General features: G+C 39.6%; 2 protein-coding genes, 2 long non-coding RNA genes and 1 other non-coding gene across 6 annotated transcripts; 3 read left to right on the forward strand and 2 right to left on the reverse strand.

Moving 5' to 3' along the window:
• Nucleotides 1-18,659: 18,659 nt before the first annotated feature.
• LOC124271375 (putative bifunctional UDP-N-acetylglucosamine transferase and deubiquitinase ALG13) lies at nucleotides 18,660-149,300 on the reverse strand. Of its 2 annotated transcripts, XM_046706510.1 has the most exons (18): nucleotides 149,156-149,300; nucleotides 141,216-141,299; nucleotides 134,173-134,223; nucleotides 131,745-131,791; nucleotides 129,549-129,621; nucleotides 128,225-128,306; nucleotides 126,741-126,852; nucleotides 123,526-123,577; nucleotides 122,284-122,392; nucleotides 109,281-109,345; nucleotides 72,031-72,134; nucleotides 60,624-60,676; nucleotides 51,381-51,430; nucleotides 34,661-34,764; nucleotides 33,292-33,566; nucleotides 30,677-30,717; nucleotides 21,574-21,697; nucleotides 18,660-20,701 (listed from the first exon to the last, which is right to left on the reverse strand). In XM_046706510.1, the coding sequence occupies exons 1-18, from the start codon at nucleotides 149,282-149,284 to the stop codon at nucleotides 20,544-20,546; spliced, it is 1,713 nt and encodes a 570-aa protein (XP_046562466.1). In that variant the 5' UTR covers nucleotides 149,285-149,300; the 3' UTR covers nucleotides 18,660-20,543. The 2 variants fall into 2 exon arrangements, with proteins under 2 accessions (XP_046562466.1, XP_046562455.1); XM_046706499.1 differs by having other exon boundaries at nucleotides 20,536-21,697; nucleotides 149,156-149,297.
• Nucleotides 49,589-49,655, forward strand: Trnae-cuc. The gene has a single exon. It is a non-coding gene; the product is annotated as a tRNA-Glu (tRNA).
• Nucleotides 81,120-92,248, reverse strand: LOC124271383. The gene is made up of 3 exons (XR_006897029.1): nucleotides 92,231-92,248; nucleotides 81,922-81,951; nucleotides 81,120-81,190 (listed from the first exon to the last, which is right to left on the reverse strand). It is a non-coding gene; the product is annotated as an uncharacterized LOC124271383 (long non-coding RNA).
• A 20,201-nt stretch (nucleotides 149,301-169,501) lies between the features above and the next one.
• Nucleotides 169,502-177,591, forward strand: LOC124271415. The gene is made up of 3 exons (XR_006897035.1): nucleotides 169,502-169,567; nucleotides 171,330-171,376; nucleotides 177,566-177,591. It is a non-coding gene; the product is annotated as an uncharacterized LOC124271415 (long non-coding RNA).
• Nucleotides 177,592-195,608: 18,017 nt separating this feature from the next.
• LOC124271395 lies at nucleotides 195,609-202,246 on the forward strand. Its single transcript, XM_046706540.1, has 3 exons — nucleotides 195,609-195,723; nucleotides 197,064-197,110; nucleotides 201,125-202,246. The coding sequence occupies exons 1-3, from the start codon at nucleotides 195,645-195,647 to the stop codon at nucleotides 202,244-202,246; spliced, it is 1,248 nt and encodes a 415-aa protein (XP_046562496.1). The 5' UTR covers nucleotides 195,609-195,644.
• Nucleotides 202,247-205,064: the final 2,818 nt, after the last annotated feature.

Consider the following 205,064-nt stretch of genomic DNA (forward strand, 5'->3'; position numbering starts at 1 on the left):
TTAGTTCCGTTTACTACAACAAATAGTCCCTCCGGTGAAGTGAAAGCTTTTGGTTATAGACTGTAATTCATTTCAGATTAACATGGTAATTCAGTTTTCTTACATCCATGGGATTATTTGTCATGGATATGACATATCCATGGCTATGTGCATTTTGGTTCATGTGATATATATATACCTGGTATGCTGATTTTTCAAGATTGCGAGGGAGCTGTGGGGTAGCCTAGTGGTTATTGCATTCGCTCGTCGTGCTGAAAACCCGGGTTCGATTCCCCACCTGGGTACAATGTGTGAAGCCCATTACTGGTGTCCCCTCGCCGTGATATTGCTGGAATATTGCTAAAAGCGGCGTAAAACTAGACTCATTCACTTACTCACTCAAGATTGTGAGGAATTTAGAAATTGATGAAGATACTGTTCTTTGTTGATTTTAGAAAAAATATATAAAACTGCTGAAATTTATGCAATAGTAGGTCCTGCAGATTCTGAAACAATTACCGGTACATTCAATACAGCCCATGCATGTCTGTTTGAAGAAAATCTGTGTTCCTTTTAACAATATTTTGTTATGATAATTTAAGAACCATTTGTTCTAGATGTACATATACAGCACAATGCTTAGTTCTGGTCAATACTGTTGTCCCAGAAAAACTTTCAATGCCTCTATCATTATTTGTGTCGGACAGCTTTAATTATGCATATTGTAAGAAGTCAGTGGTGTGCAAGACCTGGGCTATGTACGCTGATGTGGCTGGGTTTTCTGTAAATTGCGCCATTTTCATGTCTGAAACTACTGGGTCAAAGAAACTGTACAAATCAATCAACACACCTCAATTTCAAGATGGCCACATGTAGTCAACTGTATACTCAACATTCGGCAAGTGTTACTGATGAAACTGTTTAAATCCTTGCGGTTTTGTTTGTTTGTTGTTTAACACTGCACTTATATACAAGGGATGAGACCATGGTCTTTAAACGATGGAGTCTTTGCCAGAGTGGTACATTTCACTCACAATGCGACATGTGAAGATCCGGGTTAAGATCGGTCTTTAGCAACCCATGCATGTCGTAAGAGGCGACTAACGGGATCGGGTGGTGAGGCTCGCTGACTTAGTTGACACATAGAGAATCTCACCCGAGTGTCTTTTGATATCAAATATATCACCACGAGTTGATAAAGAAACAAATATCCGAGGCTTGCCGAGGATATTTTTACTTTTATCAACGAGTGTTGATATATTTGATATCAGAAGACACGAGGGTGAGATTCTATTTATCATCAAAAATCACTCTTCATTAGTTTTCAACGAAAAATGTACATCTCTGAACACTGGACTGCCATTAGAGTTGCAGTGCAGCGATGTTGTAGTATTGTGATGTCATCAAGTTCATGACATCATAGCATTGTCAGGGCATTGTACAAAATCTTCTGTCAAAATGATATCTCCTAGGAGATATCGTCTGATCTCACACAAGCGATATCTGCTGTGGAACACAGTTTTGGATGATAAATGTCATTGTATCCCAGTTGCATAGATGGATGCTCATTGGATTGTCAGCCATATAGCTGGAATATTGCTGCGTGTGGTATTAAACAAACAAACAAACAAAACAACCACTCTCAGTGGTCACTCTCTTACAAAACCTGAACATGGAGATTGACAATTTTCTATCTTGGTGCACACAGTTGGCCCAGTTGGCTTTAGCACAATAATTGTCTACGTAGAGTTGTTAACCTTAGGTGTGCCAGGATCTGCTGACTGGTCTTGAATCCCAGATGCCCTGATTATGATCCTTGGATTGTAAGCATCACACAAGATTCCACACCATGTAACTGATATATAGCTGTAAGTTGTGATAAACAATGTACTCACTCTAATACCATCTTGTGGCACAAGCTAATAAAAGCTAACCCACCCAATACATTATTTTCACTCTGAACTCATGCATGAATGTTTTTTATGGAAAAATACAAATTGATGAATCAGAAGATTCAGGGGTACAATGATTGTTTTATTTATTGTTAATATATTTATATATGTATTTCATCTGTATCATTTTCAGAATTTCAATTGTTTTCACAAATCACGTGTCTCAAATTTGTACGATAATTTCTTATTCTTTTCCTACATTTTACACTCAGAATACTGCTGTGTTTGTACAAGTTTTCTTTGTATATCTACGTTTAGCTCAACACCCTTTTGGGCTGGTATGACTGATACTGTTTTATGAGACAAATACTGAAGTGTTGATACCCATTTCTATGACTGGATTTGGTCTTTTCAAGAAATGTTCTTTGTACCAGATGTCAACACAGCCCAGGGTTTCTCTGATGCAATGAACATTTGAACGAGGCAATCTGACCATTATGAATCTGTTATCATCAAGTAATGTTTTCAGATGGAGCTGTTATATTCGCCGGATCACGAGACGTGTCCCATCACACAGACAACAGATGTTCTTAAGCATCCGAAAACCCATAACACAAAGGGGGCCGTGGGGTAGCCTAGTGGTTAAAGTGTTGGCTCGTCACGCCAAAGACCTGGGTTCGATTCCCCACATGGGTACAATGTGTGAAGCCCATTTCTGGTGTCCCCGCCGTGATGTTGCTGGAATACCATACTCACTCACTCATAACACAAGGATACTACTATGATCATTATTATCATCGTAGTATTAAGATTGCTTTGTGCACATGGTCCTAGGTTTGAAATAACACTGCAGAGTTTCAGAGTTGTAAAGTCAACATACATTTGTACCTTTTTACTTTGTAATTTGCATATCAATAATTTCTATTCACTATTTTAAAAGCCAGAGTGCACTGATGATGTTAATACATTTTTTGGTTGAGAATTCAGTTAAAGTACTGTCGGAAATAGAAAAAACTGTATTTTCTCATTTATCTCTACAATTTATGTAGTTGATATGTGCAAGTGTTAAACTAAGTTCGGCCTAACTACAGTCTCAGTGGTAGGGGCATAGGAAACGTAGAAAAAGGACTTTACTGAAGAGAGATTAGTGCAGAAATGGGCAATGCGTTTTTTTCTAAGTCCAAAACGATTTATTTGGAACAGACCATGGCTTTATGCAAATTAGTGTGCGACGATTATGTATTACAAATGACACTTTTTAAATGCCCAATTTGAAATTAGACGTAGCTTCATTATAAACGATAGCTGGCGTAAGAAATAATAACTTTCATGCTGAAACTATTAAGGATGTAGCTACCATGGAGTCTCACTGTCACTATAAAAAGAAACAGATAGGAGGGGTCATCTCAAAAGCTAAACCTGGACGGGTGTCGCAGACGATTGTTGGGGTCGGGCTGGGGGATAGAGATATCAGCTAAGATAAGATAATCCTTTAGGGCAATTATACTGGGGAAGTACACGACATGTCATAACAATTTGTACAAATAATATCCAGTCCTGTGGTCATGCCACCTATATATTTGGAGACATTTAATACGATGCGTTTCTATGGTTATCAGGTATCATACTCTTTCACAACTCTCAACATAAACTTCATGAAAGAAAGACATGTAAGATGTTAATCAATAGATGAGACATAGTCACCACACATGAAAAAGCACAAAATATCTTTGAGCTGACCCCTTGTGCCTGTAGGCAGCACGTGCATTTCATGCCAGGTGAGTCGACGGTCCGTCGTCATACCTGGCTGAGCGACCTAATTGCCATCTATAGTCTATCTATTGTTTTCAGCAGCTATTCGTACGAGTAAACATGCTTTTCTGGATATCCTATTGAATCCACTGAATGCCAAGTTAGGCCGAAGTGGGTTATTTCGACATATGCTATTTGCACATGTATAAATTTTAGGGATACAGAGTAACAGCCTAAAAACAGGGTTTTTTTCTATTTCCGACAGTACTTTAGTTGTTATGCAGATGTGCATGTCACTGTGTAGCCATTTTGACAGCTCTTCTTGCTGAACTAGCCTTTCTCAAGCACCTCGGTCAGCACTTACTTTAGTTTCTTTTTACCCACTTGGTATAGCACTGTACCAAGCAGGTCAATAAATCTGTTATACACACCATTTATAAGAAATGAAGTGAACCAGGTATTGTGAACTTTATGATTTGTTTTAGGAAAATATTATCCCAGGTCATATTTGACAATTATTTTCTCTGCTCATGTCCTCAAAGTTTGTCAACTAGCCATGACACTCCACAGTTCCTTGAAATATTGCTGTTTTAAATGTGCAGATGTGGAAATCATTTTTACTGTTTTAACTTTTTGAATTCATTCCAACTTGACGTCTTTGGGCACCTGAGTGGATTTCAAGTTAAAACAAAGAACATAATGCCTGGATGTAATTGAGAGACTGCTTGAGCACCATCTATTTTATTTTGTAGTGGGAGCCAGTGAAAACGTTTTTTTACAAGTAATCTGTACCAAAATATGATTGAAAATAATCTTTTTCTTCAGTTTTCACAAACAAAATAATAATTATTCAACAATTTACCTCATCACAATATTGTTTGAATGGTGCAGGAACCTCTCAGATCCATTCATGAAGGCCACGGATGGGGGCAGAAAGGTTCTCTAAATTCATTAGAACCCCCAATTTTATTTGAATTGGTAACTTATTTTCTTTCTGTTCTGTAAGTTTGTTTTTAAACATTCTATTGCCATATTACTTCTCAACTTTTGACAGGGAGACAGAGGTATTTTCTATGTTATTATCTTAGCTTTTGACTGGGAGACAGAGGTATTTTCTATGTTATTATCTTAGAAACAGAGAATGTGTTCATTCGGTGTGACAGAAAGTAGAGGAAACTTTCTCAAAAGTCAGTCTCAAAATAATCAGACTATCCTTACTGGTATTGAGTAATAAATGTATGAATAACCAAAACTGTTTAATAGAACGCGGTTTTAATGGTTTTAATCCAACACTGACATATCATACATCTACTAAAGAGCAGACATGTTTTGTCAATACAATATCAGTGATTTCATAACGATGAGCTATCTGTTAAGATTTAGTTAAGGATATATAATATATATCAGTTGTAATGTGATATTTGTATAAAGTTAGACATTTCGACCGACAGAAATTAGCCAAGAGCGTCTACCAGCAAGGCTAATGATACGATGTGTATTACCCTTGAAAATATTTGAAATTCTACTAGCCTTGTTATTACACAAACAAAACATTTATGGAGGGGTAATGTTAATTTCCGTCCTTACTTGGTGACATTTATGAATGTCATTATTGAAGGTTAAGAAATGTCTGTAAATATAATTATCATATGTTAATTCTTGTTATAATCAAACCGTATTTTCACAATGTGTTCCTTGTGATAAGGCATCTAGCAGTAGACTAAACTTGAGCCACGCGTGTTAGGTTGAACATTGGACGTCATTGTAATCAATATATATTGTATTTTTTCTATCATCCAGAGCATCTGTGAATATACATTCATTGATGTTTGATAATGTGATCGAAGATGTATAGAGCTATGTAGGTGTTTTGTTGTAGAAATGTGCTTGTGCTTTCATTCCATTTTTGACAAAACAGGGTGAGAATGAATTAAAATGGAAATCTATTACATTGTGGTTGAAATGTGTGACCTGGCTAATTGTATTAGACTTGTGTCCGCATGTGTCACTGTTCTAGATTTGATTGTTAACCGGTTGCATTATAAGCTGTGATATTTGATGAAACAGGAAAATAGCATCAATTTAAGAATGTTATAGATGTAGTTTATAGGATTAACAAATAATCTTGATACATTTAACTTACCCAAACTGCCTTCTACAGGAGATATCTCTTAGGCGAGATCAAGCGATATCTCAGTGGAACTGCTTCACAGAACTTTGCAGACCATTGGGACATCATTGGTTATTGTGACATCACCAAGCCATTGAAGCAGGTGGTTACAATTCCTGTAGAGTTATGTGAAGTAATGGAGGTGAGGTGAAATTGGGTTTAACGTCGTGCTTGAGAATATGTCGCTCATATGACGATGTGCATGCGTGTGTATGTGTATGTGCAGCTGCTTGTACTAGCCCAGACTGAAGCTGGTTTTATAGTGCTAGCCCACTGAGATACCATGCTGCAGTGAAGCATGAATACCCCACTCAGACACATTATACTGACTCCGAGCCGACCAGTCCTTGTTGTACCCATTAATGTACCACTACATTGTTGTAACACTACACCACGGAGGCGGTCTTGTGAAGTAATGGAACCAATATTGACTGCAATTTTCTTGTCAAAACCATGTCCCACCTGTACGTGAAGCATGCTGTGTATGTGTGGTTAGTTCTGAATCAAGATGCTCACTTTAATATATTTGTATCATGACTTATCTGTTTCATATGATGCAGTATAAAATATATAAATCAACATACTACTGAAAAGATGTCTGAGGAGACTTGGATATTTTCACCTGACTGTAATCATGACAAGTTTGTTTTAAATCATATCATTAGAAAATATAGGGTACTCTTTAACATTTTTTTAGTAGTATTACTAATGAATTTCCATTTTGAAGTTTTTTTAGTCCAGTAGTGCAAACAGTTTCATAGTTCTGTTGATGTCCATTATTCTGCGATGGCTATTGTAGAATCAGGCTAGATTTGAAGAGACTATTCTTCAGTCTTCAGGAGAAAATTATTGTTACAAGACCAAATGCTATAACATTGCTTGTAGCAGGATTAGGATGGCCCTCTTTATCCATAATATATTAATTAGGTTAATAAATAAAAAACTTCTGCGATGGCTATTGTAGAATGAGGCTAGATTTAAAGAGACTATTCTTCAGTAGTAGATTATTGTTACAGGCCTAATGCTATAACATTGCTTTCATCAGTAGCAGGATTAGGACGGTTAGTCGTCCCCCTCACTCGACTCTCCTGCAGTACCACAGAAGTAGTGTTCACATTCAAGCTCTTCTATTATTTTACTACAGGAAACTACTTTTAGGTTTGCAGGGCAAAGATGATGAAAATAGGTGTGATATTATTATTAAAATTATTTTTTTTAATAATTAATCCCTGCCAGTGCGAAGTATCTCGGCATACAATATAGTTACATGCAGGTCGTTGCAACTCGCTGTACTACGAAAAGTTTAACCCAAACCAAGAAATGCAGGGCTAAAATTGACACTGGGGAAATAGAAATTGTTTCCTTTCAAGCAAAAATTGAAGTGTATTGCATTAAGTATGATGGGGTGATTCAGGACAGCTTTGGGGGACTTCAAACTATGTACACATGATAATGTCATGGATTCCATGTACCCAGCAACCAGTGCTTGTTGTAAGCAACTTAGTGGAAAAGCTGGTCATGTGACTTGTTTGATTACATTGTACCCCACACCCGTGAAGGTCAGGGTTAGAATGAACCTTCAGTAACCCATGCTTGTCGTAAGAGGCGACTAACTGGGTTGGGTGGTCAGGCTCGCCGACTTGGTTGACACATGTCATCGGTTCCCAATTGCGCTGTTCAATGCTCATGCTGTTGATCACTGGAATGTCTGGTCCAGACTCGATTATTTTCATACAACTGCCATATAGCTGGAATATTGCTGAGTGCTGCGTAAAACTAAACTCACTCACTCACTCGTACACCAAAGGCATTAATTTCTGCTCACAATGTCAGTTGGATTGTCTTGTGTAGATGCTGTCATTCTCGCTCCACCCCAACAAACCTTTGAAATGAAGAGTTAAAGCTTTAACTGCTTGGCTACCCACCGTTCTTTAATTCATGAACATCAACAAGAAGGTAGATACAGTAATGTGCCAAATATTTAAATTTCCACATGCTCTTTTCCAGAATTAGAATTTAATGATGGCTGCTGTTATATAAGCAGGTAGCCATCTTGGATTTCTGAATCAGATGAAGTCTTCATGGATAAGCTGTGACTTTGCTAATTGTGTGTTGTAGCTTACCGCATTGAACGTTGTTCATGTCGTCGACCACAGCTACAGCTGATATATCAACAGTAGTAAACCACCCTTGTTTATCAGTGTTCAGATCAAAACATATCCTTCAAAGATTATTGAAGGGTTATATACTGCTGCCAGCTTTCAGTTAACCATTTATATGTACATCAGTAATGAACATTTGTTTTGCTGAACACAATGTCAGTGATACCTGACTAGCATTGGTGTAAAATGCTTGACCAATACCTCAATATAATATCTACCATGTTTGTTGAATAATCCAACCTAATGCTGAAGAAAATGATTGACTTGTGTATATGTTTGAAACTTACAATGGCCTGGCCAGATTAACTGTTGTATGATGATGCTAGTTAGATCAGCTGGGTGTATGCAGCAATACCTCTTTCGCGAGGGTTTGTGTCGCCTGATTGTCTCATTGATCCAACTTCACCATAGGGGAAATAGACCAGGCTTATGTTACAAAAGTGCTTGGGTGATCCACAGTGAATATTCCATGTGCTTATACGACCAATGCAACTCTTATTTTGTGCCTTACGATTCGATTTACCCATCATGTCTAAACTACCACATGCCATGTTTGTATTGAATAATTTTAATAAATGGCAGTCTCTTGAGTTAATTTTTTTCTCTCTTGAATTTGTGAGGACGTGTAATCCCATGTGAGTGTTATCTACAACATGGTTTTACACTATAGCATAACAGCAATTAATTGGTTGGTTGTGTAACGCTGCACTCAGCAATATGATGACGGTCTGTAAATAATCAAGTCTGGACCAGACAATCAAGTGATCAACAACACGAGATTGGATCTTCGCAATTGTGATATGATGACGTGTCAACAAGTCAGTCAGTCTGTCCACAGACAGTCTGTTAGTTGCAATTAATTAGCGTGAGTGGGCTTCACATAATGGACCTATCAGAAATCGAACATAGGGCTTCGTCGTGACAAGCAAACACCATAACCACTTGGCTACCTCGCCAGCCTGCAGACTAATGAGGATTGGATGTTCCCTGTGTCACCCACCATCAGTCAGATCAACCACTTTGTTATTTAACGCCACACTCAGCAATTTGCCAGCAGTCTGTAAAAATAAGCAAGCCTTGACCAGACAATCCAGTGAGGTGAGGTGAAATTGGGTTTAACGTCGTGCTTGAGAATATGTTGCTCATATGACGACGTGCATGCGTGTGTATTCGATGTGCGGCTGCTTGTACTAGCCCAGACTGAAGCTGGTTTTATAGTGCTAGCCCACTGAGATACCATGCCGCAGTGAAGCAATTATACTGACTCCAAGCCGACCAGTCCTTGTTGTACCCATTAATGCCGAGTGCCAGGCAGGGACCAACAAGTACCATATTTTAACGTATTTTGGTATGACGCGATCGGGGATCGAACCCGCGACCTTCTGCTCTCCGGGCGGACGTTCTAACTACTACACCACAGAGGCGGTCGACAATCCAGTGAACATCATGAGCATCAATATACACAACTGGGATATGAAGACGTGTGAACCTATCACAGTAAGTAGGAGTTGATGAATATTCAGATCTCCAAAAATCTATCACTTTGAGCGAGTGGGGATTTAAGAAGTGACTGATGGATTTTACCAGACTGATACTGGTGTACCTGCCCACCATTGAGGAGTGAGGGAGTCGGGTTTTAACATTGCTTTGAACAGTATTCCAGTTGCATCGCAGCATGTGTTTGCTGTGGGAGGAAAGATGGTAAGTATGCAGGTCACAGACCTATGCAGTGTGGTGGCTGAAGAGTGAGTGAGTGACTTTGGTATAACACTGCTTTTAGCATTATCACGGTGGGGGCACCAAAAATGGGCTTCACAAATTGTACCCATGTGGGGAATCGAACCCGGGTCTTCAGAGTGACGAGCAAATTTACCCCACCGCCCTGGTAGCTGAAGACCTGAGTTCGATTCCCCACATGGGTACAATGTGTGAAGCCCATTTCAGGTGTCCCCAGCCTTGATATGACTGGAATATTGCTAAAAGTGGCGTAATACTTAACTCACTCACTATTACTACAGTACAACCCACAAGCATCAGTGAGAGACTTACAAACATAATCAGAACCATCTGGTATTTGAACCCACTTTTTAATAGAGGTTTCTGGCCTGTTAAAAGGAAGCAACTCTGCACATTGTTGTACCATAGATGAGTGGGCCACCTGGACCCACCTGGACCCCTCACATTTACTAACTACTATACACTTGTAAGGGTTTGGTCTGCAACCCCACATCCAGCTTGAAATAATAGGTTTATGAAAACAGTCAGTGTTTACGCCACTTTTAGCAATATTCCAGCAATGTCTCAGCAGGGGACACAAGCAATGGACTTCAAACACAATACCCATGTGAGGAATCAAACCTAGGCCTTTGGCTGGACAAATGAACACTTTAACCACTATACTATCCTACTATGAAAGACCGCCTCCGTGGTGTAGTGGTTAGAGCGTCCGCCCGGAGAGCGGAAGGTCGTGGGTTCGATCCCCGACCGCGTCATACCAAAAGACGTTAAAATATGGTACTTGTTGGTCCCTGCCTGGCGCTCAGCATTAATGGGTACAACAAGGACTGGTCGGCTTGGAGTCCATATAATGTGTCTGAGTGGGGTATTCATGCTTCACTGCAGCATGGTATCTCAGTGGGCTAGCACTATAAAACCAGCTTCAGTCTGGGCTAGTACAAGCAGCTGCACATACACATACACATGCATGCACGTCGTCATATGAGCGAAATATTCTCAAGCACGACATAAAACCCAATTTCACCTCACCTCACCTCCTACTATAAAAACAATAACTACAATTGCAACAACTTATAATGATTTATTTGTAGACAAAACACACAGACAATACAACAACAGACTTGATTCAGTCACCAGCACCAAAACAGATGGTTGTCGACATACGATTCGATGACACTGGATCATCGAGCTGATGCCCAACGGACATTTTCTTTGCATTAATGATTGTTTTTACATAACATAGTAACACAATACAGAATGGACATATTTGTAATAATGAGTTTTGTGGTACATAGTATCCAGGTTCAAGCAGTCATGTGACAGTCTAGCAGAGAACACCTACATCCATCACCATGACTACCATCACATGATCTGGCAGCCCACATCTTGGAAGTGACAATGAAGACACATTCTTGCTTAACTGGACATGAAAATAGACTGAAAAACAACTTTGGTCACTACCAAAATGATTTCACATTGAAAGTGGAAGGGCATGGTTAAGCCATTACATCTGCAGATATGCAATACCAGATTTCAACATGAGAAAGAATCATTTTAACACGTGTCTATACTATTGAACATTTCCTGAGAGCCAGAATAGTTACCTTTAGGTGCAATCCTTAGCAAATGTTGAGTAACAGAATTGAAAGAAGCAATATCTGACTGGTGTAGCTGTTCAGAAACTACCGCCTTCATACTAACAAAGCCTCTTGAACATCATAAGGAGCAAATATAGCTTCTGTTCACTTCAGTTTCTGTATGATTCGTAGGTTGACGATCTCATACCTCTACTAGCTGGCTCTTTCCTTGTTAATGGGAAACTATGTAAATACACAGTTGTCAAACAAATATATATATGTAAGTTCAAGTGTATATATATTTTTAGCTGCATTATTTGCCATTAGCAAATATTTATATTTTATTTATATATGCATAAGTTTGTTTGCTTGCAAATAACAAATGTATTAAAATAGCTACCGGGAGTGGGGGTGGGTGGGGGGTGTTTGTTCCTTTTTGAAAACATTTAACAGGGTATCGTATTACATGAACTAAACTGTGTAATATGAGCCAAACTTGTTCCACAAACAATCATTTCTGTTATATATTGCTATTATCTAAATTTAAACAGGACAAACATTACAAAACAAAGACCATAAAGGTTCCAATGTAAATCGAAAAAAAGGCACTTCTGTCTATGGTAAAACAATGTACATCATTACATGTAGGCAGCTCCTTTTAAGATATAAAGAAACACCATGTAAAATATTGTAGCATTCTTTGGACTGAGCATTTGAACATAAGGCTTAGACCAATGTTGGGTAGAAAACCTGTGTATCACACATGACAAGCAAACACATCATCCACAAGGCCACCCCATATGTAATATGCATTGAAATTATTATAAGCAAATCTTTTTGCATGTCATATTTTCATACTGTGCTGACGTTTTTTGAATATGAAAATATATATACGACTCGAAGCCAAATACCACAAAATATTGTTCATATTACAATAGAATATCTGTCACATCATGATAGATTAACTACCTAGTATGCTAATCTCGAAACAAAGTTGGTCATTAACATCTTTTGGTAGCGTAGGTATTCAAAGAGGGTCATTAAGTTACATTTCCTGTAATGATATGTCAAGCATACTAATCCGTGAAAATCAGATGGTCCTTAACATTTTTTGAGTGGTGTTGATAAATAGAGTCAGGGTGAGTGAGTGAGTTTGGTTTTACGCTGCTTTTAGCAATATTCCATCAGTATCATGGCAAGAGACATCAGAAATGGGCTTCACACATACACATGGGAATCGAACCCGGGTCTTCAGCTTGATGAGCGGAAACTTCAACCACTAGGCTACCCCTTCTCCCTATTGGGGTCAGGGAATTACATTTTGTGTAATGATGGTGTCAAGATATCAATGCAAGATACAGTATAGAGTAATGGTATACAGGTTGTGACAAGTCAGACTGGACAAAAACACACGAAACATGGGGAGAACGGATCCCCCCATCTTGTAGTTCAAGAACTATTAATTGAACAGTAACCACTCGACAATTGAAACAACCAGAGTTCATTGTAACCAATCAACATAGAAGATGGTAGAAAAAGAAAATAATATTTTGACAATCCGTCACAATAAAACCATCAAATTGTAAAAGATTGTTCATGAGGAGAAATTAGTTCAGAAATGACAGCAAGTGCAATGGTATGTTCAATGTTCCATTTCTTAAATAATTACAATGTATTTCTAAAATATACTGCAATCACTCATACAATGTCCCTTATATTTCAACAGAGAACTTTGTTCATGTTTCCTGTTTAACATTCTAAGTAATGTACGCTTTTTAACAAAAAAAACTATTTGGTGCAAAGTTAGAAAATATTATGACTTCACAATATAGGCCTTGACAGTAAACATTGATGGACAGCATGAAGGACGAGAGTGAATAAACATATCCATGTCGTCTTTCCAACTACAGAAGAAACATATTTGAGGCAAACTATAAAATCTAAAGTCACTAGCCCAGTCTATTTTTCTGTCGGCCTAAAATTACTTTCACTTTGAACTTCAGCTTTGTCGGCTTCATCATAGGAATAGAAAGTTTGATTTCATTTCTATATTTGATTGCAACGCAACTTAGTGAAACTTTAAGAAATATAAATTTGAGTCCACAGTAAATGTCTCATGAACTAACATCCATGATGTTAACATTCCTAAACAATGACTACAAAAATGCTTAAATTATTCAACTTTTAATTTGCATTTAAAAAATTATGATGGAATTTAAATGGCCCTGAATGCATGAAAGTGGAAAATTGCTACAGGTCACTCTAAATAATATGCCAATTCATTGAATACCCTGTCCTAAGCCTCCAAAATAGGTCATCTAATCTGTGTTTCATATATATTCATTTAATCCTACAAACCGCTTTTAAAGACTGAAATATTTTTTTCTTCTCAAATGTTATTTATCATTAACAGACAAAAGAAAAAGAAAAATATTTTAGATTTCAGTGTTATTCTTTTTGTGTTTCTCTCGAATTGATACACGCTTACTAAATACCGTATTGAATTTTGGATAAAAGGCTGCAACTTCAACAAACAAACTACACAACATACACAAACAATCTAAATTCAATAAATTATAAGAATAATCATAATTAATATCATTAATTACAACTAACTAATACAGAATGTTGAATACTGATCAACATAAAAGTACAGGAATCACACTAGGAAATCACACACAGCACAACTGCCATGTACAGAGTCCTTTATGACAGCAGCGATTTAGAGAACAGTGAACTATGAGAGATTGTGGATTATCTGTGTCAAGTGTAATGAACGACATTATCCTGAACCTGGAAAACCAGGGACCTACGAAACTCCTCCACAATTTCAAGGTTAGTCAAAATGTTACTCATTTACATTTAATAAAATTTAGGAAATATATAAAAACAATATGGAATGTCAATCCTAGAGAAACTTCCCTGGAGGCAAGATCTTCACAAAACAAGGTCTTGAACAATGGACAACGCCATACTTTTGTCATTCAAACTTAGTGTTGTCACATGGCTGCAAATAACCAATCAGCACTGAGAATTGCTAAAATATATATGTTCCGATATAAAAATAGAATAGAATAATACTTTAATGCCTTTTCAGAAATTTGTGTTGCATCAGCAGAGGTACTGTCACAGAGATACAAAACATATTTACATAAATTCATTGATTTAACTATCTTCACATTTGTTTAAAAGAGATATGGTACTTGGAATAAAGGATGAACGTGTTCTCTTAGTTTTCACAATTGGAACTTTGTAGCGGCGGCCTGAAGGGAGGAGGTTGTATTCCGAATTTAAGACTGAGTTTGGTTTTACGCCGCTTTTAGCAATATTCCAGCAACATCACGGCGAGGGACACCAGAAATGGGCTTCACACATTGTACCCATGTGGGGATTCGAACCCGGGTCTTCGGCGTGAGGAGCCAACGCTTTAACCACTAGGCTACCCCACCGCCCCCCGAATTTAAGAAGTGAGTTGGGTCAGATATAATTTCACAGCTTGATTCACGATTTGCCGCTCATGTAACTTAAGTTATTTCCCATGATCATTCTGCCCTAAAAGGTAACAACAATTATGCCCATGAAGGTGCGGGTTAGAAATGGCCATCAGCATCCCATGCTAGTCATAACAGGCAAGTTACGGGATCAGGTGGTCAGACTCGCTGACTTAGTTGACAGGTCATCGATTCCCAATTGCATAGATCAATGCTCATGATGTTGATCACTGAATTGTGTGGTCCAGACTCGATTATTAACTTACTCCCTATATGGCTGGAATATTGCTTAGTTTGGTGCCACGTTAAACAATAAACAAAATATATGGAATTTATGTCTCTTATTGAACAATACCACTCTGACAAGGCCAGGCCAATTTTATTTCTTGTTTTATGGATTTTTGTCCTCAGAAAACCTAAAGGCAGGCGGGAAAATATAAAAAATATAAATCACCAGTCAAAGTAATATTCTTTTTGAATACTAAAAGTGTTTTATTTTTGGTAATTTATGAAGTGAATATGGGGCAAAAAACAATAAAAAATTGGGGGTGGGGGGTAGGTAAGTTTACATTTTTGGCCAATAAAAACACGAGGATTTTATTTTCTGAGTGGGGAAAATAAATATTCATTTTTTTTTTCTTATTCTTGAAAAAATATGACCGGAGGATCCATAAAACAAGATATATAATTGGTCTGGCCTAAGGTATTCTTAATATATACAGAAATGTATAAACATGTAAATGCTTTATAACAAATCCCTGTATACAACTGAGAATGACCCAAACAAAACAGTGATGGAAAACAGTTTTAAGCCACTTTTAGCAATATTCCACCATATCACGGCCGAGGACACCAGAAATGGGCTTCACACATTGTACCCATGTGGGGAATTGAACACTAGGCTACCCCACCGCTCCAGATGGATAACTAACTGACTGACTGACTGACTGACTGACTGACTGACTGAGTTTGGTTTTACGCCACTTTTAGCAATATTCCAGCAATATCACGGCGGGGAACACCAGAAATGGGCTTTACACATTATACCCATGTGGGGAATCGAACCACTAGGCTACCCCACCGCTCCAGATGGATAACAAAATAATAACAATCTACAGCATGTCACCATGACCCAGTATAAGCTAAGTCGGTGTACAGCTGGAACATTATCTACTTCTGTCTTGATTTAATTATTCCTGAAACACTGTTCTTTTCACAACTATTTCGGAAACTCAAAGATCTTCCAGGCATGAGAAGAGAAAGTCAGCTGGGGATCTTAGGGCAATAGTGCGCGAGTTTAGTTTTACGCCAGGTTTAGCAATGTTCCAGCAATATCACATCGGGGGACACCAAAAATGGGCTTCACACATTGTACCCATGCGTGACACATGAACTCTTTAACCACAAGGCTACCACACTGCCCCCATATTGTTTGACCATACCTTAAAATTAAACTTTGAAAAAAGACACCTCTCTTACTGTCTTTGTTTTTATTCCCATTTGGAGGATGAATACACTCTCAGCAAACACAATCTTGTATCATTATACTACAAGGTGTCATTCAAAGACATTACACTTGACACAGCACACGAATGATGGACAAACCAATAAATAACACAATGACACAAAATCAAACAAATTACAAGACAAATGGACGACGAGCCAGATTCAAACAGATAATTGCTCTTGTATTTGTCAGGCTAGCTATTCTCCAAACATTCGTAGTCCTACAAACTTCTTAAGCCCATTCTTAACACATTGGCTACGATCAAAGTTAAGAATTCTTAGGGCTACGAACGTTTCGAGAATAAGGGCCAGGTTATCTGGCTAGCTATTCTCGAAACTTCGTAAGTCCTACGAACTTCTTAAGCCCATTCTTAACACTTTGGCTACGATCAAAGTTAAGAATTCTTAGGGCTACGAACGTTTCGAGAATAAGGGCCCTGGCTAGCTATTCTCGAAACTTCGTAAGTCCTACGAACTTCTTAAGCCCATTCTTAACACTTTGGCTACGATCAAAGTTAAGAATTCTTAGGGCTACGAACGTTTCGAGAATAAGGGCCCTGGCTAGCTATTCTCGAAACTTCGTAAGTCCTACGAACTTCTTAAGCCCATTCTTAACACTTTGGCTACGATCAAAGTTAAGAATTCTTAGGGCTACGAACGTTTCGAGAATAAGGGCCCAGGTTATTAAGGTTTAGACATAAGACTGCTGATATTTCCAATCAAAGACTTTACACATAATACAATGTCAATGAATCGTGGCCTTATTAACAGCAGTAGTTCTTAAAATGCATAGGTCAGCAAGTACAAATATTCAATATGAATCTGGCAATGTAATGTCTCGAGGGATATATCAAGTTATAAATCAAAATAATGCAAAGCAACCATGAACCAATAAACAAATAAATATTTCAAATATGAAAACATCTACAAAATAAGTCTGATTAACTTAAAAAAACCAAAACATTTATCAGTTTAAATACAAAACACAGAAAAACATTTCCAAAAAGTCATTTGCCTTATTCAGGATTCTAAATGTTTGTTCAAGATTTTGTTTCCAGAAAGATGCAGGGAATTTACAAACATTAAGTACTATACATGGCTTCGGAGATCCGGCCCATATTGATATTATGCTAAGCTCATGACATAATGAATATATTCATAGTAGCCTCCAGGTGGGCTGCACCACCGTTGACAATGACTAGACATTCACATCTTGAGATTGGAGACTGCTGCTGCTAAACGTGTTATAGTAGCTGGGTACCACTGAAAAAATACCCATCATCAATTCAGAAACAAAACCAGGGTCAAAATCAGACTACAGGAACGTACCCTAGGTGTGACTGTGTGACCCTAGAGACAGTCGCCTAGTCTGTTCAGTGTGTTAAACTGGTTCCTAGCAGACTAAGTGTGCCGAACCATGGCATCAATCAATGTACTGACTGAGTGAGTTTGGTTTTACGCCGCTTTTAGCAATATTCCAGCAACATCACGGCAGGGGACACCTGAAATGGGCTTCACACATTGTGCCCATGTGGGGATTCGAACCCGGGTCTTGGGCGTGTCAATCAATGCAAGTGTTAAAGAAATGTGTTTTCCAATAGAAAGAATCTAGAAATCAATACCACCAATATTTTCTAATAAGGTATTCTTGCATCACATTAGGCTTGCTTACAACAATCTGAATTCAGATTCACATCATTTAATCAACTTATCAAGTCACTTTTACAGCAGGTTGTTCTCAGCTAGGGTTGGTTTCTGAATATGATTTTGACTCGGGTACATTTATCTATAACTGCACTAGATGTTGTAACCACCATACAGTGTTACTACTAGGCCAGATGCAGCCATATTCAAACTCAACACAGTACATATTAATCTGTACTCATTCATACAATTATGCTTAATACAAAATTATTTTTATCCTATAATGATACACCTGGGAAGGCTGGAAGGAAAGTCAAACAATCACCACAAAAGAATCTGTTGCTGTTGGTACAAAACGTATCTGTGCCATGTTACACAAAGCTTGTAAGATGTAATGGTCCAGATGGCTGTACTGGTAACAATGACCATGAAAGTCTACAATACTGGTCATGGATATATTCAGACGTCAATATTCCGGGGGAAAAACTGCTGATATTATCTACTAGGAAAACTGTCAGTCCCTAGACGTCAATAAAACCTGTTTCCCTGGTACACTGCAACATGACCAATACCGAAACACAGCCACGTGATCAGTGGAGACAACTGTTCCACACTCAGGAATTCAAATTCACTTCACCATTATGGCTTGACCATTCTTACGTGTTAACAAATCTTTGTTAATTGCAGTACCATATCATAATCCTAATGGTAAAAATACTGACTGAAGAATGAAGATTTACGATGCAAGAAATTGTGTTTATTGTATACCTAATATGTTCCTGCTCCTTGAAGCACAGTAAAAACTCATGAATCCTGGGTGACAAGATTTTTCATACTAAAGAAATGTTTCCCATCTAACAATTCCTAAATTTTCAAAAGGCTTTGCCTGAGGACTAATTATATATACATACTGTTTTTCCTCATGTATCATTCTGGTACCTTCATCAATCCATACACAACCAGAGAAGTAAAACACCTATTTTCGATTAATTTCAAAATGCTCTCCTTAGAGAACAGCAAGTGGACAAGTCTACAGCTCAAACTCTGTATGACAATACTTATCCTTTCTTCAATATTTATGACAGAAAAGGTATGACTTCTCAAACTTTGTGCCTGAATCTCTTAATTAACCAAATTAATGGAGTTGATGTTCTGAAATGGCTTAACATTTAATGTTAATAACAAACATCATTAAAGTCTGCATAATCTACAATCAACAAAGTTAAATTTCAAAATTGCATACAAAATACATATATATTTATTTGATAACATTTAACTTTCAATATCTGTTAAACTGAAGAGATACTGTTTGAACTTCACATCAAAGATATGAACTTATTTTGTATACACAACTGAACAAACATAAGGGGCACAATTAATGCTCCCCAAATTGACAGAAAAGTCTGTCGAAACATAAACAGATTTTCTGGACTGATCATCAGCTCCATTAGGGGAGAAAACTAACGTACTACAAGGTTAGTACAACCAATACAAACATGGAAATAAATATCTTTAATGATCGGACAAATAACAAAACACTCAAACTAAATGCTTTTTAAATGTTGACAATGCTAAAGGGAGGCAATATCTCCTGACGTTCAAGAAATGACAATGAACATATTCGTGACAACACGCACTGGGTTATCGTAATTCTTCTTGTACCAAAGTACATGTACATGAGAAGTCTTACAAATATCAATGGCTACCATCAGACTATTACTGTGGTAAATCCGCATCAAGCATAATGTGTGTTAATGAGACAATAATTCGTGTTTTTTCATCTTGAACTGTGTGATGTCATCTCAACTGCCAAGGAAGTGGTCATCACAAAAGCCATTTGGCAGTGCCCTTTCGAAGTGATGGTTTCTACCACACTTTAAACTGTCCCAGGATTGAATATGTACACGTTTCACAGAAATGTTCTGCTTGAAGTTCAAGACTTCGATGACACAGAATGCTCACTTGAGTCAGAGGTACATGTCAGTTTGTGAGGATTCACTACTACCATCAATCGGATTCAGTCACGCGCATTTCAACAAAGTTCCTTCGTATTCGTTTCAAACTCAGCAACAACAGTTCTTGGCACAGAATATTATACATGTTTTCGACAAGACTGTATGTTCAAACAAGGCCTGGACTCCTTCAGACGCCATGTTTTTTGTTTCCAACACTCAATAATGGACTAGTCTCTTCCTTCACTCTTCCCAATCAACCGAAGCAGCAGGAAGACTGGTAATGGCAAGCTCTAATGTTATGCTATGAAGATGGCTTAAAAATATTAGTGTTAAACACCAAGTACAATTAGCCTAAAACTGATGGCACTACGTAGCTGTTAATATCCTAAAACCTAGACTTCCTTGTATGTTTATAACCATACAGAAACTAAATACATTAAAATCTGGCCCTTGTTTCATTTCCAGAAACATGCCCTAAAAATATCAAACTTTTGACTCAAAATGTTAAATTTATTTTGCAAAAAATGTAAAAATTGCAGTCCAAATTTTAGACTTTTGCCAAATAAGAATTATGGAATTAGACGGCCAGACAACATAAAATGTCGAGTTTAGGATGATAACAGTGCGCACTAAGAAAGCTAGGAGTAGCACTAGCGAAGACTCCATCTTCTTTTGCCGTTACTGTGTAGCTGCGGGGCAGGGTACCCCGACGCTGTAGTTCACAGGGGGCAGCCCTGGCTGGAAGGCCTGGACAGGCGCAGTGGGGTACGAAGGGCCTACCATGTACACCACTTGACCTTGACCTTGGGAAGGTGTGCCAGGAATGGGAGCAAAGCCTGTGGAAGGAGAAGACGGATAGACATAATAGCAGGAACCACCACCACCATTTGTGTAACTGTTAGCAAGAGAAGCAGGGGGAGGAGGAGGAGGGCCGCATGCAGCAGAGCTAGGCAGGGGTTGAGAGCTGACCAGAACGTTGGGACGCTGGACAGGGGAGCAGTGTTAGGAGGGGGGGCTGTGAACAGCGGGGGCTGGTGATGAGGCCCAACCAAGGTCGACGACAGTGAAGGAGGTATACTTTGCATTGTGGGAGGCTGGGAAGTCGGGACCTGTAAGGACGTGCAAGGCAAGAATGTGAGACCGGAGTTCATATCAATGGGGAGATTCTGACCAGGAACAAAACAGTTGGCATTAACATTCAGGTTACTTGCACTGTCCTTATAACTAACCAAGCCCTCGGACTGCTGAATGTAGATGGGCTGGCCTTCACACCGGGCTTTAGCCGAGCTAGTCTCAGCCAGCAACACTTGGAACCTTGGCGGGATCTCTTTGATTGGTTTCACCAGTTTGTGATTGCCATACATGTAATACTTTCGTTTACCCTTTCCTTTGCCCTCACTATTAATTTCAATACATTCTGTGCTCCCTAGAGGATTCTCCTCATTTTCACAGACACTGTGACTGCCCTCCATATCTCCCTCCTCAGTGGAACTCTCCAGCTTGGAGGGGCTCAAACTGCCTGAACACTCACTAACACAACCACTGTCAGTGGACAGACAGCCTTCATCTTCAGCCTCCTTCTCTCGGTAAGGATCGGACACAGAGTTACCTCCCTTCTTCAGATCAGGTTTCGGTGCTAGATTGAAATCAGATGGTTTTTGACTGATTTGTGTTTTAACAGGTAACTTGTTTCTCATGCTTGACTGACCCTGATCATAATGTGACATCATTGGCTGAGCTGACATGTCAACAGGACCAATCATGGGTGGCGGTGGTGGAGGTGGCAATATTGGCTGCTGGGATTGCTGGAAACTGGCGATCACTCTTGAATACTGGAAAAAAAAACAATCAATAAACAGTTTATCATTCCAGGCAACTTTCAAACTATAACAAGAGCAACTTTGTAAGTTATCCATCCCCAATAGATGTCAATCTTTGACTTGTCTGGTCCAAATTTGACGCAGTCATGCTAAAATATTGTAGAGCACTACATTATTGGACAAAGAAAGAAATATTTTTTACTCATGGTGCTGAAAAAGAAACAACAAAGATCAAGATGGGTGGATGAATATGGTTGTGGGTTTTTTTATCAGTTCAAGACAAAGACACATGATGCCCTTGAATACTGATGCATTCATGGAAACGTTAACACAACTGTCAAACATTTTTTGTGTTTTTATGACAGAATCCAAAATGGTTTTTTAAAACATGACACTTTGTATACTTTTCTATCCTTTGTTACGTTTATAGGTGGTCCTTGTTCCGTTCTGAAGATCTTTCAATTTTTGCTGTTGCATAACTTTTATAACTGGATTGATGTTGGATCGAAACCGACTCACTGCCATACTTCTTTGAATCATTACATAAAAATAGTTAACTGAGGTGTCTGTCAGAAACAAACACTCAATCCTAACACCAAATGTATGCCTTTTGTCTTCACAATATAGAAAAACTTTGGTCAATTCATGGGGAATTCCACACAAGAATATAGTCCCAAGCAACCTAGGTTAGTTGGAATCAGGGAATAGGTTAAGGCTCAGTGACATGGCAGATTGCATGTCATCGTAACCCAATGGTGTGGACCGATGCTCATGATGTTAATCACTGGATGGTCTGGTCCAGACTCAATTTTGTTTATGGATTGTCATCAAATAACTTGAATAAAGCTCAAGTGTTGAACAAAATGTTAAAATACGCCTGTATTTGCAGATTGTAGACAAACTGTCAGGTCAAGGCTATAAAGACTGAAACAGCAGGATCCCACAGTTAAATGAACTTTAAGGGTTTTGTTTTTCTCACAATAATAAATGATGAGAAAACCTGAATCAGCAACAAACCATCCTCTAACCCTTAAATACACAAACTCGAAATACAAACCAAGAAAGCAAGATCCACAAGCTGAATCTGTGACGATCATACTCCATGCAACACCACAAGAATGAGATGCATGTCGGTAACCAACTTTATACAGGGTTAACAGTATACAGATGAAAACATCATAATGTACATGTTTACATACCTCCCAGTCATCACTGTGATAAATATACAACCCCTAGGGTACAACAGAGTATCTTTTATCTTTCACCCCTCCCCCCTTTCTCATACCACCTCATTATCAATTTGTACCCCTGGGCAGTTCACGGCCACGAGAGAAAGTAGGCACACATTCTTAAACGCTTTCAATCTTCAAACCAGGGTACAATTTTGCCATTGTTTCAAGAGTTATGATCAACATCAATACACCGGATAACCCACAACTTTTGATATGGATAGTGAGCATTCAGTTGCGTCTTAATCTGATGACTTGTTTTGCATATGTTCACATGCAGATGGTATTTGATATTAATATGGAGCCTGACCAAGATTAAACTTCAAGATTAAACTAATTCAGTTTTATCATCAACTATGAACTATCTAAGTTTGAACTATGAACTATCCAAGTATGAACTATGAACTATCCAAGTATTAAGTATGAACTATGAACTATCTAAGTATCCCTATAAATGTTGAGTAGTATTTTAAAAGGTATTTAAAACATATAAATAAATAAGGTACATAAATGAATCATAAAACACTCATTACTTTCCCCAGGGCTTTCTCTGACCGTTTGATTATCTGGTACATATTTAACAGCACAAGAGGTACATTACATGGGATAATGTTATCGCACACCTTTTATCTTACGAAAGCTGTCCGCAATACTGGATATAGTTTCAGAAACAGATACCAAATCACTTTTAGTAAGAGTATTCATATGGATCATTCTATTCAAATAAACAATTGACAAATGAGAGTCAGTTTTGCGAATCATAAAAACGATAAACACCCATGGCTATCAAAAGTGGAGTAGCATATGAGTGAGTGAGTGAGTTAGCGAGTGAGTATGGTTCTACGCCACTTTTAGCAATGTTCCAACAATATCACGGCAGGGGACACCAGAAATGCGCTTCACACATTGTACCTATGTGGGAAATCGAACCCGGGTCTTCGTCATGACAAGTGAACACTTTGACCACTAGGCTACCCCATCGCCCGGAGTAGCGTGTAAAGAGACTGTAAGAATAAACAAATTCTATTGCTAATATTGTGGAATTTAGGGACCGATATCCGAGCACCAGGTGACAAAATACGTAAATCCCTAGAGTGTGGTTTTGAACAAAATCAATGGCACGGAATCAATGTTTCAGCCGAAGCAGCTGTATCGTATAACAATGTCACATTTCTATGGATTGACAATCTGCTATTTGGTCGTGGTATTATCTGATGAATTCAGGATTACACCCTTACTCTAAGTAAGTCACAGTCTGCACAGACTTCAGGGTTCAATGACATCTGTACAACTTGTGTTCACATGTGAGTAATAAGTAAGTTTAGTTTTACGCCTGTTTTAGCAATATTCCACCATTTAGCAATATTCCAGCAATATGTAGTGAGGGGGATCGAACCTGGAAATGGGCTTCTGCACCACTGTACCATCATGTGGGAATGGGAGTGAGGGTGAGTGAGTGAGTGAGTGAGTGAGTGAGTAGGTACCCCATCACCCCAAATTGTAGTGATGGGTTGAATGAGGAAGGGAGTAGTGCAGAGTGGAGGTGAGTGGGTGAGTGAGTGAGTGAGTGCGTGAGTGAGTGGCGTGAGTGAGTGAGTGAGTGAGTGAGTATAGTTTTATGCCGCTTTTAGCCATATTCCAGCAATATCATGGCAGGGGACACCACAAATGGGCTCCACACAATGTACCCATGTGGGGAATCGAACCCGGGTCTTCGGCATGATGAGTGAAAGCTTTAACCACTAGGCTACCCCACCGCCCGAGGAAGGCAGTAGGTGACATGACAGGATACATGGGATCCATGCAAGCATTATTTTATCATGATATAACCCAAATGAAGCCTGGAAGTATTTGATTACTTTTTAACTCAAAACTGGGACTGTCATGTATGGTAATATCTCTCGAGTTTGAGAATCTACATGTACACGACAAACATCTGTCAACGGATCAATAGCTCCGTCAACACAATCCTCCTGAAGATCAATATGCAAGCTCACATGCACAAATTGCAAACACTATCACCGTCAAATTAATTTGAGAACATCTACACACTGAATAAACCAGCAGATCAAATTAGATAGTGAACATCAAATATTGTTCCCGATAGTTTTATCGTAATAAAAGAATTGTCGTTTTTTTTAATTTAACAGTTAACACCTCTCCAATATTTTTTTTAGCAATGGAACAGAAAAAAGTAAATTTGAGATTAGAAGGTTGTAAGTTACTGTTTCAGACACAGTTTTGCAGCTTGACGACCAGGTGCTATTTGACTGACAGAGGTGGGTTTAAAGGGTTTCTAATACCAAGCAGGATACTACCAGATGCGATTGAGCGGGATGAGTTTCATACATCTGCCATCTAAGCAAACACTTCAAAGAGCACAGACATATTACTTTTACTACTCACATAAGGAAATTTTTACTACTTAAAATATTTTTACGAATGATGTTTGTATTTTCTTGTCAAATTCCATGTACCAAAGTTGATACCTTCCTTCATGAGTGATCGCACAGATCTTCACGACCTTTACTTTAAAATATTTGTGTAACTAAATACAAAATAATTAATAAAATCTATCATTTCGACTTGTTGTACAAATGAATTAATCAACTGCATTTTGAAGATAAATGTTTCTCAAATAAATGAGTGAGACAAACAATGCCATATCCAATTTTGGTGTATGAATTAGTTTCTTAAATTCACTGGCCAGGAGGGCTTGCTAAAAACATTGTGGGCAAGACATCATATTTTAATAGCCCTACAGTTGCAAGCATATTTGTACCCCAATCCTCCACAGGTGTATTACATGAACTCTACAAAACTTTATACCTGGCCATAACATCAGCTAAAACCAAGTTTAAAACTTTGCATCCATTTCTGATCCTTTCTACGAACTGAAAAGACTTACCCATGAAACGACACCTCAACTGGCTTGTTACTAGTAAATTGGACTAAAATTCCCAATAGTGAGTGAGTGAGTTCAGTTTTACGCCGCTTTTAACCATATTCCAGCTATATCACGGCCAGGGACACCAGAAATGGGCTTCACACATTATACCCACATGGGGAATCGAACCCCACCGCCCTAAAATTCCCAATAAGACAGTTTGGCAAGTGTGACAGAATTGTTACTCCTTGAATTAAAGTCACTGAAATTTGAAAGCTATTGAGAAGACTGTATCCATTATTCACAACAATCTCAAAACAGAGATCCACTATATTAAATTTCCTTCATCAAATCAACCATGACAAATTCTTACCTTAAATCTATTCATACTGATGCAGCTTGATCAGAGAATCTGCACACTGACTCATACAGTTATCCGTCTTAGCCATACCACAGATTTAAATCTGTCTGTCGTAACACGCATGCCACAACGCACAGGAGACGTTTCTTCTCACGTCTATATGCCAGTATGCTCTGCTGAAACACTGCTGTTACCATATTGACCATGTGCAGCAGCTGGGAGCTCCACACACCCTCTCACTGCAGGGAGCTTACCCCATGTGAAGCAATCAAACTGTATCACCACAACAGATGGAGATCTAATTGGATTATCTGGTATATCAGCAAACCTTATGGCCGAGATGGCGTTATTTGTACAAATGTTCACAATGTAACATATATAAACAAACCTCAAGATGACCCTTTTAAACCTATAACTTATGTACTGTATGTCTGTCATAACGCCACTTTGAACACTATTTTCAGTTCCATTGTCAGCTTATTGTCACAGAGCATAATCATTTAAGGCTCCGATTTCTCGAAAAAACTTAAGTTTTTACTCAAATTTCAAACTGAGTTTGACAAATTGAAACAGCTGATTTTTTTAACTCAACTGCATTTTTTAAAATAAAAAAGCCCAAACAACTTAAGTAGCCTATCTACCCAACTCAAATTGTCAACTATGTTTGAATGTAATATTGATTTCAGTTCATTCTGAGAAATGCATTTTCCTGCTTTTTCTCAAATTTGAGTAAAAACTCTTACTTAAGTCAAAACTCAGACTTAAGTTTGTTTCGAGAAATCGGGGCCAGGACAATGACAATGGGACCAAATCTGGTACTTGTAAGAACAAAGTCTTACATAGCCAAGGGGGGTAACTCTGCATGGGGTATTGCACTATCAACATGGCTGCAACCTTCAAACTGTTTCAGTGAAGGAATTTTGTCCAGGAACCACCGGGACTGCTAAGAGCTGGCAGGGGATCTAGGGGGGGGCAACATACAGCATACAGGAATGAGCCCTCTGATTAAAGGGTTTTCGTAACAGATAATTGTGTTTGATGTGAAAAGAGAAAAAGATATATCATTTAAATACAGTGAGGGTATGAAATGTGATGAAATGCACAGGTCTCACTCCAACTCCAAAGGTAAAAGTGTATGTAGATCAGAATGAGAGTAAATATTGCTTAACGCTGCATCAGCAATTTTCAGTTATACGTACATCAGAAATAAGCCAAGAAAGTACACGAGTAACGAAATGTTTTCAATAATAATTTGACAAATGTCAAGATTGGCCATACCAGTCCTCTTATGAAGTCAGTAAGTTAATATTTAGCAATATTTCAGCCATATCGTGACGAGAAAAATTTGCATATTAAAATCAATAAATTTAGAATATAAAAACCTGTAGTCAATGGGCAGTAAAACTACTAAAGTATCACAAATTTTGGTTTAAACTGGTATGTTACGCTAAAAAGATACTAGTATAGACAATACAATATATATCTTATGAAGGGAACACGCCTTCTTGATAGTCAATAATGAAGTGAGTTACAGTATAATACCACACATTATACTAAATACAATCATAGCATATTGGGGTTTTCATCAACAAATTATCCAACGAAATCAACTTAATGTTATTTTAGCCACACAAACTCATTTTTATTTTGACCAAATTTACTAGCCTTACTTTTCTAAAAATATTCCCCAAAAATCAAAGATATGAAAACTCAAATCCCTGATTTAATCAATGAACTTGCCACATATGAAATATTACAACACCTCACCCTTCAATATATACAATTCTTCGTCACAGATGTTGTATGAGCCATAAATCAAGTTACAACAGACATGTCAGCAAAACTATTCTTACAGTGTTCTTCAAAAACATTCAAATCAATAACACTACATGTCAGGCTCTAAATGATTAGAAAATATCTCACAGCTGATTGGTCAGTTTGAATCACATAATGTCACATGTTACAATAAAGGAAGTAGCTATTGTCCATGATATCACAAACTGAAGCTTAAGACTTTACAAGAGAATGAGTGAGTGAGTATGGTTTTACGCTGCTTTTAGCAATATTCTAGCAATATCGCAGTGGGGGGACACCAGAAATGGGCTGCACACATTGTACCCATGTGGAGAATCGAACCGCTTTAACCACTGGGCTTCCCCACCACCCCTTTAAGACTTTAAGAATGGGTAAGGCACCGAAAAATTAAATGATCGAGTATATTCTAGTATTTGAACAAATGATCATAGTTGCTGGCACATGAAAGGCACAAGTAAGCACATAAACTGTAGGAGACTGGATCAGTGTGCCAGTGTGAACACTAACCGTGTATCACCACAGATTATTCAGAGAGTGTGTGTGTGTTTAGTTCTACGCTGCTTTTAGCAATATTCCAGCAATATCACGGCAGGGGACACCATATTGTACCCATGTGGGGAATTGAACCCAGGTCTTCAGCATGAGCAAACGCTTTAACCACTAGGCTACCTCTGATTGGTCAGACTGACCAGTATGTTACTGCAACATTGTGGTTTTCTTCAGGATGCACAAACCTGCAACAACATACTCACTGAAATTGCTGAAGACATTTACAAAGCTGACAAAAGAGAGGCAATCATTTGACTGACTGACTGAGTTTGGTTTTACGCCGCTTTTAGCAATATTCCAGCAACATCACGGGGGGACACCAGAAATGGGCTTCACCCATGGGGGATTCGAACCCGGATCTTCGGCGTGACGAACCAACGCCTTAACCACTAGGCTACCCCACCGCCCCGGCAATCATTTGAACCATATTTAATAAGTTAAAATTGTATTGATATATTATTCTTGCTTATCTTAAAACAAAACAAAAAACCCAGAAAATGTGGTTATGTACAGAAGACCAACCTGACTCCATCAGCACAATGGCCGTAGCCATACTAGTCTACTTCATGCAACAAGTAGATGAGACAATCTAGCCTGCACCACCCAGCTATTCATGAAAACACAGGCAATGGCACACATCTGGTATCAAGACAAACACTCATACATGAAATAAAAGCATGTCATTTTCAAAACAAATCACATCCTCGCTCAGTGTGATCCACACACTAACTAGTCAACACACATACATGAAGGGCTCATGACGACATAAAACAAATCCCTTAACAATATATAATTCCAGCCAGGACTGACTGACTGACTGAGTTTGGTTTTACGCCGCTTTTAGCAATATTTCAGCAATATCACCGCGGGGGACACCAGAAATGGGCTTCACTCATTGTACCCATGTGGGGATTCGAACCAGGGTCTACGGCGCGCGTAACGAGCAAACGCTTTAACCACTATACTACCCCACTGCCCCTTCCAGCCAGGAGACACACTAGGGAGTGAAACCGTTGTCAGAATAGATTATCATAAACAAAATAGAGTATTTCCAAATACATGGGAAAAATCTTGAAATAAGTCTCTACTTAATATACTAAGGTAAATAGGATAGCAAAAGTTGATGTTACACAATAAGTCTACTCTCCATCACCTTCCCATAACACCTCCACTCTCATTTACTGCCGCAAAATAGTTTTGAGGGGAATCCACCCCTCCTTTTTATCCTGATCTTCTCCCCAAGGTGCCAACCACATCTTCCTTCTATCTGTGCCTCTTCATAAAACTACACGGTAAGTGTAGCTATCATGTTGTTTTATTTGTTCTACCCACCATTTGTCCTTCACCACCATAACTGACACAGCAGTAGACTGAAGATACAGGAGTGAGTATGGTTTTATGCCACTGAAAGCACTTTTCAAACTATAAAACTGCAAGGACACCAGCATATTGGCTTTAGGAATACTTTATCATCTGTGCTGACCAGTTCACAGCCCTGAGTTCGCTGTAGTTTTAACATACATCACTATTTTTGTCACATGTTGAATTGTAGACAGTGTACTTACTATAACCTTACGCTAATTCTGAAGCTCTAAATATCCACAATCATATTAACCTTCAAATGTAAAATATATTCAAATTGACGAGCTTTAATGTGTCAAGTTGACCTTTTCATTTCAAGATGTATACTACATGCCTGGAATGTTTCAAGAATTGTCTTCGCTATATTTTGCATTTGACACGTACCTTGTCTATATCAGTAATTTGATATCATGTTGTTAGTCAATTATTAAAAAGCATTTAAATTCAAAATTCAAATTAACTAGCACTGAAACATAGCTGCTGAATTCTCTGTCAATGAATCCACACACAAACAAACCAAAATAATCACTGCAGCAGAATATATTTTAACTTACAATATATTTCTGAAAGTATTAACCATATCATATTCTAAGGCGTTAACAGCTAATATGAACTTATGTTTACCCAAAATGTAATGTCAACACTTAATACTACTCCGGTAACATTATATATCATCATATTCAATATCATGGATAATCAGAATATCCCTATAAAAAGTTGAGCAATATATTGAGAAGATGGCAAAGAACTTGAAAGTTTGACAAAAATATGTAAATATGATGACTAACCTCATTACCAAGGTTGAAGAAGTATCGCAGTGTGTTCATATCTGAAACAAAAGACAAAGAACGCTACACACTCACCCTCCATGATTCCCATACTGATAGTAGCTTGACAACAACTTGCCCCGGGAATACTAATAACTTGGGTTACCATGGCAACGAGTGGAAAACTTTGATGAAAGATATCATAGTGATAATACATATATGAGTGAATGTATCCCAGCACACTGGCTGAAGGCAAGAGCCCACTTTCAGACAAACACTTTAATGTCTGGCTCACGTACACATCAACTGAACAGGTTGCTGCTCTTCCAAGCCATTGTTAGTGAGTGAAGTTGCCATGTGAGTAATGCCTTCACTTAGCGTGAGTTCACTGGAGTATGAACCTCCATGGAGTGAGGGAATAACTATATGAATGCCTGAACTACTTACAATTTCAAGTTCAAAACTAAAAAGAGTCCTGAAGGTTTGCTTCTAAGAATCCCTTAAATTCTTAACCTTAAACTTGAGTGAGTGAGTGTGTGGGCACGTAAGTGAGTGAGTGAGTTTGTGGGCACGTAAGTGAGTGAGTTAGTTTTATACTGCTTTTAGCAATATTCCAGCAATATCACCACAGATGACACCAGAAATGGGCTTCACAGACCTCTGAAATGGGCCTCACACACTAAACCCCTGTAGGGAAGCAAACCAGGGTCTTCGGTGTGATAAGCAAATGCTTTAACCACTAGGCTACACAACAGCCCCTCATAAAAGAGACAGACACAGAAGAATCATGTGATCATGGGAAGCAGTGCTTGTAGTGAATACATGGAAGTCTTACATCAGTTCAAAACCGACAGCAAGCAGTCAGCATAGTTTTACTGCACTCTTTAGACATATTCCAACAATTACAAGGCTAAACATAATGCACCTTTGTTGGAAATCTAACCAGGGCCTTCAGCAAGATGAGTGAATGTCTTAACCATGAGGCTACCCAACCAAACCTCAGTACCAGAATCATATCATGCAGCTGTAGGCAATTGAAACATAGCTCTAACTACTTTAGACCTGTACTAAACTGTAGAACACAGTGTGTGACCAAAGCAAATGTCAGTCTCTATTCTGGTCAGGTGTGAGCATAATCATTCAGATTTTGACATTTACGTGAATTTAAATCATGTTTTCAGGTATGGATCACAGTTTTTATGCTAAACATGCACACTGGAGTGAGTGAGAGTGAGTGAGTTATTTATCCCCTCTTTGGAGAGTATTTCAGTCATATCACATGGCAGCCTCATGTGGACTGACTGACTGACTGACGGACTGATTTACGCCACTTTTAGCAATATTCCAGCAACATCACGAGGGGACACCAGAAATGGGCTTCACAACGTTGTACCCATGATGGAGCTCGGTCATCGTGGACGAGCCAACGCTTTGACCACTAGGCTACCCCCACCGCCTCTGCCTCATGTGGAAAGAAAGCCTGAAGGGATGCAGGATCTAGATGTTCACCACTTATGTCCTAAGCAGCAGTTCACTACTCATGTGAACAGCTTTGTGTGTAGCTAGTTCCTTTGTTTTTCTGTTGTTTTTTTTGTTTGTTTTTTTGTTTAACGCCACACTCAGCAATATTCCAGCTATATGGTGACGGACTTTAAATAATCGAGTCTGGACCAAACAATCCTGTGATCAACAGTATGAGCATTAATCTACACAATTGGGATACAATGTCATGTTTGATTGGATTACGCATGTTATTTGCCACTTCTCTGAAGAGTATTTTAATATATCACATGGCAACTTCTTGAGGAAGATAACCACAAGTGATGAAGGCCTGACTGACTGAGTTTGGTTTTACGCCGCTTTTAGCAATATTCCAGCAACATGAGTGATGAAGGATGGAAATGGGCTTTTACACATTGTACCCATGTGGGGATTCGAACCCGGGTCTTCGACATGACGAGCCAACGCTTTAACCATTAGGCTACCCAAGTGATGAAGGATGGAGATGTTCACAACTAATGCTTATAGCAGTCATTCAAACTTAACATTCCCAGCAGCCATAGATCACTTTGGTGAAATCCACCAGCATAGATATAAGGCTGACAGAGCAAAGGTCATACCTTGGACAATGCTTGGGTTTGAGCTGGACAACTTGCAACAGTCAGCATAGTCATGTCCTGCTGTGCCAACACATCCCCCAATACCATAGCGAGTTCACATTTTGATCAGGAATAATTCAGCAATTCCCACAGAAGGAATAACCTGCATGATCATATTTGAGATCATGAATCTTATTTCGTTTTCTTCCACTGGCAGTGGGGTAGCCTAGGGATAAAAGCATAGGCTAGCCACACCAATAACAAGTTCAATTCCTAAAATGAGAAGAATGTAAAAAAACAGACATTTCTTACTTTGTTGTTGCTGGAATATTGCTAAAACGTTGCACAAAAACACAATTACTCACTCACTCCAGATAATAATTTCTAAAATGGCCAATGCTTCCTTATTATAGAGACAGCATTTTTAAGACATGGTAAATTGATTTCAGTTGATCAGTTGCAGAATTTCTGCCAATGACCACCTCCATAACAGGATCAGCACTGACTCACAAATAACACACACAACTCAAACAATACCTGAGAGGGGCAAATCTTTGCCATATGGATCTTGAGATGGTCCCCAACTGAAGTTCACCTGACCAATGGATGAAGCATATGGTACATTGACTACAGGCACTAGATACACAGGGGGTTGTGTCATAGGCAGGGGAGCCTGGGAGTTGTTGTTGGAGGACGAGGACACAGGTACAGAGCAGTAATGTCCACCACCGCCGTTCTCTAGAGGCTCAGAACTCTCAGGAACAGGTGCTTGAGGTATCGGCATTCTCTGCCCTATGTCAAGCGGTCGGCAGCTACAAATGGAGGGGGTTATTAGCAAGAAGATTATTCAAGAGACATCAGCATTATCAGAATGGTCTGCTCTGTATGTCATAGCGATCAACAGTAATACAAGTACACCAGTGGCATGTAATATGGATTATATTAGACACCAGTACTTCAATTACATCACAGTGGCATGCAATATGGATTATATTAGACACCAGTACTTCAGCTACACAGTGGCATGCAATATGGATTATATTAGACACCAGTACTTCAGCTACACAGTGGCATGCAATATGGATTATATTAGACACCAGTACTTCAGCTACACAGTGGCATGCAATATGGATATTATACTTCAGACACAGTGGCATGCAATATGGATTTAAGACACCAGCAATATGGATTATTTCAGCTACAGTGGCATGTAATATGGATTATATTAGACACCAGTACTTCAGCTACATCACAGTGGCATGCAATATGGATTATATTAGACACCAGTATTTCAGCTCTACACAGTGGCATGCAATATGGATTATATTAGACACCAGTACTTCAGCTACATCACAGTGGCATGCAATATGGATTATATTAGACACCAGTACTTCAGCTACACAGTGGCATGCAATATGGATTATATTAGACACCAGTACTTCAGCTACACAGTGGCATGCAATATGGATTATATTAGACACCAGTACTTCAGCTACACAGTGGCATGCAATATGGATTATATTAGACACCAGTACTTCAGCTACATCACAGTGGCATGCAATATGGATTATATTAGACACCAGTACTTCAGCTACACAGTGGCATGCAATATGGATTATATTAGACACCAGTACTTCAGCTACACAGTGGCATGCAATATGGATTATATTAGACACCAGTACTTCAGCTACATCACAGTGGCATGCAATATGGATTATATTAGACACCAGTATTTCAGCTACACAGTGGCATGCAATATGGATTATATTAGACACCAGTATTTCAGCTACATCACAGTGCCAAGAACTAGCTCCTAAAAGCAAAAATCTACAGCAAATGACACAAGAATAAACCGCCGCACTTCAAATGAAATTAACTGTAACAAGTTTTCTGAGAGCTGTCCCACCTGTTGTCCCTGGGTGTCCAGACTGAGCGTGTGAGTGGGGATCTGCTGGGTGAGATGTGGTAGTGTTGGGAGGGTAGGTCCACAGAGGCAACTGGCATTAGACACTGAAACAGGACCACAGTGACCACTATATACTCACACACACAATACAGTCATTAAACACGCTCGTAAAACTGTTTCCACTGTACAGGGGGCTAATACCCATAGGGACACACACCGTTCTATGGTCATGTTCTCAGGGTGGACAACAATGTAGGAGATTTTCTGGGGATGTTTGGGGGATGTTCTGGGAACAGGGCTTGCCATGAGCACATCCTTTGATTCGTACCTAGTCGTTCCACTGAACTTTACTGGGTGACTGAACAAGGAATCTGAATTACATGATGTCCAGGTATATTTGAAGTAATTTCCATGCATTGCCTACTGTCGTTTGATCAAACCTATACACTAGGATTTAAAAACATTGAAAGTTATGGCAAACACTACAATATTACAAAGGTTATTGTACATGTTTGGGTCCAGTGAGAGCAAACAAACTTGACTAGAAACTCCAGCTTTTCTCCCTTCTATCAGCTTTAAGCATGGGGCACACCGCATATAAAAGCACGAATAATAAAAAATATAAAGTTTGGGCCATACAACAAGATCACATTTATTTGAGTTGGCACTTTGGACACAATACAAGTGACATCAAGGTGTGGGGGTGATGCAGGTCTCAGATGTTCTAAAACTTGTGTGAAACCAAAGAGCAAGGCTGTGATGGTGTCAACATACATAGAACATCTAGGATTCAAACCCTGAATATAGGTTTCTGTGTACAACAAACTGCACACCTCACTAGCCCTCACCAAATACATAATTATGGCAAACTTTGTAGAAAAAAATGAAGTGTACCTTGTTATTTCTTTATGTCATATTTGAGTAACTGGAAAAATTCATAGGATATCATACTTACCTATCTTATAAAGTTAAACAATTGGTAAGTAAGGGAGAAGCTTATATCAAAATAAAACAAAAAAATAAAATATATTCCTTGTTTAATAAAAACAAAATAAAAATAATCTTAAAAAATCTGAAATAAAGCCTACTTTTTAACATATTCAAACAAACTTCTACTGAAATTTTATTTCGAATTCTTTTTTACTGTATTTAAAAGTAACTGGCCAATTTAATTTTTACTTAATATTGTCCCAACAATTTACTGTTGTATTCAAGTTTTACTTAAAATATTGGTTTCACACTATCTAATTAAAAATAATAGAGAATTTCACAGTTTGATTTTAACACTGTCCCAGTAATGAAGCAAGAGAAGGATATAGGTTAACATAAAGCACGACCTATTAGATTAAGAAGAAACAGCTGTAGGCTGTTTGGACCATGCCTCCCCTGAGGGGCCGAGATAAACACACCACTGGCACCATCTTGAATTGCAATCAAACAGTCCGAAGCTTAATCAGCAGTTACACCATCAAATAAAAGCTTACAAAGACATAACCCTTATCTCTCACAGGTAATGTTGAGATAAGAAGTATTTGATGTGTGCATGTACATAAACCTGTACCTAATTACAAACTTTGATGACTGACCTCAATTACTATGCTCAATAGAAGGGCACATATGGAATGGAATTATTTTAACAGGTAGGCTGGATGCCAAATAAAAACATATATCATGACAAACTTGAAATGAAGATCCCTGTTTTACAGGGCCAACAATACAAGGTGATCAAGAAAGATAAAATAACATCCGTAAAACAATGGTCTTGCTCATTTGTGTACAGTCATTTTGTCCGATATCGTCATATTGTTGGAGAGGAGCAATTATCTTACCTTCATGTAAAATACTTTAATTTCATTGGTTAATGACGCTTTAACAATGTTTCCGTGTCACCCCTCCCAGGAGGGTGACAACTGGAAAAAATATTACCCACTGCCATGGTAACTTCTAAACTCTCCACCGAGAAACTGTATCGCTAACAATCATATGACGTCATAATAGGACACATGCAGTGCCCTTAGTTCGAAAACAGTTCGATTATCTGTTTTTGAGTTCACTATGGACACATTTATATTACTGACTTTCCCTGCTACATTTAAACAATTTTAAGCATTGCATCGTTTGCACACTCAACTTAAACATACCTAACCATTTTTATAGCAGTTTTAAGCTTGTTAGAATATGTTCCACTGATCTTAAAAATCCAGTTGAGAGGCAGATGCCATTTTGTTTACATGTTATATATTCGGTAGCGAGCTTATCGATCTTCCAAATAAAATAAAATCATATTTAAATATTTTGAACATTTAACATGGCAGTAAAATAAATATGTTGTAAACTTCTCCCTCTGGAAATACGGTCTGATGTACGCCTTTTTGTAGCAGTGTTTATCCCTCACCTACCGGCTCGTGTGACACTGCTTCAAAGAGGTGTACATCAGACCGTATTACCCTCGAGAGAAGCATACAATCTATATTATCTTGCCTCAAACATAAATGTCGTTTTCTGATTGGCTGAGCGCTCTTCTATTATTTTCAATGTACCCCGCTTACAAGCGAGTAACATTTTCTATGTACCCTGCTGGGAATGCCGAACTCATTTAGTACTTCATAGTAGTAATTCTTTATCTTGCATATCATTGAATCATGTATGATGTACGGAAATTAGCGATATTTTGCGAATGCAAATCGATGTAAAGGAGATAAGTCTAAATTTGTTTTTCTTGTCGTCTGGTACTCCATACTATGATCCGATACCCATGCTTCAAACAGTTCAAAATTACTATTGAGGTGTTCGGTAAGATAAATACTAGTACTTTCTTCACTGGTCCCTCGGGGCCCAGGGGTTGATGTACCCTTGATGTTTTTTATGTTCCCTAAACATAAACAAACATCGAGGGTACATCAGCCCATGTCCCCATCAAGACCAGTGAACAACTTATACTGTCACGCTGACCAAATAACTTGTCACAGTCAGCAACTGGGGAAAAATCATTAAAACTCCATAATTTTAATTATGAATTCAAGCCGCATCGCACATTAGGAAAATTAGTTGTACATTAAAAAATGGTTCCATATCTGCCTATTGTCAGAAGCAATTAATGACATGCATTAAAATTTGAAGCAAATAGGTTCTTGAGATCTTGAAAGATTACTTTGTTTTAATCTCAAACACAAATACCACAAGGCTCACTACCACTTCAGCTGTATAACAAACTAATCTGATTATTCAGATGGGGTGTAACAATCCTCGTATGATAGGAATGATTTTAAGAAGTGGAGTGTTTTGACCATAGCTGGAGGTTGACGATATTTTTCTGAAAATCCACGGATGAGTAATTTCGATTATTAATGTGATCATCGCTTGTTTTATACAAATTTACATCTAATTCGATTTTTAAATTTTGAATATTGTAATATTTTGGTAAAAAATATTTTGCAATTCAGTACACATCTACATTCAGGTTTTAACCAGCTGAGTTACATTTCAGTTACAAACCAGTACATGATTGACATTATTGACAAGTGAAACTAACCATAATGATTACATACTATCAATTCTCAATAACAAATCATTGTATAACTTATAAGCTACATTACTGTGGAGCTTGTACGTCAGTTTATGGTCCCTCCACTTAAGTTGGTGGAGACAAGCTGCAGTTAGTTTACGAAACTTAAACAAAACCTTAGTTTTAGTTGTGATGCCTCTGCTCTATCGTGAAAAAATATGAAACAAATGTAATCACTCTTACTCTAAATAAACATTTGTATTTTTGCATTTTATTGTGAGTATAAAATACCGTAGGGTCTTTTTGTTAATAACACAAGACAAATCAATAACACCTACTTCATTCTGAGTTGCTTGCCTACAAATATGTGTGATAAATTTTGAAAAAAATCCAATGAAATAATTTGTGTAATTTGGATGAAGTACACTTTTCAACGAGTCTACTTGTATGTTTGTATAGATACATATTTAGAAACAGACATACACGACGTCTAGTACAATTAAAAATGCCTAAAACAACCTTGCTTGTTAATCAAATAGTCATGAAAATAGCTTCAACCTTTTATAACATGTTACACACTTGGAGAGTAATCAATGAGATAGTATTTAAGTAGAAATAATTGTGAAACAATTCTATTTACTGAAACAATGAGACAAGTCCCATATTGATAAAATATAGAATACATAACAAACTACAAATACTTGAAGGAAACTAACTACCACTGTGAATGATAATTTGGGTGTTTGTACTCTGTGGCCGAAGACTCCGGCCTTATGCACAATTATACATACATCAGAGTCAAACTGCCCTACCTGCAGCAGAGCGTGGACAGTGGCAGCAGCAGCACATGTCAGTGGGAGACTGTTATACCAAAGTACATGAAGCAAAATGGTTCTTGAAGCTAGCTGCCACGTGAAGTATTGAGTGGGTTATAGAGAGATGATCAACTGACAAGGGCACACACCAACAGTGTCAATATATTTACCTAAATAACTCATTGATTCAACTGTGTATTGATCCAGGACACTTGTCAAAACAGTCGATAGAATCTTGTCAGAACAGCACCAGTTGCTGTGTATAGGCTGTGATATCAGAGCTTAGGTTTTAATCACTTCATTGAAAATAATAAAATATTTGTTTTGGGGGAGTGAGTGAGTGCAAGTATGGTTTTACGCAGCTTTAAGCAACATTCCTGCATGATCACAGCGGGGAACACCAGAAATGGGCTTCACACATTGTACCCATGTGAGGAATCGAACCTGTGCCTTCACTGACGAGTGAACGCGTTGACCACTAGGCTACCCCCATAAAATTTGAACTCTTTGGTCGATTTTCTACTTCTGACTAATTTACCCCAATAATGTGGCGATATGAATAAGGAACAGGGACACTTCCAACTGCATGAGTAGGGCAGAACAATACACACATTGCACTTGGCTAAGCACCACTAATTCCATCCAGAATATTCAACCACAAATCTACAGGATATTCATTTGCAGATCTACCAACATTTTTGGAATTAAATAGATTGGGAATTTTCCTAAGGTCTCCTACAACAGGTGTTAGACTTGAAGCCATATGGCGTTGAGAGACACACAAAGTGTGCCATTTGGTTTATCTAATTCATCTGGATCCACTGACCCTCCGGGCACGTTACAAGGCCGCAATGACGGCTACCACAAACTGTAGCGTGTTGATTGGTCGTCCTCATCAATGTCAAGTCAAATCAACGGTCACAGATGTCCTCTGTGTGTGAGTGGGTGGGTGTGTGCATGCATGCATGCATGCGTGTGCATGGGTGGGTGTGTGCGTGCCTGCGTGGGTGTGTGCGTGCCTGCGTGGGTGTGTGGGTGGGTGTGTGGGTGCGTGCGTGGCATATATACCTTAACGTATATTCAATCAGTGACTGAATGCTGTGATGTATCAGCAATATTATAGTTGGATCATGGCGACCTGTAAACAATTGGGCCAGACAAACCAGTGATTGACAGCGCAAGCAATGACCAATGAAATCATTAGATATAAATGAAACATTAAAATTTCAATACTGGCAGACTCAAGGCTTGAAACTTCAGCTATCACAATTCATGGTTTGTCAAATCCGCCACCTTGCCCTAAGGTTCAGCCATCACTCAACATGGTTATCAGCTATAATTAGCACACTTCACACTAAAATTCTTACCCGTTGCCTTGACTTAACAAATGTTTACCCGATAATAGCAATTTCATTACGTGTAAGTCAAGTGCATACATTCTCTTCAGATTATGTCTTTACAATATTTCTTGCAAGGTTATAGAAATGTGGGTCTCTTCATCGCATGCATGAAGGCACATGAATATTGTCTGAAGAAAGTTGAACCTCAGTGCAAAATGGTCAACTTTCAATACAAGTAGAGGTATAAGTAGACTGTGAAAAGTTATTAACAAATCTCAAAAGCATGGCAGGGATTTGCTTTGTCAGCAAAAACTGTTTACGTCAGAATCTAGAATAATGATAAAAGCATCTTTGAATACTGTTGCCCTTATTTTACACAAACCACACAGGACATGAAGCTAAATATCAAAAGTCACTAGGCGACAAGGTAACTAGGTGAATTGGTGACACTAGACCTATTACATCTTAAGATGAGCTTGCCATAAACGATCCTTGGCCATAAATGTTGAAAGGCAGAAGACTAACTCCTAAAGCACAATAAGGTACTGTTATCAAAGCATGTTGTTTGTGAGTGATGCCACTTTCCACAAATTCTCAAATCTAATACAGGGTTGAAAGCCCAACAGACCACACACAGTGGGTACATGAACAAGTCCATCCTGGTACAGGTAGAGGACACAACTCCATAAAGAATGAGATATTGTAATCCCAACTTAGCTACTTTTACAACAAGCATTATTAGCATCTCTGAAAACAATTAATCAAACACTATAAAATCACAATTGTCCCCCATTGTCAGGACATTTCTAAAAAATACTAAGTATTTGATCAACAACCAGATTTGGTGTGACTGAGTAACAATTGCTCGTTACATCAGAAAGTTGAAGAAAAATAAATCTCAGGATGGATTCTTGAGAGTGAGGTATGCCCTGTTGAGTGGCATTCATTCGGGATGGATACGAAGGAATGATGATGATGCGCCTCTAGTTTAATTTGGAACAGATATCACCAAACTTATTTTTTCACACACCAGATGTTATTGACTTCTGGCCATAAATCGAACACCTGTTGCAATAACAAAGATTTTTTTAAAAGGTCTCTCATCTTTACAGTCTTCTGAGTTCATGAAAATCATTTACAACCGACAAAAGAATCCTTTTCAGCACAAATATGTAAATTCTATTTCATGGTAAAGAGATCGAAATGTCTGACCCTGTCATATCAGTCATCTATCTAATGAAATCTATGACAAGCTATGACAACAAATTGTGAAAAGGATTATTTACAAAATCAATTTAATATATTTGTCTTTAAGGCAGTTTTTATCAGGGTTTTCTGACAAAAACAACAACAGATCTGTGCACATCAGTATATTACCGACCAATTAACAAACTAAACAAGCAGAAATTTTCTGTAGATGACCTGGCGAACATGATGCAATTTTATGTGAAAAATGGAAAAACTATGAATGCCCTGAATCTGTCCAAGAAAACAAAACTCATATGGTACCGTCCATCAACACTGTTGTGAGCATTTCCCAATAATTAAACTCAATCATACACATCCACAACACAGGGCAGCAAAATGTTAGAATTCAGTCAATACTTACAGTGTATGTCCAACAAACATGATCTGCACCATTTCCTTGAACCTTTGACTATCAAGCCATGTGAAATGTTTACCATCCAGTGTTAAAGCCTTGTTGCTAGCCTGTAACACAGTCCCCGAACCACATCATATTCCCTTCAGCCTAGCCCTCCCAGCAATGCTAAAGCCCTAAATGAAGCAGGTCTAGATGTTCCCCAGATTCAGAATCTTGCATCTCAACGGTGCTCCTTTTCAATTTAAATGTGATTATTTACTATCAAAATTATATATTCAGAGATGAAGCGTTAGTCTACCTTGTTGCCAGAATCTGGTGCAAGCTCCATCCCCCTTGCGCCTCTCCCGACTGCGTTATGACTTGATCACATCAGTAAACACATCCCCTCTAAAAACCTCACCACAACCTTTACTGTGTTTGATTAGCGTTGCTCACTGATTCTTGGCTCAGCGAAGACATTTAACGTATATCACTTAGAATTTCAAAAATTGGATGCTCTGAAGTTCATTTGTTGCTGTTTATCCTGGCAGAAATCAAGAGAACTAATAACACGACATTTAACACTTGCTTCTCCCTTCTACAAACAGACGCTTCATGAATTTCACAACTATTTGGTAGAGCTGCTTGGCTTTGCATTGTACTACACCTGAATCGCCAATGAGGGATCTCTATACTTGAGAAGTAAGCTTTTATTTTAAAAGTATTTGTTTTATACAAATAAAATGTGGAAGAACAAGAAATAATTATTGACAAATAGACACATATTAATGCCTTAACTTTGTTAGTGACTTCTCAAAAAACTGGACCAAATTGTTGATCAAAACCTTTTGAAAAATGTACTGAAGGACAAATCTTGATCTTGAGAAAAAAAATTAATATTTTTTTTTCCCCCCAGATAGAAAGTTTCGTTTTGTTTGTTGTTGTTTAATGACACACTCCAGCACAATATTTCAGCTACATGGGAACAGTTTCTAAAACATTGAGTCTGGATAAGACAATCCAGTGATCAACAGCATCAAAATTTGATTTAAAACCAAAGGCATAGCGTGAGGTTTAAATAAAATATTTAGAGCTGTTATAATTTCGTTATACATCTGATTTTCCAACACAGTATGTTTATCTCCATTCTACCATAACCGCATTATTAAGATTTCAAAAAGATAAATACTGTGTTGGAAAATCAGAGGTATATAATGTGGTTATATACCTCTGAATGACTTTAATTAACCAATCACATTCCAGTATTTACTTAAGTCATGGTAGAATATGGTTTTAGGCCGATTTTTGCAATATTCGAGCAATACTCCAGCAATATTACAGTGGATCGACACCAGGTTTGGATGAAAAATCTTCCATGTTTTCAAGTTGTGCTCAGGAAATTCACTCACTCCTTTTGAAACCTAGACTAAACGATTCTATGGAAATGTCTTCCACCATGAAAAACAGGTCAGTGACAAAATCTAAACAAGTCTCTGATATTAAAATTGTGTTGCATATATTTTGATGCCAGAATTGCTGAATATATGACCCTGACGATGTATCAAAACAATAGCTCAATAACTACTCTTGTATAATGGACGGACAATCAGACATCGAGCTGGACTTCTAGTAACTCAGATTTGTTCTTTCAAATTTGTGGGGGCTGGGGGGATTTGTCATCTTCTGATGACTCGTTTCGTATTTACTAGTCATAAAAAATTTACTAATATTCCAGCAATATCACCTCGGGGGACACCAGAAATGTAATTTTTGAAAAAAAATTGATATTTTATACTTATCCTGACTCATGCACACAATGTGCCCATGTAGGGAATGGAACCCGTGTCTTTGGCGTGACAAGCAAACGCTTTAACCATTATGCTACCGCCAACATTGTGCCACTAAGACATGCCCTGCAGCAAACCACAACCGAATTTCACAATATCATATGCAACAACAACCAGGCCTTGACTGGAAATGAGCACAATCGGCTCCCAATACCCAGTGGCTATGTCTCTGTCATTCCACGATAGTAACATGGCGCCATCAATCCAAGACAAGAGTCATCAGAAGATGACATATCCCCCCGGCCCCCACATCTTTGATAGAACAAATCATCTGACAGTTACTTAAAGTCCAGCTTGATTTTAGATTAAGTGCAAATCGTTTCCATGGAAATCATGAAAAACATAAATGACAATCTGCAAATAGCAAACTGCACCACTTTGGGATCTGCCTCCTCACATATCTGCCAAGGTTTGTTGAAAGATATTAAGAAGTTTTCGCTTTGTGCTCCGGAAACGAAACCCACCCCTCCCTTTTGAGACTAAGTCCAATTCGTTTCCATGGAAACCGAGAAAAATAAAAATGCCAAAAATCTGTAATAGCAAACGGCACCACTGAAGGATCTGTTTGATATATCTACCAATTTTTGTTGAAAAATAGTGAACAGTTTTTGAGTATTGCTCTGGAAACAAAATGATTACGGACGGACACACGGACGAGGCGTCGACTATATCCGCATTACATGCCGGGGGGATAAAAAGCCATGTTTAAGCTGATGATAGTTCATAACTTAGACAACTGAGAGGCAGGGAGTCAGCGAGGAGGGAAGGAACGAGGGAGGGAAGGAAGGAAGGAAGGAAGGAGGGAGGGAGGGAGGGAAGGACAAAAAAATGAGTGGGTTGGGTTTAGAAAGTAAGTGTGTATGGTTTTACGCTGCTTTTAGCAATATTCCAGCAATATCACACAGTATCTGCTGCCACCAGAAATGGGCTTCACACACTGTACCTATACACAGACTTGAACCCAGGTCTTCAGCGTGATAAGTGGATGCTTAAACCATTATACTACCCCACCAATATTTAGTCCCTAAAAATATTGATTTTTTTTCTGTAACATTAAAATTGAAAAAGCACCCAAGAGAAAAGTGATTCCGACAGGAAAAAGTAGACTGTTATATAGGGTTTCAGTAGGGCTTGGCGAATTTAGTGATGTGGCATGGGGCTATGAGATAGACTATAAGACAAGCATCGTGGGGGGCAGCCATCTGATAAACAGCTGCTTGAGGTAGTACTTGTACACGTATTGCCATTCTGTCGTGAAACGCTGGCACAAAGAGTACAACAGATGCTAGTAGCCTAAAGACATCTCACTAAATCCCCAGCTGTTAAAGGGGTTTAAAGGTTCTAGAAGGACATCTCCCGTCAATGACCATAAAACATAGCTGTAAATTTGACTGTTGACAAATTAGCAAAGATCAGAGTTTACCTTGCAAATATTGATATTCATAAATTATTCAAGATTACTGCATGATACTTATCTGTAGCTTTTACAGCTTTGCAGGAAAGCTTGCCAACACACAACTAAACTGATAACATTACATGAACGAAACAGCATCTTCATTATCAACTGTTATGAGAATATTAACTAGGAAATACACAATTTATGCCATGAGTATAAATATACTGCCTAATAACAGTATTTACACACTGCTGCAAATATTTGAAATTTTCTACAGCTTAAATACTGTACGGGCCTTGGTGCTGTTGAACAAATCAACCTTTGCTAAGACTACCTGAAGTCTATATTAAGGTATGGGAGTTACTGTCACCTTATCGCTAAGACTACCTTAAGTCTATATTAAGGTATGGGAGTTACGGTCACCTTAGCGCTAAGACTACCTTAAGTCTATATTAAGGTATGGGAGTTACGGTCACCTTAGCTGACTACCTTAAGTCTATATTAAGGTATGGGAGTTACGGTCACCTTAGCGCTAAGACTACCTGAAGTCTATATTAAGGTATGGGAGTTACGGCCACCTTAGCGCTAAGACTACCTGAAGTCTATATTAAGGTATGGGAGTTACGGTCACCTTAGCGCTAAGACTACCTGAAGTCTATATTAAGGTATGGGAGTTACGGTCACCTTAGCGCTAAGACTACCTTAAGTCTATATTAAGGTATGGGAGTTACGGTCACCTTTGGGCTAAGATCGCTTTGTACAACGGCACCCTGTTCCAAAAATCTTCCATACAGGATGGACAACGTAACAAAGGCAGTATTCCCTTGGGTGATGCCTGTACTATTAACCTGACAAAGTGAAAATGTCGAACTTGTGAAAACAGTTGAATATAGAATGTCAGTGCGAAAGAATACCCAGTCTTGACTATTCTCAGAAAAAAATTCTGTTTGTTGGGAAAAACAGCTCTGAAAATCTATCTAGGTAACTGAAAATCAGTGGTGACATCAGGTGTTCACCAAAAAAGGGGGAAATATTCAAAAGAACATAACATTTTTCGTAAAATTCCACAGGTGTACCTCAATGTTTTTCCTTCCAGTATGAAGGTTCTTCCTGGATTTCACTGGTTACATTAAATGTTCAATTTTGGCTCAACTTTTAATCTTAACATTTTTTATTTAGTGACCGTAAGTCCTAAAATATGAATCGGTTCATGCGTTTGTTGTCTTCACTAATGTTTGTTGTAAACAGTATAAGTTGCTCACTGGTCACTAGGGGAACGGGCGGTGGGGTAGTCTAGTGGTTAAGGCATTCGCTTGTCCCGCCGAAGACCCGGGTTCAATTCCCCACATGTGTAAAATGTGTGAAGCCCATTTCCGGTGTCCCTTGCCGTGATATTGCTGGAATATTGCTAAAAGCTGTGTAAAACCATTCTCACTCACTCACTTGGGGGCCATGGGTTGATGTACCCTCTATGTTTGTTTATGTTCCCTGAGCCCTAAGCGTGAGGGGAACATAAACAAACATAGGGTACATCAACCCATGGTCCCGAGGGACCAGTGAACAACGTATTTATCTTACCGAACACCAATATTAATTTTAAACTGTTTGAAGTACGGGTATGGGATCATAATGATGAGTACCAGAGTTCTGCAACAACCCAAATACTACTAACACGAAGTACCAAACGAATTCGCACAGTTCGGCATTTCCAGCATTTAACATAGAAAATGTTTCTGGCTTGTAGGCTGGGTACATTGATTGGATAAGCCAGTCAGAACATGACATTTATTCTATGCACTGAAATACCAATATTTCTATACAGTGGACTCTGTATAATCCGACACTCAGTGGGACCGGGAAAAAATGTCGGATTATACAGAGTGTCGGATAATTCAATTCAATGTAGGACTACTTTTCAAACAGTACCATACGTTGTACCTGGCTTATATCATGAAATTAATGCATAATAGTTATTTTCTTGGTAAATAAAAGGAAAAAAAATAAATTCTTACAACAACAAAAAAAAAAATCAGGATTGAGACAGGATCTTTTTCCAATGTTATTTTCAAATAAAATGTGTTTGAATGGAGGTTAGTTTACCAACTTAATTAAGTTTGTTTATTGTCACACTCGGCAATATTCCACCTGTCTGCAGGTGGTCTGTAAATAATCAACTCAAGACCAGACAATCCAGTGACTGATATCATGAGCACTGGACTTCGGAATCTGGATTTGATGACACGCATCAACCAAGTCTGGCCACCTGATCCTGAGTCATTTCTCAGACAAGCATGTGTTACGGAAGACCAATTCTGACACAGAATCTGACAGGTGATTTGGTATTGTCCATTTACTGATCCTGACAAGTCATTTGTTTTAGATGTCATCTTTTCATTTACAAAAGACACATTTATGCAGGAAATGTTTTAGAAAAATTTGAAAAGATATTCAAACAAAGTGCTCATGATAAACTGAAATTGAACTGCATTTAACTGAAAAATAAATCACTGAAATGGTTTGAAAAGTGAGCGAGTGAGTGAGTGACTATGGTTTAATGGTTTTATCAAGATTCCAGCAATATCACGGCAGGGGACACCAGAAATGGGCTTCACACATTGTAACCATGTGGGGAATTGAACCTGGGTCTTCGGCGTGATGAGTGAACGCTTTAACCACTGGGCTACCCCACCTGGTTTGAAAAGACACTGATAACAATCTCCACAGGTTTCTAATCAATTACTGGTAACGACTTTTAGCATTCGAGAATAATTAATGTTATATCCTAACGCTAGGTATTATATAGATCAATAGCATTTAACAACAGCATGTCACATTTCTGATCGCAAACCTGATTTATGTAGTCTGGACAGAAGCTGTTAAACCATGACACTAAGTCACTCGTACTGTTGTGTCAACACAGCCTTGTACCATGCTAGTTACTGGGGTTTGTAAAAAAATTAAACAAGCGAGCGAGTCACAGCTGTTAACCCAAAATGTGTCCAAGAAGTGAGAACCATTAAAAGCGGGCCATACGGGCTGCAGACTCCGGTTGTGTCCAGGGTGAAGCCCCCCAGCTGAAAATGTTTTTTGTGGTGTTTTGTTTTCACTGTATTTTGGAAAATGTTTCGCTAAATGTTGAATTAAATATATTTTGTGAGTAATTATTCAATATGAGGTTGGAAATCTGAAAGCACAACCCTGTGAGGGAATGGGTCTCTTCCTTTAATGGTGGCGACATTTTATTTTGATATCAAAAGCGAGGGAAGCATGTTGCCAACCTTTGCTCATTTTCACTTTGTTGTGCACCCCTATTTGTGCTACAGTTTGCCTGTGCTCCAAGTAATCTAAAATGGCCGTTTGAGGTGAAAACATTTATATAGTGACATTTAGAAAGTACTTTTACTAAAATATGTGCAATTCAGTACACTCGCCGTGCAAACATGATTTTCATTAAAAGAACACGAGACTCACAGGAAAAAATGTGAGAGTTGACAGGTTTGTTGATTGATGGATTGAGTGAGTGAGTGTTTGTATTCATCAGTGTGAGTGAGATTTTTCACCAAGGAGATGCAAGCATCTTAACAAGGAATCCACACTCGACACCATTCCTGGTTTTGTCCCCTAAAGGCCAAAGCCGAGGCACTGTAACAATAAACACTTTCATATCTTTTGTTAGAGGAAACAAAACACATCCTTCAATAACACCATTGACAAACTGTTGTGAATCATCAAGAGTGACGACACATGTAAGAACGGAACAATCTAATCAACAAAATCAGAAACTGATTGAGTTATCTCTCACCACCAGAACTGGGTTTGTCAGCACGTACAGTGAGCGAGATCTCCATGGATGAAACAAAACATGAATCTTTCCAACATAATGATACTTTTGATAAATCTTGTAAATGCACATTATTTTCTAAATAAGTAATTTGCAGAACACGTAGCTCATGCAAGTCAAATGTATATTCAATATGTTCCTATAAACATTGTTATCATTTGAATGAAGTGTACAACTATTTTCCAAAAGAAATATTTTGCAGAAAATGTAGCTCATGCAAGTTTATATTAATTCTATATTCCATATGCTCAAATTATATTCAATCTGCTCTTGTAAAGATAATTTATCATTTGAACGAAGTACAAATACAATCCACACAGCCTGAATCACTAATTCCAAAGATCTGTGAAGGCGTCAGTCTCATTTGTTATTTCCTGTGATATTATTAACACAGTACCACAGCATAAGAGCATTTAAATCTCAGTGAGGCAGAGCAACAACCTAAGGGAGATAACTTTGGCAGACAATTGCCTGCACCCTATAAAACATGTGGCATTAGAAAGATTTTTAAAGTGAATTATTTCAAAAATATTTAAATACACATGGCCATGACCATCATCATCAATCATCATACTTGTACATGATGAGTACGTGTGGAGCACGGTGGTGTAGTGGTTAGCATGCTGGCCTCTCACGCCAAAGGCCCGGGTTCGAATCCCGGTGGAGACACCAAAATTTGTGATCTGGGTCTCATACTGTGTTGTGTCCCTGGGCAAGGCACTTCGACCACATTGCACTCAGTCCACCCAGCTGTTCAAAATTGGTACCTGAGAAGCGGATGTACGGACCTATAAAGTTGCGCAAAGCGCTTAGTAGCGGCTTTGAAAGTACAACTCCATCGGGGTAATAATGTAACGCCAGAGAGCAGCATCGTGTTGGATTCTAGGCGTAAAAATTAGCATTATTATTATTATTATTACATACAAGCATATTTGACAAGTGAGTGAGCCAGTTTAGTTTTATGTCACTTTTTAGCAACATTTCATCAAAAGCATGGCAGGGGGGACACCAGAAAAGGGCTTCAAACATTGAACCCATGTGGGGAATCAAACCCAGGTCTTTGGCGAGCGAACACTATAACCACTAGGCTACCCCACTGCCCCCATATTTGATGAAACCCATAAATATAATTAAGTTTTCACAAAAACATTAATAGAAACATAACAAAAAGAAAATTGAAAAAAAAACAACCCCAAATTATTCCAGTAGACTTGAGCCATTTTACAGATCTCAATAGAAAGTTGTAAAACATTTCATGTCTCGTAAACACAGGGGCAATATCATTTCAAAATTGATGCTCCAACGATTCCTCAGTAGGACCTCGATCATGTTTAAATTCTTTATGGAAAGGGCTGATGGAATAACTTAGATGCATTCAGTTTGCTTGCACTCTTTTGAATATCTATTATAAATATTAACTCATATTGTGGGCGTTTGTGGGAATTAAAATGCATTAGCATTGACATATTCAGTAGCTTTACTTAACCATATAGAAAAAACCCAAATGAACACTCTAGTTACAAAAAACCCCGAAGTAATAGATATAAAAATGATATCAGACAATTTAACCTCAAATGAATTCCATGAACAAAGTAAGTGAAAGCCTTTTGAGGTAAAAGCATGCGAGTGACAGATTATAGAACTGGACCTGAAATAAGCATTTTCAGAGTTGTTGTACATGTGGTGAGGTGAGGTGGTGAAAATGGGTTTTACGTCGTGCTTGAGAATATTTCGCTCCTATGACGACATGCATGCGTGTGTATGTGTATGTGCGGCTGCTTGTACTAGCCCAGACTGAAGCTGGTTTTATAGTGCTAGCTCACTGTGATACCATGCCACAGTGAAACATGAATACCCCGCTTAGACACATTATACTGACTCCGAGCCGACCAGTCCTTGTTGTAACCATTAATGCCGAGCGCCAGGCAGGGACCAACAAGTACCATATTTTAACGTCTTTTGGTATGACGCAGTCGGGGATCGAACCCGCGACCTTCCGCTCTCTGGTCGGACGCTCTAACCACTACATCACGGAGGCAGTCTTTAAATAAAAGTGGTTGAGTTAAGTTTTACACCGCATTCCAGCTATATGGGGGCAGTCTGATCCTGCTAGTTGCCTCTTACGACAACCATGGGTTACTGAAGACCAATTCTAACTCGCATCTTCACAGGTGGCAATATTCCAGGTGTACAATGGCTGCCCAAAAATAGAGACAAGGTGGACGACGAAACATTTCTGAATTTGGAAATGGGTTTGGTCAACAATGCAAGTTGCAAATGGTGGAGCTCTGGACTATTCCTTTTGACTTGTTAACTGAATATAAATATAGAAGCATTTTGTGAAATGACACACATAACAATGCAAATAGTACAGATTATACACTGCCAACATACCTGACTCCCTTTCTTTCGCTTACTCTTCCCTTCCAGGGGTAACAGGCAGTCTGGAATATCAAAATACGTGTTTAACACAAGGTCAGGTACACCATGGCAATGAGAGTGAATGTTATTTAAGGCAGTGACAAAAATCACATTTATTTCATGGCAGTCTGTAAACTTAGAAAGTTAATTGTCACACATTTCCATCTTACCAAACTCAATCCAGATTCTTTTATGAAAGGAAAAGTACTACAGTGAGTGAGTTTGGTTTTATGCCGCTTTTAGCAATATTCCAGCAATATGGGCTTCACACATTGTACCCATGTGGGGAATCGAACCTGGTCTTTGGTGTGACGAGCAAAGATGTATCATGTATCATGACAGACTATATGTAAAGACAAGAGTTTGTTTATGGATGACAACTTATTTATTGTGAAGGGTCACGACGTTTCGAAGTATCCTTACTCCTTCATCAGGTGGATGACTATATGTACTATTCAGTTTAGAGCTGACAAACGAGTGGCTGTAAGCAAGTAATTCTTGTTGACGGATTGTTGCCAATTCCTTGAATGTGTGAGTGAGTGAATATGGTTTTACGCCGCTGTTAAGAATATTCCAGCAATATCACCGCAGGGACACCAGAAATGGGCTGCACACATTGTGCCCATGTCGGAAATCGAAACCTAGTCTTTGGGGTTATGAGCAAACGCTTTAACCACTAAGTTACCCCAAGGTCTGACAACCACAATTCACCCATCTAAGAAATAACCCACAAAAAACAATATCCAACCATGGAAATAGAAACTGATCATTTAAAGCAAACCTTACTACCACTTCCACTGATTTTGAACTTCCCCACCATAAAACATAGGAACACCCCGGGATGGGCGTCTATGGGTGAGTGCGCTAGTATAGTTTTATGACGCTTTTAGCAATATTCCAGCAATATCACGGCGGGGGACACCACAAATGGGCTTTACACATTGTACCCATGTGGGGAATCGAACCTGAGTCTTCGGCGTGACGAGTGAACACTTTAACCACTAGGCTTCCCCACCGCCCCGACCCTTGAAGTGGGGTCACTAGGTCAAAGTTAGACTCGTATCATCTTGAAAAGGGCAGGAATCAGGGCATGCCTTACCATGTCATGAATGTTTAACGCTCCATCAGCAATACTGAAGCTATTCACGGTGAGTATGTACTTGAACGTTAACAGAGCCCAGTTTCAAAAAACAGCTTTCATAATATTTTTACTGGTTTAACATACTTCTGGTCACAATGCGACACCAATCCTAAGTTTGAGAGCTTTCATTATGGACATTTTGAAGCCTTACTTCACATATAATTCAAACAGGAAAGTAAACATTAAAATGTATTCAAATATCTGCATTGAAAACTTGAACAACTGAGTGGGTTTATACCAACATGACAGACGTTGCTCAAATGAGACTTGGGAGGGCTATCTATCTCAGGAAGTGACATTCCTACAGCTAAGCGCACACCTTTTAGTGATGAAAAAGCACTGAATATAAGAACTCCACTACCAGCCTTGTCCACCATGTTAAAACACACTTTACACTGTTTACTCAATACAAAGCAGGTTGATAGGATGTACACAACATTCCTCTTGTCCTCTTGACTCGCACAGGGGAGTAATGTTTCCAAGGAGGTAAATGAAAACAAATTTATATTTAGGCAACTTTGAATTTTTTCAACTTATATCTGGGTGTGTCAGTTAATGCATGAGTGAGTGAGTGAGTTGGTTTTGCTCCGCTTTCAGCAACATTCCAGCACTATCACAGCGGGTGACACCAGAAATGGGCTTCACACATTGTACCTATGCATGGAATTGAACCCTGGTCTTAAGCGTGACAAGTGGACACTTTAACCACTAAACTACCTCACCAATACTTAGTTTCTAAAAATATTGAATTTTTACTGTACCATTAAAATTTAAAAGGAACCCAAGTGAAAACTGATTCTGACAGGAAAACCTAGACTTGCTTCATTTTGTGTTTCAATAGGACTGTTGTGTGGAGATTTCAGTTGGGCTGGGTAAAAGCGATGTGGCATGGGGTTATGAGATAGACTATAAGACAGGCATCATGGGGGCAGCCATCTGATGTCAACAGCTGCTTGAGGTAGGACCACTGTACATGTATTGCCATTCGTCATGAAACGCTGGCACAAATAGTACGACAGATGCAAGATGCCTAATGACATAATCTCAATAAATCCCAGTTTTTCCACCATTTTAAAACACACTTTAGACTGTTTACTCAGGCGGGTTGAAAGGATGTACACAACATCCCTCAGAACTCAAACAGGGGCGTGAGTAGTGTTTCCAAGGAGGTAAATGAAAACAAATTTATAGTAATGCAACTTTAAAAATATTTTTACTAATCTCAGGATGTGTCAGTTGATGCAGGAGCGGGTTGGGTTGGGTTTTATGCCATTTTTAGCAATATTCCATAGTGGTATTCGATTAATTGAAATAATCGAAAATTGGTCGCAGTGACTAAACGACCAAGCAATCGATAATGTTTTCTCATAATCGAACACAAATATTTCTGGGACACTGGTTTGCATTAACAATTTTTTTCACAAGGTTGGTTTTGTCGTTCCAAGTCATGATTGAATTTATCTTAAAGACTCCAAGAAATGAATGTTCCTAACCCATTAGTCATCCTTTAAAGATGTGAAAATTGCAAATGCATTTTGTGCAATTTGCAACAACACCAAAGAACTACATGTTTTTCTTAATTTTTTTGTCCATTAACAAAAATAATCAGGAAAATTTCATAAATGATGCTAACCAATTATTTTCTATGATTGATCGGTTGTAATGAACCAATCATCAATTATGAGATTATAACCAATTCCCAGCAATATCACGGCGGGAGACACCAGAAATGGGCTTCACACATTGTACCCATGTGGGGAATCGCAACTGGGTTTCCAGCATGACGCTTTAACCACACCTCGTTTCATGCAGGAGAGGGGCTGAACTGAAGCAGGACTTACATCATCCTTTTACATGTTAACGTCTTTGTGAAACCCAAGGATGTGGTGCTTACAAAAAAGCCCATGGGGTTGGTGCTTATCTGCATAAACCTTAAGAACATAAGTAAATTATGGTGCTGTTTGCCTCTGTACCACCATCCCCCATAAACACCTTCCTACCTATGGCCTGTTTTGTTTTGCTTGGTTGGCTGGTTTGTTGTATAACGCTGCACTCACCATCCCCCATAAACACCTTCCTACCTATGGCCTGTTTTGTTTTGCTTGGTTGGTTGGTTTGTTGTATAACGCTGCACTCAGCAATATTCTTGTCTGTAAATAATCAAGTCTGGACCAGACAATCCGGTGATAAACAGCATAAGCATTGATCTATACAATTGGCATATGATGTAAAGTGCTAACCAAGCCTGACCACCCAATCCTGTTAGTAGCCTCTTACAAGAAGCATGGGTTACTGAAGACCAATTCTAACCGTCATCTTCACATGTCTGTAGTCTGTATTTAGAGTCACTAAGTCAATGGTTATGGGTGTATTTAAATCAGGCATGTGTACAACATCACACCTTAAGTTCTCAAACCAAAACAATAGAGGCCCTGCACTGATGAAATGCCAAGTGCTGCACAGAATATACTGGCTTCAGTCATGTACAAGGCTAACTGAAGAGTGAGTGAGTAAGGTTTTACGCTGCTTTCAGCAATATTCCAGCAATATCACAGCAAGCGACACCAGAAATGGGCTTCACATACTGTGGAATCGAAACTGGGTCTTCAGCACGACGAGTAAACAGTTTGATCACCGCCTCGTTTCATGCGGGAAAAGGACTAAACTGAAGCAGGCCTTACATCCCCCTTTTACATGTTAATATAACCCATGAGTGAGTTTGGTTTTACGCCTCTTTTAGCAATATTCCAGCAGTATCACAGCGGGGGACACCAGAAATGGGCTTCACACATTGTACCCTTTGAACATAAGCTGTCCTGAATACCTCATACTCCCAATACAAAAAACCCTTAATTACCTCGTGCTCCCAATACAAGAAACCCTTAAATAGCTTGTGCTCCCAATACAAGAAACCCTTAATAGCTTGTGCTCCCAATACAAGAAACCCTTAATTAGCTTGTGCTCCCAATACAAGAAACCCTTAATTAGCTTGTGCTCCCAATACAAGAAACCCTTAAATAGCCTGTGCTCCCAATACAAGAAACCCTTAATTAGCTTGTGCTCCCAATACAAGAAACCCTTAATTAGCTTGTGCTCCCAATACAAGAAACCCTTAATTAGCTTGTGCTCCCAATACAAGAAACCCTTAATTAGCTTGTGCTCCCAATACAAGAAACCCTTAATAACTTGTGTTCCCAATACAAGAAACCCTTAATTAGCTTGTGCTCCTAATACAAGAAACCCTTAAATAGCTTGTGCTCCCAATACAAGAAACCCTTAATTAGCTTGTGCTCCCAATACAAGAAACCCTTAATTAGCTTGTGCTCCCAATACAAGAAACCCTTACATAGCTTGTGCTCCTAATACAAGAAACCCTTAAATAGCTTGTGCTCCCAATACAAGAAACCCTTAATTAGCTTGTGCTCCCAATACAAGAAACCCTTAATTAGCTTGTGCTCCCAATACAAGAAACCCTTAAATAGCTTGTGCTCCCAATACAAGAAACCCTTAAATAGCCTGTGCTCCCAATACAAGAAACCCTTAATTAGCTTGTGCTCCCAATACAAGAAACCCTTAATTAGCTTGTGCTCCCAATACAAGAAACCCTTAATTAGCTTGTGCTCCCAATACAAGAAACCCTTAATTAGCTTGTGCTCCCAATACAAGAAACCCTTAATAACTTGTGTTCCCAATACAAGAAACCCTTACATAGCTTGTGCTCCTAATACAAGAAACCCTTAAATAGCTTGTGCTCCCAATACAAGAAACCCTTAATTAGCTTGTGCTCCCAATACAAGAAACCCTTAATTAGCTTGTGCTCCCAATACAAGAAACCCTTAATTAGCTTGTGCTCCCAATACAAGAAACCCTTAAATAGCTTGTGCTCCCAATACAAGAAACCCTTAAATAGCTTGTGCTCCCAATACAAGAAACCCTTAATTAGCTTGTGCTCCCAATACAAGAAACCCTTAAATAGTTTGTGCTCCCAATACAAGAAACCCTTAATTAGCTTGTGCTCCCAATACAAGAAACCCCTTAAAAAGCTTGTGCTCCCCAATACAAGAAACCCTTAAATAGCTTGTGCTCCCAATACAAGAAACCCTTAATTAGCTTGTGCTCCCAATACAAGAAACCCTTAATTAGCTTGTGCTCCCAATACAAGAAACCCTTAAATAGCTTGTGCTCCCAATACAAGAAACCCTTAATAACTTGTGCTCCCAATACAAGAAACCCTTAATTAGCTTGTGCTCCCAATACAAGAAACCCTTAATAACTTGTGCTCCCAATATAGATGAAAACATAGAAACTGCCAGTCAACCTTCAGCATGTACGTTTCTGACAATCAGACCATAAAAATAGACAGCTCAATAATCAGGGACATCAGTTAAAGATGAATAAAATGCCTGTCTGTTGCAGTACGTAAAGGTACCCGCGACACACCCATCTGGAATAATCACCAGTTACAAACTGCAAACATATGTACCCTCCTAGCATTCATGTTCAATGATGCTTTCAGCATGGAGCTTCTCAATGCTTTAGCTATGCACCAGCTGGCATAAGCAATGTTCTATCGCATGCTTTGACGTGGTATTCCTCATTCATTCACAGATACTTCAAATCATCATATAACTTTCAAAAAGTTTATCACAACATGAACCCTATAATCAGTGTAACCCAAATAGGATAATTGTCAGTTGCTTAATGCCACACTAACTATTAGCCGGCAATTGGGAAATAATCGGGTCTGGAACAGACAATCCAATGACTGACATTATCAGCATCAATCTACTTAATTAGCATGTGTCAATTAGTCACTGATCCCATTAGCTAACCCGTGAAGATCCGGGTTAGAATTGGTCTTCAGCAGGTGTCTGCACAGGACGTCGACCCTTGGGTGAAATGTCACGGTTCAGTTAAGAAAAAAGGTCGACGTCCTGTCCATTTGACCTTATACCAATTAACAGGGGATTAGAAAAGACAAAGCAATAATCCAGTGTTTTCACAAGGCGATAATCCAGATTATGCGGTCGAGAACACAGACAACAGGAGAAAAGTACTATAATTCGTCCATTTTATTTCGTATACGAAATCATCCAACATGAAGTAGGTGAGATGCACCATTTGCAAACTGTCTGGTTCATCTGAAAGATAATAAAAGTAGATTTATTATTTCTTTTTACAAATTCTTTTACACAGACCACGTTACACCACTCTACTGCTATATATAAATTGTTAGAATTGTTAACAAAATATATTAAACGATATGCAAAACATGGTCACGTACATTATTCAGATTTGATATATCTATTTTACTTTTATATTTTCCTTAGTAACAGATTGATATCAGGCATTGACAAGATGCTTACCTTTATGTCTACTTGGACACGGGGATGAGCATGGTCACCTTTCACCATCGTCACAATGTCATTGACAGTTGGCGCGAGTGACATTACACTTCTTTTCTGTGCACTTCCAGGATATCCAATTTTCGCTTCACTCATAAATCCACCAACACACAGGTATCATGTAACTGTGTATTTGCCATATCGAAATTGAATGCAATCTACCGCGTGTTCCTTCCTTAAATATGTTCATTATTGTGAATTCACTCTCATATGTATGATAACATTGATGACATTTTGAGTGAAATATGTTCACGCCTTATGCGATGCTTCGGTTATGGAAAATCTTAAAACAACACCTACTAGCAGATTAGCGTGACTCTAGCAACGCCTTAAACATCAAAGTTTACCGCGGGTCGACTTCGTGTCCATAGCGAAATTTCAAAAGGTCGACTTCTTGTCCATAAACCCTTCAGTAACCCATGCTTGTTGTAAGTGGTGACTAACGGGATCCGGTGGTCAGGCTCGCTGACTTGGTTGACACATATCATCGTATCCCAATTGCACAGATCGATGCTCATGCTGTTGATCACTGGATTGTCTGGTCCAGACTCGATTATTTACAGACCGCCGCCATATAGCTGGAATATTGCTGAGTGTGGCGTAAAACTAAACTCACTCGCTAGTTACTTTTTATGACAAAGTGTTTTTGAACATCGTGTTTAAGATACTTGTAAAGAAATTTATGTATCTACAGACACCATCATGCTCATATCGGTGTCATACTGCCAGTGCAAATAGTTACTATGGAACAGTTTAACATGAATACTGAAGGCACTGAACTGACCAATCCTTGTAACAACAAATACCTCTCTTAATGCCTTTCCAGACTACAGAAGACGTCACTTGTGGCATTAAATTTACAACTGGAATTCTTTATTCTTAAAAGATTTCAGCATGACATCTCCAACATTGTCACAATCAATGAGTGTGAGTGAGTGAGTGAGAGGTGAGTGAGTGAGAGGAGTGAGTGAGTGAGTGAGTGAGTGAGTGAGTGAGTGAGTGAGTGAGTGAGTGAGTGAGTGAGTGAGTGAGTGAGTGAGTGAGTGAGTGAGTGTTAGTTTTACACCACTTTTAGTTATATTCCAGCAATATCACGGCTCGGGAAACCAAAAATGGGCTTTACACATTGTGGGGAATCAAACCCGGGTCTTCAGCGTAAGCAAATTCTTTAATCACTAGGCTAACCCACACCACCATGATACAAACTTAAGAGTGAAACACAGTATTTAAATAACCCTGCCCACTGCACCCCTTTCAGACTGAAATACTTATACACAAGATTTTCTGCTCCATTTGGTGATCATGTAACAAGGTGAGGTGAAGAGATATGGGGTTTAACATCGTGCTTGAGAATATTTCGCTCATATGACGACGTGCATGTGTGTGTATGTGTATGTGCGGCTGCTTGTACTAGCCCAGACTTAAGCTGGTTTTATAGTGCTAGCCCACTGACATACCATGCCGCAGTGAAGCATGAATACCCCACTCAGACACATTATACTGACTCCGAGCCGACCAGTCCTTCTTGTACCCATTAATGCCGAGCGCCAGGCAGGGACCAACAAGTACCATATTTTAACGCCTTTTGGTATGACGCGGTCGGGGATCGAACCCGCGACCTACGGCTCTCCGGGCGGACGCTCCACCCACTACACCACGGAGGTGGTCCTGTACCATGTAACAAAGAACAACACAGAACTATAATGACGTCCGGCAAATTCATGTGGTATGTTATTTCAACAGTCCACATCCCATTTCAACGAGTTGGTTCCTGATGGAATGCATGTCAAGTGGTGTTTGGACGTTTCTAGTACAGATAAATCACGAGACCTTGAATACATGAAAGGGTCAACAGAAGAATTAAGGGGTTCAGTGATTTGCATACTCTGGCATCATATCTCAAGGACCGTTTAATTGCATAAATATCGATATCAATTCAAACATTTCAAAAGGCCGAGTCAATACACTTACAAAAATGTTATCTGTTCACAAGGAAGTTCTATATCTCTTATCCCGTGCTGTTCAGCTCAAAGAAGGCGTTTCTATTCGAGGTCATGTCGTACAGCATTTAAAGCTACTGCACTCAAACCAATCCAATCTATTCACCAATGTATATTGTCAGATCATATCACTATCATCATCAATGTAAAAAAGGAAACTTAACCCTTTGTACCCAACAAAACATACCCGATAGATCACAACAGACCCTTTCATCAAGGGTTATCATAAAATAATCATGACTGTCCCTCATTCTGTCTTGTCCGCCATCACTAAACAGGCGTAGCTAGGGCCCTTTCTCCTCTTTCCCTATAGTGATAACCATACAGTGATTTATCACACGGCTACCATGGTATAACTGTCGTATACAATAGCTGGGCAATATGTCCCTCAGAGTGTTAACAACCTTTTGTCATGTGTGAACAGTAAACTGATACTAAAAGGGGAGTCGACGCCCATCACTGACGTTACAGACAGCTCTCACATCACAAGCACATTTTGTAAATGTAAAATTGGGTGTGTGAAGGTTAAATTGCCTACTTAAAAGTTCATTAGCTGTCATAACATTTATCAGGTGTGAAGTTTTAGCAATCAGTGTTACAAATAAGCACAAGTAACAACTTTTCCATGGAATTATTTCACCATTAACATGCTATACATGTATGTACTTACTATTTTTCAGGGCAGCTGGTAGTGAACGCAGACTTGAATAAGGTACTGTTTTCCTGAAAACAGAACAGAAGTTAAACGTGACAAATACAAACAGAGCGTACTGGAATATAATCCTAAACACTTTTACACAACCTCAAGTATGGTCTTACACAGTGGAAGGACCAACACAAACAAGCTTCACATGGGGAAAAACAACTTAGTTCGTCAAGTCAAGGCTTTAACCACTGAGCTAAACAATCCGTCAATAATCTCAACACCATTCCATTATCTGAATCTATGGGTCAACCAAGCGCAGCATGAGATCACAAACTTTCAAGTCAGGTTAACCACTACAAATTTTCCACAAGATGTACTAAAATTCTCACAACATAAAACAAATATATACATGCCTATTCTATGAAAAATCCTCCAGATTCATGGTTAAAACATTCATGACTGATTCACATACAGTTCAGCAAGAAGAGTACAAAATATTATACAGCCTCTGTGTGGCGATGTCAACTCCTCATCCATTAAGAAATCACCTGTCCCTCCCTTCATACACAGGCCATGCCTCCTATCACCATGTACATTTGACTGTAATACCATCCACGCTATAATATCTCTGCTTAATATAATCAGACTATTAGTTAAATATCCATTTCCGTAAACAAAACCTGATCCAGACTTCACCTGTCTTGACAAGTAGATTCACCGGAGACAGTATCAGGTACCGAGAACAGATTCACTTGAGACAATCAGGTAGAGTGCAGATTCATTCGAGACAGTGTTGGGTATCGAGAGTACACTCATGTGAAACTATCAGATATTGAGAGGATATTACAAAACATTGATCTGTTGTTGTGGTGTGTCTGGGTTGAGTCTTATATCCAGTAATGAAATCAGAGCAACATTTTCCACCTGTTGGTTGGAAATGGCGATCAAACTGCATGGAGAACAGGCCAGACATAGGTGACAATGGGCTACTGAAAGGTTAAACACATCAATAATGTTGTTGGAGAAAAGGTGTATGTCAGGCATGTCATCGTAACCATTTCCTGAACAAACATGACCTGAAAGTAGTTCACAGATATCTACCACTCCTTGACCATTGTTAGGGTGGTATGGTGTCCACATTTCCTTAACCTGGCCACAGGGTTGTGTTGGGCTGGGGCGGGGGCGGGCTGGGGCTGGGGCTGGGGCTGGGCTGGGGCTGGGGCTGGGGCTGGGGCTGGGGCTGGGGCTGGGGCTGGGGCTGGGGCGGGGCTGGGCTGGGCTGGGCTGGGCTGGGCTGGGCTGGGGCTGGGCTGGGCTGGGGCTGGGCTGGGACTGGGGGCTGGGGCTGGGCTGGGGCTGGGGCTGGGGCTGGGGCTGGGCTGGGGGCTGGGGCTGGGGCTGGGGGCGGGGGGGGGGCTGGGGCTGGGGACGGGGACGGGTAACCTGGATACCCGGGACAGGTGGGTAATGAGTTAGACCCGGGTACCCGTCTCAATACCCAGACCTGTCATGATCACATGACTAATAGATTAAACAATGTAGTATATTATTCTTACATGATTAAAACATTGTTTTGTCTTTGAAGATTTAGACATAATTACAGTCACTTCCTTTGAATAAAATGTATGGTTAAGATATTGAAAAACCTTGAAATGTTAGCCTCCGAGCTGAAGAATATATTGCCATTTCTTACATATTTGATGTCAGGAATTAACATAACGGGTATCCGGGTAGGGTAGTGTAATAAGAGGTAGGGTAGGGTAATAAGGGGTAGGGTAGGGTAATAGAGGGAGGGTACCCGGGTAGAAAATTCTGACCCGCCCTAGCCCTAGTGTTGTGACACTGCACAACTATCTCCAGTGCTCAGACATTCATTCTCTCAGGGCAGAGCACAAGAAACAATCCGACCAACACATCAAGACATACAGCAACAAGTGTAGAAGTGAGCACAGCTCACATACCTCCGCTTCCCACTTTGGGACATGGAAATGACAAATTATATATATATATATATATATATATATATAATGTGACAAGGATCAGCAGCTCACAAGACTCTCTCCTTGACTCTACTAAACTTTATATACATGTATAGCTTCAGAGACATGCTCCAGACAAGATAACCATCAAACACATTTTGCACCGAGTCATGTTGCCATGGAAACAACAAAAAATATAATTCTGATTAACTTTAGAATAGTAAAAGGCACATCTGTGGGTCATGATCAACTTGTGTGTTAAGTTTGGAGAATCTAGCATGTGTAGTTTCGGTGATGAGCTCTGGACAAGCTAACCATCAAACACATTTTTGCACCAAGTCATGTTACCATGGAAACAAAAAAAAAATATAATTCTGATAAACTTCAAAATAGCAAAATCACATCTATGGGTAATGATTAACATGTGTGTGAAGTTTGGTGAACCTAGCATGTACACTTTAAGAGATATGCTCATGACAAAGTTTCGGAACTGAAGGATTGATGGAAACACAAAAGGACGGACAGAATGATTGAGTTTAGTTTTACGCCATGCACTCAGCAATATTCCAGCTATATGGCGGCAGTACAGACAGAATGAATGCTATATACCCGTTACTTCATAAGCGGGGTAAAATATACATAATACTAGTCAATAATTAACTGGTGTTCAAGTGGGTGGGTAGGTTTGATTGTTGGTTGTTTAACGCCGCACTCAGCAATATTCTAGCTAAATGGTGGCAGTCTGTAAAAAATTCAGTCTGGACCAGACAATCCAGTGATCAACAGCATGAGCATCGATTCATGCAATTGGCATATAATGACATGTATCAACCAAGTTAGCGAGTCTGACCACCTAATCCCATCAGCCGTTTCCTACGACAAGCACAGGTTGTTTAAGACCAATTCTCATAAACCAAGCACAGTACATGGGTGTCTATCACTCTGAAGATACTTGTATAAAATAAACACGTGCAAAAAGGATAACAAAATTCAAACATCATACATATCTAACTTGACTTTGCCACGTCCAAAACTGTTGTAATATCAACTGATACAGCTTGGAAAGTATCTTTCACACACAACTAGAGTACAGGCAAGTTCTGGTAAAGAACAATATATCTACATGTACTGTCCAATATCCTCTTTCCAATAAGACTTGAATGTATAAAATAAAAAATTTGATTGAGGTTTTGTGCCCTTTTCAGCAATATTGCAGATATATTATATCACGGTGGGAATACATTTATTTAATTTAATTTAAATATAATTTGATCTCTTCTCATTGATCAATTTACTTATTTATTTATAAAATTATTTATCTATTTATCGAGAGGGGGTCAGCTATTATCCACTCTGCTTCATCTTGTGTACAAGCAAGTTAAACACAAGAACCCACATACCCATGTCAACAAAACAAGGACAACAACTGGAGGCCAATAAAAGGCTACAAAGACGTTTTTGTTCAGGTACTTCCTAATTCCACCTGGAACCACCACCTCAGGCAGCAATTCAATAATGACATACACCACCAATGATCCATCTTGACAAAGTAACATTTACAGAGAGCAAACAAGAGTCTTTGCTACTCCCCGTTGCCTGTAAGTGCACTTGTATATGACAACACATGACTGCAAACATTCAAATAAGGGAAGAAATTTTTTTTATGTTATTTGCATGTTCACACGTTCGGATAAAAAGAACATTCACACTGCCATCATATTTCACATGGGATTTTATTTTGGACATAACTGATCAATACTTGCGTAAACAAGGTGCTCTTTTCTTATCTCCACCCTTGCGGAACATGAATATTCACCACGACTAATAACAAAACTTACAACGGATTTCGAAGTGGAGAAAGTGTACAAGAAATATATGAATTAGGAGATGTAATGAAAGTATTGTTTCGTTACCACTGATTTTGTTACATACCCTCTTTTGTTACATACCTCTGTTTTTGTTACATACCTCTGTTTTTGTGACATACCTCTGATTTTGTGACATACCTCTGATTTTGTGACATACCTCTGTTTTTGTGACATACCTCTGATTTTGTGACATACCTCTGATTTTGTGACATACCTCTGATTTTGCAACACAGTATGTTTATCTCCATTCTACCATAACCGCGTTAAGATTTAAAAACAATACATATTGTGTTGGAAAATCCAAGGTGTATAAAATGTGATCATATACCTCTGAATGACTTAAATTAACCAATCACAATCCAGTATTTACTGAAGTCAGGGTAAAATATATCGATTAAACATTTTACATGTTTGACATAGAAATAATATCTGTTGTCAAAAAAGTGAAACACAGTTTATCACATGAAAAGTTTTGATACAATGAAGACTAGCAAAAATAATTTAATTAAACTTTCCATGCACAAAAATATAATGCATGAGCCGAGACAAAAATCATAAAACTGACAAGGCATTTATCTAAATACATTAAACAGCAAGAGACGTGAGAACGGAAAACACTCACTTTTCCTTCCTGTCAATTTCCCCCAGTCGTTTGAAGAACTGTCAACCTAGTAAACTCTCTCCAACAAATCCATTCAGGTCTGTTCTTGATATTATATCAGCCATGGTAGCTAGATATATGGGTCAAAGGTCCTCCCATCTCATCCCCACCACACCCATGTCTGTTCTTTCACAAAGACCTACTTTGTGGTAGACTACCGACGACAACCGACGACAACCACCGTGCAGCCACTGACAGCTTCCTAGTACTGGTTGAACATGTCAGTGAACATATGTCCACAAAACCTTCAGTCAGCATCAGGGGTGGAAATAACTTTAAAATTGATAGTGTACTCCGGTACAGTGGCACATGTAAAGTCACTTGCCCTGATAATTTTTCCACTATACCGACCGTTTTCTTGCCGATTTTTTAAATAAACAACATAATTAACATTGGAAAGTCAACTGGACACCGGTACAGTGTGATATACAAATTTGCTTGCCCGACAGAAAAAAACACTAGACTCGGACATCGGGCAATGGGTTATTTCCACCCCTGAGCATCAAGCAAATATAAAAAATTTTTAACAAAAAACATGTTTAAAAAAATGAATCAGTGATAATCAACCAATCACACAACGTCATATTCTGTCTATAGACAATACAGCAGGAGGTTACCCAACAATCCATTAGGGATGAGTTAACTGTACGAGCTCAGTTGCGCCTATTATAGCCAGAAATCACCCGAGCAGAGAGCAAAGTATATTAAATGGATTCAAGCATGAAAGGTGAGGTGTACTATCCATCACTGTGAACGGTAACTACTACTTAAGGCTGGTCTGACAGTGTCATGTACAAATGAAGGAGGAAACATAAGATTTATGGTAATTTGTCATGCTTGCACTAATGATAAGCAGAGAATTCCAAGTATTAAGTGAGTGAGTGAGTGAGTGAATTTAGTTTTACCCCGCTTTCAGCAATATTCGAGCAATATCTTGATGGGGGACACCAGAAATGGGCTTCATGCACTGTACCCATGGGGGGGAATTGAACCCGGGCCTTAGGCGTGACAAGCGATCGCTTCAACCACTTGGCTACCGACAGCCCCTGTGCATCAAGATGTCGAACTTATGTTTCAGTAGTTTTACTTGCTCAGGACCTTTTCTTTTAACACCACAGGATTATCCCTGTTCATATATGGGAAGAACATTTTTACATTTGCTTACAAAAATGTATTGTTTATGTGTAGTGAGTGAGTGAGTGAGTTTAGTTTTACGCCGCACTCAGCAATATTCCAGCTATATAGCGGCAGACTGTAAATAATCAAGTCAGGACCAGACAATCCAGTGATCAACAGCATGAGCATAGATCTGCGCAACTGGGAACCGATGACATGTGTCAACCAGGTCAGCGAGCCTGACCACCCGATCCCGTTAGTCGCTTCTTACGACAAGCATGGGTTACTGAAGATCAATATTGTAACTCGGACCTTCACGGGTACACACAACATTAAGACTAGACAGTCCTTGTAGCATCCCATCTGTGTCACATGGCAGGCAGGGCAACAACAAGTACCATCTTCAAATGATACAGGTGGAATCCGATTGGACAATGGGATAGACATTACTTGTAATAGCCACCAGTAGTGCTATCATCAAGAGATAAAATTCAAGCGTAGTTCAGCAAAGGGGCATACTAGGATCACAGCTGATCCTCCGATGGGGCAATATTGATACACTGCTCAAAAGGATTTACACAACATTTGGAGCTAGGTGCTTTACAAGCAAATTGGTTCTAATATTATGAGTAATATATTTTTTATGCATGATGAAAAACATTTTGGTATGATGGTATTATTTTGAAGATCAGCATGTTTTTTCTGAGTTAGTTGTCAAAAATCAAAGTCTTGTACAAACCTGCAGTTGATTCTATGAAAATAAATAATTCATATCAGAAAAATGACAATAAAATATCATCATAGAGCCATTTATACACAACAACCAAAGAGCTGCAGAGAACACGCCTGTGAATATTTCATCTGCAGCCATAGATCTCCCTCAAAATAATAATTTATTTGTATAAGTGTTGTCATCCATAACACTTAAGTCCAAACAAGGTAATGGCTTCAGAACCTTGAGTGAGTGAGTGAGTGAGTGAGTGAGTGAGTGAGTGAGTGAGTGGAGTGAGTGAGTGAGAGGAGTGAGTGAGTGAGTGAGGGAGTGAGTGAGGGAGTGAGGGAGTGAGGGAGTTGGGGTTCTGTTTTGCCTCTTCTTTAAATAGCGTTAAATCAGCATAAAGGTTATGAGACAACAGAAAAGGGCTTTAGATCTTACAATACTAGATATACACAGCATATTAAACCTTCATATTCATCCAAGACCAAAAAGGGACTTTTCAATGTATAAGTAGAACTCTACCTCTCAGACGCATCTGTACAAAGGAAACCCTTGTAGAATGAAACATTCCCTATTACAGGGTACAGAAAGCCGTATGTGGCTGTATACATTTCATAATGAATACTTGAAACTGGCCCCACCTTCCATTCATAACACTATTTGCCTTTCATGATGCAAAATTTACAAACAAATGACATTGTTAGTTTTAGTTCAATCAGGTATCTATCAGACTCGTGCGGACTGACACAATGATAAAACATCGTGAAGTCCCATGGAGGATGTGCAATTGTGTGAAATCCAAACCACTTGCGAGGATATGTTTGTTTGAATGCTACTAATCATATGGTACATCTTGTTTTCACAGAAACTGAAAATGTTTACTCTGAGATGGTCATGAAGAGATAATATACCTATGCAAGCTGAGCACCATCAATGGAGACTGTTATCCTCTACTCAATGAAGTAACCATAAAAACTCAGGGGACTCGGTGCAGACATAGACTCAAGGTACTGTAGCTCACTGGAAATATTAGAGTGAGGTGAATTTTGGTTTAACGTCGTGCTTGAGAATATTTCGCTCATATGACGACGTGTATGCGTGTGTATGTGTGGCTGCTTGTACTAGCCTAGACTGAAGCTGGTTTTATAGTGCTAGCCCACTGAGATACCATGCCGCAGTGAAGCATGAATACCCCACTTAGACACATTATACTGACTCCGAACCGACCAGTCCTTGATGTACCCATTAATGCCGAGCGCCAGGCAGGAACCAACAAGTACCCTATTTCAACGTCTTTTGGTATGACGCGGCCGGGGATCGAACCCGCGACCTTCCGCTCTCTGGGCGGACGCTCTAACCACTACACCACGGAGGCGGTCTATTAGAGTTAGTGAGTGAGTGATGGAGTGGAACGGAGTTTTATGCTGTTTTAGCAATATTCCAGCAATATCACGGGCAGGGTAGGTAGGTGGGTGAATGGGTTGAGTCTTACATCTCTTTTAGCAATATTCCAGCGATATAATGGCGGGGGACACCACAACACCTAAATCTTGAACCGACTACAGTTTAACAGTACCATGTTTGTGCACACATTCATGCATGAGATTCTTGGAGGAATCAAGTTGTGATACTGGAATCTTCTCATTGACACATGTTTTGATTTCACTTTAATCTCATTTTATACATATTTTGTGATGAAGTTTAAATATTTTTCAATGTTGAAAAGACTAATTCACTTTTTTGATGACTTATATTTTAAAATGAAATGGTCACTAACATTTCACAATCATCATAACCAGGTTGGCATATAAATTCTGTAAACTCCCATTTGCACCCAACTTCAGAAAATATGCTTTGTTACACACTCTTTTGGAAAGAAATTAATCTACACACTTGAACACCTATCAAACAAATTTTCAAGAGGTTGTATTCATAACATGTTTTAAAATTCTCAATAAAATATAAAACCTATCTGAATTATTACTTTATAATAATCAGGGCGTTACTTAATTTCAGAAACTCAAACCATTACCTACCAACTGATACAGGATGATGGCTTAAAACACCCCTAAATGAAACATTATGTTCTCTTTGTAATTCAAATGATATTGGAGATGAATTTCATTTTCTGTATATTTGCCCAACCTTGGCAGAAAGGACAAAATTATATGAACAACTATTACTGTAAAAACCCATATGTGCACAAAATATATCAGCTTTGTCACTCTAAAAAAGTAAGAACAATTAGCAAATTATTTTGCATAATAATAATGTCTCATTAAACAAGGCCAAAAATGAGTGAGTGAGTGAGTGAGTTAGTGAGTGAGTGAGTGAGTGAGTTAAGTTTTTATGCTGCACTCACTCAGCTATATTCCAGCTATATGGCGGCGGTCTGTAAATAATCGAGTCTGGACCAGACAATCCAGAGATCAACATCATGAGCATCAATCTACACAATTAGGATACGTTGACATGTGTCAACCAAGTCAGTGAGCCTGACCACCCAATCCCTTCAGTTGCCTCTTATCACAAGCATGGGTTACTGAAGATCAATTCTAAAACAGTAACCCATGAGAGTAACATTGTTCATCAAACTGGTTAAATGCATGCAACCAAGCGATATGTTTACATTACCATTTTGTGTATCATACATGTATGTAACCTGTAGTGCTGCAATGATTCACCCAGACCTTGATTCGATTCTATTTTCAATATTGGACCCTCAGATTTCATTTAACTCTGAGTCGGCTTTTTTTATCGTGAAATACTCGTCAACTTGGCGATGTCAACTAACAATTCTCACTGGATAATTAGCCCAGTGTCAACCAATCACGTTTCTCCTCATGTCAGCGCTTGAACTGTTCAAGTTTGAGTCAATATTACGTTCTTGCTGTGTGGAAATAATTTAAATAGGTACTCAAATATCAAATCAAAATAGTGATAATGGTTATTGAAAATCGAAACTAAGGTGTCAGATTCAATTTTCGATGAATCAAACCGAATCGTTGCAGCCCTAGTAATGCCACAGAACATTGCGACAACTCAGTCCTACATCTTGAAATCTTTGTATGCGGTGATATTTATCAATTTTTTCAGAACAGCATACATATCTTGCATCAATATGGGTCTGAGTGAGGGTTCCTTGGAACATTAAGTTGCTGACTAAGGGAAATCCAGTTAATACTTTACAACTTCAGAAAAACCTGAGACATCGATTTCAGGAACCCAAAACTGCTGTTTCTGGATCATTTAGGATTCAAACCCACAACATTCTAACAGCTAGAGGACTAACTCATGCCTACATGGCCATCCATCTGTCAAGTGTATAATTCGTGGAACATGAAAACCAGTGCTTTGTGAAGTAAGTATAGATCAATGAAGTAAGTAACCATCAACCATTTTGACCACGCAATCAACACACTAGCAATCAATCACATGATCACATAATCAACACACTGGCAATCAAATGACATGACTACGCAATCAACACACTGGCAATCAAATGACATGACCACGTAATCAACACACTGGCAATCAAATGACATGACCACGTAATCAACACACTGGCAATCAAATGACATGACCACGCTAATCAACACACTGGCAATCAAATGACATGACCACGTAATCAACACACTGGAAATCAATGACATGACCACGTAATCAACACACTGGCAATCAAATGACACGACATCGTAATCAACACACTGGCAATCACATGACAAGACCACGACAATCAAATGACATGACCACGCAATCAACACACTGGCAATCAAATGACATGACCACGTTAATCAACACACTGGCAATCACATGACATGACCCACGAATCAATCAACACACTGGCAATCAAATGACATGACCACGTAATCAACACACTGGCAATCATGACATGACGTAATCAACACACTGGAAATCAAAATGACCACTAAATCAACACACTGGCAATCACATGACACGACCACGTAATCAACACACTGGCAATCAATGACATGACTACGTAATCAACACACTGGCAATCAAATGACATGACTACGCTAATCAACACACTGGAAATCAATGACATGACCACGTAATCAACACACTGGCAATCACATGACATGACCACGTAATCAACACACTGGCAATCACATGACACGACCACGTAATCAACACACTGGCAATCAATGACATGACCACGTAATCAACACACTGGCAATCAAATGACATGACTACGCAATCAACACACTGGCAATCAATGACATGACCACGCAATCAACACACTGGCAATCACATGACATGACCACGTAATCAACACACTGGAAATCAATGACATGACCACGCAATCAACACACTGGCAATCAAATGACACGACCACGTAATCAACACACTGGCAATCACATGACATGACCACGTAATCAACACACTGGAAATCAAATGACATGACCACGTAATCAACACACTGGCAATCACATGACATGACCACGTAATCAACACACTGGCAATCAATGACATGACCACGCAATCAACACACTGGCAATCAAATGACATGACCACGTAATCAACACACTGGCAATCAATGACATGACCACGTAATCAACACACTGGCAATCACATGACATGACCACGTAATCAACACACTGGAAATCAAATGACATGACCATGCAATCAACACACTGGCAATCAAATGACATGACCACGCAATCAACACACTGGCAATCAAATGACATGACCACACAATCAACACACTGGCAATCAACACACTGGCAATCAAATGACATGACCATGCAATCAACACACTGGCAATCAAATGACATGACCACGCAATCAACACACTGGCAATCAAATGACATGACCACACAATCAACACACTGGCAATCAAATGACAACTGGACCACCCAATCAACATACTGGCAATCAACTGGACCACCCAATCAACATACTGGCAATCAGATGACAACAATCCTCCCAATCCACATATTGGCCATCAACACACAACTGCAATTTCTCATACCCATTGTGCACACTCAATTACTCTTTTCGTCACCCAGTATCTGTATACATCTCCAAATGTATCACAAGCTTTGCCACTATTTTCCAGTCAACTTACTTTTCTCCAAGTTCCTCTATGAAGACTTCAACAGGTCCCTGGTTCTCTGACAAGTGTTGTATATGGGCATTATACAACCTGTCTGTGTGGCTAGCCAGCAGTACCTGCAACACAGTACAACACAGTACAACATAGTGTTACACAGTGTTATACACTTGACATCAGTTTACCATTTCAGGACAGTTTTTACAGCTTCCATATCCAGTATTAACATATCAAATATTGCTACTCTTAAACAGACACAGCCATTACTATTTATTAATAATCTGGACACAAGCGGTTTGCTGACAAGATAGACATTCTATTTACATCTGAAGTGGCCTATGTGTGTCATAAGAGTAGTGGTAGGTGTTCCTGAGAAGTTAACACGGGAATGTTTATCTATCCACTTGAAACTCAATTCATGAATAAATCTGCCACTGAACATTTGAATCCAGACCCTGTCCACTCAGCAGCCAGTTACTCAAATGGCCAGGGCCCCATTCCTCAAAGCGAACGCAGCGCAAAGTTGATCGTAACTCCCATACTTTAACATCGACTTACGACTGTTGTAGCGCTACGATCGCTTTGAGGAACGGGGCCCAGATCATGCAGCAGCCAGACAGTATTTGACTTGATGGCAGCTACCGTCTCTGTCATCATCTCAAGTCTATTTTGAGCGATGCAATTGTCAACAATATTCTAGTTATATTCATGCAATCAGTAACTGATTCAACCACTGACTTCAAGTGTTGGGGGTAATCCATGCAGGACTGCCCCTCTAACACCAGGGTTTTACATGACGCTAGATTCCTGCGTATTTGACGCAACAATTTTGTTAACGACGCTCAAAATACTTTCATACGAGTCAAGCTTGAGGCAAGTTTTATAGGTGGCCCTCACAATTCAGTTCAATAAAATCGATTTGATAAGCAAAAAATGATAATGTTCGATGATAGTTTGACTTTACAGAGCTGTCAGATTGATTGTTCCAGAGAACTCAGAGGAGACAGTAATTCTGGCTCTTTGAATTGAACAATGTTGTATTTTCATTTGGTGGTCTGGCATACACAGTTACATACTGAGAATGATTAACACAATATTAAATTTTCATGACTCCCAAATATTGAAAATGACTCCCAAAAATAAATATTGTGATCACCATGACTCCCATTTTTAAAAGACTGTGTAAAACCCTGTAACACCCTCTTGAAAATTCAAAGTAACACTTATGGGCACAATTTTAACCAACTACCATAAGGAAGTAACAGAACACTGACTATTTTCAACATAGAGAACTAGTCACATGAAAATAATATGGTATGCCAAAACTATAATCCCCAAATAAAACAAAATATCAGGCATTCTTTAACTTCCACTGAATAGCATATTTTCATATTTCCAGAACAGAAACACTTTTGTACAAATTTACTCATGATTACTGCGCATATTAGCAAACAAACTCTGACCCCTCTCAGCTCAAATCAAAATGTGAGCCCCACCCAATTCCCCTTTGGAAAGAAAGGCCATTAAATATGCTGTGGTTTGGACACCTGTGTATCGCCTATCAACAACTGAGCACCTCCTCCTCAGCTCTATTGTATAGACATGTGATAAACAAGTTGTAGTTTGTGATGTACATTCTCATATGACATGTTTTAGAGTTTCACATGACCAAATTTAGCTTATATTATTTATTACGATTTTTACATAATATTTCTATTACAGGCATTTTTTCAAAACCAAAATGCATATTTAATTTGATCTGATTTGCAAAGCAATTTGACATTTACTTATTTCCACTTTCTTGAACCATAAACAAATTACTAAAAATCTATTACGTTTTTACATCAGTAATATAAACATGTGTTATATTTAGGATCACACTTTCTTACAAAAGTACAGATTCTATTACTTTGGTTGGCTTGAGTCCCATTCAGGATTCAAACCCACACCCTCAAGAGTCAGGCACCTAATCGCCAGCACACAAAGTCAGATGCCAAACCCGCTCAGCTACTCTTAAATAGACAACCTTTATCATTTATTAAGTCTGGACATGAAATGTTTACTGACAAGACAGATCCCTCTATTCAATACTATTAACCAACTTCACCCGAAAGGGGATGGGGTAGACAGTTTCCCTTATACAATGAGCCCCAACATTCCCAGACTCTTGTACTTAAGGTTAGGTAATGGTAAAACAACAACTTGTCATTTCAAACAAGCCATAATCCCTACTATGATATTTCTGAAAAATATTTCTGTAAACCACAGAAAACCCTACTGACTTTACCTCTCAACAAACCAACCTCAAACCGTTACTCCTACAGCTAAACTGTGACGTCCCCTGGCTTCAGCTTATTAAATCCTATGTGGAAATAATGTGTCACCTCATTGTTTCAAATGAAGTCTGATTGACAGGTGATTCAAGAAGTTATGTAATTTTGTAAAATAGGAAAATACAGATATATCTTCCTCACACAAAGTGTCAAGTGGAAAAATGCAAAGCATACAAACTATATACTGTCAAATAAGAACACAATTTCAATTTTTATTAGATCTTAGCCAGTTCTGTGCTTTTCTAAAAGTATCTTTAGGAAAATAGCATCAATATTTAAATGTCATGTTAAGGTGACCTGCTTATAGTATTTGTTATTGCTCACCATAATTCGTTGTTAAATTTGGAGGGGAGAAAATCTAATTCCACACTTGTGAAGTTTTGGTCCGATGGATTCACTTGAATCTTTAGCATCATCCTTCTATAGTCCAGAGCGGGGACAATACTGATCAGATGTTTAGTGTTTTGTTGATCAACTTGACATTCAACAATTTTCAGCAAAATGAAGGCAGTCTGTAAATAGTGTGGATCATCAATCCAGTGATTGACATCATAAACACGGATCTACACAACTGGGACACAGAAATGACATGCTCAATCAAGGGATGTTGACATACAAATACATATGGTTTGGGCTGGACCACCAGGACACTATGAACATTGTACGATGCAGGGGAAACAAGTGAGAGGGAAGCCATATAAATATTCTGAGCATGAAGAAATTTATCTTGATTTCAGTAATTCAATAAGACTGTCTTTTTAACAACTAAAAGATTGTTATTCTTAAATTTATACCTAACATAATTAATATAAACAGTAGAATGCTATGACAGACAAATTCAGACCCTGAAACTTAAATTGAGACTCGACATAAGCACATGCAGAAATTCTGCAAACGTTTCCTTATTCAGAACTGACCATTTATTTGAAACAGCTGAACTATTTAACTTCAATCTTAATTGAGAAAAAATGTTATTTAAAAATTAACCCCTTTCAGATTGGAATGTTTGTTTTGAATTGGTGTTCTTTTCTGAATTTTCTAAATTGGTTCATTGAAAAATTAATATATCTGCCCTCATTAACCAACACACATATTTACTCCAGTTAAAAAATGAAAATGAGTCACTTGACCATCAAGATCTTTCCATCAATCTAGAACTGTCATGAAACAAAAACATATGCCAACCAGGCCACTGTCAAACATGGATCAGATTCAGTTGGTGGCAGTGGCAGTGGTCTGTAAATAATCGAGTCTGGACCAAACAATCCAGTGATCAACAGCATGAGCATCGATCTGCACAATGGGGAACAGATGACATGTGTCAACCAAGTCAGCGAGTCTGACCACCCGATCCCATTAGTCGCCTCTTACCACAAGCATGGGTTACTGAAGATGAATATTCTGACCCAGACCTTCACGGGTCTACTCAACTTCTAGTGAGTGAGAGCAATTAAGTATGGTTTTACGTCGCGTTTAACAATATTCCAGCAATATCACGGCAGGGACACCAGAAATAGGCTTCACACAATGTACCCATGTACATTGTAACATTTCCATCAAAAGTTTAGGAGAATGGTACAAATATTTACAACTAAAAGTACTTAACATTGTCAAAATACAAGCTCAGATAAGTATATCCAGGACCCTTTTCTTTTCAGTTTAAGAAAATATCCTACCACACAAACTGATCGCATGTTTGGAAAAGACATTTGGAAACATTATTCAGTTAGTGATCTTTTTAAGTCCTATTTGCTACCTGAAAATCATTACAATCAGCAAACCATGAAAAAATAACAGAAATGACAAGAATAAGTTTTGTTCCATCTTATCAGAACAGAGGTCACTCAAGCATTCAAATTTTGCCACAATGACCAGTTGTGCCCTGAACGTTGGGGACACTATTCAATGACAGCTGCTCTTCAAGGTCAACTTGTGGATGAAAAAGGATTTGAACAACAGGCATGGATGACAGCAGTAACACTGACAACTGTCAGAGGAAAAATACAAAGAAACCAACTTGTCACCACATAAACAGTGTAGAAGCCTTCTGTTGAAGAAACTATATAAAGTGAGGGAGTTGGGTTTAATGGAGATTTGGACAGAATTCCTGTGTTTATCATAGAAAATCACCGACACAGCAACAAAATATAAGGGATGTTCACTGAAGTGACCAGAAAGACCAAATTCAGAGGAAAAAATTAAGTCCGTATTTCTTAAATTAAGAGATATAGCATAATTAGTATAACATAAAAATGTTGCCTGTTTCCTGATGGTTATCAGTTTTGGAAAATAACAGTATCATAAACTTGCAAATTGTAATAATCGTTTGCCCTGTCAGAAATTCTTGGAAGATCCAGTCCTGTATATTCTAGCCATAGTACATTGGCCGGGCAGAAAGATTCCACTTTAAACACTGTAGAGAACGTAACAAGGCTTTAGGAGTCACTAGATAACACTGAAGCAAAAAATAACTACCACCCACAACCCATAAATCAATCAAAAGTTAAAAATGAAGATATGACACATAAAAACAAGAAATGTTTATAAACCAACGCTATAGATATGTCAATTCTCGTCTTCTTCACATGTATAAGATGACAGCTCCCCAAGTAGTGACATCCCATTAGAAACGCTGTTGAACTCACATGACTAATCCCCACTATAGCCATACAGCTCATAAGTGGGACCCAATGCTATCGCAACATGCAAGCATTTGACATAGTATAAACTTGTTATATCACACTTGTGACTTCATCCAGAAACATAACAAAAGCTTGACTATGTGCACAAGTACACAGCATACAATGTGACCTAACCAATATGAAAAATACTAAAAGTGAGTGAGTGAGTGAGTATGGTTTTACACCGCTTTTAGCAATATTCCAGCAATATCGCGGCGGGGGACACCAGAAATGGGCTTCACACGTTGTGCCCATGTGGGGATTCGAACCCGGGTGTTTGGCGCGACGAGTGGACGGTTTAACCACTAGGCTACCCCACCGCCCCCCAAAAATACTAAAACCACTAAGCTCAAATCTGGACAGTGAATAAATTGTTTAAGATTTTTGTTCATTATTCAAACTTATTTCTGAGGGCAGTTTAACTGTTTCAGGTCTGACACATGATGAATGGGAATTAAAATCTTTCAGAAAATAGCTGACATTACTGAGACTAAATTAAATACATTTTGAAGACGAATCTTGACAAGAGCTTTCAGTATACACAGTATCTCTACAAGTGTCAATACAGAAACATAACCTCAGAATGAGGGAGCCTGCGACGAGTGTATACTGAAGGAAACAAATAAGTGAACACACACAGCAGCCATTCTTCGTTTGTTGTTCCACAGAGCAACATAAAACAAAGATACCTGGAAGAGAATAAAGGTACACTTATACTGTCATGTGTTCCTTAGTTTCTGTCAGTATGCATCAACCAAAATCACTATCAGCAACAGATTCAGAATCACATTCTTAAATCAAAAACTCACCACTTCTCAGGCAACTGTTTCCAAAGCACTTTCGATGACAGTTTGAAGCTGCTATTCACAGCGACATATCCAAGCATATAGTTAAGTACATTGTATTCGTCCACTGGGACGAACCTGCACCTCCCTTCACTTTTATTAGTTCTCCTGAAAGTGTTAACTTGATCTGCCTGAGTGCACACTTATAAATTAATACAATCACCTGACTTACAGAAATACTATATGCCTGAACCGTTTTCAATTGAGTGCTGAAATTGATTTTGGGTGGAGATGTTTAAAGGTGCAATACACTTGAGAGAGTAATTAAGGGTCAGGAGGGGCCGTATTAGGGGCACTTAAGACTTAAATAAACTGAGAATATTAGATCCTGTCATGGGAGAAGAGAGGGGGGTCTCACCCTTTTCGGGAAAGGCAGAAATGTCTAACAGCGAGAGATAGGAGTAGGTTACAGTCCATTTGTTACAGTTCATTTGAGACCGATGAATTGCTCACCAACACAAAAATCTAATAATTGCACCAAAACCAAATTTTGCATACCGTATATGACCGTCTTTAAGCCGACCCCATGGATAAGCCGACCCCCAAACTTGACCCTCAAAATCAGTGTCAAAATCATATCTCTCATGGATAGGCCGCACCCCCGCGATGGGTCGCGGCCAACAGAGACCAGAGTACCCGGTAAGTATGTTCCATCAACGACGAGACACCATTACGAGAATATTACATAATAAAGATTACCGGTGTTTGTTTACCTTTTTTTAACGATCACTGCTTGCATCAACAACGAGGCGCCATTTGGAAAGTGGATATACAAGCGTAAGTGTTGGTGAGAATATTACATAATAAAGATTACCGGTGAATTGTGGCAACATGTGTTTGTGTTCCTTTTTATATCCCGACGATCACTGCTTGCATCAACAATGAGACGCCATTTTGTGAAATCGGTGAGTATGGAAATGTGAACCCAAGAGAAAAAGTACCATCGGTAAATAAAAACTGAAGTCAACTTTTGTTTCAAAATATATTATTTAAGTGTCCATATTTCATCTATATATATATGACAATAAGAAAAATAGTCCACTAACAATAAACACGCGACAAACTCATCCCACAGACAACTGGCAGTTACCAATAATTATAACTTTGGTCCACATTATTCAAAGAATTCACTGTCATATATATTGTGTCTACTCACGGATCGAAACGAAGTGTAGTTGACAGAAAATGCATAATATATTTTGCTTCTCTAAATATCATATTTATTGTAGCAACAAACTGGCTTGCTTATTTTACCCCATTCAACAATCACAAACTGATTACCGCCTCGTTCCATGTCACGTGCTTACCACGTTCATGATGGTCCATTATAACCTTAGTGTTGATTATATATTTTTACATAAAAACTATTACACAATGCTAGGATATATTTCTTTTGGTTAAATAATAGTATTCAATCAATAGAATTCATCCCGTTATATTATTGTGCAAGTTTGAACTTGTTCGCGTGGTAACGTGTGCACAGCTGATTGCTATTTCCGGCTTTGTGTATGCGAGACAAATCGCATACGGTAATCTTAATTAATTTATAGAGCAAAACTGTAACTAAAATTACACAATGCTAGGATATATTTCTTTGGGTTAAATAACGGTATTCTGTATTATATTTTACTGATGACTGCATCAGAATTCGTCCCGATATATTATTGTGCATGTTTGAACTTGTTCGCCGGGAAACGTTTGCACAGCTGATTGCTATTTCCGGCTTTGTGTACGAGACAAATACGCACGGTAATCTTAATCCCTGCAAATAAAACAATGCCCAGCAAAAACAACTTATAACTTAAATGGTAATTAATCTTGTCTAGTGATGTTTAATTGCAAATTTGACGTCTCTACTGACAAAGTCGTCTTCTGTTGTTTGTTCATGCGAAGTGATACGATGTTGTTTTCTTACCCCTGGAAAAAAGTTTGACGAAAGTGTAACTCATGGATAAGACGACCCCCTTCTACAGACTGCTTTTTTTGGTACTCAAAATTCGGCTTATAGACGGTCATATACGGTAGTTACATGAAATTGACAGTCCAAAACTCTGATGATTTGTCTCATAATTTTGGACACCCAAATCCAGAAGTTGTTTACCAAACAATCATTACTTTGTTGTCACTTTTCGCTATTTTTTACGAGGGAGGACCAGTTTTTGGTAGAACAGCCAGGTGTGCGAGTTGTATGTGTGAAACTGGAACTTCACTACACACACTTGTTGATTACCTGGCTGTTCTACCAGCAAGTGGTCCCCCCTTGCAGAAAATAGCGAAAAGTGACAAAATAATGATTGCTTGTTAAACAACTTTTTTTATTGGGGCGTTCAATCCAATACCACAGGCAGACAATCCAATGCCACAGGCAGACAATCCGACGGCAAAATAGAACAGAGATTACCACTTTCGCAACTAAATCTTCCAATATCTGACTGGTGTCAAATCAATGTCCATGATCACTGGATCCTTGTTCAAATGAAACTCCAAACAGCACATTAGGCTACTGGGCCACTAGCATCACTGACAGAGTGGTTTTGTTGTTTAACTGTCTGAAATATTTCCAGACAGTAAATCAATTCTGGACAAGGCAAACCACTGACTCACATTATGAAAAACAATCCACTGTCTGCATACTGTCATGGCTCCAGATTTCAAACATTTGTCTCAATGGACATTATTTAAGATAATTACCTTGACATACATGTCTAGACACACTTAACTGCCATTGTCCTCTACACTGACTGTCAACCATCCTGAATAAGTAGTGCAACTCTGTCACATTTTACTTTCACTGTTCAAATTTATGACCTGTGAGGATCTGGGATAGAAATGGTCTGCAATAACCCATGCTTGTTGTAAGAGGTGACTAACAAGATCGGATGGTCAGACTCTCTGACTTGTTTGACAGATGTCATCATATCCCAATTGCATAGAACAATGCTCATGCTGTTGATCACTAGATTGTCTGGTGCAGACTTGATTATTTACAGAATATAGCTGGAATATTGCCAAGTGTGTCATTAAACAAACCAACTATGACCCGAGAAGATGCAGGTTAGAATTCGTCTTCAGCGGCTGCTGACTACATCAATGCATGTCATCTTATGCCAATTGCACAGATCGATGCTCATGATGTTAATCACTGGATTGTCTGATCCAGACTTGATTATTTATGCTGAGTGAGTGTAAACGGTGAGTGTGTTGGGTTTTGATGTCGCTTTTAGCAATATTAAAGCAATATTGTAGCAATATCACGGCAGGGGACACCAGAAATGGGCTTCACACATTGTACCCATGTGGGGAATTGAACAGGGGTCTTCAGTGTGACAATCAAACACTTTAACCACAAGGCTACCCCACCGCCTCACTATCATAAGGAACTCTGACCCTATCCATGTTCTAAATTTGACAAATAAGTAATGTACGGTTTTCAAGATCTGGTTACTATATACCCCATATTACCGGGGTATAAAAGTCTTAACAGTTTGGTGAGTATCAGTCTCCATGGCCAAACGCTGTTGCTGCATGAATTACGCCTCCTTATCACACCATGCAGTCAGGATCAGATCACTTATCACACCATGCAGTCAGGATCAGATCACTTATCACATTGTCAGGGAGCGTCACGACCATGCCCAAAAAACACGACATGATAGATATCACAAATGACATGAAATCCGACATGCTTTATCAGAGGAAATCTGATAAATCTTTGATAAAACTATCAGCATAACAAAGAAAACGGAGCAATTTACATGGACAAAATCCAAGGATTAACAAAGGGCTAAACACAACAAGATGAAGGACAAGATAAGGGTGTTACGTTCACACACACACCTGGAATCAGATTAACAACAGATGAATGTGTTGAAGCATGTAGTTAAGCCAAGTAAAGGATTATTCTACTACCTGGACAGCTTCAAACAAAAGCAGCTTTAGAATAGGATACGAACTGCTGTGTGAGTTTTATTCCATGTTTGGCAATTTTCAGTTTAAGCAGACAATAGTTTTCACACATTGTACCATGTGTGGAATCAAACCTGTGACTTTGCAGTGATGAGCTAATGCTTTACCCACCTGGCCAACATATGCCCAAAGCCAACCCTTGATTACCTTGTGCTATTGTCCTGTAACATTTGTAAATAATCAAATCTGGGTCAGACCATCCTGTGATTAACATCAGGAGACTCAATATATGCAATTGGGATACAATAACATCTGTCAACCAAGTCAATGAGCCTGACCACTCGATCCCGTTAGTCACCTCTTACGACAAGTATTATTGTCTTGTAAACCAAGTCAGGAATAGCAATCATTTAGAATATACACAGTTATAGATAAAACTTAACTAATTAATGATCAAGGAATAATAAATTGAAAGCTGCAACAATGTAACCGGTCACCATTGAGACTTCATGCTCTTCTAGATGTGGAAAGGTTTTGTCACTTCTATCTAGAATATTTAAATTTTGACTGCAAAAAGTTTAGTTTGACATAATATACTCCTCACAAAAAATTAAGCATTTTCAGTGTAATATCTTCATCAATCTAAATAGAGCTTTTTGCCGACATGTTACTGAAAGGTAAATATTAAAAGAATACATAACCCTTTGTTACTGTCAAATTGATTTATCTGATAACATTGACATCATCACCCGAACACAACCACCCTCAGAAACAAAATGCAAAATGTGTGGCATGAATGTGCTCCACTCTTCATACATCCACCCTGATGGGTGTAAACCTACCTGTAATCATTCCTCTGGTCCTAATGTCATTTTTATGGATGATGATGCCCGTCCATGGATGATAATGCCAGAGAAAGGAACAATTACATGTATTGTTAGTAATTGTTAGTAAACTTACCTCTGGATTATGGTTGCCAGTTTCCTGTGGTATCACAGTGACATACAGAAATGAAGAGAAAAAAGTTCTCTTAAAAAAACCCAACTAAGTCATAGTTATCCTTAGTGGTATGCCTAAAGAATGACACAGTTATCTCCCCTAGCTGTGATGTCACAGCATTGTTCTCCCCAAGCCCTCATAATTTTTCTAAAGAAACTCGGGGAGGTTCGGAAGGGACCTATATCCCATAATCCAGAGGTAAGTATACTAACAATTACTAATAATACCTGTAATTGTTCCTAATTATGTCGTAAACGTTCCCTCTGGATTATGGTTGCCAGAATCCCACATATGGACGGAGGGCCCCGTGGATGAGAGGAGAATAGGGATACCAATAACCTACTGGAAGTATATAATTCTCACAACTGAATAACTATGACTTAGATTACTTCATGTCCTATGATACCCGCCACCATAATCCTAAAAATGATTAATTGTTAGCTTCAATAACTAGGACAGGAAGTTAATGTGAGGAGAATTCTGTCCATCTAGGAGAACTTGCTAGAACATACTTAAACCTTAGTATCTTTAATTCTGTAGAAACCATATTTCTATCTTTCTTAGAGTTAATGACGTCACTTCCAGTTAACGGTACTTCTCTTGATCAATTAGAGGTGATTAAAACACCTGGTCTACTCATGACGTCACTTCCATTCTATGACGTCACTTCCTGTTGATGACGTCACTTCTTGTCAACTACCGAATATGACTTACCCCTCTATTATTCAGATATAACTAAACAAATGATTGAAAGCCTTACAACCTCTAATTGTCCCTAATATGGATCTAGCATCACTCCTAGAAGTCACGTGACCTTGTGAACCCCATCACCTCTCGTGGGGATACCAATCCCGCTAACATAGTGTTCAACTATTAGTAAATAGTTCTTCTTAAGCCTCACCTTCCATAGGTCTACAGGTAGAATCTCCCACTCTCTTTCCTTGACTGTTCCAGTCCCACTAAGATCCGAAGTCAGGCTGTGACTCTCTCCCGTCTGTTGGAAGGCTCACTTCTGACTTCCGTGATCTGTTATCAAACCCTTGTTGTCTGAGTGTTTTGCAGATAGCCTCCACACGTGAAGAGACAGATTCTGAAGATTCTCGTGAACTCAAGTTGATCCCGGCTGACAGCAGATTCTCCAAAGCGGCAGTAGAAGAGGCATATCCGTGAGAAGCTGAAGAAGCGTGGGGAACCAGGCCCTCATCGGCCAGAGAGGTGCCACTAGAAATACTACACAACTGTGAAGAATTACCTTGGATAACACCTCCGGAATCATCTTGAACGGCGGAAAAGCATACGCGATCATATTGTCCCAAGGAATCGACATGGCATCCACTGCCCACGCTAGACTGAGTTAGAGGATCTGGTACCGGACTGAATATGCCAAGCCCTTCCATAACATATCGCAAATAGTTGCTGAGTAGTCTGCAATAGTAGGCAAGACCTGGTGCCTCCCTGTTTGTTTATATAAGTTACCACCGTGGAATTGTCCGTGGCTAACATGATGCTCTTCCCGCGAACAATCCGACTCCATTGAGATAGGCCCTTTACTATTGCCAACATCTCTAGAACATTAATGTGATATGTACTTTCCTCCTGTGTCCATTTGCCTTGAACTTGAAATTGATCCATGTGTGCTCCCCATCCCGTAGTGGAAGCATCTAAACATATCGTGAGATCCTGAGGAGGTGGCCGAAACGGGGCTCCCGTAAGTACATTTGACTCCAGTGTCCACCAAAGAAGTTCTGACTTTACATGGTCCGGACAAACAATTGTCAAGTCGAGGTCTAACATCCGGTACTGGTTTAGCCAGACCTGAGTCTCTCTCAGATGAATCCTGCCTCGTAGAGTAAAATCCTGGATAGATGTTAATCTTCCTACCAGAGACATCCAACTCCTGACTGACGCGTGTGGAACTCTCACAACCTGATGAATTCTTTCCCGTAACTTCTCCCAACGATCTTGCAGAGGAAATATACGGCACTCTCTCGTATCCAGAACAACAACTAGGAATTTTATCCGAGGCGATGAGTCAATTCCGATTTCTCTGGGTGAACAATAAGTCCCAAATGAGTGAACACATGTACAATGAAGCTGGTCTGAACCACAAGCACGTTGGTGATTACATTCATGGCCAAAAAGTCGCCGAGATAGCCGAAAATCTCTATGCGTCTGTGATGGAGGAAGGCCAGTATGGGAGTTATTATTACTGTGAATAGCCAGGGGGCAAGTGATATCCCGAATGGTAGAACCCTGAACTGATATCTGCGACCGTTGACTGCAAACCTCAGGTATCTCTGCGACAGAGGATGAATTGGCACATGCAGGTAAGCGTCCTTCAGGTCTAGACTTACAAACTTGGCGTTTGGTTGAATAAAGGGTGCACAAATTCGCTAAAGATTCCATCCTGAATTTCGGTGTTTTTTAAAGAAAATTCTTGTGGATCTTTAGATCGATTATCATACGCATCTCCTCTGTGTCTTTCTTGGGGACTAGAAACACGGGAGAATCAAATCCCTCTGAGGTGTCTAGGGGAGACAACTCTACTATAGCTTCCTTTTCTAATAGTTGTTGAATAGCTTTGTTGGCTGCTGTTAGGCAATGGCCTTGAATAAAAAACCTCCGGCCTGTCGGCTGACATGTGACTGAAAGTCGAACATGACAGGGTAGCATGAATCCCCGACGCACCACTGAAAGAATCCACGAATCCTGTGTGATTAGTTCCCAATTCTTGTGATACCGTGCCAGACGGCCCCCTACCGGCGAAGGAATCACGTGTTGAACAAAATCGAATTCTATCTCCAAGTCCCGGGGCGGTTCCAAATCGTGAGGAATAGAATCTGTTTCTAGAGGGGAGTCAGAACCTCTTAGCCCTCGAGGGGCGAAAAGACCTAGCCCCCCTACCTCTACCTCTAGAACTTGCAAAGGAACCCCTGCTAGAGGTCGATGTACGTGGTCTAGCATCCAAGGCTCTATCAAACGCTGAACATTGTAATGGCACCTCTCCATTTATGGATTGAATTCGAGACCCAGATGAAGGTTGTGTGCTATCTCTTCTACCCCTAGGTGCACTTCTGAACCTATTCTGCGACAAGAGGGCCGACGCTAAACGCTGATTAAGATTCCTCGTAGTAATAGCATCCTTTGCTTCAACTGCTTGTTGACACTGCCCGTTGTAGGTAGCCTCTGAGTTCAAAGGTTGCTGAAACATCAGCTCCTTAGTGGATTCCGGTAGATTCTTAACTGAGTTCAACTTGTGTGTCCTATCCATAGTCATGAGTCTGCCCAAGGAATAGACTTGATTCTGAGTAGCATCCGAAACAGCGTGATAAAATACATCCAAGTAAGAATGAGCCAAGGCTACTTCATGCACCGACATAGCCACGAGAGTATCCTTCTTAATGTCTGTATAATCCTTGAATACAGGAGGGAATAACGCCCTTACACACAGCGCGAACCAATTAACAAGAGAGGATATCTATGGTAGAACGCGCGGCTGTGTCCAATTCCTTAAATTCCCTGGGTTGGCATGGTAACGGAGAGTCCTTCTGATTACTAGCCCCCAGTAGACTAAAGTCCTTGTCCAGATGAGGTATCCCACCTGGCAATTCCCGACTGTGAATAGTACACGCTGGCCTATGAGGAATCTTGGGTAAGTTCGCCAGAGAAGTAGATTTAGCCAACAATTCATTGTAATTATTCATGACCGATCTCACTACTGATGAATGAGGCAAAGATAGTCTGGGAGTGCGCTCCCGGAGGTAAACAGCCAGAAGAGCCCAATTCAATGGGTAATTCCTGTGCCATATCCTCAGCTGGCGGAGGTCAAGTACTTGGATACAACCCATATAAAAAATCCATTTTTTCCTTCAATGTCCATCTGGGAGCGTAATCTTCTGCCGCCGTATCCATGGAAGGCACAACCCTCCTTCATAATCAATTCAGGATTAGATACCGGGTAGGCCGTATGCCCCTCCGAGAGTCCGATAAGTCCGGGATTAACGGTAATATGGGCGGATTGTCCGTATCTATAAAGTCCTGGCAAGCCGTTGTCGTAACTGTAGCCGTTGCATGACTATCCGTGGCATTCCCTGTAGGACAAGCAGCCCTCTGGGAGTCCGCTGTGAAGCCCCTGCTATCTGACGTCTGTTAAGGGACCGTGCTGGCGGCCTGAGCCCGACTAACGGAATCCCCAAGCCGCACGGGCGACGCAGATCCACCAGAGCGTGAAACGATAGCCGGCTCTGCAGACCGTCTAGCTTGGGTACTGGACCCTAAGGGTACCCCGCACGTGGCGGTGTCCCTCCTGCACGAAGCCTTAGCGTCTCCCGCCGTGGGGATCAGCAACCCAGCTTCAAGACGGTGGTGGTACTCAGCCGAAACGAGCATAGCACCGTGCCGCCCTACGGGAAATGACTGTTGATTCAGGGGCCTAGTGCGCCCGTCATCGTCATTTATATATGGAGCCCTCTGTGTAAACGATTCTGTGAAAACTAATTCTGATATTTTCCCATCGTTACGTTTTTCAAACTCATGGAAAGATTACCGCATGGAAGCCTGAATATCCGACTTAAATCCAACAATAGGGACGTAATGGCCGACATGTCGACTTGGCTGGACGAGGAACTAGATTTTGATCTTGACCTAGACTTACTCTCTGATTTAATGGAATCTGGCTGAGGTTGAGAAGCAGATTTCTCAATTCTAGATGAATCTGATGAATCCGATAATTTCTTTTTGCTGGAATTATTGCGAGCCTTGTCCATAATTAACCAGTCCTCTTTTGATAATTCTGACACAGCAAACAAAGATTATCTAAAGAGCAAGGCGATCCTACAAAACATGAGGCACATAATGAACGAGGGTCCGATTCAGCCATGAATCTCTGGCATTGCAAGCACTTGTTTTGCGACATTGTGATAAGTCCTAATGGCGGGAAAATCTAACTCCTCACAAGTAAAGCAATTGGAAAATATACAGTTCACAATATAATGCGATGGTCAGAACAGACCAAATGCGATATCACTAACCAGTACACTTGCAAAATTCACTTGTGAAGACTTCATTGATAATTCTCTTCCACTTCTGTGAAGGTCTGCACGTGAACCATACAGAAAAAATTATGAGGGCTTGTGGAGAAAAATGCTGTGACGTCACGGCTAGGGGAGATAACTGTGTCACCCTTTAGGCATACCACTAAGGATAACTATAACTTAGGTTTTTTTAAAGACAACTTTTTTCTCTTTCATTTCTGTATGTCGCTGTGATACCACAGGAAACTGGCAACCATAATCCAGAGGGAACGTTTACGACATAATTAGAGTTGTTAACGATATTGTCAACATCACTCATATGGACTGGCCTGCAAGGTCACTTGATATTAATCCCATTGAACATGCTTGGGACATTATTGGAAGTCGTGTTTACTATCTCCATGTTCACCCCCCGATTCTGGATGACCTTGAGCAGGCATTACAGAGAAAATGGCAGAACATTCCACAACAGCAACTTTAAAGGCTCATTTGGTCAATGCAAAGACGTGTACGGGCTTGCACTTATGTTCATGATGGTCATACGCGTTACTGAACACTGCTTCACTGTCCAAAACTGACTTGAACCTTAATGTTAACATTTTGCTCCATCAATGCAGCACATTTTGCATGACTGTTTCACGGGTACATGTTTTTGATGATTTGTAAGTCTATTATTGCTCAATACCATTTTATTTCATTTTGTTAATCATGTGTACATATGTTTCACCTTTCTATCGCATCATTCCATGATTTGCAATTTCAATAAATGAAAATGTAATGAGACTACAAATTTTTGTTGCTTAACCTTTTGTGAGGAATATAGTTGCCTTTAATGTGACCCTTAAGAAGTATGTCAAGAGATGACAGATGTATCCATTCTGATACAAGGGGTTCATATCTTGATGTCAATGATGGTTATCCGAGTGGTGGGAGTGATCTGCTGGTCATTTCAAAGACGATTTCTCATAATGTCTACAATACTGGCTGACAGTTTAAATGAACCCAAAAGAACACAGTGAGTGAGTATGGTTTTACCCCGCTTTTAGCAGTATTCCAGCAATATCACAGCAGGGGACACTAGAAATGGGCTTCACACATTGTACCCATGTGGGGAATCGAACCCGGGTCTTCAGCCCAACAAGTGGATGCCTTAACCATTAGGCTACCCCGCTGCCCCAGAACACATTAGAAACATAGGACCAGATGTATGATAAACATATTTCCAACACCAAATAGAGTAAAAATAGTGTTCAATTGCACATTTCAGCAAAGATTCGCTTTGATAGTTTCAGTGTTACAATCTCAAGCTGGTGATATCTTTGCATATGAATAGAAAAATCTGTCCATGTAAATCTTAAGTTTCTTAAAAAATGTACATTATTTTGGGAGGTGTGTGTTACTGTGTGCTGTGGCCATGTTGCCACTTTACTGGACAGTGTAGTAGTTACAGAACACTGACCTCTAGGGTTGGGGATTGCCAACATTTTTGTATTGCAATATATTGTGATATGTGTTGGCGTATTGCAATATGTATAGCAATATATTGTGAGAGTGTAACACATGGGTTAAGGTAATGAAATTACTGTTTCCTTTCTTTTGAAACAATGCCACTGGCCACTGTCAGGACTCCAAATTGATTCCAAATTGAAGACTTCGCTTTAAAGTTTGGAACTAGAAAAAAAAGCATCTGCAGTGGCGTCCGCTATTTTGGTTTGTTTATCTATACGAGTGCAGGTACCAATTCTATTTTTTTCATTTATATTGTTTAAGAGTCACGCTAATGCAATTATATGACCAATAAACCTATCAAAACTATTAATGTATAATAATATGAAGGAAATACAAATGTTATTAACCATTTTTGACTACATCACGAAAATCATCAATTATGGTCATGGAAACTGCCGATCGTATCGGGTAAACCAGTTTGCGAAAAGTGTACCGCATTATATCGTATTGTGAAGTTCGAATTGCAATATACTGGTTAATCGGTTTTACCGTCCATCCCTACTGTCCTCCACAAAACAAATTGAAAATACACAGTCACAGGATTTCTGCAAGGGAACTTCAACTGTTTATCTAGCACGGTAAAGTACATTGTAAAATATGATAGAATTATGAATACGAGAATTATATCCCCAGTAATGTTAATATAGAGTGGTACTGTTGATTCATGTCATTATGTTCTTGGATACCCACAAAGTGGAAAGCAAGTAATGAAAGGTTTTAAAATTCTGTTCCGGAAAGGATCACTACCACCAATTTCAGTCGAAGTCAAACTTGTTGCCAAATGCAAACATTATTTTATTTAGAAATCAAAAACTACCAAAAGGCACCAGTTTACCACTGGTCCTATCTATGTGCAAAGTTTGGTGAAGAAATAGTGAACAGTTTTCAATTCTGCTCCAGAACAGAGCACCAACACCAATTTCAGATTAAGTGAAACTTGTTGCCATAGAAACACAAACAATATTTTATTCAGAAATCCAAATCTACCCAAATGCACCAGTTCACCAATAGACCTTGCTATGTACAAAGTTTGATGAAGAAATATTTAGCATTTTTGTTGTTCTTCTCCAGAAAACACTAATTTGCACGGACAGAGTCCAAAATAACACCCCTTGCAACGTGTTTACCAGGGGGATAATGAATACAGTATTTATGTTTGATGTGAGAAAACTATATCATGTTTTACTAAGTTCCTTTTAATTAATGTATGAATGAACATCCATGTATTCAAACATGGAAGTGATAACAAGGGAATGCATACCTTACACACCTCTTGGTCCTCCCTTCAACAGGCTTCAGCTGCACCAATAAACATATCCTACCTCTCGCTGTATCCTATCATTAGCTACACATTGCTTATCATCATCTCTGGATATACACATCTGTGCAACCAACTGAACAGTTTAATTTGGACATAACACGACAAATGTGTCAATACAATTTATCATTATTTACGGCTATAGACACTGGCCAGCTTGTCCATCGCTGGTGTGATATGATGTATATTGACCAACACTGAAGGCCCAATGTACAGTTTATAGACCAACACTGATGGTGGGTTACACAGTGTATTGACCAAATCACCCAGGTGTTTCATTAATTCAGTGTGGAACAAAATTGAATATAAATATTTATGGATAACATGTGCATAAAACTGATCAATGAGAACAGAGGGTTTTATGATACTGTATTCAAAAATAGAATAGAAGAAAGATACTTTGATCGTTTGTGATTCAGAAAAATATGTGCTGTATTCAATGGTAACGCCTTCATTGGATTCACAGTTCTGAATGCTGACGAGTAGTTCATTCTCTGACTGAACAAGCTACTGACATATTGTGCATACCAGGATGATGATACACTGAAGTTAAAACTTGGAAGAGATGACGCTGATACTGTGTTGTTGTTTCTGCAGTCTAATCAGCTAAAATTAATCAAAGTAAGAACAATTACTGATAACCATGAGTGAGTGAGTGAGTGAGTGAGTGAGTGAGTGAGTGAGTGAGTGAGTGAGTGAGTGAGTGAGTGAGTGAGTGAGTGAGTGAGTGAGTGAGAGAGAGAGAGAGAGAGAGAGTAGTTTTACGCCGCTTTTAGCAATATTTCAGGAACATCACAGCAGGAGACACCAGAAATGGGCTTCACACATTGTGCCCATGTGGGGAATCAGAGAACCATTGAGATTAGACAGATTCCAAAACTACTGAAAATAAGTAATATGGCCTCAGGTTTAAATAAAATGACCTTTTACTTATAAAATATTCTGTCTGACAAAGATACTATAGTTAGGATTTTATGGTCCAATCAGGCAAAACTTATAATAATGCTGAAAACTGAATGTGAGCTGAAACTAAATATGTATGAAATGAGAATCTATTCTGAAGAAAAATTACAGAATAGCCACAAATTGACTTTTCACTATGGCTGCTAAGGCAGGTTTAATTCGAACTTCTTGAACAAACTAAGATGTCACCGCAAGAGAGAACAAGCCCATGAAACTACCCGCTCAATGACCAAGTGTTTTCAGGCATGATGTTTTCAGATTAAAAATGCACTTTGTGGAGCAGAGTGGAGTGGAGTGGAGTGGAGCGAGCGAGCATTTACCAAATACCATTCCAATCTGAAAGAAGAGTCCTATGAGATGACATATCCCCTCAATCTTGTGCTATTCTGAAATAGTTTTGCTTCCATGCAGTTATACATAAACAGATGCTCATCAGATGTTCATAAACGATAGTTTGTGTTTCATATGATGTACAAAACTACCAGCCTTGATGTTCAAGACTGAGTGAGTTTGGTTTTACGCCGCTTTTAGCAATATTCCAGCAACATCACGGCTGGGGACACCACATTGTACCCATGTGGGGATTCGAATCCAGGTCTTTGGCATGACGAGCTAACGCTTTAACCACTAGGCTACCCCACCGCCCCTTGATGCTCAAGAGCACAGTGTGACAGGTCATAAGTCCAGACAATTATCTCGACAACGATGAAACACCTTCCACAGTTAATACACTACAGTAATTTGATGTATGCAAGAACAAATGGCAAAGAGAACTATCTAAACAAGTGTTTGCCACTGATGTGGCAATGTCCCCCGCCGCTAAAGAATGGAATATCTATATTTACTAATTTTTATTTTTTGGTCACATACAAGATGCCTGAAATGACGTGTCTGCATAATCACCCAATGTAGGCTGTCAACATACTTGAAAACATTGGGTGCAATGTTTTATGAGATATCGCCTTTAAAAAAGCGGTCAAAGTATCGTGGTGACCTTGAAGATAAGGTCAAGGTCACCTAAATACAGTGGTGTCTGTGTGATCCCCCAATGTAGGCTGTCACCAAATTTGAAGACACTGGGTACAACAGTGCATGAGATATCACGTTAACAACAGCTTGAAAAGTGGTCAGTGTCGTGGTGACCTTGAAAATAAGGTCAAGGTCACCCAAATCATCTGGTGTCTGCGTAATCACCCAATGTAGGCTGTCACCAAATTTGAAGACATTGGGTACAACATTTCATGAGACATCGCGTTAACAAGAGTTTGAAAAGTGGTCAAAGTGTCGTGGTGACCTTGAAAATATTCACATTCACATATAAAAAAAATAAGAGCAAACTTTACTAATAAGATTTTATAAAAGCTCAACTTTGGGTACTGAAAGAAGAATGAGGCATTTCCATCCTACACACAGCTACGATGTAGGTGATGGACACTACGGAAACATTGGTACCATTGTCGCATGACGCTGTCAACATGTTACATTATTGAATGTTAATTCCATGCACAAAAATAAGCAAATATTTACGGGCGGAATCAATACAAAATGTTCCACTGACTTTTCAAGGCCTCGATATTCAAGGGACACCATAACACTGCTGTATAATTATTCATGTGTACCGATGTGCAAGCCCACACAACAACCTTGGCCAACCTTGCAGGAATATTGCTTTCACGCTGGAGTCCATCAACTTATTGATGGTGAAACAGTTGCATGACAGCAATAAACACAAACTAAAGGCTTAATGAAATTTGGATCCATAAGCTTTTTGCAATTGTAGTTCCAATGAATTAAATTTACAAGAAATCCATTTTTTGTGTTGGTAGTTCACTAAGTAACTGACATTTTTTGTTAGGTATATTGATGAATGAACAGAAATAAAACAAGCAAAGCAGACAAGGTCACACGACAAGGTCACACGACAATGTCTAGCTTTGTATTGGCAAGGAAAACACCACAATAGCCTGGCTAGTGGTTGAAGGTGAGGTGAAATGGGGTTTAACGTCATACTTAAGAATATTTTGCTCATATCACGACGTGCATGCGTGTGTATGTGTGGCTGCTTGTACTAGCTCAGACGTAAGCTGGTTTTATAGTGCTAGCTCACTGCGACACCATGCCGCCGCTAAGCATGAATACCCCACTCAGACACAGTATACGGACTCTGAGCCGACCAGTCCTTGTTGTACCCATTAATGCCGAGCGCCAGACAGGGACCAACAAGTACCATATTTTAACGTCTTATACTATGGCACGGCCAGGCGATCCTAGTGGTTGAAGCATTCGATTTCCCCGCATCAGACAGACGTGTGAAGCCCATTTCCTGTGTCAACCACATGCTATTGCTGGAAGTTGAATGAAATTTGAATTTAGCAATTCTCACTTATATACAAATATGGAACCATTCTTTTCATAGCTCATGAATAAAACAGGCATGAAACCGAAAAAGAGTAAAGGGAATTTGAAATTGCCATCATTAATGGAACTTAATATCGGTAACATGTGGATTGATTACCAATAAAACAAACTTTTACTACAGGCCATTCTTGTGTTGACATTACAGTTCACATGTGTACTGATAAGTCCACTAAGACAGTGAGTGAGTGAGTGAGTTTAGTTTTACGCCACTTTTATCAATATTCCAGCAATATCACAGCGGGAAACACTAAAACTGAACTCACAAAGGGAGCTGTGTTTCACATTGACAAATTCACAAACATCTCACGCAGGTGTTTTTTTTAGAAGGATTCCCTCATGACCTACGACATCTAAGCTGTACATAAGGATATTTGTTGAAGAAAAGCATCACAGATAGTTGAGAGGACATCTGTTGAAAACCTACAGATTTTTTACAGTGTAAGAACAGCCAAAAGGTTTGTTGTTTAATGCTGCTCTTAACAAGAATCAATAATTGGCGGTGGTCTGTAAATAATTGAGTCTGGACCAGACAATCCAGTGATCAACAGCATGTGCATTGATCTATGCAATGGGGACACGATGACATGTGCCTACCAAGTCAGCGAGCCTGACCACCCGATCTCGTTCGTCACATCTTACGACTATTGCTGAAGACCCAATTCTGCTTCAAGTGAGCCTAACCTCCTGAACCCGTTAGTGGCCTCCTAGCATGAGCTGCCAAGGAACAATCCTAACTCTGATCACGAAGGAGTTTTTGTCATCAATCACTGGATTGTTTGGTCCAGACTTGACTATACTGATTTTATTGCTCAATGCGATGTTAAACAACAAACAAACAAAACAAGCTATTGTTTATCTATGTTGATGAATTCCAAACTTCCTGATAAACCTGCCATATAGCTGGAATATTGCTGAATGTGACGTAAAACTAAACTCACTCCTGATATTAAATTTCATTAAGTCACTGAAAAGCTGGGATTAAAGAAAAATGATAGTCGTATGTGAATTTGTTTCCTCTATTTCTCGCAGAAAGGGTCCACTCTAATACTGACTGACAGAATTTGGTTTTACGCCGCTTTTAGCAATATTCCAGCAACATCATGGAGGGGAACACCAGAAATGGGCTTCACACATTGTACCCCACTCTTAATAACCTTCAGAAAACCTGTCAGAGATTTGTCAACCAATTTGTAATATGACTGAAATTTAGGTACTTTCCTGAAGTGAATCACATTGTACACATTGACTGTAACATACAAATACCCCTGTGCGGTGACCCCTGACCCTGACCAGACCAGACCCGACATGCACTGCAGGTGCTCACTCATGCTAAGCAGGACTTAACTTTATCTTTGTTCCAGCACATTGGTCACTCATCCATCCGGGGCACCTGTTAGACACACCCACAGCAGAATTCTTTCCACACGTGTAGCAGGATTCAAACCTATGATTTAATATGTTCCACCCGTCTTCTGAACTCATGCAGAAATGAACGCATGAGTTCAAAAGTTAAATCTTTATTTTCACGTTGCTTTTTGAATTATGTATATATACACAACATGGCTGAAAGGAATCAACTATGAGGCGAATATGATTCACGTCACAAAACTTGGTAATGAATACTAATACTGCTTGATGAATTAACAGGTCAGCAGTTGTTCATTAAATTCAGTGAAACAATGACAAAATAAAATTATTTGACATGTTTTGACACTGTTGACAGTGATAACTTACATCAGTGATGAGTGAGTGAGTTTAGTTTCACACTGCTTCCAGCAATATTCCAGCAAAATCACAGCAGGGGACACCATAAATGGGCTTCACATATTGTACCCATGTAGGAAATCGATCCCGGTCCTTGGGCATGGCAAGTGAACGCTTTAACCACTAGGCTACCCCACAATAACCAGACTAATTATTAACTGCTCTGAGTGAGTGAGTGAGTGAGTTTAGTTTTACGCTACACTCAGCAATATTCCAGCTATATGGTGGCGGTCTGTAAATAATTACTGGACCAGACAATATAGTGATCAACATTTATTGTTCTGCATGTCATGAGAAACTGGAGAATGTAGTTGGTGAGCGAGCGAGTGAGCGATGCTGCTTCAAACAGTATTTTTTGTCATATCACAGAATTACCTAAATGCTCGAAGATTCATTGTTTTCATCCCATAAGTGAATTTGGTCTTGGATACAGATAAGCTCAGCAAGATCAATACTATTTGGAAACAAGGTCCAATCCCAAAGTCACCGGATCATGGAACAACTAAGGGGAGCAACTCTGAACAGCAACTGAGACAACCACACCAAGGCAGACTCAATTCTTATCCATGAAGCCACTTTCTGTAACATTAATCAATGGCCCGCCTACCATGCCACTTAAATTTAACCTCAACCTCTCCTCACCCTCCATTATGATCAATGTACAATTTGTCTGAACGTGAGCAAACAATGTGTTTACTTCCCTCGCCAGATATGTTCTGGGGTATGGGAAGACAAGGAAATGTGATACCGCTTGCTACCTTTCATAAATAGGCCTTGCTGCCTTTCATAATGGAAACATGAATATTAGCATAAGTGAGTTTTAAGTCCCCTGGAAAAATATTTCAGTCATTTCTTCACATTGCTGCTGGGTTGAATCAGTTACCTAACTGTGCAAGTTCAATGCCCCATGGAAAATAACAAGAGTCATCAGAAGATGACATATCCCCGGCCCCACATCTTTGAAAGAACAAATCATCTGACAGTTAAATAAATCATCTGACAGTTACTTAAAAGTCCAGCTTGATTTTTAGACTAAGTGCAAATCGTTTCCATGGAAATCATGAAAAAATAAATGACAAAATCTGCAAATAGCAAAGGCACCACTTTGGGATCTGCCTCACATATCTGCCAAGTTTTGCTGAAAGATATTAAGAAGTTTTAGCGTTGTGCTCGGAAACAAAACCCATCCCTTCCTTTTTGAGACTAAGTTGAATCATTTCCATGGAAACCGAGAAAATAATAAATCACAAATATCTGCAAATAGCAAAGGCATCACTTCAATATCTGCCTCACATATCTGCCAAGTTTTGCTGAAAGATATAGAGAGGTTTTGAGTTGTGCTCGGAAGCGAAGCCCACCCCTCACTTTTGGGATTAAGTCCGAATCGTTTCCATGGAAACCGGGAAAAATAAAAATGCCAAAATCTGCAAATAGCAAAAAAAGGCACAACTTAAGGTTCTGTTTGATATATCTACCAAGTTTTGTTGAAAAATATTGAGCGGTTCTTGAGTTATGCTCGAAGCGAAGCCCACCCCTCACTTTTGGGACTAAGTCGAATCGTTTCCATGGAAACCGGGAAAAATAAAAATGCCAAAAATCTGCAAATAGCAAAGGCACCACTTAAGGTTCTGTTTGATATATCTACCAAGTCTTGTTGAAAAATATTGAGCGGTTCTTGAGTTATGCTCTGGAAGCGAAGCCCACCCCTCACTTTTGGGACTAAGTCGAATCGTTTCCATGGAAACCGGGAAAAATAAAAATGCCAAAAATCTGCAAATAGCAAAGGCACAACTTTAGGATCTGTTTGATATATCTACCAAGTTTTGTTGAAAAATATTGAATGGTTCTTGAGTTATGCTCGGAAGCGAAAGCAATCCTTACTTTTTGAGACTAAGTTCAAAATGTTTCCATGGAAACCGGGAAAAATAAAATGCCAAAATCGGCAAATAGCAAAGGCACCACTTAAGGTTCTGTTTCATACATCTACCAAGTTTTGTTGAAAAATATTGAGCGGTTCTTGAGTTATGCTCTGGAAGCAAGCCCACCCCTCACTTTTGGGACTAAGTCGAATCGTTTCCATGGAAACCGGGAAAAATAAAAATGCCAAAATCTGTGAAATGCAAAGGCACCACTTTAGGATCTGTTTGATATATCTACCAAGTTTTGTTGAAAAATATTGAGCGGTTCTTGAGTTATGCTCGGAAGCGAAGCCCACCCTTCTTTAAGACTAAGTCCAAAGCGTTTCCATGGAAACCGAGAAAAATAAAAATGACAATTATCTGTAAATAGCAAAAGGCACCACCTTAGGTTATGTTTGACATATCTACCAATTTTGGTTAAAAATATCGAGCGGTCTTTGAGTTATGGTCGGAAACACAGTTTAGTACTGGACCAATGAAGCTTCACTTCAATGACAAATACTAAATGTGCACCTGTGCAGATTTGTTATCCCATCAGGACAATTATTTGTATTTTATCTAAGCAATACGTGCCTGGGGTGAATGTGAGGAGTTTGTTACACTGTATGCCAGGAATTGACAGCTGCCTCAAGCTCCTTATCAGGCTGGTACTCTGAACCAAGCCTACCATAAGCTTCAGTCGTGCATAAACATTTCAGACTTAACACTTAGGCATCAAAATTTGATAAAATAAATTTCTTCATAATATTGCATAAAACATTATTCATTAGCATATATTGACTTTCAAAGACTTCTTTTCATTCAAGATATATGCATTTAAAAGTCTTTAATGAAAATTCTACTGTTTCTCTCTACAGTCAGTGGCCAAAAGTCTGTTCGCAAAACATGTTACGTTGCCAATGTTTTGAGGGGTAGGTTGACTTTGAGAGCGCTTCGCCGTGCTGATAAGCCACCAATCGTAATGTGATTTGGGGTACAAATTTCACAGGTCACAAAATATCTTTAGCACCGATAATATGCGATTATCTCGCTTGCTTTGTTTATATTTTTGTCGTCTGCTATCATGCCGCCTGTCAACCGAGAATGTTGACACCTGACCAAAGAAATTTAATTGTTGACTTGAAACAGCAAGGCCAATCAAGCTACAAATTTGCTGATTTGACAGGTATAAACCCAAGAACAATTCAGAAAATTTTAAAACGTTTTCGGGAGCGAGGTTCAGTTAAATTGTTGCCGAGAAGTGGGCGGCCCCGAAAATCGTCACCAAGAAGCGAACGACGGCTTTTTCGTCTTGTGAAAAGAAATCGCCGGCAAACACTTGGGGATTTGACAGCAAAATATAACAATCAGGGACCGACTACTCTGTCTTCTCGCACTGTCCGAAGAAGATTGTTCACTGAGGGGTACAGTAGACATGTGGTAAGCAAGAAAATCCCCATTTCTCGTGTTAACAGAGAGAAGAGACTCCGATTTTGTCAGACAAAATTGCATTGGGGAAGAAATGAGTGGGATAATGTCATTTTCAGTGATGAGACACAAGTCCAGATCGGGATAGACAGAAAAGTTTATTATGTGTGGAGAAAGTCGCATGAGCGGTTACGACCCGATTGTTTGGGGGTTCGTACCGATCATGAACGAAATTTGAAGTTTTCAGTGATGTTTTCGGGGTGTGTCTGCCTATGGAGTGGGAACTTTAACTGTCGTTGATGGCAACATGAACACTGATAAGTACATTGCCATTCTTGATAACCATTTGTGGCCTGTAGTTGCCAGGCATTTTGTCAACCGCAATTGGATTTTCCAAGAAGACAATGCCCCTTGTCATGTGTCCATTCGGGCTAACCGTTGGAAACAGGAAAATCATATTCCGACTTTGTCGTGGCCCCACAAAGTCAGATCTCAATATCATTGAAAATGTATGGAAAACTGTTAAATATCAACTCAAAGCCAGATTAGGTGACATTAACTCCAGACAAGATCTCATCTGTGTGGTGAATGACATTTGGACTGGGCTTAGTCCCGTTTACATTCGTCGTCTATATGACAGTTTACCAAGACGACTCCGAGATGTCCTAAGAGCACAGGGTCATATCTCTAAATTCTGAAAATTTGAGGTGAGTACCTTTATTATTTACATAGATACGCAAATTTTAAAAGGGGACCCGACTCCGCTAGAAATAGCTGAGACGTCACCGGTGCGAACAGACTTTTGGCCACATCGCTCTAGTTTTCCCCCATGTCACATCGCTCTAGTTTTCCCCCATGTCACATTGCTCTAGTTTTCCCCCATGTCACATCGCTCTAGTTTTCCCCATATCTGATCACTCTAGTTATCCCCCATGTCACATCGCTCTAGTTTTGCCCATGTCACATTGCTCTAGTTTTCCCCATATCTGATCACTCTAGTTTTCCCCATGTCACATCACTCTAGTTTTGCCCATGTCACATCGCTCTAGTTTTGCCCATGTCACATTGCTCTAGTTTTCCCCATATCTGATCACTCTAGTTTTCCCCCATGTCACATCACTCTAGTTTTGCCCATGTCACATCGCTCTAGTTTTGCCCATGTCACATTGCTCTAGTTTTCCCCATATCTGATCACTCTAGTTTTCCCCCATGTCACATCACTCTAGTTTTCCCCCATGTCACATCGCTCTTGTTTTCCCCATGTCACATCGCTCTAGTTTTCCCCATATCTGATCACTCTAGTTTTCCCCCATGTCACATCACTCTAGTTTTCATAGCCTATAGTTTTCATATGCTATAGTTTTCCCCGTGTCACATCGAGCTAGTTTTCATAGCCTCTAGTTTTCACCATGTCACATCGAGCTAGTTTTCATAGCCTCTAGTTTTCACCATGTCACATTGCTCTAGTTTTCCTTGTCAATGATTCGGACATTCAGTTTCAACAAGGGAGCAGAATTTATTTTCCATAGCTGTACTAAAGACTTGAGTAACACTGTTGTTCAACTATTTAAAGGGAAACAACCTTACAATCGATATAAACCACATCACCCACCATTCAGACACAAGATAACAACCAGTTACATATTCCGTTACAAACAAAATTAAAAGAAATGACATCTGAACATTAAGCTTCACTTTCAATAATTGCACAACCACACATTGAAAGGATAAAATAAAAACATCTCAGCATCTTTGAAACTCTACACAGCCTTCTTGTGAGACATACATGACCTATTATTAGAAGCCCTTGAAGACCTACCATGCACCAAGAGTTTCACCACACATGGGCAAGTCTTATATCCAGTTAATTTCTCCATGAAATCAAGCTGCGCCCCACCCAACATTATAACCGTGATATGTGGACAAATATACTTCCCCCAAACACGATCATAAAGAGAATATTCGTCAATGGGAGAGGGCGTTACCCTACCTACGACAGACATCCTGCTGTTTAGACGACATCATGGAGGAATGTTTACAATGTGGTAACCTATCAGGATTTATAGCATCAAATGATAGAGGTTCAAAATGGCTATGTAGTGGTTTCTTAAAAAGATATATAATTATATTAAAGTCTGTTAGGTGAGTGAGTGAGTTTAGTTTTACGCCACACTCAGCAATATCCCAGCTATATGGCGGCGGTCTGTCAATAATCGAGTCTGGACCAGACAATCCAGTGATCAACAGCATGAGCATCGATCTGCGCAATTGGGAACCGATGACATGTGTCAACCAAGTCAGCGAAACTGACCACCCGATCCCGTTAGTCGCCTTTTACGACAAGCATAGTCGCCTTTTATGGCAAGCACATGGGTTGCTGAAGACCTATTCTACCCCGGATCTTCACGGGTCAAGTCTGTTAGGAAGGGGAACTAGAGAGTAAGAGAAAGAGAAACAGAGAAAGTGAGCGAGTGAGTGAGTGAGTTTGGTTTTACGCCGCACTTGCACTCGGCAATATTCCAGCTATATGGCGGCAGTCTGTAAATAATCAAGTCTGGACAAGACAATCCAGTGATCAACAGCATGAGCATCGATCTGCGCAATTGGGATATGATGACATGTGTCAACCAAGTCAGCGAGCCTGACCACCCGATCCCGTTAGTCGCCTCTCACAACAAGCATGGGTTACTACAGATCAATTGTAACCCGGATCTTCATGGGTGTAGTATTACAGACTCCACAGCTTAAATCTATAAAAAGAGCCATCCCAATTCTATTCAATTCTGACCCATTGTCAGCTGTATTAGCCTGTATAGATCCTAATTGAATGTCAGCTCCAGGAACGTAAGAAACTTAAGCTTCCTTCCAAGAAGAAAGGTTATTATTTAACTTCAATGCATTGACTGTATGCTAGTCTAACTAAAATGATGAATAGCTGACTATTTGTCTGCTCATTTTTTTTTTCATCCTTTGCACCAGAAATGGAAATCTTCAGAGATACTTGGGACCTATACTGTCCCAGAATTTCTGCAGAAATGCTTGGGACCTATTCTACCCTAGAATCTATATCAAAATATTTATGACCTATTCTGTCCTATTATCACTGCAGAAATACTTGGGACACATTCTGCCCCAGACTCTACACAATGACAGCTGGGATCCATTTTGTCCCAGAGTCTCTTCAGAAACCTCACCTTCCATTCATAGGGATACTGTCACGATATGGCTGAAATATTGCCGATGTGACGTTAAATATTGGGGTTAAAGATCAATGTGCCTCTCCGAGGAAGCGAATCCTGTCCTATAATCATAACTGAATAGGTGAGTAGGTTTACACTTCATGTAGCCCGTACTTCTCAAACTGGTATAGAAAATGAAACAAAACAACGGTTATTTCGCCTATTAAGTACCGTAACATATCAGAACGATCAGGCCGTTAAGGATTTTCTCTGACTGTACTGTCACCATATTGCAAACCATATCGATCTTCCAGACATACAATCAATATGTACGCCAAGGCTGACTTGTTCCCCATCTCATGGTGTTGTCAAAATCACATCTGTGTACATAGTACACAGTAATCAGTGACAAGCGAAACTGTTTTCCTGTTACAACTGTCAGTTGAATGGATGGACAAAAGCAGTTAGCTGAATAATTCATGGTTAGGTCCCATACTGCCTACAGTTCCAAACTGCCAACAAAAATCTTGTAGGCACCGTGGAAAAGATTTTTTCCCTGTAGAATAATGGAACAGCCCAATTATCAATAAGGAAGGGGTGCTTTGTTTGAAGTAAGGGATAATTAGGGGGATTATATTAGTATATCTGTGCATCTACTTCTGTGTATAGTATGTTTTGAGTCTTCTCATCCAATAAAGACTACAAGACAAGTACAATGATATTGTTTAATTTTGTTTTGGGAAGCAGTTAACATGCTTATATTGTAATCTCCAAAGCAGGATTAACTTAATCCTATTTGATTAAGTTGGGTAGGCTTGTTTTAATTATGTTGTTACAGGCTCTGTTGGTCTTTGTCAGATTATGTCTAAAAACATAGTAAGGACTAAATTGTTGAGAAGATCTCATCTTCTCAGTTAATTAAACTCCTAATAAATTAGAAGGGGAACCAACTGCATCCATCACATAATGACAAATCATCAGTAAAACCACTGAAAGACTGTAAAACTTATCAGTTTTTCATGATAAATCCATGACACCATATATAGACTGAGAATTCTCAGAATGAATAAATATGTCCTACCAACCAACACTTGTAATCAGCTGTGCAAGCGTTTTTTAAACTTCTGTAGGCAGATCATCAGTATTATTTGGAAGACACCATAGAATAGGTCAGTTCATTAACCAGCTAACTAGTCAAGTTAATTTTAGCTGGGGTAGAAAAGGTCAGATCAGTGTATTCACTTCCTGATCACTGGACCGTATCATGTTGTTTTAACCTGTAGGCAGTTTGGAACTGTAGGCAGTATGGGAAGACACCATAGAATTAACCAGCTAACTAGTGAAGTTCATTTTAGCAGGGGTAGAACAGGTCAGATCGGTGTATTCACTTCCTGATCACTGGACTGTATCATGTTGTTTTAACCTGTAGGCAGTATCGGAATACACCATCTCAGTGCTAAGATTATCGTTAAGAGTGAGTGAGGGAGTTAAGTTTTACGCCGCACTCAGCAATATTCCAGCTATAAGGCAGTGGTCTGTAAATAATCGAGTCTGGACCAGACAATCCAGTGATCAACAGCATGAGCATTGATCTGTGCAATTGGGAACCAATGACAGGTGTCAACCAAGCCAGCGAGCCTGACCACCTGATCTCGTTAGCTGCCTCTTACGACAAGCATGGGTTACTGAAGATTCATTCTAACCCAGACCTTCAGGGGTCTTATCGTAAAGAACCAACAATGATGAATTCCATTAACAGCAATCTTACCTTAAAGATTAAACACCCAGCAACCAACAGTAATTTACAATATTCTTCATGATCTTTGTGCTATGATTTTGCTAAGTCAAAGGAACCATTGTTGACTTATAAATATGCAAAGATTAACAGAAGTCTCAGGTACCAAAACTAAAGTTCGATAATCATAGTGCAAAGATTATTGTAACTAGGAGAAACCAAAACCGACTTACGATAATCACAGTGTAAAGATTTTCTTAACTTGCAGCAACCAAAACTGACTCAAGCCCACAAAACTGACTTACTGAATGCCAATTTTAACCCTGATCTTCACTGGTCGGACACACAAAATACTCACAATCTTAGATTAACATGATGTGCATTATACCTTATCTGCATTGCAAAAAACGTTATGTCAGTCTGACTTATCAATATTCCAGCTATATGGTGGCAGTCTGTAATTGAGTCTGGACCAGACAATCCAGTAATCAACAGCATGAACATCGATCTACGCAATTGGGATATGATGACATGTGTCAATCAAATCAGCAACCTGACCACCCGATCCCGTTAGTCGCCTCTTACAACAAGCATGGGTTACTGAAGATCAATTCTAACCCGGATCTTCACTGGTTGGACACATACAAAAAACTCAATCTTACATAAACACGATGTGCATTACACCTTATCTGTATTGCAAAAATGTTATCAGGTGTCAAACTAACAACTATCAAGATGTTTCATTTCCTCCCAGATTAAAACTACCTCAATGTTATGTGATTTTAAAAATAACCAAAAGTTAGATAATTGTTTCATGACCCTATCCATGAATCTGAAGTCAAGTTTGAGTGGCATCAAATCTGCCATACCGTTCATCTACCACAAACAGACACCAAAGAATTGACAACTTTTTTTTGACAATCCGCCATAACATCAAATTTCATATGTGAATAGGTATAGTATATTTATGAACTTCTGCAGCATAATTGTTTTGATAATATTTTCAGCATTTGGAGTAAATTATCAATTCTTTGGCATCTTTTGGGTAGCAAATGGACTGTAGGTCCAGACTTTGTCATTGTGTGGCATAGAGTGCTTCACATATAGACAAGTGCCAACACGGCTTATCCCGTGAGTCTTGGGGCTAGAGTACTGCCCTTGAGTGATAGGGGTTAATGTCCCTTTGAATGGTTACATCTATAGTGAGTGAGGGAGTCAGTTTGGTTTTATGCCACTTTCAGCAATATGTGATATGAGGAATCACATTGGGTTTAAGATTGCTCATGTACATTTGCGGTACAATATGGAATAACAACTTAATGTTTACCAGTAAGTTATAACCAGTGAGTGAGTATCGTTTTAGCCGCTTTTGAAGAATATTCCAGCAATATCACAGCGGGGGACACCACAAATAGGTTCCACACACTGTACCCATGTGGGGAATCGAACCCGGGCCATCAACTTGACGAGCCAAAGCTTTAACCACTAGGCTACCCCAGTAACCTGTTATATCAAAACATGCCACTTTACCATGACAGAATGGCATGTATGTGGTATTGACAGAATGGCATGTATGTGGTATTGACAGAATGGCATGTATGTGGTATTGACAGAATGGCATGTATGTGGTATTGACAGAATGGCATGTATGTGGTATTGACAGAATGGCATGTATGTGGTATTGACAGAATGGCATGTATGTGGTATTGACAGAATGGCATGTATGTGGTATTGACAGAATGGCATGTATGTGGTATTGACAGAATGGCATGTATGTGGTATTGACAGAAGCAGGATTCAAACCAAAGACCATTGTTGTGCCCCAAAGGGAAGAAACTCTGCAAGAGCACACTGCAGATTGGGCCCTGCCACTTTATTACCGGTGAAGTGAGTGAGTGAGTGAGTGAGCTTAGTTTTACTCTGCACTAAGATCAGAGAGATCCCAAAGTGGTTGTAAAGAATTTCCCAAGTCAAGCTATCTGCCATATCAATCAGGAACGGTGGCAACTGCTCTTATTCACAAAAAAAGGTGATTTGGGCAACCACTAACCGATGTGTCATGAAAGTGGGTTTGTTTTTTCATAATGAAAAGGGACTTCACAATTTGAATAAACCTTGCTGGGTTGCCAACTATCTTGAACTCTTTGCAGTTTTTAAACAAAAATATGATACGATGTTGAAACTACCGTCTTCAAAGTAAGTTTTCTCCAAACCCTGGATATGTCTTGTTTCTGTGCTAAGTGATACTCTCACTACATTTACTTCTCATTTAGCACATATTAGTGTTGACAGCATATGATTAACTACAAATGCAGGATAGTGGTAATGTGACAGCTGTCTTGAAGGGCCGTGTGATGATCTGATCCACAACCTCAAGGTAAAACTGTAGATAAGCCAAAACAATAAGTTCATCAAGAAAATCTATAATACACATTAAGTCATGTGGAAAACAAGATATGCCATAGCCTCGCGACAAACATTTCAGTCCCTTTGAAAATCAGTTGCTGCAAGCCAATGTTTTCTGTGACAATTTCGTTCACTGCTACTTTATACTTTATTACTTAAATGGTTTATTGCAGAAATCCATCAAAACAATATAGTGGTTCAAACCGCTGTAGCTAACCTCATTTGAGGGGAAGTGAGTGGGTATAGTTTTACGCCGCTTTTAGCAATATTCAAGCAATATCACGGCAGGGGACACCAGAAATGGGCTTCACACAATGAATGTGGGGAATCGAACCCGGGCCTTCGGAGTGATGAGCGAACACTTTAACCACTAGGCTACCCCACCTAGGTGATGTGGTGTGGTGTTCAATACCATGTTAAAACTTATTGCTCTGCACATGTGTATGTATGTGTGGGATTAAAGTTTGCCCACTCTGATACCATGCTGACTACTATATGATATAACAAGAAAAAATTGTGTCCAGGGACACGGATGCCCCCGCTGCTGTAGGAAGAGTTCACACATTCAGGGTCCCACTGAAGTACTTGAAAACACTAAAAACAATGTGTTGAGGGGTTAGATAACACAACCTATTATCATATAAAGATCAATAATTGAACAAAATTCACGAACAAGTTCAATAAACATCTATACAACTATGAGATGCACACCTTTCGAGTCCCAATGAAACACACATATAAGCTTAATCAATTCTGTTGAGCAGTTTTTGTGGAGAAGTGGATAGACCTAATCCCCTATTTCACTATCATCAGAGAAATTCAACAAAATTTATCTAAGTTCAAATGTCTCTAAACATACCAAAAAAATATAAAATACAAAAACAAAATATGAGATGCAAACCTTTAGAGTCTCTATAAAAGACATATGTAAGCTAAATGAGTTTTGTGCAGTGGTTTTTGAGGAGAAGTGGATAAAGTACACCCCCTGTTGTATGGGACGAACAGGATGAATAGAACCAAATTCAACTAAGTTCAAACATTTGTAGAAGTGACAAAATTAAGAAATTGGATGAACAAGGTCCAATGAAACACACGTAGAAGCTCAATCAATTCTGTTGAGCAGCTTTTGTGGAGAAGTGGATAGACTTCATCCCCTATTACACTATCATCATAGAGAAATTCAGCAAAATGTACCTAAGTTCAAATGTCTCTAAACTTACAAAATAAACCAATAAAATAAAAACAACAACATGAGATGCACACCATTAGAGTCCCAAGAAAGCCCATGTATAAGTTCATTGAATTCCACAGAGCGGTTATGGTGGAGAAGTGGATAGAATACATTCCCTGTTTCGTACGGACGGACGAACGGACACCGAGGGTAACCCTATATGCCCCTGCCATATATGGCGGGGGCATAAAAATCAAGTTAGTTCATCAGTGAGAGAGTATGGTTTTACGCCACTTTTAGCTATATTCCAGCAATATCATCTTTATACAGCTGCCACATTTAAAATTTGTTTGTATTCTGTGAGAACTGCTTAGTGATACAAACAGCCTAAAACTAACTGGGCGTAGAACCTAAAGGAACATCACCTTTTGTAGTTCATCATTTTCCCCGAAACGTTTAAAAATATAATAATAAAGAGTGAGTGAGTATGGTTTTACGCAACTTTCAGCAATATTCCAGCAATAATATCACGTCAGGGAATACCAGAAATGTGCTTCAAGCATTGTACCCATGCAGGGAATCGAACCTGGGCCTTCAGGATGATGAGCAAACACTGTAACCACTGGGCTACCCCACCGCCCCTAACAGTAAAGTGAAACTAGACAATAACCCCAAATATACTGAACAATAACTTCCGAGATCATTAATAGTTTTAGGGATTAGCCCTACAAATGTTTTGTGATCCTTAACATATTTTGTTCAGTATACATCTTTTCAAATCATACATTCTTTTGACTGCATCAGACATGTCCACTGGCAACACGGACACTTAAACAATGCCTAGTGAGAACCACTGTCGTATAGAAGAACAAAAGGGACTGTGACTGTCTAGATACAGTGAGTCTGTCAAGTTGGTGAACAAACTGACCCTTGACCCTGCCACCAAGCTCACTTCCTAGTTACATTGTTACACATGGTATGACCCTGGAGGGTGGAGTGTATAATCACACGTATTGCACAGGGCAGGACACAGCAATATTTGTATTGTACCACTCCACCTCAACCACTCACTGCTCGCTAAACATGCAACTCCTCAACTCATCTTATCTTATCAACACATGCTTAAGACATCAAGAACTTCTTGATAAACTCAAACATGAAATTGTTTTTTAGAGATTCATATATTCATCCTTTTACATAATGATCGAAAAAAGCAACCATACTTAACTATGGTGTAATCTGTTAACAGTTAAGTGATTCACAGATGAACGATTGCCTTCAAAAAGTGGAAAATTTAGTTTTGATTCTAATTTGTGATTAGGAATAAAATAAAATATGAAGCTGAAACAAAAAACTGGAATCCAAAACAGTTTTTTTTCCATTGGTATACAGGAATGGTTTAGTCTTTTTAAGAGGGGGCAGACAATCACTATAACAGTTCTAGTGTATATGCTGCGATAAAGTAACTATGCTTACAATTAGGTGGCAAATGGGGTCATGATAACAAAAGAAGACAGTTACATACGCATATGAATTGCGTCAAAATCAGCCAATCAGTGATATTATGTAATTATTTGAAGTCCCTGGAACCCACCCCCTTTTAAATCTGCCTTGCAAGTGAATATAAAACATGCTTTAATCAGCCCACTTTAGTACGGTAACCAAACTAACGAACTTACCTGACACTTGTCACCAGGTGCAAAACCATTGAAGTCCTTGCCCTGTTGAGTTCTTAACTTTGCCTCTGTAAAAACAAATCACATAAATATTATGAAACATTTATTTCATCAGCACATTATATTGTGCACAAACCACACTACAGTAAGAACACTTAATATTTTCTTCAGTTTTGACATTTATATGTTCACTCTTTTCTTCAAATTTCCAAGTACAAATGATTTTTTCATTCAACCTGCACTCAGCAATATTCCAGCTGTATAGTGGTGGTCTCTGAAACTGTCAAGTCCGGACCTGACAATCAAGTCATTTATACAACAAGCAATGATCCACACAGTTTTGCTTCACCGACATGGAATCAACCAAGTCAATGAGCCATTCCAACTGATTATTTTGGCTGCCTCTGGCTATCAGCAAAAGTTGCCAATGATAGTTTCTAACCCAGAATCTCCCCAGTATATGAGCAAGACAAACATATAACATGTACATACACCTACATAATATAACCTATCTATATTGAGCTATACCAGCTGTACACAACCTTGAGTAGTCCAGGTAGTAGACACGTGGGGACTGTACAAGCAGCATGCTATAGAGCCACTGAGTTGGGTGGGTGAAACACTGCTTTAACAGTTTACTAAGGCCAATCAAAAATAAATGTTATGGTTCCGATTTCCTACAATTCAGAACTAGGGTAGGTAGGTAGGGTTTTGGGGTTTTTGCAAAATATTTTTACATTACTCATGTGTCAGAAAATAAATTTAATTTATTATGTGGTGAGTAAAATTGTTAGGCTCGGCAGGAATATTTAGGGTCGGTCGGGAAATCGGAACCACAAGCTTTTTTTTTTAGGCCTAATTGTATCACTGAGTCATTGCACTTTTCCTTATGGCATTTTTAATGTCCTATTAATGAAAACATAGACTCTAAAGAGGCAATTTAGTTAGAGAAATGTGGATTAGAGTCTTTAAACATATCTTCAATTCTAAATGGATTGTTTTCGAAATCCAGAAAAACTATGCTTTATTATGAAAACGAGTGGGCATGGTTTTACGCCACTTTTAGCAATATTCCAGCAACATCACAGTGGGGAACACCAGAAATGGGCTTCACACAATATTTCCCATGTGACTAGCGAACGCCTTGGTAAGACTACAGAATACTGGATACCTTCCGCCATCTTTGAAAGCATGCGAGTTTACTTAGGGTAAGGTTTAGGGTTAGGGTAAGGTTTAGGGTTAGGGTTAGGGTAAGGTTTAGGGTTAGGTTTAGGGTAAGGTTTAGGTTTAAGGTTAGGTTTAGGGTTAGGGTTAGGGTTACCGTTTGGGTTCGGGTGATGTGACACTAAACAATATGGCTGGTAGGTATTCGGTATTCTGTAGGTGTACCAACGCCTTAAACAACTAGGCTATCCCACCACCTGATACCACATGAGAGAGTTTTACACTGCTTTTAGCAATATTACAGCAACATCCCAACTGGGAAACACCAGAAATGTACTTCATACATTGTACCCATGTGGGGAATTGAACCCAGCGTAACGGTTGAACATATTAACAACTGGGCTACCCCATCGCTCATCATCATCATCATCCACAACTCATAGTATCATCTTTTCCACCCACAACAACCAACATTTTCCATGGCATAAACTACAAATGTTTGAATGAGCGAGTGAGCGAGTATGGTTTTACGCTGCTGTTAGCAATATTCCAGCAATATCATAGGAGGGGACACTGAAATGGGCTTCACATATTGTACCATGTGAGGATTCGAACCCGGGTCTGTGGCGTGACAAGCGAATGCTTTAACCACAAGGCTACCCCACCGCCCCTTAAATGTTTGAAACTCACAATAACAGTAATGATTAAAAATGCAAACATATCTTTAAAACCTTTTTTTCCCAGAACATAACTCTTCAAAACTATCTACCCACAGAGGCTATTCAACATTTATAGACATATTGGAAGCATGCATGGGTATCACAAAAACTGAAAAAGAAAACCTGTGATAATTAGAAATCAAAACTACTTAACGTACCTCCAGAGCCTTCGAAAAAAAATACATGAGGAGTGTTTGCTTACAAGTACACGAAACTAGACATGCCTTTACTCCCTTGATGGCACAGACCGTCTGCACAACTAGCATTCATAAAACCAAGACAATCACCATACTGACTTCTTTATGGTGTTGGTCAGGAAGGATCCCTGTCCCACAGTAGCATAAATCACGTGAGAAAACCCATGAACAAGGAAAACAAACATATTTAGCTTACCAAGCCCACTTCAGTGTGTACAGAGTCATAACTAAGTTAAACGAGGGACACAATGTCTCACATATTTCAAACTACCATGACATTCACAATGACAACGTTGCTGGGAGGTTTCTATGGACCTTCTATCCAAGCTGTTCACATTGGGTGGAAACTGAAGTTATAATCTTAGTTTTATTGTTTACATATCCAGCATATTGAAAGGAAAATAATATATTCCATCTTGATACATTTATTCTATAACATGTACATCCTTAACAATAAGACATCACATGTATTTAGTTAATACTGCTTGAATTTTATAATACACTGATTCACACAATAACAGGAAAATATGCTTGAATGTTGATTTAGAGAAATTTAAAGAATTATCTTGGTATATAATAAATTACCCATGTAACCTTATGCTCTCAAATTACTTATAGATACTTGAAATATCATTGTTTGCATGTTGTCGATGTCTAATACCAATATTCCAGCAATACAGCAGGGGACACCAGAAATGGGCTTCACGCATTATACCCAAGTGGGGAATCGAACCCAGGTCTTTGCCATAACGAGCAAACGCCTTAACCACGAAGCTACCCCACCGTCCCCTTAGTAACTTCTAACAACAAGCATGGGTTTGCTGACAGTCTTCAGTAATAAACATAACTTCTTTACTTGATTAATTTGCTTTCAGACAGTTAAAGCCTCAAGTTCCATAAAATGCATATTATGTTCATAATTTTGACAAAAATCATTTTGATATATACTAAACCAAGCATGTAAGAAATATGGAAAAATATAATCTTGAGTTATAAATTACATTAAATATCAATATTAACTATCTGGGATAAATATTCTGTTACTAAGTTAAACAAGCATAGTGTCATTAAGTTCTCATGCCAGTCCTTGTTCATCATATTGTTTTCCAAGAGCCAGGCAGAGCTACAGCAAGCACCATCTTTTCACTTTCTTTGATCGACGTGACAAACATGACATGACAAACATGACAAACTGGTATCTATAAAATCTGTGGATACTTATGGAAGTCTGAAATAGGGACATCCAACCACATCAGCAAATAATACATCACGTCCTTAACAATTCCAAACAATATTTTTTAAAGTGTGGTAGACTCATAATCAAACGTTTTACACCAACGCCATATGTCCAATAAAAAGATAATTAAAGTAATGAATATTATTAGTAATTCACCCACGTATATGATTAATGTGTTTGGTTCTGTGCCGTTACACATTCCATGGAAGAAGAAAATTTCTATTTTAAGGTGTTCTGTTTCATATTAATGTGATCATTCACTGATGGGGAAATATGACACGTTACTCTTTATTCATTCATGCTATAGTCTGTTTGCAGTGAAAACGTACCTATGAATTTCACTTTAAACAAAAAAAGTAAATCAAAGTGAAATTAAGATTGCGAATCCTCATAACTTTGCCAACTGAACATTTAAAACTGAGAATTTTATTCAACTTAGGATAAAAGTTGCTTAACACACGATCATAGTTTCAAATCGCTCTTATTGGTTTGTATTACAAGGGGGTATACACATTAAAAAATGAAACACAGGGAAGATGTAGGGTTGGTCTAAGTTAACACTCATTACGTACGCCACGTGCATTTGTTTCACTGTTCCAACTACTGCACTGAAATGCACTCTTATTTAAATGTTCATTTGGCAAGGTAAACTTATGAGGATTCGCAATTGTAATTTTGCTTTATTTGATTTACTGTTTTAAAGTGAAAATCACCAGTACGTTTTTACTGCAAACAGACTATAATGTATAGTATTGTTTGTTGTAAAATGCCACACTCAGCAACATACCAGGTCATAGGTTGGCGCGCTCTGTAAATAATCAGGTCTTCACCAGACAAACCAGTGATCAACAGCATAAGAATCGATATGTGCAATTGGAAACCAATGACATGTGTCAATCAAGTCAGCGAGCCTGACCACCCGATCCCGTTAGTCGCCTCTTACGACAAGCATGGGTTACTGAAGATCAATATGTTGGGTGAGCGAGTTTAGTTTTATGCCACTTTTAGCAATATTCCAACAATATCACAGTTGGAGACACCAGAAATCGGCTTTATACATTGTACTCATGTGGGGAATTGAACCCGGGTCTTCAGAATAACGAGAGAATGCTTTGACCATCAGGCTACCATCACCCCCATTTTGGATAAGTTGGGAAGAAATCAACCCCAGCAGTTGCAAGAACTTGGACTAGTACTTGTTAACAACGATGAACATTTTCGATTAGTGTTCCAACAGGTCCATGCAGAGATGCTGTGTTATTCCTGCAGTAATATGACCTGGCTGACTGTATCACTGAACTCCCCACCCCCCCCCCACATCTGTATCATTGCTACTGGTACGCTGGCGGAGAGGTTAATACCATGTTCAACATCCTTGAGCTTGTATCACTATGGTAAGCAATATCTTTGTTTGGTTTTGTTTGTTAGTTTGTTGTCTAACAATCACTCGGCTATATTCCAACTATATGGCAGCGGTCTGTAAATAATGGAGTCTGGACCAGACAATCCAGTGATCAACAGCATAATTTTCAATCTACACAATTGGGATACGATGACATGTGTTAACCAAGTCAAAATCATGTTAGTCGCCTTTTACCACAAGCATGGGTTGCTGAAGATCAATTCTAACGCATCTTCAAGGGTGTTATAATCCATTTGACTTCAATTTAGACCGATGAATTGCTCAATAACACAAAACCTAACAATTGCAACAAAACCAAAGTTTGCACAGTCACATGAAATCGACAGACCAACTCTGATGATTTGTCTCATAATTTTGGACACCAGAATATCAAAGTTGTTTAACAAAGGATCATTATTTTGCTGTCAATTTTCGCTATTTCTTACTAGGGGGGCCACTTGCTGGTAGAACAGCCAGGTAATCAACAAGCCTGACCAGTGGAATTTCAATTTCACATATACAACTCGCACACCTGGCTGTTCCACCAGCAAGAAGTCCTCCCTTGTAAGAAATAGCGAAAAGTGACAACAAAATAATGATCGTTTATTATACAACTTCTATATTCTGGTGTCTAGCCTATCACATATAGGACATACACTTTTACTGAATATTTGCTGCCCCGGACATAAAACATTTACTTCACATCAATTGAATAACGTTGCAAACAAGCCTTCCATCATGGTCCTTCAATGAACCAAACCAAATAAAAGCATTTTACAGTCATGAAACTTGTGACGAGGCAGAACACCGCTTGGTTCAGCTTCTTGCCTCAGAGTTGTGGAGTAACTGCTTTTCATTTTAAGACATGTACAGTAAAAATGATACTATTCCCCTGTATACTATTTCTCTACCTTTCTGTAGTTTTATCTTTCAACAACTTAGTGCAAGCAAAAGAGCAATGCAACTTTCCAACCAACTAATAAGAGAGACTCCTGAGTGAGTGACTTGGAAAACAGGATAGCATCAGACTGTCGATGATGACAGTGACTGCAACAATACATCCAAGAAGGATAACTCCAGACAAATATCGCTGAAATCAAGTCGGGTTTATTGCAGCTTTTGGGCGATTCTATTTTCTTGTTTTGATAAATAATACAGGATAGTAATGGAATTTTTTAGAGTAAAATTGATATTTTATACTTATCCTGACTCATGCTCTTTTCGCTTGTCTTCTTCTTCTTGCGAACATAGTGGAACACTTGTATCTCCCTAATTGAAGCTCCCTTCAATTTAAAATCACTAATTAGTACTCACCACGAGTTACCTCCCTTCCACAAGCGCGAGAACGAGGGCGCCACCTCCACCCATGTGCCTCACTCTCTCCTCATATACTGAGCCCAACATTTGAATTTACAGGGAAATCCAAAGTGTTATGTGGGGAGGATGGGAGGGCTTACCTCATGAGTCAGGATAAGCATAAAATATCAATTTTACTCTAAAAATTACATATTTTTCCTTATCCTGACTCATGCTCTTTTGCTTGTGTAGAACTCTACGGCAAAGGAGGTGGGAATATATAATACTTTGGATTTTAATAATTAGTGATTTGAACTGTGATGATTGTAATAACCCTATGGGAACTTCATAAAGGCACTGAACTGATGAATTCCTGCTGCTAACTTATCAGCTGCCATATAAAGGTTATTACAATTTACTTATTATGATAAAGTATATATAACATTAATACAATGCTTAAGACTAATAGACTTAAGCTTGTTAATATGCTAGTATAAACTCCTTAGAGTTTGTTAGCTAAAATACTTTAAGATATAAACATAGTACTAAGCTTAAGATATGATTAAACTTAAGCTAATTATATAATAGCAAAACTCTTTAGAGTTTGTTAGTTAATATACTTATATGATATTGATATAATGCTGAGCTTAAGATATGAATAAGTTTTAGCTACATATATAATAGCAAAACTCTGTAGAGTTTGTTAGCTAATATATTTTTACAATATGCGTATAGTACTGTGCTTAAGATATAATTAACTTAAGTTACATATACAATAGCCAAAAACTCTGTAGAGTTTGTTAGCTAATACATGTTATAATGTAACCATATTGCTTAAGATATGATGACACTTAAGCCAAATAGCAAAAACTCTTTAGAGTTTGTTAGCTAATATACTTATATGATTTAAGAAATAAAGTTCGCTCTACCCCAATGTGTTTTGTAATAAAGTATAGTTTTGCCCTGAACTATTATAATTAAAAGCACGAGGACGGTAGTCGAGTGCTTTGATGTTATAATAGTTCAGGGCAAAACTATACTTCTATTACAAAACACATTGGGGTAGAGCTAACTTTACATCTTTCTAAGATGCTAAATTTAATACTTTCTAAGGATAATTACGATTAATTTAAGGTAGAAAACAAATGGCGGTGTCGGTGACCTAAATTAAGAATCCTCGCACAGGGCTAACTGGTGTGCTGTTCTATTGATGTGTCTGCCCCCTCACGTTAAGGCGAGCGTTACCAGAATAAACAAATGATAACAGTTTGATGACGGTTTACGTTCGGATTAAATATCTTCTCTGAATTATTTTAATTACATCTGTCATTGCGTAAACCATATGGGGCAATATGAACGTTGCATTTCTACTATCAGCGTAAGTTTAGATCAGTACATCCAGAGGAAGTTGAGTAGTAAAGCGACATTCCACGATTGCATTGTGGGAATGTAAACATTGCGAACGTTACCGTGTCGCTGAAAACTTGTGAGTCGAATTGACACATTTTAACCGTCGTAAAACATAAACGTAATGTTTCCACCAGTGATGTTAGCTGCGTGAAGCGACTGCAAACCAAGAAACGGGACGCAACGGAGTAGTTTACTGTAGGAGGCCGTACGAGGCGATGACAACTGACATTCATCGTGACGTCACTTACATTGTGACGTAATGTAAAATAATTCGATTACGAGGGGGCACACTAGAATGGCGCAGTGACGGGATAACGTCATTCAATTGTTACGTCATCAAAAAACTATACCTTTATTGTCTCATAATGTATTTTTTTTTCGATTGTTCTAACAGCTAGGTATCTTAGAAATAAACATAGTACTGAGCTTAAGATATGAATAAGCTTAAGCTACCTATATAATAGCAAAACTCCGTAGAGTTTGTTAGCTAATATATTTTTACAATATGAGTATAGTACTATGCTTAAGATATAATTAACTTAAGCTACGTATATAATAGCCAAAAACTCTGTAGAGTTTGTTTAGCTAATGCATTTATCATGTAACCATAGTACTACTCTTAAGATATGATTAACTTAAGGTAAATATATAATAACCAACTCTGTAGAGTTGTTAACTTATATATTGTATGATGTAATAATCATAGTACTGTGATGATAAAAAGAACTTAAGCAAATTATATATAGCATGTAGCTATTTAGTACTGTTATAAGATAAGTAGAAATCTGTAAGATTGACTTATCTTCCCCCGAGGAACTGTCAACTGTTGTGCGAGGACCATGGGATCGAATTGGTGGATACCTGAGACGTCCTCGGTGGTGATATCTCTCAGATAATGGTTGGCAACCACCATATCGGATCTCCAGAAATAAACCCTCCATTATTCCAAATAACATTTGTGTAGATCAATTGTAGAAGTTAGCGCTCTAATATCATGAGTATTAAAAGCTCATGGAGGGTCGGATTGGGTCCATCCGTTGTATGCACGTAGTATGACAGTTCTGATCCAAACGGAGATATAGTACGTGAGACTTCATTCTGCGTAAGTTGATGATAGAGGAAATAATCTGTTGCATTTTTTCCTCCTGTTTGGTTCGGTGGAGATAAATTTACAGTGCTCTTGCTGGCCATCGTGATAGAATCATCGTATCATGGAGTCCAAGTATGTCATCCAGGCGTGTTCATAAACCTCACTTGTGAGGTGTTGGAGCACTATATTCAGATCCCCAAGTTGGAGGGTGAAACTTCCGTTTTAATTCTCCAATCAGAAAGCTTAAGTAGGTTTACTAACCATCTAGTTGTGTTAGTAGCTTGATGATGAAATTCAGCTGTAGTCTGAGACGCTGTGGATTTAGATCCACTTGTATCCCGTCGTCTAGGTTATTCGCTGCGAAGTCCTTGACGATGTAGGTGCACAACCAGGTGTGTCTGTCCTCGTTGAACTTTATGTAAAATCGCCTGACTGCCGTGCCCTCGTCCTAACTTGACAGGGGAGGTCTCTAACCTGAAGAAAGCAGCCCAATCATGAAGGTTCAGATTAACTGGACTGTAAGGAGGCTTGCTCGTTCACTGATATATAGTTGTCACTTGTAACGTAAGTCTTGAACTGTGAACTAAGATCGACCTCTGCGTAGGTCGTTGTTTGTCCAGCGGTCCAATCAGAACAAGGCATTTTGATTCTGTAGAATACCAGCGCTGTGATGTCACCGGTGTAGCAGGAAAAACCTTGTATAAAATCTTGCCGTCGTTGATATTAGCATAATCATCGGTCTTCACCGTAGCTTCGAAGTTACCCGGTGACCACGTGTTTCGAGGGTTAAAGGTAAACGCGAAACCTCGGTAGCGAAATACCTCGCTCTGTAATATTAATGCTGGGTAGGTTATTTTCCTGGCTGTCGTGAAAGTAACTTCAGTTTTGAATATAATTCCGACTTCCTTATATAAAGGTACAATAAACTTGCAAGTTGTCAGCTTGTAGACTGTATACATGAATGTATCGTCATAATTGTAGAATTAAAGCTGAACTTGTTGTACATATTTCTTCTCAGAAACTTTGACGATTATGAGTTATACTCGCTGTAACAAGGCTGCTGTTCAATTTCGATATTGAATTGTCTGCAGATCTGCGTAATGGTCACGCATGTAGATAATCGTATCGTAGTCCGGGATTGCATATTCTAGCAATCTATACGGAAAGGTTGATTCCTGTGAAGATCTATGAAACGTCGTTGACTAATTAATACAGCGACGTTCTGTGTTGTAAATAGCCTGTGCAATTGTCTTCGCGTAGGCTTATAGACGGCATATGGCATACAGTTGATAGACAACTTATGCGATGTCTTTGAACGGACTGACGAGTAGCTATATATGACGAGTGGCTAATATATGGAGACCTTGGAGGAGATTTCCTCGGTGGACGCCGGAGACTTCGCGAAGCTCTCGAAGTATCCATTCTAGATTTTCTGTGTGAAGTAGACTTGGAGCCACTTAGCCTTCGCGACCTTCGCGAAGGTATCGAGTCAGAGCCCGATCAGTATATATATATATATATGAGCGCTTGCTTCGCGAACGACCTCTGTGTTCAACAGGAGTGAGTGAGTGAGTGAGTTTAGTTTTACGCCGCACTCAGCAATATGTGGGGTCGGTGAAGCGCTACTCCTCCGCGACGTCCCTTGTAACTGGTGAGGCTCTAGCTCCTTCGCGGAGGTGGCCTGGGACTTCCTTAGCGAAGTGTCTAGAGTCCGATCAATATATGAGCGTTAGCTTCATACAGGGTGTGGTTCTTGCTGGTTCTGCATAAGTAGAGCCGAGTAGATCATCCTATCATCTTCAGAAGTCGTGTCACGAAATCTGGTGATAAGAATCTCATTGATCGTTCTAGATCTATTAAGGCCAAGAACATACGCCTCTGGCGTTTGAACTTTTATGGCTTTATGGTAGGCTGTGTCCACATTCTGTGGCACCGCAGCAATCGAGTCGATCGGAGGTAAGGTGATGGCGTCTGCATCGTCTTCCTTTATCAGGTATGTCTGCGCCGAGTTGCCACTCTTGGAAGGTGAAGAGAGATCTAGGTTGTTTACCATCCAATATCGTATCTCAGCGTCTGAGAAAATGATGCCTCCATCATCTTCTATCCCAGCATCGCTGATGAGAGGTTGATGCTCTTCTGATGGTGGACTGTGTATTTCTATCTCTATGTCGGGTGACGCTCGGGGACACCTGACTGTAGACTTGTGTGCAGACTTGTGTGGTGACCTGTGAGGCGATCGACGTGGTGATGTACGAGGAGATCGGCGCGGTGAACGGCGAGGAGATCGTCTATGGGTTGACCTTCTCGGAGACCTGTGAGGAGAATGTTGATAGCTTCGCGAAGCTCTTGTGTTGTCAGGTGTCCTTCGCGAAGGCCTTCGCGAAGCTTCCTCTGCGTCCGGTCCTGGGGAACGGCGACTTGACCTTCGCGAAGGCTTCCGTGAGGTCTGGTGGTCTGAGTCCGTTTCTAAGGATGAAGCCGAGGAAGGTGATGATCTATCCCGCCTTCGCGAAGGCTTTTGCGAAGGCTGTACATCTGGGTCCTTCGTCGAGGTGGTCTGCGACTTCCTTCGCGAAGGTGGCTTCGTCGTGGCTGCTACGCTGACGGGGGTGCCTCTGGGGTGTCGTCTGCGTTGGAACCTTCGCAAAGGCTCAGGCCTTGGGCTGGCTGCTTCTCCAGTCTGTAGTGGCCCTCCATCATGATCATGATTTGCCGCAACAGTTCATCTGGGATGGTCTGCGACGAAGTAGTCGGTGCCCTCTCTGCGATGTTAGTGGCGGGGCCCTCAGGGAAGTCGTCTGACGTCAGTGTAGAGACATCAGGCTGCATGGCGATCTCTGCTGATGTCACTGTAGCTGTCTCCGGTCGCTTCTTGTGGCGTACGTCGGGGATGATGATCGGCTGATCATCGTAGAGGCCCAGTTCAGCGGCTGGAACAATCTCGGTTGAGAAAGTCCTAGTAGACTTCGTTGATTTCCCTCAGAGGTCGACGCTGCCCTGGGGGTGCGAAGTCTGCGTTGAGTGTTGGTAGCGACGGGACCCTCAGGAAGATCATAGAATATCAGCGTTGGTACATCAGGCTACATGTTGATCTGCGCTGACATCACTGTTGCCGACATCGGTCATTCTTTTGATGTACATCAGGTATGAAGATCGGCTGATCATCATACAGGCCCAAATCTGCGACGGGAACGATCTCGGCTGAGAAAGTTCAAGTAGACTTCGTTGATTTCCCCTCAGAGGTCGCGTTGAGATGCAGTAGAAAACCCTCTAGTCTTCGGCTGCGACGATGGGATGTCTGGGAAAGCAGGACGCTTCATGGAGGCGGCGGACTACGTCCCACGCCTCTCCACCACTCTAGCGGAACACCAGACGGGAGGGGGGTCGACCAACAGCAGTAGACTGGCGAGTGGTTCAGGTGTATCAGTCATGGCTAGACTCTGTATACGCGACCTATTTGCTGCGCGTCTCAAACGCAAAGTAATTATTTATTAAAGGCAGAATTGGATAAATTAGTACCGCAACTGCAACGTGAAGAAAATGAAACATGGCGCAGTACAACAAGGGCATATTAAATGCGGATCAGCAGCAGAATAAAAAAAAAAACGTAATGTGCAACAGTACAGAATTTTTATCAACGTAATCCACTGAAACAACACGGCGTCCCGTGAATAAACAGTAGAAACACGACTAAATATCAATATATAATTGTTGAAGGATACTAGCTAAACCTCTATAGATGTCTATACGAGGTAACTAACTAAATATAATCAAAGGATATAGTGTGTCGGGAGACACAGGCGCTCTCACGTCCAGCTCACTGGGCGAAGAAGGAGAGAGTGAGGCACATGGGTGGAGGTGGCGCCCTCGTTCCCGAGCTTGTGGAAGGGAGGTAACTCGTGGTGAGTACTAATTAGTGATTTTACATTGAAGGGAGCTTCAATTAGGGAGATACAAGTGTTCCACTATGTTCGCAAGAAGAAGAAGATAAGCAAAAAGAGCATGAGTCAGGATAAGGAAAAATAAGTAATATTGGTTATGTCTGAGTGAATGAGTATAGTTTTAAGCCGCACCCAGCAATATTCGAGCCATATGGTGGCAGTCTGTTCAACAATCGAGTCTGGACCAGACAATCCAGTGATCAGTATCATGAGTATCGCCTAAACGATTGGGATACAATGACACGAGTCAAGCAAGTCAGCGAGCCTGACCACCCGATCCCATTAGTTGCCTCTTACGACAAGCATGGGTTACTGAAGATCAATTCTAACCCGGATCATCATGGTTGGTTATATGCTTTTATTGAAGAATTTGTTAAAACACACTGAAATTATCTGATAAATAAACACCCAATATATTTTCTGACTCCAGTTAACCTGTCATGGGTGGAGATCATTCAACACTCAGTTTTCCAGTTGTGGGTGTTCTGCAAGTAAAGAGAAAACAGTAAAGATGTGGCCTCAGGATTAATCAACGGTTTGTCTCACCTACCTCGTTTCTCCTCCTGAATGATATCAAGCTCAACGTTTCGGAAAAACACTGGATCTAGAGCTTTGGCTATCCGATATGGCAGAGGTGGCGTAGACCGGCTTATATGGCGCTGAAAGTAAAATAAATCATGTCAGATAAATCCTTGTCTTGTGTTCATAGGATTTCTACTGTGAACTCAAGTCACTACATGTCAGCTACATACCACCAGAGTGAGTGAGTGAGAGAGAGAGTTGGGCTTTACGCCGCTTTTAGCAATATTCCAGTAATATCATGGCGGGGGACACCGGAAATGGGCTTTACATGTTGTACCCATGTGGGGAATCAAACCCAGTCCTTCGGCATGACAAGCCAATGCTTTGACCACTAGGCTACCCCACCACCCACCACCAAAATGAGAAATTTGTTAGTGACATACTAAACAGAATTTCAGTTATCTTCATGTCCATTTAACGTCAAATGAGACCCAATATATTGCATGTCAGAAAATTACACCTTTGTGAAGACAGCGAAGCAGTCATGCTGACAGAACAAGGATTACTAACAAGTCAGTTTGCAATCTGAACTATTAATACTCATATCCAGAAACAACTAAGGGAGGCAACTATCAGAGGATTGAGGCGCTTGAAATACAAAGTAAACATGCTTTCCCTTTGAAAATACAAATGTGCAAAGTTTTCAATGAAACATTAATCAAAATATAATTAATAAAAAATTTCCTTTGCTTTTCTATCAGTTTTCCCTTGTATAAGACATACAAGCTCAAATACAAACGTATTAGAACAGTTATAATATGGTACCTACATGTTGATAAAGAAAGTTATTTTATACAAGTATAAACATAGTGAAGAGACCCATCATACGTGTTATACTATCACATAGAGGAGTAGACATAAGCAATCTTCCAACCATATTGAAGAACACATACTTTAGGATTCCATAGCAGGAATCAAAACACGGACTTGACAAGCCAAGCTGTAAGATTAGACTGATCAACTAACATGAAGGTTGTGCTCCTGTTGTTGAAACTTAATATACTGTAATAAAGTTATTGTCTGTGTCATGTCTGTTAGTAAGAAGGTTTGCTGTAATAAAGTTGTTCTCTTCACTGTGGCATGTCTCCTAGCAACAAGACTTACTGCATGAATTTAGTTCTTTCCACTGTGGCATCTCTCCTGGCAACAAGACTTACTGCAAGAAATTAGTTCTCTCCACTGTGGCAGGTTTCTTAGCAACAGGACTTACTGTAATAAAGTTGTTCTCTCCACTGTGGCAGGTTTCCAAGTATAAACAGCCACTGAAAACAACATGTTTAAGTTTAAAACTGGAGCACTGATGATTAGTCTGTCTCAGTCCCAGAACCACATTATTTTCCCTACTGCTAAGCCCTAAATGAAGCAAGTCTAGATTAATCTCTGGTCCTTCTAGGACTCCTTTTCAATTTAAATGGGCTTGTTTGTAACTGTCAAAATTATATATATTCAAAGACTAAGCATTAGTCTACACTAAAAATAAACACCCAGAGTGCCACAGAGTTCACCCTTTTTAGAGATATAAAGTTATTAAATATTTTGCAAACATCGTATTCTTAACAGAGTTAAAATTTAGAGCTTAAATATCTGTCCTATATCACTGACACCTTAATTCCATCAATGAATCCTGTAAAAATCAGAAAATAATGTGTCCAATGGTGTCAGGAGAATGGTGGGTATAATACTAAAATTAGCTGTTGTGGTGGTCATTTCAAAGGGTTTTTTTAAAAACGTTTTTCTGAGCTAGGATCAAACAGAACTCTATAAAATGATGTTCTTGTTCTGGCACAGTGAACCAGGCACATGGCGTCTTCGACAGAGTGAACACATTTAGCCCAACACATGACGGTACAGACACAGTGAACTCACCACGTCATGGTACAGACACATTGAGCCCGACACGTGATGGTACAGACACATTGAGCCCGACACATGACAGTACAGACACAGTGAACCGAACACATGATGGTACAGACACATTGAGCCCAACACATGATGGTACAGACACAGTGATATCACCACATGACGGTACAGACACAGTGATATCACCACATGATGGTACAGACACATTGAGCCCAACACGTGATGGTACAGACACATTGAGCCCAACACGTGATGGTACAGACACAGTGATATCACCACATGATGGTACAGACACAGTGATATCACCACATGACGGTACAGACACATTGAGCCCAACACGTGATGGTACAGACACATTGAGCCCAACATATGATGGTACAGACACAGTGAACTCACCACGTGACGGTACAGACACACTGAACTCACCACGTGACGGTACAGACACAGTGAACTCACCACGTGACGGTACAGATACATTGAGCCCAACACATGACGGTACAGATACATTGAGCCCAACACATGACGGTACAGACAATGAACTCACCACGTGACGGTACAGATACAGTGAACTCACCACGTGATGGTACAGACACAGTGAACTCACCACATGGTACAGACCCATTGAGCCCAACACGTGACAGTACAGACACAGTGAACTCACCACGGGACTGTACAGATACAGTGAACTCACCACGTGATGGTACAGACACAGTGAACTCACCACATGGTACAGACACATTGAGCCCAACACGTGATGGTACAGACACTGAACTCACCACGTGACGGTACAGACACTGAACTCACCACGTGACGGTACAGACACTGAACTCACCACGTGACGGTACAGACACTGAACTCACCACGTGACGGTACAGACACTGAACTCACCATGTGACGGTACAGATACAGTGAACTCACCACGTGATGGTACAGACACAGTGAACTCACCACATGGTACAGACACATTGAGCCCAACACGTGACGGTACAGACACAGTGAACTCACCACGTGACGGTACAGACACAGTGAACTCACCACGTGACGGTACAGACACAGTGAACTCACCACATTGTACAGACACTTTGAGCCCAACACATGACGGTACAGACACAGTGAACTCACCACGTGATGGTACAGACACATTGAGCCAAACAAGTGACGGTACAGACAGTCAACCCGACACATGATGGTACTGACACAAATGGGACTAAGTGTAATCTAATAAAATGAAATCAAGGAAGATCGTTTTATTATGTGTTTTCTTACATACGTTTTCGGTGTTAAGCCGCACTATCACAGCAAACATCGTAAGTACCTGGCTGATGGATGGCATGTCTTTATGATAAAGTTGTCTTTTATTTAGTTATTCCGCTGTTCCGCTGTTCATGTGATTATTCAGAAAAATCCCAAATGTTTCTAGAGCATCTGAAAACCCATAATATGGGTACATGTACAGTGAAAACTTTTTTTAATTTCAATCTGTACTGAATTTCGCAAGTTTACAACACGATTAACCCTAGCAAAAACAGTAGATTTGTTGATATGCTATTCCGATGAGGTGAAAATGTGTGATTGCTGGGTAACTTTCGTTTTTAATGGGAACCACAGATTACTCCACGATTTAACCAAATCAGCAGTATTGCGAGGGATGACTGTACTGACACAGTGAACCCGGCACATGACAAAACTGACACAGTGAACCCAATACTTTAAGACAGATCTTAGCATTATGAAAACAGCATATCGACCTACAATTACCTACATTGCGAGAGCCAATATCAATATATGTGACTCCATTCAATCTGAGAAGTTCAGCAAGTCTGCTAAAGCAATACCTTGTAACAGATTGCAACCTCTAGGCTCAATATGCCTTTCAATGGAACAGTTTTTCCAGAAAGTCACCTTATAAATATATATTGTCACCAAGTTAACTGAAAAGACACGCAGGCATGGATGTCAACTTTAAGTCAATCTGATGTAACAGGTTTTCAACCCAGGCAAGGGAGGTAATAAAATCATTGGGCCGAGCCGTAGATGCATCCAGGGTATAGTGGTTATTTTATCGGAAAGTATACCCTGGAGATTATCAAGGATGCAGCATGACCATCGATCTATGTGATTGGGATACGATGAAATGTGTCAACCAAGTCAGTGAGTCTGATCACCCGATTCTGTTAATTGCCTCTTACGACAAACATGGATTACTGAAGACCAATTCTAACCCGGATCTTCAAGGGTCAATGTCACAGAGAATACACTAAAATTGGGCTTTATACATTGTACCCATGTGGGGAATCAAACCCAGGTTTTTGGCGTGACAAGCAAACGCTTTAAGCCATACTGCCCCGATGCTTCAGTGAACGAGTATGGGTTTACGCCGCTTTTAGCAATATTCCAGCAATATCACAATGGGGGACAGAAATGGGCTTCACACATTGTTCCCATGTGGGTAATCGAACCCGGGTCCTCGAATTGACACGCAAATGCTCTTAACCACTAAACTACCCCAGCGCCCCTCACAATGGTTCAATGACATCAGACATGGTGTGCAAAAACATGTCTTACTTTTCAAGTATCTCTCTCGAGCTTTTCTTCTGTTGTCTAATGAAGAGGACTGCTTCTTCCAACTCGTTCGTCAGTCCAAACACTCCATGGTAAAGTATCTCGTATAGAATTGCTGGAAATAAACTTAAATATATAAACTTGTTTTCTTGTCAGTTAAAAACATTATTATAATGATTGCGGGCTGTGAATAACTGAATTTGGACCAGACAAATCTGTGACTTGTTTTTGACATAATTATAGTTCCTATTTATTCCAATGCTGTCAGACCTTTCAATATTCCTTTATTCCTTAGAATTACAATAAAAGAACTACAAATGTTCACACAACATCCTCGATGTGTTTATGTTTATTCTAAGGATTGTTTACTTCTACCTTTAGTAGAAAAACATTTTCTTCAAGCAGTGACCCAAATTACATACCTTTAGCAATGTCATCTTATTCACCTCCATAAATGAGTGAGTTCAGTTTTACGCCGCTTTTCACCACATTCCAGCTATATCACGGCGGGGCACACCAGAAATGGGCTTCACACATTGTACCCATGTGGGGAATCGAAGCCAACACTTTAACCACTAGGCTACCCCAAAGCTCCCTCCATAAATGAAGTTATATTTGTTTTTGTTTGTAATTTAATGCCGCACTCAGCAATATTCCAGCCATATGATATCGGTCTGTAAATAATTGAGTCTGAACCATTAATCCAGTGACCAACAGCATGAGCATCGATCTATGCAATTGGGATACGGTGACGTGTCTGACCACCCGATCCCTTTAGTCGCCTCTTACGACAAGCATGAGTTGTTGAAGATCAATTATAACACGGATCTTCAGGGGTTATGGAGGAGGTGCAAATAGGATTAAAATTATCATGTGACAAGTGAGTAACATCTCACTAAACACTGATGTCCTGATATCCACAAATTGAAGTCAACTCAACCTTTCACAAAGCTGCTACTGGCTGCTCTGTAAACAAGTTCAGCAACACAGATTTTTTATCATCATGGAAATGAAAGAAAAGAATGTATAACTGTGGTATCTTATGTCCTCTTATCCGTTCTTGGAATGGTGTACAATGGGTGAAGCCCCTTTGCAGTGTCCCCCGTCATGATATTGCTGGAATGTTGCTAAAAGCGTCGTTAAACTCAACTCACTCACTCTTGGAATCGTGCTCCAAGAACAAGACAATGGCAGTTTGTCAGATTTATTCAAATATTGACATCTTCCTGTCAAAACTTAACATTTTAACATGCATTTTTATGAAGAACTTTGGTCATGATTATTGGGGAAAATCCATGATGTTGCTGTACTTGTCTAACAAAGTAGGGACAGTGGGGGTAGCCCAGCAGTTAAAGCGTTCGCTCGTCACGCCGAACACCAGAGTTCGATTCCCCACATGGGTACAATGTGTGACGCCCATTTCTGGCTCACGCCCAACTCACTCACTCACTAGTACAGTAACGACAATATAACTTTGTGACACCTACATTGACAGATTGCAGCATCTTGCACGAAGGATCTAGGGTAGATAATGTCGTAATGGACACCGTCAACAAAACACAGCAATATCTAGAGACAAATAGAAAGAATATCATAAAGCTTTCTACGAAGTTGATTTCAAACAGAACTTAAACTCTTTCTTTAATGACTTTTACCAGCTGTATACATGCCCTAATAAGTTAGCTAATTGTCTTGACCACACAGATAGATGATTCTCATGCTGAATTCTACTTCAGCATCCCAAACTGTGTGAAATAGTCACTGGTCCACTAGCCCACTAGCCGGTGACTAGTAAAAATCCAGTTGGGCCAGTAAATCTCCACAGTCACTAGCCTGATAGGCTAGTGTATTTCCATGGGGTCTTTATGTAAATATATCACTCTATCCGACTTCTTAAGGTATAACATAAATCATGCAAGATTATGGCCTGATAAAAATGTTCATCATATTAGCAGCTTAATAATGAAACCTGTGTCATGCCGATAATATCTTATTCTCATCTATTTTTGTAATCTTTTGCTTAGTTTCTACATTTAAATTTCGGGGTAGTGAATTATTTTGTTGGCTGGTAACTTTCAGGCCTAGCTAGCCCGGCTGGCGAGCAAAATTTGGAAATATTTTGCACACTGATTCCGAAAAAGAATTTACCAGCTGTATAGTGATATATGGCGTAGATACCTACATGCTAATTGTCTTGACCATATGATTCTAAAGCTGAATTCTACTGCAGTATCCAAAAATAGAATGTGTACCAGCGGTATCGTGATATATGTAGCCCAGTATCTATACACTACATGACAACATGCCACTGATTGTCAGCATATTGTAGACAAACCTCCCAGTACCTATACACTACATGCCAACATGCCATTGATTGTAACCATTTTGTAGCCAAACTTCCCAGTACCTATACACTACATGCCAACACACCATTGATTGTAACCATATTGTAGCCAAACCTCCTAGTGCCTATATACTACATGCCAACATGCCATTGATTGTAACCATATTGTAGCCAAACCTCCCAGTACCTATACACTACATGCCAACATGCCATTGATTGTAACCATATTGTAGCCAAACCTCCCAGTACCTATACACTACATGCCAACATGTCATTGATTGTAACCATATTGTAGCCAAACCTCCCAGTACCTATACACTACATGCCAACATGCCATTGATTGTAACCATATTGTAGCCAAACCTCCCAGTACCTATACAGTACATGACAACACACCATTGATTGTAACCATATTAGAATCAGTGCTCTAAGGGTACATATTTTAATCAGATTAACCCAGTCCTTACCTTTGTTACAAAGTTATTTTGTGTTACATTAGCAGGGGGACACTCTGGTTGTTGGAAGATTATGAAATCCACACTGAAACACAATATAACTTTATATACATGCCATGACATACTACCTGTCTAATACATGTAAACAAGTATATTTATAAGAAGTGTGCCTCCGACTTGTCAACTTACCACCATTGCACTCATTCCATGAAACACTTAGGTTCAAATGTTTAACCCACTCACTATCACATGTTCTACATAGAATCTTTTGTCACACAAACGTGCTAATGGATACTTTGCCTCAAGCCCTGTCACATTGTGCAACAGATCAATATCACAGCAGCCAACAATATAGAGATCATTTACACACTGTATAACACAGGCATGTCACTATCATATCATTTCCCCATTGTACAACACACACTATCATATCACTACCCCACTGAACAACACACACTATCATATCACTACCAAACTGTACAACACTATCATATCACTACCACACTGTACAACACACACTTTCATATCACTACCACACTGTACAACACACACTATATCACTACCACACTGTACAAGTCATATCACTACCACACTGTACAACACACACTATCATATCACTACCACACTGTACAACACACAATCATATCACTACCACACTGTACAACACACACTATATCACTACCACACTGTACAATACACTATCATATCACTACCACACTGTACAACACACACTATCATATCACTACCACACTGTACAACACACACTATCATATCACTACCACACTGTACAACACACACTATCATATCACTACCACACTGTACAACACACTATCATCACTACCATACTGTACAACAGTCATATCACTACCACACTGTACAGCACAAACTATCATATCACTACCACACTGTACAACACACACTATCATATCACTACCACACTGTACAACACACTATCATCACTACCATACTGTACAAGTCATATCACTACCACACTGTACAGCACAAACTATCATATCACTACCACACTGTACAACACACACTATCATATCACTACCACACTGTACAACACACACAATCATAACACTACTGTACAAGTGTACTTGTCCTATCCCTACTTCTCTCTACAGTGTACACTATCACATTACAACCATGTAGTACAATAAACCTTGTACAACAGCAAATACACCTACACTATAAATATGTAAATAACTATAACACTAGAATCAGACCAAGTTAATACATATACTGCCTTGCCCAGTATAACAGAGTGAGTGAGTTGGTTCTGACAAAGCTAGAAACATCACCAACGACAGAGTACAACTCAAATGGTCAAATGACCCATCAACGAAGTATGTGGTAATTTAAGAATTACAAAATATAGTGTCACAACATCCTATGATGAAATGCTTTGCCATAATTATGTATCACATCTTGACAGCACTGTACAACAAAGGAGACAGAACATAGAGAACACAACAATAACAACAGTTATCACTCCTCATGTCACAAGATGTGATGAATAACATGCCGTATATCATGCATAGACTCAACAGAATAAATACCTTTGAGGTATTGTTTGTTTTATGCCACATCTATATAACTGACTGTTAACAAAGCACTCAGCAAGATTACAGTTGTATGATGGAGGTCTGTAAATAGTTTAGTCTGGACCGGACAATCCAGTGATGAGCAAGATGAGCCTCTCCTCCACAACAAGGAGTGAGCGAGCGAGTTTAGTTTTACGCCGCACTCAGCAATATTCCAGCTATATGTCAGCAGTCTGTAAATAATCGAGTCTGGACCGGACAATCCAGTGATCAACAGCATGAGCATCGTTCTGCACAATTGGGAACCGATGACATGTGTCAACCAAGTCAGTGAGTCTGACCACCCGATCCCGTCAGTCGCCTCTTCCGACAAGCATAGTCGCCTTTTGTGGCAAGCATGGGTTGCTGAAGACCTATTTTACCCCGGAGCTTCACTGGTCCCCAACAAGGATGTAATGTCAAGTAGGGGGCCCAACTATTTCATCCCATTAGTTGCCTCTTACGACAAGCATAGGTCTAACCCAGATCTTTATGGTTTGCCTCAAAATAATCTGGACTAGTTTAAAATGTCAAATTTTAACTTTTAACAATGAAATAAACAGCAAACAATGAGAATTTCAAAAAACACAACATCACTATTTATTAACAAACCAATACATACCCATAGAGTCTGGATAGTACCATCATTTCCACCTGACCTGCCCATTCCTGAAAGAATGAGTGCAAGTGGGCAATTAATTTATTTCTCAGCAACATGCATGCAATTCTATTTAACAAAAAAACAAACAAACGTGAGGCTGATAGTAGATATTTACATCTCAGGTGAAACCAATAGGCGCAGGTAGGACAGAGTTAGGAACATAATTGTCAATTTCTGGAATTAAAAAACATGACAAGAGGGTCCTGGACTGACCAAGGGAGGCAACTCGCATAGCAAATTGCAGTAACTTTTACCTGCTATTCCAGCATCAGTATAAATTATTACACATAATTTCCAGGTGTTCACGCACACCCTTCATTTTGAAACCATCCTCATCCTAAATCTGATGCAGGCGGACAACAAATATTCACTTCATAGGCTTCTTTTGAGTTTTCAAGAGTGAGTGATGTTTTACGCCACTTTCAGCAATATTCCAGCAATATCACAACCCGGACACATATGGGCTTCACATATTGTACCCATGTGGGGAAGCAAACCCGGGCCTTCGACGTGATGAGCAAACGCTTTAATCACAAGGCTACCCCACCGCCCATTGACAATTCAAAGGTGCCAAAGTAGTATTATTATAACGTAATTCTAATACCACCAGCAGATACAAACAACTGAAGGTCATACTTTTTGTGCGAATTTTTCACACCAGAGAGGTAATATCACAAGGAACTTACAATCGCCTCTAGCTCTTTTTTATCTTTTTATTAAATAGCAAGTGGCACAAGATATCACCAGAATCTAATTACAGGCAAAAACACTTTCTGCAATGAACAGGAAAGTACAGTTTGGTAATGTATTTCAACTATTTATTTCCTCTCAGTTTTATCAATTCACCTTCTTGACAGACTAATCCCTTTCAAATTGACATGGACAAGTCACTCTGCTTTGTGTTCCTTTGGACGACAGATACAAATTCCATCTTTATAGGTTTTGTTTAGTTTTTGTACAAAAATATATTTAATAAATTGTATGCAAATATTCTTCAAAATACATGGGAAATGCAACTCCTTCAATGTTTTCAGCATTTCTATAGCATTCACCGAATATTCTGTAGAAAATTCTCATCAAGGGTTGTTCAATCAACATCATCAAACAAGTTGTAGTTTAAGAAAACCAGTAGAGCAATATGTTGCTCTAAGCAATATTCCAGCAATATCACATCTGGGGACACAAGAGGGGAATCAAACCAGGGTCTTCAGAGTGACGAGCAAATGCTTTAACCACTAGGATACCCCACTACCCCTATTAAGTACCCCTAAAAGTAGTGAGTGAATGAGAAGTGTTTTATGCCGCTTTTAGCAATATTCCAGCAATTTTACAGTAGTGTACATAAAAAATGGGCTTTACACAATGTGCCCATGTTTGCAAGCGAACCCTGCCCTTACACATGACAAGCAAACGCTTTAACCACTAGGCTATCACACTGACCCAAGATAAGATGATGTCACTGTTGAGTGAGTTTATTTTTTTGCCACACTCAGCAATATTCCAGCTAAATGGCGGCAATCTGTAAATAATCGAATCTGGACCACACAATCCAGTGATCAACAGCATGAGCATCGTTCTGCGCAATGGGGATACAATGACGTGTCAACCAAGTCCGCGAGCCTGACCACCTGATCCTGTTACGACAAGAATGGGTAACTTTTAGACGAATTCTAATCCGGATCTTCACAGGAGTCTACATGTTCACATGACTCAGTTACAAGTCAGGTTGCTGAGGACTGTCTGAGGTGGTGACATTTCACTCACTAAAGTGAGTGAGTGAGTGAGTGAGTTTGGTTTTACGCCACTTTTAGCAATATTCCAGCAACATCACGGCGGGGGACACCAGAAATGGGCTTCACACAATGTACCCATGTGGGGATTCGAACCCGGGTCTTCGGCGTGACGAGCCAACGCTTTAACCACTAGGCTACCCCACCGCCCTCACTCACTAAAGAGACAAGAGGGAAAGAGGCACTATTTTACAGAATACATTGTTAAAAGACCTATGAAGTTGAGAAATATATGTCCAAGTTTTACACAAAATTATCGGGCACGTGATTTGGTATCCTAAATATGTCTGAGTAAGTGAGTGAGTATTGTTTTACGCATCTTTTAGCAATATTCCAGCAATATCACGACGTGGAACACCAGAAATGGGCTTCACCAATTGTACCCATGTGGGGAAATATGTCTGTGATGCATCACTGAAGTATAGAGAAACAACATTATGCTGTATATTATTGTTATAGACCATATCAAATGTATATATATTTGGGTTTCATCTCGCTAACTTGTCATTAACTGCATGTCGCCAATATTGATTCATTACAATATTCCACAAAATTAGTGTGCAGGCATTTTGAATCCAAGTAAACCAAGACGTACTCACTTTTGAATTCTGTAATCTAAATATTCTTTCTTCAAAGGAACCTTCAATAAACTGAAAAGGGCATAATAAATAATTTCACATATTTCCACGGTTACATACTTGGACAGGTGGTGCCAGTGAGGGAAACACGGAAACAGTGATCATGTATCGTGTAAATGTCTCCTTAAACATGCTGGTTTAGATCGTTAGTCAGGTGTTAGGACAGGTGTCATTAATCTCAATAGCATGCTCATGCAGAACTGTTGTGGCTATCTGTGACAAAACTGTTGTTGGGGATATAACAGATATCAGAATGGCAAAGCACACAAAAAACTGAAAATTTAGCCAGGGGTCTTGCTAGTCTTTTATTGCAGATTTACATCGATCTCAAAAACGTTCAAATTGAAACAAAAATACTGGAAATCCAGGGACCAGGGGAAAATTCTCATGTCTGTATATTTTTAACTTGGAATGGGGACACAATTTGGGGTGGGGGAGTGTGGCAAGAGAGGGAAGAGAGGAGGGGGATATCTAGCTGCTAGGGGTGACAAGCTAGGGGTGGGGACACAAGCTGAGAGTGGGGACACAATCTCGGGTGGGAAAATCAGGACATGATTAGGATAAAAACAAGGGGTGGGGATACAATCTAAGGGTGGGGATACAATCTAAGGGTGGGGCTAAAAGCTAGGTCTGCGGATACAAGCTAGGTGTGAGGATACAGACTTGGAGTGGGGACTCAAGCTAGGGGTAGGGACATAAACTAGGGGTGGGGTTACAAACGAAGTGAGGGATGGGGGCACAGACAAGGGGAGGGGGTAGCAGCTAGAGGTGGGGACACAAGCTTGGGGTAATGGACATAAACTAGGGCGTGGGGTTACAAACGAAGTGAGGGATGGGGGCACAGACAAGGGGAGGGGGTAGCAGCTAGAGGTGGGGACACAAGCTTGGGGTAGTGGACATAAACTAGGCGTGGGGTTACAAACGAAGTGAGGGATGGGGCACAGACAAGGGGAGGGGTAGCAGCTAGAGGTGGGAACACAAGCTTGGGGTACGGACATAAACTAGGCGTGGGGTTACAAACGAAGTGAGGGATGGGGGCATAGACTAGGGGAGGGGGTAGCAGCTAGAGGTGGGGATACAGAATCCGTGAAGTCTTTTAACTATAAAGAGTTATACACTAAGAGGGTCCACACATTCTAGCTGAGGGGGAATTTAAAGCAGGTCTTTGGCAAACACTTTAACCACTAGGCTACCCCAATATCCATTGCTGCTGTGTTTTTATAAGAACTGATGGCTGTTAAATGCCTCCAGAACTATCACATCTAGGCCTTTCAGTTTACTCTTTAGAAAACACTTTGCACAACAAGTACATCAATGTTCCAACATGAAAGAGGTAATACATGAATTGTAACTCTGTTCAACTATGTTGCACATGTTATGAGATCTACTTCCTGACATTTCAATGGAAACTATTCAACAGTGAACTGCAGCAATAGTGACTGAGGCTACATCAGTTTTCAAGCTGTGGGAACTGAAGATTAACATTCTGTATAGATTTCACCACTCTCAATTCGAAATTAAATGAGCAGTAACTGAGTGATTTACAAGTTCATGCTGTTCTACACTGTGGGAACTAGAATATTCCAGCTATATGTTGGCAAATACAAAATCAAGCCTGAAACAGGAAAATCATGGGTAGATTTGACATGACTTCTTTTTGTTTGTTGTTTAATGTCGCACTCAGCAATAGTCCAGCTGAAAGAGGCCAGATGGGTTTCGACCAGACAATCCAGTGATTAACAGCATGAGCATTGATCTACACAATTGGGAAATAATGACATGTGTCAACGAGGTCAGCGACCCTTACCACCCCAAGGGCGGATCCAAGGGGGTGGTGTGTTCGAAACCACACACACCCCACCCCACCCCCCAACCTTTTTGAAAATGACTTAAGACCACATTGAAGATTTTTATTTGCGTTGGCAGAGCAAGGGGGTGGGGTGGGGTGGTTTCAAACCACCTAGAAAACACACATACACATACAACACCCCCTTCAAAATTCCTGCATCTGGCCATGCACCTGATTCCAGTATGGGCTGTAGAACACCAATTCTAACCCAGATCTTCACAGGTAGATTTCATGTGAATGATCATGTCAACCAATAATCTACAGTCCACTCTAACTTTATACCAAGTAGCCCAAACATGCTTTCATTGAATAATAACATCTTATATTTATCGTGATGAAACACTACTACACCATGAAAAGGCCAACATATTTCTATTTTATCATATTCATTTGTGAATTGAAGAGGTAACATGAGTAACAAGTGTGAATTATTCTTTCCACAGTTGTTCCAAATAGTGGTGGTCCGATTAATTGAAATAATCGAAGATTGGTCGTAGTGACTAAACGACCAAGCAATCGATCATAATTTCTCATAATCGAACACAAACAATTCTGGAACACTTGTTTTCATTAACAATATTTTTCACATGGTTGGTTTTGTCTGTTACATTTCGTAAGCACTGCAAGCTCGTTACAAGTCAGAACTGCAAGTTTTTTTCCTTATTTTTATGTGCATTAACAAATTTCATATATGACGCTAACCCATTATTTTCGATGATTGATTGGTAGTAACGAACCAATCATCAATTATGAGATTTGAACCAATTCCCAACACTAGTTCCAAACACCCCAGACAAGATGGCTGTGTGTTTCATGATAAAATGAAGTGTTAAAGTACTGTCTGAAATGCTAGAAAAATGCTTTGTAGCCTTAATATCTTTAGAAAGGTGATAAATGTATTATGTTGTCAATATATCAACTCACCCATAGTGTACCTAATTTTTATTTCAATTGATTTAACATTCCCATGCATTTAAAGGGCAGTTTACAGGAGAGAATTTGGTACCAAATCAACAACTTAAGATTTTTTCAGAGTTCAACAACAGAAATCTGAAATAGTCTTTACATTTATGCTAATAATACAAGTGGTGTAAAAATATAAATTAACGTTTCTCTTAAACAAATAAATGTTGAATGTTTGTGTAACTTTACTTAATTATCGTTTCTTTATTGAAGAAATATTAATATAAATGTTAAGTCTTGATAAATAAGTTTCCCGTCATGCATGCACATCTTTATCACAGAATCCACTATGGCCAACTATTTGCAGACGATTGTTGCACAGGTTTATAAATTTTTTGTGCTTGAAAAAGACAGAGGTAAACCTTTCATTAGTATAGAAATGGTTTATTACAGAACTTGTAGACCTGTTGGTATGTCTTACCAACAAGTTTACAATATTGTAAACAAATCAGACAAGACAGGAACCGTCTCAAAAGCAAAACCGGGACGTAAAACCATCCTTGACAACTTTGACAAGGGAGTACTTAGACGGGCGGTCTACAAACTTTAGGAGAAGAATAATATATATATTCTAAAGAAGCTACACCAGTGACTTCGTTAAATCTTTGGCCAATGTTCACAACTAGATTAAACTGACTGAATTACATCCATATTTTTGCAATGAAATATACTGTTGACATGCAAAACAAAACGTTGCACATTTCTACAATCAATCGATAAGATAACACAAGTGATTGGATTCTTTCCAATGTACAGTAATTCGTATGTTTATTTCACAACAAACACACATACACAAATGATCCCTTCCATAACCAGTAAGTATACTATACGTACACATATTCAACATTTTGAAGAAAACATCTATTGAGATGACCCCTCGCCCGAGCATGTGCTCAGGTGTCAATTTCACCTGTCGATACCGTGCATGCTGATGACGTAACACAGGCAGTTAATGTTTGTATCAAATAACGTCCCACTACCCCTTATTTTTCTAAGTTTTTGGTATTTTCATCAGTAAAAAAGCATTTTAGGGCATGTCTCAAAATTTATTCCCTCGGTCCACATTAGGTAGATGTTTCTTAAAGTGATATTTGTTATTTAAGTAACTGTAATACCTCTGAATTTTAAATATAAGTCAAAAAGCATTTTTGTAGCATTTCCGACAGTACTTTAGTGCCAGTTGTGCTATGTTAGATCTTGGTGACAAAAGTACCATCATTGAGAGTTTGTGTCTTAAAAGGGATCAGGCATTTGTTACTGGGGTGGGGTGGGTAATACATGAATGTACTGACAATAATGACCCTCCCCAAATACCTGTCAGACTTTCAGACGACCCTCCCCATGTTATTTCACAACCCTCAAAAGAAAACATGCAAAAGCACTCAATTTATTTCGAGGTTATAATACGGCAGTTATCAAACCAACCTAAGACTTTGTGACAGACTGAGGAACAAGCACCATTACAAGTGGAATACATCCATACAGAGAAGAAGACGGACTAAGGGAGGCAACTCCAAATTCTTACCACCCAGGCCAATATCAATCAACAATTCAAACTAAAGTAGTCAGAAATAGAAAAAAAACTGTTTTTAGGCTGATCTGTATCCCTAAAATTTACACAACTGCAAATAGCATATCTCAAAATAACCCACATCGGCCCAGAGACCATATACCGGTATATGGTCTCTGATCGGCCTAACTGGGCGTTCAGTGGGATGCGTAATACGATATCCAGAAAAGCATGTTTACTCGTAAAATCAGGTAAAATATGAAAAGCTGCTGAAAACAATAGATGGCAATTAGGTCACTCAGCCAGGTATGATGACAGGCCGTCCGCTCACCTGGCATGAAATGCATGTGCTGCCTACAGGCACAAGGGATCAGCTCAAAGATATTTTGTGCTTTTTCATGTGTGATGACTATGTCTCATCTATAGATTAACATCTTACATGTCTTTCTTTCATGAAGTTTATGCTGAGATATGTGAAAGAGCATGATACCCATAGGAAAGCTTAAATTGGCCATTTTATTAAATGTCTCAAAATATACAGTTGGCATGACCACACGAAAGATCTACAGGACTGGATGTTATTACTAAATTGTTATGACATGCCGTTTACTTCCCTAGTTTAATTCCCCTAAAGGATTATCTTATCTTAGCTGATATCTCTGTCCCCCAGCCTGACCCCAACCACTGTCTGAGACACCCTTCCTGGTCTTGAGACGACCCCTCCTACCTGTTTCTTTTTATAGTGATAGTGAGACGCCATGGTAGCTACATCCTTAATAGCTTCAGTATTAAAGAAACTATTTTTTAAGTCAGCTATCGCCTATAATGAAGCTAAGTTTTATGAAGCTAAGTTCTTTGTAATACAATATCATCGCACACTAACTTGCATTAAGCCATGGTCTGTTCCAAATAAGTCGCTTTGGACTCAGAAAAAACCCGCATTGCCCATTTGTGCACTATTCTCTCTTCAGTAAAGTCCTTTTTTCACGTTTCCTATCTCCCTACCACTGAGAGTGTAGTTAGGCTGAACTTTCACACTTTCAAATATTAACTACATAAATTGTAGATATAAATGCGAAAAAAAGGTTTTTTTCTATTTCTGACAGTACTTTAGGATACAATGACATGCATCCACCAAGTCAGTTTACTTTACCATGTGAATCCATTAGTCAACGATTGCTCCAGGTTAGAATTGATCTTCAGTAACCCATGCTTGTCGTAAGAGGTGACTAACGGGATCGGGTGGTCAGGCTTGCTGGCTTGGTTGACACATGTCATCGCATTCCCGTTTATGTAGGTCGATGCTCATGCTGTTGATCACTGGAATGTCTGGTCTAAACTAGATTATTTACAGACCGCCGCCATATAGCTTGAATATTCCTGAGTGTGGGGTTTAACAACAAACAGAACACATGAATATTCAAGCTATTTGACATGAGTCTGGACCACACAATCCAGTGATCAACATTATGCGCATCGATCTCCACAATTAGGATACAATGACTTTCATCAACCAAGTCAGCCTACTCTACCATCTGAACCCATTAGTCCCATCTTACGACAAGAATGATTTCCTGAAGACCTATTTTAACCCCAACATTCATGGGTGACTGTCTCCCGATGCAAATCAAGCATCTTGTTATGGTGCATCATTTTAGTCCTTAACGATGAAAACGTTACATCCAGCCAACATCCCTCGTACATCAATGAAACAAGGTACCCATTTTTATTCTTTTTTTTTTGCCTCAAACTGCATCAGTGAGTGAATACATGAGCGAGTCTGATTTTACGCCACCTTTAACAATATTCCAGCAATAACATGGCAGAGGACACCAAGGACATGTGTCAACCAAGTCAGCGAGGTTGACCACCCGATCCCATTAGTCGCTTCTTATGACAAGCATGGGTTACTGAAGATCAATTCTAACCCGGATCTTCACGGGTTTGTACCAACAATCCTGCCCCACAACGAAGCACATGTGACACATGTGGTCTCACCTTAGGCAAGTGAGTTTGTTCAAAATTATCTCTGTTCACCCAGCAGGAAAATGGGTACCCGGTGGAAAAAGTCATGACTAACTTTCTAGCGCCTAACAGGCAGCTTGGGTTATCCGGGGTAATAATGTGCTGTGCCTTGATTGTTAGTGTTATGAGCATTCCTAGTGTGGAGTTTGGCGCTACATAAATGGACACATTATTATTATTATTATTATTAACAATACTGTCAGGGTGACTTCTTAATATTGCCAGAACAAAAATAAATAGCAAGGTACTTATGGCTGACTAGCCAAACTGTATGTCTTTGCATTTATATTCCCATAAACCTTGAATTGAGTAAGTGAGTGAGTTGGGTTTTACGCCACTTTTAGCAATATTCCAGCAATATCACGGTGGGCCATAAACCTTGAAAAAAAACAGTAAGCCACACCCACTTAGCAGACTACTGTTTACTGATTGGCTTATAATTGTGGGGCTGGCTTGTGTTGCATTTTTGTGCGGAAAGTTCAATATTTTAAACATTTATGGAGAAATAACTGTAAAAGATAGTGTTGTGTGGACAAACCCAGATGCAGGTTTACGGAATGTTCAAACAAATTGAACTGGTTTGACTGGTTAAGTCACCATAATGCGAAAAATACAGAAGTCAATTCTTAAATGAAATATGGACCATATGTTACTTACAGGTTCAAACTCGTCCCGGTGTCTCCAGAGATAATCAGCACACATTTGCCGGATCCGCAGATGGTACGACTGTGTCAGGAACAGCTGAAAAACAATTCATAAATTTAAATCTATTTTAGGCTGATTTAAATTCATGAGTGAGTGAGTTTTAATGCCACCTTTTGCAATATTCTGGCAATATCACAGCAGGGCACACCAGAAATGGGCTTCATAATTGGGAATCGAAAACGGGTCTTCAGTTTGACGGGCAAATGCTTTAACCACGAGCCTACCCCACCAGCCCTATAGTTTCACAGATGAAGTATGACCCTGATTAATAAGGCTTTCACACAATATTTTGGGAAGGTGAGATGTGTGAATGTCTGAATCAGTGGCTGAAGTGTCGCTGGCTTAACCATAAATACATTATATCCTTAGGAGAGTGATGGATTTGTCGAAAAATGGCTCATTTTAACACACATGCAAAAATCTTTCACAACCACACACCCTCTCCTCCATTGAGCCCCTTCATCCGGATATACGGGGCGGTGGGGTAGCCTAGGGGTTAAAGCGTTGGCTCGTCACGCCGAAGGCCCGGGTTCGATTCCCCACATGAGCACAATGTGTTAAGCCCATTTCTGGTGTCCCCCGCCGTGATATTGCTGGAATATTGCTAAAAGCGGCGTAAAACTAAACTCAGTCAGTCAGTCAGTCACCCGGATATACTGTGTAAAACCTACAATTGGCTAATCTGAGAAAGCATCCACTTTCTGAAAACCATGAAAACCCTTTTAGACAAAGTATTAGAACAGAAAATTTGCAAGTAAAAACATCTACATTTCACATATGGTGAAACTTTATATCTGCAATTAATGAACATCAACTTGAGTAAAGAGAGGACCACGGTCATCCCTCAGCATTCAGATATTTTGGAAATGCTCAAAATTTGTTTCAAGTTCACATAAATGTGATAATGTCATGGGTGTCATCTTTCAATGTAAGGACATTAAATAATTTGTAAAATCTAAATATTTTTTATATCTGTATACTTATCCTGCACTACTTCCAGCACTTATTGCTTATGACTCGAAACGTTGCTGTGCCTCAGATTATTGCCGTAAATCCCGCAGATGAAGATGAAGAGGGGAGGTAGCTGAAAGCGCAGGGTGGGCCCTTATCCTAAGTAGTGCAGGATAAGTAGACAAGTATAAAAAATATTTAGATTTTACTAATTTTTAACTAATCCTGCACTACTTACTCCCTGCACCTTATCGGACAGGCTGGATGGAGGGCGTGTCATCTGCGGGCATCGCGGGGAAGGTAAACAAAGACAGCTCGGTCAATGTTATCAAGTGCGGCGCGGTGGTGGAAAAACGTTGTTGCAACTGATTTTTGTTGCTGTGAGACTTGTCACCACGTCTCCTACCATGGACTGGAGCCTGATTCCAAGCCCGCCTAACAGTGTGGCGTCGAGGCTTAGTAGGTACCGGATTCATGTGACGAACGCTATCTCCCTCTTAGTAGAGTCACACACTGTTCCATAGACGTCCTTTATCTCGTTATTAAATACAAATCAGCATTTTCCTCATTACCTGGCCCTTGTACAATTGTTTCAGGTTTGCAAATCTACAGCCTGAATTATCTGAAGCTTGGTGTCAAAGGTGATAGCTTTACGTTTGCCTGCCATATTGACGAGAGTGAACTGAAGACCTGTATACCAGTCAAGCTTTTAACATATGTTTGTTTTGTTAATTAATTAATGACCATCAAACAATGTTGATTCGCCACCAACAAGGTTGATGTATACTGTTAAGTGGCTGAGCTGACAATGAGTGAGTTTGCTAATCACGTCGTTAATTGTTTGCTATAGTCGTTATAATTTTAATGATATTATAAAGGACTATTAAATTTGTTCGCTATATCCATTTGTACGCTATATCCATGTTCTACTGTATAAGCATGAGCCAAGAACAAACCATTACGAATACTTTGAAGCCATGTGTTCGGACTGACTGACTGAGTTTGGTTTTACGCCGCTTTTAGCAATATTCCAGCAACAACACGGCGGGGGACACCAGAAATGGGCTTCACACATTGTACCTATGTGGCCATGTGTTCTGAATGGCGAAGGGACCGATAATAGTGATGAAAACTATCGTGTTTATAACAAACACCATCACTACAACAGCACTACAAAAATAGAAACAGAAGGGTAATACCTACAGTCTCTGAAGAACAAATGAAAATGCAAAAGTCAGTTTATTATCAATAAACACAAACTCATAGGATACAAAACAGTTGAGCTGGCAAACAACACGTCTTGTGAGGCATGCGAAAAGCAATAATAAGAGGTGGCTGACGTCACCTTCCGGTGATGCATGTGCAGACATGTTTACCCGAGACCTGGAAGTGATGCAGTCTACGTTTTCAACATCAATCGTCTGGCACAGCCACGTTTCGAGTTGTAAGCAATAAGTGCAGGAAGTAAGTAGTGCAGGATAAGTTAAAAATATACTTATCTTGATTAATCAATTGAAACAGATAAAAAAAACACCTAGTTTTTAGCAGTCAAAGAGATCATACCCCATGGATCTAAATGTTTTCACAATTCATACACAATTCTATCTGCAGATACTTTCACAGTATTTCTCACATTGGTTTTGAAGTATAAAGGGGTTATTGATCATTATAATTCATTACAAAATTGTAATATTTCATTGTCAGCGAGTTTGGGTTTAAGATGCAATTGTCTAATATTCCAGCAATATTGTGACAGGGGACAACAGAAAGGTGCTTCACACACTGTACCCATGTGGGGAATCAAACCCAGGTCTTTGGCATGAAGAAAGGACGCTTTAACCATCAGGCTACCCCACCGCCCCAAGTAACAATCATATCAAATATAACTTCTCTAAAATAGACACAGCCATTACTATTTATTAACACATACGAATGTGTTTTTATTACAGGCCTTTTTTCACAAAAACAAATACATATTTTGATATGCAGAATATTTTGGTTTGATCTGATTTGCAAAGCAATTTGTCATTTACTTATTTCCAATTTCTTGAACCATAAACTAATATACTAAAAATCTATAAGAACAACTAAGTTTTCATATCAATAATATTTTTTAACAGGAAAATACAGATATATATGTTCCTAACACATGTGTCAAGAGGATTCAAAGCACATGAAGCAATCGACTACATATTCAGCCACTGTAGCGCAAATAGGGCTGTACAACAGAGAGAACAAGTGTTTGCCACTAATACGGCATTGTCCCCCGCCGCTAAAGAATGGAATATTTATAACAGATTTACTACTTTTTAATTTTTGGTCACATACAAGATGCCTGAAATGACGTGTCTGCATAATCACCCAATGTAGGCTGACGACATAATTGAAGACATTGGGTGCAATGTTTTATGAGATATCGCGTTTACATAAGTTTGAAAAGTGGTCAAAGTATCATGGTGACCTTGAAGATAAGGTCATGGTAACCCAAATCAACTGGTATCTGCGTAATCCCCCAATGTAGGCCGTCACCAAATTTGAAGACATTGGGTGCAACGGTTCATGAAATATCACTTTAACAAGAATCGGGACGTCCGTATGTACGTATGGATACACAGTCCCCCATTCCCTTGCTTCAGTTCGAAAGCTATTTTTAATGTCAAAATAAAATACTGCCACCATCAAAGGTAGACATTATTCCTCACAAGGTTGTGCTCTCAGATTTCCAACCTAATATTTAATAATTATTCACGTAAAATATATTTTATTCAACATTTTAAACGCCACTCGTGGCATATTAAATCGTTCTTCGCCTCCATTACCCCTGCCGGCTTGTGATGGAATGGGTATTTTTACCTTTAAGTTCAAGATTGCACCAATTACGCTTACACAGCAACATTCATTTGAGAGCGTAGGTGTGGTGTCATAATAGTCAGTACTTACGCCAGTTTAACAGTCGGTGCCGACTGAGGTACCAGGACACTTTAACATACATACCCTACACAGACCCAGCATGATGTACCGTTAGTTAAATGCCACACTCATATTGACACATTGTTATAAACAATCACACATAAGCGTGCGAGAAGTGTTATCGTGTGGGGATCAAAGCCACAATGAAGTAATGCTGCACATGAAACTCGTGTACTCCCATCAAGTCCATGATGCGCTGTCTTTGAACTTCTTGTTTGGGCGAGTTAGTGAGTTGAGGTTTGTGGATTTTGTTTCAGTTTGTTTCAGTGACATCATTGGATTGGTAATCGTTTAACGTCGCACTTACCAATATTCCAACTATATGGCAGCGGTCTGTAAATAATCGAGTCTAGACGAGACAATCCAGTGATCAACATCATGAGCATCATTCTATGCAATTGGAATATGATGTGTTAAAACCAAGTCAGCGAGCCTGACCACCCGATCCCATTAGTCCCCTCTTACGAAAATCATGGGTTGCTGAAGATCAATTCTAACCTGGATCTTCACAGGTATATTGACTTAAGTACTGCATTTGCTAGGGCTGGCTAAAATGATCAATAATTGGAAATATCATTGATAGGAAGGAAAAATATTAATGATTATCGATCTGAAAATAGTTGCTTCTAACTTAAGTTCAGGATGCTGCTTTGTTAGTGGCCCATGCATAAACATGTCAAGCTTACCAGTGGTGTGAAATATATTCATTTCTGTTTGTCTTTGTTGCATTTTTGCTCAAAGTTAGTTCGCTGATGTTTACTGATAATCAACCGATATTTAGTTAATGACTATCAGTTTATGATCTACATGTATATCGATAGCAAGTACTAGCATTTGCTGAGCCAAGTTAAGCATCCCTCTTCAATAAGTCACCATAATACCCTTTCAACCAGTTGACTACAAATCTTCATAAAAACCCAGTACTAAACCTAAAAAATTACAAAACAGCTTGTATTTTCACATCTGTAAGTGGGTGCATAATATATAAAAGGGCTTTGAGTTTTGAAATAGCACAAAAGAATCACCGTGATTGCTTTCTAAATCACCAGGTTAGAACAGAAACAAAATATTTATTAAAGCATTATTATCCCCCGCAACAACAAAGTTGTGGGGGATACAGAAACAAGTTCCGTCCTTCCATGCATCCGTCACTTTGTCTGAAGCATATCTCCTAAACTATTTGTGCTAGCTTCATGAAACTTGGTACACATATCAAGCATGATCCCTCGATGTGCCTTTTGCGGTTTAGACCCAGATATGAAGTTTATTTTTTGCGGTTTCCATGGAAACGTGACTTAGGCTGTGGCTATGAGGATGTCATTTTGTCTGGAACAGATCTCCCAAACTGTAAATGCTAGCTTCATCAAACTTGGTACATATGTTAAGCATGATCAGTAGATGTGCCTTTTGGGGTTTAGACCCAGATATGAATTTAATTTTTTGCAGTTTCCATGGAAACGTGACTTAGGCTGTGGCTATGAGGATGTCATCTTGTCTGGAACAGATCTCCCAAACTATACATGCTAGCTTCATCAAACTTGGTACACATATCAAGCATGATCCCTAGATGTGCCTTTTAGGGTTTAGACCCAGATATGAATTTTATTTTTAGTGATTTCCATCTAAACGTGACTGAGGCTGTGACTATGAAGATGTCATCTTGTTGCATTTCCATGGCAACATGTTAGGCTTCAACTGAATTTGATGGTAGTGCTCCTCTCTGGAGCAGATCTTAAAAACCTTTCAATACTCTCCTTCCATTTTGCTGTATACACTCCAAAACATTTGACATAATCATAACTAGTAGACATATTCATAAAGAATATTTTGACATTGCGGGGGATATTGATGACTTTGTCTTCTTGTATTAATGTTTGCTATATCTACAAAACAATGAAAGTTGTCAGTCATACTGAATAACCGACAGGGTAGCCAAGTGGTTAAAGCATTTGCTCACAATGCCAAAAACCCGAGTTCAATTCCCTACAAAGGTACAATGTCTGAAGCCCATTTCTGGTCTCCCCTTGATGTGATTTTGCTGGAATATTGCTAAAAGCGGCATAAAACCATACTCACTAAATTTGTTCAACATCAAAAAGGTTTTGCAGTGCACATGCAATACCTTAAAACTGCATTTTTTGTTAGTGACTCTTAATACGTTAAGCCCTAAATTGATTCAAGTGTTTAATGTTGTCAGTCAAATTGATTTGGTGCCCGTTTCCAGCCTGTCACAGATGTGTTTGTTGCGTTTACAAACGCACCAAACAACACTTCACGTGATGGCGGTCTGTCAATATTCAAGTCTGGACCAGACGATCCAGTGAGGGCCAACATCAGCGGGGATGCATGTGATACAATGACATGCAATCAACCAAGTCCCACAACGTACAATTCAATCCCTTTCAACCCATTCAGACACCGTGAAAATACTGATTAAATCTGACTGAAAGCAACAAATGCTTATGGTAAGAGTCCACTAAAAGGATCAGTTGTCACGCTCCCTGTATGCCATAGTATCCTAACATCTTGAATAAATGTTCAGAATGTCAATCACTGGACTGTCTGGTCCAAACTCGAATGTTTAAAACATCACAACAAATTTTAAACAAGCAATTAGTTATACAGATACATAATTACAATTTACTATATAGACAAATTACTTTCAAGTACTGGCGGCTGTGAAGCCAAGTGGTTAAAGCGTCCACTCATCACGCCGATGACCCCGTTTGATTGCCAAACGTGTGTGTGTGAAGCCCTTTTCTGGTGTCCACCCATCATGAATTTGCTGGAATATTGCTGAGGTCATTCACTCACTTTCAAGTAGTTAAAGAAGAGATGCCCACTCACAAGAGGAAGCAGATCTTATTTACTGCTTGATAATGTGAGTGACTGAGTGAGTTTAGTTTTACGCAGCACTAAGCAATATTCCAGCTATATGGCGGCGGTCTGTAAATAACTGAGTATGGACCAGACAATCCAGTGATCAACAGCATGAGCATCGACATGCGCAATTGGGAACCGATGACATGTGTCAACGAGCCAGACCACCCGATCCCGTTGCTTCAGAAGGTCAACCTACTGTCACTTTCAGACCTTTGCTCCATCTCTTCCAGTAGCTTGGTGTAAGAGCTGAAGACTGATACTGTTGTTTTGCAATGTATTCAGCAGAAAAATGATGCACAAGTATTTAATTAGTTGTATGACATGCATGATCTGGACAACCAGATATAACTCAGGAATAAAAGATGCCAAGACAAACACCTACCATGTCAGTCTATACTTCCAGACAGCAAGATGTTACCAACAAACCCAAGAAAATTACACAGAGACCATGCGAAAATTTATCAATAAACAAACATTAAAAACTGACCAGACCATAATTGCATTTCAATTATTTGTGGTAATTACAAAAATCTCGAATTCTAATTCATTCTAACTTCCACGTCATGTAAGAAGCGAGTCAAATTTCAGAATCCTGCTGCAAAACCTGTAGACCAGCAATTCAACAGAAAATAATCACATTACCCTCTTTCGTTTGCCTGGTGTGGATTTCATCAACGTTTGAATGTCTGTTATTGACATGTTTACTAATTCTAAGGACGGGTGTAATTGACAAGTTTTTGCTGAACAATGTTATAATGTTCAGCTTAAATGAACTTAAAATAACAGGTTAAGTGGCAGTCGTGTGCGCCGGCAATATGCTTGTGGCATGCAATCCACATGCGCCTGCAGTGACTGGAAGTGACCACAGCGTGTGCCAGTATATTTCATGTCTGCGTTAAACCACGAAATGGGTCCCGAAATAATAGCGAATAAGTTGAGCCAACACTGACCGGTTGACACGAAATGTGGCTTTGGCACTACACCTTTCCATGCACCAAACTAACACTCGTGTAAAGCTAACAATCCCCAAGTAGCTAGTGACAACAGTAAAGACTGAAGTACCGATGCAATATCAGAGGGTTTCTCACCTTCTCCGACACCGCACGGAACAAACAGGATCCGTCTCTGACAATTGTTTTCCTGCACAGGCCCAGCTGCGCAAGATATGCATCCATGTTTGCAACAAGTTTCGACATTTCTTGAGATTTCGAGCTCATTTTCTGCTCTCTTCGAAAAGCACGTTGGTTTTCGCCCAACTAGCTCATGCAAGCACCTTGTGCACGTGCAATTGCAGGGGGTCTCCTTAACGCATTGTGATTGGCTCACTCGGCCGTTTCATGTGCCGACGGCTACTGTTTTAAGGACGATATTAACTGTGAACAATATTTTCGAATGGACGGTAAAATGGTCATACCAGTTTCAGAAAGATCACAGCTGTTACGGTAATGGTAAAAACACGTCCAACTTAAATTACATAGTTACCATATTGGCAATATACAGCATAAAACAAAATTAGAAACAGGTTTCTTAAAGATAGATTTTATGTTAATAAACGCAGTTGGCGTAAACATTATACGCTTAGTTACACAGACTATTAAAATTAGAACTGCGTCACAAATATTGCAAATATATGCAGGTAACATACTTCAAACTGGGGAGCGTGGGTGGCTGTTTGCCAAAACGTATGACGAGTATATTGGTTTAGAATATCAACTCTTCAGGTCAGTTTTGAATTAAGTACAAATAAGTGGCGTATTTTCAGATTATGTAAATTAGATTGTTAACCATGCATACCCGTAATCTGTATTGCTAGCTGTATTTTATTCCGACTTGTCATTCAGACAATGTCTCATATTGTTTGTTTGAACATATTTTATTCAGGATTGAAGGGCACAAGTTATTCAACTTATTAAATCCCGCTCCCCGACAATTACTTGGAAAAAATACATGTAATGAAAATGAACAGAGGCAAGACATATTATATATTACATTAATTGAAACGCTTAGTACGTACGATGAATATATAAACTTGACTAAAAATATATTTCATTTATAGTTTGTGGCAGACAAAGGTTATCGTACAGAATGGTGTCAATATCTACAAAAATAAGCTAACCTTTAGGGTTTCAAAGCCTTGTATCAAATCAAACCGACAGCTAACAGTTCATAGTCACCCTTTGATAATCTCATCAGTGATGTTGTATTCTTTGAGTGAGTGAGTTTAGTTTTACGCCGCCTTTAGCAATATTCCAGCAACATCACGGTGGGGGACACCAGAAATGGGCTTCACACATAGTGCCCATGTCGGGAATCGAACCCGAGCCTTCGGCGTGACGAGCGAACGCCTTAACCACAAGGCTACCCCACCGCCCCTGTAATATTTGAAGATGAGGGATTTACCGAGAGGACCCGAATGCTAGTTCTCGTACAATTCAAATTGCCGCAAGTCGAAAGCTTGAGCATCATTTACACACACACACCGAAGGACATTCTGCATGGTCAGCTTCCAGACAGCAAAATCACATATTACACTGACTGACTGCAGTATATGAATTAAGCCAAAAACCCAGCCAGACATCAGGGCTGGTAACTTCAAAATATTACCAGCCCAAAATGGATTTAACCAGACCAGACAATCCAAGGAAAATTACTCAGTTGTATGGAACACGTTTTCTAACAAAATTTACCAGAACATCGGGCTGGCTAGCTGTAAATGTAGACCGTCCGTCAGAAATCTAGCCCGTCTCGGGCGGTCGGACGGGACATATTTCATACACTGCTGACTGAGTTTACTTTTACGCTGCTATATTTCCATACCTTGTTTCTGACTTATAAAATAGGTATTTTCCTTGCGAAATATTTTGTGTTTTACCTGACCCCAAACACCAAGCAATTATCTTTTAAAATTGGGTGTGTGTATCTTCAACGTAAAGTTAATTTGTTTAGGAAAATGCGATCCGCTAGATCCAGTGAATACTAGTAGACGGGGAAAAAATATCAGTGCATTCATGGTATTGCACCTATGTATTTTCAAGAACTTCTCTCTCCTTACATGCAAACAAAAACTCTCGGTTCATCCTCGTCTAACGTGCACAATCTACCAAAGTGGAACCTCAAATCATTTGGATACAAGTCTTACCAGAACATGGCACCGGTCAAATGGAATTCCCTCCCTGATGAACTTAAGCTGTCTCCAACCCTTCAAAACTTTATGTGTCATCTCAAAATCATTCTCTACAAAACGTTTTATATCAGTTGACTTCACTAAAATACTTTATTCATTGTTAGCGCTATGAGCTAACTAATACTGTTAGCGTTATTATATTTCCACAACCCCTGCCATAATAGTTCAAGTATTTACTGCTCTCTTTCATCTGTAATCCGTGAAGAGACAGGTTAGAATTGGTCTTCAGTAACCCATGCTTGTCGAAAGAGGCGACTAACGGGATCGGGTGGTCAGGCTCGCTGACTTGGTTGACACATGTGCTCGTATCCCTATTGCGTGGATAGGGATGTTGATCACTGGATTGTCTGGTCCAGACTCAATTATTTACAGACCCCGCCACATAGCTGGAATATTGCTAAGTGTGGCGTTAACCAACAACAAATCCAATGATGTAACTGAAACAATATATAAAGCGGACTTACAACAAACAACCTCAACTAACTCATTAACGCGCCCAAACAAGAAGTTCAAAGACAGCGTATTCATGGGCTGGAAGGGAGTGCACGAGTTTCACGTGCAGCGTTACTTGATTGTGGCTTTGATCCCCACACGATGATAACACATGCCTGCTTATGTGTGATTGTTTATAACAATGTCAATCAACCTTGGAAGATGAAACCTTGTATGTCTCTTCATCTATCACATCAAGAAAAACACACCTACACGCTGATCTCTGTAGCACGTGCCTATTCCAGAGACAACAGTGTAAAACAAAATATTTTCAACAACTAACACAAGCGGGTGCCATCTCTCTCTTTCTCACCCCCTCCCCCCGTCCTAAAAGTCGATTAATTGACCATTAAAACTGTCGTGAAAACGGGTTAAAATAAACTGTGCATCCCCCCTTTTGAAAAAGCTGTATCCGCCCCTGAAGTCAAGAAGACTTATTGAAGTATATATTTTCACCTCCCAAAAAATTAAGCAACTAGTATTTTCAGAGTAATATCTTAATGGTGCGGTCCCAGTGCCGACTTCACGCTACTCGACCTTCTCTTCCTGAAGGTCGAGTTGGGGGTCGAGTTGGTCGAGTTTAAGAACGAGTTAGGTCGAGTCAGGTCGAGTCAGATCAAATCAGGTCTACCAATTTTTTGAAAGTTTTTTGACATGTCAAAAATTTTCCCCGACTTCCTCCTCGACCTTCGGTCCGAGATGGGGTCGAGACCAGGTCGAGAATAGGTCGAGGTAGATCGAAAAAAGGTCGAGTTATGTCGACATTAGCTCGAGTTGGTCGAGTTGAAGGTCGAGCTGGCCTGACAGGCCGATCTGTGTTCGTCTTAGAGTCGATCTGTACTCGGCCTCGACTCGACCTTGAGTCGACCAACTCGAACTGGACTCGATTTGGACTCAACCTGGAGTCGACCGACTCGACCTGAAGTCAACCTATCTCGACCTCAACTCGACCTAATCGAGTCCGCGTCGACCGCATAAATGGTAACCATCTTCCCAGATGCTTCATAAAAGCCAAACGGCAGCCAGTGGTAGCACATCATCTCCACACCAACCTGCTGCCACCCAGAGGTCCACCCTGCGCACACCACCCTCTCCAACGCGTCGCAAAGCAGCGGATCAGGCTGGTATCTTCCACAGCTTTGACTCCAGTGCTGCAGCAGGTATATCTCTGTACCTGCCAAGCGGTCTCTTGGACACTACACACACCTCAGAGGATCAGTCACATGTTCAATCAGGACTCTCAGCAAGGGCAGTGAAACTGAGAAGTAGAACTTGGTACTCATATATTGTCATGAGCACTTTATACTGATGTGAAATGTTACCTTCAGATTATTTAAATGAGTTTCCAATACAAGATTTTAAAGCTTTTTTATCTGATATTTTTTTTGTATTTTCCATCCATTGCTAAGTGTAAATGTAAATACATCTTGTACGATTGTAATAAAGTTTATTTTGTTCTGCATATATATAGTTAGTTTTCATTGTGTGTTTTTTCGCATTTACCAATTGTAAATAGTGTAAATTAAAAACAAACAAGAGTTCCTTTGTAAAATGAAGTAGTCCTAAATAATAGAGTACACTTTAAAGTCATTTGGATATCATCTTCTCTTGCCAATGAACAGCTCCTGGGCCCATGAAATAGTCCTTCAAATAGTTTCTTTGGTTGGCGCCATCTAATGGGGTAACGTTCCTCGCACCCCGGTTATCCCCATCAAGAGGCTGTGTGCAGGAGCGCCACTCGCCTGGGGTGAGTGAACAGTCCTCATTACCCGGTCTATGAGGTTCATCTGGATGTTCCAGTTCCTCGTTCTCAGCATGTTGTGTAAAGTGACTCAGGCCTGGGTTATCTGTTCAGCTCTGTCTGCAGTGCTTTTTGGGGAGCCGAAGAAGATCTGGAACCTCATAGCCAGATTCTATGGTATTCTCCACCACTCGTCTGGCCCGAGACAGCCTGCAAAAGTCACAAATTTAACATTTTTAAGTCAAATGCATTCAAAATTCAAAACCTTTGATATAATATTGCATACACCCAAAGATACTAAGTTATAATTTGATTTAGGTATTTATGGAAAAGAATAATTACCTGCAGTTGAAGATCTGCTGATCGGGGTCCATCTGACGCATGGAAAAGGACTTCATCATCCAGGGGCGGAGTGGAAAGGCATCGTCTCCGATGATGAAGTATGGCACACCATACGGGGAATACAAGGTCATCGCCCTCCATCCGATCTCGTGAATGGTTGAAGACCATCAGCGTCTGATGCTGATCCCTTGGCCCCGACGTTGACCCACGGGAACTTGTAGTCGGCGTCCGCGAGTGCCAGCAAGACGATAGAGAAGAAGTTCTTGTAGTGGTAGAAGAGGGACCCGCTTTTGGGAGGCTTCATGATGCGTATGCATCAAACGCACCGGTGCAATATGGAAATTGCTACTCTTCCTTGAAAGCACGGGCTACAGTATTCCATCTACTCTGATCCCACTCATCTGACCGATACTACGCTTTGAAGGCGTCAAGGATAGGATTGATGTGCTTACGGCTGAAGCTTTGGCTGTTGAGTAGTGTTGGCATTCTCCAGGTCATCCACCAGTTCAAGCAGGTGCCAGGCTATCTGCACCCAAATGGTAAGCAGTCTTCGCTTCTCGGGGCTCACCAGATTTACGTCAAGGTTCCTGATGGTGATGTTACTACTTTGCAGTCCTCTAATTGAATGGGTACCTGGTGAAAATGCACCCTGTAATTTATACAATTTGGAAACCAAGGGCCGTCGAGAACCAGTCGCTCCAGTTGAACACAGGTCGCGGTGAGGTCGGGCCGGTCGACTTAGGACGAAATTAATACGAAATTAGGTCGATGTACAGGTCTAGCTGGTCGAGTATAGGTCTTCTGACCTAAGTCGAGATAGGTCGACTGAAGTCGAACTAAAATCGTACTAAGGTCGTAAAGGTCCTTACGAGGTCGTCATGAGGTCGTTTTGAGGTCGAGACCGGTCGAGTAGTTTGCGAGGTCGAGTCGGTCGAGCTCCCGAGGTCGCCACTGGGACCGTACCATTATCAATCTCGATAGCGATTTTTGCCGACATGTTACTGAAAGGTAAATAATCAAGCAATACATAACCCTTAGTTACTGTCAAATTGATTTATCGGATAACATTGACAACATCACCCGAACACAACCACCCTCAGAAACAACATGCAAAATGTGTGGCATGAATGTGCTCCACATTTCACACATGCACCCTGATCGGTGTAAACCTACCTGTAATCATTCCTCTGGTACAACAAGCGGGTCCTAACTTCATTTTTATGGATGATAATGCCCGTCCATGGATGATAATGCCCGAGAAAGAGTTGTTAATTATGTTGTTTAGATCAACAACATCACACATATGGATTGCCTGCAAGGTCACTTGATATTAATTCCATTGAACATGCTTGGGATATTATTGAAAGTCGTGTTTACGGTCTCCATCTTCACCCCCAGACTCTGAATGAACTTGAACAGGCGTTACAGAGAGAATGGCAGAACAGTCCACAACAGCAACTTTAAAGGCTCATTTGGTCAATGCAAAGACGTGTACAAGCGTGCATTTGTGTTCATGATGGTCATACGCGTTACTGAACACTGCTTCACTGTCCAAAACTCACTTGAACTTTAATGTTAACATTTTGCTCCATCAACGCAGCACATTTTGCACGACTGTTTCACGGATATATGCTTTTGATGATTTGTAAGTCTATTATTGCTCAATACCATTTCATTTCATTTTGGTAATCGTATGTACATATGTTTCACCTTTCTATTGCATCATCCCATGATTTGCAATTTCAATAAATGAAAGTGTAATGAGACTAAAGAATTGTGTTGCGTAACTTTTTGTGAGGAGTATATATTAGAATATTTATACATATAAAACTGTATTTTGAACAGTAAATACTTTGGAATATCCAGAAAAAGAAATTGGTAGTAAAAAGTGTACCTTTCAATTTAAATTCATATTTCATTATTTGCATATATTACCTTATGAACTTTAGTTTATTGTAAAATGTTCTAAATGTAATGTCCTTATTTGGGTGAATGTATGTGTCATCTCAAAATCATTCTCTACAAAACGTTTTATATCAGTTGACTTCATTAAATACTTTATTCATTGCTAGCGCTGAGCATACCTGGTTTGGGGTGAGTGAGTGAGTGAGTTTAGCTTTACGCCGCACTCAGCAATATTCAAGCTATATGGCGGCGGTCTGTAAATAATCGAGTCTGGACCAGACAATCCAGGGATCAACATAAACATCGATCTACACAACTGGGATACGATGACGTGTGTCAACCCAGTCAGCGAGCCTGACCACCCGATCCTGTTAGTCGCCTCTTACGTGAAGCATGGGTGGCGTAATGATTTGAGCTTGAAACTCCTTCAAAACGGATGCCGATTTCCGAAAGTAATCTGGATTTTTATATCCAGACAGTGCATGCCCTTTCCTTCACAATTTCTACTGGAAGGTGATTTCTGTTGCATTGTGGCCATGCCTTTTTAATCCTTCAATCTCATCTAAATCAACATGTTCAGATACAAAAGATTTTGTACTTGTTTACTTGGGCAAAATCATGTTATCATCGCTTTTGTTACATATTTTGACGATTGTTTGAATACAATAGGTAATTAATAGATTTTTAAATATACAAAACGCCTATGCGTTTCTTTTTTGGATAGTATACTTCACAATTGTGCTATGTTAATCAAGGAAGCTCTTCTACAGAGAAAATTACAGCTTGATATGTAAATTCATATAAAATGTATCAAAATGTTACGACAAAATATGTTTTAAATGTATTATACGTGGGCCAATGGCCTTTCTATTGCATAAATGTTTGATTGAATGGATTGATTGAATGTGTTAAACAATACGAGTTGCGGTCGTGTTTTATTTTGTCCGAGGTGGGTGTGAAGGTTGATGGGTGTTTTTGGTGGGAATATTTGTCTCAGTGTGAGTTTCAAGCCGTTTTACCGATGTTCCAACCTTTTCTCACGGCTACACACTTAAAAGTATGCATGTAGAGATTCGAACCCGGTCACTCCATTTGTTGAAGAACCACGGAAAATGGAAACAGACCTCCAAAGTTAATAGGTTTAAAAAGTATTATTGTTCAATAAATATGTAACTTCAGAAATGTGAATATATTCTGTGCATTCACCCGTAAAGATCCGGGTTAAAATTGACGTTCAGCAACCAATGCCTGTACCAATGCGCTAAGATAGTCGTAAGTTACGTTACGTGGCACGTTACGACTATCTTGGCGCTAAGAGCGGTTCGAAAATCTAGGCCCTGATCCGGTAGTCGCCTCAGGGTAGTGGTTCAGGACTTTAGACAGCGTTTAAAAGATATCAGTTCTCAACAGTGGCATGAAGCTTTAACCAGCAGTTCAAGATATGATATATACTTAACATACAAAACAACTCTTGATGCTGCAGAATACCTATTAGACTCTTCACTTCGACCTTTTGCGCGCCAGTTTGCTCTTGCAAGAGTTGGACATACAAGCCTACAGATTGACAGTGGCCGAATATCAAATATGCCCCGTGAGCAACGTATCTGTCCACACTGTGATCGATATGAAATCGAAGATCTCTATTATTTTTCTTTCATATGCCCTTCCCTTGACACCTGTATTCTGTATTTGGGCCCATGGCCACACATGCATTATGGAAATAAGCGATAAACATACCCATGTATACAAGAAGGTGCCATCTCTTCCACCCCAAACACACACACCCGTCCTTAAAGTCGATTAATTGACCATTAAAACTGTCGTGAAAATGGGTTTAATTAAACTGAGCATCCCCTTTTTCAACAAGCTGTATCCGCCCCTGAAGTCTAGAAGACTTATTGAAGTATATATACTCCTCCCAATAAATTAAGCAACTAGTATTTTCAGAGTAATATCTTTATCAATCTCGATAACTATTTTCGCCGGCATGTTACTGAAAAGTAAATATTCAAAGAATACATAACCCAACTGTCAAATTGATTTATCTGATAACATTGACAACATCACCCGAACACAACCACCCTCAGAAACAAAATGCGAAATGTGTGGTATGAATGTGCTCCACATTTCACACATGCACCCTGATCGGTGTAAACCTACCTGTAATCATTCCTCTGGTACAACAAGCGGGTCCTCACTTCATCTTTATGGATGATAATGCCCGTCCATGGATGATAATGCCCTAGAAAGAGTTGTTAATTATGTTGTTTAGATCAACAACATCACACACATATATATATATGGACTGGCCTGCAAGGTCACTTGATATTAATCCCATTGAACATGCTTGGGACATTATTGGAAGTCGTGTTTACGGTCTCCATCTTCACCCCCAGACTCTGAATGACCTTGAACAGGCGTTACAGAGAGAATGGCAGAACAGTCCACAACAGCAACTTTAAAGGCTCATTTGGTCAATGCAAAGACGTGAAAAAGCATGCATTTGTGTTCATGATGGTCATACGCGTTACTGAACACTGCTTCACTGTCCAAAACTCACTTGAACTTTAATGTTAACATTTTGCTCCATCAACGCAGCACATTTTGCACGACTGTTTCACGGTAATGCTTTTGATGATTTGTAAGTCTATTATTGGTTTCATTTCATTTTGGTAATCGTATGTACATATGTTTCACCTTTCTATCGCATCATTCCATGATTTGCAATTTCAATAAATGAAAGTGTAATGAGACTAAAGAATTGTGTTGCGTAACTTTTTGTGAGGAGTATATTAGAATATTTATACATATAAAACTGTATTTTGAACAGTAAATACTTTGGAATATCCAGAAAAAGAAATTGGTAGTAAAAAGTGTACCTTTCAATTTAAATTCATATTTCATTATTTGCATATATTACCTTATGAACTTTAGTTTATTGTAAAATGTTCTAATTGTAATGTCCTTATTTGGATGAATTTATGTGTCATCTCAAAATCATTCTCTACCAAACGTTTTATATCAGTTGACTTCATTAAACTACTTTATTCATTGTTAGCGCTATGAGCATACCTGGTGAGTTGGAGTGAGTGTGAGTGAGTGAGTGGGTGAGTTTAGCTTTACGCCGCACTCAGCAATATTCCAGCTATATGGCGGCGGTCTGTAAATAATCGAGTCTGGATCAGACAATCCAGGGATCAACAGCATGAGCATCGATCTACGCAACTGGGATACGATGACATGTGTCAACCCAGTCAGCGAGCCTGACCACCCGATCCCGTTAGTCGCCTCTTACGTGAAACATGGGTGGCGTAATGATTTGAGCTTGAAACTCCTTCTAAACGAATGCCGATTTCCGAAAGTACTCTGGATTTTTATATCCAGACAGTGCATGCTCTTTGCTGCACAATTTCAACTGGAAGGTGATTTCTGTTGCATTGTGGCGATGCTTTTTCAACCCTTGAAAGAAATCTCATCAAAATCAACATGTTCAGATACAAAAGATTTTTTACTTGTTTACTTGGGTAAAATTATGTTATCAACACTTTTGTTACATATTTTGACGAGTGTTTGAATACAATAGGTAATTAATAGATTTTTGAATATATAAAACGCCTATGCGTTTCTTGGTTTGGATAGTATACTTCACAATTGTGCTATGGTAATCAAGGAAGCTCTTCTACAGAGAAAATTACAGCTTGATATGTAAATTCATTTAAAATGTATCCAAATGTCACGACAAAATATGTTTTAAATTTATTATACGTGGGCCAATGGCCTTTCTATCGAATAAATGTTTGATTGAATGGATTGATTGAATGTGTTAAACAATACGAGTTACGGTCGTGTTTTATTTTGTCCGAGGTGGGTGTGAAGGTTGATGGTTGTTGGTAGGAATATTTGCCTCAGTGTGAGTTTCAAGCCGTTTTACCGATGTTCCAACCTTTTCTGATGGCTTCACACTTAAACGTATGCATGTAGAGATTCGAACCCGGTCACTCCATTTGTTGAAGAACCACGGAAAATGGAAACAGACCTCCAAAGTTAATAGGTTTAAAAAGTATTATTGTTCAATAAATATGTAACTTCAGAAATGTGAATATATTCTGTGCATTCACCCGTAAAGATCCGGGTTAGAATTGACGTTCAACAACCAATGCCTGTCGTAAGAGCTGGGCCTAGATGATTTCCGAAGCTCTCTTAGCGCTAAGATAGTCGTAAGTTACGTTACGTGGCACGTTACGACTATTTTGGCGCTAAGAGCGGTTCGAAAATCTAGGCCCTGATCCGGTAGTCGCCTCCCAACTGCGTAGATCAATGCTCATGATGTCAATCACACGGATGTGTGGTCTAGGCTCGAACACAGACCGCCGTCATACAGCTGCAATATTGCAGAGTGCGGCGTTAAACAACAATCAATCAAACGCAATCTTTTCATTGATGTGGACACTGACACTGATATAGAGGAAGAACATTTAGCTGTACTAAATTATCCTTTTTCAGAAGAGGAGGTATTTGCTTGAAAAATATTAAAAGTATTAAATCACCAGGACCGGATGGATTAGTTGGGGACTTCTTTAAAGCTACTAAGAACTATATATCACCTAAAGTAACTAAGTTGTTTAATAAATTGTATGATAGTTCAGTTTTTCCAAAATGTTGGGGTAAAAGCATTATATGTCCTTTGCATAAATTTGGTGATAAAACAGATCAAACAACTACAGGAATTTCACTGATCAATTCATTGTGCAAGATTCCAGCATCAATAGCTGATAATAGATTGAAACAATGGTGGGACAATAATGATACAATTGCAGAGGCACAATCTGGATTCAGACAGGATTATTCAACAACAGACCATATTTTCACCCTTCAAGCTGTGGTCACTAAATATCTGTCAAAGAAAAATTGAAGGTTCTATTGCCTTTTTATTGACTTTTCCAAGGCTTTCGACTCTATTAATCACAAATTACTTTTCAAGAGTTTGATAGTAAAGGGAAATTTTCTTATTTTCAACATGTATTCTACACTGTGTGCTTGTGTAAGAACACCTTCAGGCTTATCACCCTATTTTCAAATGTAATATTGGTACCCGCCAAGGATGCACTCTGAGTCCACAGGTTTTTATCATATTCATAAACAAACTTGCTCAAATGTTGGAGGTGGAAGGGGTGTCTTTATATCAACTCATATTCCTGATGTATTGTTTTTAGAAATGGTGGTCCTCTCTGTTCTTGTGAGAACTGGTTTTTAAATGGTGAACAAATTGAAGTTGTGAACATGTACAAATATCTTGGGATTGTGTTCACTCCTAAATTGTTATGAACTAAAGCCCAACCATGTTTAGCAGCTCAAGCAAGCAAAGCTATATTCTCCATCTATAATTATCAAAAACATTTTGGATGTATTAATCACATTGACTTTTCAAAGATATTTGACTCCATGATTACACCTATTCTTTGTTATGGACCAGAGATTTGGGGAACCACTTATTGCAAACAAATTGAAACTGTACATTTTAAGTTCTGTAAGACTTTTCTCAAAGTCAGCAAGTATACCAACAATAGCATAGTGCTTGGAGAGTGTGGCAGACTCTCACTGCAATATCACTATACCTCTGGAGCAGTAAACTATGGTTTCAGTATGGTTTTGGGTTTGTATGGATCTCGCAAGAAATTGGCTGCATTAAAACGTTTATATCTATCTCCAAGCAGCGATTTTATAACAGCTTCCTTCAATATTGGCGCTGATCACTTGACTCTTCATTATTCTTTTATAAATGTAAATACTATTCACAATTTAAATCTTTCCTTAATGTTGAACAATACTTGTCCTTTGACCTCCAACCATATCAACGGAACGTTATATCTATGTTCCGCTGTAACAACTTTAGACTTGCAGTGGAAACCAGCTGTCACACAAATACCCCCCTATGATACTGCCGCTCTGTCGGCCTAAACTATGTTGAACACGAGATCCATGCCCTACTTATCTGGAGTAAATATTTTGAAATAAGAAATAAGTGTTTCACAACCCACCAGACTCACCCTCCAACAATTGAAACCTCTGTGCGTTTAATCACCCCCAACAACATAAATTATCTAAATACATTAAGTACCTTCCTGTCTGTTGTATTAAAACCAAGCCTTTAACCCGCCATTACAATCAACTGACCTTGTATTTCAATCGTTATCCTATATCCAGCATGTATATATGTTTTATTTATATTTGCATTATGTTGTATCATGGGACAATGGCCTACGTTACTGAAAATATGTATGTATGTATGTATGTATGTATGTATGTATGTATGTATGTATGTATGGCTATGTATGTATGTATGTATGTATGTATGTATGTATGTATGTATGTATCTAGCTATGTATGTATGTATGTATGTATGTATGTATGTATGTATGTATGTATGTATGTATGTATGTATGTATCTATGTATCTAGCTATGTATGTATGTATGTATGTATGTATGTATGTATGTATGTATCTAGCTATCTATGTATGTATGTATGTATGTATGTATGTATGTATGTATGTATCTAGCTATGTATGTATGTATGTATGTATGTATGTATGTATGTATGTATCTATGTATCTATGTATCTAGCTATGTATGTATGTATGTATGTATGTATGTATGTATGTATGTATGTATGTATGTATGTATGTATGTATGTATGTATGTATGTATCTAGCTATGTATGTATGTATGTATGTATGTATGTATGTATGTATGTATGTATGTATGTATCTATCTATCTATCTATCTATCTATCTATCTATCTATCTATCTATCTATCGAGTCGATATTCGACTTGTCCCCGAATAACACGAATTGGTCACGAACATCAGAACTACATGTACTTACTACTGCTACGAGTACTCTATTTCTGGTTAATTACAACACTAATATACATTACTTAAGAACTTGAAAATTGCCGTTTTCAAAAGATTTAAGCTGTTTTAAATAACAATAATAATGATGATGATGATGATACTGATTTGTTTAAAACGTAATCTAACGTAATTATTACAACGTATTACAATTAAGAATCGCTAATGGGATTTTTACTTTTGAAAAGGCAATTGAATTTTTTTTTAAATTCTCTGAAATAAGTCTCAAAACACATACAGAAATTAATTAAAATATGAGTGAGTGTGGTTACATATTTGTATGTGGGTAATGTGGTTAACGAGATATTAGTCATCACAACACATTGGGGTATAACTTGTAGCTCTTGGATAATGGTATGCCCTCAGAGTATATCAAATAAAATATGGTCAGCATAGTATTGGTGTGCCATCCGCCTCAATGCGGATAGATGAACACGATTGATTGACTGACTGAGTTTAGTTTTACGCTGCTTTTAGCAATATTCCAGCAATATCACGGCGGGGGACCCCAGAAATGGGCTTCACACATTGTGCACATGTGGGGAATCGAACTCGGGTCTTCGGCGTGACGCGCCAACGCTTTAACCACTAGGCTACCCCACCGCCCAGTTGAACACGAGGAGTGAGTGAGCGGGTGAGTATGGTTTTACGCCAGTTTGAGCAATATTGGGGCAATATCACGGCGGGGGACACCGGAAATGGGCACACATTGTTGATTTTACGGAATATTTGGTTCAGGACTTTAGACAGCGTTTAAAAGATATCAGTTCTCAACAGTGGCATGACGTTTTAACCAGCAGTTCAAGATATGATATATACTTAACATACAAAACAACTCTTGATGCTGAAGAATACCTATTAGACTCTTCACTTCGAACTTTTGCGCGCCGGTTTGCTCTTGCAAGAGTTGGACATACAAGTCTACAGATTGACAGTGGCCGAATATCAAATATGCCCCGTGAGCAACGTATCTGTCCACACTGTGATCGATATGAAATCGAAGATCTCTATCATTTTTCTTTCATATGCCCTTCCCTTGACACCTGTATTCTGTATTTGGGCCCATGGCCACACATGCACTATGGAAATAAGCGATAAACATACCCATGTGGGGAATCGAACCTGGGTCTTCGGCGTGACGATCGAACGCTTTAACCTCTAGGCTACCCCCACCGCCCAGTTGAACACGAGGAACCGTGTCCGATTTTAAGTCAGTCTCTCCTCCAAGTCTACATTTAATTTCAAAACATGATTTTAAGTCATTGAGGGCATCTGAGCATCTGAAACAACACTGGTCATTTCGCTTTCATCCAATGTTTTAATTTTTTTTGACAGCAGAAGGTTTTCAAACGCCATAGATCACTGTTGATTAACGTGTCTCTGATCGTGACATCTGTTGTTGCAATACACAACATTCGATGATCCTATTAGACGACATGCAGTGCGACATGTGACACTATGTTTCGTTACACAACAGATGCATCAGCTCCACCGGTGGTTACAGACACAGGTAAACGCAGTTTAAAATTTTGTTAAAATAATTTTAGTAAAAGTTTAAGAAGGGTCCTGGTTTTCTGAAAAATATGGTTCTGTTTACTGTACTTTACATTTTATTGGGATATTCTAAGTTTCCTGATAATTGTGACTGGTTGTTTGGAGATATTGTCGCATGAATTGAATACGATTTTGTCTCTAACATAGTCATCTAAGATTTCATCACAATCACGGTACTACTAAATATTTGACAGGGATTCTTTGCCAGCTCACACACTGGAAAAAGTCGGAAGATTATAAATAATTCTGTTTGTATTGGACGCTTCTCATTGCGACATTTGCAAGTTAATATATTAAACTGATGTGCAAAAGAAAGTACACAGGTTGTGTTTCCTCTAATAAGATAAAAATAACAAAACCTTTTGATAAAATGGAAAATGTATGCTGAAGCACACTGTGTGCAATACACATGTTTCATCAGCAAAATGACATTGTAACAATAAACAGCGATGTAGTGATGACCACTGCAGACGGTTCCTACGATGCTAGAAGGTCATGGCCATTCCACGCAGCGGTCGGTAGGCCCATACATGCCAGCAGGACGAAGTCGTCTTGTCACTGTGAATCGGCTTACGCGATGACCCAATGATGTGGCTGCTGATGACGTCACCGTCAACATCCAGTTGCGTAGGTGAATAACCCGCAGATAGCGATCCTCTTGGGGTGTTGTGACTCTGGAACGTCCACTTCTGGGTCGATCACATGTCTGGCCTGTCGTACTGAAACGGTTAAACAGCCGAATTATGGTTTGTCTTGTGCAACCCAATGTCCTTGCAATATCGCTGTTGAAAACACCCATTTGTGTCATTCCTTTGGCCCGTTCTCGTTTCGCCGACGTCAATCTTGGCATTTCCTTGTGAGATTTCTGTCAAGTGATTGTTCAGTCTTCACGACAAACAGGAGCCAATGAAAGGTGTTCGGGAACGGGTGGAGACGGCACAGCAATGAATAAATAACTTTGTCTGTGAACGTGCTTCTCGAACACCTGGCTGTCCCTTTCTCTGCACTCTTCCCTCGTAACAAACAGTGAACTGTGTCAATATTTTAATGATAGTTTGTTAAACAACTTTATTATTTTTAGGACAAAACTTCTGCAAAAACCTCACAGAGTGGGTATGATGTTTTGATTATGATCAGCGTTTCATTGAGTTTGTTATGTTTATTAGTTTTCGAGTCAGATTGCAATTCATCGGTCCGCTTTTGAGCCAAACGGACTGGTTTTTTTGTAGTTAGAACGCATGTTTGGGATTGCAACAACAATTACACCTGTGTACTGAATTTGATCCACTCCAAATGTGTATGAGACGTTAGATGAGATTAATACAAGGATCATACCTGGAAACAACAGCCCGTGTTAGTATTCAGACTTACAAACGCAATTTATACACAGAGTATAATTTGACTAAATTACCATACCCTTATTATAGTTCAGACAAAACAGAGAAAGCTCAACATCAATTCCATATGTCTATTTATCTCGACTTGCACAGCAATGTCGCTACTCATTGCTCAAAACCGGTCACTTGCCGAGGTATACTTTTCTCGTTTGATATTTAACTCGGACACATGGAAAATCTCCCTATGAAACTCGCGAACACATGGCAACTTATAATAGATATAGTACGTCTATGTAGTTACAAAGAACACAGATAGTGATGATGATGATGATGATGATGATGATGATGATGATGATGATGATGGTGATGATGGGTCCAAACAATCTTACTTCACTGTTTCAACTCTGTCATTGACAGTGTGTTCCGCGATGGTGCGAAGGTAGACCATCTGTCTCCTAGGTGTCGTGCTGGGAGGACTACAATCTATTTGTCAGTGGATGCAGTTGTCACAACACACAGTACATGTACTTTTAATTGCAGTGATGACGTAGCTTGTTCCTTTCATTTCCGTCTTCGCCATGCATGTGGTTTGCTTCCATCCACGGTACGCCTCAGAACATGAAGAAGGCAATTATGGAAAATGACAATTATCCAATTATTATTATTCTCTGTGTGTGTGTGTGTGTGTGTGTCTTTGTGTCTGTGTCTGTGTCTCGCTGACTTGGTTGACACATGTCATTGTATCTCCATTGCGTAGATCGATGCTCATGCTGCTGATCACTGGATTGTCTGGTCCAGCCTCGATTATTTACAGACCGCCGCCATATAGCTGGAATATTGCGCAGTGGGGTCGGCGTTAAACAGCAAACCAACCAACTACCCTGAATTCCGAATCTTGCGAATCCTCTTTGCTGCGTTTATCTATCTTAATCTATAAATAAAATTTAAAATGGTATGTTTAGTGATCTAATTTATCACTGATACACACTGGTACCATCATTATGAGTGTGAGTGAGTGAGTTAACATTTTACGTCACAAGGGCAATATTTCAGTCATAACATGAAGAGCCCCCTCGAGTGTGATGATATCAGATATTTAATCAACTGAATTATCCAGGATGTCAGTTTAGAATAAAATATTAGCAAAACAAAATCATTTGAATGAACCTATTGAATCACCTGAATTATCAAGGATGCCAATTTAAACATGTCAAAACAAATACCTGGAATCGATGGCAATTACCCAAACAATGACGCTAGAAGCTTTTAATAAGACTGAAGTGTGACTCATATGTTACATTTGACAGCTTTCTAAATGGCATTGTGTAGTCATCACGTGATCCACGCAAAACGCCAATGCAAGAGAATAACCTGAGTTGCAAAGATTGGCCTCACCAAAGGCAACAACAAAAAAGATTAAAGGATTTATGGTGAAAAAAGCCATGAAATGTCACGATACTTGAAAACTATACACTTCATAAGAGTGCTTAACAACCAGTATCTGGTTTGTCATCAAGTAACGTTCCAGGTGGATTCGGCAAGGATACAAAGCTGTGAAGTGTTTCGATAGAGCAAGAGGGATCATCGAACCCAGGTCTTGGGCATGACGAGCGAATGCTTTAACCATTAGGTTAGGGGGGGCCAGGTTAGACTACCACGCCATGCCTAAACCCATGTGGGTGCACTGTTTGAAGCCCATTTCTGGAGTCCCAGCCGTGATAATGCTGAAATTTGAGTATTCTTCATGGATCAACTGCTTTTTAAATAATTACTTTGATGTTAATTTGACTTTCTAATGCGGTGTTAAGGTCTAATGTATTTATACTGTCTAACAGATTTTGGTGATATGTGCCTGGTCTTCCTGAAACTGGTTCTTGATGTATTTTTGTTGTTTAATAATCAGTTCTCACCGATGGGTATATTAATTACTTGTGTAACTCTTGTTTTCTAAATGACAAAAAGAAACTTCACAAAATGTAAATTGAAAAATAATGAATGATTTTTCTCAGATGATACATCTATGTATCCGAAATGGGATCCCTATCTTTCGACTCTAGAAGCACGTGCAGTCGATCACGTGATCTTCCCATCGAAGTTTTCTTCATATGCACGTGTTTGCATTGGCCTCAAGAATTGAAAAAAAACACTTTTGAACCACAATTCTAACGGTACTTGAAATGCCACGATTGTCAAATGTGCAACGTGAACGTGCCGTTGGCATGTTGCAAGCGGGAAGATCAGTTATTGACGTCGCAAGAGCAATGGGATGCAGCCGCCGTACTGTGTATGACTTGCGAGGTCGTCTACAACAAACTGGCACCACTTCTGATCGCCCAAGATCGGGTCGTCCACGTGTGACGTCACGAGCAGAAGACCGTCAAATCGTCCTACGTCACCTACGTGACAGATTTCCGCCGGCTACACGAACCAGGGCTGAGATGTTTAGAGGTCGACTGTCCTCACAGAGGCTGGCTGCCAATCTCCATTCTCGACGTCCATATCGTGGGCCAATATTGACGTCGTTTCAACGTCTGCTGTGGGCCCAACGTCACCTCCGATGGACCCAGAGAGACTGAAATCGAGTCGTCTTTAGCGATGAATCCAGGTTTACCCTCAGATTCGCGGACGGCAGGCATAGAGACTGGAGACGACGTCGTGAACGGTATGCCCAATGTTGTGTACAGGAAGTCGACAGATTCGGGGGCGGAAGTTGCATGGTGTGGGGTGCTTAATGGGAACAACCGTTCCCGACTTCTGGTCATCCGTGGAAACCTCACAGCTGCTGCTTACCGCAACCAGGTGCTCACTCCTGAACTCGTTCCTTTCATGGCTGCTCATGGCCCAGGTCGACAGCTCCAGCATGATAATGCTCGGCCGCATACCGCGATGTTGACACGAAATTTCCTTCAAAACGCTAGAATCAAGGTCATGGACTGGCCATCCAGGTCCCCTGACCTTAATCCAATAGAGCACGTTTGGGATGCACTTGGGAGAAGGCTTCGTGGTCTTAGGAACCAACCTCAGAATTTGCAGGAACTTGGCGCTGCCTTGCAAGAGCAATGGCGCAGAATCCCCAACCACGTATTCACAAGCATCAGGCATTCGATGAGGAGACGGTGTTTGGCAGTGGTGAATGCGCGGGGCGGCCATACACGATATTGAACTGAGAAATTTCGCATGTTTATTCTTGTGACTTGACATTCTGTATACCCATGTTTTGGAACGGCGGTGTAGTGTAATGGAACTGATTATGTCACTGTCAGTGTATCGAGTACATCACACAGATCTCAGCAATACAATAATAACAATTTAACCATCTTACCATCTCTTGTTCTTTTATAGTGCCCTGAAGAAAGAATGTGAAGTTTCTTATTTGACTCAGTATAGCTAATTGATTGTTTTGATTTTCACCGTATTCATGCCTCTATATTTTGCATTGTACTAATATTTTGTTAGTAAGAATTCATACTCAAGTTTATATATGAGAGACTGTAAAACTGCAGCAGTTGAGATCACTGATAGCAGCTGAATTAATGAACGTTGACAACAGTTAGTTTTGATAGGTGAGCACTTAATCAGCTTTGTATGATTGCTCTCAGTCTTGAGTATCAGTTCACATCCAACCATAAATAACATGATGTATTTAACAAAGTGACCACAAATCAGAAAAATCCAGTATATATATCAATCTCTCTCTATCTCTCTGTCTCTCTCTCACACACACACACTATGATGTCCGGTAATTGCAGATAAGACAATTAATTGCTCGCTCTCTCTCTCTCTCTCACACACTATGATGTCCGGTAATTGCAGATAAGACCATTAATTGCTCTCTCTCTCTCTCACACACACACACACACACACTCACTCACACACTCTTAAAGGTGTCACCTTAACTGGCCGATCGATCCGACAACAGGTGAAGTGCGTCACTGGCTTATTCGGCTCGTCAACACCATGCGACGGAAACCTATTATCGCTGTCCTTGCTGTGATTCAAGGCCTAGGTGCTTGGGTCATATATTTGCGGATGACAGGTGAGTGTGTGTTGAGTCCAATATGTACACAATGATTTAGTATAGGATTTGAGGGTAAATATCAAGTCCTACTCCTCTAATCCGTTGCGTTTGTCTGTTTGTTGTTTAACCCCACACTCAGCAATATTCCAGCTATAATATTATGGTAACACATCTCGTCTGAAGCATACTCACAAATCAGTGCAACTGGGATAAAATAACATGCATCAACATGGTCAGCGAACCTGACCATCCGATCTCGTTAGTCGCCTCTTTAGACAAGAGTCAGTAAATGAGTGGTTTTACGCCGCTTTTAGCAACATTCCAGCAATATCACGGCGGGGGACACCAGAAATGGGCTTCACACATTGTACCCATGAGGGGAATCAAACCCGGGTCTTCGGCGTGACGAGCGGACGCTTTAACCACTAGGCAAGACCCTCTTATATTATGATACGACGTATCGGTTAAATTCTTACATGTATACCGTTTTCCATCACTCTTGCTTTGCAACGCTGTAAGTATCTAAACAGGAAGACAAGAAGACCACTTCTAACCCGGATCTTCACGGGTCTGTTTCATTGGGTCTTGATTCGAATCCCCACATGGGCACAATGTGTGAAGCCCATTTCTGGTGTCCCCCGCCGTGATATTGCTGGAATATTGCTAAAAGCGGCGTAAAACCATACTCACTCACTCACTCACTCATTGGGTCATGTTGGGGTCAAGAACCAGGTTTCACAAATACATGGTAACAGTAAGACTGTTCGTAGCATAGACTTAGCACAGTCGTAGCTCTAACAGAAAACAGTTCTGGGCAACTGACAAGCTTTATCAGAAAATTTTTTTGCTCATCACATAGGTACAACGTACTGAGCTCATTCTCATTTGCAATTAAAGACGACTATCTTGTCGTAAGAGGCGACTAACGGGATCGGGTGGTCAGTTTCGCTGACTTGGTTGACACATGTCATCGGTTCCCAATTGCGCAGATCGATGCTCATGCTGTTGATCACTGGATTGTCTGGTCCAGACTCGATTATTTACAGACCGCCGCCATATAGCTGGAATATTGCTGAGTGCGGCGTAAAACTAAACTCACTCACTCACTCACTCATTTGCAATTGTCTTCTGCTGCGATATTCCCGGATATATGTACATATTAAACAAACAGCAAATCAAATATTGTTCGGAAAAAGCGGAAAACCATTTTCTTGAGTTACGAAATCTCTGCTGAAACAGGAGTCCGTTATAAGATTTCGACCACATGAGAAAGGTTTACAAAAGCAATTAGATTCATTGTTGAATTACTCTATTGAATGGGGAGTTGAAGTTAATATCTGAGAAACATGTATTTATAAATCCTTACCAATTAATTATGATACCACGTGTTCGAGAGTGTGAGTAAGTTTAGTATTACGCCGCTTTTAGCAAATATTCCAACAATATCATGGAGGGGGACACCAGAAATGGGCTTCACACATTGTGCCCATGTGGGGAATCGAATCGGGATCTTCGGCGTGACGAGCGAACGCTTTAACCACTAGGCTACCTCGCTGTTTGAGAGAAGGTAAGCACATCCTGCACATGCATGCGACACAAACACATGCAAAGGCACGTCAAATTTTTATGTGAAAAACCAACAGAACATTTTGTAAAAGTGAAAACAGCATTGGACATTATTTTGATCAGACCCATGAATATCGCTGAGTGCGGCGTAAAATTCACTCACTCATACTTTGCATATCAGGCCTTTAATTTAAGCCATCACGGTTTCTTTCAGGTGGAACTTTAAAACGACCGGACCTTTCATCAAGCACTAATATTGAGGTAATTGCGCGTTAGATATGAATGGCTAGTTAGTCTTTTGTACAGCCAAGCCATATGAATGTAATGTTTGTAATAAGTGTAAATGTTGACACTGGTTTAGATTTATCCAACATTTCATTATCTCCTAAATGCTCTGTCAGCATTCCAGCAATATCACGACGGGGGACACCAGCAATGGGGCTTCACACATTGTACCCATGTGGGGAATCGAACCCAGACCTTCGGCGTGACGAGCGAACTCTTTAACCACTAGGCTAGCCTACCGCAACCCTGCCGTAAAACGCATGGGTTTATAATGATATGAACAGAAAAGTGAAAAGATAACAGTGAGAGTAACATTGGAACCCAAACTTTTAATAAAAGGAGGTTAACGTGAGGTTCTAATGTATGGATCAAGGGGCAGTTATTCTCTCAGATAAAATATTTTCGTAAAATATATGCTACAATATGAGTGAGTGAGTGAGTTTGGTTTTACGCCGCTTTTAGCAATATTCCAGCAATATCACCTCGGGGGACTCCAGAAATGGGCTTCACACATTGTACCCATGTGGGGAATCGAACCCGCGTTTTCGGCCACTATGCTACTCTCACGTTTGAAATAAGGATTGAAATAGTAAAGTGTCCAAATTATTGCAAATAGTTTCGAACACATGGAAATATGATTATTGGTTACTTATCACTGCCCCTTGGCTATTTGTCATAGTAAACTTGTCAAGATAATGGACGGGTGTGGACTCTGGCGTAAATGAACGCATTGTTATAACGGGATACTCAATCTATCAATCAATTGGCTGCAAGAGTTGTATGTTCCCAGGGAGTTGAGACTGACATCCGATGATATGGGGAAAATAAATTGCCTTTGATCAGCAGAGCTGGAGAATGGCTATGGATCTAAGAGTTGATCTAACACATATCAATAAATCTATCCATTTCTAACCTTGTTCGTGAATTCGACGAAGGCATTTTGTTGTCAGCCAATTGTCTCTGTGTGTGCATGTATGTGTGTGTGTGTGTGTGTGTGTGTGTGTGTGCGCGCGAGCGCGCGCAGGCATGGATGAAAGCATACATGTAAATGTTGCCAAAAAATGATTTAATATAAACTATCTCTCTCCCCCCCCCCAAAAAAAAGCATAGGCGTTTTGTATTTCTACAAATCTATTAATGACCAGTTGTGTTCAAACAATCGTCAAAATATGTAACAAAAGTGTTGATAACATGATAATGTTGATTTAGATGAGATTAATAAATTAAAAAGGCATCGCCACAATGCAACAGAAATCACCTTCCAGTAGAAATTGTGCAGGAAAGGGCATGCACTGTCTGGATATAAAAATCCATATTACTTTCGGAAATCGGCATTCGTTTTGAAGGAGTTTCAAGGTCAAATCACTACGCCACGTCTTGACGCTGCGACACGGAACATCGCCATTGAAAGAACTTTCTGTTGCCAGGCGTCTGAGCACGATATCACGGCTTGCAGCTCGTTACAACCAAACGGGTATAACAAATGACCGTCCCCATACAGGCAGACCTCGAGTCACCACTGCAGTCCAAGATGGGTACATCAGGTACTACATTTGCGTGATCGTACTGCCACGGTTGAGAGCACAGCATCCAGGGTGCCTGGACTTCGGAGGATATCCGGTCAAACTGTAGGGAACAGGTTGAGAGAGATTGGACTGAGAGCCAGGAGACCCGACCTTGGGTCCATGCTACGTGGTCACCATCGTCTCCGTTATCTAAAATTATTCACTTGGTTGTATAGACATTTCCTCCTTCTAAACTGACGTAAAAAAATCATGTACTAAAGTCTATTTGTGGACGAGTTATACATGTTTGAAAATACAACATTTTAGCACGAGATTTCTGGGTTATGCGTTTCTTTTTTGGAATAGTATATTTGGAATGACTGCATTGTCTGGTCCCGACTCGATTACAATCACAATCTTATATCTGGAATATTACTGACCGCAACTTTAAAAAAGTACGATGTTTTATTTGTCAGTTGCATGGTTAGCATATTAAATAAATTCGTTTTAAGTCTATATTTTAGCTGTTATCCCCAGAAAGTGCAACTATGTTAATGTGTTTCCAGTCACCTTTCGTGTAAGCACAAATTTCGTAAACCTACACTTCATGGGTTATGGGGCGGTGGGGTAGCCTATTGATTAAAGTGTTTGCCCGTCATGCCTAAGACCCGGGTTCGATTCCCCACATGAGTACAACGTGTGAAGCCCATTTCTGGTGTTCCCCGCCGTGATATTCCTGGAATATTGCTAAAAACGACGTAAATTCTCTCTCACTCACATGGGCTATGTAACAGCTGTACCAGCCCCAATGACTGATCAAGGTTTATTCCAAATTCTACCATGGATACGTGAAACATGATTGGTCAATCAATAAAATCAGGCTGAAAATGTAACAGCTGCCGTACCAGCCCCAATGACTGATCGTGATGGAAAGGTTTATTAAAACTCAAAATACAATTATACGATTTCTCCTCCTCAATTATTAGGGAACCTCACTATCGTAATTATTACCTTCTATTATAAAAATATCCAAACTCAATTACAATACACAGCCCCAAACAAAAACAAACAATATCTAACATATAAATCACAAAACCTTGTAAAAAATTAAAAATACATCCCTATCTATACCTATTTGTGCGGCAAAACGTTCGTAAACATTTACCTACCTGGTAAATGGTATATTTGTTTCCGTTTAGAATGAGAAATTCGCAAGATAACGGTCAGGCGAAACACAAAATTTAGGCCACTCATACTCCATCATGTCCCGTTGCATCGTTCAAAATGTCAAAAATTGAACCACGAGTATTCCGCGCTCTGCCACCTTCCCCTCAAGGCTGTCACTGCTATGTTCGTACATTTTGAAAAGCTTGGCCACAATCCAGTCCAAAATGATGAGAACAATGTTCCAAGGAATCCCAAGTTAGTCGCATGTACACAAAGCAGTACTGTCACTGACACTCTTTTGTCGCATGCCGGGGTGGAGGCAGGTACGTGAAATTATGATCGACACTCGCCGGTCATAAAAATCAACAGTCTTTGATGAGTTACAGGTCATAGGTCGATCAGAAAAGGATATATTCTTCGATTCTGCAGGGTTCAGGTTCGACAGTCAGTCAAGTATTTTCCACTGTCACTTCGAATTTCAACCTTTCGCAAAATGTAAACACTGGCTCGTCCGCCATTTCAAACTGTTGCGTAACTGTCTACTTCCAAGAAAATAAGTAGGTCAGACGATTCCATTATAGTGTGGCCAGGGGGGTACAGTAACACGGCACACAAAACAATAGGCTGGTTTCGGTCGTGTGGAGTTACGATTATAAAAACCAAGCTCTTAGGTGTTACATTATTCTATTGAATAAACAGTAGTTTGTTTTCTTTGGACAGAATAGTTTTTATGTTGCAATGTTAACAAAAATACGAACGGCACCTACCACTCCCTTCACAGACGAGTTCAATTCGCCTTCTCGTCCCATGCCGGATTACGCCGTGTCTTCCGCAGGACGAGGAAGTTCGATGTTAAATTGGTTATGGTAGAATGGAGATAAACATACTGTGTTTTGAAATTAGATGAATGTTAGACCGAATTGATAGTCTCTAAATTAATCATTTGAAACCTCACGCTACGCGTTCGGCTTCAAATGAAATTTAGAGACTATCAATTCGGTCTAACATTCATCTAATTTCAAAACACATGACGTTTATCTCCTAAATCAACTCTTCCCGGAACGAAATAGGACTATTGTCGTTGATTGTATCTAATTACTAGTAACACCTGTCACAAGAGACAATTGGTTAAATAGTTCATTGACAGAGTCCATCTCTCAATCATTTTCAGTTTGACAACGTCGAAATCCTCTCCAACGAAGAGTTTATCAAGCAATTAGTCTCTATCAATCAACTATTTAATATCATCAAATCAGCTTATGAACAATTTAATCCTTCCTGTATATTCCACTGTGCTACTTTTCGTACTCTCCATCTGGCTGCATCCACTTTAGTGCAACCTCTGATCAATTTCCTGTCGTTTTTGTCAAATCTGTATAGTATGTATATATGTTACAGGAAACATGTATAATCACGAGATATGTATAATTACTGAAAATTTCAGTAATTATACATAATTCCTGAAAGTTAAGAAACAAAATTATACATATTTACAAATTATACATATTTTCTGTAACATATATACACCTGGTTGTAGTCACATATAAATAACCCTCAAACCTCAAACCCTTGGTCATTGAGTTATGTACTCGCTTGTGTTCATCTCAATTGGGTATCCTAATTTTCCTTTGAGTAACCAAATAAATTGTACCCATCTCACTCAAACTCAATTGGATAATTTGCCATTTTTCATTAATTGTAAAACTATAATTATGTTTAAATGTTAGTTTACTTGTTTTTTTATTTATATTTGATTTCTAATGAGAAACGATAAGAAAGACTGCAGGTTAAATTGCCAAGTTCATCTGTTGAAATAGAACCTCTCAATATACCTCAGTTAGTTAGATTTGACATTTTTGTGTGTAGCATGTAAGATAAAATTTAGTGAGTATTACTCACTATTACTTGTACGCAATAGACTTACTAGGAATTGAGTTTTCACATACATATTTGCGTAATTTACGCAGATACGCAGCTTATCTGTAACTTTAATAAATGCCAACAAAAAAAGAAATAAAACCAAACCACATCATCATCATCATCATCACATTTATTTTGATATCGGGGTAAGAGTCTACGTCGAAAATTTATTTTATGCTTAGTAGTGTGTCCTCATGACGTTCATTGCGGGCCTTGAAGGACCGGAAGTGGGTCTGTCGGAAAAAGAAATTAACTTTGAATAAAATATCATTTGAAATTGTGTCATCATGTAGATACTACTATTATTGATGTCAAACTTTTGCAAACTGTTATCTTCCCAATAGACCTCCGATTGACAAAGATTATCAAAGATTTATTGTACATCTCTTCAAGTAGGGCGGCAGGGTAGCCTAGCGGTTAAAGCGTTCGCTCGTCACGCCGAAGGCCGAGGTCGATTCCCCACATGGGCACAATGTGAGAAGCCCATTTCTGGTGTCCCCCGACGTGATATTGCTGGAATATTGCTAAAAGCAGCGTAAAACTCACTCACTCTTCAAGTAACGTTTTCGTACTCAATCTACATGGAAACTGCCTTCTTGATGTATTCTGTGTCATTGGATGTGTGCTGCTGTATCATTGCAGAAATGACATACAATATACCCTGGTTATAGTACCACCGTTTGTCCAGGAGAAAATATGGCATTATATGCAGGGTGGCATTATAACCAGGTAGGACAGTTAGAGGACCTGTGCAATCAACAAGGTGATTGAGCTGATGTCTCCTGTAATGAGCCTTGAATGACTGGATAATCCCAACGTCTAGGGGCTGCAGGTGACTTGTTGTTGTAGGTGGCAGGAAGTGTATTGTCACGGGTGTTGTCCTATCTGGGATTACAAGACGTAAATCATTCATGAGTTTGGTCAATTAATCTGAGTCATGTCAACCAACCAATTAAAGTACATGTATGTACATGCTACATGCAGCCAGTGTAATTGGCATTATATCCAGTTATCCGAGGTATTATAGAGGCAGGAAGTCCAGTCTGGAAAACACGTGGCATTATATCAAGTTTGGCATTATAAACCAGGGGCATTTTAACAAGGGTAGTATATAGGCAGGAAATTTGTTCAGGCAAAACATGTCATTATATCCAGTTTGGCATTATAAACCAGGGGCATTATAACAAGGGTAATATATAGGCAGGAAATCTGTTCAGGCATAACATGGCATTATATCCTGTTTGGCATTATAACCTGGGTGCACTGTACTCTGCTTTCAGTTATGTTAACTGATCCGTCAAGCTCCGGGTTAGAATTGGTCTTCAGGAACCCATGCCTGTTGTAAGAGGCGACTGACTGGATCAGATGGTCAGGCTCGCTGACATGGTTGACGTATCCAAATTGCGTAGCTGCTATTGATCACTGGATAGTCGAGGTTCGATTCTTTACAGACCGCCGCCATATTGCTGGATTATTGCTGAGTGCGGCGTTAAACGACAACCAACCAACCAACCAACGATACTATCCATCATATAGGCGAGAGGAGTTATAAATATATATCGTATGTTTGCAGGCACTGAGAGACCTCAAATCACCTCTGACGCAAAGCCCACTGATAAAGGCTCACCTTGAACGAAGATTTGCCCATAGGAGAAATATGTTGAAAGAGGCTTGCGACCAGTTAGGGAATAAACAATTCCCAAGAAATGTCAACAAACACCTGACGTACGATCACAAATTCAGCCAGCCAACGTATTCCATGTGTATGATACCAAAGGTTGGCAGTACCTTCTGGAGGCAAGTTTATACTGCATATAGGAAAACCGCTGACAAGTCAAAACCCAAGGAAGCGTATGATATTTCCATTGAATATGATCGCGGCTCGCTCAGACTATCTAACACAATGTTGACATTTGTTAGAGAACCGTACCAGAGATTGTTTTCGGGATATGTTGATAAAATATTCTATATCAATCCTTCGTTCTGGAATACCTTAGGAAGGTCTGTCGTTCGATTTAACGCTTCCCATACTAAAAGATCACGTGGCGGTCACGAAATAACATTTGCCGAGTTGGTGGATTACGTGCTTTACTGCCATGAAAACAAAAAGGACATTGACAGCCATTTTAAACCAATGAGTGAACACTGTGGGTTTTGTGAGATTGATTATACGTACATTGGGAAGATGGAGACGTTTCGAGATGACGTTGTCTATATTAGTGACGTCATGGGTTTTCTCAACTTTACGACTATCGGGGAGAATATACTAAAGTATTGCTTCCATGGTAAGTCGGAAACGATTTACAGACTCGGTCATCTTGTGTTTTATCACACTCGGAGGGCCATGGAAAGATCCGGTGTGTCACTTATTGAAGGACTCCGGAGAACCTGGAAAACATGGCAGATTCGGGGAATGATATCGATAGAATTTCCATTTCCTTTACAAGCAAATGATACCAAAATAACATTCGAACGTTTCAATGAATTAGCACAAAAAGCATACAAAGCGTCCAAGCCCAGTATTCTACACGAGGCGAGAGACAGAGCACTGAGACAGGCATACGGCTCCCTGACCTATGATGCTAAGGTCAGATTGATGAAGATGTTTGAACCTGAGTTCAAGATGTTTGATTATAATCCTATGCCGGACTTCGTGTTTGGGGAACATCGGAATGAAGACAGTATTGATCTTTTTTTCATAACAAATACAAACAATAGTAATGATCATTCAAGGTTATGGATTGCACATGGGCCTGTATCACTATTTTATAGCCATTTTGATTGAGAAGAAAGGTATGATACTTCATAGATGACAACTTCTATATTATATTAGGGGCGGTGGGGTAGTCTAGTGGTTAAAGCGTTGGCTCGTCACGCCGAAGATCCGGGTTCGAATCCCCACATGGGTACAATGAGTGAAGCCCATTTCTGGTGACCCCCGCCGTGATATTGCTGGAATATTGCTAAAAGCGGCGTAAAACCAAACGCAGTCAGTCAGTCAGTCTATATTATATTATGATGAGTGAGTGAGTATGGTTTTACGCCGCTTTTAGCAATATCCCAGCAATATCACGGCGGGGGACACCAGAAATGCGCTTCACACATTGTACCCATGTGAGGAATCGCCTTCGAAGTGACGAGCGAACGTTTAACCACTTAGCAATCCCACCGCTCTCGTATATTATGATACGACGTTTCGGTTTGATTCTTGTACCGTTATCCATTACTCTTGCTTTACAACGATGTAAGTGAGTGAGTGAGTTGATTTTTTCGCCGCACTCAGCAATATTCCATCTATATGGCGGCGGTCTATAAATAATCGAGTCGGGACCAGACAATCCAGTGATGAACATCGATGTGCGCAATTGGGAACCAATGACATGTGTCAACCAAGTCAGCGAGTCTGACCACCCGATCCCGTTAGTTGCCTCTTACGACAAGCATGGGTTACTGCAGGCCAATATTCTAACCCGGACCTTCACGGGTCACAAAGATGTAAGAATGTATAGAGGAAGAGTGCTTGAAAACGGTATAAGAATGTTTACCGAAAAGTCGCATCATAATGTAATGAAGACGTCATCCATGAGGTATCATACCATGCTTGTTATTCATCAACTTCTAAAATGATAATCAAACTGAACATTGCGATTGACATATAAAATGAGATATATTGTCTCTGTATTAATTATATATTTACTTTCTATCGTCGGTACGTGTGATTATGGTGGCTGTTTATTAGTACGTAGATATGTGTGGTGCTTATCATATACGTTTGTAAAGGGAATAAAGCCACATTATGAAGGATACGATATGTCTGTTGTTGGACGTTTTTGTCTCTATATATGCGAGAGAACTATTTCGCCACATGGTTTTAAATATTTTACATGAACGCAAGAATTCTTGCGCATAAATGGTTGGTTGGTTTGACGCCGCACGCAGCAATATTCCAGCTATATGGCAGCGGTCTGTTAACAGTCGAGCCTGGACCAGACAATCCAGTGATAACCATCATGAGCATCGATCTACGCAGTTGGGATACGATGACATGTGTCAACCAAGTCAGCGAGCCTGACCGCCCGATCCCATTAGTCGCCTCTTATGACAAGCATAGGTTGTTGAACATCAACCCCTCTGGCAGGGTTTCATATTGGCGCATGAACACAGTGTATGAAATAAGGCCCGCCCGATGAAACGGTCTAGATTTCTGACGGACGGTATTAAATTTACAGCTAGCCAGCCCGATGGTCTGGTAACAGTTTTAGAAGTAGTTCTGATGTTCAATTCATTGTATGAAATAAGCCAAAAATCCAGCCAGACATCAGGGCTGGTAACTTCAAAATGTTACCAGCCCAAAATGGATTTAAACAGACCAAATATGGTGAATTTACTCAGATGTATGGAATTGTGTATTTCAAAGGTTTTAGATGTTTCATACATCTGAGTAAATTCCTCATGTTTGGTCTGGTTAAATCCATTTTGGGCTGGTAACATTTTGAAGTTACCAGCCCTGATGTCTGGCTGGATTTTTCGGCTTATTTCATACACTGAATTGAACATCAGAACTACTTCAAACAAGAACGACAACTCTATCCTGGATTCAGTCCGTTTGAGTCAGAAACGGACCGATGAATTGCTAAATTTGATCATTGTACAAAATTGCCACATAAATATAAATATCATTTACTAACATGTTTATCATTTACTAATACCCAACAGTTGTTTCTTATATTTGCAAAAATCTTTCCGGACTCCACTTTCTTTGGCTCTCTGAGTGAGGTTGGAGATTTTCTGTGAGAGGCACGTGCAAACTGTGTCTGACTGATCGTCAGGACCAAGTACACTTCATACTGATGTGTAACCGTACGGTTAATAAGATATTTCGTTTTACGCCACTGGTAGCAATTTAACAGTAAGATCATGACAGGCGATGTACTCGACCCTGTATATAAAAGACCATAGCCTAGCGTGTGGTGAACGTTTTGCATCAAACCACTATGGCATTAGACCAACACCTGGGGCGTTAGCACAGTGGGTAGTGCGCTTGCTCGTGATGCAGTTTCCTATCATTGGTACGATGTACATGTGTGTACGTGAATGCAACGTGTGGTCTCCGTTGAGGTACGACCGACAAAACACTATAGCAAGTCATGGAGACTTGTATTGCTCTCACTCTACACATGATAAGATGCAGTGTGAACCCCAAGGGTCAATTGCGTTGCCACTTTACCTTTTGAAGTTGGGTAAACTGGCTATGTCCATGACGCCAAACAGACGCAAAACGTTTGATGTAAAATAACTAACCAAGTAAAAATAGTCAACTCGATACTTTATGACAATACGTAACTGACATATTGTCACAATAACACCAAATCAAGGCCAACCCCTTATCCTACTTACTAGTGAAGGAGGGGCGGTGAGGTAGCCTAGTGGTTAAATCGTTCGCTCGTCACATCGAAGACCCTGGTTCGATTCCACACATGGGTACAATGTGTGAAGCCCATTTCTGGTGTCCCCAACCCTGATATTGCTGGAATATTGCTAAAAGCAGGGTAAAACTAAACCCACTCACTCACTCATACTAGTGAAGGTGCAGTGTAAGGTATATCGCTTGAAGAAGAATAGCCTAGTGGTCAACGCATTTTCTCGCCGGGGTTCGATTCCCTACATAGGTATAATGTGTGAAGCCCTATTCGGTGTCACTCGTCGTGATGTTGCTGGAATATTGTTAAAAGGGAAATTGACAAGTTTAATTGAATCCACGGGAACACCTACACTGACTAATTACGTACAACAAGTTAATGATTACCGTAAATACCTAACATTTACACTGATTAAAGTGTTTAACCCGAAGCTAAATCTGCAATGACCCAGAGAGTGAGTGAGTCAGTGAGTAACTCCTCTCGCCTATATGATGGATAGTATCGTTGGTTGGTTGATTGTCGTTTAACGCCACACTCAGCAATATTCCAGATATATGGCGACGGTCTGTAAATAATCGAGTCTGGACCAGACAATCCAGTGATCAACAGCATGAGCATCGATCTACGTAATTGGGATACGATGACATGTATCAACCAAGTCAGCGAGCCTGATCACCCGATCCCGTTAGTCGCCTCTTACGACAAGCATGGGTTATTGAAGATCAATTCTAACCCTGATCTTCACTGGTCGGACTGACCCGGAAATACAACTTCCCTCTTTAACAGGGAACCATGTATATACGTTGTGTATAACGTCAAATATTTGCGTGAATGGAAAAGATTATTATAACCCAGCCTCTGCTTATGCCTCCTTCCTATTCTGTGAGCGCAGTACTTGTCTATTTCAATATTTTGTTTAGCTTCCCGTAATTACAAATCTTTGATGTCGTCATTGATAATATGATGTATATAAGCCCGCTGATACCAGTCGTGTCCCCAGCGACACTAGGAGGACCAGGGCTAAATAGCCAATTATTGCAATTACGGGACATAGTCAGACTAAATTTACTAAGCCGGATTAGGGCCGACAGACAATTGGAACTAGGAGAAATGGCAAAACTGTTTTATTTGCACATGTACATCGATGTTACATACATCATCAACAGCACTAATTTACAAACTAAGCCGGTGCTGTGCTGCTGCGTCGGCATATTCCAAAACGGCGGAGTTGTTGACCTGGAGTCTTCAGCTGGTCCAGTCTGTTGTCCAAATCTCTGTACTTCCTCCTCTTGGGAGGCCTCCTTTGGCCAGCATCGTACTGCAGGTACCTGGTATCCGTTGTTGTCTGCTCCATCTTTAAGAACTGGATCAGTTCATAAATGTTGGGGTGGGCCTTGCACCAACTTCTTCACCCTGTTGTGCCATCCTTCCAGTGTGTTGTTGGTGCGGGGGCCGTCAGTGGTGAAGTGGTTCCAGCTAGCTTTGGAGAAGTCGCCCTCAATCCATGTTGTGGTGATGTAGTCTGCCAACTGCGTGCAGCGTCTGTCGCCAGGCATCGTTGCAATGGTGTCCAGCCACACGTCTTCAACCTCAAAATAATAACGAAATTGTGTAAAATAAGATAAAACATAACATTCATAAATAAAATCTGATATGAAAGAAGCGTATCTCTGATTGGTAATTTCTAAAGGAATTTTGTGAAAACGTTATACTTACATCATTTATGGGGACATGGGGCAGCACAGCGCATCGCCGAACAAATCGTTTGACATCCATGTCGTTGCCGTAGTCCACCTGAAGGCCAACCTGCTGGGTCTTCCTCCACACACACTGTGTAAAGTGGAAGAAACAGCCCTTCCACCTGACATCAGGGAAGACTCTCATAGCAGCGTTTCTGGCGGCAGTCTCGAAATCCATCTGTAAATCCAACGTTGTTACAATTACAATGCCAACGTTATATCCGATTTTCAATTAGTTGGAAATAAATAATACATTAATACATTTTTGTATGCAATTTTAATAAAACCCGACTTACCTGGATCACCTGTGGTTGCAGTTGTAGACCTCTTTGTGCTGCAGTCGTCTTTAGCAGCTGGAACGCTCTGACATAGGTTGCTTGCCTCTTGTCTGGTAGCAGCAGGTAGACCAGGGGGAACATTTGACCGACGTCTGTAACAGCATGGATGGTTTACAGCTGGTAAAATATGTGAGGTGTCACATAAAACGTACCATCTGCAAAGAAAGTGTCTGCTTGACACAACTGCTCCAAGTTGGATGTGGTGGCAAATCCCAGGATCTTGTCCTCGTCCCCATCTTCAAATGCCAGGAACTGTTCCCCGCCTTCTGTTGTTTGGTACTGTTCAGGGATTACTAGGTCACGACGATGGGATGGTAGAGGAGGAAATGACTTCTTCCTTGCTCTATACAGGGTGTCCTTCTTCATATGAAACGTAGGTAAGTTGCCAACCAGGGTGGCGTTTTCCGGTGTCCAGTCATCAACCCGCATACTGTTTACTTCTTCCTGGAAGAGCTGCGGCAGAGGTCTGATCGTGGCCTTGACTTTTTCTTTTAGTGTCTCCATGGTTTAAAAAGGGGTAAAGCAGCTGGACACGACGGATTGAATTGTTAAAATCTTCCGAAAAAATCATCATGCCCTTCCCTCTGAAATTGTTTAATAAGCTTTTTGACCAGAGTAATTTTCAAAATGCCTGAAGTAAAGCTCTCATAGTGCCCTTTCATAAAAAAGGCGATCGAAGCAACCCAGACAGTTATAGAGGAAACTAAACTCACTCACTCAGTTATAGAGGAATATCCTTACTATGCGCATTAAGTAAACTATATACATCTATCTTGAATATTCGTATTACCAATTTGTCTAATATAAGAGACAAGATACCAAAGAGTCAGGCAGGGTTTAGAGAGGGATGTTCAACCGTAGACCATATTTTTACTTTAAATGGAATTATAGAAAAGTGTCTCCTTAAGAAGAAGAAGACTACTACTATATGTAGCATTCATAGATTTCAAAAAGCCTTTGATTCTGTTGATCGATCAAAGCTATGGAAATGTTTATGTAAAACTGGTATGGGAAGGAAATTGTTAAATTCAATTATCAGTATATATCATTCTGTAAAAGCTTGTGTTAGATGTAATAATGAATACACCAATTATTTTGATTGTCAAGTGGGTTTGAAAACAAGGTTGTGTACTTTGTCCCATATTGTTTTCTCTCTTCAAAAGTGAATTGTCAGATGAACTATCAAAACATGGTAAATACGTTATACAACTTTATCCTGATTTGTTAGAAATTCTACTTCTCATGTTTGCAGACGATGTTGTACTTGTATCGGATACTGTTCCTGGATTACAAAACCAACTGAACATATTACGTGATTTCACAGAACATTCCGGTTTAATGGTGAATCTTGATAAAACCATTATTGTTGTTTTTCGAAAGGGTGGACGCACAGCATATGGTTGTTAAATGAAAAAGAGTTGCAGTCACCTTGGTGTATTATATTCTTCAAATCATAAAAGTCTGGCTGATTTAGCGACGAGAGTAAACGTGCGTAATGGAAGTTATTATTAATCTCAGTTTAAACCGTAATGTTTTCTTTAAAATATTCGACACGCAAATACAACCAATCTTATTATATGGCGCAGAAATATGGGGTATGCACACATTCGCTAAATTAAAAAGTTCATTTAATTGCATGTAAAAGATTTTTAAATGTTAACCCTCAAACCCCGAATGCAATTGTATATGGGGAATCCGGCAGGTATCCGCTTTATATTAACGCAATGTGTAAAACATTAAGATATTGGCTACGAGATTTAGATATGCATGAAAACCGGATCCCACTTAAGGTATATAAAATGCAATTGTATTATTTTAATTAAGAAATACAGTTCGCTCTACCACCATGTAAAGCGTCCTCGTGCTTTAACGTCATAATAGTTCAGGGCGAAAGTGTGTTTTATTACACTATACATGGTGGTAGAGCGAACTGTATTTCTTTTCTAAGATGCCAAATTTAACTCTTTCTAGGATAATTACGATTAATTTAAGGCAGAAAACAAACGACGTTGTCGGTGACCTAAATTAAGAATCCTCGCACAGTGCTAACTGGCGCGCTGTTCTATTGATGTGTCTGCCCCCCCCTACGTTAAGACGAACGTTACCAGAAAAACAAATGATAAACAGTTTCATGACGGTTTACGTTCGGATTAAATATCTTCTATAAAGGATTTTAATTACATCTGTCATTAACGTAAACCATGTGAACGTCGCATTTCTACTACCAACATATGTTTAGATCAGTACATCCAGACGAAGCTGAATAGTCTAGCGACATTCCACGATTGCATTGTGGGAATGTAAACATTGCGAACGTTACCGTGTCGCTGAAAACATACGAGTCGAATTGAGACATTTAAAACGTCAGAAAACATAAACGTAATGTTTCCACCAGTGATGTTAGGTGAGTGAAGCAACTGCAAACCAAGAAACGGGATGCAACGCAGTAGTTTACTGTAGGAGGCTGTACGAGGCGATGACAACTGACATGCATCGTGACGTCGCTTACATTGTGACGTAATGTAAAATGGTTCGATTACGAGGGGGCACACTAGAATGGCGCAGTGACGGGATAACGTCATTCAATTGTTACGTCATCAAACAACTATACCTTTATTGTTTGATAATGTATTTTTTTTTCGATTGTTCTAAGCGCTAAGCATCTTAGAATTAAGAAATACACTTCGCTCTACCACCATGTATAGTGTAATAAAACACACTTTTGCCCTGAACTATTATAGTTAAATCACGAGGACGCTTGCGTCCGAGTGCTTTAACGTTATAATAGTTAGTGTAATAAACACACTTTTGCCCTGAACTATTATAGTTAAAGCACGAGGACGCTTGCGTCTGAGTCCTTTAACGTTATAATAGTTCAGGGCAAAAGTGTGTTTTATTACACTATACATGGTGGTAGGGCGAACTGTTTTTCTTTTCTAAGATGCCAAATTTAATACTTTCTAAGGATAATTACGATTAATTTAACGCAGAAAACAAACGACGGTGTCTGTGACCTAAATTAAGAATCCTCGCACAGGGCTAACTGGCGCGCTGTTCTATTGATGTGTCTGCCCCCTACGTTAAGACGAACGTTACCAGAAAAAAACAAATGATAACAGTTTGATGACGGTTTACGTTCGGATTAAATATCTTCCCTGAATTATTTTAAATATATCTGTTATTAACATAAACCATATGGGGCAATATGAACGTTGCATTTCTACTACCAACGTAAGTTTAGATCAGTACATCCAGAGGAAGTTGAGTAGTCAAGCGACATTCCACGATTGCATTGTTGGAATGTAAACATTGCGAACGTTACCGTGTCGCTGAAAACATACGAGTCGAAATGACACATTTTAACCGTCGTAAAACATAAACGTAATGTTTCCACCAGTGATATTAGCTTGGTGAAGCAACAGCAAACCAAGAAACGGGATGCAACGGTGTAGTTTACTGTAGGAGGCCGGACGAGGCGATGACAACTGACATGCATCGTGACGTTGCTTTCATTGTGACGTAATGTAAAATGGTTCGATTACGAGGGGGCACACTAGAATGGTGCAGTGACGGGATAACGTCATTCAATTGTTACGTCATCAAACAACTATACCTTTATTGTTTGATAATGTATTTTTTTTTCGATTGTTCTAAGCGCTAAGCATCTTAGAATTAAGAAATACACTTCGCTCTACCACCATGTATAGTGTAATAAAACACACTTTTGCCCTGAACTATTATAGTTAAATCACGAGGACACTTGCGTCCGAGTGCTTTAACGTTATAATAGTTAGTAGTAATAAATACACTTTTGCCCTGAACTATTATAGTTTAAAGCACGAGGACGCTTGCGTCTGGAGTCCTTTAACGTTATAATAGTTCAGGGCAAAAGTGTGTTTTATTACACTATACATGGTGGTAGGGCGAACTGTTTTTCTTTTCTAAGATGCCACATTTAATACTTTCTAAGGATAATTACGATTAATTTAACGCAGAAAACAAACGACGGTGTCTGTGACCTAAATTAAGAATCCTCGCACAGGGCTAACTGGCGCGCTGTTCTATTGATGTGTCTGCCCCCTACGTTAAGACGAACGTTACCAGAAAAAAACAAATGATAACAGTTTGATGACGGTTTACGTTCGAATTAAATATCTTCCCTGAATTATTTTAAATATATCTGTTATTAACATAAACCATATGGGGCAATATGAACGTTGCATTTCTACTACCAACGTAAGTTTAGATCAGTACATCCAGAGGAAGTTGAGTAGTCAAGCGACATTCCACGATTGCATTGTTGGAATGTAAACATTGCGAACGTTACCGTGTCGCTGAAAACATACGAGTCGAAATGACACATTTTAACCGTCGTAAAACATAAACGTAATGTTTCCACCAGTGATATTAGCTTGGTGAAGCAACAGCAAACCAAGAAACGGGATGCAACGGTGTAGTTTACTGTAGGAGGCCGGACGAGGCGATGACAACTGACATGCATCGTGACGTTGCTTTCATTGTGACGTAATGTAAAATGGTTCGATTACGAGGGGGCACACTAGAATGGCGCAGTGACGGGATAACGTCATTCAATTGTTACGTCATCAAAAAACTATACCTTTATTGTTTGATAATGTATTTTTTTTTTCGATTGTTCTAACCGCTAGGCATCTTAGAACTGTGGTTACACTACTTATGCATCATATATACGTAATATCTAATTCTCACATGGCTTTGGTTATGTATGGATGTTTCAATCTGTAGGAGATATATCCTCCTTTATTAATGCCTTTAAAAATGTTGCTATTTTAATATGTTCTTCCAATCTTGGACTTGTACTCCAATATTTAGATTGCATTATTGACAAACGACTTAGAAATATATTGGTTAGGTTCAGATGTGGTCTATTACAATTAAAATATAATGAAGGGAGGTGGTTAGGAATAGATAAGTCTCAACGCTTATGTCCATATTGTAATTTAGGTATTGAAGACGAGTACCATTTTTTATTTATTTGTACATTATATAGCGCTCTACGAATTAAATACCTGCCGTATATATATCATCAAAATCCGAACATGTATAAATTTAGATCAATTCTATCAACGGAAAATGTACTAGTTTTAAAAAGCTTAAGTACATTTTTATGGTATGCATATAAATTAATAGAGAGTACATATAAAACCTGAGATGATAGATATCACACATACAATACTTGTTCACCATAATATATATGACATATGTATATCTATAATGTTATGTTTTGCAAACTAAGGCAATATTGCAATGAATCTATTGTATATAAAACTGTATATATATTGCATTGTATATGGGCCTGAGGCCTTCATACTGGAAATAAACACTTGACTTGACTTGACTTGATTTATTTTACACCGGCAATCATTAATGTATTGTTAAAGATATGACACACTTATCAGTAAGGCGTTATGGTATCTTACCACCAAATATACACACCGCTCATATACCTCTGAAATACACAGTATTTCCAATACATTCCTTTTGATTGTAATAGGTGATGTAATTTCCGACTCTTTTCTCAGTTTACTTGGGTTCGAAATAAACTGATGTGCAAAAAGAAAGTACACAGGTTGTGTTTCTTCCAATTAGATAAAAATAACAAAACCTTTTGATGAAATGGAAAATGTATGTTGAAGCACACTGCAATACACGTGTTTTATCAGCAAAATGACATTGTAACAATAAACAGCGATGTAGTGATGACCACTGCAGACGGTTCCTACGATGCTGGAAGGTCAAGGCCATTCCACGCAGCGGTCGGTTGGCCCATACATGCCAGCAGGACGAAGTCGCCTTGTCACTGTGAATCGGCTTACGCGATGACCCAATGATGTGGCTGCTGATGACGTCACCGTCAACATCCAGTTGCGTAGGTGAATAACCCGCAGATAGCGATCCTTTTGGGGTGTTGTGACTCTGGAACGTCCACTTCTGGGTCGATCACATGTCTGGCCTGTCGTACTGAAACGGTTAAACAGCCGAATTATGGTTTGTCTTGTGCAACCCAATGTCCTTGCAATATCGCTGTTGAAGGCACCCATTTGTGTCATTCCTTTGGCCCGTTCTCGTTGCGCCGACGTCAATCTTGGCATTTCCTTGTGAGATTTCCGTCAAGTGATTGTTCAGTCTTCACGACAGACAGGTTTTATACTCTCTGTCAGAAAAGTGCTGGTGCATGGGACAATAATCACAATTTTGCAAAAATTCGTGCAAAACACGTACAAATGTTTTCGGTTGCATTTTGGCAAATGAAACATGATGGTTGCGTTCTATACAATCAATGTTTTCAATAATTTTATTATACATGTAGTCTGTTTGGCTCAAAAGCGGACCGATGAATTGCAATCTAACTCGAAAACTAATAAACATAAAATACTCAATGAAACGCTGATCATAATCAAAACATCAAACCCACTCTGTTCACTATTTGTTACGAGGGAGGAGTGCAGAGAAAGGGACAGCCAGGTGTTCGGGAACGGGTGGAGACGGCACAGCACAGGTTAATGAATAAATAACTTTGTCTGTGAACGTGCTTCTCGAACACCTGGCTGTCCCTTTCTCTGCACTCTTCCCTCGTAACAAACAGTGAACTGTGTCAATATTTTAATGATAGTTTGTTAAACAACTTTATTATTTTTAGGACAAAACTTCTGCAAAAACAGAGTGGGTATGATGTTTTGATTATGATCAGCATTTCATTGAGTATTTTATGTTTATTAGTTTTCGAGTCAGATTGCAATTCATCGGTCCGCTTTTGAGCCAAACGGACTGTTTTTTTGTAGTTAGAACGCATGTTTGGGATTGCAACAACAATTACACCTGTGTACTGAATTTGATCGACTCCAAATGTGTATGAGACGTTAGATGAGATCAATACAAGGATCATATACTTGGAAACAACAGCCCGTGTTAGTATTCAGTCTTACAAACGCAATTTATACACAGAGTATAATATGACTAAATTACCATACCCTTATTATAGTTCAGACAAAACAGAGAAAGCTCAACTTCAATTCCATATGTCTATTTATCTGACTTGCACAGCAATGTCGCTACCCATTGCTCAAAACCGGTCACTTGCCGAGGTATACTTTTCTCGTTTGATATTTAACTCGGACACATGGAAAATCTCCCTATGAAACTCGCGAACACATGGCAACTTATAATAGATATAGTACGTCTATGTAGTTACAAAGAACACAGATAGTGATGATGATGATGATGATGATGGTGATGATGGGTCCAAACAATCTTACTTCACTGTTTCAACTCTGTCATTGACAGTGTGTTCCGCGATGGTGCGAAGGTAGACCATCTGTCTCCTAGGTGTCGTGCTGGGAGGACTAAAATCTATTTGTCAGTGGATGCAGTTGTCACAACACACAGTACATGTAATTTTAATTGCAGTGATGACGTAGCTTGTTCCTTTCATTTCCGTCTTCGCCATGCATGTGGTTTGCTTCCATCCACGGTACGCCTCAGAACATGAAGAAGGCAATTATGGAAAATGACAATTATCCAATTATTATTATTCTCTGTGTGTGTGTGTGTCTGTGTGTCTGTGTGTGTCTGTGTCTGTGTCTCGCTGACTTGGTTGACACATGTCATTGTATCTCCATTGCGTAGATCGATGCTCATGCTGCTGATCACTGGATTGTCTGGTCCAGCCTCGATTATTTACAGACCGCCGCCATATAGCTGGAATATTGCGCAGTGGGGTCGGCGTTAAACAGCAAACCAACCAACTACCCTGAATTCCGAATCTTGCGAATCCTCTTTGCTGCGTTTATCTATCTTAATCTATAAATAATAATTAAAATGGTATGTTTAGTGATCTCATTTATCACTGATACACACTGGTACCATCATTAAGAGTGTGAGTGAGTGAGTTAACATTTTACGTCACAAGGGCAATATTTCAGTCATAACATGAAGAGCCCCCTAGAGTGTAATCATATCAGATATTTAATCAACTGAATTATCCAGGATGTCAATTTAGAATACAATATTAGCAAAACAAAACCATTTGAATGAACCTAGTGAATCAACTGAATTATCAAGGATGTCAATTTAAACATGTCAAAACAAATACCTGGAATCGATGGCAATTACCCAAACAATGACGCTAGTAGCTTTTAATAAGACTGAAGTGTGACACGTATGTTACATTTGACCACTTTCTAAATGGCATTGAATTGTGTAGTCATAACGTGATCCACGCAAAACGCCAATGCAAGAGAATAACCTGTGTCGCAAACATTCTGGCCTCACCAAAGGCAACAACAAAAAAGGATTTATGGTAAAAAAAACATGAAATGCCACAATACCTGAAATGTTTAACAACCAGTATCTGGTTTGTAATCAAGCAACGTTCCAGGTGGATCCGGCAAGGATACAAAGCTGTGTCCGTGTTTCGATAGAGCATGAGGGACAATCGAACCCCGGTCATGGGCATGACGAGCGAATGCTTTAACCGTTAGGTTAGGGGGGCCAGGTTAGGCTACCACACCATGCCTAAACCCACATGGGTGCACTGTTTGAAGCCCATTTCTGGAGTCCCATCCGTGATAATGCTGAAATTTGAATATTTTTTATGGATCAACTGCATCTAAATACTTACTTTGATTTTAATTTGACTTTCTAATGCGGTGTTAAAGTCTAATGTATTTGTTAAGACGCGAGTGTTGGGGAATTAGCTCGCTTGGCAAGAGGTCTGACTATACCAACCCACACACAACACAACACCTGAGTAAATAAACAAGGCGTTTATTACACAGCAGTCACAGGATCATTTCACATGATCAATCAATAATGGTATGATTTATAATTAATTATTAGAACATGTTAACAATGCAATCAGCTATCAAAGTAAATAAACATTACATGTAGATTCGTTACACACGACACATACTACATTAATCGCGACACATATTCCAATGTACACAACAGTTCAGTACACTACACATCACCCCAGTGGGGGTTCATACAATCTACATTCTGTAACGGTCCAAAACAGCATAGTGTTCACAACGTAATACAATAGTTAAAATATCCGACACATTCTATACATTCTATAATAGTCACAAAACAGTGTAGTGTCAATCAGTATTAAATAAACAATCCTAAACTGTAATACAGAAGATATGAGACACCTACTAAGGGATGCCTCGTTCCACATAAACCTAACGGTTGTGCTAAGGGTAACAAATAGTAAAGAGATGCCCAATAAGATTAAGTTAACACACAATAGAAATGGTAAAGACTTCTCGAACTAAAAGAAAGTCAAGTTACACACCTGAGTGAATTTACTAGACAGCCACCCCCTGATTTGTGACTGTCATCCGTAATATATATCTATTCTAGCTATCGCAAATAATCGCGTTTACAGATAAAACCTACGATAACGTTGTTATTGTGAACGTGAGATTATGTCATTTAGTTGGACCGAAGCATCGATGGCCAGTCGCGAGTATGCCACGAAGGTATATGTGGCACAGACGTGATTTGACCAATGTGGAATACAAACAGTCGTAAAGACAGATAAACGTAATGCACCTTGGTTCTGTTGCTTTAGAGATACTGGTCCCGGATTAAGTCCGATGCTCGTTATCAATGTGACCCTTGACAGGTTCAAGATTGAGGAACGTAGTCGGTTAATCTGTAATATTTCCAGTTTTCAATAACGCATATCGTTATAAAATATTGGTAAAACTTTGTCTAGTTTTTCCGTGTTAATATATTGATACTGTGTAAAGATTTTGGTGATAAGTGCCTGGTCTTCCTGAAACTGGTCCTTGAAGTATTTTTGTTGTTCAATAATCAGTTTTCACCCGCTACGATATATTAATTACTTGTGTAACTCTCGTTTTCTAAATGACAAAAATAGCTAGTTGATTGTTTTGATTTTTACCGTCTTCTTGCCTCTTTATTTTGCATTGTACTAATAAATTGTTGGTAAGAATTCATACTCAAGTTTATATATGAGATACTATAAAACTGTAGTAGGTGAGATCATTGATAGCAGTGGAATTAATGAACGTTGACAACAAGTAGTTTTGATAGGTGAACACTTAATCAGCTTTGTATGATTGCTCTCAATCTTGAGTATCAGTTCACATCCAATAATAATAACACTATGTATTTAACAAAGTGAACACAAATCAGAAAGAGCAAGAACAGAGTGAGTGAGTGAGTCTAGTTTTACGCCACACTCAGCAATATTCCAGATGTATGGCGACGGTCTGTAAATAATCGAGTCTGGACCAGACAATCCAGTGATCAACAGCATGAGCATCGATCTACGTAATTGGGATACGATGACATGTATCAACCAAGTCATCGAGCCTGATCACTCGATCCTGTTAGTCGCCTCTTGCGACAAGCATGGGTTATTGAAGATCAATTCTAACCCTTATCTTCACTGGTCGGACTGACCCGGAAATACAACTTCCCCTCTTTAACAGGGAACCATGTATATACGTTGTGTATAACGTCAAATATTTGCGTGAATGGAAAAAAATTCACTTTTCACAAAAGATAAAATTATAACCCAGCCTCTGCTTATGCCTCCTTCCTATTCTATGAGCGCATTACTCGTCTATTTCAATATTTTGTTTAGCTTCCCGTAATTACAAATCTTTGATGTCGTCATTGATAATATGATGTATATAAGCCCGCTGATACCAGTCGTGTCCCCAGCGACACTAGGAGGACCAGGGCTAAATAGCCAATTATTGCAATTACGGGACATATTCAGACTAAATTTACTAAGCCGGATTAGGGCCGACAGACAATTGGAACTAGGAGAAATGGCAAAACTGTTTTATTTGCACATGTACATCGATGTTACATACATCATCAACAGCACTAATTTACAAACTAAGCAGGTGTGCTGCTGCATCGGCATACTCCAAAACGGCATACTCCAAAACGGCGAAGTTGTTGACCTGGAGTCTCGTCTTCAGCTGGTCCAGTCTGTTGTCCAAATCTCTGTACTGCCTCCTCTTGGGAGGCCTCCTTTGGCCAGCATCGTACTGCAGGTACCTGGTATCCGTTGTTGTCTGCTCCATCTTTAAGAACTGGATCAGTTCATAAATGTTGGGGTGGGCCTTGCACACCAACTTCTTCACCCTGTTGTGCCATCCTTCCAGTGTGTTGTTGGTGCGGGGGCCGTCAGTGGTGAAGTGGTTCCAGCTAGCTTTGGAGAAGTCGCCCTCAATCCTTGTTGTGGTGATGTAGTCTGCCAACTGCGTGCAGCGTCTGTCGTCAGGCATCGTTGCAATGGTGTCCAGCCACACATCTTCAACCTCAAAATAATAACGAAATTGTGTAAAATAAGATAAAATAACATTCATAAATAAAATCTGATATGAAAGAAGCATATCTCTGGTAATTTCTAAAGGAATTTTGGGAAAACATTATACTTACATCAATTATGGGGACAAGGGGCAGCACAGCGCATCGCCGAACAAATGTTTTGACATCCATGTCGTTGCCGTAGTCCACCTGAAGGCCAACCTGCTGGGTCATCCTCCACACACACTGTGTAAAGTGGAAGAAACAGCCCTTCCACCTGACATCAGGGAAGACTCTCATAGCAGCGTTTCTGGCGGCAGTCTCGAAATCCATCTGTAAATCCAACGTTGTTACAATTACAATGCCAACGTTATATCCGATTTTCAATTAGTTGGAAATAAATAATACATTAATACATTTTTATTAGATATGTATGCAATTTTAATAAAACCCGACTTACCTGGATCACCTGTGGTTGCAGTTGTAGACCTCTTTGTGCTGCGACACTAGGAGGACCAGGGCCCCATGGGCACCCCCTCGCACACCTGCTACACACACACACACACACACACACACACACACACACACACACACACACACACACACACACACACACACACACACACACACACACACACACACACACACACACACACACACACACACACACACACACTATGATGTCCGGTAATTGCAGATAAAACCATTAATTGCTAATATATATATATATATATATATACACTTAACGGTGCCAACTTATCTGGCCGATCGATCCGTCAACAGGTGAAGTGCGACACTGGCTTATTCGGCTCGTCAACACCATGCGACGGAGACCTATTATCGCTGTCCTTGCTGTGATTCAAGGCCTAGGTGCTTGGGTCATATATTTGCGGATGACAGGTGAGTGTGTGTTGAGTCCAATATATACATAATGTTTTATTATAGGATTTGAGGGAAAATATCAAGGCCTACTCCTCTAATCCGTTGCCTTTGTCTGTTTGTTGTTTAACGCCGTACTCAGCAATATTCCAGCTATAATATTATGGTAACACATCTCGTCTGAAGCATACTCGAAAAATCAGTGCAACTGGGATAAAATAACATGCATCAACATGGTCAGCGGACCTGACCATCCGATCTCGTTAGTCGCCTCTTGAGTGGTTTTACGCCGCTTTTAGCAATATTCCAGCAATATCACGGCGGGGGACACCAGAAATGGGCTTCACACATCAAACCCGGGTCTTCGGCGTGACGAGCGGACGCTTTAACCACTAGGCAAGACCCTTTTATATTATGATACGACGTATCGGTTAAATTCTTACATGTATACCGTTTTCCATCACTCTTGCTTTGCAACGCTGTAAGTATCTAAACAGGAAGACAAGAAGACCACTTCTAACCCGGATCTGCACGGGTCTGTTTCATTGGGTCATGTTGGGGTCCAGAACCAGGTTTCACAAATCCATGGTAACACTAGGACTGTTCGTACCATAGACTTAGCATAGTCGTAGCTCTATCAGAAAACAGTTCTGGGCAACTGATAAGCTTTATCAGAAAAAAGAAATTGTGCTCTTCACATATGTACAACGTACTGAGATCATTCTCATTTGCAATTGTCATCTGCTGCAATATTCCCGGATATATGTATTAAACAAAGAGCAAATCAAATATTGTTCGAAAAAAAGCGGAAAACCGTTTTCTTGAGTTACGAAATCTCTGCTGAAACAGGAGTCCGTTGTAAGATTTCGACCACATGAGAAAGGTTTGCAAAAGCAGTTAGATTCATTGTTGAATTGCTCTATTGAATGGTGACTTGGAGTTAATATCTGAGAAATATGTATTTATAAATCCTTACCAATTAATTATGATACCACGTGTTCGAGAGAGTGAGTAAGTTTAGTTTTACGCCGCTTTTAGCAATATTCCAACAATATCATGGAGGGGGACACCAGAAATGGGCTTCACACATTGTGCCCGTGTGGGGAATCGAATCGGGACCACAAGGCTACCCCGCTGTTTGAGAGAAGGTAAGCACATCCTGCACATGCATGTGACACAAACACATGCAAAGGCATGCCAAATTTTTACGTGAAAAAACACCAGAACATTTTGTAAAAGTGAAAACAGCATTGGACATTATTTTGATCAGACCCATGAATATCGCTGAGAGCGGCGTAAAACTCACTCACTCATACTTTGCATATCAGGCCTTTAATTTAAGCCTCCGCGGTTTCTTTCAGGTGGAACTTTAAAACGACCGGACCTTTCATCAAGCAGTAATGTTGAGGTAATTGCGCGTTAGATATGAATGGCAAGTTAGTCTTTTGTACAGCCAAGCCATATGAATGTAATGTTTGAAATAAGTGTAAATGTTGACACTGGTTTAGACTTATCCTACATTTCATTATCTCCTAAATGCTCTGTCAGCATTCCAGCAATATCACGGCGGGGGACACCAGAAATGGGCTTCACACATTGAACCCATGTGGGGAATCGAACCCGGGTTTTCGGCCACTATGCTACTCTCACGTTTGAAATAAGGATTGAAATAGTAAACTGTCCACATTAATATAAACTATCCCCCCCCCAAAAAAAAAAAAAAAAGAAAAGAAAAAAAGCATAGGCGTTTTGTATTTCTACAAATCTATTAATGACCAGTTGTGTTCAAACAATCGTCAAAATATGTAACAAAAGTGTTGAAAACCTGTTTTTACACTATTGCGCAAGTTAAAAGTCGACTTTACCTGATAATGTTGATTTTGATGAGATTTCTTTCAAGAATTAAAAAGGCATATCCGGTCAAACTGTAGGGAACAGGTTGAGAGAGATTGGACTGAGAGCCAGGGAACCCGACCTCGGGACCATGCTACGTGGTCACCATCGTCTCCGTTATCTAAAATTATTCACTTGGTTGTATAGACATTTCCTTCTTCTAAACTGATGTAAAAATCATGTACTAAAGTCTATTTGTGGACGAGTTATACATGTTTGAAAACATTTTAGCAACAGATTTCTGGGTTATGCGTTTCTTTTTTGGAATAGTATATTTGGAATGACTGCATTGTCTGGTCTCGATTACAATCACAATCTTACATCTGGAATATTACTGACCGTAACTTTAAAAAAGTACGATGTTTTATTTACCAGTTGCATGGTTAGCATATTAAATAAATCCGTTTTAAGTCTATATTTTAGCTGTTATCCCCAGAAAGTGCAACTATGTTAATGTTTTTCCAGTCACCTTTCGTGTAAGTACAAATTTCGTAAACCTACACTTCATGGGTTATGGGGCGGTGGGGTAGCCTATTGATTTAAGTGTTTGCCCGTCATGCCGAAGACCCGGGTTCGATTCCCCACATGAGTACAACGTGTGAAGCCCATTTCTGGTGTTCCCCGCCGTGATATTCCTGGAATATTGCTAAAAACGACGTAAATTCTCTCTCACTCACATGGGCTATGTAACAGCTGTGCCAGCCCCAATGACTGATCAAGGTTTATTCCAAAACTCAACTCTTCCCGGAACGAAATAGGACTATTGTCGTTGAATGTATCTAATTACTAGTAACACCTGTCACAAGAGACAATTGGTTAAACAGTTCATTGACAGAGTCCATCTCTGAATCATTTTCAGTTTGACAACGTCGAAATCCTCTCCAACGAAGAGTTTATCAAGCAATTAGTCTCTATCAATCAACTATTTAATATCATCAAATCAGCTTTAATCCTTCCTGTATATTCCACTGTGCTACTTTTCGTACTCTCCATCTGGCTGCATCCACTTTAGTGCTACCTCTGATCAATTTCCTGTCGTTTTTGTCAAATCTGTATAGTATGTATATATGTTACAGGAAATATGTATAATCCCGAAATATGTATAATTACTGAAAATTTCAGTAATTATACATAATTCCAGAAAGTTAAGAAACAAAATTATACATATTTACAAATTATACATATTTCTGTAACATATATACACCTGGTTGTAGTCACATGTAAATAACCCTCAAACCTCAAACCCTTAGGTATATTTCTAATTAAAACTGGCCTTCTAGGTCGCATATAATTCCACATAACCAACTAGTGCCAGAGCTACAGATAACTTTTGGGGTCATTGAGTTATGTACTCGCTTGTGTTCATCTCAATTGGGTATCCTAATTTTCCTTTGAGTAACCAAATAAATTGTACCCATCTCACTCAAACTCAATTGGATAATTTGCCATTTTCCATTAATTGTAAAACTATAATTATGTTTAAATGTTAGTTTACATGTTTTTTTATTTATATTTGATTTCTAATGAGAAACGATAAGAAAGACTGCAGGTTAAATTGCCAAGTTCATCTGTTGAAATAGAACCTCTCAATATACCTCAGTTAGTTAGATTTGACATTTTTGTGTGTACGCATGTAAGATAAAATTTATTGAGTATTTACAAAAAATCAAGCGTACTTGTACGCAATAGACTTAATAGGAATTGAGTTTTCACATACATATTTGCGTAATTTACGCAGATACGCAGCTTACCTGTAACTTTAATAAATACCAACAAAAAAAGAAATAAAACCAAACCACATCATCATCACATTTTTTTTGATAACGGGGTAAGAGTCTACGTCGCAATATCGTCCTATGAAGTAACTTTACTTTATGCTTAGTAGTGTGTCCTCATGACGCTCGGCCTTGAAGGACCGGAAGTGGGGTCTGTCGGAAAAAGAAATTCAGTTTGAATGAATGTGTCATCAAGTAGATACTACTATTATTGATGTCAAACTTTTGCAAACTGTTATCTTCCCAATAGACCTTAGATTGAAAAAGGTTATCAAAGATTTATTGTACATCTCTTCAAGTAGGGGCGGCAGGGTAGCCTAGTGGTTAAAGCGTTCGCTCGTCACGCCGAAGGCCCGAGTTCGATTCCCCACATGGGTACAATGTGTGAAGCCCATTTCTGGTGTCCCCCGCCGTGATATTGCTGGAATATCGCTAAAAGCGGCGTAAAACCCAGCTCACTCACTCACTCTTCAAGTAAGTTATACGTACTCAATCTACATGGAAACTGCCTTCTTGATGTATTCTGTGTCGTTGGATGTGTGCTGCTGTATCATTACAGAAATGACATACATTATACTCTGGTTATAATGCCACCGTTTGTCCCGAAGAAAATATGGCATTATATGCAGGGTGGCATTTAGGGCTGCGCAATATAACCGGTTTACCGGTATTTACGCTGATCGAAAACCGGTTTTTTGACTTGCATTCGGAAAACTTCGTAACACTCGGAAATCTTCGGATATTTCCTTTTTTCATTTGTGCCAAATATTATTCACATTTTTATTTTTAATCATGAATAAAAGTTGTTATTAAAGCTTAATCAAGCATAGTGATTTTGCTGTGTATTTGCTCTATAAATCAAGCATTACCTCGATTGTAAGTAGTTTTTTGTTTAAAAATACTTCATGCAATATATTGCAATACATATCGCAATACATGCTTTCGCATCGCAATATATCGCAATATGAAAATTCTCTGCAATACCCACCCCTAGTGGCATTATAACCAGGTAGGCCAGTTAGAGGACCTGTGCAATCAACAAGGTGATTGAGCTGATGTCTCCTGTAATGAGCCTTGAATCCCAGCATCTATAGGGGCTGCAGGTGACTTGCTGTAGGTGGCAGGAAGTGTATTGTCACGGGTGTTATCCTATCTGGGATTACAAGACGTAAATCATTCATGAGTTTGGTCAATTAATCTGAGTCATGTCAACCAGCCAATTAAAGTATGTAGTATACTACATGCAGCCAGTGTAATTGGCATTATATTCAGTTAACCGAGGTATTATAGAGGCAGGAAGTCCAGTCTGGCAAACACGTGGCATTATATCAAGTTTGGCATTATAAACCAGGGCATTATAACAAGGGTATTATATAGGCAGGAAATCTGTTCAGGCAAAACATGGGATTATATCCAGTTTGGCATTATAACCAGGGTGCACCGTACTCTGCTTTCAGTTATGTTAACTGATCCGAGAAGCTCCGGGTTAGAATTTGTTTTCAGGAACCCATTCTTGTTGTAAGAGGCGACTGACGGGATCAGATGGTCAGGCTCGCTGACTTGGTTGACGTATCCAAATTGCGTAGCTGCTATTGATCGCTGGCTTGTCTGGTCCAGGCTCGATTCTTTACAGACCGCCTTCATATTGCTGGATTATTGCTGAGTGCGGCGTTAAACGACAACCAACCAACCAACCAACGATACTATCCATCATATAGGCGAGAGCAGTTATAAATATATATGTATGTTTGCAGGCACTGAGAGACCTCAAATCACCTCTGACGCAAAGCCCACTGATGAAGGCTCACCTTGAACGAAGATTTGCTCATAGGAGAAATATGTTGAAAGAGGCTTGCGACCATTTCGGGAATAAACAATTCCCAAGAAATGTCAACAAACACCTGACGTACGATCACAAATCTAGCCAGCCAACTTATTCCATGTGTATGATACCAAAGGTTGGCAGTACCTTCTGGAGACAAGTTTATACTGCATATAGGAAAACCGCTGACAAGTCAAAACCCAAGGGAGCGTATGATATTTCCATTGAATATGATCGCGGCTCGCTCAGACTATCTAACACAATGTTGACATTTGTTAGAGAACCGTGCCTGAGATTGTTTTCGGGATATGTTGATAAAATATTCTATATCAATCCTTCGTTCTGGAATACCTTAGGAAGGTCTGTCGTTCGATTTAACGCTTCCCATACTAAAAGATCACGTGGCGGTCACGAAATAACATTTGCCGAGTTGGTGGATTACGTGCTTTACTGCCATGAAAACAAAAAGCACATTGACAGCCATTTTAAACCAATGAGTGAACACTGTGGGTTTTGTGAGATTGATTATACGTACATTGGGAAGATGGAGACGTTTCGAGATGACGTGGTCTATATGAGTGACATCATGGGTTTGCTCAACTTTACGACTGTCGGGGAGAATATACTAAAGTATTGCTTCCACGGTAAGTCGGAAACGATTTACAGACTCGGTCATCTTGTGTTTTATCACACTCGGAGGGCCATGGAAAGATCCGGTGTGTCACTTATTGAAGGACTCCGGAGAACCTGGAAAACATGGCAGATTCGGGGAATGATATCGATAGAATTTCCATTACAAGCAAATGATACCAAAATAACATTCGAACGTTTCAATGAATTAGCACAAAAAGCATACAAAGCGTCCAAGCCCAGTATTCTACACGAGGCGAGAGACAGAGCACTGAGACAGGCATACGGCTCCCTGACCTATGATGCTAAGGTCAGATTGATGAAGATGTTTGAACCTGAGTTCAAGATGTTTGATTATAATCCTATGCCGGACTTCGTGTTTGGGGAACATCGGAATGAAGACAGTATTGATCTTTTTTCATAACAAATACGAACAATAGTAATGATCATTCAAGGTTATGGATTGCACATGGGCCTGTATCACTATTTTATAGCCATTTTGATTGAGAAGAAAGGTATGATACTTCATAGATGACAACTTCTATATTATATTAGGGGCGGTGGGGTAGTCTAGTGGTTAAAGCGTTGGCTCGTCACGCCGAAGATCCGGGTTCGAATCCCCACATGGGTACAATGAGTGAAGCCCATTTCTGGTTACCCCCGCCGTGATATTCCTGGAATATTGCTAAAAGCGGCGAAAACCAAACGCAGTCAGTCAGTCAGTCAGTCTATATTATATTATGATGAGTGAGTGAGTATGGTTTTACGCCGCTTTTAGCAATATCCCAGCAATATCACGGTGGGGACACCAATGCGCTTCACACATTGGTACCCATGTGAAGAATCGCAACTTCGAAGTGACGAGCGAACGTTTAACCACTTAGCAATCCCACCGCTCTCGTATATTATGATACGACGTTTCGGTTTGATTCTTGTACCGTTATCCATTACTCTTGCTTTACAACGATGTAAGTGAGTGAGTGAGTTGATTTTTTCGCCGCACTCAGCAATATTCCATCTATATGGCGGCGGTCTATAAACAATCGAGTCGGGACCAGACAATCCAGTGATGAACATCGATGTGCGCAATTAGGAACCAATGACATGTGTCAACCAAGTCAGCGAGTCTGACCACCCGATCCCGTTAGTTGCCTCTTACGACAAGCATGGGTTACTGCAGGCCAATATTCTAACCCGGACCTTCACGGGTCACAAAGATGTAAGAATGTATAGAGGAAGAGTGCTTGAAAACGGTATAAGAATGTTTACCGAAAAGTCGCATCATAATGTAATGAAGACGTCATCCATGAGGTATCATACCATGCTTGTTATTCATCAACTTCTAAAATGATAATCAAACTGAACATTGCGATTGACATATAAAATGAGATATATTGTCTCTGTATTAATTATATATTTACTTTCTATCGTCGGTACGTGTGATTATGGTGGCTGTTTATTAGTACGTAGATATGTGTGGTGCTTATCATATACGTTTGTAAAGGGAATAAAGCCACATTATGAAGGATACGATATGTCTGTTGTTGGACGTTTTTGTCTCTATATATGCGAGAGAACTATTTCGCCACATGGTTTTAAATATTTTACATGAACGCAAGAATTCTTGCGCATAAATGGTTGGTTGGTTTGACGCCGCACGCAGCAATATTTCAGCTATATGGCAGCGGTCTGTTAACAGTCGAGCCTGGACCAGACAATCCAGTGATAACCTGCATGAGCATCGATCTACGCAGTTGGGATACGATGACATGTGTCAACCAAGTCAGCGAGCCTGACCGCCCGATCCCATTAGTCGCCTCTTATGACAAGCATAGGTTGTTGAACATCAACCCCTCTGGCAGGGTTTCATATTGGCGCATGAACACAGTGTATGAAATAAGGCCCGCCCGACCGCCCGAAACGGTCTAGATTTCTGACGGACGGTATTAATTTACAGCTAGCCAGCCCGATGGTCTGGTAACAGTTTTAGAAGTAGTTCTGATGTTCAATTCATTGTATGAAATAAGCCAAAAATCCAGCCAGACATCAGGGCTGGTAACTTCAAAATGTTACCAGCCCAAAATGGATTTAAACAGACCAAATATGGTAAATTTACTCAGATGTATGGAATTGTGTATTTCAAAGGTTTTAGATGTTTCATACATCTGAGTAAATTCCTCATGTTTGGTCTGGTTAAATCCATTTTGGGCTTAAAATAACATTTGAAGTTCCAACCTGAATCTGTTCTGGATTGGCTTATTTCATACACTGAATTGAACATCAGAACTACTTCAAACAAGAACGACAACTCTATCCCTGGTTCAGTCCGTTTGAGTCAGAAACGGACCGATGAATTGCAAATTTGATCATTGTACAAAATTGCCACATAAATATAAATAGTACACATGTTTATCATTTACTAATACCCAACAGCTTTCTTATATTTGAAAAATTTTCCGGACTCCACTTTCTTTGGCTCTCTGAGTGAGGTTGGAGATTTTCTGTGAGGCACGTGCAAACTGTGTCTGACTGATCGTCAGGACCAAGTACACTTCATACTGATGTGTAACCGTACGGTTAATAAGATATTTCGTTTTACGCCACTGGTAGCAATTTAACAGTAAGATCATGACAGGCGATGTACTCGACCTGTATAAAAAGGCCTAGCGTGTGGTGAACGTTTTTCATCAAACCACTATGGCATTAGACCAACACCTGGGGCGTTAGTACAGTGGGTAGTGCGCTTGGTCGTGATGCAATTTCCCTTTCATTGGTACGATGTACATGTGTGTACGTGAATGCAGCGTGTGGTCTCCGTTGAGGTACGACCGATAAAAACACTATAGCAAGTCATGGAGACTTGTATTGCTCTCACTCTACACATGATAAGATGCAGTGTGAACCCCAAGGGTCAATTGCGTTGCCACTTTACCTTTTGAAGTTGGGTAAACTGGCTATGTCCATGACGCCAAACAGACGCAAAACGTTTGATGTAAAATAACTAAGTAAAAATAGTCAACTCGATACTTTATGACAATACGTAACTGACATAACACCAAATCAAGGCCAACCCCCTTATCCTACTTACTAGTGAAGGAGGGGCGGTGAGGTAGCCTAGTGGTTAAATCGTTCGCTCGTCACATCGAAGACCGGGTTCGATTCCACACATGGGTACAATGTGTGAAGCCCATTCTGGTGTCCCCTAACCCTGATATTGCTGGAATATTGCTAAAAGCAGGGGT

This window comes from Haliotis rubra, unplaced genomic scaffold (genome assembly GCF_003918875.1).
Source record: "Haliotis rubra isolate DU_JTF1 unplaced genomic scaffold, ASM391887v1 Scf1025, whole genome shotgun sequence".
In the NCBI taxonomy this organism is placed as follows: Eukaryota; Metazoa; Mollusca; class Gastropoda; order Lepetellida; family Haliotidae; genus Haliotis; species Haliotis rubra.

Coding starts and splice junctions, on each gene's coding strand:
- LOC124271375 (XM_046706499.1), bottom strand. CDS start 149,284: ATGAGCTCGAAATCTCAAGAAATGTCGAAACTTGTTGCAAACATGGAT. Junction 123,578..126,740: donor TCGAGAGAGATACTTGAAAA/GTAAGACATGTT, acceptor TGTTGTTTTCAG/TGGCTGTTTATACTTGGAAA. Junction 30,718..33,291: donor CAAAGATTTGCCCCTCTCAG/GTATTGTTTGAG, acceptor CTTTTGTTTCAG/ATATGAACACACTGCGATAC.
- LOC124271395 (XM_046706540.1), top strand. CDS start 195,645: ATGCGACGGAGACCTATTATCGCTGTCCTTGCTGTGATTCAAGGCCTA. Junction 195,724..197,063: donor CATATATTTGCGGATGACAG/GTGAGTGTGTGT, acceptor GGTTTCTTTCAG/GTGGAACTTTAAAACGACCG. Junction 197,111..201,124: donor CATCAAGCAGTAATGTTGAG/GTAATTGCGCGT, acceptor GTATGTTTGCAG/GCACTGAGAGACCTCAAATC.